Source organism: Neopsephotus bourkii, unplaced genomic scaffold, assembly GCF_033783945.1.
Source record: "Neopsephotus bourkii isolate Nb327-2 ecotype Australia unplaced genomic scaffold, CSIRO-AGI_Nbou_v1 NB_1373, whole genome shotgun sequence".
Classification (NCBI taxonomy): Eukaryota; Metazoa; Chordata; class Aves; order Psittaciformes; family Psittacidae; genus Neopsephotus; species Neopsephotus bourkii.
Window position 1 is genome coordinate 1,345,000 of NW_026901852.1, and position 288,358 is coordinate 1,633,357.

The 288,358-nt window shown below is 37.6% G+C and overlaps 2 long non-coding RNA genes across 5 annotated transcripts; both read left to right on the forward strand.

Annotated features, from left to right (window-relative positions):
* Window positions 1–34,006: 34,006 nt before the first annotated feature.
* On the forward strand, window positions 34,007–226,547 carry LOC133219734 (uncharacterized). 4 transcript variants are annotated; one of them, XR_009727498.1, is made up of 8 exons: window positions 34,007–34,091; window positions 171,158–171,244; window positions 183,435–183,510; window positions 211,905–212,011; window positions 222,153–222,276; window positions 223,669–223,819; window positions 223,893–224,012; window positions 226,249–226,547. It is a non-coding gene; the product is annotated as an uncharacterized LOC133219734 (long non-coding RNA). The 4 variants fall into 4 exon arrangements; XR_009727500.1 differs by lacking the exon at window positions 34,007–34,091 and adding an exon at window positions 72,380–72,521; XR_009727499.1 differs by lacking the exons at window positions 34,007–34,091; window positions 171,158–171,244 and adding an exon at window positions 179,405–179,590.
* A 27,358-nt stretch (window positions 226,548–253,905) lies between these two features.
* Window positions 253,906–260,777, forward strand: LOC133219735 (uncharacterized). Its single transcript, XR_009727502.1, has 2 exons — window positions 253,906–254,067; window positions 259,868–260,777. It is a non-coding gene; the product is annotated as an uncharacterized LOC133219735 (long non-coding RNA).
* The last annotated feature ends 27,581 nt before the right edge of the window (window positions 260,778–288,358 follow it).

Consider the following 288,358-nt stretch of genomic DNA (forward strand, 5'->3'; position numbering starts at 1 on the left):
GTAATCCCATAACAGTAAGTAAAACTATTTTTAGTGAGATTTTTACATGAAACTTCCATTATCTGCAGAGAAGCCGTATTGAGTCTGTCCTTGGCTTCTGTTTTGCATTACAAACAAACAAAAAAAAGTCAAGCTTCTCAAATTGGCACTTGAGCTTAAACATGATATTAAAAATAGTTCTATTAAATTAAAAAAAAACCAATTGAGACATAAAGGGACACACATTGGGCATCAGGGATAACTGCAGTACACCTGTTACATAGAACTGTGACAATAAGACCAGTGTAGCAAAAGCAGTCACCATGGAAATGGCTGAAATCTGGTGAGTGCAGTTTGCACACATAGGATTTAGAAAAACAACTAACAGAATTTCAGCTCCCCAAATAACCTTGTGTATTCTGACACAGAGTCCCAGCTTTGTTGCAAACCTGTATTGAATCTGATGTATTAGGTACCTCAGAGCAGTTTTCCAGCCCAAACAGAGTTGTAAAGGTATCTAAAAGTGTTCTGAATGAACTGGTAAACTAAAAACTCAAGATCAGATCAAGCCGATCAGCAGATGTACTTTTTAATTAAAAGGCACACTTCAGTGATTTGACATATTTCTTGCTAATTCGTTCAGGGTTTTTTTGTTGTTTTGTTTTGTTTTGTTTGTGTATTGGTTGTTAGGCAGTGCAAATTCAAAGAATATTCAGTCTATGGTCATAAACAGAGTGGTGGTCAAAACATCTTTTGACTAGTCAGCTATCTTGGAATGTTCAAAGTAGCTATTCATACCAAGGTAGTTGGGGGAACCACATTTCTTCATATCCCTTAGATTTGGGCATGAATGGGGTTAAGGAAGTACCTTATCATTAAAAAGTAATGGGGAAAAAATGCTTTCAAAATAATTGCTTTAAACGAGGCTGAGTAAAATACCAGGTGCCTAAAACAGATCCTTGTGTGATCCATGAAAAAACACAATAATAACAAAAAAATAGCTCATATCGGAGCTGTTTAGACACAGGCAGCACTCACATCATTGTTACAATAGTCACAGCCTGTGTGCTTGTAGCCACTTCACATCTTAATACAATAGCCCTTGATCCTCTGTTTCTCCTAAAGTATGTCACAGCCTACCCTGCAATGCACTTGCTAAAGAGAAGGAAAGAAAAGGATAAACCATGTATGCCAGTGGATGCTTCCTATTTTTGTGGTATAGATATATCTCAACCTGTGACTCTAGAAGAAAGAAGATGAGAAAGGCAGGGTAGATGAGGAGTGCTGCTGGAATGTACAATCAGTTAACTTTATGTTTTTGTTCCCTGGGGTTGCCAAACCTCTCTTGAAGAGTTAGATTTGAAGAAAATTCAAAGAACTATCATTTCTTTGTCCTACCCTGTTGCCTGTAGGATGACTACTTAGTTTTGCTAAGTTCCTGGAAGCTAAAAGTCACTTACAGAGACAATTTCTGTCAAGGACATGCTTAATCAGCTGCACTCAGGTAGGAGGTAACAGCAGCACTCTCTTGGGCTTTGTAGTAAGTCCTCGTGTAGATAAGCAACATGGTCTGCTGGCGGCTTAAAAGTGTCTATTCTATTTGAAGCAAACTCCATGGACTCTAAGCTATGTTCAGAGTTACTTTGATAAATGCATAGCTTAAATACCCTCAGACAGAGAAAAGTTTTTAAAACCAGTGGACCACCTTCCCCAAGCTAGTGAAGCTTCGTGTCATTTGCTACTTATATTTCCATTTTTGTCACATCCAAGGCTAAAGGAATAAAACCCATTATATTTCAAGAAATGTATTTTGATTCCCTTTATGTTGCCTTCTTTAAATATAATGTTATATGACAGTATTATTGTAAATCTGAAGAGTGATTATCTTTCTTTTGAAGACGAGATCTATTCTTCATTTTAATGTGTCTACTAGCTTCACGTTTCCTGCTCTGCAAGATTCCTGTGAAGGTGCAGTACATCTGCTTTTGCTAACTGTCATCATCTTCTCAAATGTAGAGTTGAATTTAACTTTGATATGAAAAGGGTTTAAAGAAAAAAATACTGTGCCACAGGAAATCTTTACAGTTTTTGTTAGTATCCTCCTAGTCTGTGCTTTAGTGTTACTGCATTCTGTTTGACTCCTGAATTTTTCTTCAAGATGCAAATGTTGGTTTGACTAACTTTGAACAGTGCTTGCACTTAAAATGTTACTGTGACTTCATAAACATATGTGGGTAATGTAGACAGTGGAATCTTACTCTTTCGCCTTTCTTCTGCTTTGAGTAGGACATGTCACAGGAGCATTACTTTATAACTTCAGGTGTATATCAGATTTTTGATATCAACTTCTGTGGGCTTTTAGATTTGGTAAACCAATATCCATGAACAAGGATTTATTTCATGATTTGATTATTTTGGTTTCATTGATTCCTTTCACGTTTCTCTAATGCTATTAATTTTTATTGAGTACACCAATTACTATAATATCACTACAGTAACTGTGGGAGTGAATAATTCTATTGTTACTGCCTCAGGATGGTCCCTCTCCTCCATCCTGAAAATTTGTCTTCCAGGAAAAAAAAATGTCTAGGTGGGAGTATAAACACAGTGATCATATATTTTCTGAATATGCTACTGTTAATTATCTGGGGGCAGGGGCAATGGATTTGAAAAGATGTGTTCTAGAAAACTACAGATTAACTTGGGCCAATTAACTGAGCTTCAATGTGTAGGTATGGGTATTGTATCTTACCCAATATGACTAAGGAAAACCCTGCAATAGAGATTAGTGTAATGGGCTTTTTTTCACTGCTTTGTAGTCACTGTATCTGAAGTCAGATAAAGCTAGTGTATGACATCTTTAGTTTAGCAGCTTGTCTCAGACATGATGAAGGCATGAATCACTGTGCTTGGCAGGTTTAGGATAGCTTGGGAATGGGAGGAGTTTGGAGAAAGGGAGAAGAAGGTACTTTAGATCCACTCTGAAAATAACAGTTGAAATTCCAAAATCCAAAGCTCTGAGGTACTTGCCTCTTTCTCTTCATTTTGGGGCAATCTTTTCACAGGGTTTTAGTGGCAGGGTTTTTTTTTCTCCCTTATCTTTTAAATCCCTTAATTTGAGTATTTTATCAGTCTCTGGTTTCACTGGGTTAACTTGTATTGGTATTTTTGTTGGGGTGTCAGCTTTCTCAGAAGAACACTGCTGCTCTGGATGATGAAGCAGTCAGTTGCATAACATGAGTGTGCTTTTAACACTTGAACGTCACTGCACCTGTACCAGTTTGTTAGACCTGCCAAAAGAAAAGTCAGAAGTAGGGAGATTCATCCTATAGTGGGACATCCACCATCAACAGTTTGAGATGATATTTATGCAAGGAACTATTCCAGAATACCTCTCTCTTTCTCCCAATTAACTGTTTGTGTTTGATCTTATTCCCTTAAGTTGAACTATGACTTCATCTGAAATGCATTTTGCTGTAAACACACCGTGAGCAACAATATATTTAAATGATTTTCTTGAAAGTTGTTGGATTAGATGGATTGACTACCGATGTCTATGATAAAATCATTTTAAAGAGTTATTAGAATATCTGCCTTTTTCTGTACAAAAACCTGCTGCTGTATGAATTTATACCAGCCTTAAGGCTTGGCCTATGAATCGAAGCCAACATTTGACTTTTCTTTCTTTATGTATAATTCATTTGGTGTATCTAGTCTTTGATACTGACTGGGTTCTTGTTTCTAGCAGGATATGGATTTTAACCTTCAGGAATATTTTCAAGAATTTACCTTTCAGATTCGCATTCATGAAGTGAAGCTCACAGAATTTGCCATGAGACAGAAATAACTAGAATGTGAAAACTCTTTGACTTCCTTTTTCTGCTAACAGTGTATTTAAATTGATAATATTGTGCTCGTTAGCCAGTAACTACTACATTTTGCATATTGGCAATTAGTTATTGTGTGGGATTTGGTGTTCAGACTATTTTGTTAGGTGGTCCATTGGCTAACTGTAGTTGCACATTGAAATTCTTCATAGGTAGCTATCACGTGTTATATTTTGCAACAGTGCTTTAAGCTGGTGGTACTGGTAGCTAGCTCCAGGCTTGAAATGAACCATGCCAATTCCAGTCAGTAAAGCTCTTTACCAGATACTTGTACCTGAGGCCTGCCAATTTTTATACTTACCTCAAAAAAGTAGTATTTACTTTGTTTAGCCTCAGGACTATCCCCATTGGTGGAAGAACAGGTTGACTTTTTTGGCTATTGTTGTCATACTGGAGCCTGAATATTTTTTATATTTTTTTTATACTTATACTTTGATGAGAACACTTGCATGTTAATGTTAGTAATTTGCAGCAGCTAGTTATTAGGGGTCAGCAGTATTGATCGAGCCTCTTGGGAAAGTTCTAACTGTATTGGTCTGGTTTTGTAAAGCAACCAAAGATGTGCCTTGAACCATATTGTAACAGAAGAGGTAGCATGTGAGACAGCAACAAAAATCATCATCGGTTACATCATACTGCTACTGGAGGTATTATGTCCTGGCCATCTGACTTATGTAGTAATACTTGTGCTTTTTAAAAGTTTTTCTCAAACATTTTCTACCATCTTTTTATGATTTAATCAACCGAGACTAACTCACTAACTTCAAACCACCTACTTTCTTGGATACAGAAATCCTTGCAGGGTTTTGAAGTAACTGGAAACCTCTCTGATTTCCTCAAACTTGCATGGACTCTTAATTTGTGATTAGTATCAGTGTAAGTTATGTGCATGAATCTCTGTCAAACATTGCAGGATGTAAATGCAGATGTGCTCTGATGTTGGCTTACCACTTGGAGATATTGTTTAGTGATGGTGTTAACAACAATGGTCCCAAGCAGCAGAGGTGGCACCTGAGAGATTCTACAGTTTTGATTTTGCTACAGGTTATTTGAGGCTATGTGCAAAAAAAGGGTCTAATTGTTCAATGTGCTATTTGCATTATTTTATTTTTGATGGAAAAAAAAAGTTTTAGTAATATAATTGTTTATTATAACTTAACTGAGTTTACCTTCCTAAAATATACAGTAGATACAGATTGTTAGATAGTATAAAAGTCAAAATATGCATGAATTCCTTTTAATTTCTTAGTAATTGCACTTTCATTATATAGGGATTTCAAAATTGATTTCGTTTATGACAAGCTATTATGATATACGCATGGAACTTCAGATTTTATGCTGTCAAACTGATGAAAACTAAAGTTAATAAAAATTATTCTTTTTTTTTTTCTTTGAAGCATTTAAGTACATATTGAGATTCTATGAAAGGAATTTGAGAATACTAATTAATTCATAAGGATCTTATTTTTGTTTAAACTTGTTTGGGACCTAGATATTATGAAGTAATTTCTCTCCTTTCCATTATTCTTGGTTGATTTGTAGTTCTTATGCCAGTGTCCCTTGTGAGCCTTTTATGTCTGGTTTCATGTATGTGACTTGCAGGCTGAAATCCTTGGTGAGGTATATATGTCACTCAGCCTCCTTCTCCAGATATACCAGTTCTGAGTTCTTGTCCTATTGTGTGTCACTACACCAATATAGGTCAAGTTTTTTATAAACCACATTTTGTTGCATAGGTAGGAGAGACAGCGGGTGACCTATGTGTGCCTACTCTATATAACTTATGAGTATATATGTCCAATGTGCTTATGCTTGACAAAACCATGACAAAATTCTTGGCAGCAGGGGAAAATAATGGCCTCACATGATTTGTCACAGGGCAAAGACTTCAGTACAGCCAAGACATGATACTGACCTACTAGCTGGGACAATTCTAACCCCAGTCAAGTGATGAAACTTGTTTCGGTTTTTTTCTGTGCTGGGTCTGTGTTTGGAGTTAAGAGATGCAAAGAATTAAAGATTATTAAAAAGATTGTCTAGCAGGAAGGCAGGTTTACCAGGTAGCCATCTGTGACTTCCTTGCATTTCATTAGAGGGTGATAACCTTAAGGTCAGAGATGCATGAATATTGATGATTTTAAATCACTTTTTGTATTGTTTAAGGTTATTAACTTATTCAAAATCCTAATCAGTGATCTAGTAGCCACAGTGAGTTGGTTGTGACCATTAGTAGAGTGGCTGTTCATGATTTTTTTTTGTTTGTTTGTTTTCATCTGCCTTTGAGCATATCCATGAAATAAGTTGAATTATTTGTACTGATAAGCAGGCTTTTTGTTGTTGTAAAAGAATTGTAAATGTATACAGATGGAGATTCACTCCCTTAGCACTTCTCAGGCTGCCATTTGGTATTATGAAGAGTAGGGGGTTGCTCAAAAATAATAAAGCTTTCTGATTATTTTTAGGAATTTTAACTAAAAAAATATTTCAGGTAAATTCCAATCTGAATTGTGTGATGAATCTTGTTCTGCAAATACTTGTGCCTATAAAGCACAAAAATAACTAAAGCAAAATACTAAATTTATCTCCACAAAAAACCTTTGACAAAAGTCAATGTAGGTTATCTCTGCAAGGAAAATATAATCTAAAAAAATAAGCCCTAAAGAGCATCTTTTATCGACTTTCTACCAGGAAATGAATGAACAAAATGTACATCTGGTTCGTTTTCTTTTCTTTATTCTTTTTTTCTTTTTTTTTTTTTTTTATGTGCAATAAAATACTTCCTGATTTTGGACTAATTTCTAATGATAATAGAATTCAGTTCACAAATTTGTGGGTGGGGCTTTGTTGTTTGGTTTTTTTTCAGTGCTACAGGATTCTGGAAATCAATAGTTATAACAAGTGTTAAAGACTAAGTTTCACATGCAAATAATGGTATTTCAGTGACAAAAGGTAATGGTTCAGTTGTCACTGAGTGTAAAAATAGACACTTCCTTATACCTTTGTACCGTGCCATTTATTATTCTGTATTAACATCTGTGAATTGTTATTAAACGCTCTTCAGTGTTGCATACGTGACTAAGTGGCACAGTGAGCCACATCAGACTGACAGACTTTGCTGTCCTTTCAGCTGAAGAGCCAATGTTTGATGCGGTATCCCTGAAAGAAGCAATTGGCAGATTTACAGAACTAGAATGCTAACTTACTGCCTGACCACAAATTATAATATTACATTATGTGTTTAAAGGATATTAGGAGCACAGGCTTTGGAAGAATCCAACTTGCATCTAAAGTTTGAATTAGCATATAGATGAGATAAAGTGTTAGAGAAAACACAACCTGTATGAGTTTTCTAGCATTGTGCTGCTTTGTACGTTAGCTCTGACAAAACGGTGCTGTGAATAGGACCTTGCACACACATTTTTAAAAAAACAGCAACAAAAAGGCATTCACCTGTATTTCCATGCTTCCTGTGCCTTATCAAAACAGACTTCATACACATGTATGCAACTCTGCATCATATAAAATAATTTACAAGACAGATCTGTAATCTTAAATTGTTTTTTTTTTCTTGTCCCATGGAACATTATTTAACCATTCCTAACAAGTTTTGAAAATGTTGGTAGATTTGTATGTTTCCTTAATTGCATGACTTCTGTGTGTTCAACTAGAATGTTATTTTCTATACTAGTAACCTGGGTCCTGGAAAATATTGCAAAAACCTCTTCAAATTAAGTATAAATGAAACATTTATGAAAATAGGGAGATGAGAGGTTGTTGTTGGGTGTTTCGGTTTGTGTTTTGGTTTTTTGGTATTGGGTTTTTTGTTTGTTTGTTTTGGGTTTTTTCTCAGAACACACAAATAGTACATTTTGGAATTAGATAGGCTTGAATTACTGACAGAATCTGTGTCATGGTTTAAGCCCAGCCACTAATTCAGTCCCATGCAACCGTTTCGTCACTCCCTTCCCCTTCCTTCCCCCGGCTCCCAGAGGGACGTGGAGGAGAACTGAAAGAATAGAACTCCCACGGGTTGAGATAAGAACAGTCCAGTAACTAAGGTATAACACAAATCACTACTGCTACCACCAATAATAATAATGATACAGGAAATAACAAGGGGAGAGAATAAAACCGCTCACCACCTGCTGATCGATACCCAGCCTGACCGAGCACAGATCTAACCCTTCCGGGTAACTGCCCCCAGTTTATACAGTGGGCATGACGTGCTGTGGTATGGAATACCTCTTTGGCTAGTTTGGGTCAGGTGTCCTGTCTCTGCTTCCTTCTGGCTTCTCCTCCTCCCTGGCAGTGCATGAGACTCAGAAAATCCTTGGTCAGAGTAAACATTACTGAGCAGCAACTAAAAACATCGGTATTATCAGCACTGTTCCCAGGCTGAAAGGCAAAAACACAGCACTGGACCAGATACTAAGAAGGAGAAAAATGACTGCTACTGCTGAACCCAGGACAACCTAGAAATGGGTTTGTTGGGCAAAATGTAGTAGGTTGTGCCTTTGGATAGTGTAAGCCTGAATTGTACCTGGTAAAGCACTTAAATAATGGTATATGACCTGAAATGTGGACAAAGAGCAAACATATTTTCTATGTGTCTCTGAAAATGATAATGCTTAAAATAATTTGAGGCATAGTGACTTTAAGCTGTTCTTTTTTTTTCTGGAAGCAAATAGATGTATTCTGCCATGTATGTAGAAAATCTGTCTCTGAATAAAGAAATGCTCTTAAAAATATAGGGTGGCATGAGTAGAAATAGAGAAAGTTAGCAGAAATTTGTGTAAATTGTATTGAGGGTGTGTGAATGGGACAAGAGTCTGACCAAAGTCCTAGACATCCACTGTACTGACATGTTTTATCTGAATTTTAATAGTGAGCTTTTTGTGTGCTTTTCCATATATAGCTTGCTTTGTAGATATGAGAAGGTGTTTGTTCCCAAGAAACAAAAGCAACCAGAAGTGGAAATTACTGCCAGCTCATCAGATGCAATTGAATAATAATGAAAGCTAATGCAAGACAACATTCAAGGTTATTTTTAAATCTTTGTAAAGGTCAATGTATTCAATGGTATTTGGTTCCAGCTGCTGAAAGAGTTGCTCCGTTTAAAGATGATGCTCTTGTTTAGGAAATAAGAGATCCTTACTAGGAAGGGTGAACAGGACAAAGTCATATCTATATGTCTTCTCATTGCATGATTTAGGAAAACAATTTTAGAAGTATTACTTTAATTACTTTCAGTCTCAGAAACTTCTGTGCTTTTTCTTCTTCCTCAAGTTACTAAGTTCATTGCTGGAGAAAGAGCAAGACACTTCCCTTGTTGACCTCTTTGATTCTTGGTAGAAATAGAAAGCAAAAACTGTATCCTTACCCTGACTTGGCTAACCTCTCAGTGCTCTGGAGATGCCATTAGGTAATCATTTGGCCACTGCAAAAATGTCACCATGTGAATGCTGAAATGTTTGTTGTCTTTTGTAGTCATGACTTCTGTCCTCACAGCTTTTTGTTATTGTGCTAGTAGCAGGATTAAAAAAAACTCCAACAATCAGAAACTGGAGACCTGGAGACTAACAGGTAGGCAAAAACAAATGCACACAAAACATTTGATTGGAGGTATTTGCTTTAGCTAGCTAGGGTTGTGTACATAGAATCATAGAATACCAGGCTGGAAGGGACCTCAAGGATCATTTGATTCAACCTTTCTAGGCAAAGAAAGCTAGGCTAAATGGCCCACCATGCCGTCAAGCCAAATCTTAAAAGTATCCTACACTGGAATAATCTCCCTGCAGATTTAGTGGATTCCCCAGTGGGTGGTGGTTTTCATTGTGAAAAATTTTCCTGTGTGTCCAGTTGGAATGTCCCCAAGAGCAACATCATCTCCTTTATGTTGTTAATTGTTGAATATTACAAGCATCCTCCACAATATTATGTAGAGAATACCGTCAATGAATCTCAGAGGCAAAAATGCCAGCATGGAGCCTCATATAAATGCAGAGTCCCTTCCATGTAACCATGATATCATAATATGTCACAGCATCTTTATCAATTACAACTGTAGTACATTGCTCTAAATGCTTGCTGTCTAGCCATCATATAGCCAATAACACAAAGGGAAAGTATAGATATGGAACTTTATACATTTTAACTTTAGAAATATTTATTCTCATGTTTATGTCTTTTAAATTTTATTATTTTTTTTAATTAAAGACAGCAATAGTGGAGCCATTACATATATAATTAATGATCTAGAAAAATTCTCCAGGAGGGAATCTCAGACATTTCTGTTATCCAGATATTCATATTCTCTGTTATATATGTTTTTGTTTGCAGTTCCATTTGTTAAAGGCTAACAAAAATCATTACCAAAGTAACGCACAGCAGATAATTTTCAGTATAAGCTTAACTAAGCTCCCTTTGAATAGGAAAAATGTTTTTACATAAAGATTTAGTATGTCTTTATAATGTAACACAGGCAAAGCAGTTTAATGTGTAATGCGTACAGATAGCTTTGCATAACTATTTAGTTACCAGATTTTTATTATTATTTTTTTTCTTTTCAAATGGGAGATTAGAAATTAGATGTTTTTGAAGATGTGGACCTTAGGACCATCTAAGAAGGCTTAGTCATCATACAGACTTGCTGTTTGCTGTTCAAATAAACCATCTGGATATAAGTTAGGGGTGAAGAAAGAGGCCATTCAAGGACAGCTAACAGCTGGATGGCAACGGTCACATTAGGTCTGTAATTTTTTTCCATCCCTTTTGTTGGAGTTGCACAGATAGATCAGATTGAAGAAAAAGAGGAACTAGAGGAAGAGGGTTTGGCAGAAACAGGAGGTAGCACGGAGGAGCCCATTTAGAGAGCAGTTTTTCTTCAGTGTTAATGTGTGTATTGGGCTTTGCTGTGTTTTGCTGTAACTTCTCTGATTTGTGTGAAGACATTTTGATTTCTTGGTATTATAAGTTTCTTTACATTCGCATACAGGTAACAGGACATGAATGAGTAGCAGATATTTGCTTAAGGATTTGAATGAGAGATTCAGAAATTAATCTGGAAAACATACCAGAATGTTTCTTTGTTTCCTTGTTTGTGGAAAATTCTCATGAAATACCTGGATAATGCCATAGATGTGGTATTTATCATTGCTATGTAGTGTTTTCTGCTCCTGAGAGAGTTGCAGCTCGGGTATATTTGATAAGACCACATTTTCTTTGCTGGGCAGTTTACACAAATGGGTGCTTCACAGCAACTTTTTCTTTTTTTTTTTTTTCCCATGGATCTCAGGAGAGTTTGGTGCTTTACAAGCTTACTGGAAAGCACGGGTAATTAAAAAGCAAAGGAAACATAGTCAGAAAAAAAACCAAAGCAGAGCTCCAGAAGCAAGAAAGGTAGCAGCTAAAGGGAGATATGGCATTGGAGGAGCTCTCTAAAGATCCCTGAACGTTGAAACAGTGAACTTATTTTACTGCTAGGGGACAAAGGGAGAGATGGTCATATACTGTGTTTACTATAGAGGCTTTTGATCGTCATTAGAAGCAGCTTGTCTTCCAGTTTCTCTGTTCTTTCAAAGAGAAGTCAAGACTAGCACAATGGCTGGATCTTCAACAGCGGTAGAGTGCTCTCCCCTCACTCATCACTGCTGGAAAATCCCTGGGAGGTCTTAAATCACAATGTAATCATACTGTCTGGAAAGTATGCAAAAAATTGAATAAATTTTGTAGAAGTCCTTTTAAGGACTATTGAACAGCGTTAATTTACAAGTGGGATCAAAACATGCTTATTTGTCATTAGGATTCTTGGCATTTATGCAGTTGGGTGCTCACTCCTGCAGTTTTTCTTTCTCCTGGCTTGCTACAGCACATGTGCCTTAAGACCACCAAACTAATCATGGAAATTGCTGAATAGCTTCTTTCTTTCCTTATCTGTGGTTGACTCTCTGCTGGTCTGTTTTCCCTTTTTTTGTATAATCTTCTGCATTTTAAAAGGGACTAAGTGGATTTATGAGAGCAGTATTTTGCAATTTGGTGTTTGACTGGATTTCTTTAAGAGGAGCCCCAAGAAGCAGAGGAGATGGTCAGGGTGGGACAGCTACATTAGAAACGAAACTGAGAGCAAAACTATGATTCAGATTCTAGTTAATCCAATGATTTTTGTATCAGCCTTCAAATAAGAAATTAAGACAATGTTTATGAAAAGGTATCCCCTACAAGCCAGCTTTTCGCATCTTTGGTCAGGTTGGATTTGATCAATTTGTCCTAGATTATACTGAAAAAATAAATTTAAAGGTAAATGGGTAATACTGGACCCAGAAACATGAAGGGAAAAAAATGAGTACAAAGTTTAGAAAAGATGGCCATTGAAATTAGACTCCAAAGTCTAAAACACTTAAATGCAAATCTCTGGCATCCTTTATGCATTTGTATCCCATTGAAAACCCTGATGGGTTTAGAGTTTTGGTTTGGGTATTTTTTTTGGCTGGGATAGAGTTAATTTTCTTCCTAGTAGCTGGAATAGTGCTGTGCTTTGGTTTTAGTCTGAGAATAATGCTGATAACACACTGATGTTTTGGTTCTTGCTAAGTGGTGCTTACCCTGGTCAAGGGTTTTTCAATTTCTCATGCTCTGCCAGTGAGGAGGGGCACAAGGAGGCAGGAGGGAGCAGAGACAGGGCACCTGACCCGAAATAGCCACAGGGATATTTCATACCGTTTTTCATGCTCAGTTTATAAGATGGGGGGAGTTACCTGGAAGAGACAGATCGCTGCTTGGGTCAGGCTGAGTCTCGATCAACAGGTGGTGAGTAATTGTTTTGTGCATCACTTGTGCTTATTGTTTTTCTCCTTTCCACTTTTAGATTCTCTCCCCTTGTTATTTCCCTTATCATTCTTATTATTAGTAGTAGTAGTTGTGCAAATATCATATTGAGTGCGTGGTGGGGACTCGGCGGGTGCAGGTCCCACTCCTACTCGCTCCTGGGGCTGCCTGCGGCCTTCACAGGCCCCGCCTGCGGCCTTCATAGGCCCCGCTTGCAGCCTTCACAGTTTTTGTTGAAACAAGTCCAGAAGAGGGCCACGAGGATGATCAGGGGACTGGAGCACCTCCCATATGAAGATCGGCTGAGAAAGTTGGGGCTGTTCAGCCTGGAGAAGAGAAGGCTGCGTGGAGACCTCATAGCAGCCTTCCAGTATCTGAAGGGGGCCTATAAGGATGCTGGGGAGGGACTCTTCATTAGGGACTGTAGTGATAGGACAAGGGGTAATGGGTTAAAACTTAAACAGGGGAAGTTTAGATTGGATATAAGGAGGAAATTCTTTCCTGTTAGGGTGGTGAGGCACTGGAATAGGTTACCCAAGGAAGCTGTGAATGCTTCATACCTGGCAGTGTTCAAGGCTAGGTTGGACGAGGCCTTGGGTAATATGGTTTAGCGCAAGGTGTCCCTGCCCATGGCAGGGGGGTTGGAACTTGATGGTCTTAAGGTGCTTTCCAACACTAACTATTCTATGATTCTATATTGTATATCCTTTTTCCCCTTACACCCTTTTGATTATGCAAGAGCCTTAGAAAGACATGAAGTTCTGCTGCTGACTTTGCCTTTGTTGAAGTATTCCCACATAAGGTCCCTTGAACTCTGTAGTGTTCCTTCAGATAAAAATTTTGATGGGGATATAATTTTTGGCAGTGTAGCAAGATGTGCTGGTACTGATGATGAAAGGTTTTATGCAAAGCTCAAATATTTTCATTAATTGAAGTGCTAAGTCAGTTTGGCCAGTTATAATTTCAGTAATGGTCTGGATAAATTTCTTACCTGAATTAGTTATGTCCTGGTCTATGGTAATGGAAATATCTGCATCAAGCTTGATTTCAACTTCTTTTGAGGTACTACTGCATAAAATCTTATCCCAGTGTGAGCACTGTTGTGCAAAACCCAGTTTCTTAAAACTTTGCCCGTAAATCTGGGAAACTGGAATGGAAAAGAATGCAGTTTTGCTGACTAAAGTGTCTTGCAATAGGGGCTGCACTCTGTGTGCTTGTATTGGCTACATCAGACAAGGTGCCCCTTTGCAGAAGACTTTGTAGTAGATACCAAGTGTCTTTTCTTTTTTCTTTTCTTTTCTTTTTTCTTTTCTTTTCTTTTCTTTTCTTTTCTTTTCTTTTCTTTTCTTTTCTTTTCTTTTCTTTTCTTTTCTTTTTTCTTTTTTCTTTTTTTCTTTTTTCTTTCTTTTCTTTTTTCTTTTTTCTTTTTTCTTTTTTCTTTTCTTTTCTTTTCTTTTCTTTTCTTTTCTTTTCTTTTCTTTTCTTTTCTTTTCTTTTCTTTTCTTTTCTTTTCTTTTCTTTTCTTTTCTTTTCTTTTCTTTTCTCTTTTCTTTTCTTTTTTCTTTTTTCTTTTCTTTTCTTTTCTTTCCTTTCCTTTCCTTTCCTTTCCTTTCCTTTCCTTTCCTTTCCTTTCCTTTCCTTTCCTTTCCTTTCCTTCCTTTCCTTTCCTTTCCTTTCCTTTCCTTTCCTTTGTGGATTTCGTTGTAATGATTTGAGTGTTGCCTTAGCCAGTGGCCTGGGAACTTACTAGCATAGAGAGTGATGTTTGTCACACTGAGAGTTTCAAGAGCACTCCAGACTGGAGCATCCCAGAGTTTTCTGTGAATGGTCTGTACAAGCATATCTTTTGTTGTCCAGGGTGTGAACATAGCAAGGTAGTTTTGACCTGAAACATCAGAAATAAGTGTAAAAACCCCTAAGTCATTCTCCCACCGCAGTCCCAGAGGAGATAGCCTTATGAGTTATTTTTTCTTAATGAAACAGGCTTTCTCCCAGACAAGTTTGATGAGGTAACCAAGCAACATGTTAAGTAATGAGAAGAAAAGCTTGCTAGATACGCAACATATCTTGAGTATAATAAGGCCTCCCTTTTGTTCAGCTAGATGATATCCATATCCAGTTATTTTCAGAGTGAGGATTTCTCTCAACAGCTCTAGTAACTTGACCCATGCAAAGAAAGCAAGGAACAAATATCTCTTCTGCCATGAAAAGTGTGTAAATCAGAGGCTGCAATAGGATAAGTGATGCACAGTTTTAAAGGAGCAAAACTGTAACCTGGTGGAAGTCAGTATTCAGTGTCTGTGGGAATACATATAATGTAAAAAATAATATTCTCTATCTATGGCCTTATTTTGCTCATGATGAACACATGGTAAAGCCTTTTATGTTCTTATATAGGGAGTATCAAAGCCAAAGCCCAGTCCACCCTGGAGGTGCTGGCATGGTGGTGGTGCTGGCAAAGGCAGAGGAGGATTCTTCTGCCTTCCAACAGAGGGGCAGCTCAGTTATTCCAGCAGTAGCCAGAGGATGTTCATGTTCTAAATCTGTAGTACAAAGCCTGCCACAGTGAGAGGAAGGCTGGGAAGAGCCTACATAGGAATGGAGCAACGAGACATTACGTGAGCCAGGAAGACATAGGGAGATGTAGGGAGAATACAATTTCCTTAATTTAACGGTGTTTTTTGGTTGAGTTTGAGGAGCATGTATTCCTTCTGTCATTCTCAGCAATTGTTGCAGCATATGGTGTCATAGCTGATTCATTCTGAAGCAGCACAAAAACAATAAGAGGAGGAAGGGAGAAAAAGAAAGAACCACGACTTCCAAACCATCTATCTTTGTAGGTCTTCCAGCTTGACAAATGTATGGAGTATCTTGTAAGAAGCATGTGGCCTTACAGAAACCTGACTTTCTTCTGCATAAATTAATGTTCTGTGTTATACCAAAATATTTATAGATTTTGAAAAGTAAAGAGATAAAAGCAGCAATGATAATTCTTGGAAACAAACCAATCATATTTTCTGTCAGAGAGAATGCAGCACATTATCCAGCTTGCAAGTCTGAGACCTTTTGGAGGTTTCAGACTTGGAGGTATCTTGTCAGAACAAAGTGGCTTTGAGTCATTAAAAAGTACATATGTGAAATTGTCCAACAGTGGTAGTTTTAAATAAGAGATTTGTTGGCAAGCTGAAGTGAATGCTGGGGCTGTCTCAGAGGCACGCACATGCAATTGGTGTGGCTGTCAGAGCTAATAAAAAAGAAGTAACCAGTCAGAGGTGCAGAAGATGTAAGAATGATTCTGCTGAGGAATAAAGAAAAAGCAACACAAACCACACAATTAAGATGGAACTAAAGGTGCTTCCAGAGAACACTGGTTATCTGGGCAGGTATCAGGAAGATGTGAGAAGGAACAAAGTTATTTCTGGGATGGAAACAGCAGGAAGTGTTTTAAGTATTTGAAAGAGAGGAAACCTTTCTTTGCTGCAGTGCTACAGGGTATGTTCAATAATGGGGTGGTTAGATTTTGGGGATACATCAAAGCTCTGTTCTGGTTGTAATCACCCTACATATTTCCCTTCTTTGGAGCTATCATCAGTAATCCTTCAGGACTAAACTGAACCTTTGAGAAGAGCTCCAGACCCACCAGAATGTTGACCTGTTGTGTGTTTGTATACAAGTTCTTTTCGAGGACAGCCAGTAACATTCTTTTGAACAATTCAGTAATACCTTCAGAAGATGGTCCAGAGTGAAGAATAAACAGGATGACATGGATGTGTAGCAGAACTAGCGGAGCGGTATGTAACTGTATACAGCCAGTGAGGTTTAAAGAAATATGGAGGAAGAAAGTTACCATTTCTGCTTGTTAGCTACCATGTTATTAGGCAGTCTCAGGTGTGGCTAAAGAAAGTAATTACATGTACAGTAAGAAATCAGAAGATACCCATTTTGGAACAAAGTCAGCCTATTACATAGATCCTCACTTGCTCAACTCAAACCAATCGAAGAAAATTTTGAAGCACTTGAAGATCTTGAGGTAAAAGAGAGAGATAAAACTGTATGGGATAAAATGAATTGCAGCAAATAATCAAATATAGTACTGGAGGTATTTGACTGAGTTACATTTTGAATTCAGAAAACAGAACTGAGAGGCAACTAAAAGTGGATTGGATTTGATAGTGTCTCTAGATAATGTATTTTTTGGAGCTAGCTTATACATAACTTTGGAGGATTAAGGTGTTAAAAACTTGCTTAAAACCAATTCTGAATGGATAAATAATAAAAGACCATACTTATGAGGATTTAAAGTATTTATTGACCTTACACATAGTACTGGCATTTAATGATATTTCTAAGTCTTCTGCTGTTTCAGAAGGTATCAGCTGTGTTTAGTGCTATAATATTCTAGTTACAATGCAAAAACTGGAGACACATATAGTTTATAGGTGGCTTTTGGGCTCCAAAAGTAGTTTTATCCGAAGAAAGCAAACATTATCAGAAAAGGTGTAAGCATATCAGAGAATCAGAAGTTATTTGTTGACTCTTCGTAAAGTCAAAATCTCAGCTGACCACAAACCATTTCAAGGCTTACACGTTAGTCCTTTGAAATAACTGCTTTCTTACATTTACTGTTATATAGAAAAATCAGCACGACACATGTTCAAAAGAATTCAACAGTAATAAGTAACATCCTGATGAAAATCCCCATTTGATGCCCAAGATTAAAATCTTGGGATGATTCAGAGATTAAGGTAGGTTTGGGTTTTTTTGGCTTGGTAGCTTCATTGCAAGGAATTGCTTAAAACACTGAAAAACCCAGGCCTGTTTAATAGTTCAAAGCATAAATATAGGTGGTATCTATGTATATGAAACATGTGTGAGGCATTGAATTAAAAACTGTATTACTTACCAGGAGTTGCATAACCAACCTGTGGGTTTGTCTGTTTGTTTTTCTGTTTAATTAAATGAAAGGAAAACTTGATGGGTGTGAAAATAATCATATTCCTACAACAAAATCTTCATTGAGGAATATATAGTGTGAAGAATACAGGAGCTACCAAGACCTCAAAAATCCTTAGACTGCATTTTAAAAGACATCATTAGTGACAAGAACCTATAGTTTGATGGCTCTAAGTCTCACAGCTGAAGATACAGTATACTTTCACGCACATTTGGACTAGATGGCCTTTCAAGGTCCGTTCCAACCCAAACTATTCTATGATTCTATGATTATACCAGTTCTAACTCCAGTTGTGCACAAGGTTTGACTGACGGGCACAGCAGCACCCATCACCAGGATAAATCTACTATGAAAGACCCTGAATTAGCTCTTCTGAGCTGTACAGAAGGTCATGTATCAGCTAGCCCTCTCGATGAATCTTCAGTGGGTTTTGGAATGGATTATGATATGACACAAGTAGCAAAGGTTTTCTCACCGAAGGTGCAAATTGGTGCAAATGTCCTTCCTAATGTATATGTTTGGATTTGACAGCCTGTATCAGTCAGCTGGGCAAAGCATGGTAAAACAGAGAACTGATGAATCAACTGGCTTCTAAAGCACATTTGGTTTGGTATTAACTCTGTTCGTAAGAAGGCTGTGGTAGAATTTTCCTTATTGAAGGGTTCAATAGGATTTATATGAATATCAATAGGGTGAGGGTTTTTTAATTGTAAGAGTAACTTTCATATTAATTATCTTTGCTATTTACAAGAGAGGCCCCTATGTTCATATCTTGGAAAAGTGATTCTTTTCTGTGAATCTTTACATGATAACATGACTTAACATGTGTAAAGTATTTGTATCTGCATGCAGCAGACAAATCTCAAGGCTGTCCTTCCAGATTTGAGTTTAAGAATAGTACATGTAAATACTGTGCAACTGAATGCCTTTGACTGCTAAAATGTAAGGAACTAAATCAATTTTAAATAACCAAGTATTCTCTAGTTAAAAAACTGGTTTCAGTTTTTAAGCAGCAAAGTATAAGCAGTCTTTTAGCTTAAAAGCAGAATTGAAGAGAACAACAAACTGTTGTGTGTTGACACTGAGTGAAAAACAGTCACCAGTGGAACTTGGAAGCTCGTGTCATCCCATAACTGTCTGTGGAATCGTGTGCTTGAAAGAAATGTATAAGAAATCCCACAGTAAGCAGACATGAGGTTAATATTTTGTTGCACTCTCCAAGATAGATTATTTTAAACCCTGAAGTGTTGTGCTTAATATTTCTTAAAAAACTCTTACAAAACTCATCTAAGTATTTTATAAATGTTGCTCATATAATTTCCCATCATTCCTTTAAAAATTTCACTAAGTTCTTACTCCTATGTAATTGATGTAATTTATATGGAATTCATATGAATGCCATTTGTGTATGATTTGTATAAATTTCCATGAAATCAGCAGCAGCAGTCATCACAGTCCTCATCCTCTCTGCTAGGATCATGGAACTGCATGGATATATCAGTGTAGTAAGGGCCCCTTTGTGTTAGGAACGCTTCTGGGTAGTCTCTGTCATGTGGGGCTCTGAATGAAAACCAAGCTCTTTTCCAAGGACCTCACAGATTGAAAACCATAGAATGACAGAGTCATCTGGGTTGGAAAAGACCTTCAGGATCATCAAGTCCAACCATTCCCCCAGGACTTGCCAAGTCCACCGCTAATGTATACAGACTATACCAAGTCTGTAAGGCTGGCAGAACAACACAATATTCTAGTGTAATTTATCAGTGTGGCCAAATCATAGATGTAGTATGCAAATTAGTGTAAGTAATCAAAGAAATTGCATCTTGCACAGCTGCAGGATTGGGTCTTACGCGGGAACTTCCCTCGAAGGTGCTGAGTGCCCTCAGCTCCCTCTAACTGCTAATGTGGGCTGAACATGTCCCATTTTGAATCAAGCCCTTTGATAGCGTCAAGAAAATCTCTGATTATAATAATTTGTTTTATAATGTGTCACTCTACACTTATGAAAAATGAGTATACTTGCTATAATTCAAGTATTCTACAGATACTTAGCTGTACTAAAAGGGTGCCAAGTATACTAAAAATATATTACTTTTCGTAAGGGTATAATTTCCTAGTAATCAGAAGATATACTCTGATTCAAAAATTGTTATAATTGTTAATGTTGGTGAGAATTACTAAGGCATCAAAGCAGAGGGATATTTGAGGTGTGAAGCTGCAGATAGGTAGTTGAGATCATTGGTGTTTATACCGTAAATGATACACCTGATGATGAGATTCCCTAAGGGAATACTGCACTGTGTCAGATGGCTAGTATTTTTACACTTCAGGGCAGCTTTATTGTTGGGATGCCTAGTTCAAAAAACCTTTCACTAAGGGAAGTGAGAGTTGCCCTTTCCAGAAATTGCAGTATTAATTACTATTAGTTTAAATGCTTGATTCAGGTTATTTTTCTTTAGACCCCACAATCTGTCTTGAGAGTCCTTAGTGTTACCGTTACTTCTTGATAGTCAGGTGTTTGTAACACAGAACAAAAGAAAGTACCATAGAAGGCAAGTAGAAGGCTCAGGGGAGACCTCGTAACTGTCTTCAGTATCTAAAGGGAACCTACAAGAAATCTGGAGAGGGGTTTTTGGCAAGGGGGAATGGCTTTAAACTGACAGAGGGGAGATTTAGGTGAGATTTTGGTGAGATGAGGCTGTCCAGAGAAGCTGTGGCTGCCCCATCCCTGGCAGTGTTCAAGGCCAGGTTGGATGGAGCTTGGAGCAACCTGCTCTAGTGGAAGGTGTCCCTGCCCATGGCAGGGGGTTGAAACTGGGTGAGCTTTAAAGTCCCTTCAAACCCAAACCAGCCTGAGATTCTATGAATAAGACAAGGGACTGAAAGAAAGACAGGTTGGGAGACAAACTGAAGTATGCTGACATGAAGTGAGAAGAAAAAAGCAAGCAACCAAAGTTAAAAAAGCAACAGTTGCTGTTGGAAATAAAGAAAGGGTGATGAGCAAAAAGCAAACAAATATATAAAAGGAAACAGATCAAAATTGTTGCTGATGAAGCATTTTGCCTAGAGTCAAAAAAGAAGTAATGAGGTGTAGGACAAATTGTAAATACTTGGGCATCTTATCAGTTTACAATAGCCCTAAGGAACAAAGAAGACGGAGATTTGACTACACGGCATGTATGGAGGAGACAGAAGCAAACCCTGGCCAAAAATAAAACCACATATCTTTAGTTGTATTATGATCGTGCCAAGGTCAGAAATCGTGTGAGAGTAGATTGGAGCTGCTGGGAGAACTCTTGTGGCTGCTTCTCCTGCTGTGCCTAGTTGATGCACATGGTGTGTGGCACAGCAGGATTTTTTGTGGCTGATCCCATGGTGCTTCCAGGATAAATTTGACTGGAAAGGGTAAACTTCCCACTGCTATAACTGAATATAGTTCTTGTGGTCCTGTTGGAGGGGAAAAGTCACAGAAGTTTTTATAGTAATACTATTTCCCTTCTGTTCTGCATCAAACCCACTCACTTTAAGATTCAGACTAGGCAATATTGCTTTTGCCTTTTTTTTCATAATACTAATACTGTTTCTGGTTTGACCTTCCAGGCAAGTAATGCCGAATGTGTTAATTCAGCTGCCATAAACAAATTCTTAGCAGCACTTTGTCTATAGCTCCAGAGTTATTTCTAGTGCCACCTGCAAACACCAAGAAATGCCAGCGTATCGGTCAGCCTGTTCTTCCAGCCCAGGAAACTACTTCTTATACCCAATATGGGTTAAAACTTAAACAGGGGAAGTTTAGATAGGGTACAAGGAGGAAATTCTTTCCTGTTAGGGTGGTGAGGCGCTGGAATAGGTTGTCCAGGGAGGCTGTGAATGCTTCATCCCTGGCAGTGTTCAAGGCCAGGTTGGATGAGGCCTTGGGTAATATGGTTTAGAGTGAGGTGTCCCTGCACATGGGAGGGGGGTTGGAGCTTGATGATCTTGAGGTCCTTTCCAACCCTAACTATTCTATGATTCTATAATATGGATATTCAAATTTTCTGTAGGATCTGGAAGTTTGTGTCTCTGAGAAATATGCTTCTCTGATGTCAGGATGTAAATTGCATTTATGTTTTAATACCACCAAATTAGCATTTGCTTCATGTAATTCTTGATCCATACTCTGTTTTTCCTATTTCTGTTTTAACTGCTGCCCTTCCTCTGATGTGTTCAATAGATAGAGTTATTTTTTACTCCTCCTCTCTCATTCTTTCCAGCCATTTTGTGACTGCTGCCTTTGCTGACTAGTTTTTGTTTTATTTAGCTGTAAATTTGGGCAAAAATACTGTAGCTACCAAGACAGTAGGAAAACCAGAGATTTCATAAGCACATACTTAATGGCAGAATAAAAGGTCAAGATACTCCTTATTTTTAACAATAGACTCAAGTTCTTTCTCATTTGGTATTTGGTAAATTCTTGTTTTGCTGAATGCATTGTAAAACAAAATTTTATGATTCTGTAGCCAGGTAACCCCAAATTGAACAACCCACAATAATCTGAAGAAGGTTTTAAAGATCCAGATTGAACTCTGAGTACTAATTAGTAGCTATTCCCTACTAAGATTCCTCTATTGTCATGGACGAGATTTGCTCTTTTGGTGATGTGTATTTGTATTTTCTTCATATTATTTTACATTACATTTTACACTGTATTCCCTATATATCCTCTCAGCAACAAACTTCTTTGGCTGCAGTGACCATTAGAAAGGTGGCTTCATCTACTGTTTATTTCAAGTTATTTCAGCATACATAGAAGTATTTAACTTGACAAATAACAAAAAGATAATAAAAATATCACACTTATTTAAAAGATATATAAGCTCTATCATGTTCAATTATTGCTAAAGCAAATTGGAAGCTTGAAATTACTCCACAACTTGTCTACAAGATACTGTTAAGCTTAAGTTCCGTGTTTATCAGATAAGCTTACAGCAATGTCTTCCAAGTGGATGGATCATTAGTAACTGACAATTTTTTTGTCAGTATTGCTGGGTCACAAAAAAATAGTTCTGGTGCTGCAGACAGTGAAATTACCATGGTTATGTTGGTTATAGACAAAAGATCTGGGCTGGTATACCTCAAAACTTTGATGCTATAATTTAGCTAATGCAGGACTCCAGTAGGGCTTTCCTCCTGGTTCTGAGAGCTGATACTGATTCTTAGTTATTCAATGACTTAATGTTAGAGGCAGAGAAACACACAGATTTTCCTGATGCTTGCAGGTTTCTGGATGTTAAAATTATGCAAATTGAGCACAGTTTGCCCAAAAAGCAAATTAGCATTGTGCACCTGTAGCAAGCATAATATGTGTTTTTCAACGGAAGTAAGAAAATTCAGCACATTTTTACCTCATTAGCACTCCAGGGGTAGCAGTGACTTAATTCTTTGCTGTTGCAAGCTCTGTAGCTGTTACCCGTAGATGTTTTACAGTTGTCCATAAAACATGTTTGCCAAAAAAACAAACATAAATTTTCTGAAAAGTATTGAGAAGACAGGGTAATGATTCATTTCTTTATAGAGTGAGTTACTCTGTACAGGGTATAAAACCTTTGGCATCCTAATCCTGTGGGGCATAAAAAGAAATGCCACTCCCAGAACTGGGCTGCTTGGCTTTGTAACACTTGAGATTTGGAAGCAGATACTTGCTATTGGGGATGCAGAAATCATACAGCACCTGTTCAAACCATATGAAGCTGCATTTTGGAAAGGAAGATTGAGATGAAAAAAAACTAGGAAAATCATGATTCTCATGGAATTAAATGGACTTCACTGTGACGTGGTGCAGAATGAAGGAAGGGAATGTAAAATCCCATCTGTTTATGTAGTTCTCTTGGTTCATGGCAGATTTGTTGTTGGATGGAAAAAGTAAGATTCAAGTCTCCACAGGTGATAATCACTTTGATATGAGGAATAAAGCCCAGTAGGTCATCACTGCATTTTTTTCCAAATGCAGTTTTTTATCTTGTGTATTTGAATTAAAGAAGATAAAAAATTTGGCAGTGATCTTGTTAAGTTCCTTGGTACACTTTGGAAAATACTGTTTCGAAAGCTTTTCTGTAATTGCCCTTGAACTGTCCTGTTATATGAGTAATAATCCCTCAAAACAGCTAAGTTTTTGTTTCCTGTTAACTGAGTCACTAAAAATGATCACCTTTTATGAAGAATGCCTTTATTTTCCCTGAGCTGTCCTCCTCCTATTCTTTTTGAGGTTTAATTTTGTTTATTTATTATCTTATATAGATTTTTAGGTATTTTAGGGTTTTAATGAGTTATTTTATATGGTAACTTTTATCCACTATTCTTTGTTGAATATTCATCTCAGTCCACAGGTGTCCCTGTAGATGTGATACGTACTTCCAAGTAACATCTGAACTTTTCATTCTTTTGAATATGCACAGATCTGTTGTTAAAACATTTTGAAATTTGAATGTAAACGTAATATAGGATTCAACCATATTGAGCAAATTGATTGAGTGCAGTGTGGAGCTGGGTTAACAATTTGCTCCCTTATTGTTGAACTGTTAAGTAGAAGTTAGATGGCAAACCTGAGAACAGTTATGAACATATAGCTGAAGGTACCTTCTCAATCCACTGTTCAGAAAAGCTAGCAATTTTGGAGGGGATGGATAAAGGATTTAATGGAGGTCAATACTGGGAAATAAGATAATACCAATATTATAATACTATATGACCTCATCTAAGAGATTTGCTTAAGTGTTTGTCAACCCATCACAAAAAGCGTATTGCCAGATTTCATTACAGGTTCAGGAACTGGAGAAGAGAATCAATGACTATCTTCGGATATCATAAGATTGCTCATCAAAAACTTAAAAGACCAAAGTTTCCTTTATGAAGAAGAGTCATATGAGTCATATGAACATATGTGCATATGTCATATGAACACTTAAAAGCAAACACATGAGCAAAAAACCACCCCCATCAACAAACCTCAAACCTACAGAATAGTCTAAAAGGGAACAGATTAGAAGTTAGTTTTTTCTTGCCATATATAATGAGAAAGATACTCTGTAAAACTGAAAAGAAACTGATTCAAATCTGTGTGTGAAAATTTTGTCACACAGTGTATACTTGAACTATGAAACGCATTTGTACATGTTGCTACTGAGGCCAAAGACTAAGCGAAATTCCAGAAAGATTTGCATATTCACATAATGATGAAGAAATCACAAAATGTTGACAATGGTCACTGCCAACACAATTTTGAGGACTGCTAAACTTCAGGGTACAACAATACCCTCAGCAGTTTTATTGGGATGATTATCTGCCATAATTATAGCATGCAATTCTTCAGTCTTCCTTTGAAGCCTCTCAATCTGACCATCACCAGAGACAGCCTGCCAAATTAGAAGGACCTTGATTCTGTTCCAGTAGGGAACTCAGAAAGAGCTTTTGCACCCACAACTCAATGCGTGTATGTCTCCTAGTTCCTTCAGTGTTGTTTTTTTTTTCTTTCCAGTATAATTGTGGTGTTGCTGCATCATTTTGTAGATAGACGTACAGCTGCTCTGCTCATGCAAAAGTTAGCCAGCTGTGTGCCAGCTGTTAGCATAGCACTATGTCTGAGCTAATGAGCCTTGCTGGGGATTTTTTTCTTCCATAAATGTTCCAACGGCTCTTAATCAGCAGCAGATTCTCCACTGAGTGATGTATGACATAGTTTTCTCTGCTCTCTCATCCTTGTGTAGCTGTACTGTAGCCTGTATGCGGACATTTAGTGACCTGTTCAGTAAATGGGTATAGCCTACTTAAATTTATGAAGTGTCCACAGGCAGATGTGGGTTTGAACACGATATATTCCCTATTTTATTCATCAAAACAGGTGTCTGTGAACAGTATAGCATGTTACTTAGTTGCCTTTTTTTTTAAGCCTGTGGGATTTTTATTACTCAAGCTGGTAACATGAATATTTGCACAAATAAAAGGTATTGAAGATACTGATTTGAGTGTTACTGTGAAACAAGTAAAAGGGATTGTGAACAGCAATAAAACTGAATTCAGGACCAATGTTTTAAAAATGTATATTTATAGTAGCAGATATTCCCTGCAGTATTTACCCTGTTCTGCTCATAAGAAACAACTGAGAGATTTGGGGAAAAGACTTTTCTGATACAGCATGTTTTTACTTATGTAATTAGGAACAGACAGCTACTGTTTGCACTAACAGAGCTTAAAGATTATTAATACATCCATTCTCCCTTCTTTGCATTTGAAAGAATTTATCGCTCATTAGTACATTGTCAAAGACAGGATTATGTCTTGGTCCTGTGTACAGTCACAGGGAAACCCCTGCCAACTCCTTCAGTTGCTGCCAGGAAGCCAGTGAACAGAACATGTTTTCTGTTTTAGAAGCATGGAAAAATAATAAGCATTATCTTCAAAAGGAGAGTCATAAGAATAGGAACTGAAGTCATGATCCTAGGCAATAAAAGTCCTGTGCACACCTGTCAAGACTGTGGTCAGGGAGTCTCAACATCCTTTCCAAGAGACCCATAAATTTTTTCCATCCTGTCTTTACTGTGTCCTCATACAGCTCAGGGAAGCCATGCTGAAAATTGAGTAGTTAACATGAATATCTGTTATTGGAGAGATCTTTGGAGTTAAGGTATCGAACTTCAACTAGTACAGGACATTCCATCAGCCCAATGAAGATAAATAAATGTTCCTTACGGTATAAATTACACAACATAGTGTGGGTCCTCTGGGAAAGTAAGGGAAACTGTGACAAGGAGTTTCTGTTGCATAAATGCTGGCATTTTGTCCCATTTACTCAGTTTGATCAATGGCTCTGTTATATAGGAGCCTTCGTATTAATGATGATTGTAGTGTGAGTACTAATGCTCATTTGCAGGAGGCCAAAATATTTTCCTTTTTCACATTTTATTGAACAAAACCTTAAAGTCAGGATTAGTGGTAGGACCTTAGGACAATTACTTAGCGTGATGCATAGGTTAATGGCAGTTATATGGCCAGTTCTTGCACATCACATTGAATTATTATCCTTTTTTTGTTTCTGGAAACATAATTAGTCTGTGATGGATGGGAGGCTAAATTCAGTACTTGGGGTCAAACCACACCTTATAATGACATAGCTGCAGATACTTTCTACATTTTGAAACATTCATTTGCATCCAGTCTATAACAAATCTTTCTTAGCTTTTCAGGCCATGTAAACTTAGGAAGCCATAGACTATACTCATAGCAGAAAACTCCTAATACTCTTCAACCTTCTCCTGCCCTTTTCACCCACCTACTGTGTAACTGATAGTTGTGGGGTAATCCAGGATAGAAATTATGTCCCTTCTACTTTTATGAAATACTGCTTTCTATTTTTAGGACCTTGACATTGAACTGGTGGTAATCAATATTTCTCTTCAGTAAAGATAATAGGATAATGAAAATGAATGTTCTGTAGCATTTGCTTCAACACTATTTGAGAATGTACTTCACTAATATTTGCATATGGAGTTGACTGAAAAAATTCTAAGAAAATACACTTATTTGTTGAATTTGAAAAAATTGTGGAAATCTGCTGAATTCTAGAAGGTTTTTAGGAGGAAATGGCTCATTTGATTGTAAAGCCTCTCATTATCTGTGACCCAACTGAGAAGGAACTTTAAAGCCTGATGTTTTTATTGTGAATGGGAAATTTTAACATAAATATCTTTTATGAAGACATTAAAAGCATTAAATTTTGTTTGCAGAATGAAACAAGTACTGAACACAGGATTTTCTCTGAAATATGAATTGGCTTTCTTTGTATTCTGTTTCATACATATTTTTCAGGGCATGTTTTCATCAGGATGTTCATGTAACACAAAGTTCTTCACCATTCAGACAGTTAAAAGGAAGAGTTATGCAATATTTAAGCCTTATTTAAGACTGTGAAATAGGGAGGAGGTGAAAAATACATATTGTATAGGCTGAGTGTTATGCCTAGGCATAAAGATTAATTTTACCTAAGAAAAGTGCTGGGTATTTATTTTCAGAAGAAAAAATGCTCTGTCAGAAGTTTTAGCTCTGATTTATTTTCAACACAGAATTTGCCTGCTTAAATTGAGAATCTGGGCTCTCTGTACAGCTAATGAAGAAAAGATAAAGTTAAGTTACTCAGGAGAGATTGAGAGCAACCCCTCTTGTGCCTATGCCATGCTGCAGCTTGGCCATCTCTCCAGAGATGACCTGTCACATACCTTGAACTTTGTGCGCTGAAGACGGCACTTGAAACAATAGCAGTTGGGAAGGTTTCTGTAGACTGATCTATTTTTGTACTGAGCATTCATAAGCATGAATATGAATATGAATACCAGTTGAAATCTTATCTTTTTGCCAAATAGATTGGTTGAGGTGAACTTTTTTGTCCATCTCTACACAGAAATTAATAGTAATTAGAGAAGGACTGTCAAACTGTTTTTGACAAAAAGAAGCCCTTTCTTAAGACTACACCTTCATCTGGACATGCATCATATCCAGGTACTTTTAATATCTGATGATTTTTTGCACTTTAACCTATATAGCATATGAAAGAACTCTATTGGCTTTGATGAACTGATTTTTCTTTTGCTATAATTTGAACTGTGGACTCTTATCTTGCTGCTATATCCACAGTAAGAGATAACACTTTCAGTACATCTTCAGAAACTTTACATATGAACACTGCAGACCAGCAACCAATCAACTTATAAAAAAAGCCCCAACTTTAATAATTTCAACCAAAGTGATTTCTTTATAGGGTAAGATTTTTTTCTTTAAATATTCCTGGAGTGCAGTTGAGAAGCTCACAGCTACTTGGAGATAAAAATGGAAGAGCATGCAAATCTTTTTTTGTTACTATAATTTAAAGGCACATTTAATTGTATAGCTCCACTAAATAGAAAATACTTCATTTTTATTAGTGTTAGGGAGCCCTCGGAATGGTAAGGGCTGATGTTGTCCTCAGGGCCCTAATGGTTTGTGTATATTATTTGTATTTTAAAACCCAGCATTCTCATTTTTGCCAAGGAGTTCTGAGGAATTTATGTGTTGGTTTCTATTCTTAGATGATTTCTTTCCCTAAACAAAACAAACAAACCACCTAACAACAATCAGTAGAACATCTGGGAAAAAAAAGTGGAACCACGCAATAGGCAAGTGTATGTTATGCCCAAATGAACACTCAAATGAGCATGCATATTTAAAAAAACCCCTCCTCATGAAGACGGAAATGACATTTACATGATGATTTTACTGCTGCTGCTTGACTTAATGTATAAGTCTTTAACTCTAAGTGAAATTTGGGGCATCGCAAATATACAGAAAACTCAAAGGCTCTATGTTTTTATGGCGACACCTCCTTCGCATAAATTTATATAATTTTATTTGAACCTCATAGATGAATTTTGATAACTCTCAAGGTCACTGGATACTTATGGACAGTTCTGAAATATCAGGTAGCTTTGTTTCCTAGTTTTTTTATCACTTCAAGCTACCCACTCTCTTAAGTTCATCAGTATTAAAATCCCCTGAACCGCACATAAATTCCTTTCTCCAGTTTCAGCTTTTTTTTTTTTTTTTTACTTCTTTTTGCATATTGCATAAGAATTTCTAATACGTAAAACAGATAAACGGTTTATAACCCTAATAAATTCTGCTCGGGAAAGATTAAATTCCTGCACACTCACCACAGAATTTGCAAGGCAGCGCTACCAGTACCAGGGCAGGCAGGCCATGGCTGCTCTCCAATAGTGAAGTTATTCAGGTGTCCTCTGCTTTTTCACCTTTGCTTTTTACATCCTATCACTGTACATTCCACCAGAGACAAAGATTTCAGGGAAATCTGAATTCCTGTGGAGAAAAATGGGCCATCATTCTTTTAGGAACATGTACAATAATTGTCAAAGAAAAAATGATATGATCTACTAAGTTTCTTCTGAAGAAGTTTAAGGAGAAATCTAAGCCCTTAGTCAGTCTCAGCCAAGTAAGAACACTGGCCCGGATATCACTAGCACTGGGGATTACATTGCTCTTTGCAAAGAAAGCTGTTTCCAGAAGCCCACTAACTGATGGTGGCATAATACGATTCATGGTCTTGATGCAGAGCTTTACCAGCTCAGTTTCAAGGAATAATTTTTTTTGTAGTTATTGTTCAGTTCATGGAAATCAGAATGAAAACACAGGTTGGTTGGGGGGAAGGGGAGGAGGGGGGAATTTATTTTCTGCAATTACCGGAGACAATGAGAAGTAAGAGTTTCCCAAGGGAGATCAAAGTCACTAACTGCATTTTTGATATTCATAATTCATTTCCTGGGTCTGTCTTTGCATGTGGGTAAATCAGCTTTGGTAGCTGATAACAGCAGGACATTTTTTCTGCATATTCATGCATACATTCATCAGTAGCTATATGGTGGGGGGGTGCGAAGAGATCAGGTTGTGTTTATTCCTCATCTTTCAATGTTGCAAACAGTAGTCCTGACTCACTTCCTGCTCCAGTCCTACTTTTGCTTAGATGGGGAATGGAGTTGGGGCACACAGAAGAATAAGAAATGTGTTATTATATGTTGCCACCCAAGAAGTGTAATATTTCTGAGAGTAACAGTATTTGAAACAACAGTACAAGGTATCAGAAAACATCCATAGTCTCCATTGTCTCCATTTCTGCAGTTACAAATTTCACTTGGAACTATATTTACTTTGAGTTTTGGAGAAGGGACAAAAAAAGGATGGAAAAGGTGGTAATAAAAAAAAAAAAAAGCAAATTATTGTAAAGGAACTGTGGTTTTATTTTTCACTTGTCCTGTTGACTCATTTTAGAGGCAGGCACCTGAATAATTCAGACAAGTAACTTTCAATATGTTGAGTTCCTGTGGGGTAGAATGAAAACCAATAATCTGTCTAGTCTTCTTCAGCAACAAGAACACCTTTGAAAACTATGTTGCTAGTTGTGAGCAAATTCCTAATTATAAAAATCTCTTGATCTTTCTCCCTCAGTAAAACATACTCTCTTTATAGCAATTGTTTCAAAGTTTCATTACCAAAGAGTATTTCTGAATAGGTTGATAATGCTTTCTGCAATAAATGTTTTCAGTTACAATATGCTCAGAGTTTCTTTAAGCGTCTTGACTCAAAAAAAAAGAGGAATATGTGCCTGCATTGTAACAGAATCTTTCTTACTGTTTATGGATTACTTATAATTTCTTACTGGATTAAAAGGTAGGTCTCTTCAGAGTTATGAGGAGTGCTGACTCCAGCCAGGCTTCCTGAATTGTCAAAGAGTACACTTTGGTGAAGAAAGGATGTTATTTCCATTTAAATGAGTAGCTTGATCTAGAACCTGGCAGACTACAGGGTCTAAGCAGTAGTCATGTATCCCTAAACAAGTATTGTACCAGTTCTTTTGTAACTTTATGATTCTTTTAATAGCAAATTTGTCATTAAAAACTAAGCTGTTTGCATATTGTACTGTTTCTTGCAATTGTTCAGTAATTATTTTCCCAATGGGAATACATATATATTGTTTTAAGCTTTTTTTCGTGGCCAAGAACATATTTGATCTGTTTGTAACGTTCCCTGTAAATTTACATTGCTATATAAATATTTATCAGAAATAGCAAGAGCAGGCTTGGTTTAGGCCCACACAAATGCAGGAAGACCAGCTGCACTCTTCAGAAAGAGCTGGTAGCACATGAACTCTCTTTCAATCAAGACTGATGAATTTATTAGCATATGCGAGATTGTGTGGGAGCTTATCTGGTACAAAATAACATAGCAGAGGAAGGAGAGTTGATTAGCAGGGTGTCTTGGCTCAGTAGTTATCTTACTCCAGGTATAGCATTACTTAAAGATTTATCGAGGTGGATGACCAGCTCAGATGCTGGTCACCTGTATCGCTCTCAAAATAGTTCATTCAAAACTTTGAAACACTCATCTCTAATGGTTTAAAGAAACTTGACAGTAAGCAAGCAAATAAGCTGCTAAGATAGTCGTATATGAGTCTCATATAATAATACCATCTTCATATGCTCCTCTGTCTATTATGATATAAGTAAGACATGGTAGATCATTGCTTTCAGATAGGGTGTCTGTTAATACAGAATTTGCCTTGGTGAACTACATCTGTGACCAATTCATTTTATTGTACAAATAAAGTTTTACAATGAAATAAAAAAAAATTACCCCTTTTAGTAATGATGCATATGGAAAGTAAATGTCAAAAGATACACCAGAGTTCGAGGCCACTAATTTGTATTCCTTTCTCATATCTGCTTTTAGACTTTAAAATTAGTCATTGCAGTATTTTACAAGTGCCTTTACAAATCTTTACAAATAAGCTATTGCTTTCAGGCCCCCATTTACCACGATGCCTATCTGCCATTTTAGATACCAAATAGGCAGTGTGCTGCATCTTCTTCATGACAAGATGCCACAGGCAATGAGTTACATCTTTTAAACAAAGAACATGAATTTGTCTAGTATCTTTGAGAGAAGTATCCAAAACAGTACTGCTGCTAATACTGTAGTAGTCTTAAAGAAACCCTCAATTTTTCCATGACATGAAAATAAATGTTTTGGAAGATTATATATTCTCCAAACACAATGGAAAGGGTTTAATATTAATATTTTTCTGATAAACAGAAGTATCTTTAAATGTTTGTGCAAAACGTGCATGCTATTTTTACACAGTGATGATAATGTGGGAAAAGGAAAAACATACTTACCAGGTGTAAAAGGGAATCACCTCCCTGTCCTCCATCTGCCTTAGCATAGCTCCTAGGAGGATCTGTTCCATCATCTTCCCAGCAAAGAGGAGAGGCTGACAGGTTGGTAGCCCCTGGGGTTCTGCTTTTTACCCTTTTTAAAAAATGGATGCAGTGTTTTCCCTTTTCCAGTGGCCAGGGACTTCACCTGACTGCCAGGACTTCTCAAATATCATGCAGAGTGGGTTGGCAACTACATCAGCCTATTCACCAGGACTCTGAGATGGATCTCATCAGGTCCACAGCCAGAGCCTCATACTTGTTGTACAGAGGCACCTGGGAGGGCGAGATAGGGAACTGGAGCGTGGACTTGTACTCATTCATTCCTTTTCCTTAATCTACTGCCTTGAGTCTGGCAGGGGGAGGATTCAGGACCCTCTGGATCTTGGTTTTCCTTCTTCTGGCTGTTCCTGTTCTTGTCTCAGAGAGGTCAGAGCCTGGTTCCACCACAGAGTCATAGAATAGTTTGAGTTGGAAGGGACCTTCAAAGGTCGTCTGGTCCAACCACCAATATCCCTCTCAGTCTCCCTGATGCTCAATTAACCCTTCTACTTGCTCTTTTAGCTCTGCCGCCCTGCTGAGCAGATCATCCACCCGGTCACATCTGTCAGAGCTGCTGTCCCTTCTGCCATCTGATACCACTGAAAGGCTCTGGCACTCCCTGCAGCCTGAGACCTGGATGGCTGCATATTTTCTTGAGAGCTCTGTCTGAGCTACTACATCCTTCCTGGAGAGTGCAGAGGACATAGCTTTGCAGTGGGTGCACACCATGTCCAGGCTCCTTCTGGGAGGGTGATAACCACCAATAGAACCAACCTCCGCTCTGGTGTCCTGTAGTCCTGTATCCAGCTATGGAGTCCCCAGTCCTCTGCAGTCCTGTATCCAGCTATGGAGCCCCCAACACAAGTGAGACGTGGAGCTGTTGGAGAGAGTCCAGAGCAGGCCATGGAAACGCTCTAAGAGCTGGAGCACCTCTGGTCTGGAGACAGGCTGAGAGAGCTGGGCTGGTTCAGCCTGGAGAAGACTCTGGGAAGTCCATAGGGGAGCTTCCAGTGCCTAAAGAGGCAGACAAGAAATTTGGAGAGGGGCTTTTTGACAGGGGCCTGTAGGGTCAGGATAAAGGGGAATGGTTTTAACCTGACAGAGGGGAGACTGAGATGAGACATTAGGCAAAAATTCTTCCCTGTGAGGGTGCTGAGGCCCTGGCACAGAGTGCCCAGAAAAGCTGTGGCTGTCCCATCCCTGGCAGTGTTCAAGGCCAGGTTGGACAGGGCCTGGACCAACCTGCTCTAGTGGAAGGTGTCCCTGCCCGTGGCAAGGAGTTGGAACTGGATGAGCTTTAAGATCCCTTCCAACCCAAACCAGTCTGGGATTCTGTGGTAAAGCGCCTCCTTCACACGCCTTCCCGCGCAAACTGCCTCGCCACGCCCCCGCTGGCGTGCGCGCGCTCCCTAGGCCGCTGCTGATAGGCTGTGGGGGTGGGGTCCGTTAGCCTGGCAACGCCCAGAACGCGTCAGTGACGCCAACGGTCCGGCGGTTTCTGTTGCTTGAGGTGAAGCTGTTGTGCTCCCGGATGTGCCGCAGGTCGGGTCGGCTCCGGAGCAGCTTCCCTCGGGAAGTCACGTTCCGTCAAGTCTACAAAAGCAGCAGGAGGCTTCAAAGGTAAGACTAAAATTTGGGGATGCCAGTTCTCGTAAAGGTAAACGTGCATACTTGGACCAAAGGGATCTCCGTGGACGTTGTGGTGTTGGAGAGGGTACGCTCTGGTTTAGATGTGTTTCAAGATGAGGTGGGTTATACCAATGACTTGTATTGACTAGATCACCATTGGTTTTAAAAGCAACTTGGGCAACTAACATGGTTAGGAAAATGCTACTGTAGTCTTTGTAGAAACGGATAATCCCATCCTGAAATGAAATTAATTGTTGAAGGCACTGTGCTTATAAGTGTCAGTTTCCTTCCAACTGAAGTTTTACAGCTCTGCTCTAGGAGTTAATAGGGAGCCAAGTCCTGCTACAAATATAATAATGGAAGTGTTTACTAGGAATGTTAATAAATCTTCACTGATTTCTGTGAAAATCACTGTAGTACTTCCCTATGGCAGATTAAGGTAATGGAATCTGTGATAGGGTCAAGAAACAGCACAATAAGGAAAAGCAGTCATGTTTGTTAAGGAAAGGCAGTCATGTTACTTTCATGGGTTAGAGTGCGATGTGGATGTATGTTTCCCACCTACAACCATTGATAATACTTGAGATAATACCATAGATAATACCTGAGTTAATAACTGAGATAATAGCATAGATAATATCGTAGATAACACCTGAGATAATAGCTTAGATAATGCCTGAGAACTATTAAAGTACATGGATGTAATTCTTCAGTACATTTGAGCAACATGTAAACTATTTCGCAGAAAGGGTGCAGAGGAAAATTAAGTGAGTTGATGTGGAGTAGGAGTGTTTGAAGCCAAAACTTCAGCATTCTGCCCTACTCTCCCACCCCCAGCCACCACGGTATATGTAATTTAGCGTAAGGTCATCAGTAAGAGAGCTGTAAGACATTCTGGTGTGTTATAGGAATCCCATTGATAAGTAGCTGGGGGAAAGTCTGCCTGTGCTCCCCATTAGAAGACCTTCCCAGGAACCAGAGAGGGATATCATAAGCAAAAGTGAGTTGAGATGATAGGGAAGAAACACCTGAGAAAGTTGCAACCCCCCCTTAAAAAACGACAAAGATTCTTGTGTTTTGGGGACAAAACTTTCATTGCTGCTTTTTGGTTATGTCAGAATTTAAAGGTTTTGGTGTAAGAGCTAAGGTGCCACTAGACAGATTTTCAAAAGTGTTTTAAGCACTTAAAGATTAAGGTACCTCAGTTTTTACTTCACAGTGGAAATACCACTGGCTGCTGGTTTGTGTTCTTAAGTTTTTAAATACCTTTAAAAACCTACTCAGAAGTTTTGCCATCTGAGTATTCCTCAGTCACCAGAGGAATGCTGTATCCTGGGGAAATTAAAGAGTATGTGACTTAAATTGAGGCCTGAACACATGCAGTTACTGAAAAACGGGAACTTCACAGCTTTGCTTTAAAATTTTGGATGTAGTTCAGAAAAGCACTTTAACGCTTGCTTAAAGCCTATTAACTTCAGTAAAAGTTAAATGTGTTCTTAAGTGCAATCCTTAATAGGAAAGATCCTTTCCTGGGGTGTTTCAGTTGGAGAAGAACCCTGGACAAAAGGAGAAGAAAAAACACAACAAAAAAACCCAGTGAACTTTTTCTCATGGGATTGATTTCAATAATTCACTTAAGTTTGCATGCAAAATGGTAACAAGATGTGTTTGCTGAGAGTTTTCAAACACTGTTGGCATAAATAATTTTTTGTTAAACATTTTTTTGCTTTTAATTTATGTTATTTTTAACTTTATCTTGATGATTACTCTTCCCGGCAATCCTTCCTGATTAAAAAAAAAAGCCTAATTAGTTCAAATTCTGTTATAAGAAATAGATTGTGCTAGTATATATGGCAAGCCTGAATTCCTGAGAGGTAATCTCTGTTAAGCCTAAAAAGTATGTGTCATTGTCATGGTGGTAAAGCTTATCTATATTTTATGGTATATATATTACCCTCTGTGATTTTCTCTTACTTTCTTGTGTCTATATCTCTATCTCTCTGTATATATTTTAACATAATTAGTAGTGGAGTCAAGTAATGAATTCTATTCATCCGAATACTTGAGTGGTACAAGCCAGAGACAGGTTAAAGCTAACTGGAACCCACATGAGTCAAGCTCTTGGCTCTCCTGCAGATTCAGTGGAATGTTAGATGTTTGCAAACAGAAGGGGTTACACATTTGCATATTGGGAAAGGTTGTGGTGGCATGGACACAAATTAATAGCCTTCCAGTATTGACTGAGGATGTTAACTTGCTTTGTAGTAGCTATTTCCTTTAGAAATTACTTTCTTTTGTTCATATTGCTTTTGCCTTTGTGAACTCAGTCTCTGTTCTTTTAGAAATGAAGCATTTACTACTGCCTTTGTTGAGGTTTTGAACTGACACCGGATTTTGTATAGTGGGCAGTGGAAACCCCAGCAAGGGACCTTGGATTTACAGCTTTCAATGACACAAATTCTAGCATCTCTTAGTTTTGGTTTTTTTTCCCCTTTTTTTTTAAAACAAGACAACATGCACAAAATATGTAAAAAATAACAAAGTCTTAGTTGAAAAATTCCTCTACAGCTTCTGCCATGCTGTTGCAAGAAATTGATTCTGCCAGTGTAAACCCATGACCTTTGCAAGACCTTCTACTTGCTGCCTGTGTCATTACTTGATTTCCAATGGAAAGTGAGGGCACAACAAGTACTACTTGCAGCCATTTCCAGTCAGTGCTTATGATAGTTCTAACCTCAGTGTCAGAGAGTCGTGTGTTTTGCAGTTCAATTCAGTGACTATCTGGCCTTATCTCTAGAAAGGAGGGAACTAGGGGAAAGGTAGACAGGGAGTGCAATTACAGGCAGCTTAATTCACTGCCTGTGAAACAGCCAGCTATTTACCTTTCAGATGCACTAACTACAGTCAAAAGACATTTGCTATATCCACTTGTCACTGTATAGTGTGCTGGGTTTCTGTTACAGTATTCCTAGAAGATGTATTAATTGAATTCAGTGTGTTCACTTGTGGACATGTGCCTTCTGATGCACCTTCATGCACTTGAGAGTGGATTAAGATCATTTGTATCAACAAGGCTGGGGTTTGTGAAACAGAGATTGGATGCTGGGATGGTAAAGTTCAAAGTTAGACATTTCAGTGGGCCACCTATATGTGTAGGGGTGTTAATAAATGTGACACCTGTGTGGAAGATGCATAGAGCACAGGGCAGCTGGCAGACCCAAATGTCAATTGACAGAGGTGTAATTCTGGATTGTAGATGGATGAATTCCAAACTTTGTGAAAAAGGGCAGGTGGCCTAATGGCCATTTAATGGTTTGTCTTTGCTGGATTTCCATTACTGTCCAGCCTTAAGAGTGCTTAGTCATCTTCAGCTATGGGTGTATGTTTGAGATTTTGTACCAGTTACACTATTTGTGTGATTTAATAGAAATCATGATGTGCTTTTCTAACATTTCAGCATCCAAATCATCCTTTCGGCTGGTGACAACATAAAAATACCGTTAAACTTCCCCTCCCCCAGAAGGACTTCTACCATAGCTTGGTTAAAGAGTAGCACCCCATCTAGAGTGGATATATATTCCCCAAACACTACATCTGTTGCTTGAGGAATTTACTATTTGCTTTTGACAAGTAAAAGACATCATCGAAGTAGTTTATGCCCTTTCCTCCTATGATCATCTCAAATGTAAAAGAAATCTTGATTTTGATTTGCATTGCTTGTGGTTCGTTCCCTCAGCCATCCAGATCTTTATATTTGTTGTTGCAATCATTAAGTTGCATAAGATAAATAACTTCCTAGAGCTGTACAATGTTCACACAACCAATAAATTTAATAAAGGAAAAAACAAAAGTTTGAGAAGTAAAATGCCAGTACTGACAATAGTAATAACATACATTCTTGACAGGTATTATGGGGTGAATTCAAGTCTTGCTAGTTTCATTGTAGTCTGTTCTGTAAGGATTTTATTCTGATTTATATACACAAAGAGAATAACTATAAAATAAATATAAAAAGATGCATTGTGTATGCTATATATATAATGTATTATTGCATACACACTTGCCCCAAACCCAGAAGAATCAAATTGGTTGGTTGAAAGCGCACTTTAAATAAATTTAAAATACTATATTAATATATTTTTAATTAGGAAGGTAAGATATTGCAGTCTTAATTTTACTTCTGTACTTTTAATCATATTCCTTTGTGTGCTGATGAGTTTTGCCAGCACGGCTGAAATGTCTGAGCAACACAGTTATAAGGAAAAAAGAAACAACTGAAGAGAGATATTTTTCTGCAAATGAAGATGCATGTGACCTAAATCTAACTATAGGGTGTATATATAAGGTGAAAATTATACAGTTGAAGCCTATGAATATGAAAATGGCAAATGTTTGGGTTTTGTTTTGTTTTGTTTTTATTTGCTTGGGTTTAAAATGTGAAATTTTTAATTTAAATCTTTAATAACTTTTATCTTGCAATGAATTAGTAGTTCCCAGTTCTATCTCCTCAGTTTATGAAAATGGAAAAGATCTCTACTGAGGCCAGATTTGTAGGGTCTCATCTGGAAATTTATTTATTTTTTTTTTCTCAAATTTCAGTATAGCATCTTTCTCCTTTCATTGTGTTCTTCCTCCCATATTCCTTATATCCTTCTGTCATCCTTGCTGTTAGCTGTCTTGTGGCTGGCCGTAGGAATTTCCTGAATTTCTGAGGAATTTCTTTTCACTTGAAAGCAAACTTTGTGAGAATATGTTTCTTATGCCCATGGGGAAACCTTTGGCGATCGGGGACTAAGAACTGAATTCCTGCTTCCCCTAACAGATACATAAAGGACTGGATAAATGTATTTATTATTTGAGTGTTCTCCTATACAAAAGATACACTCCAAGTCTCAGAGGTGCTGTTTTTTGTTGCTTAAACTATGTCATTAACCCAGCATACCAACTCTACAGAGCAGCTGTGCTACTCTTGGTAGTTATTATATTTGAATCAGAGTGTATTGAACCTATGAAGAACTATGATTTCTTAAAATTGCATTTTTCCTAGAATGCTTCATTTGATAACAAATGTTAGGTCCAGCCAAAGTAATGTAATTTCCTTTCACCTAGTTGAGAATTATCAATTATTGGACTCACAGACATGCTTTACTATTATAATACTATGAAGGGAGAAAAGTGGGTTTTTGGTTTTGTTTTGTTTTCTTTTAGAAATGAGGGGGTAAAATACCCTCACAATAATGATAAAGACATTATAATTGCATTTGGAATATTGAAAGTAACATAATACCATCTGGATATCTCTTTACTAATGCGTCATTTTTCACAATTAATCTACCTTGTTATACATTTATTCATTTGTGGAAAGCCAGTTGATGAACGCAAGGCAAATAGAGTGTGCTGATATTTTGCTTTATGTGGACTCAGTCGCATCTCCTCAGAAAATGCTTTTAGAAAAGTTTTTGACTTTCTGTAGAATTTGAAATTTAGAAAACAGTAAGGACAGACAGCTTAAGAAAGAGGCTTGCCTTATTTGAATAGAACTTTTAAAATAACCATAAAATATTAAAGAACAAAGTTTAACAATGTAAAAAGGAAAATGAAAATCTCTGTGTTCAAAGAGAAATATCTTAGTGGTGGAGATTATTTGTTTAAGTTTAAAGGATTTCCTTTCCAGTTAGAGAAATTCTAATGGCATAACAAGATATACGATATCATTTCTTTCAGAGCAGAGCCAAGCCTAGAATGTAGTAGCATTAACATTTTGTTCACTTGTTAACCGCATGATAATTAGCGGGAATTTAGTGAGCTGTGTGGAAGTTAAATTCTAAAAAAAATATTTTAATAGCTAGCCAGTAATCTTTATACTGCTGTGGGTTATAGTGCTGTATTTTATACGTTATGCTGGAAGCCAATTTCTCCATCTGTTTTTGTGCTTGCACAACGTTATAACAGTGTTTCATAGGGAAGCTTTTAGTATGATCAGAAAAAGCCCTGAAATACTTACATTTTATAATGGGTTTTCAAGTTATGGCCTTATAACAGAGCAGTGAAAAAAAGGTGTTTTCAAGTACATTATTAGCAAATAGCAGGGTTTGATTGTCTTTCTCTTAGGAATTTATTTCATATCCTGCGTTCAGCTTGAGTAACTTATTACTGTCCAGTTGCACACAGCCTTTTAAACCACAGTCAGGATACTCGCTTTGTGCATTCTGTGTCCACTGGGATTCAAAAAGCTGCAGCATCCCATTGCTACCATGGTTTGTCCCTGTGTAACAAGAGCTTTCAGGGGTTTGGCTCATTTACAGACCTATGAGCTTTTTGCACTTAGAAATGTCAACAGTGGGTACAGCTAACATCTGGGACCTCTGCTGTTGTGCGAATCAATCTGATGCTCTGAAATGAGCATTCAGCAAAACATAAACCTTCTGGAAATTAATATCATAAATACTCAAATTGGGCAAAAAGTGTAATTTTACTTAAAGATGCTTGTACAAAAATATAAATTATACAGAAAACTGCTTGGTGAAGAACAGTGCACTTGACATGTTTTATTGTTTTAATATGTTTTTAATAGTACATTTTTACCATTTTTCTTCTATTCATGGAGTTATTATTAGGCAACTACAATCAATAATTTAAAGGAGACTGTTCTGGCTTTTAGTACATTTTTATGGCTCCCCTGAGAGTAATGAGAGTTTAAAACAGACTGTATATTCTGATATCTGGTTCATAACATGAATCTTGTGTCACTTTCTATAGAATTTTAGATAGAAATTTTCCACATTTGCTTTACATTTGTGCTATGTATGTTTTGGGGTTCATAATATTTTTTCCTCAGGACAGAAACTATGTGGCTTAGCTGCTCCGGCTTTTTACCTCTGAAGTTTTCCAGCATTGCTACCTGCTCATTGAAGGGGGCTGGACTAGATGACCTTTGGGGGTCCTTTCCAACCCAAGCTATTCTATGATCCTATGATACTCTGGTTCAGTTCCCAGGACTAGCAGGGCTGGCAGCACTGGGTGGGATCCAGATACTGTGTAAATGCTTCCAGAAGCTGCAGATATCGTGTAACTTCACACCGCATTACTGCATCTCTTCAGTGGCACCAAAGAAAATGATTACTTTATCCACCCTGCTCTTAGGAGCCCTGCTTGAGTTTTAACTCAAGCTCACAAACCAGGTGAAGTTGCACTTCAGCTGTCTAAGAGAACTTGCATATGAGCCATTTCTGCAGCTTTAGTTTGACTTTCCGTACCTGGAAGTCCAGTTAGCTCACTTCTAATTAAACAAGAAATGTGGGTCAGCTTTGTGATGGTGAGGACAGCAAGAGATTTGAGTTTTGCATCCTTGGTCCAAGTTAAAATGACAGAGGCAGCATTGATTAAATTACAAACTAGTCTTTCTCCTGTTCAATGACCCAGTTCAGCCTCATTCTTTAATCTCTTTCAAATGTATTTTTTTCACCTAACATATAGCAAGATAGCTGCTATGTGTGTATCTACAGTTTTGTATGCACAAGATACACATACATGTTTCTTGTAGTCAAATAAGAGGGTCATACAGGACTCGGATTCTCAGGGAAACTGTGACTTTTGCTGCTACAATGTAGCATATATTTACTGCTTGTGGATCCATTCCTTGAGAAGTACATAATCAGGAGATGACCCTTCCATACCTACAGTATTCACAAGAATCTGTGAATTACTATACTCTTTCAGGAAGCATAACATTGTAAAATAGTTCAGGTTGGAAGGGACCTTAAAACCCCTCCAGTTCCAAGCCCCTCCAGTTCCAACCCGCTGCCAAAGGCAGACACCTTTCACTAGACCAGGTTGTTCCAAGCCCTGTCCGTGAGCACTGCCAGGGGTGGGGCATTCTTGTAAAGTTTGCGTTGTGAAGTTTTATCTTTTGCTTCCCTGAAGATTAAAGATCCTAATTATTCTAGGTTTATATGAATGAATAGTGAAAATATGTTATTCAAGAGAAACGTTTTATAATACAATCCTCTGCCCATTGGGCCAGTATTCAGGCCACAGGAACAATTTTTATAGTAGCCCCAAATGCCAAATCTTTACATGGCTCAGAGATAACAGTTCTAGTTTTTTCATCTTTTTTCCCCTCTCTTTTCAGCAACAGCTCACGAGTGTGACTTCAAGAGTATATTTTAGGCCCAGACAACAAAAAAAAAAGATCACAGGGTACTCTTATTTCTCTGCCTCTTATAGTATACATGACAAGGAGTAGTGGCTAGCTTGCAAATCATGAGAAATAAAGAAAATAAATGCAGGGTTGAAGCTTGCAAGTGAATTTAATTTTAATAAAATGTTAGTGTTCATTCTGAACATATGACCAGCTTTCTTTTTCTGTGAATTTACAGGTTTCAGGAATACCCTATACCCTCCATGGAACAGAATGATGACTTAATTGTTCTTGCAAATGACAGCTTTACTTGGCTGTGAGTTTATGAGGCAGTAAATTTGCCTCATAACTTGCAGCATTTACCCAGCACATCTCTGTGATGCTGTGAGCTATTTATTACCAAGTATGTGGAGGGAAGGGAAATGATCATATAAGTGCTCAAAAGAGACATACTATGCTGATAAAAAGATACTCTTCCACTAGCATCCATTTGGTCTCTTATTCTATTCCCAGCTCCTTTCAGATACAGATCCAGTGCTACCAGTGGGCTTGCAGTGGTGTAAATGGTCAGTTGGAGATGGATAAATAGCATGTATAACCCAGGAATATTAAATTTAATCTATAGGCTAGATACTTGTATTCATACATGCTAGTGATACTCAAAGAGCAAATTAATCTGAATGACTGTGCTGAATGGGACTGAAGAGCCATGCAGCCAAACAGCAGGTGTATGAGTAAGGCAGGTTGGATGGATGGATGGATGGATGGATGGATGGATGGATGGATGGATGATTAAAAATACTTCCCCTGAGTTCATCTGAGTTTTCATTGATAAGGCACTTGCTGAATGTAAGAACATTGGTGATCAAATATTTCCTGAATCAGAAGTGGCGCCTTTTATTTTATTTATTTTACTTTTAAATGCCATCTGTCACACTTGTAACACTGAAAATCCTCATCCTTTGTAGTGGTTGTTGTCATAATGGTTTGCAAATATGTAGTATCTTAAATAACATCAGTGTCAGTAATTTAATGGGCTAATACCTAAGTTCTGTGAAAATAAAGATCTGTTCTCAGGTTAATTCATTGTGTGCAATACGTTGTATGCATTGTATGCATAGTCATTCTCAACGACTAATGTATGCTAATGCTAAATAAAGTATGTAAATCCATTAATGAAGTCTGTTTTCCTCTTGATATATACAAATAACTCCTAACACTTGTGTGAGGTGTTACTTATTGTTAAGTGGAAAATAAATAGTTCAGTGACAAGAGAGTCCTGTTTTGTCAGTAAAGCAGTTTTGCATGGGAATTAGTGAACTGGTTCAATTAAAGTAAAACCATTTTCCTCTTTGAAATAAAGTTATACCTTAATCTTCCAGTGATACCTGTGAACAGCTCCTATTCATTGCTGTTCTGTTCCTTACAAGTGAACAGCTCTTGTTCACCACTACAGATTTTGTAGATGTATTCTTGGGACTATTATCAGATGCAAATATTAATGGTGCTCTGCATGGAAATAACAGGGAGCAAGTTTAGTCTTGGGAATATGGATTCATACTGGATGAGAAGGAGAGATGTTGTCATTTTGGTATTCCCATCCCTAATCTAGACTGTTTGGATTATGAGCATGCAAAGGGGCTGGGAGACACTCCAGCAGTGTTTTCTACAGGCTCTGACTTGCAGGCTGGGCTAAAGCAGGTACTGCTGCAGTAGTGACTTCTAAGCTTCTGCTATGCAGATAGGAAGAAGCAGTTTTCATCACTTCTTCACTCACGTTTGTCTCTGAAACAGACTGGATTCAGGGAATTCAGAAACCTGCTTCCTTTTCTGGTGTTCCCAGAGCTGTGTCTCTAGGAACTTAAAGCAAGTTAGACAATCAGGGCTTCTTAAAAATGTTGCCTACTGAAGTTTGATTGCACCTGTGGCAGGAGACAGTAAGGTTTTTCTCTGCTGAAATGTACTCTGTGAGTGAATTATTTTCATTTATGTTTTTCTTTAATCTGCTCATCCAGTTCTAATGCAGGGGGCATGTTCTTTTCACAGTGATACTTAGCTGAAACCAGAGCTGGTTGATAATACCATGATAGACTCTCCTGCCAGCACCCAGCTCTGCCTGCCTTGCTCAGCTACTGCAGGTCTCCACCCCATCAACAGGGTGTTCTGAAGTGGGCACCACAGTTTGCTAGAAGTATCCTGTGTATTGGCTAAATATCAAGTTAAAGAGAAGGGCAGGAAGGGGAGGGGATGGCAGTTGGGGTTGGCAGTGATGGTTTTCCACCATGCTTTTCTGTAACACTGCATACACCAATCTTTGTGGTGTTACTGTTTTATCACGATGTTAATGGTGACTTGCATGTGCTTGAGCAGGTGCAAGTGGTGTGAGATGGCTGATTGCTCACCTCCTTGTGAGTATATTTTTTGGTAACTCAACATTTTCTATGTGTCAGAGAATAAAAGCACACTGCAAGTAAGTCATGTAGGTTTAGACTTAGGCCCTTCAGAACAAGGCTCTGCAGACACGTGCGTACATAGCTCAGGTTAAATTTGACTTTCTTTCCAAAAAGAGAGTGATTTCTTCACAGTCAGAATTACGGCAATCAACAAACATTGACAGATACAAAGAAGCCAAAGAAAAATTTCTAGATAACCAGAAAATGTCACATCATGATTTGAAAAATTCTTTGTAGAGGGATGCCTCCCAATCTTCTAATTATCCTTTCTGGTAATGTAATCAAAAGCTAATTATGAATCATAGTTATTTGCAGTGATACACTATGAAAAGGAATTGGAGGGAAAATATGAGTACAAAGAAAATCGTAGTCTCATCTGCTAAATCTCTGATTGAGCTGTCCTTTTGATGGATGTAGACTGCTGACTGACAGTTTTTCCTTTCAGGGCTGTCATTTTCATTCTGTCGTTCCTTTTCTACTTCATCTGATAAAGGGTTATTCCTACATTTAGGGAAAAAATCTGAGCAAATTTGGACTGAAACTCTTTGAATGTTTGCTTTTATAGCCTGCACTTCACAAGTATGTCCCAATTGCTATTACTGTTTTGTATAGCTTCAACTTCTTTTTCCTAGGAATTAGCTGCAATGTAGCCAATCTAAATGTAGGAAAATCTTCATCCTGTATTACATGACTTCTGTGTAGACCCTGTCTCCTTGCTGAGGGCTTCAGCCAGAAGTTACCCAGCTTTGTGTGTTAAGTCTACAAGCCTGTACAAATGTACATGTTTTGATTATTGGTGTTTGCATCACTGTTGTGGAGCTGGTTCTGTTAGATTTTGCATGCAGTGTGTAAAATGTAACATCATCTTAACTCAGTGAGGCTTAACGTCCTTGAAAATATTTTGTTTGCATTAGTTGCAAAAAGCAGCTGCCCATTATAGATACTGTCTGGATACAGTTAATACTTTTAGATGATACGTCAGTACTTTCACCTGGTTTAGAAACAACTAATAGATTTCCTCCCTGCTGGTTTTTAGGCTAACAAATTTCCAGAGTTTGCATTCAGACTTTATTTTCATTCCTTGTTAAAAATCCATGCAAGCTATTACAGAAGGGGTCAATCAAATGGGCAATCATAAAATATATCTGAGGCATGAATACTAGCACAATACACTTTTTCCTCTACAGCAAGTATGAAAAGTAGCTAAGATAAAGAATTTTATGAAGCGAATCTTATATGATTTTCAGAATGAAGTCTGATCAGCCAGTTACCTGTTACTTCATCTATGCATTCCAGGAGAAAGATAGTCTGGGTAACACACAGAACTGTAAACATATGATTCATTATTTTCTAAGCTTTACTTTTCTTCTATGACAGAATTTGGTCAGAACTTGCAAATGGAAAGTCCAGATGGATCCTAGCTTGCAGCTATGCCATCAGAGCCTTTACTTTTCCCCACAGAATTGCAAGTATTGTCTAATACAAGGCAAATTTTGAAATTGCATTCCACATCTTTGGCCGTAGAGATGGTAGTCTGCTTTTTACTGAAATATTAAAGGAGCTCTTTTGTTCCAAGGGTATTGAATTTTAATTTATTCTAATATTAAGTAGGCTTTGAGGCACTCTTTAGGTGCTGACTTTGAGGTGCCTCTGAGCTTGGAGATGATGATGATGACCTGTTGTCAAATTCCTAAAAATCAATAAAGAAAAAGATGTGTTCTGGTATTTCTATTCCTTTTTTATTTACTTCATCCAAGACATTATTTTGTTACTGGGAACTCGGGCTGAATTTGTAAACTGCTTACAGGAAAAATAATGTCTAAAGATTATAAGGGTACATAGCTGAATTCTCAGTCAGTAGTCCTTTCCAGAGATACTGATCCTCTTCTTTTTATAGACTGAAAAAAGCAACAATTATAACAGCAGATCATGTTCTTAAGAAGTGGTGTTGGTTAAGATTTCCTAGCCCTCACATGAGTAGGCCAAAATCCTTAAATAAATACGTACTCTATTTAGATATTAGAAGCTTCCAGCTTGTCTTCTTAGAAAGACACAAGTTCTTTTTGGAAATGTATTTATTCAGAGATAATATAATCTCCTTTATGTTGCACAGATTTTGAGTATTTCACTTCCTCTGCTGTTTTTAAAGTAACGTGCTCTGCTACAAAATATTTGCATGATCTAGGTGACTTATTTTATGGATTTTTGTGGTTTGTTTTTTTTTTTAAGGTAGGGTATAAAAACAATGACTTTAGTTAGTCACATAAATAGCTATGCACTGCTATCTGCACAGCATCCTTCCATATGCATTATAGAAGTAGAAAGCTCATGTAATATAACCCATATAGAAACATAAATTCTTATAGAAATCCCATAAAGCAGCTAGATGCCTGATGTCTACAGCCATTTCTACAAACGCTTTGTTTCATGTGTTGTCATCCTTTCATTAGACAATGGAAACTTTGATTTCCTAGCACTTTGGTTGTGAACTTGATTTTTACAATGCGAACATCAGGGTTGTGATACTTAAAGCATTTTTGGACACTTCAGTTAAGTATGGATTTTATACTTCAGTCAACTATCTTGGTGTGGTTATTGACTTCCTTTCTGCCTGTTTCAGTGACAGGCAGTGGGTATCATTTCTGTAAGTTTTTTCATCATTAAAGAAACATAGACTCAGGGATACCTCCTTGCTCCAGGGAGGTACACATATAAGCACAACTGTCACTACCAGTCCATGTAAAAAAGCAAGACAATGATTAGAAGTACATGGCTTTAAAAGTGGCAATCCCTTCTTTGAAAGTTTCTTAGAGTGACACAGGACATTTCCTTGCCTTAGGGTAACATCTATTCATAAAGAAAAACCAACACCCTATGTTTCTTTAGAAGGATATGTACACATGTGTCTAGTGCATGAGTATTAAACATACATGAACATGTGTATGTGTATATGTGCACCTGACTAACTCTGTATATTCTTTGGGTAAGTTAAAAAAAGGAGGTTGCTTTTTAGTTTTAAATAATAGTCTTATGCTCTCTTGATCAGACTCAAAAAAGTTTTCACCATCCCTGGTGTTATTGAAGGCTTAGGTTGAGCAACCTAGTCTTGTGGAAGGTGTCCCTGCCCATGGCAGGGAGCTAGATAGGAATGGTACATGGTGAGGTAGATGAGCTTTAAGGCCCCTTCAAACCTAAAGCAGTCTACGACTCTAAATCAGTGAGGCTATGACTCAGCCGAGTGAACGTAAAGCAGATTGCACACATGCAAGACTCTATCTCTGCCTGTTGTCTGTGCTACACATGATCTTTGTTGCTGGTATTGCTTCCTGCTGATCTGCTCATCCTAAAGGAAACAAACCAGATTGTTAATTCATCCATGTGACCTCCCCAACCATTAGTGATTATCTCTGGTTATCTTCAGCATCCAGTGGGGAGGACAAACAGTTGGGGTACTTTATTTCTGTTTCTTTGTTTCTGGAGTATGGCAAAGCATGAATGGTGCCATTTTTGTTAGTGCATGTTGATTCATACAGGACCACGTGTGGAACAGCCTCACTGTTATGCAATAATCTGCCCACACCATAACATGTACCTTTCCCATCTTGCCTGCCTTTCTCATCAGCCCTGAAATTAAAGTCTGGGCTGATTCTTTCTGGCAGCTAACCATCTGCAAAACAGGAAGCACTGGCTTTGCTGTGATTTCACACTTCTCTTGATTAAGCTCGCTTATGTCTGAGAGCCTTTAGGAGAGCCATGTAACACATGGTAGCTGCGGCCACACTTTCTTTGGGGACAAACAGGCAGAAAAGCAATGGTAGCGGAGTGCAATCTGGAATACCCAACAGTGCTGTCCGGATTTGTTAGTTTCTCTTATACTTCAGAGGCTTTATGAAATGTTATGAAATGAACAGTCTAATTTCAGCACGTACAGCTCTACCTTCCCACGGGGAATTGTGCATATTGTTTTACGGCCTTGCAGCCTATGTCTGGGTGGATAATTGTAACTGGAAGGGTGAGACTGGCTCAAGCTCTGTGAGCAGAAGTATGCTTTTTACATGACAATGGCTAGACAATAAAATTCCCTCTTATTACTGATGTTTCTTTATATCACTTCCTACTTCTCAGGCTGCAAGACCACAGCAAGGAGTTTATTAACTATTGCTGTCAACAATCTGTCACACTTAAGACTGGCAGCCCTGAGAACAGTCCCCCAGTGAAGGGTTTTTCAGATGTTTCCACAGTCAAATCACATTATTTAAAAGGGTGGTAAGGAGCCATTCAACTTGCCCTGTTCCTTAGTGAGAACCTCGACCTGCTGGTGGTGATGCAGCCCAGGACATGTTTGGTTTTTGGGCCACAAGCACATACTGCTGGGTCATGTTGAGCTTCTTGTCCTCCGAGACCCCTGGTCTTTCTCATCAGGGCTGTTCTCACTCCAGGCTCTTCCAGCCTATATTTCTGTTTTGATTGCTCTGACCTATGGCAGGACCTTGCACTTGGCCTTTGTTGAGCTCCATGAGGTTTGAATGGTCCCACCTCTCCAGCCTGCGCAGGTTCCTTTAAATGGCATCAGTTCCCTCCAGCATGTTGACTACACAGGGCTTCTGATATTGCTGCTTCTGTTCTTAAGGCTACTAGGGATTACAGTCTTAAAATGTTAGTAGAGTGAATTTCCCATTTGAGGTTGAATTTGTTGTGGGGATCAAAGTAAAAAAATTTGCTGGAGCTTCACAAAAAATGATTCAGAAAAAACCCTGGAAATAGCACTGTGATCTTGGGACTAAATTTGACATTGCCAATTGCTAGTTTTCATCTTGATACCTTTTTTAAAAAGCGTAATAATGTGAAACATTTTAATTAGATCAAATTGAAATGTAATTCGATGAGTGTGTATGAATATGGTAAATAGATGTGATCAGGATTCTGTAGTGATTCATTATTGAGTTATGCCATGTAAAACAAGCATAATAACTCACGAAGAACAAGTATTTCCTTAATACTTGCTTTTTTTTCCTCTGAAGTTGTACTCAAGCCAATGTAGTCTTCTTTAATGCCAGTAAATTCTATATAAAGGTGTTTGGGTGTAGGTCCATATACTGTTGGAGAATTAGATGATTGTCATCATAACAAAAATAGGTACTCTTAATGAAGTCAATTGGAGGTACAGTGACATTTGCTATATATCTCAAATGCTTAACTTACTGGAGTTACTCTTGTTAGAAAAGCGAAACTTCTGTTTACCAGTAATAACATCTATGCACCCATGCCACTGTGATTGTAGTTTGTGACAGTCTCTTCTTATGTTAAAGGTGCCTTTATTTGTTGAATTGAATTAGAGGCTGCCTAAAAAAGGTTGCCACTTCTGACTTCAGCACTTAATTACTACTTTAGGACAATGAAAAGTTCCGGTAGTACAGGGATCACAATCTTACTATATAAAAATACAAAAGGAAACCAGTTGCTTTGTGTTACCATACCTGTAAATAACCTGCCGGATCAACCACTTTTGAAATATGCTTTGCACTAGAGCCTTCATCATTTCTTGACAATGAGGTAGCATCAGAAACCCTACCAATGCCAAAAGTGAGAGTCAAGTTTTGAATCATTAGTCCATGTTCTAAGCATGGGACAATCTATGCCAGAAAAAACAGCACAAACAGATGAAATATGACTTAGACATACAGCCCCCAAGAAAAAGTTAGTTTTAGTAAGAAAGGATGGAATAAGAAGCACGATTACAAAATAGGGCAATGCCCGGTCATGTGAGTTTTTCATTGTGGGAGAGTTTCTATTGCTTAATAACATTATTTGTGTGAAGGGATTTTTTCTGTTTTGCTCTTTCTAAAAGGGTTGTTCCAGGAGACAAATGTAAGTTATAAATCTTCTGCAGGTTTAAAAACTTCTATGTACAGAATAGAAATGGATTTGTTTTCCAAGCAAGAATTCTGCAGAGGTTTTTTGTTTTAGTTGCATAATATAAACTTCCTGAGATAATGCAACTATGTTTTATTTCTCAGCTCTAATGAAGAGAGGATTTAGAAATCAGTTCTGTTATTTCTTGAATATTTTCCAGAACTGCTTTGTCTTTCTCTTAATGTACTCACTGCCTAGTTTCCTCCTGAATAGTTTGCTTTACTCTCACTTTGGACAGCCTTTGTCATAGGTAACTTCTGTCTTTAAGAGATAACAGCTACCCCATAAGTTCAGCAGTCTTACTATTTAAGGAGGAACTTTGACACTTAGAATACAGAATTCAGTACCAGGTCCATACAGAGATATCCACTGTACCAGTGGTCCTTAGCTTAGGTAAAATTTCTGTTACACTTTTGATGAGATAGTTTCAGCACAGTTAAAGCCTATTGCATAAATTATTTCTGTACTGTAACTGAACTGCTGAAGACTCAAACTTGGGCAGTTTCTGCCTTCATGGATGCTGGAAAAGAGGGCAAGATATTGCAAGGGTAGATTCTTCTTGACTTCGTAAGTCTTATGTAGGATCTAGCTCTTAACGAGTTATTTTAGCAATGTGCACTGACTGTATGTCTTATTAGGTGCATTTAAATATGTGAGAAAACAACTGATTTTCATAACTGCTGCAGTCATAGGAGCAGTGGTAGCAGCTGGGGTGGATCTGCTGGTGAGGTTGAGTGTACGCATGATGGTCACCAAGAAATCATTATTTGAGAAACTAAACAGAGAAGGGCCATGAGGATGATCAGGGGCTGGAGCACCTCCCATATGAAGATAGGCTGAAAAAATTGGGGCTGTTCAGCCTGGAGAAGAGAAGGCTGCTTGGAGACCTCATAGCAGCCTTCCAGTATCTGAAGAGAGCCTACAAGGATGCTAGAGAGGAGTTCATCAGGGACTGTAGCAATAGGACAAGGGGTAATGGGTTTAAACTTAAACAGGGGAAGTTTAGGTTAGATATAAGGAAGAAGTTCTTTACTGTGAGGGTGGTGAGGCACTGGAACAGGCTGACCAGAGAACCGGTAAAGTGCTCCATCCCTGGTAGTGTTCAAGGCCAGGTTGGACAGAGCCTTGGATGACATGGTCTAATGTGAGGTGTCCCTGCCTGTGGCATGGGTGTTGGAACTTGATGATCTTAAGGTCTTTTCCAACCCTAACCATTCTATGATTCTATGAAGGACACCTAAAACTGGCAAAAGTAGGAGGAAGGTTAGTCCAGACACAGAGGAAAGAACAAGGAAGAGTTCATAGCACATGAACTGAAGCAAGTGACAGGAGCAGCAGATTAGGCCCCAGTAAGGACCAAGAGAAAGCTAAACTGAAGATGGGAGCTTAGATAGGAAGAGGGAATTGGACACAACTGAGTAAGAACAGGGCAGGAGGATATATCATAATTCCAACTTGTGGGATAATCAGAAACTGGAAATAGCCAAACCATATCATAGACTACAGTGAGATGAGCCTGTCCTTGTTAAGTATCTGTCTGGTCCTAGGGCAGTAGTATCTCTTCCTGCAAATCTTGTCTCCTCTAGATCATCAGAACTGTAACAGCACTACTTACAGATTAGAAAGTTCCTCCTGAATTCAGGTGTGTGACCTGTAAATAGTATTCTCTAATTTTTCAGATACATTGTGAAAATAATTGATATTTATGAAGTAATCAAACGCCATAACAAAGAATAACGCAAGAAAAATTGTGGGAAAAGTAATGTTGGTTTTCAGAGCTGGATTTGAGTAGCATGAATAAAGCACTTCAAACAACAAGGATAACACAAAATATTGACTAGCTGCTCAGTAAGTCAGCCACATCCATACTGTGCCCTGAGGCAGGCATTCTGTTGGCAAAACAGTATGTGCTCATGTAATTAAAGAGTATAGAATAATATGTCCAAACAATGGGTTCAGTTAAAACTGACACTCCAGACTTCACTGGTATTTCATAACTTTGGTGTTGACTTTCCAGCTTTAAAGATGGCTATTTATAATAGTGCACACATTAAAACGCCTGGATGCCTAACATGTTTGCACCCTCCCTATGGCTTCTCCTTGAAGGAGTACATAAGCTATTGAATTAGTTCCAAAAGTCTTGTGAGGCTGAAAAAAATTGTCATGTCTTTCCTATGTATCATAGCCACCATATAATCTTTTCTTCCCCATCTTTTGAATGGGTCAGCAAAATGTAGCTGATTAACTGCCATTTCAAGTATCTACTTGTTTTTCTAGTAAATAGTCTTAAAGTATGGTAATTAAATACTTTGTAAAGTTAAATATTAATTCACATTTATATATATACTCAACCCATCAAATATAAATAAATAAAGTAAAATGTCAATGAAAGTCTGGGCTGGAAAATGTGGGTGATCATATTGTGTACTATTTTGCTTTGTGCTAATGAGATTCCCAGGAAATTATTTTCCTGACATTTTAATGTAAAGATCACATGACCTCTGGCATTAATTATTTCCACAAGCTATTTAGCAAATGAGTCCTTCAGGGCCCATGACATCTAAAAGTAAATTAATTCTCTGGGTTTTATATCACTGTTGGATAATATTTTAGCTGCACCATTAGTTGTGGAAGAGCCAGTCTTCTCTAGTTTTTACACAGAAAGGTTTTAAAACACCTCTGCAACTCTGTTGTCTTGCAAACAACTGGAAATTAAACATAGAATCACAGAATCAGAAGGACCATTGCTTGGTAGAAAGACTTCAGTGTTTCCTTGCTGAAATTCAGTAAAGCAACACAGCACAATGAAAGGTTAGCACTGCAAAGCTTGCAGGATGTGTTGATTTCTTTTTGCAATTTTCATGAAGCATAAAAGCAGAAGAATTGAGATAATACAGTGGAAAAAATAGGAGTGAATTGGAAAAGCATTATTTTGCATATAATTTTTTCTATATCTGACAGTAAAAGAAAAATTGTCACTTTTGTAGTCTGTTTGATAAAACAATGTTTTACTGATATGAATTGTAAAAGGAGCCAAAAAAAGCCATGGCTGCAAAAAATTACAACAAATGCTGAAATCTGCTCTCAGTGTTGTAAAGAAACACATGCTTTGGAATGTTTAGATAATAATTTATTGCTTGTGATCCATAACAAAATTCCCTGGATGGACTGTCTCCAGAGTTTGGTGTGTTTGGGGAATTCATTTTTCATCCTAACCAATAATTTATGAGCACTTTTAGCTCATCTTGCATGAAGAATCTTATGCCAGTGTTCAGATGGATGCAACAGAGACTTACACTCCAGATTATCCTTTGAAAACGGGCAAGCAAATATAGTCTGTTCAATTGTGTATGCTCATATTATTTTTATAGAGTCCTACTTACCTCTCACTTACTGTGCTGGGGTTAGCTTCATTACACTTTGTAGCATTTTTTGTGAGTGACTGCAAAACTTCACTGAAATTCAGACTTAAAGGAACAGTTAGTAGAGAAAATGATAGCTTAGTGGGTCAGAGATGGGAGGATATAGACCACCTGCATTCCAGTTTGCTGATTCAATGCTAGCTCAGCTTGATTGCATTTGAAAGATGTTGCTGTCTGTGGACTCTTTGACTCGTGTACATCAACTTGATGTACTCAGGCCCCTATAAGGAGTTTTCATGCTACACAGGAGAATATTGTATTTGGAATTAATTGAGAGTTTTGGCCAAAGCTGTGAAGAAAATTAACTATTCCTTAAACCTAGAAATTAGAAAAAAAAACAGCTGTCACCTAATGGCTGTTTGCTGGTAGGGCAAGAAGGATAAAAAAGGAATGAGATTATTATTTTGTTACCTTGAGTGTACTCGTATATGGTTGAAAAAATCTGTTAACTTTTATCCTCATATTAGCATGCCTGTATGGGATCCACTCTTATCTTCTCTCCAAATGCCAGATCAAATCTGACTGTTTATGCCATGCTGAAGCTCTCGTAGGAAAGGATCCCGTTTCTGTCCTTCCAAGTTACTCTACCAGATTTCTTTCCCTATCTGGTATCACTACACAAAAAACAATAGCGTGTCTGATAGCTGTATTTGTACCTACTGGTCAGAGCAACATCTCCTGGAGGATAACTTTGACTTTCCCCTTCAAATACAATCTCTAAGGAGTCTCCTAACAAGTAATAGCAAGGATGCATGGCTATTTTGGCTTAAAGAGAGTTAACCCTGCATGATATCCAGTTGGTCTGCACATCAGTGTGGATACAACTCTTGCTGATGTACTTTGGCAGTCATTGTTGGACAGGCGGAACAGTTCTTAACTACCACAGCTAGGCAGGCTCGGGTATAGAGCATCAGAATTGATGTAAGCCACCCTGACACATGAACAGTCTCAGGAACAGGCAAAATGCTCCACCATTTATCAGCTACATTAATGACTCGTGAACGTTTAATTGGGTAATGCCACAAATACTGTGATAGTTTATCACAGTAACTGCAGATGTTGGCTGGATTGAGAGAGTTTCTAGCAGCCTTTGAAATTACTGTATGAACACTACAGCACATCCCTTTCCTTTTCTTTTATCCTGTTTCCTTTTCCCACCTCTTTGCTGATCCTGTATTTGGTGTCCATTTCCTTCAATACCCTAGTTGCTGAGAGATCATCTACAACTCAGAAGATAAAGCCTAACACAAATACAGAAATATCCTATTCTGTTTCCTTATTTCTCCATAAGCCCATTGGTAAAATCTTTCACTGGAAGAACAAAGTAGGAGTAATCCCAAGGGTATGCTTAATACAGGGCAGTATGGGCAATGACCACTGCTTATGCTACAGGAAGAAAAGGGATGTTCCTCGCTGCTGTTCTCTGCATCAGTACTAGGCTCTGTGCATGCGTCTATGTATCAGTTTGCACTGGGGAGCTGAATGTTCTAAGATACCTCTATCCACAGAAAGGAAAGTTCACTGTTTCTGTAACACTGTCTATAATCATGTTCTGGAAAGTAGTCTGTGACATAGTGACAGTGATACACAAGTAATGTTAAACCCACAGGAGCATAGGCATTCTAGGCTATCCTAACAGTTCGAAAAAGTGCACTAGCCTTCACTTTTGACCTGACTGATGTTGTTAGTGGTGCTTTCTCCACATTAATAGACTGACTAATTTTTTCATTAGACAATTATTCATAAATAATTACAGGTCACTTCTTGTAAAGTCTGTGCTTTTGCATGAAGTGCATTAATCAGGCATTATTCTTGCTCTGAGACACAGGGAAACAGATGGCTACAGCAATAGTAGGAATGACTGTCTCTTGCCTCAGCAGCCTGAATGTCTAGTCAGTCAAGAAAATTAGTTTATTATGCTTCTGATTTATTTGAACTTTGGCTATTTTGTCACAGAAATGCACATAAATATGAAAGTTCTAGATCCAGGTTAAACATTTGTTCATTTGAAAGAAAGGGATTATTTCTGTGAGGAAACAAATTATAATTTCTACATCTATCTTAAAAAGCTGAATTGATAAATATTTTCTCCTTTTGTCTGTTTGCAAAAAGGATATCGTAGAGTGCAAAAGGAATTAGTCTGAGACGTCACTTGAAAATTTGAATCTGTTATCTCACTCAGGGTTCAAGGCTTAACTCTGATGTTCTTTGTTTGTTTTTATGTTCTCTGGACCTTATTAAGATCAGTAGATTTACCTGGACTTTAAAATGCTGCTTTTTAGCCATATCTAATATAGCATGGGGACCTGCTCCTGATGAAGCCATCTGTCTAGGTTTGTTGCTGAATTATGACTTCTCAGTTACCATGCCAAGGGGGAGATGGAAGGCACACAAAAATAACACTGGGTTTTTGGTGAGACAGAGAGCAGCTCTGTCTCTTCAGTGCATCTTCTAGGGTAGTTCTCAACTGAGGAAACAAAGTCGTTATGACAACAGTTTCTTCCCGTCCCTGGCCAGGGTTTGCTGCTGGTGCTGTAAAAGGCTGTAGCTTTAATCTTGGAGTATGAAAAGAACAAGCCTGCATTTTACTGGTCCTTGTTCTGAAGCAGATGCCAGCTTCACAGCCAGTCTTCCTTACCATTAGTGAGTTCACAAACAGATCCTTTCTTCTTGTTTTGCCCTTAGAATTATACTTTTTTAAAACAACAATGACAACAACAAAATATCTTCAAAGGACTGTACATAGATCGACTTGTAAAGAACACTTGGTACTTAGTGGTATCTGACATTCTCATAGAAGAAAGGCTCACTCCTCATTGAGTTCTCTGCTGTGAATAAAACTGCACATAGTCGGAGGTAGTTGAACAAGGAATGTCAGTGTTTTGCACTCTTTTGTATGTGAAAATAACAATATACATTAGGGAGAACAGTTCTGATAAACTTCTGTTTATCAGAAAAGATTCGTTTTATTACAATGTCTTGATTCACAAGGGAAGAACAACCCTTAAAGAAGAAATAATTTCACTCTAACTCCATGCTGGCAGTGCTTATCCTAAGGTAACTCTTTTTAACCGCAGCCAGCTTTGGTACAAAATGCCAAGGGAGCATTAGCTGGGGTCTGCAAGCGCAAAGGAGTTTGTGTCAGCTCACTAAGAGAAGGCAGCCTCTCTGCTGAAAGAGTGATCACATCATCAACCACATTGAAGCTTAGAAAGTCTAAAATGCAATATAAACAATGGTTCTGATTCCCAGCCCAGCTGGTGCTGTCAGGCAAAAAAACCTGCAGTCATTTGAATGCAGCAGGATAAACACACTAGAACACTAATTTGTTGAGCTACCGTTCCAGCTTGTTACCCATCTCTGGCAGATATAAGTGCTTAATTACAGTAGTGATGTCCATGAATATCACAGAGGATGGTTTATCAGGTGTTTATAATACCAACAAACATTATCAGAATAAGTAACAGCTCAGCCTTAAAAAATTATGTACATAATATTGCAAAACATAGTCAGAAAAAATATTTTCCATAGAATTTGTCATTTAGAGAAGCGGCAGGTTTCATTCTGGTACTTGTACTATGGCAAAACCATGAAGACCTGTGTGGTTTCTGCTGTGCCTTGCTTCTGGCAACTTCTTCAAAGAACAGAAGCCAAGAGTTTGTAAGCCCAGAACCCTGTTGTGCCAGAGAATTGGGAAAAAAATCAAACTGTAACTGAATCAAGTTCAGAAATTTCCAGATCCTCCATAAAATAGATTTTCCTGCTCAGCTCAATTTATTATGACATTTGATTAGATATTATTAATAGAATCATAGAATGGTTTGGGTTGTAAGGGATGATAAAACTCATGCAGTTCCCACCCCTGACACAGGCAGGGACACCTTCCACTGTACCAGGTTGCTCCAAGCCTTGTTCAGTCTGGCCTTGAACAGTGCCAGAGATGGAGATATGGATTATGACATTATTATATAAAGCTAAGGAAAAGGTCAATTTGAGCAGTGGCCTGTGAAGCTTGTGGAGTACTGCTAAGCTGCTTGCTTATGACCATCGCTATGGAGCTAGGATACGGTACAAGTCCCCCTTCCATTTCTGCATTGAGTTACATATTGTCAACAGTTTTTCTGTCGACATCCTCTAAAAAAAACTGCTGGAGGTTTTTGACAAAATAAATAGACATGTACTTTATAACTATAGGTAAGCCACTTGAACCTCTCCTAATACCTGAACACACTTGCAGTTTGTTAACAAGTTAGAAGGAGGCAATTCACAAGTATTGACCTTGTCTGTTGAGGAACAGCCCCCTTCTCTCTTATTTCTATCCCTCCGTCTCCAGTTCCCTGTAATAAATTTTTGGTTGTAGGTCTTTGTGGCAGGGATTGCAACCTCCCTTCTGCTATCACCTATCAGCAAGGGGCTTTGTAGTTGACATGCAAGTGCTACAGCATTAATACTTTGATTACCAAATAGTTTTTTACTCCTCTCAGACGAGGGTTTCTGTGAAGGGGTTGCAGTGTGGCAGCTGAACATTTTTTGAGATAATCCCTTTGAAAACATGATTACTGATTGCAGCATTTTCACTACAAGCTCTTGTGAATAATGCTCATTAATGAGGAGTTGTACCTATGTTTATGTGCTCCTTACTGAACTAATTATTGTTACCTCATTGTGAACACAATACACCATAGCACAAGTCATGCAGCACGAATAATATACGGTTAACCTGTAAATAAGACAATGTGCAATACCACACTTAAAAGGACATCAGTATAAAAGTGAAATTCTTTTGACATTTATTGGAAAGCTAATCACATGTATCCTTGATTACCACCAACTTATGAATTACTTTCACCTCCTTAAATGTTCTCTGTCAAAAAAGAAAACACAAACCAAAAATTTAAAACCTGTGAATAAGTAGTAGAATTCAATTTCTGTGTTGATATGTTACCATTTGGCTAAAATCCAGTTGACAAAAACATGGCTACACACATAATGTGTGTGCATATAATTAAAACTTCTAAAAATCTGCATATTTAGAAGATTTTTGGTAGTGAAGAAGCAGATGTTTTCCAGTTAAATACTCTTCTGCAGTACTGAACAGGGCTTGAAGCAACCTGGTCTAGTGAAAGGTGTCCCTGCCTGTGGCAGGGGGTTGGAAGTAAATGAGCTTCATGGTCCCTTCCAGCCCAGTCCAGTCTGTGATTCTGTATAAAAATGCTAGCCGCTGATGTGCTTGCATATGTTAAATATTTAAACAACAAAATTAATGTGAACTTGTGCAATTGAGTCCTTTGTGTGTGTTTTTAAAAAAATATGGAGAATTTTGACTGAGTAAATACATGGAAATTTAACCTTTGACACTGAAAAACAGGCAACACTGAAAGGCACTGGCTACCTAATTCACATAGAATTGGGTGAGGTAATTAATACTTCAGAAAAATCCACTAGCTGCTTATTTACAATTTCAGACAATTTAAAATTCAAGACACCCATTACAGTTATGATCTGGAATTCTGAGGATGTTACGTTTTTAATGAACTAATTTTTTAAGGTAATTATACCTGAAAAGTCAGCCTGCAACAAAAAGGGATTTAAGCAAACTTCCCGTTGACAGCATTTTACACATAGCTTGGTTATTACTCATTAGAGCCCAAGCTAATAAAGAGGAGATATGACTGTATTCATCCTGGGCTAGATTTTGGTACATGGCTGAAAATATAAACTTAAATGCAAATGCATTTGTTGTTTATCTCTGGGCAGACAGACAGCCGTAAATCAGTGCTTAATTCTCACTTACATGCTCTTTTTCAGAATTACAGGCTTTGTGGATATTCTCTGTATAGGGAGGAACTCACTCGTACTGGGTATCTTGCTAATTACGAAATCAGACTTAAGTAAAATTCTCTTATCCTGTAAGTGGCACTAATTCTTAATGTTTGCTTTGAAAATATATCTAAAGTAGGGTTTTTCTCACCTGAAAAAGGCAAGTAATTTTAAGCATTGCCAATTGCCAATGATAATTGTATCATTTACAGGTTAAATGGTGTGACTATTAAGAACAAGGGGAGGCTCTTTTCACATCATTAGGAGGAAAATGGAGATTGTGGCTGGGGAAAAAAACCAGTTCTGTGGCTCAGTTTATAGTGCTATCTTATTTCCGGAAGAATAATCCTCTTGAAAGATGGCTCTTTACCAGGAGAATAAATACCCTGCAAATTATGATTCCCTTACTGTTGACAGAGATTTCCATTCAATGCACTTTGTCAAGTGAAGAGCAGAGGAGCACTCCAGGTAGAGAGGCTGCATGTTATCTAAATACAGGGAGAGTTTTGGCTTCCTTTTGATGATTTTCTGTGCATTTAGCATAGCTGGTTTGGATTTTTTGTTGCTTTGTTATTTGATTTATTTTTTTTTTTGAAACAGACATTTGCACAAAATAATCCAAAGTAGAACAAAGCAGTTAATGTGGCAACATTAATCTCATCTAATAGTCATATTAATGACCTATTTTTAGACAAAACACTATTATTGTACCTCTGCTATAAAGTCTCCTTTTATGATTATGTGAATGGACCTTTCAAAACAAGCTGAACCTGCCCGCATTTGGCACAATACAGTAATTTTGATTGCCTTTCTTTTGTTTTCCCTAAGAGCTATTTCTCATTTCTGCATGAGACTGAGAAACTTCTTATTTTAATCTGATTTTTTTGTTTCTCTGGCACAAAAACAATCAATAAGAAACCTGCCTCAATACCAGAAGAGAATGACCTTTGCATTTGCTGCTGATGATACTGCAGAAAGGTTTGACTCTGGTGTCAGGCTATTACTTCTCTGTGTTTTCCAGCTACATGGAATTTTCCTAATAGATCTATATATAAAATTAAGTGGGGTTGTTTATTATAAATGAATACAAATGTCTATAGCTGTGCTTGATTCGCAGCATTTTTCTTCACTGAACATTATTTAGAGAGTAATCAGATGTTTTACCAGGAAAGAATGACTTGACAACTTGTGGGTATAGGTGTATGGCAGTATTGCTTCTGTGTTTTGGTGAAATATTCAAAATAACTGCACTTGTATCTAAGCCTTTCTGAACCAAATACATCCATATACATATTTCCTATCCTTCTTTCACCTTTAATGATGTATGTTGCTGAGTTAGAATCTTTGCTTCATTTATTCCTGCCCTGTATGTTCTTATGTACAAACTAGAAATAGGTCAGAGAAAGCAGTTTAGATTTCATACCTCATTCTTCCATTCATGATGCAGGTAATTTTAGGATAAGCTGGGAATACCTCATGAAACATTTTTTCACAGGCTGGTTTGCTTTTAAAAAGTTATGGTTGCATTTTGCAATTGCCAAGCAATAAGAGCCGTTTTTCTGTCTGTACTCACATTTCATGGACCTTCACAGATTTACACAAGTTAATGTTTCTGAAGTCATTATTTACTTGCTGCCTGTACAGTTCCTGTGCTGCTTATCTGCAGAGCTTTCATTGAAAACATGAAAGGGAGAGTAAGTCCTCAGCTGGAGTACATGATGGCTTGATAAATCAGGACCTAACATGTGAATGCATTAGGAAATAATTTGGAAATGTGAGACACTAGCCATAAGACTGAGCTGCTCAGATTACATATAGATTTATGTTATTGACTGTAGTGAAAATGTTGATGAAACCCAGGCATGCTAATTTTCTTCCAGCAGTGTTTGCCCCATAGCAGCTACTGTTACTTACAGCAATGTAAGAGGTCCTTTTACAGCTCACCCCTAGGCTTCTGCTGGGCAGCAGCTGAAAAATTTGTATGTTTAGCAGAATATCAGTCACTCTTCCCCATCTTTGGGGGGCTGCAGAAACGGCTCAAATAACATGACAGCTGAGAACTTCTGCAAGCTTCCTGTAGCACTGCTGGGTTTCACACATAGACCATTTAACTATTTTCTTTCAATTTATTTCTTAATCATTCTAATTATGGTTCATTACATCCCCAGAATTGCCAAATGCTAATGTTTTTTCATGGGGTCATTCATTTTAATAAGCTGAGCATTGCACATACTGCAGCAAAAGCAGAACACTAGGCTGGTTTACATTAATCATCAGTTTGAAGTTAAAAACTCTAAAGAAAATGTACATTCTTATCAGTTACAGCAAGTGCTTCAAAGTACTTCAGTAACTATCAGTTCAATTGAGTTGCTTTCTAGCAACACCATAGCACTGTGAACCTGAGTCTGGTTTCCTGAACAAGTCACCTCTAGCCTTATGGCAGGCACACCCCTGTGGCACTGCAGCAGCATCACCATCCATAGCTTAACCACAAGGGCTCAGGAAATCTTAAGGACAGACGGTGAAAGAAGTGTGCTGTTGGCTTTAGCTTGTTATTTTGTGGTAAGTCACGAGCTCATTCTGAGTGTGTGAGACAGTATTTATGCCCCAGAAGTTATGGAAGTTATCTGCTGACAAGATGAATTAGGATCTCATTTGTAAATTGTAGGTTCAGCTACCACGAACTTAAGATGGTATAGATTGTTTCTACACAAGTCAGTGTCACCACAGCAGAAAGTAGCTGACTGTAAATTCTTTATAGTATTATTGTTTAATAGCAAAGTTTGAGTAGGTCAGGACATCATAGCTATCTTTACTGAAGTCATCCATGTGTCTAGATGTATTATTTGTATGCAGTCCACAGAAGTCTTAATGTATGGAAAGTTTTCTGATAGAGGTTTGATTTCCTGTTATTATCCTTTGGTTTCTCTTAGAAGACTGAAAGATCAGTCAATCAATCAACAATGACCCCGTTATTTTCCATGTGTTTATTTTAAATATGGAGGCCAATCAAAGTATATAATTAGAATACAGTATCAAGCTATCTCTTGTGGCAACTTGCAGAAAATACTACTTGTGCATAAACTAAGTCTATTTCTCTAGCCAGGGGGGTTGGAACTAGATAAGCTCTAAGGTCCCTTCCAACCCTAACCATTCTGTATTTCTATGATAATGTGTTTTGTCCCTTTATTTACCAGTGCTAGATTAGGTGACTTTTTTGTGTTTGTATTATAAATTCTGTGATGGAAAGGAAGAACACTTAATCCTACAGTAAAAAAATCTTCATTAAGAACTGCTGGTGTTTGTACTCTTCTGAATCTCTTTATGTGCTTTTATCTGGACTGCAAGCCTGGGTCCCGATACACTGTCAAGGTTGAAATCTGCGTGTCTGACAGCCTTTCTTAGCTTTTGCCAATGCTCATGGCTTTTAAGATCACTACATTTTGCTGAATATATAACAATATTTAGAAGATGTATTTTTGCTCCAAACCAAACTCTTACATTTATTGGCAATTTTTGCCAATTTTATGTATTTGTTTATGATTTGCTTTCCAGTTACTTTCTCATATTGAAGTGTGTGCATAGTAGAGGAAGCAGCTGTAAAAGCTTCAGAGCTATGATGGAAAAAAATAGACTCTTGACAGTGCCTCCAGAGGCTGTGAGCTAAATGTATAAAGTACCAATAAAATCCCAGTATTAGGCTGAATACTGAAGCATTTTACAGATTTAAAAGTAATAATTAAAACAAAAAGCTTTCAGCTTGATTTATCTGGGACACAAACCACTTTTCCATGCTATGTATGTACATAGTAGACTTTAACTTCTGCTTGCAGATCTTTCACTACCTTTTGCTACTGAATCTTGTTTACCAGAAAGAGAAATACTTGTGACAGGGATGTTCTTGGAATTGTTAGATTGAAATTACTGGTTTCCAAATAATAACTTTTCAGCAAGTCTGTGTTTGGTTAATGCGATGACTGCTAGCCCTTATGTTCCATCATTCACCTTTCCTCTAAGTGGGCTGTAGTCTAGGAATCTTTCCCACTGAGGATGATCCTGATGGGTGAGCCTAAGCAGCTGTTGCAGTTTTGCTTGCATCACCTGTGCCATATAGCATGTAGCATTAGACCGTCTTTCTTTGGAAGCTGCCACTTTACTTGACTGTTAATGGGTCTGTAGTACTCATACAGTACAGCATCTCTTAAGTCTGAAGGACTTCACTGAGGTGTTGTTGCACACTTCGTAATTTATACTCAAAACCCCCTGTTCAGGAATACAGAAATGATCTCTGTTTCTAGTTTGGACCTAATTGTACATTTACAGCGGACAAAATTCAACTAATTCTTATCTTTTGGCCATCCTATGTGATTATACAGTGCCTACCGAAGTTATCTTTAAATTCTGTGTGATGCCTTTAGATACAATTGCAGTGTATGACTAATACTCTTCCTCTGGAAGATATCTAGGGATGTTTCTTGAAAACATACGCTACAAGCACATCCATTATGGTTAGATAATTTCCAGTATAAGAATGCTGTCTCATTAAAACAATGCAAACTTTTGCATAATAAGTACAGATTCCACACACTTTGAATATATCAAGCATATAGTTCAGATCTAATATTATGCTCCATATGCACTGAAGGAAAGTAGAAGTCTGAAAGCAGAATATCTAGAAGGCAATTTATAGCAACCACTCTAAACCAATACTAGTGAATTGGCTTGCAGATGATATAAAGGGTATTGTTGACTTTCAGTTATTTCTGTATTCATGGTATATAAAATTGCATAATTAAAAGTTTTATTTATGGCTATTGAAAAATGCAGTAATATTATTAAATGAACTAATGCATTGCAATAAAGAAAAATCATTTAAGTCAATGTAGTGCTTACGAAATGCATCACAGACAGCTCTAGACACTGTGCACAGGAAAGGTGTGGGCTGTGAACTGTCACAAGGGTCCACCAGACTTCCATTGGGCACTCTCACCGTGGCAGAGCAAGTGCCAGGGTTCATATTACCATTTTGTGGCATGGACAGTTATCCGTTAGGAACATTATGAAGTAACAATGATGTCACAAGATCTGCCAGTCATATCATCCTATTTAGTCACTTTTGACAAAGGTCTCATTTGAAAAAGCAAATGCGGTCTTGGAATTCAGAAGGCAATTAATTATAGCCCAGTGGGCAAGATCAAGCATTTAGACTCAGAAACACAACGTACTGATCCCAGCTGTGCCTTGTAATCATTGCATCACCAGTGTTGAGGATTTGGGGGGAATTTAGGATATCCATGGGCTTTATTCAGGCCATTTGCTCAGAGATCATTTTCACTGTGAACAAATGTCAAACTGTGTTGTGTTCATGAATTGTTCATTTCTGATTCAATTCATTTCTCAGTGTAATGACATTAGGAAGTCAGTTCATGCTGATGTTCAGCTTCTATTTTTCAGCGCGAGTCTAAAATAAAGTGCACACACAACCTTCTGCTGGATTAGTTGGTTGTTTAAGAAATGTTGTATCTGTATGTCATACTGCCAGGTCTGCTTCTAAAGAGGTTATTGAACAACTTTATCCAGGAAATGAAAGAATAAATGGCAGACAATTATCAAGTAATGATTAGTGAGTGAAACCAATGAATTCCCAAAAATGAATAATCTCATGGGGCTGAAGTTTGTGAAACATCTGAAGCTTAAAAATACATTTATTGACAAACTAGAGGTTTCCAGAATGTTTTCAGCTAATTTAGGCATGGAACTCTAAAATATTTCTGTTTGAAACTACTGTTTGAGGCCTGTTCATGAAAATTATGTTTCTTCTGCATATTCATAAAAACTCTTTATTTGCATGTAATAGCTAACTATTAAAAATAATATGCTTACGATACTAATGAATGAGGTTACTATGTCCATTTCAGAGTATATGTATCTCAGTGCTTATTTTGGATGCTTTTTATTGGTAGGTATATGACCTGCAAAGAAATATACCATAATCATTGCTTTTAATTTAGTAAAGTTGCAAAAACTACTTTTATTGTCAGCTTTCTAACAACATTTGCATTAATGAATTGAACTATTAATTGGCTGACATATATATTTCAAATATTTTATAAATCAAACTTTCTTTACATACTATTTAATAAAAGCAATATTTATAGTTTACTTATAAATCCATGTAAACATTTAATATTTATGAACTTTCCACAAGGTACAAAAAATAGGCTATAAATCTGTGAGATATTGCAAATTCTGAATTGGTATTTTAGGGATGATTACTAACTGTTCAGTGAGATCCTTCATAGAGTTTGTAGGAGCTTTATTCTGTTGCTGTATTTGTACTTGAATTATACCCAAGAGTACTACCCTATTCAATGATTAGTAAGTATGCAAGTATGATAAATATGGAAATATAATGTCATATAAAAGTAATTGGCTCCATATGTCATCGTTTCAGTCTATTACCGGCACATGTTTACACTGGCACACTTCTCCCAGACAAAGGATATCCCCTAAAATTTTGTTTCATACCCTGACAGCAGATCCTACACATACATTTATGTACTTTTGAGGACATGCCAGAGCTCAGGTAAAGAGCATTGTATATTTCTCACTGATTTCTGATAATTTCCTATTTCTTCCAATGCCTCTTATTTTTGAACAGCTGATAGGCAGACAGATAGCTCTGTCTGGTCATTTATAGTGTGTATGTCACTGTGATACAGGAAACCATGAAGATGGTATCTAGAAGGTTAACTGCTGCAGTGTTGTCTTTCTTATTTTGTGAGAAAATTGAAAGCATCCCCAAGTCCTTTAGGGTCAGACAAAGTATTTTTCTGTTATGATAGTCCTACTGATTTCATAGAATCATAGAATGGTTAGGTTTGGAAACCTTGGTGGAGGATGATTGACAAATTCTGATGCTCAATACAATTAAACTTCAAAGACTAATTAGGTTTAATTGCAAATACTTTCATGGCTGATCACTGTCAGTTGAGGCATGATGTCTGGCTGACAGACATTTCCAAAGTGACTAGATTTGCTTATCCCAAGCAACATTCCACAGACACAGAAATGAAGTTTTATCCACATAAAAAGGCAGATTTTTCATTGATTATTTGGGCAACTGATATGCTTATCGCTGTCCCCCTGGGATTAACTATAATGTTTCTAAGTGGTATGGCTAAAAGAAAGATGAGAATAATAAATATGACCAAAAACCCCATACAAGCTTTTTTTTACAGGGTAGCTTTTGCAATTACAGTTCCTTATTCAAAAACCTCTGTTTTATTAGCAAGCAGCTGATTTTAGATACTTTAAAAGTGTCGATGTCCAAAAGTGCATGATCAACTCAGTTCATCCTTCAGTTTCTAACTTGTCTTTACTTAAGTCAAAAAAGGCTTAAATAAATACCTGGGGTGAAAGCAGAGGATCAGGTATACAGAGAAATACAGAGAGCAGCCTCTTGGGTCGTCTCAGTACAGCATCCTGACTGGCAAAGCATACCACAGTGAGAAAACACAACACATCCCATATTTATGTGCGGACAGTCACCCATATCCATCCAGGTTACTATCCATGTGTAGCTGAGCGTGAGGGAGAGGAATGAAGCAATGTTTGTAAGGAAGAAGTGAGCCACACCTGGCTTTCCTTTAAGGGAAAAAAAGAAAATCTTACTACTCACAAGAAAAAGGAGCTGTAGAGCAATGCCAAATCAGCACCTTACCTCAAGCATGTAGCTACTTAATGCATTTGCTCCTTGGTATTGCCTTTAAGCTCTTCGGTTTCCCCAGTCCAACCTCTTGGAAATGGTAGAGTGAAACCTTTTTCACAGCTGACCTCTGTGAAGTACCCTGGAGGCAGCATCTCATCTGAAAGAAAGGTGAGATTGGGATGTAGTTTTTAAAGAATTTACAACTGGCTAAATTAAGAGCTCTGAAGTTAGAGTATGCTGTTTATCCTCAGAGAAGCTAAAGTAGGGGCAGCATTTATGTCTTTTCTGCAAAATTTAGTTCAGCAGCAATAAAGCAAGTTCTGTTAAATAGCTAATAAATATTTCTGAAGGCCACTTTTGGGGGCTTTGTATAAAATACAGTGTTAAAATACAAGGCTGTAGCTAAGGAAAAAAGGAAAATAAAATTCCATGCTGAAATTCTGCACAGTGAAATCCTTTGTGTAGTGGTGTGCACACTTCATGGATAAAGGAAGAGACAAATCCATATATGCTTGCAGACTCCTTTGATAAAAAAGATAGGAAGATCACAGCTGCCTACCTAAACCACTTGCAATAAGCTTTGGGGACAGAATCTAGGAACTACAGCTCTCAAACCCTTTTTATCCATTATGCCATCCAAGCGTGAATTTCCTTCACCTTCTGTACTGAATGACATCAGTTTGTAGCTTCTTACAAGCTAGTTTTTGGGTGAAGACCTGTCCTAAGAACCAGTTTGGATCTTACTGTCCCCAGCAGAGGGCACTGATATGCACTTGCAGCATTAAATGTATGTTTAAGGGTTTGTTTTTTTTATCAAATGCTTCTTCAAAAACATTAATTAGAATACTAAATGCTTTATTACTGTTAATATAATAAGGGCATGTTTGGTATTATAAAAGCTATTATTTCTAGGCTTTTCTGTCACTCATAATTAGTTTCTCTTACTGGCTAATGTTGTAAGTGAATTTCCTGAAAAAAAATTGTGTTAGTGTGTTAGTGCTCTTGTCTCTTTTGCTGCCTAAAATACATAGGTTTTTTTTCATCAACACAATTTTGAAGGCGAATCATTTGAGCATAAATAACTTTAATCAAATAGATTGTCTTGCTAAAATCAATACTGAAACATTGATTATGGCAAGTGGTGTCTTGTATGTTGTTTCTAGATAAATGTACACAGTGCTAGTAGGAACTTTCTGCAGTTCCCATGTTGTGGAAATCCATGGCAGGGAAGTTACAATAATTTAACAGCTGGGCATGATCACTGTGAACAAATGGAGTTTATTACTGGCTTTATAAAAGCACTGTGAATAGGTCAAGAGCATCACTTTCTCCACCCAGATATACTGACTATACAAATTACCAGGGATAAAATGGAATTAAACAAGACCTACAAGTCTCATTAGACATCTCACAACTTGTTCAAAAGGTAACATAAAGACGCAACATGTTTTGGCTTCTTTTAGTCTGCATGTGTTAAGACTGGCTTGAGCAAGTGTAGCACAATAGCTTTTCTTTTGGAAGGCTGAGAGTAACTGGCCTTTCACAAGCTTTCTGTTTTGAAGAGTTGAATGCAGTTTCTGAGTTAACTAATCACACTGTAATTAGCAAAAGGTAATGCACACTCGCACACAGAGAAACTGGAACACAAATCTCATTAATCAATTCATTAACTCATTTTTCATGAAAAGAAGGAGGAAAAAATGTCTAGTGTTATGAATAGAAATAAAGACAGAATCAAGGCTGCAACACAGTAATAAAAGGCTGCAAATCACTGGCCTCAGTTTTGTTTTCATCAAAGTCAATAGCAGCATATGATGAAGGTAGGAGTGGGCTGTAAGAAAGTAGAAATTTTCTCTGCTGAGACTGAATTGAAGTTAGCTCCGTCAGTATTTGAATGAATGGGGAATTACAGTTTTCACAGGCACTTCATGTTTGCTGATCGTTAAATGTTCTCACAAGGAATTACATGGGCAGAATATAGCAAGAGCTAAAATGATCGGTGTTTTCTGTCATTGCTATCAATGTCATTACCTTCCTTGCCAAACAACTGTTCCTAAAAGCTGTGTTGGGTATTTTAGCAAATAGTCTCAAGCAAGCACAGAATGGCTGCCTAGGCTAATAGTTGCTTAGTTCTGCTCTTCTCTGTAATTCCAGAAAAACTTGATACAGAGCACAGATGTTCTCAGAACTGAAACCTTCTTTCCACCTGGTCCTCTAATCTTGCTTTTGGTGCCTTTCATATTTTCTTCATATTTTAAATTGAAGCTTCATCCACAGAAACCCTCATCATTCTGGCCCAACTGTTAGCTAGGCTCCTAAAAATCTTCTTGGTAGTTCATTACTTTCTTTTGTCTTGATTAATCTAAGTTAAGAGCAATTGACTTGACAACTGACTTGATATGCATCAAGTCTCTGTATCCAGAGAAAGCTTTCGACACAGTGGTGTGGAAATCATCTACTAATAAGGTTCATGTTGTCTTTTCAGTTTTATTTTATTTGCTGGGACAGCAATAGCTGTTTGATATTTATTTCAACCTGAGTGATAATTTTAAGTATTCAAGGTCGCTCTCCTGGGTTACAGGTAATTCAAGATTACTTAAGATTTTGAATTATTATAAAAGATGAATTTACTTAAAAATAGAAACAATTAGGCAGTAGAGCTGCACAGTTTTAATGATGAAACGATCTGTTACTTATACTCTCTACTGGTTTTGATTATTCATTATAGTGGGGGAAGAATAGCATTGGTATTAATGCTATATGCTGTTATTAATCATATTTTTGTTTTAATTTATCCATAATGTCTTCTCCTGTGTGCTCACATTTAGAATATGAAAGTTCAGTGCTCAGTATTGAATACTTAAGCTCACTCTTAGTGAATCACTATCACTTCAAGTACTCTAAAGTTAACTGTAACCGCATTTATTTCAGATCAAGGGTCTGACTTTTCCACTGCTTAGGTTTGTGAAGACTGCACACAATAAAACAAGATTCCTACCGCCTATCCCTTTAGTTACAGTTGTCATTTCCACTCTGAAGGATGTATGAATTTAACCACTGCTGTTATTGTCTCTTTCTAAAAGAATTAAATTTAAGTCTTTTCCCACATGTAAAATAGCTCTTAGGATTCCATATTGCAATTCATTATATATTTTGTTATATGCTGTTAAACAACAGGTTATATAGGAAAGGACTCATAGGGGATGATTGGACATAAAAGAGACATTTTTCTTCCCTTAACAACCTGTAATCCAAAGACTCCTTTCTGCAGCAACCTAGTTGTACCGTGTGGTACAACTTTACTTCAAAGTTTTACTGGTAAAACTTTACCTTTTTTACTTAAAAAAAATAAAACCTCCTAACCCCACTTTACTGTCTTTAAGTGTTGCCAATTGTCCTTAAGTGACAATGTCCCCATTGGGGAGGCTGGGGGACCTTTTTATGATCAGTTCAGGGGAGAAGATGCCATCATATCTAGAAAGGTATCAGGCAGAAAAATGGGTTATAGGCAGGAGTGCAATATTATGGCTGTCTACAAGCATGAATGGCTGATGAGATACTTGTGGGAATTCAGGTGTTAACATTTTAGTCTGTATCAGCTTTGTTGAATATGGTTTTCAACGACTAATAGGCTTTGAGGTAAGCTGAGTTAAACATTGTACAGAATTTTTGGAAGGCAAATGCGAGTCTTCACACTTTGAGCCTTCTGTGTAATAGACTACCATTTTAATCTCATAGAACCAATGCTAATATTAAATATATTCACATCAAGGATCATCACAGGCATCTTGGATGTGGTTGAGCTATAGGAACTTTACTGAACTGAACAATTAAAATATTCTCTTGATGTTACCAAAGAGTATTTCTTTAATACTTTCAGTGTTCGGTATTTTATGAATGTACAGGCATCTGTGACTCTGGCATTAGCTTATGCTGTGACCCTTCAAGAAAATTATGAATTTGCCCAAGCTGCCTGAAGGCACCTTTCATCTTTCCCTAGTGTTAAGTGAGTCACATAGCTCTGTGGCAGCAAACTAGGAGAAACCTAGCAGCAGACACATAGATTGACAGAAAAAATAAAGAAGTATAAAAATATCAAAGAGAGATTTATAAAATGTATGATTTATGAAATAAAATTTAAAAGTATGCATAAAATTGCTCTATATGGTCTCAATTTGTGGAATTAACAGTCTCTGTACTTTACAGATATGGTCAAGTGTTGTTCTTTCATTAGCAACAATAAAATTTAAAAAGCCGAGCAGATTATCTGTATATTTAAACTGAGCAGTTTAGCAGCTGGTCCAGGCTTGTTCTTGTTGAGAGATAGCCTTACATAACAGATCTGATTTGTGCAGCACAATGAAGTTTTGAACTCAGTTTGTTGTTTGCTCCCAGATGAATTTTCCTCTGTTAGACAATATATCATAGTGCCTGCAATTTGCTGACACTCCTGCTCAGGACAAGTTTTCAGTTAGAGAAAAAGCAGAGCACTGTCTGAGAGTTGTGGCAACCCTTGCTGCAGATGTTTCCAGGCATGATAGTTCATATAGCAAATTTTATGCTTTATAAATTATATGGGAAATGCCCATCATTCATTTTAGATTGTTAAACTTGTATGTTATGGAAGCCATAATGGCATCATGGATAAAAGCTATGCCAAGAGGTTGAGAAGAGTCAATGGACTTTTTTTCACTGGATCCTAGAGATGCTAAATACCTTGCACATCTACTGAGGAATGCACATTTTTTGAGCAGTCGTTAAGTTGTCAGAAAGACAGTCTGTGGACATTCAGTCTTTATGATCTTAACATCCTTTTCCACAGTCATTATGCCCTACTGCTGAGTCTGCATATGTGTGAGCATCCTGCATAATCATATTAGAGCTGAAGTTGACTCTGAAAGCTTGTATGAGACAATCCCTTTCCTCCACCTACTCCTTGCCAAACCATAAGGTTTTCTTAAGGTAATAATTAAATAGAATCATTGAATGCTTTGAGTAGGAAGGGATCTTTAAAGATCATCTGGCCCAACCACCCTGCTGTGGGCAGGGACACCCTCCACTAGACCATGTTGCTCCAAGTCCCATACAACCAGGCCCTGAACACTGTCAGGGATGGGACAGCCGCATCTTCTCTGGGTAACCTGTGCAGGGCCTTACTACCCTCACTGTGAAAAAATTCTTCTTTATATCCAATCTAAATCTACCCTACATATGAAGCATTCTCACTGCTATTTGGTATTAGTGATAATAATGCGCAACTTTTGTACATAAAGCACTTTTTATCCACTGGTGTAAGGAGGGGTATGGAGCTTTATTTTCCTCCTTTTTTGCCTAAGGGGGGGGAAAAATCCTCCTGGCTTCTGCAGTTTAAGACACTAAAACTTGCAGATGTGTTGCTTTACTACATTTATATAACTGATGGTTTGTGCTGCTGTTTTAACCATCTAAACTTTAGCCTAACATTGTATGACTGACTTGCTGATTAAAGATATGAAGCAATTCAAATCAGTTTCGTACATTGCTGTTCCCTTTCCCAACTGTCAGTAACTAAATACTATGCCAATATATACCTATATTCATTAATGTTTCCTTTATTTACATTTTCTGATACAATCTATTTCTCTGAGTGACCAAAAGTCTCCTTCTGTGGTGCATAGTGAGGCTGGATGAATGAACAAACCCCTTTGAGAAGTGATATGCCTCTAAAAATACATCATCTTCATTTAACAAAGTTTATTGTGCTGTACATTTGCCCACAGCAATTTCAATATGGTTCTGCTTGATGAGTGTGCATTCATTATCTTATCATAAGTGTAGGTTCATGGATTCGAACCAGACAGAGCTGGTTTGCGAATTCATTGAAGCGATGTATTCACAGAGGGGAAATGCTGCATAATAAAAAGAAACTGGTTGTGGCAATTATGACATTCTAGGAAGAAGGCTTCTTGATATAAAATTTTCCTCAGAGTAGAAAAAGGAAAGAAAATGGGCAGCCCTAGGCTTTGATCAACTTTGAGGAAGAGCTACTTCACAAACCACATATATTGCAAAAGCACAGAATAAACAAAGTCTATGATATTGTAAATCTGACCATGTTTTGTTTCAGTTTTAGTGGCACAAATGCATTTAAGAAAAACTGTGCTGTTTTGTAGAAGTGCAGTAAATAAGAGGTGGCAATTAATGGTGCTGGGCAATCCAGAAGATAGAATGGATGATAACTCCATGCCAGCTGACCCCTGACTGAGCTGGGAGCATAAGCAATGATTAGATATAGAAACTTTTTTTTTTCAGTATGAAGTTTTTGATGTATCACCTGCCTATAACAGAAATTATGCGGACCAGCAAACTGTTACAAGATCTGAGAAGCAGGCTGGCACCATAGGTTGAAAATGCACCCCTGAGTCATTTAAACAGTATGTATACCTCTTACATCTTGAGTGATACGGACTCCAGCCCCTGCCTGCATGTTATCAGCAGGGCAGTATAACTGGGCAGGGGCCCAGGCTTGGTCCTTTCACACTTCATCACAATCTGACGCTTCGTGGGACTCATGTACCTGCAATGGCACATTGATGCCTTCTGGTGTGAAAGCTTTTCAGATGTGCCCTATTTTCGGCACTGCTGCGTGGGTCCCATGTGCTCTCCACATTGCCATCACTCTGGGTTTTTCATCAGAAGTGTTATCTGCCCTGTTGTCTGTCCCTAGGACAAAAAACCCCCAAACACCCTAATGGCCGAATTCTGAGACCTACTCCAGTATACAGTGTCTGCAGATTTAACTGTAGAACAGTGTATTAGCTAGTACTCCTACAATACTGTGTAGTAACTGATGGGTTAAGGTTCATATGTCTGCTGCTCATTTACACTTGCTTTCCATGAACATGCAAAACTTTGAGCCATCTCCATATGGAGACTTGCTAAAGGTGACCTTTCCCTATGAAAGCTTGAATTTTATCAACTACCAAAAGGGGGAAAAAAAATATCGCTCTGTAGATATCTCAGTTATTGAATTAAGCATCCAGTCGGGATGCAGGAATAATGTAATCTGATTTGCATAGTTGCATGTCAGCTCCCTAATTGACTAGCAAAAAACAAACTGGAAACTGCTGTTATTCACAGATCACTATATGATAATGAGCTTACTCTAACCAAGAGTCATTCACCAAAGAAATTGAAAAAATAAATCTAAACAGCAAATGGCATTTGAAAGGTTCTGGAATTCTTAATGTTCATCACAGCTGTCAGAAACAACCACACAGAAGCCCATCCGTGTTTTGAGAACGCTTCTTACAGAGAGCTATATATTCCGAAGTATGCAAACATCTAGTAGTTTCTCATATTCACAGTTTTCTTCCAAAGGCTCCGGTGATGGTAGTAAGATAAAATCATTGTGTCCTGTAGGTGTTTATGATTAATGCCCTTGCCCAAACATAAATATTACTGTGAATAAAACCAAATTAGCTAATACGCAATCATCAAATGGACAATGAACCATCTCTTCCTTTTTTTAATATTCTATTTTCTAGATTTCTAAAGTGACATTCCCTGCCTGTCTGAATTATACTACCAGTACTCAGATCAATGTTTCTGATTTCTGCTGACAGTGTCTGCTCTCTTTTCCCAGCATTTCTCCAAACCCATAGAAGAGCTGGTTGAGGACTAAGATAACTGTAGCTTACAAGACATTCTCGATGGGGATACAGAAATTGCTGTAGCAAGCTGGACTGAATAGGAATTGGCTGTTCTGTTGAGATTCTGATTTATGTGTCTGAGCTAGTTATTCTCATCTTTAATTTTATATTGCAAAGTGCTGGGTTTTACACAGGCAAATCTAGGGTGTCTGAGTGCTATTTTTGGTCTATATAAATCTCTTGCACATTCATTGTCCTATATATAATTTATCTGAGGTGGTGTGGTAGCAGTCCATGATTTAACTGTGGGCATTACGTTGCTTTTACATGAGGGTAATTTTTCTTTTATTCTTCTTTAGCTTCTGTAAAGACAGCCGTAATGATTTTTTTGTTAGTCAAGGATTCTTTTTGCCTGCATACCTCAAATAAGTGTTCTAACAGACTCTCAAGCATCACTACATCACTTGGACTTTCTCCAAATTCTAAACTTTAACTGCATTTTTCTGTTTCTTCCATACATATGCTTAAACACTTCCCTGAGCCTGCTATGAAGCTAGAAAGATACCTACAAGGTGGCGTGTCAAAGGTGAGCAAACAGCTCCATAACACTTTTCACTTTGATTTTGGCAGCATTTCAAGAAAGTGCAGCAGTCAACACATTTTACTTGCCATATTAGAATGTGATTGCATTGCTTAGTCATCTTCTGTACAGACCTGGCAATTGAAAAGTGCCCTAGACTCCTGTCACAAGACACAGCAAACTGTGTGCAGTCAGTAGGTCTAGGTTGTCACTCACTTTTATGCAGAGAAAAATACAGCTTTGAAAGATTACTCTTTAAACCTAGCTTCCTTTTGTACACCTGAAACTAGCTGCAAACAGCTATCGGGATGCACTAAACAATTGTTAGATTAAATCTCTTACAGTTTTCATTTATTGTAGCTAATTTCTCAGTTAACACTATGCAGCTAGTAATTCTTGTAAGTGCTAATTTAATTGGTCCTAATTTAGAACCAGAAGAAAAAAGGTACCTACAACTTTAATGATTTTCCTGTTGCCACCAGTGGACCCAAGTGAGAAAGCCAGGTTTAGAAGATCTGGTTACTAACTCATTCTAAAATTCCGTCCACCAAATCAAGCAAGTGAATATTTGATAAATGACGTGCACTATGATATGAAGTCATACAGCGAGTGCTCAGTCTCCATAAAAAAAGAGGATGCAGCATTAGCTATAGCTAGAAGTAAAACCTTATGGTTGTTACCAGTACACACAAATATTGTATGAACAAATACTATAAATAACTGAGATCCACAAGAATAATAGGCAGTGTTTTACTGAAACTTACTTTTTCATGGATCATTTGTGTATTGAATTCCTGACATGAACATCACTCTTGAAGAGATTGTAATAGTATGTCTCAAGCTCATCAGATATAGATAAATACTTGTCTCTTAAAAATTATTGCAATAAACCAAAAAATTATTTATAAAAAATTTAAGCTAATTACAGTTTCACAACCAAAACGTTTGAAAAGATACTTTACTTTTGACCATTTAATGTGATTATTTTGAGTTATATCTCTGGCTTGAATTGCTGACAAAATAGGAGCAAGCATGATGTGATGGATAGGATCTGCCACATTAATAAGTAAAAACCTGGAAAAAAGTAACTTGACATTTGAAGAAGGGGAGAAAATGTCAAGAAATAATTATTTTTATTTAGTATTGCTGGTGGGAAACTTACTGTTCCTAGTCAGGTCTGGGACACTTCATACAATCTGTCTAGTTTCCATACATTAAATAAGATATAATCAATAATAACAACTTACATATGAATGCCCCCCCACTTCACCCCCCTTTGTCCCCTGCACCCCAGCTGAGCTGTTTCTCAGTGGGATTCCTTGCTCTGAACCATTTTACTGCAAGTCAGCCTTAGTCCTTTACTTTTTTATATGTGCTTGGGAAGACTGATAAAGGGGATTACTAATGTGCCTTCACTAACTGGACTGGAAAACTTATTTTTTCCATTTCATCTTGGTAAAATGCTACCTTAAGAGACTACAGACTCCTTAAACACTGCTCATTATTCATGGTGTATTTGATACAAAATGGGTATCTTGGACCAAAGCCCAAGGCCAGTTACAGCTGCCTCTGCAAAATGAAGTGCTCTTAAATCCTGTTCACTTAAACAGTGAAGTATTCTTTATGCAGTGGGTTCCTGTGTCCTAAGCATCACTTAGCCTTTCCTGCATCAGGCTTCACCCATTACCCCAAGTCTTCCTGGTGTAAGGGGTGATGGCAGGGAGCCTGTCTGACCTCTGTCACTCATTGGTCTGAAGGGCTTTTCCTTTTGTTACCAAGCCTCAAGTGATTTTATCCTGGAACCACAGAGATGACTTTCTAAATTTCAAGGCCTTATTTTACTGTCTGAAGTTGCTTGCACTGATACAAATTTAAGTTAAGTTTGGTGCTGTACATATGCTCCAGTGCTTTATATCCTGCTGTTACATCATACACAGAGCAGGGCACTTTTTCAAATTAATGATGTAATGGTTTTTAGCTCAAGTCTAACATATTTTCTCAAGCATGTTTTAAAGAATATAAGTTAAGAGTGTAAGAGCTCTCTTTAAGCATCAGGGAGAGACCATGCAAACAGAGAGCTCCTCCGAACTCGAGTGACAGGAGCAGAGAGAGAGTCTGGAGGACACCACAGAGATGCTTTGAGGCCTGGAGCAGCTCTTCTCTGGAGACAGGATGAGAGGGCTGGGCTTGTTCGGCCTGAAGAAAAGAAGGCTCCAGGGAGACCTTGGAGCAGCTCCCAGTGCCTAAAGAGATGAAACTGGAGAAGGGCTTCTGACAAGGGCCTGTAGGGACAGGACAAGGGGGAATGGTTTTAAACTGACATTGGGGGAGATTTATATGAGACGTTAGGCAGAAGTTCTTCCCTGTGAGGGTGTTGAGGACCTGGCACAGGGTGCCCAGAGAAGCTGTGGCTGCCCCGTCCCTTGCAGTGTTCAAGGCCAGGTTGGCCGGGGTTTGGAGCAGCCTGCTCTATTGGAAGGTTCCCACCACAAACCAGAAAACAAATCACCAAACCACATATTCTCACGCAGTTATCTAACTGTGCAGTTTGTATTCTGTTACGTATCTTTCATTTGAGAAGAGACAGTTTAGACAATGTTTATGTCTGAAAATCCCAATTTTCCCATCAGTGTTTCATGAAAAATTATGTAAGGCATATGTGGAATGAAAACATCACTAAATAAAAGAACAATAAAATCAATAGATTATTTTGTACTTACTTGTTAACAGATAAATAAGGAGACACACTTCCTACAGAATTTTGAAATGAATCTATACAATACCACTATTTTCTTCTATTCCCATGCCAATACTGTGACATTGGTGCACAGAATCACACATTCACCAAAAAAAGGCATTTTTCATTCTCTAAAATAAATGAACATGGTCTGCTATATTCTAGAGGAAAATTTCAAGATGAAATACGAAAAATATGTAAGCATATGCAGTATGAGTTTTCTTTGCTCTGGATGAAACTTTGCATTAAAGTTGGAACCCCTGTAGGATCAATACAACTTTTTACCTGCTTGTCTATGCTGCATACATGAAAAACTGTACTTTCTTATGGGTGAATTTGAGTTGTCAGTGGTCGATACTATGCCCTTGTACAAAAGGGACAAGGAGTAAAATTCTGGCTCTATTTGAGCCAGTGGGAGTTTTACTCATTACATGAGCGGAGTAAGAACTTTGTTGTATGATTTTTGGTGCTCAGGGATAGAAAATTTTTGCTTCTATTAAAAAAAAATATACCTCTTAACCTTAGCAGTGGGGAGGGTATGAAGTCTTACGGAAATAACTGAATAGTTCCCTAACGGATGAGGAGGAGGATACTTAGTGCTTGTCCTCCAGCTTCACAGGCTAGGAGTTCTTGACACTGTTGTGTTTGTTAGACCCTGAGAGAAAGCATCTGAAATTAAAGATCTGTTCTGGTGGAGCACAAAAGTGCACAAAGATGTTATGAAGAGGGATTGGTTAGGAATGACTTGTGCTGCATGGCTTATTCCCTTTCTCCAGTCAGGACCAGTCTGGGGAGTTCCTACAATATTTGATTGTTTATAGCATCCTTGCTTTAAGAAGAGAGAACGAGAAAAACCATCAGTTGCTTTATTGCACTGTCAGGATTTGCTTCTTGGTCTATTGTGCCCCTATTGATGTTTTAATGGGGTTTAGGAAATAATACTTCTGGTTTAGAAAATAGTAATTCTAGTATAAGTATAAAAACCTGCATATTCTCTTCTGTTCTTTTTTAAATATTTGTAAGGCAGCAATCCAGAGAATTTGCCACTACATCAAGAAAATCAGAGTTTAATATCAGGAAGGAAAATACAAATGCTCTTGCCTGGGGAAATTGAAATACTACATACAGCTATTTGGATTTACAAAACTTCATGTATTTAACTTCTAGAAGCAGTACATCTTTCTAACAGGACACAATGTTAAACTTCTAATTTTACTACTTTTTTGCACAATTTATCTGCAGAATTTTATCTTGCAGTTCTACCCAGAAATGTTTGGGCTGCATTTATCTTGGAAAAGAGAGCTGAAACACATCAATGCTTAGGTTATTTTTCTTCCTATGCATAAGCTTCATGATCTGCATCTTATAAGTCTTGTGTTTGGCACGGTGTGCTGCATGATGTTTTTTTGCACACTGGGTCTTTTTTGGTTCAGTTGTCCTTGCTTACCATGTTTACTTGATTTTATTTACCTTGGATTTCAAGAGTAAAACTGATGAGAAGAGCACCACTGAAAACCAAAAAATCCTCATGACATTTTTCTTCATTATTGTTTTTTTATAAAATCTATGTAGCTTCTGTGGCGACCTGATAGCAGCCTTCCAATAGCTGGGGGAAGCCTATAGGGATGCCATCAGAGACTGTAGTGATAGGACAAGGGGTAATGAGTTTAAACTTAAACAGGGGAAATTTAGATTAGATATCAGGAAGAAATTCTTTCCTGTGAGGTTGGTGAGGCTGCCCAGGGGAGCTGTGGCTGCTCCATCCGTAGCAGTGTTCAAGGCCAGGTTGGCCAGGGCTTGGAGCAACCTAGTCTAGTGGAAGGGTTCCCTGCCCATTGCAGATGGATGGAAGTAGATGAACTTAAGGTCTCTTCCAACCCAAAACATTCTATGATTCTGTATGTGTGTAGTACTGGTATTCACTAGAAGATCAGAGCTATATCAGAAGCATCAAGTTGGGTTCTTTATGTTTCAGGTATTACTTGCATTAATAATGATTGTGTAATCAAAAAATGTGTGGCAATTTTGTTGATAATGCATGGGACACTGGAATTGCCTTTATCCTTGCTCTGCCACAATGACCACAATGGCAAATGTGGTCAGAAAAGCAGACTGATAGAGTTTTGAGGAACTTACAGTAAGTAAATAAAGTCCCTAAGGAAATTCAATGTTTGTAGAAACGTTCCACACGTATTAGCAGCCCTTTAAGTGTGCTGTCAGATTTCATGTAACAGCAGTGGGCTTTTCCTTTTTTGTCACTATTTCTGGGCAGGTTTTGGTTATAGTCTGTGGTCTGCTTGTTTAATGTGCCTTCCCTTTGCTATGCTCTCTATTGATCTATTTCTAGCTTTCTCAGTACTACTTTGGAATTATCAGGGCATGTCATAGCTAGCAAGTGTGAATGTTTTGCCTTGCTGCTGCTGTGCAGGGAGGAGAGCTATGCAATTATGACAAGTTGCTTGTTATTAACCTTTGGTTGCTGAGTGGTGTTTGCTGAGATGCAAAAAAGCAAGAACATAAAGGCAATTTTAATTCTCTCATCCTTACTGACTTCACACACTCTTTTCTTGCCTGTGTGTTATAGAATAAGCTCCCATTTTCAATTCATTCTCTTGCATCAATGTGCTCTTTCAAGTCTCTTCCAAAAGCTCATTTAATCTCAGCAACTCGTTAACCAGTCAACTCTTCTCCTACTATTTCTGTTTCACCTGTCTGTTCATAAAACTTGTTTGTACTCTTTTTCTTTCCTTTCTTAATTCTTTCATTGTGCTTATTTTTGTGACTCATTTTCTTGTACTGTTTACTTTTGTAAATTTAGAGTGCCTTAGCCAGGGGTGCTAATCAAAATCAACAATCAGAATCACTAAAATGAAGTAGTATCTGCAGTGTAGGGCTCATATGGCTGTGACTGTAATGCAACACCCAGATCCTGGGACAACTAGAACACTTTTGAAAAAGGCTGAGAGTGATGGGCTTGTTCCAGCCTGGAGAAGAGAAGGCTCCAAGGAGACGTTAAACCAATTTCCAGTGCCTAAAGGGCTGACAAGAAATCTGGAGAGGGGCTTCTGACAAGGGCCTGTAGGGACAGGACAAGGGGGAATAGCTTTAAACTGACATTGGGGAGATTTAGATGATTCGTTAGGCAGAAGTTCTTCCCTGTAAGGGTGTTGAGTCTCTGGCACAGGTTGCTCAGAAGAGCTGTGGCTGCCCCATCCCTTGCAGTGTTCAAGGCCAGGTTGGCTGGGGTTTGGAGCAACCTGCTCTACTGGAAGGTGTCCCTGCCTGTAGCAAGCAGTTGGAACTGGATGAACTTAAGGTCTCTTCCAAGCCAAACCATTATATGAATTTACGAAAATGTGGATGCTTGTTTGAGAAGATGATGGCTAGACTGACTAGGTTCAACCAGACTTACATAAATAAGGTTGGGCTTTCCTGTTGTACATACTACATTTGTTCATTTTATGTAGGCTGATGGTGAGAATGGCTCACAAATTTGAAAACTTCAGAGCTTCAGTTTGCTCCCTTTCATGTTTGCCAAAAAAAAAACAAAACAACCCCAAAACAAACGTTCCACAGAACTGACACCATTAATAAAATGTTACAGTTAGCAGGTAACCTGACTGAATTCAAACTCATGCTAAGAGGTAGTCAAAGGTTTAATCTAGCCATGAATATTTCTAGTGTTTTTGTGAGAGGTAGTTCCTGGAAGGGGTTGGCATTTGCTTGGAGTTTTTGCTTGTTCTAATCATACGTTCTGGTGTAAAGTTTATTAACATTTTAAGGAAGAAAATAGGCAAAAAGCTGTCAACCAATATTGTACATTACTACTGCATACTACTTTATATGTAAAAGGTATAAAAGGGCTTGTGAGAGCTTTTGGAAATCATTGCCTTTCACAGGAACAGATTTAAACTGATACCAAGAACGTTGGAAAGTCGCACTGAAAATGTACATTGTGATTTAGCCAATAACTGAGGAACTATCTTAACTTTTTACTTTTAAGGAACTTAATATTTCATTCTTAAATAATTCTGTTTTCCACACGCATGCACACTTACATACATCTATGCACACAGTAAATATGTGTCACAGCATGTGATATATGTGTAGTGGATATACATTTAATATGGATATGGATATGGAGCCATAAATGTATGGATATACATTTAATAAGAGAAAAAAGTACATTTGGTTGCTTCTATTCCTGTCTTACCACATTAAGTTTGCAAAGATTCATTACTGTGATAAAGAAACTAAAAGGGCACTTTATTTTGAACAGGCTTTTCAACACTCTTCTCCTTAAATTCATTGCACAGGAGAGCAGCAGTATAAAATCTTATGCAAATTTGGAATAAATAGATTAAATGTTATTCTGTGTTCAGTCATGAGCAACCCTCTCAACCTTCTATAATCAGAGATGAAGAAGGCAGTAATACAGAAGAACACCAAAAATACAATTACAATAGAATAACTATCACACATTTCCAGAAAAAAACCACCCACAACAAATGTGTCTCTGTTTATTTGGTTCAGTGTAAGTATCATTTGCTTTCTTGAGAGCTGTGAACTTACTGATAATGTGACATCAATTTGGTGGTGATTTGCATCATAATTTTCATTTTTGTGTACCATTCCTCCTTAACATCCACAGATTTTTTCCCTTCTGTTACAGAAATTGAAACACAACACACAACTCAATAAAGTTTCCTTTAACTTAGTGATAAAAAAATGATTGAAGAAATGTATTTTCTATACACTCCTTTCTCACCTGAACTTTTATGCTCTGGTTTAGACTATAGCAGCTGTGAAGAACGTTTTGGGAACATTTAGCACAGTGAATTATCTAGAGTACTAATCAGTGGAATGGGAGTGTTAACTAGTGATATTTGACCACAGTATTTCACCATTATTATGTCTATTCATAGATTAAGGGAGATCATCAGCCTTCTCAGGTGTACATAGGTACAACTGTGTTACTTTTCAAAGGTATAGACATAACTTCATATCCTAACATTTAGTGCCACCTGCAACAAAAATAGACTATGTGTATGCTTCAGGCTAAGCACCATCTCCTTTAATTCTTAAAGGAAAGGAAGGAAAGAAAAAGAAAAGTACTAGTCTGTATGTACTTGTCCTGGTTTTGGAAGGAAACCATGCTAGTACACGTAAAGCAATAAAAATCCTAACTGGGACTTCAGCATGGTCATATAGGAGAAGTTTATTATAAATACTCTTGTTTAGAAAAAACCCAGTTCATATATCTGGGAATGGAACTAATGTGTAGTGCTGGGTTAGCACCCAATAGTCTTTTTTTTCCAATTCCTATATTATCTGCTGTTTCAGATGTCTCATTGTAATCATATCCAGAAAAATAAATAGCTGGTACAGAACTCATGTATCTAAATCTCTGGGCCATTCAAATGTGTTTTCTCTTAAAGCAGCACGAGATAGATGTTTCAAACTTTGGAAAGTTCATTCTCCTGAAGTGGAACTTAACAAGTACTCTGAATATTTGGTGCTGTTTTGAAATTTCAGACTGATCTGCTCTGTGATGTTGCACTACTCTTGCTGTCTCCAAGGTTCCTTTTGTGTATTCTGTCTATTTTGATTGTAGGCTTAATGCACAAATATTCTCCTCAAGTGGGTACATACTTTTTCAGAAAATGATTTTAAAGACCCTTGCAGTCCTGGTGGGAGCCTCAAAACAATACCAGAGAGAAACATTAAATAATAATATACTTCGTATTAGCTTCTAGTGGCAGCCTGTGTATTTAATCTGTCAAGTAGTACTTTCCTTTATGGTGCAAACAGCAGTGTAATCACAGAAGAGCCGTCTCCACCAGATGAGCCATGTCTCAGTTTCAGTCTTTATTAACAGGATGAAAAACATTTTCAGCTGATAAGACTGCAGTTCATGGTAGTACGTTCTTTCCAATAGTTGCACTACAGTTGATAGGCATCAATCAGGTAGCTCTTCCTGGTTCTAAGAAATTTTGACTGTAGAGCTGGCACATCTAGCAACATGTGCATGTCCCTGAATGCATTCAGTAGATAAGGATTAGAAATCTATACTTTTCTTGTGAAACTTTAAACAAATGATGATGTATAATAGGAGTAGGAGAAGAAGACATGAACAAGCATTCAAGTCGAGGCTGGTTGTGGTTCTGAGCAACCTGATCTAGTTGAAGATGACCCTGCTCATTGCAGCGGGGGTTTACTAGTTAACTTTTGAAGTTTCCTTCCAACCCAAACTATTCTCTGACTCTGCTTTCAGGTTCATCACAAATATAGTTTCAAAACACCTAGGTTGTTTTCACAGTGTTTACAAAGCATATGACAAGTAGCCAGTTCCTTACGCTAGACAACCCCATTCACTAAAGACATCTTTCCCTAAAGCAGTGTTTAGTGATGGTCATTCTTCCAAAGCGCTGTTCACCACTTTTACATATAAAGAAACTCAGCACTTCGACAGACATGCAAATCTAGCTGAGTGGTATGAGGCATGATTTCTAATGTTGTTTCTGAGTTGTCTCGGAACTAAAATTTGCTAACTAGCAAGTTTTTCACTAGCACTAGAATTTGCTAACTCTGCAAAGGCTCATGATCCGCTATTTGCTTCAAGCTAATGTGTTTATCACTGAGATGGACCAGAAACATTCATATCATCAGTGATGGCATCTTGGAACTCTTGTTCTGAAATTACATTTACCAGAAAGATATCATGAGACAGTTCACATGAGGATGTATTTTGCTGGGCACAAGTAATTCAGAGTAAGAGCTGATACGCTTTTGGAGATCTGAGTAGAGATACTTGCCCCACTGCTTTTTATACTTGTGGTTTGCAAGATTCTTATTCAGCCTGTTTCTGAATGTGTCATTAGCTATATTGAAATGAGTGGGGAATCAGGATCTAGTTCTTGTTTACGGGGTGTTTTGAATGTAAATTTAAAAAATAGGAGACTGTAATAAAACAAATAAAGCTTGGAGGCTTATGTAGATTTGTAAAAAATAAATAGATTTCCCCTACTCTGTTAACAAAACTTGTTCAAAACAAACATCCTCCGACCACTGGTAAATAGAACAGATTTCCTAGGCATCTATGAAATGTGAGCAAAAATTACATGTTTGCATTTTAATAGCTTTCAAGCTTGAGTGTCTGAAGCAAAGGTCTTAAAGCTATATTGAGGTGCCTAAATGGAATTACTTTGATTGACAGGATAATGCGAAGTAACACCAGCATTGCTGAGGTCAGTGGGAAGACTCCAGGGGGTTAATTATCATGGGAATGGAAAGAGTTATTATAACCAAAAGCATATAAAACATCACAATCAGATACTGTTTGTCCATGGGATAAATGTGGCAAAAGAGAAAGAAGTTCATGAATATAACCCCTGAGAATGGAATTTAATTGAACACAGAGAAAAAATGCCAAAATTTAGCAAATTGTTTCTCATAGGGCTTTCCAAACCTCCTGAAAACATTCTGGGTTTCCATGTGAATACCTGCTAGTCTGAAGACATGTTCCATTTTTAAAACAAAACACTGCAAAAATACGACTGTTCTAAGTCACTTATATGCAGGGAGTGGCATCAAACAATGCAGTTGTGTTATGTGCTGTATAGAGTATTAATCAAGAGGCTGTGCAAAAAGAAGACCTCCTATGCTTCCCAGGTTCCCCCAGTCTATATTGTCACCAGCACATGTGTGTCTGTCTCTTTCCAGCTTCCTCTACTGGCTGTTTTCAGTGTCTGTTTAGGTTCTCCTTGCTGAGCATCAAGAACAGTTTAGAAGAACAAAAAGGCAAAAGGCTGGGAAAGGAAGGGGACTATGGGGAGAAGGTGAGAATAGTTGTGCTGCTGGATTTAGAAACACAAAGTTTCTCCTGTCCTACAAGGAGTGCCCTTTGAAAGGATCCGGTCTTCCTGCCACCACTGGCTGTGCTCTCTAAGGAAACACTTCGTACAGATAGTGATGGGAATGGAAATAGAGTTCCATTATGCAGTTTTTATAGAGTCAATCTATATTTTAATATGGTTATACTATTCGGTAGCAGTCTACAATGTTTGTTTATCTAGTCAGTTGCTTGATATGAATCTTTTCTTATTTTAGCCAGGCTCCTAGCTTTTAAGGGATTGGAACAATATGTGCTGTGTGGCAAGTCTTTCTTCTACCCTAGTAGAATACATTTCATCTGAACTAATACTCAGTTCCATTTACAAGGTGCATTTCTCAACAAAAGAATAGAAAAATTCATCTTGTCTCATATTTACTGACAGCTTGCCTCTTTCCTTTTAGTTTGCCTTAAAATTCTGTCTTCAGTTACAAGGGCTCTACCAAGTCTTAGTTTAGCTTCGGAGCTGCTTTTCCCAGCTTATCAGCTAGAGTCAGAAGAGAGAGAACAGTTCAGGCCTTTGAATTTACAACTGCACATTTGAACGGCATGCTTGCATTTTTCCTATTATTCTTACTTCTAGCTATTATTTTAAAACAGTCTTTCCCAGAAGAATATGAGATATTAGGGTTAGCAAAGGTGAGGTCACACCTGGAATAGTGTACCTGATTCTGAACTCATCAGCACAAGAGAGATGTACTGAAGAGTACAACTAAGAATCACAAAGATGATGAAGGGACTAGAGCATCTCTTCTCTCAAGAAAGGCTGAGAGAGCTGGGATGGTTTAGCCTGGAGAAAACTAAGGGAGAATCTTATAAATGTATATAAATACTTCAAGTGAGGGTGCATAGAGGACAGAGGCTCTTTTCAGTAGTGCCCAGAGACTGGACCAAGGGTAATAGGCACAATCTGAAACACAGGAGGTTCCGTGTGAACGTAAGAAAATGGTTTTTTTTACTGTGATAGTGGTAAAGCACTGGCCCAGCTTGCCCAGAGAGGTGTTGGAGATGTTCAGAAGCCATCTGGACATGGTCCTGGACAGCCTGTTTTAGGTGGTTCCACTTGAGCTGGGGGGTTAGATGGTCCTTTCCAGTCTTACCCGGTCAGTCATTCTGTGGGATTCTGCATCCCATGTCAAAGCAAAACGAGCTGCAATTGGCAGATACAGGAATATGAGTCTTAATAAATGAGATGTAGGTGGGCAGGTTGTTTCTCCATTAAATTTTCAGTGAGTCTGATGTACCTAAATGCATGGGAATGCTGTGTGTGTGAATTACTTTTTCTACATGCATGCTCTATGAAGGATGAAACTTGAGTTCAAGACTTGGTATTGTGGAGATGTGCGTTCTTCTGCACAAGTTCAGGTTATCTGACAATACACAGATTGAGAGAATGGGTATGTATGTGTGGCATATATGCTCACAGCCAACAGAGAATGGGTATGTATGTGTGGCATATATGCTTTAACCTGAATCAAAAGATGAATCTCTTCTCTTGAGGAAGAGTTATATCCATATGAGCATCTGTAGTAGTTGTAGCTACATGCAACCTATGAAAAATTCTTTAAAATAGTAAAGCAAGAACTGCAAAATATGCTGTACATATGGGAATGAAAACCAGTGAAGGCAAGGCCCCATGAAAAATCCATAGTCCAGAACTATTCGTTAAACTTGGCATTTTATAGCAATCTATAGGTCAAAGCAGATATTCATTAATTCTCACAACTCCTCTGAGCGGTGGATGGGAAAATATTATTTAAATTTGGATTAAAACTGGATGATTCCAACCAGATTTAAACCAGTTAAATATTTCATCTCCTGAGGCTATATAGCATGTAATCTTATGCCTAGAAGTTTTTTGTATTGATATTTATTCTATATTTATGTTTATCACATTAATTTACTATCAGTTCTGAGTTCAGTACATCTGTTTGTTTCAAAACTGCATTTCAGTTCTAGTTACAGACCTACTATAGAACAGAAAGAAGGCAGATTTACAATTTCTGTTCTGAAATGATTGCAGTTAGCAAGAATTGTGTACTTTGTGTGTTCTTCCTGTTTCCATATTATTCATTAGACAATGTAGTAATGTTAGATATAAATCATATTTGGCTGTGTAATTGTTCATAGGCATCAACCATTTGGTAACTACATATAAAATATTTTCTATCCTACAAACCAACAACACTGTTATTTAGATCCAGCCTGACAAGTTTCTTGCACATCCATATTTGCATTTCAGACTCTCCCACCACTTGAGTGGCAAGTCCACCCAATTTTTCTATAGCCTCGACTGTCAAGACAGGCTAAACTATTCTCTCTTATTATAGTATTCTTGTCTAAACTTTTTGCATCAGATGCTGTGAAAGGACATAGGAGTAATAAAATGCTTATGGTGGCTTGCTGTCATTCTCCTTGGGCAAGACTTTAAAGGGGGAGCTCAGGTCCAAGAAAGTAAAGGCAGACCTTCAGACTGATGGAAAATATTGAGATCATAGAATGGTTTGGGTTTGAAGGGCCCTTAAAGCTCATCCAGTTCTAACCCCCTGCCACAGGCAGGGACACCTTCCACTAGAGCAGGTTTCTCCAAGCCCCATCCTACCTGGCCTTGAACACTACCAGCGATGGGACAGCCATAGGTTCTCTGGGCACCCTGTGCCAGTGCCTCCCCACCTTCACAGTTAAGAATTTCTTCCTAATGTCTGATCTAAATCTCCCCCATGTCAGTTTAAAGCTCTTCCCCCTTGTTCTGTCCCTCCAGACCCTTGTCAGAAGCCGCTCTCCAGATTTCTAGGCACTGGAAGCTGCTCTAAGGTCTCTCTGGAGCCTTCTCTGCTCCAGGCTGAACAAGCCCATCTCTCTGGCACAGATCAAGCAGTTTGTCATCCGAATGCATAGCAGGCACAGTCTATATTTTTTTTATTCCTTGGTTAGAATACTGTAGGCTCTGAGGACATGATGATAGTTTTCTATTTGCACATGGGCTCTGGGGATGCAAGAAGCTGTGTTTTGTCCTAGCCATGATTGTAGTCCCTGCAGGCACATCCTCTAGCATAGGAAGTTGGGGGTCTCTGTCTCCCACCCACACACCACCTGTCAGAACTGGCAAGATGTAGAAGAATCACTGTTGCAATTTTGCCTTTGCAATTTTGTCTTGATCTTGATATATTTGGTATTTTTCCGTAACCCCCTCCACAGAAGTTGAATGATTATCAGTAAATTTCCACTGTTAAAAAAACAAACAAAAATCTTCATGCTTAAGGACTACAGATTAAAGGCATGTGCCACTCTCAACCTGGAATCCTTGAACTGTGAAACAAGGCATGAGCTAAGGCTATTCAGAAAACAAATTAAAAATATGTTTTTAAAAAGAAACAGAAGAGTGAACTCCCCCCCCCCCCCCCTTTGGTGTTTATGATATTGGTCACAATTATTTGGGAGAACCATCATGTTAAATGGTTGCATTTCCCAGTACTAGAAAAGTGCAGTGCTTTGTGAAAGGGAAAAGGTGTACTGCCCCAGGGTAGTGGTCACAATGTTTTGTTTGTTGTGGTTTTTAACCCAGCACTGTGTTTATGACATGTAAAGTCCTCTCTTCCCTGAAGGTGTATTCAGAATCAAATACATCTCACGTGTTAAATCTCTAACATAGAACTTGGTGCGCTCTGTATCAGAAATAAAAGTCATCTGCAGAAACATTAAAAATCCTCATTTCAGTGAGCTGTATCTAAAAATGTGAATTAATTTTAGTCAAAGCTTTTGCATTTATGACTAACACCAGTTTGAGCAGTCATTTTAATCTGCTGTTCTTCTCATGCACAGAGTGATTGTGGTGAAGTGGTTTAGAAGGGAACTGCTAGAAGGAATTCAACTTTGCTAACATAGACAGATGGACAAGGGTTTAACATTAATAATTGGAGGTGCATGCAGATTTATGTGGAAGGGTGGGAAATGCTTCATTTTTATTAGAAATGAAGTCAGCAAAAACCAAGCACAGGAGTTTATATGTAATAGTCTAGATAAAGAAAATGAGCACGGAATTGTGCAACAGAATAGCTCCAACAGGAGCTTAAAAGTCAATCCCCTGGTTAGATATGTGATTGTTGCTTGTGCAATTAGCCTTGCAGTAGTACTAAGATGAGCTGAGAAGGATTTACTGACTGAGGCCAAGTCTTATCAGAGAAGCCTTTTTGGGTGTAGATTAATGTGGAAATGACTTTTGCACGCCTCAGTAAGCTAGTGCATTAGGAGTAAAGACTGCTAAAATGCATTACAAAGGCCCTTTTGCCCTGTTCTCCAGAGAACAGTTTGCCCTTTCTGTGGCAGGTGTTGCAGATTGTCCCTTCTGATTGCACTGGGAGTTAACAAATTGAGGATTTAACAAAAATCTGCCTTAAAAAAAACCCTCACATTTTTAATTTTATTAGATGAATGACAATGGAGCCTTGCGAGCAGTCAAGTAAACACTGACTGATAATGTGATCTCAAAAATGCTACCTGGAAGAGGAATGCAAGAAAATTATAGAGAAGAGTTTCATCTAAATGGGAGACTCATGCTTTTAACAGCCAGAAAGTTATCCTGGACAATGACTGAGAAAACAAGGACAGGCTAACAAATGGGAAAAGAAAGAGACACATCATTAAGAAGGGATGGCTAGACACAGTCCAGTGCTGTGATAAATAGTAGAGCCGAATACATTTGGGGCTTTTTTTGGTATAGTATTTCAGAAAGCACAGGTTGTGTTAATATTCCTATCTGATTTTTGGAAAACTGAAAAGGTTGTGAACAAGTTTTTGAAATCTCAAAGCAAATAAGTTTAAAAGTTCTGAAGAAAATGATTTTAAAGAGAAAAGAAAGGTAATTTCTGTACCTTTGTATTGAATAACCTTCACACTCACCATGGTGCTTTTGAAAAATACTTAATGTGTCAGGTTCAGAAAAGAGATTTGAATTGCAGGTTCTTCTGAGTTGGGCATCATAGCCTAAGCTATTGCCTGTTTCTGGCTAATGGTTTCTGGCACGCTGCTTGCTTGTTCACTTTGAAATACTGACACATACATTAAATAACTGTTCAGTCCATGTATGTCATAGGAAGTTTAAGTTTGTACATCAATGTACTTTTGTGACTGTAGCTGTTACAGTTTCAGCCACATACTTGTATAGGTTTAAGTGAAGAGTAAATGAGCTCATGGAAGAGGAATCTGAGAACAAATCTTTGACACACTGATTCCCAGATTAGGAGGACTCTGAAATGAAAGCTGGGGGAAAATGTATCATGTATCTTTGCCTTGTTCCTATATTGCATCCATGTACAGGCTAGGGTCCTACATATGGCACTCCTCACCATCTGTCCCTAGTCATCTCTCGACCCTGGTAGAGGTACAGTAGTGGACTTGACAGACTTCTGGTGTGATCCCTCTGGGCATGTTATGTCCATGTATTGAAAATGCAAAATTGAAACTTTGGTTATGGTATTCCCAGCAAGAAGACAGATGAGTATGGAAGAAGGTGCTGCTACTTTGTTGTGACGCATGGAGCTGCTGTGAACATCAGAGCTGTGACTAAGGGAAGAGAGTGTGAAGGTCCCTGTACAAGGTGTGATGCAGGTATAACTAACTGAGTGCAGCTTATCGGAACAGTAGTCCACAGGAGGATTCTGTTGAGTTTGAAATCTGAAGGTGGGATAAAGGGTGATAGAATCAGCAAAGATATATGAGGAATGAAAAAGGAAGACTTTCATATCCTGAAATATTCACACGGTGATGCATAGGGCAGTCCCATATATGCATGTATTGGGATATAACACTATCAAGAAAAGGTTTGGCTGTTCTGCCACTGCAACCTATTCTATCTCCAGTTCTGATGAAACCATCTGGGGACATAAAAAAAAAAAAAAGTCATGTCAAGGATGATCTTCACTTGTGAAAGGAAAAATGAAAAAACATGGGAATTACAAGGCCATTAATTACATACTAAAAATTCTTGCCTGACAACTTCATAGTTCAAAATCACTAGAAGTGAGCTGCCATGCAGTTGTCTGCCCAGCCAAGGGAAAGAGCTGTTTTGAGTCATATTTCAATGACCTTACCTCATTTCTGTCCTCATGCTAAAAATCTTGCTGCAGTGGATCACTAAGAGTACTGAAATGGCTTGCAAGTTGAAGAACAAGGACAGTTTTTCAGGAAAGTAAAGAATATGTGTAGGTAATACCTGAATGCAAGATCAGAATAAGTAACATATGAATCAACTCCTATTCATACTTCCACATGAAAGAAGGTAGATAAACTGATTTGCTGACTTTCATATGGGAGAAAAGAAATTTTGCTGCACAGCACTGTAACAGCAAAATACAGTTCATAAATATAACAAAAATTCCCAGATATTACTGTGGGTATCCGTTGTAATATTTTATTTGATATCATTATCTTGATGGTGCCTACAGGGATGATGGAGAGGAACTCATTAGGGACAGTAGCAATAGGATAAGGGTAATAGTTTAAACTTAAACAGGGAAAGTTCAGGTTAGATATAAGGAAGAAGTTCTCTACTGTGAGGATGGTGAGGCACTGGGACAGGTTGCCCAAAGAAGATGTAAATGCTTCATCTCTGGCAGTGTTCAAGGCCAGGTTAGACAGAGCCTTGGATGATATGGTCTAATGTGAGGCATCCCTGCCCATGGCAGGGGGGTTGGAACTAGATGATCTTAAGGTCCTTTCCAACCCAAATCATTCTATGGTCATTTAATACTATTGCCTTTTTCATACCCTGTTAACAGAGGGTGAGAATTGGAATGAGACTGTCCCATTTTGTCCAGAGCTGTCAGGACAAATCAGTAAAGACATTTGGAAAACAGAGCAGAGTGAAAGATCTTTATGTGTTGTGTTCTCCAGGACACATCCAGCCTCTTGATCATCTCCTCTGGACTATGTTGCCTTTTCCCATAGAATGTACAGAAAATACATGATCTAGGGAGCTAGTATCTACAGCAGTCAGATAGAGCTATGTGAATCATTCTCTCATCTCTCTGTGCAGTTATTTAGAAGAGAGGTCAGAAGGAACCTGTAAAAATCGGTCTCATCGAATATTCATAGACCACAGAGATAAGGGTCATTCATCTAAACCTGCAGTTTCGCAAGCATTTTAAGCTCAAGGCAACACTGTCAACAGAAGAAACTGCACAAGGAGCTCCTTTTCACAATGACAAAACTACTTGGTTCAGGCATTTCTGTCAGATGAAGGAAAAAACCAAGGAGAAAAAAACTACATGTCTGAAGTTGTAGTTACATTCCCCAGCAGGGTTCATGACTCATTCACACTTGCTAAATCACATCCTGTACCTCTGTTCCCTGACTTACTCCTGTAATTCTTGGTCCTGGGTGGAAACAGCAGAAGTGTAATAAATTCCTCCTTCAAAGTTGGAAAACTTTCCACTTCCCAGAAACACTCTGATCCTACCTCTTCCACTGAAGAATATGGAATTCACTCTAGATTTCTGATATGTAATCCATTTAATCCACTCATTTGTCTGTAAGTTTGGTGCATGTATTTCTTCCATGTTTAAAAGCAAATTGAAGGTATCCAGCTAGCTACATTTGGTTACTGAACAGCAGTGACTTTTTTTCTTCTGATCAATGGGAATAGAAAAAATAATTAGCAAGACAAAGGAATCATTCTGTGCTTAGCAAAACTGGTATCATAGGCAAGTAAAAATGTTTATTGTAAACTCTGGTTTTCAAGTACTTATGGGTTTTATTTTTTATTAAAATATTTTATACCAAAGTACCTATAAATAATTTTTTTTTAGATATAAAAACAGTATAACCACGTGACTTTAATTCTCACTCTAACACATGGTCTAGTGGATAGGTCATTGAAACTGAAAGGCCAGGTTGGACAGAGCCTTGGATGTCAAGGCCTAGTGAGAGACATCTCTGCCCATGGCAGGGGGTTGGAACTGGGTGATCTTAAGGTCCTTTCCAACCCAAACCTTTCTGTGATTGGAAGACAAATTGATTGGAAGTAGAGTTGTCATTTACACTTTAAGAACCAATAGCCTTGGGCCTTTAGCCTTTTTATGGTTTTGATAAAACATGATAAAAACATTATATAAACCGTGATAACACAGTGACAGCTGAGTGAAATGTGTATCTTCTGGGCCACTCAAAAATTAATTAACTTAATTTCCATAGTTCTTTACATTTACTTTTATTTTTTTAATTATGTAAGACTTGTAAAGCAGTTGCTGGTTGGCTGAGGAGTGCATAATGGTAGTAGGCTGTTCCTGCTTTTCAAATGTTTTAAAGAACTGAGAAAGGCTTCTGGAAGTAAGGAGGAAAAGCTAGCTTTTTCTATTAGGATGGCTATGACTAACAATAAAATTATGAAGGGATCAGGAACCTTTTTAAGGAACACAAACTGTGGAGGAGGACCAAGAGAAAAAAATAATGCTAATACTGGGGAGCACAAAGGTGAATACGCGTGTTTATGAGGGAAGAGATTTGTACATTTTTGCCCATATGCTTAAATTTGAGAATGCCTGTAGACTCAAGGAGTTTAGTAAGATTATTCAAAGGTTTAAGATATCTCATTAAATTGCAGTTTTGATATCATTTTTGTGCTGTTAGTGGAATGTACTTACATATAATTTATGGTATTATGAATAAAGCTTAATGGGAGACAATTTATAAAGAGGAGCTAATGGACTTTTTTTCCCACAGAATTAGAAATCCTACTGTGTATCCGTTAACGCCCCCTCCAAACTGAATACCCCCTCATTACCATTAGATTATAACTGTTCATAATGCACCTGTCTAACTAATATTTTCCAGCTTAATTCTAAAGAGAGAGTCCTCCTCCTTCAAATTTATCATCAGTCGGTTAATCATTAGTAGCTTGTACTAGAATCCTAATTTCATAGAGAATGACTCCATCTATCTCAAGTAGGCTAAATCCCTTTATGCTTGAGCTTGTTTGCATGGTGCATCTCTCAGACAGTTCTCAAAGGGAGGACTGACACAGTAAACTGAGCTGGTTTGCTCATGAAACGTAATGAATTTCTCAAGCTTTCCTTACCTAGCTCAGTCAGAATCTTTTAATCTTCAGTATGTACACTACTGCTTGCTGAAAAGAAGTATTATACAATATTAATTACTGTAATTAATAAATCCGTATTTCATGCTTGGGTGTAGCTGTGATCAAGACTCATTTCAGTTGCAAGGGAAAATCCTTTATGTTATATTCAAAACTAGTTCATATCCAAAATTAGTTGAATTCCATCAGAGAGATTTTTTTCTGAATCAAATATGGATCTATATACACACAACTTCAGCTATAGCAGCTTATGGTTTAACTTTGCATGGATTTTGTGTGCTTGTTGATGCAAAATTGCATCTAGGCTACAGGTGGGGAAAGATCCATGGAAAACAGTTTCTATGCATATCAAAATCGTAGTACCATAAACATCAAACCATTTGTTTCTGATGTTCATATTCATTTTGGGCATTAAACCTTATCTTTCATTGTTCAAGGTTGTCTTCATTTTTCTTCTGTTCTTGTACCCTGCTTAAGTGATAATTCACCATCTGTAAAACAAGCACTGAGATGTGGGACCCAGGGCAAATGTTGTATAAAATTGCCATCAAAACCATTTCCTAAGGCATATCACTAGTGATTTAGGGGTCATTTGTTTGCTAGATTTTGAGAATAAATGGTTGCTTCTTCATTAAACTCTTCAGTTCCTACACACGCATTTCCAAAATGCCAGAACCACACCTGTCATAAAACACCCATGTATATGATGCAGCATTTCTGTCAAAAAATTTAACAACACTGGAAAATTCCCAGTGAGCAACTCCACAATAAAGCTGTTGCAAAAATACTGTTACTGAGTGACTCTACTATGCATATGTCAGGAAAAAAATATTCTGCTTATCGCTCTATTTTCATGTATCTTATGATTCTAACTGTTTCAAGAAAAGTAATTGGGTACACGATGCTGTGGAAATACTGCATCAGTATTTTAAACAGTCCCTCTGTTCTCTATGTAACTGTTGGTTAATTTGGGTGCTTAGGGTTAAAGAGGTTCACTGTTTAATCAGATGAATCAACATTCAAGTAAATTCTAGTTTTTAGTCAATGTAATGAACGCATAGATTAAAATGAATTCAGCATCTGGATGGGATGAATTTTAATTTAATTTAATATTTGATCAGATTTTATTTTTCCATTGAATCATGTCCTGTGCATCCATGTTGAGGAGATTTTAATGATTAATAAGGCAGACAACCTTATAAATCAAGCTGATTTAAAAATAAAAACTAGTGAAAACATCAGTCACATTAAAAATCACACTACACTTTTATTTTGTTTAAAAATATGTGATTGCACTGTTTTGATCATATTCTGCTTACAGGCATTTTACTTTGTTAGTTTGTCAAGAAAAGCAGGTCATCTGCACTTCTTAAACATTTCTAATGCGCATCCTGATGCTCCACAGTGTTGAGGTCTTCAGCATCTACCCAGGTACATGAAAACTGATGAAAACTACAGAAACAAGATTTTAATAGCATTATATTGTAGATTATATTGTAAAAGAGAACAAAAATTGCCAGTCATATGCTAGGAAAGCATTTTTTCCCATTGTACTCAGTCTGTTCTTGTATTTCACTGCCATTAAAAGTAAACTCATATTCATTTCAGTGGAGCAGAATCAAGCTTATTACAATTTTAATTGCTGAAAATGACATGTAGCACTCATCCTAGTCATTTTTAGTCACTGAAGCCCATGCATACTGTGAACATGCAGTCCCTGGGCAGGCACAGTCATAGAATCATATCACAGAATCATAGAATTGTTAGGGTTGGAAGGGACCTTAAAGCTCATCCAGTTCCAAACCCCATGGGCAGATAGCTCCAAGCCCCGTCCAACCTGGCGGGGATGGGCAGCCACAGCTTCTTTGGGCACCCTGTGCCAGGGCCTCACCACCTCACAAGGAAGAATTTCTTCCTAATGTCTCATTTCAGTCTCCCCTCTGTCAGGTTAAAGCCATTCCTCCTTGTCCTGTCCCTACAGGCCCTTGTCAAAAGCCCCTCACCAGATCTGTTGTCACCCCTTTAGTCACTGGAAGGTGCTGTAAGGTCTCCCTTGAGCCTTCTCTTCTCCAGGCTGGATAAACCCATCTCTCAGCCTGTCTTCGTAGGAGCATACTGCATCTGGTGAACTACCCCAAAAAATTCTGTTATATAAAACTACTTGATCGCTACGTTTTTGGGGTTTTCACTGCAAAAATATTTTTCTAAAGTACTTGAAAATGTCATGGAACTGATGGCTAGGCAGTACATTTCCATTTCTACCATGCTTTTATCCCTATTTCCTTCTTGAAAACCACGTATTTTCATGCAAGTAGCCAAAAAATACCACAAACCAATGACCTTAAAGCTTATTAAGGGGTTATTGCAAGATACTAACTCAAATCTGTGATAGAAACATGGGAATATGGAGAAGGACATATTCCCTATTTAGTCTTCTACCTACAGAACGTGTCTAACTTTTCCAAATCTTATTTTATAATTCACTATTAAGGTCTAGACACTTTTTACCAATTAGATAATAAGGTCTTCGGGACATTTTCCTAAACTCTTGGCCTCAAAGGCATCCTGTGGAGGTAAATTCCATTGCCTAAAGTCCTGCTTTGTGAAGAAGAATATTTCCTTTCATCCTCACTTTCCATTTTTCATTTCACTGAGTGACTTCTTGTGCCTTTGTTGAAAGAAGAGCTAGAGTTCCTCTCTTATCTCTTCACCAATTATGATTTTATATGCTTTTGTTATGAATGTTCCTACTCCTTACCTTCCTGAGACAAGTAATCCCAATCCTTTAAGACATTCTTTCAAATAGGAATTTTCCAAGGCTGATAATTATTGTTATTGCCAGACACTGATGCTTTTTCACAGATTCTTTTTATTTTTTTTTTTTTTTTTTTTTTGAGGGGGGTAGAATGAAGAGTACTGCACTGTATCTCAGCTTAAAGCAAACTTGTATAGTAAGTTTTCTGTAGATTGCTGGTGTGCTCACTTGGCCAAAACATTTTTCCTAAGCTAGAGGGGAATAGGTTAGGAAACAGCTGGATGCAGTTTTTCTACAGTTTATTTGAAGGCATTGAGCTGAAGCAGTGAAGATGTATGAGGGTATTTCTTTAACAGACTTTATATAAAATATTTTAACTAGTAAAACACAGCCTTATCTGGATTTTGTATCACTAAAGGTACAATGGCTTATGGCAAAATATAGTCAACACTGGTTTGTCCTGCCCTGGACCTGCTTCTTTCAACTTTTCAGTTTCCAGAAACATGTTACTGAACAAGTTGTGCTAGGAGAGATTTGCAAGGGTTAATGTCTCTGCTGGTAAAGGAACTGCAGAAAGACGGAAATCAAGTGAGTGCTTTCTTAAAGAAATTATTAGCTGGAATGTCAAATGCATGCAGTGTAAGTCCATTATCTGAAATATGCAGTTTGTATAGCTGCAGATAACTGTGCCTGCTCTAGAAATCTTAATTTCCCAACTTCTGCTCACTTTGCAGTGGATACCTAGCAGAAGTATCCATACTGTACACTGTTTAGCCTTTGCTGGTCAGCTGGTGTTGTTTTTTTCATGACTGTGACCTGTACATTATATAACTAGTATATTTCTGCCAAAGCTTCATTGTGCAACACTGCTGGCACTGGCCATGTAAGGCCCTGGGAGCATCTCCCTCAGTGACCTGGATGTGATGCCCGATCTCTGTCCTGGGAGCCCCTTGCAGCAGCCATTTGTCCGTGCCTGGCCAGAGGCCCCTCTTGCACTAGACTGATGGCTGGATCTGGCCTCTGCCCAACCCAGACTGGTGCCCTGGGGCTGCCCCTGGCCTACCCTGTTAGCCAGGTCCTGCCATTCCACCCCTAGTACCCCCCAGCCCATGCAGTGTCTGGGTGCTGTCACACAAGCATCATTAGCGCCAGAAAATTGCCACCAAGTTTGAACACTCGGATTTAATTACATAAAGAAGTTTTATTTAAAAACCAGAAGCGACTGCTGAGCTAACATTACATTGTGTGCAAGAGCTCACAACCTTGGGCAGCTGAAATTCTGACACTTTGAAAGACACCCGGGGAAATAAATGCTGATCTTGGGAAGTGAGTGGGAGAACTGCGAGCTGTGGCTGGCATCCGAGAAGTAAATCTTTCTCAAGTGGGAACCTCACAGGAAAATCCCAGTGTTCCCCTCTTGATGATGACTAGAGGTGATTTTGACCCACAGAATGCATCTTGCAGGGTCTTAAACCAATGTGAATTACAGGGGCAGTGTTGTCTTTCGCTGTGGCCAATTTCCCTATTACTTCAGAGATACTTGTGGTACAAGTGATTTCAGTCAAAGATTTCTAATACCAGCTGAACAGGATCACATCTTAGAGGTTCTTTTCTCGGTTGGATTGACAGGGTAGAATGGGGGAAAACCATATGACTTATATGAATCTTCTTTACAAGGTTTCTTCTGAATAAAAAAAAAAAAGGGAAGTAATTTTGTTCCTCTATATCACCAGAGGAAGGCATAAGCAATTTAATTATAAAACGGGAACGGCTCAGGAAACCTGTAGCTTTGAGTGGTAGTTTGCTGATAGATTTTAAAATTTATTTTTCATTTCTGTTGCTAATTCTATGGAAACAGAATCAGACCTTTAACAAGCTAGCTTCTCTCCGTGGTTTGTGCACTGATGGGACCCCTCTGCCTGATAGGAGGGGGAAGCAGGAGCAGCTCTCTGTACTTCAGGGCTGCAAGGCAGTGACTACAACCACAGCTGTAAATCAGAGAAATCCTGAGGGACTTTCAATTTGTGATGGCCTAGGACTTGAAAACTGCCCAGAAGCTCCCACAGGGCCTGCAGTCGAGTCATTTGTCTCACTTCTGGCATGCTCAAGAGATGCATATTAACTTCACATAGCCTGAACACCAAAACAGCTGTCCTTGGACCATGCATGCTTTTGCAGCTCTCAGGATTTTTGCAGTAGCATTTTCACTTGAATTAATAATTCTTTGCCAGATCCTTTCAACTGAAATCTGGGAAGAATAGCCAACACACTGTAGAGAAAAACTACAGTTTTGTGTATTGTGGAAGTGAATCACTGACTGTGTCACAAGAGGATTACCTCTAGAGGAAGGAAGAAATGCAGAAAGTAGCATCTTCTAGAGCCAGATCCTCACTCTTACTGTAGATTATATCAGATCAGCTGAAGTATGGGTGGCAGTCACATGTTGGGAGCTCCAAGCAGTTTTTTATCTAAGATTTACATCTAAACCATTTTCTTCATGTGAGGTGATATTTGGTCTCCTTGACAAGAGCTTCCTCAATGTCAGGGCCATCAGGGCACTATTAGGCTTTAATGGTCCTGACCAGCCTCAGCTGGGGCTGCCGCCACACCCCTGCTCATGTACCATGTGGTTCCAAGAGCTTCCTCAATGTCAGGGCCATCAGGGCACTATTAGGCTTTAATGGTCCTGACCAGCCTCAGCTGGGGCTCCCACCACACCCCTGCTCATGTGCCATGTGGCTCCAAGAGCTTCCTCAATGTCAGGGCCATATGGGCACTATTAGGCTTTAACGGTCCTGACCAGCCTCAGCTGGGGCTCCCACCACACCCTTGCTCATGTGCCATGTGGCTCCTCCATTTAAGCTGTGCCTGTTTGTTTCTTGGGTTGTGTTAGAGTTGTTTTCCCTCTTATTCTCTGCTGTGGTTGAGTTCTGCTGGATTTTCTGAGTTGACTTTGGACATCACTTCGCTTTATGATTCTTCAGTGTTTGGACCTGTTCTCACTCATTCTGCTCAGGTACTGTGGCTCTGTAAGGGAGCTGTCTTTCCCATTACATTGGGGAAGTGGTGTTTCACCTTGGCTTCTGGTTCATGTTCCTTGTAGAGTAGTCCATCTTACTGTTCTACTATTCTTAGGATAAAGCGGATTTAATATTAAATTAAGAAAAAACCCAATCTCTGTGCCATATTGTAATATAATCATGGCATGTGATAAAATAGGATTAAAAAAGATTTTTTGACCTTTTGTGGTTTTGACAGTCTGATATTCTGAGACAATTTGTTATGAAGGAAACAACATATGGGAGGAAAGAAATAAATGTGGTAAAATCTTCTATTACAACTAAATAAATGTACTCAAATGCTTATGATTGTGCGTAGATTTTGGAGGCAACAAAATCTTACTGAGTAGCCTTTAAAGTCTCTTTTCTAAGCGTGCTTGGAAATGTGCTGGTTTGGGACTAGCTGTATCAGTTTGTAGACTATGTGACTACTTGGTATTTTTACAGTTTTCTAAAAATGTTCAAAAAGAGCATCCATCAAATTACTCTTCAACATAAGTCAAAGAATTCTTAAAGGTATTGGGTAAGACTGTAAAGCTTACAATATAGAAGAGAGCCAGAAGTAGAAGAGGTTGTTTTTTGGAAGAGTAGGTTTTTTGTGAGAATAATCAGAAGGAATTATGAGAGATTTGTTTCCAGAGGTACCAGCTGGCAAAGTTCTCTGTGCAGCTGGCTAGTGTGAAATCACTTAAGTGGGATTGTAATGACAAAAAAATCCCACTATTCAACATCATAGTCTTGTGCCTGTTTTTCTGAAGATCTTGAAGTCTAAACATGAGCTTTATCAGTGATTTTGGAGTTACCTTATTCTTACATAAATCTTGGCCCATTGAGAAGGAAATTAGTTTTGCTTCCGACTGTCATAATATTTTTTCTGTGCGGTACTACCTTACAAAAAATACTTTGTGCATTTATCATGCTTTTGGAGTTGTCTGCAATCTGGAAACAAAGGATATACTTGTTTATTCTGATTTGAATCCATTTACATACATTGTCTCCAGAAGTGGAGTGTGTTCTTACTGCCTTTTACTTATGTGGATAATCACAGAAGCTAGACTCTTCCGGTACCTGTCTTCTGATAAATAAATGGAATGGAAAGCCTTAAGGATGGGAGAGAAATTTAGTCTTTGAAAAAGCCAAGCCTATAATTCTCATTGAATAGCACAACAAGCTGATTTCTCTTTGTAATAAAAACTTCCTTATAGAAGAGAAATTACGGTAGTTAGCCATGTAGTACCATCTAATGGCCTCAAACACAGGAGGTGTGGATCCTATTTCTGTTTCCTTTCTGGTATGACTAAGTCCAAATCTCTCCCAGTTCTGTTCTTAGATTTTTTTTAAAGAGTAAGTAATGATGCTAATCTGTAGAGCATTGTCCTGAATCCAGTATCAGGAGCATATACTTGGCAAAATTATTTTTATTCTTGGGTCATCTGCAGTAAAAGTTGTTTGATCAAAACAAAAGTCTTGTAGTTATCAGTAAGGGTGATAAGCCTCAGCTTGGGAGCTTTAGAAGAGAATGGAGCAGTAGTTTCTCTACTAACGGCTACTGGGCACAGCAATTCAAAGTTAATGAATTTCCAGGCTAGCTTACTTGAGGAATATCTCTTTATAAGCAGTTAATTCTGAAATGTGTGTCTATATGATTGATTCATTGGATTTGCCTACTGAAATGTGTCCATCTCCTTAAGTAGCTGGACTAGGCTGTCATGTTCATGAAACTCTAGAGTTCTCCAGCCCTTTTCTGAAAGGAATTTTTCCCAGGTCAGTGATCTCTCTATTCATATGTTGTCCGTACAAATATTTTGGCCTAATGAAAGAAGAAACATTTCCCCAGTGTGAAGCAGATGAGAATTATTTGGAATGTACAGGAAGACTCTCCTTTACAGAAAGAGCACTAGGGGATTTGAGTTGAGAATAGAGTTGCCAAGCATATGGTGTTTGTTTCCGTAGTTAGTGCTTTGCAAGTAGATAATCTCAGCAAATGCAAATATCCAAGTATGTGGAACCATCCAGAAATATGAAATCTTAGCAGAAAAATCCTCAGTCTTCAGCCTATTTCTGGGAGGGATTTTCGTGCAAGAGCAGTTGCCCTTGTGATTCATTTCGGCTAATAATGGCTGGGATTCCTTCCACAAGGTGGAGATGTGTAGCATGGTATGTTAATTCAGCATTTGTTCCTGTGCTTTAATACAGTACTTATTGCATCTAAATCCAAATATATTGAGCTACTTCTAGTTTTAATTTTTGCTGTCACTGAAATTTTGAGGCTTTTGCAAACATTAGAACTTTTTTTTTCTTCCTCCCCGCTGAAACTTGTGAGGATATTTTAGTATACCCATATTGCATAACTCTTCGTTGGTAATTACTAATAACAGTGACACAAAGCTCACCTGAAATTGGGGTGCTCCCTGTTCCATTTCAGAGCAGTGTACTAGAGTTTCTTCATTCTTTAGCCTGGTGAAAGACACATTTCTTTATGACAAATTGACTAGTTGCCCTAGCAAAATTTCGTAGTGAGTCATGAAAGCTTGCCAAATGCACAACTAATATGAATAATTTACTTTAATAGAAAGTGTTAGTCCTAATATTAGCCATTTTATTAGTCCTGTCTACACAGAGTTCAGTAATACATCTGCATCTGCAGTTAAAAATTTTACATATTAAAGTTATGTCTGTACTTTTCATCATAGGATTGTAGTACATTTTCCTGAGAAATTTCTCATTGATCCATACATATGTGTGCACACACACTTTCATGTTGGTCTTGGAAATATGCTCGTAATTTTTTTAACTGAAGCAATTGTGAATGTGTCCGCATCAAATTCCTGTGGTTGTCAACAAATATAGCAATGTATTTGAAGTATTCATCAGTAATGCTTTTAGCTATAAACTATTAAATAGCAAGGTAATAAACATTGTTTGGGAGAACATGTCATTAAATGTCTGACTAGAATCTGCAATCTGCTTTTGCATAAATCTAAGTGCAGAAGATCTGATTAGAAGCTCTTGAACATAGAAAAAAATGTCCATTAAAGTAAAAAAATTCTGACTTTGGCAAACATCATAAAACAATGATTACAAGACAACTGACAGCTTTATAAATAAAAAATAATAAAAAGTAGTCAGTAAAAAGTGATTATGGAATACTTGATCATGAAACTTGGTTTTTCTTCATTATAAAGTACAAGTCTGAATACCAAAGGAGGAAAGGCTGTACTGGTATCATCACCAGGATAAAGAGGTTTAAAAAGAAAAAGAAGTAAACAAGGTGAATTTTCAGTAGTGGAAAAGGGGACTGATGAACAACATAACCAAATAATTTACCTTTGTGGGTCTTGTTCTTATTGGCTGTAAACTCCATGTTGCTGTTTGAAAATCTTCCTGCTAGTCTGCACTGAAGTTAATCTTTACATGGTTTCATGCTTGAGCCATCTCAGTTTTCGCACTAAGGCTCAGACGCAGGCTGATGGTTATTTCATTGTGATCTGAAACTTCTTCCCTTATGTGTGTGCTGTGAGCTACCCAGCATAGAAAGTGGCATATCTTAGTCTTGCTGATTGAGTTAGCCTAACAGTGTGTGGTTGTGATTTAGGTGGACCTTATATCTTATATGTTTGTTTTAAAAGCTACCCGAGTTAAGCATAAAGCGCTTAACTCAGAGACGACTTGTGCTGCTACAGAATGGATGTACTGTGACTTCCTAACCTGCAGTCTTTGCAGTATAGATACTGGGATGGCAATGATCAAAACTGAAACAGTCTGAGCATCTTTTTTATGAAGATGGAACAGTTGCACTAAAAACGGTCCTGCATAAGTAAGGTGTGGGTAATCCATGGTCATATTTGTTATGAACAAGTTGATGAGAAAAAAAAAACTTTTTACAAATAAGACAGTTGTCGTACTTTTTGGAAGCATATTTTCAGCTTATTTACTCAAATTAATAGACCTGTAACTTAACCTGAGTCCTGCAATGAGGCTGGGCTTTGTTATACATACTGAAGAATGGACCAGGTAATACATGCAATCTATATGTACTATATAAGCAACACTGCTAACTATATATTATAGTATAAACATTATAGTGTAGTTACGTGTGTTTTTAACTGTATCAATAGTATATTTTATCTGTACCAGCAAAGTACAGCATGTAATTTTCCATTTTGTGTTTACATAAGTTCAGCAGAAGACTCTAATTATGCAAGTATCACCACCAAATATCATAGAATAGCTAGTATGGTTCTCCTAGATTTAAATTGTTCCTTTTCTTTAATACCACATTTTGTGAGTTTTTTGTTTGCCCTGTTTCATCCTTAGTAATCTGAATGCTAAATTGTACTGCTAATTTTAAAGTCTTAACCCTATTTCATGAGTCTGCCAAGTATATCTATCGTTTTCCTGTTGACAGCTTATTTTAGGTAGCACTTGAGTAATTTATCTCTGTGAATAATTGCTAATCAAAATTTTCACAGGTTTCATAGGATGATGAAATCGCAAAAGAAAGTTTGGAATTTTTTTTCTTTCTTTGTTTTCCTATTACCTCCAAATAACAGCAAATACAGATGACAGATGCTTCAATTCACTGATATAAGAGAAGTTTGAATAATTATTTCAAAGATTCATGTACATATTGGCAGGTACTTGTACATCCATTCTTACAGACTTCAGCTTAGTGATACATTCCTTTGGATCTTTTATGAAGCAGAAGTAGATAGGAGCCAATTTAGAAACTTAATATTATCTGAGCATATATTTTGGGGCTTCACTGTCATAAATCCACAAGTGGAACTTCAAACCTGAAATCTTTTTGCTAGGAAATTTCAACACTGCAGTTTACTATCTACAGCTATAACCCCAAATGGATGTTACTCACTTCACATTACAGCTACTTCATACATCAAGCTTATGGAAAGAAGCAGACTGCTAGTTTTTCTGAGCTTTAGTTTACCTTCTGTTCCATAATCAAGATTAATTTAAATATAATCAGGCTATATTCATAAACAAATGGTGGTGTATAATCTGAGTGTAATGATTAAAGTGAAGGGCTTCGTAACCTGTTGATAAGAGACTCAGTGCTGTGCAGCACAAGTTGCCTGTTTTGTTCTGGAGGATCAACTTCACAAACTCTGTCCACTTGAAATAATGCTCTGTTTTGGATGCAGGTGAAAAATTCATGTACTAAGTTGTATGAAGCAGAGACCTCAGTCCCAGCACTGAATAGTTTGGTTTCCATCTTGGCCTGCCTTACATTTTTCACATGCACTTCTCTTCTATTATGAAATCCTACAGTGACTGGAAATGTTACCAATTAGGATACCAAGTGTTTGGCATTCTCCTCATGTGAGGAACGTAAAGATATTTTAAGTCAAATGTCTGTTTCAGGTGTCTGCCTTTAATAAGGCTAAAAAAAACAAAGGGGTTTATGAACTTTTTAGAACTTCTGTGATTAAGAAATATTTTATTCCTCAAACTCTTCTGTTACAAAAAGTAGAAGGACAATCTTATTTTCATACGGCTTGCAGTGTTTCAGAACCTTTATCTGTGCCACATAAAAGTTAAAGTAAACTCTTTCTGCAGAACTTCAGCAAAGGAGGCAATGTTTGTAGGAAGTGACCGAACCTCAGCTTCAGTTTCTTCCATGTCTGATTTAAACTAGGTTTTAGTTTCCCCAGAAGAGGAGAATTTGATAACTCGTTTTTCCACATTATAAGCCTGAATCCGACATTATGGCTATAGGGAATCTATTAAGGCAAGATACATCTGCAACAATTCAGATAGGGCTTCATAAATAAGGTAAAGATAATGTAGTGGTTGGCAGACTCTGATATCAAATGGTATTTTGTGTGGGAACTTCAATAGTATGTTGCTAATGTCTGTGATACTCTCTTTCCAAGACTTCTCATCAATAGCGAACCACTTGTTACGATCTTCACTTGAGCTGAAAAGCTCACAGATTTTATGAATAGTTGAATGTAGATTGAACTCATTCAGGAACTCATAAAAGTTAGATACAAGATGAAGTGATTGGCACTGTTTAACTGTGTCATAGACAAAATTTAATAGTCAAGACATAAATGAAAATGTCACTGAGAAACCTTATATCAGTTCCTGTCAAATCTGTGTAGAAGCTCTCCTGCCATTCCCCATTGGCAACTGCATCTGAGAATTGGTCATTAGGTGGTTTGTAATCTGTGAGTTTTATTGATGTTGTATCCTTCTGTATTTTTATTTGGATTATTAGGTGGTACTACATCAAGTGTAGAAGTTGGTATATTTATATTTTTACATATATGTGTGTATATGTATATACATGCATAAGAGCTTTAAAATAACTTTCTGTAAAATAATTCTGATTTCATCCTCTAATCCTCAGATTTTCTTTTGAGAATTAATCAGCCTGTACTGATTATTGGATTATCTCTGTTGTGAACATTGGTACGATGTTAACGCTCAGTTTGGTGTTTGGAGTTTCAACGGTTTCACAATATTTCTTTTAAAACCTCATAACATCAGATATCCTCAGGTGCATTTTTATGGCTGTTGGCAGTATTCTCCATTTGGTGTCTTAATATTTATCCACATCATAAGTTTTATACCTACCTTCAATTGAAAATACTTTATGAACTTGCAGAATGAGGACATATCACCATTTGTATCTTCTGTGTTACTGTTGGCAGTTTTATTATTACATCATTGCCATGTTAATCTATACTTAAGTGTCCCTTATTGTTCAAACCCCAAAAGAGACAGAATATTTTTCCTTGATATTTTTAGTTTTCTTAAGTAATTTGTACACTGCATTGCTCATAGCTTACACGAATGAGTACATTTTTGCCACTAGCTAAGTGTGTGCTAATTTCTCAGTTCCAGTTGCTGTTCTCTGAGTTAGGGCAAAAGTCTAGGCAAGAATACTGTTATTTTGGCTATGGAATCATGACTTAGTAGTTATGTAAGAAGCTTCTGTATAAGAGCTGACTACAAAGTTAAAAGCCCCTATCCAATGTAGGCAATAAGGTTAAAAATAAAAACCATAGAAAGAAAACCCAGATAAATTGTTTCATTACTAATTCAGTACCAGCAGAGGAAAATATTCTTTTGAATCCTTAAGTAGTGACATGAAATTACAGATATATGAATTGTATTGCATATAATTTATCCAGTGAATTTTGGCATTTTGTGTTGAATAAAATATTAACAAGTCAAGTTTGTTGTTTATAAATTAGCTGAATCGATGGGTGAAATATTTATATAAAATTATTCTGCCACCAGGCTTGCCTCATAAACAGTTGAATAAATTATATATGAATATATGTTTTACATCTTTCTAATGCTGCTCACTGAAATTCTGCCTGTATTACTAACCAATAATGCAACACTAGCATAAATTCACATATTGGTATTTAAATTTGCTAAAGTGCTTTGAATTTTCATAAGCAGGCTAAGTTAAGGCAGGGAGTGCTCTCCATTCTTTGTAATACACATGGATGATATAAAGATTTAGTAATACTTATCTACATCAGGATAGACATTTCTTAAATGTGTAAAAAGCAGCAGTAGATCCTCTGAGTTAACTGAATATAGAAACAGTAATTTTGCTCTTTGTTTTTCTAACCAGAAATTCTAGTCTCTGTTGAAATCCCTGTTAAAACTGACACATGTGGGAATTGATTATCTTTTCTTTTTCAATTGAAATTATCTGCATTAGGTTATAGTGATTTCTAAATTATCAAAGTTATTTTTGTTGATCAGAGGTTTGATGGGTATGCAAGCATGCAGAGCCAACAAAAGCAGAATAGTACAGTGGAAAAGATTGTGGGATAAATGGTCATTATAATGGTAAAATGATATAGTGACAGTGGAGGCACCAGTGAAAATCATTCATTGGTCATGTAAGTAGATATAGTATCTACTATGGCTTCTGGAGTTGCATTGCCTTTTTTGAAAATTGCTGGTAGAAGTTATTATTGGCTTGTTCTGCTTTTATGCCTATTTTTTTTTGTTGTTGTTACCAAGTGTTTAAAATACTTGCTGAAATACTTTGTTTCCCCCTTGCTTCTTTCTGTCCCGTCCCCCCCCCCCCAAAACTCCGCACCTCTAAACAACCCCGAAAACCAAACAACCCACTCCTAAACTAACAAACAAAAGCCAACTTGTGCATAGATGAAGATGCTGCTTCAGGTTTTGCTCTGTTTTACTACATATTAGTCTAGCAGACATAATTGCAGCTTTCTATCTATAGCAAAATGGCACATTTCCATACTATCTCTACCCATAAGTTTGCTCGTTTGTATGACTATACAAGATAATTTAGACAACTCTTAGACCAAAATGTTTCCAACTTGCTCATTAAGAAAAGATTGTCCTAAAAACAAAGGTCCAGATTTTTACAGATCTAAGTGTACTGACTCATCTAAATGCCTTTTAAGCCACAGATGATTAATACTAAACCTGTTGTACCCACAGGCACTTGCCAAATGTCAGCCAATCCCAAGCATCCGTATCACAAACTATCTATGCCCACTGCCCACACTCAGTGGATGATAAAGACGTTCACAGCTTTGTTTGGATTTGTACTTCTTAAGATCTTGCATGTGATTAAGATGGATAGACTCCACAGAACCGTAACTTGGAAAACACTACAGAAGTTCTCCAGGATGCTGTTGATATATACAGGACATTATTTTGCAGTTCTTGTGAAAGACAGATCTGGAAAGACGTTAAAACAGAAAAAAATCGTGATACCTATTAAAAGGAATTCAGCAAACTAATGTTTTTGTTCTGTAATGCTAAGCGTAGCAATCCTCAGAAGTCTTGTCTGTCCATAAAAAGGCTTTCATTTACTACATCCTTTATGGTGGAGTCCTTGAGTTAAAGGCTAGCCTACTGCCCAATATCTGGGTGGATCTTTTCAGTTTTGCTGACAAACTGACAGACCAGTTATTTGCAGAGCCCCTGGAGGGACAAAAATACGCATATAGTTTAACTTTTATTACTCTATCAGAAAAAGACTGCTTTGCTGCAAGCAAACACATCTTTTTCTCTTAAAAACTACATTTTTAAGTCATGAAACACCAGCCCAGCAATCTTTAGATAATTTCAGTAAAGCTCTGAATTTTATCAGGGGGTGCCTGATTCTGTGAGTAAGTGGCTTTTTTTTTTTTTCCGATCCAGTGAATGGTGTATAGGTCAGTAGACTTTTACTGCTGTAAATCTGGTGTTAAGGCAGGATATCTGAAAAGTGTATGGTTCTCAGTAAGTCTTAGTATGAAGCCATTAAACTCATAGAAGAAAAGAGGAAACTAAGCATGGAAAACAGTTATACAGAGCAAAAAGTACAGTAGGTGCTTGTGGCATTCAGTGGGTAGAAAATGTCAGTATTGCTGCCCATACATCTCGTTATCTGAAGCCCATTAACTTAACATGAAAGATCCAATGCACTCTGCATCTAGTTCTGAATCAGCTGCTTGCAACTAGCAGTCATTTAATTTGTTCACTTACAGAGAAGTAAAGCTCGGTAAAACTGAAACCTTTTTGTGTTCCTGTTTTTACTTAAGTAAAGCTCGGTAAAACTGAAACCTTTTTGTGTTCCTGTTTTTACTTAAGCACACTGGGTCTGGCAGTTAAACAGTCTTTCTTTTAATACTAGTTTAGATGGTTTTAATCTCTGAAGAAAATATCACCTGTTGCTTATTAATAAAGAGTAGCAATTAGATCCTTTATGTAAATATGCTTTCTGTAAGCTACCCAACACCTTCCAAAAATTTATGTGCGTAATGCTTTCAGATTTTGAGCCTCAGCTAAGCAACAAACCCCGCTGTTTATTTCTTTACAGCCCTCTCTTACAACCTCTAGCTATAGCAGAGTTTAAAGTTTTTCCCTGTCTGACTGACGGGATCTGGTTTAGTGGTAGGAGTCCCTGCTGATAGCAGGGGGTTGGAACTAGATGATCTTTAAGGTCCCTTCCAGCACAAACCAGTCTGGGATTTATTATTCTGTGATTGAGGGTGCGGTTTTGGTTGCATTTATGCAGAGCTATACTGTCTTTGGGAAGCTCCTTTAGCTTTGTGTACTTTAGCTTTTGACGCTTTTTGTGTGTCTTGCTCATTAGGAGACACAAAGAGTGCTTCCTAGGATTTCCAGGTATGTGTGGTTCCTCATGTATTGTCTGTAGTCGACATTATCTTCTTTGTGGAGCTAAGCGCTTCAAAAGACACTTCTTGGAAGGAGACGAATTAAACCCATGACTCTTACTCATTCTTAAACAGTGTAATACTTGCTGTATTCTCCTGTTTTATACCTGAAATAATGCAGGATTTTTTTATTTCCTTTATTGTTTTCTCAGTTCCATGGTAGGCACTGGGGTCTGTTTATAGTGAAAATGTTATTAGTACGCTCTTTCAGGTAGGAGAGCAAACAACAGAATTCAACAGCTTGAGCCTGGTTTGGGAATAACAATGTGAACTGGGATCTGCCTACTTTTAAAATATAGCGTGGCATATGATTGTCATTTCTAGTAACTTATAGCGTGGCATATGATTGTCATTTCTAGTAACTTGAAAGGAAATTTTGAAGGCTTTAGTATCAGTGAAAAGACTATGACTTTGTGGTGAACCAAATATAGCCACAAAACACTTTCATTGGCAAATTATGTTGGTGTCCTGTAACCCAGTATTGTGCTGTTGCTGCTGGTATTGGGCTCTAAACTTTGCGCTGAGTTTGCAAGGCCTCAGGACTGATGCCTTTCAGATTTGCTTTGTCTGAACTTCTGGTCAGGTATCATGTGAATGGTTGTGATGTTAAACCAGCCTCCTGTTGCTTTCTGAAGAATAGATAGAGCTGGTGGATGAAGGTGTAGAGTGGAGACTTCGTGACATTGAGCAGCAATCTGCAATCTGATATATAACGATGGTATATATCACTTTCATAATAAGTAATTTTGATTCAATTGTTAGATAAAATAGTAGTTTTTGTTTTCATGTGGAAAAATAATTTTCCCTGACATGGGGGAAGCTATTACTTGCAATCTTGCATTGCAGCTGTCATGCAGGAGAATTTGAGGATTTGTATAATTGCTTCGTTTATATGTGCACAAAGTGCAATTAAAATATATTTGCATTACAAAACTGCTTGCATTCTCAGAGTCCTTCCCCCCTCAATTTTGTGTACTTGACACAAGGAACCTTTCACTTTTCCAGGCACTTAGACTGTCTAAAGCCCCAACCATCAGAGATGGAATGTATGTTTTTGAGACAAATCTAATTACACCAAACTCTTTTGGCCTTAATGTTGCTTTTGTTATAAACAATTTGTGAAATCTTTATTCCGATAAACAGTGTTTTTTTTTTTTTTTTTTGTCAAATGTTTGTACAGATGTAAGGGACCCCAGGTAAAATGGATTAAGAATATAGCTGATTAAAAAAAAATAAATATACAGATATATAAAGCAGAGTAGGTTTGGGAATCTTTTGAAATACAGCCAGGTTTAATTTTTGCATTTCTTCTCTAGTGTTGAGCAGAAAAGACCAATAAAATATCGATTATGGCACCGTCTTTTACAAATGAAATATATAGTAGAAGACTGTCTCATGACATGTTCAAATTACTCCTAGTGGTCATACATTAATGTTAAATTAATATTTTATCTTTAGTGGTTGTCAGAAATATTTGCATAAATAATGAATGCCTGACAAGCTAGGGAAATCAATATAGTGTTAAAGGAACTTGCATGCTTTCTACGAGTCTTCTGATACCGTGTTCTGTAGGCTGTGGTTAGTTGTTCCTTTTATAAGTACTGAGGCTGACATGAAACATTCTGCAGCTTTTCTCTCTACAGTGATCTGTGCTCAGAAGGAAATGAAAGACTTTGTATTTCAGCAACATTTTCTGTTTGATTCTTCCCTCCAACAGCTGTATGTATGACACCCACCCCATCTTTGCACAGCCATTTTTGTTCTAATTCCTATTTGAAATGGCCTTTATCATAGTCACTTTAGTGGCTTTGTGCTCAACTGTAAAGAAAACATGAGTTAAAAATGTCCATTCTTAATGTACCCAGTTGTTGCAGGCTGATTCAAATCAAGACTTCCTTCATGCTACTTTGTCTGTAGTTCATGAGCACAGTCTACCTCCACACAAGGTTTTCCTGAAGCTAGGATGTCCATTTTTGACACTATCCTGGTACATTTCCTGCCCTTACAAAGATCTGTTGAGGTGGCTTTGCTGTGGTTACTGTTCTTATTTGAGACTGGAAGGCTTAATGTGTGTGCAGTTTTATGCTATCTTGTCTCCTTTTAGAGTGGAGAGGAATAGTTACAGCCCTTAGAGATGGATTTTTGGAGAGCAGTCGACTGAACAGAGACAGAAAATATTCAGAGCACTTCTTGACTACTATTGACCACAGACCTTAATGTGCTGTTTCCCTTGTTGAAACACAGTTAACTGCTTGGCCCACACAGGGAAAACTGAGAGACTGGACGAATGAAAAGGTTTAGAGAAATGGGCTTATGAAAATGACAGTAATTTAGGCTATCATAGTTTTGCTTTACTTTCTTTACAACATAAACATATTTCTAATAACTAATACTTTGGTACATCTCATGCAGAATTGGGCAAAAGCTAGTTTTATTGATCAAGTTCAGTTTTCAAATACCTGTTCAAATAAATGTTATTTGACCTAGATAAAGAACCTAATAATAATCTAATAATAATAATAAAAGGAGCTGGGAATATTTAAAAAATTAAAAAATCATGTTGAGGAAGCATCATCTTACAGTCATGTCCATGTAATTCCAGGCCATAATGGGTATAACTGGTAATTAATTGCTTAATGTGTATGGTCTTTTCAAAAGCTGGTAATGAAGTAAGTTTTAAGATAAGCCATATGAAAGTATTGTGTCTTTTCTTGAAGTCCTTGGGAGACATAAATTAGAGCATTAAAGAAGGCCTGACAGCATTAACTTTCCATAATCCTTGTCAGGCAGCTGCCATATTTGTGAACAATTTATACATAAATGCAGGGGTTTAAAACAGAAACTGATACTGAGGTTACTGGAGGAGGGTTGCTTTCACAATTAATTATAAATCCATAATATGAATACAACATTTATCACACAGACAGGGGTGAAAATGAAACAGCCAAGCAAAGCTTCATGTGAATTCTCTGCCAGAGTATGTTTTCCTTCAGTCTTATATTAGCACATTTTTTCATCCTTAATAAAATTACTTTAGATGTGATTCATTACTTAATAAAATTACGCATAGACTTATTTTCTTCACGGGGAGGAAATAAACCTTCTCAGTCTTAAAGTTATGTCCTTAATCTATAATGGAAATAACTAATGAGTCACAAGTATAAAAAATTTGTACCTTTACTGCTAAAGATCTGAAAGAAAAGGAGACTGCAAAAAAACTTTCTTTTTTTGTGGTAACCATTAAAGACTTAGTCCTTCTTGAGCTTCTGTGAGAGACCGTTTTCCAGTTTGGCTGTGTTCCCAATTGTGTTATTTAATGAAAAAATGGGTAGGGATGAGCCCATTGAGAGAGTGAGCATGTACTCTTGTACAGCTGGGCTTCTTTTGAGGCAGGATCCATGGTTACCTGTTTGTCTCCTATTCGTTTCAGCATGCAAAAAATGGAGAACTATGCTATATAGACACAGCCTAAAAGACTGCAGAGAGTATCAAGGAGGCAGCAGGGCTGGCCTCTCGGGGAGAGGAAGAAGCTTCAGGTAGCCCGGAAGCAAGTGATTGCAAAGCAATAAACCATATTATTTTTCTTTTTTTGTTTTCTTCCTAAGCAGTTTGACTTTTCTCTACTTTTAAAGCAGTTTTGTGACTATTCAGTTAATGCATGGGCTTTGTTATCTTAGAAGCCTCAGGTTTTCTTTGGGAAGCTCTCTTGACACTCCAGGCAGGTCTGCTTCAAAGCCATTACTGACTTTGTCACAGACAAGGGTACTGGGAAAAAGAGTCTTGCAAAAAGGAAGGAATACTTTTTGTACCTTTATGATGTTTCTATAATTTTCCTTTTAATGGATCATTTCATGTAGTATTGAAGTCAATGAGCAATTGATTATGTGTTTGTAGAGTGCTCCTTGAGATTTTGCAGTTCTCTTCAGTAAGACCTGTGCTTTATTTTTATGCAGGAAAATGCTACTGGCTATAGTATATATTAGCAGTTGGGCAGCTCATGAACATCTTCTATGTTTTTACGTGATTTGATCACAGATCTCATTGAAGAGAAGGACTTTAGGTACGTTCTAATTTGTTGTTGGTAATATGAGTTTACACTTGCCTGTTAATTATCTGTGTGTAGTGCTCTTCCATGTGTATTTCTCCACGAAGGACCTTTATTTTAAAAACTGTATTTTCATGCCTGCTTGGTAGTACGATCTGTTTACAATGTGCCTTTCTCCATACTGGCTAAAGAGTGGTAAAGTTTGACTGTAAATATGTATGTTTAAATTTGAATTCCCAGAGAATGCATTAGTATTGTGCAATCATTACTAATGCCTCTATTAGCAAGCATCATTACTGATTCATATTTTATTGTCTAATAATGGGAAATGTGTATTTCCCATCTTCAGCAGTGCTAACAGTGAGGTTGTTCTTGCCCTTGTCTCCTGGTTATCTTGCTCCAATACATTAGACATACAATTCCTGACAACTCACTTCTCGTAAGTTGTCTGAATTTCTGCAGATTTGAGAGAGTAATTCATTACTGGAGCAATCCTAAAAATAACTTCCCTCTTTTGTTTTTGTTTTTAATGGGGGGTGGGAGGGGAAGAATCTCCCTTTAGAGTATCTGTACTGAAAAATTCTAATTTTCCTTATAGCAAACCCCAAACTTTAAAGACATGCTTGCCTCCAGCCCCCAGTTTTCAACACCTTTAGGTTAATTCTCAGTATCTTTCTGCTTAAAATGACATGGAAATTTAGATAAACTGTACTTTTCACATTTTAAAAGCCACACTGTGAGGTGTCAACGTTTAAAAGTGAAAGTGTTACTTCCAGAGCAAAACTGTGAAGTCTTGAGAAGAAAAATAGAGAGAGAAAAAAAATGAAATAGCTGAAGATGGATCTTTTCAAGTTCACAAATAATACTATGTGACATGGTTTTTTGCAACAGAAGAGCATGGATACACATGATCCAGACAGTTCTTTCTTTATAAGAGTGTTATTTTGGTATTTCTTAATGATGTTACAGTCAAATGCTGGAGAAAAATTTCTTACTCTTTTTCCCTAGGCTGCTTTCTCTTTAGACCATTTCTTGCCAGCTCATAAACTGTCTGAACACACAAAACATACCCAGTTCAAACTGAAAAGAGGCTTGAAAATAACACTTAAAATCTTTCTTCTTCTTTCCCCTTTATCCCTATGAATGAATTTGACATTATTTTTGTTCTAAGGAAGGGAAAAATTTATATGCAGTCCAGACATTTGGAATGAACAATTTTTAATGACCTTATTTGGCACAATAAGGAGAAAGGAGAGCCAGGCTCTTCTCAGTGGCAAACAATGAAAGGACAAGGGGAAATGGGTACGAACTGGAACACAAGAGGTTCCACTTAAACCTGAGAAGAAACTTCTTCTTAGTGAGGGTGACGGAACACTGGAACAGGCTGCCCAGGGAGGTTGTGGAATCTCCTTCTTTGGAGACATTCAAGACCCGCCTGGACACGTTCCCGTGTAACCTTATCTAGGTGTTCCTGCTCCGGCAGGGGGATTGGGCTAGATGATCTTTTGAGGTCCCTCCCAATCTCTAACATACTGTGATACTGTGAAAGTTTGGCTTCTCTCATGAGCACGTTAAAGGGGATCATTGTGGTTTTAGAGAGGTAATCTCTGTTAGATTAAACCAGATGGCAAATGACAATGAAGTGTTAACAATCCTATCCTTTCCCCTTTTCTGTCTTCTTTTTATTGCAGAGTGCCTATTCATTGCAGTGTAAAATTATACTTTTTACATGTAAGTTCACTTAAGAGCTGTATTTGTCCTGGAGTTGGATGTTTCTCCATGTGGAGTAAGAGAAATGTGTCATTTTTAAGCCCATTACCTTGTCGGTGGGGTTGAGCAGCAGTTATTTTGTTCAGTTATGATCATTTTCCTATGATCAATGACTCTGAACCTATATCTTGATGATTTTGCTCAATCAGATGTCTCTGTGTGGAGCTGGGTCAGTCCTTCTGTGCACTGGTCCACTGTCCCTAGAGGCTCAGAGATAAAGAGCAAAATGAGGATTTAAGGCTTCTATGTTCAGATGCCTGGCTATTTAAATAACTCTGGAGAATGAGTGCTATATGTAGGTATAGCTAGATCCTTAATGTCCCGAGGGAATGGATGGTAATATTTATAGGTGTAGAATTATTCAGAATAATCAGAATCTAAATGTCCTCAAGGAAGCTGTGGGGGAGAATCTTAAATATGAGCCAGGCACAGGGGGAAGTCTCATGACAGGTGGAGTTCTTGTTTTAAAAATATAAATTAGTATGCAGTGGGGAAAAATACACACAGAATTCTATATGAAGTGACTCAGGAAAACAGTGTGAGGATGAATGCAATTAAAACCTCTGTTTCTGAAAACCAGACAGAATGCTGGACTAAGAACTAAACCAAAAATCAGTCTACAGGAAAAAAAGATCTAATCCTGTTTGCTCCCTTGTTTTTAAAAACTATTAGCTCTTCCCCCCCCCCGATCAGGCATCATTGCACATTATGGGAACAGAAGGAACTCAAGTCTGTGTTCACGCACTGGCTGCCTGTGTTGTCACTGAGATTGCAGTGGCACAGTGCATGATCTGCAGCTTACATGACCGAAGTGTTGTGAGGGGTGGTTTAGGCTCTGTAGGGAGATGTAGTGGGGGGTGTACGCTGGCCCAAGTGCATGGACCCCTGCTGCTTGATAGCTTCAAGCCCTGATGAGAGGTGCTGCATAGGGTCAGAGGGGATTGATGGGTAACTCCTCAATAACAAAGTGAGGTGGTTGAAGGACTAGAAGACAAATGAATAGAATTAAAGTGCCTTCAATGTCTTAAGAATCAAAATTTTAGAAAATACAGATGAAGGGAAAATACATATAAGAAAAAAGGACTGAATAAGACCCAAGACTCTGGTTCATACTCCAAACAGCATTTTAATGGGCTACATACATGAAGGACAGCCTTTGGGAGGTCTAGGTCTTGAATTTGTACTATCAGAAAACTTTGAGTCCAATCTTTTAGCTCTTCTCCATAGAAGAATGCTGGCATTCTCTATATGACTTACATCCATCCAAGGTACAGGATTACTTTAATAAGATACCAGATCGATACATGAAAAATTACCTTGTATTTAACTCAGAGGTGGCCCTCAAATTAGAGTTGGAAACAGGAATTACAGAATTTCTAGAATAAAATACCTTTTGTATCTATTGTTAGGTTTCAGCTGGAAACTCAGTTGAGAAATGCTTCACTTTTAAGACCTGCAATGGAAATCTAAACTGGAAACACAGTAGTGACGTGTTGTTTGGTTTTACACATGATTAATTACATTGACCTTAAAGCTCATCCAGTTCCACCCCCCACAGGCAGGGACACCTTCCACTAGACCAGGTTGCTCCAAGCCCCATCGAGCCTGGCCTTGAACACTGCAGGGATGGTGCAACCACGACTTCTCTGGGCAACTTGTGCCAATGAGCAATCAATCGTGTACTTTGAGGACAGAAATAGAAAACATGTATGTGTTGTTTGTTAAGAGGGGAACACTCTGATTTTTCTTTCCTCCTCCCTTTTATTCAGGAAAGGTGCAAATAACAATCCATGTAATATAGTTCAGTAGTGGGATTTTTGTGTTGTGTTGATTTGTGTTTTTTTTACTTTCCAAGCTGCAATTGTTTTCTTTCTATGTTATTATGCTCTAGCATAATGGTTGTCTTCACTATTTCCATTTTGTACACAGCAAAATTATTAATTCTTCTGAGAATGCTGCTGCTTGTGCAACAAATGGTATAACTGTGAAGGTTTAGCATTTATAATAGTTGAAAAGGTTGTCAACATCTTTATCAGCAAGCCACTGTTTTGAATGTGGTCGTTATGCAGATGCTCTGTACTTAATGATAAGTGATTACCATTTGCTAATGGATATGCAGTGAACTGTCATGGTTTGGACCCTAATGAACAGGGAAAGCCTGCAGTGCTATTTATGTGGTGCATGAATGTGGAATAAAAATTTTCACTGCTGTCATCAGCATAGCATCTTGCTTATATTTCCGTTGCATGGGCTCCTGTTTTCCATGTTTCTGGTGCATTGTGGCACCTAGGCACTTACAGGATAACACCACTGGGACATTTTCCTGCTTTTTCTTTTTCTATAGGCACTGTTTTCACCCTGCTCTGCCTTCCTGTTTCTGTGATGGTTTCTGTTCTCAGTCTTTCTGACTTAAGCTAAAAGTACTAAAAAATCATATAGTCCATACCTCTCTGCATGTCCTTGTTTCAACTCTGTTAAACTTCACTGGGATTTGTTATCCTTTTCCTATCCCAAAGGTGCTCAAGTTAATTGGGTCTCTTCTTCCTGTACTTAAGCAAGCTTTCAAACAAAAGGTCTCTCCTACTCAGAGGGACTTAGCTGCTACTGGAATCAGAAATTCATAATTGAATTCAGACATTTATTCATGGAAAATATTTCTAATATTTCAAGGAAGTCTTTTGTAGTGAACATGTTATAAATGTCTATCTTAAGCTGGTTGAAGAGAAACATCTCTTGTATGTTCTTTTTCTTATGAACAGCCCACTGTGCAGTGACTTCCTTTTTTTTTAAGATCAACACCTGCATTTTTCAATGCAATATCCAACATATTCCATTCATTTTAACATGGAGAAGAGGGAAGAAAATGGAGGGATGTATTTTCCCAAGCCAAAGCCTTTGTGCCTTGACAGTTAGATTGTGTACTTGCTTTATTTATTGGCATATGGAACAGGGAATTCTTAAATCTTATAATTGACATAATAGGAAGCCTTTCAAATTAGCCCTCATGTAGTTTTCAAATGGCACTTTCTTAATGCTTGCATCTGTCACCTTCCATTGATTTTGCAGGTGGTTATACAGTTTCAGTGAACACCAGAAAAGTAGTTAATCTCATGTACTGTGGCTATTGCATTCTATTCATACTACTGTTTTCGTGTTAATAATCTTTGTACCCATTCATAAAGCAGAAGTTAAGAATCCCTCCAACAACAACTGTCAATTCTTCCTCTGCTACCACTATTTAGATAGAAGCAGCCAGTGATTATGATCAACTGCTACAGTCTAAGGCTGGCTCATGGAGACTTCCTTACTTTGGTGAGCCTTTTCTCACAAAAATAGTATCTTTGAGATATTTTAGTTGCAAATATAGTCCTCAAACTGGTATTTAGTTTAATTTTATTTAGCCACTTCTTAAACTGGCTTATACTTTAAAACCAGGAATCATCCTCGTACATCAGCAGATTATAGGTCAACACAATGCATTATGCTAAAAACTTGTCAAAATAAGATCCTCAGTTTTAATATTGCTCTGAAGCACTAGTGTATATTAATGCTAATTAGTAAGTGTAGCATCTAAGATTACAAAATATTTCTGCATAGTTTTTCATGCGAAGTAGCTAGAAAGTCTCAGATATATTTCTAACATTACTAACATATGCGCTATTAAGAGATGGAGAAGCAAATGTGTATCTAGAACTTCCATTATTTTCCTTTAGAAACCAGGAATAGTTCCTATTTTCTTATGCAATTCCCATTACATGCCCATTTGTAATATTATGTGGTGGTACTAACAGGTTAATGTCTAGATTAAATTATGTGTAATAAACACAGGTAATACCTTTCAAAATACATCTAAGCTGCACCTATTTAATCACATATTTAAGATGTATTTTAATTAATACAGCCAATAGGTACTGCCTATAAGAATGATTAGGAAAGTATTTATAATGTAAGTTTATAAGACAATATGTTTCTATTTAAAGGACTTATTTTTTTCCTATTAAAATCCCCAACTTCATGTTGTCTGGAGAAGCTGATAAGGAAAAATTTGAATTCTGACCAAATGCTTGAGGCGAGGGCCAGCAGTAAAAGATATTTGTTTAGAGAAATGGTAGGAAACAAAAGTCTAATTACAGCTCCATCACTTGATGAGTGGATGTGCTGTTTTCACTGAGAACATTTTTTTTTTTTTTTCCACTTCTCTAGAGTATGTTTGGGAATCGTATTCGGAGTTTGGTAGGATACAAGGAGTAATATTTTGCTGCACTGTGACATGAGAAGAAAAATATAATAAAGATAATTAAAATAGGAACAGCAGGAAATAAAATAGTGTCAGTGCAAGAAAATACTTAAGGTTGCTTGTGAAGGATGGTGACTAGACAACATGAGTTGTTTAGTAATTTCAGGTGACTATACCTACCCAGCTTTCTGACTGTAGCACTGGCAGCTTGACAGCTGAGCTTTGCATTTGTCGCTGAAGAAATTGCATTTGGGAACCACTAAAACCAAATATGCATCAAATAGTCAAAATCATGTTCTGGAGCATTATAACTTCTGAAAAATTATCAGATCCAATGGCTCTCTGTTTCAGTTTGAAAGGTAATAATTCCAGTAGTCTAGAAAAGGGAAAATGGAATTCCTTGAGGTGAAGTAGTATTTATGATGTTGACTACGTATATTTATAATGTAAATATAGATATTATATTACATTATAAGCATAATTTCATATATATATTTATATATTTACTGTCCCCAGAAGGTAAAATGTAGGTTAGTTTTAGTAATATCCAGACATTCTCCTGATATGTTAAAAACAGGAGGATTTTATTATGATCATGGACTGCTGAACTTGAGTGCAATTGTGTATGTGTGTTCTAATAGCAAGCCACATCTACTTTTGTGTTGTTCAGTTCTAAGACTTCCAAAGGGAGTTCATGGCTTTTTTTTGTTACTTCTTTCCAGATTGTTTATTAGTTTGCTGATATTTTATCCATCGTACATTTCAAAGGAAAACACATCTCAGTATATTTCTGTGAAATCAAAGATCAAGCAGGCTTGAGAAATAGTTATGACTGAACACCATAAAACAATTTTAAAGAGGCATTGTGTTGTTATGGCAATTAAAGTTCCAAATGCAAAAAAAAGGAGCTGAAAGCTGGACTTACAAACCCTTCACAAGCTTAAAGTGTATGTCCATGGTATAAAAAAATAGTGACAGTTCGAAACAACTGCCAAATTCTTTTTCTTTCTCCCAGAGTAATAATCCATAGCTGTATTGAAAGCAGTCTCATATTATTTTGGTGAGCAATAGGTATTTAAACTTTTTTATTCCTATTAGTTTTGCAGAGCCGATGAGGCAAAAATGGAGTGATTCTGAGTGCACATCACCATCACCAAGACTATCGTTAGCCCTGGCCTGATTGTCAGTCTCTTTACACTAGTAAGAAGACACTCCAGTTACTAACCCACAGCCAGACAGCTTGTTACCCACTCCCCCCCCTTTCTTGCCCTCCCCCTACTCCTGGAGGGACGGAGAGGAGAATCAGAAAGAATGCAACTCCCATGGGTTGAGATAAGAACAGTTTAGTAACTAAGGTATAACACAAATCACTACTGCTACCACCAATAATAGTAATGATAAATGAAATAACAAGGGAAGAGAATACAACACCCCATCACCAGGCGACCGATAACTTGTCCCCCCAGCCCGACCAAGCACCGACCGATACCTCCTCCAACCCTGCAGTCCACCCTGTCCTTCCGGCTAACTCCCAGTTACATCCTGGGCATGACGTGCTGTGGTATGGAATACCTCTTTGGTCAGTTTGGGTCAGGTGTCCTGTCTCTGCTTCCTCCCGGCTCCCCTCCTCCCTGGAAGAGCATGAGGCCCACAAAGTCCTTGGCCAAACCAAAACATCATTGCTTTTCAGCTTTGTTCCCAGCTGAAAGTCAAAACACAGCCCTGCACCAGCTACCAAGAAAGAGAAAAATGACTGCCACTGCTAAACCCAGGACATAAAGTCATAAAGCTGCACTGGTGGAGTGCTGATAGAATGCAGAGGGCCAAATTCTGTATTTGCTTGTATGCTTGCACTGTCAATCTGTCCCTCTAAGGCTAAAATAATAAGGGAAAGGAATGGAGCTATTATTGACTCATGTGGGGCCTGGTACTTGGCTGCATCCCTGTGTCCCAAAATGTAGCAAAACTATGGACACCCACAACTCTTTCTATCTAAAATATGGTGAATGGCCTTCATTTAAAAAATAGTGGGTACAGCTCTTTCAGGAATAGTACCACCAATTGAATCTATCCTTTTGGAAGAGAGGCACGTGACATTGTGTTGCTGTGCATACAAATATAATAAGGAGAAAACATCACCATTGTCTTGAAATTGATGCAACCTTAGGCTTCCTAATTGCAGGCATTGTAGTGGGGGGCTTATAGTAAAGTTTTCAGTCTATTTCTTAAATCAAATGTAATATGCAAGTATGCACATATATTGCAAATATGTTTGTGTAATCAGCAAAGCCCAGAATTGATTTATATTATCCAGCGAGTCACTGGTATAAAACCGACAGAACAAGCAGCAGTAAAATGGAATTGTATGCAGGAGGAGGAAAAGGCAATGTTTATTGATTTATTTAAACTAAACTGGAAAGAACAGTAACTTGCTGTTTTGAAAACACTTTCAACAGAAAGGCTCCAAAAACCTTTTACATATAAGCTAAATGACAGAATGGTGCAAGTTTGGCTTTATCTTCTGGCAGAGGAATTAATGAGGAAACTTAGCCAGGCTTTGCAGAGGAATGAGGATGCATTTTGTTTTACTTTCTCTATTGACAGTATAAGAGGCTTCTGAGCTTATTCACTAGTGCACTTCCTTTCGTAGGGAACAGTAGGGCTCTTTTCTGTGATGAGGGCAATTAATGCAGCCAGAAACTCTTACTATTCAGGAAAAAAACAGAGATGATAATTCACATGAACTTGTGCACCTGCACAATTAACCTGTTCTAAAAAAAAAAAGAAAGGCATGGTTAGAGTAGACAACTCTGCAAATACCAGAGGGGATGGAGGTGACAGAAGAGAAGAGATACTTGAATCTTTTAAATTGTCTTTATCTACTACAAATGGAAAGGAAGGAGATGCCTGCAGAAAGCCGAGAGAATCAGTGAAAGGACCTTAGAAGATAAAGTTAGCATTGCAAATGCTAAAAGTTGCCTGGTTTGGGCTTGGTTTGCTTTTTTTGTTCCCTTTATGAGCAAAAATACTCATTGCAGTTAATTTTAAAGTGAAGATACAGAGACACAGTCAGCTTTTACTAAATGAGTTTAAATATGCATCATGAAGTTGAGAATTTGGAAAATGTGTATCATTTAGCAGAAAGTCTGACAAAATAATTGAATAAGAGTAGATACGAAGTTCAACAGTTAATCTAGTTCTGGTTAATGAATGTATTTTTTTCTATTGCAAATTGCCATAGTTCCTTGAGCTGTTTGTGCTTAATTTCTTGGGTCTGAGAATGGTTAATGTATCCTTTTGCTTTATGAAGCTGCTTGGAGGTAAGATGGTGTCTGAGATGTAGACAGATAAAATTTTCCACTTGATCAGTCTGTAGCAAAGCAAATTCTGGTGGGCTGCCTGCTGTTGCATGTAAAAAGATGGAGATTCAATAATGTTTTCCGATTTTCACAAACTGAGGTGAACATCTGGCTTGTGTGAAGGGGAAAAGTTTGAATGGGTATGAGCCAGCAGTTTGTTTTCCCCACTGGAACAAGAGTCAAAGCAGAGGAAAAACTGCATCTCAGCTCCTTTATTTCTTGGCTTTTAGTGGTGTGATACACACGTGCTCTATATTCTTACTAGGGGAGGTATGCCAGACCAGAACAAAGCAGCTACTTAAAAACTGTATTTGCATGAATGGGAGGAGAGGGCATATAAAAGCCATCAAAGAGGTGTTTTGCTCTGCCCTCTGTTCTGGCCGTAGGACTTAAAAGATCTGAAAGGTCTTTTGCAAGTAAGCTGATGCTATGATTCTGTGTTGTCTGCCTGGTGTTTATCACAGCCTCCACAGCCCAGCCAGCTAAAGTAGTAACAGTGTGCTACAGATACTTGATGTGTCTTGCGTTTTCTCCAGAATTTCAACCACCAGTGAAACAGGTATTTGCAGGTTGGCTGCTTGGGTAAGAGGCTGTGTAACAAGTGCTCACAAAACCTTTCCGTATGGCTGAGCTTGAGGTGCCACTGACTTTCAGCAAAGCAGCAGCCACAAGGCAGCATTGTCTCCTGCTAGTGTTTGAAATGGTCTTGGTCATTTCCAAACTGTTTATGCACTCCCCATCAAGCTTTAGATACTTACAGAGTTATCATATCCTAGACTTTATTTCTATGAAGTTTTAAGAAATAACGTGAATATAAATTTTCGCAGTTGGGAATCAGTTTTCACGGGATTTGAGGTTTGGGTTGTCCTCATCGTCATTTTGTTTTTTACAAGACAGAAAACAAAACAGTTAATGTAAAGGAAATTTACAACAAATTCCTTCTAATACCCTTCTTTTAATCAGAAACTTGAAGGAAAACAAAGTTATTTGGTGAACTTCACTCTCAGGCCCTAGTGACTTCCGGTTGCTTTAGGGGAAACCACTTAAGTGTTTTTGAGCTTTTTACAATTTAGAATTTGACTGAAGTATATATATGCCTGCTGTTATTTAATTTTAACACCTTCTAACATTTCATATGCCTAGTAGTATTTAATTATTTTCCTGTGGCTAGTAGGAAGTAGCTATGCAACTCATCAACAAATTATGGATTTTTGGGGGGGTTTGGTTAATACTTTACAAAACATTTTAATTTAATTCAAAATTAATAAGATTATTTTTATATTTCAAATCTGCTGCAGGGCTGATCCTGTACCTGACTTTCACTTTCTACCTTATATTCAAGGCTCTCAGAAGCCTTTTGCTTTCATCATAATTTTGAAAAGAAAAAGCTTTTCATCTTTGGTTTATATATCCAAGGTCACAGCTGGAACAAATGCCATCAAGTGACGAATTGTTATGCTGGCAAACAGTAACTGAAATAAGTGGTGGAACACAATAAGCAATATACCAGTTAAAGTGGAATTTAAGTTTAAATGAAGCTGTATTACATTTCTGGCTCATTGTTCTCTAAAGCAAAGAAAATCAGTGAGTAAATACTAATGAAGCATTTCTAGCAAGTAGTTTTCTTGTGTTTTCTTTTTGAATTTCAGTGACTTTCCTTGAGTGGCACAGCTGCCCATGGAAAAAAGAACAGAAAAGTAAGCAAGAGTTACATATTAGCATAGTAGTAAAGCTTGAAAAGCATGTGGTTTGTATAGACTGCTTTCATGTTTGTAGCTTGTTAATGGATTAATAAATGTTGGTGGAAAATGGTTTTATACCTTTGTAATCACCAACAGCATAGTAGGGTAATGTAAACAAACATAAAGCACAGGAGCATAAGAGGAGAGGTATGGGAGGAACCATCATGGGCAGCAAACCCATGGTGGGAGTAGTTCATATATAAAATAATCATTACACAGACGGTCTGTGCTGGTATACAGCTAGAAGAAGCCCTTAATAATAGAACAGGGCATCACGACTGAGGGGAGGGGAGGAAACAAAACTGTTTAAAACAGGATTTGTAGCACTGTTTTTTCCATGGGGGGGGAAAGCCAAAATCCCTCGCATGCGTTGCAAAATTATAGATCACAGAATTGTTAGAGTTGGAAGGGACCTTAAAGATCATCCATTTCTGACAGTGCATTACATACTGTCTGTAATTCTGGCAGGTAATTGGCATGTGAATAAACAGTGGGATGGGTATGAAGAATTATGCTCAAGTGAGGGTTACCATAACTCTTCCAGATACCACTAATCACTTTTGATTTTAAGTGAAATTTTGCATTTGCATTGTCATTTTTGTTATACTTCAGGAGGCATACCCATCCCACACCCATGACTGCAACGAAATAAGCTTCAGCTTGGTGTCAACCTAGATCTCTGCCTTTGGCAGATTGATGAAATTGAGACGTGTTTAGAGCATAGAGCAGGGGACTAGATATGAAGAAAGGAGGATGTGTCCCTTCTTAATGAGAAGGACTGGAGGATTTTAGCTGAACTGTTATTCACAGTGTATGCTTGTCTTGGGAAGGATGAATTTGTCAGGCTTCAGATGATTTGTGAGAGGTAAGCTGGGAAAAAGGACACACACATATCAGCAGAATTGCTATCCCCAACACATAAATAAACCTTTAGAGAAAGAGGACTTTTAAATGGAAAACCAGGTTTCTCCACACATAAATACACCTTTAGAAAAATAATAGTCTCTTCCTGTTCAGGAAGTAACTAACTAGGGAAAGCTCTGGTTTATAGTTTATTTCAGCACAACAGACTAACAGCAGCCAACATGCTAAGGTAATCTGTGTGGAAAGAAGCTGTGTAGGCATCCTTTTTTTGTGAGATGTCAGTTAATTATGGGCTCTGAAAAATTATCAGTTTCTGAATAGGGTCATTTGGAAGGGAATCTATAATTCTACAAGCAGTCCAGTGGTTTTGAAAATGCTAGTTTTGGAGGTTTTTCCCTGATGAATTCTTCAGTCTGAATATTGGCTTTTCCTTCTCCAGGAAAGTATTTTTCTAACTAGCAGTATAGATGAATGCCTTTATTTCTAAGCCACTAAGCAAAATTCTACTATGAAAATTGAGGGTATAGCAATTAATGTGAGCAAGCTTGTGGGGAAAATTGCTAACAAAACCAAATAATTTTGTCACTGAAATCTGCAAATACAAGTATTGGAATTACATTAAGAACAGAGAAAGGGGAAGATCTAAATCACAATTGCTTCTGGCTTTGCCTAAGAAGTTAATACATTTAGAGCAATTGCTTTATATCATTTGTGAGAAAAGGTTTAAGTTAAGCCACATCTCAAAATGCTTGAAGAAACACAGTACACAACATCTGCAAATAACCTGAAGGAACATTGATTTTTTACTTCTGCAGTATCTATATTCAGTCCTAAAGATTAACTTTTATGTAGGAAGAAATCTATACTTAGGTGGATACTTGTCGTTCTCAGGAAATGATGGTAGTGAGGAAAAAACTTTTGCTTCCTATTTAAGTAGCTCCTAGTCCTGTATTAACCCTGGATGCTGTTTGTGTTGACCATTTCAAGCTTCCTAAAAGTCATTTGAAATACTTAGGTTTACCTTTCAAAAGTAAATAAATACATAAAGAATATATGCAACATAAATATTGTTGGATGTGGAAATATCAAGGTTTTTAAGCTAAATAAGGATGGCAGATGGAAACTTCTGAAGTCCTGTTGCACACTCCTGTGGCCATGAGTGCAGCTGGAGAAGACAGTCTGAATTACTGAATGCTGTGATAGCCTCCAGCTTCCTTCGGAAGTGTGAAGAGCTGTGGCAGCAGTGTACATAGTTTCCAAAACAAGGTCTAAATAGATAGAGGTAGTTATGGCACCATCAATAGGGGTTTAAATACAAAGAAATTGGAGATGTGTGTCTGAAAGCTCTTTTATTTATTGCAATGCCATTGCACACTTAATGCTCTGAGAAGGATTTTATTACTATCTAAAAGCAGTTGTACATTAAATCTTCAAATTAGCTTCTGTTCTGCTTGAATATAAGTATCTTCTGCACTGGGCAAGAGTTCAACAAGGCAGATGAAGAGAGCTTTGAAGCTGTAGATGATACAACGATAGATTGTTCCAAACTTGCATTTCTAGTAAACAAATTTACAATTCACAGATTCATCTTAGAGCCCTGATGAGAATTCCATGTGAATGTTTATGATTTTTCTTTTTTACACTGTGTTATATTTTCCAGAATTCACTGTAGTACTTTATGTCCTAGCTTCTTTCATTTAAGCTTGCAAGCCAAAGTTAGGCAAGTTTTGTGTTAAATAGCAGTTGCCTCCCTCCATGGGAAGCAAAACAGTGCCCTTGTAGTGCTCAGCTGGAGGTGTTTCAAAGCGTGTTTGTACTGATAGTTATCAGCTGGCCAGAGCATATTCAGAATATAACTTTGGTTAATTGTCTTCTAAGAGGAAGGAGGAATAAAAAACCCCTGAGATGGTTCTCATGGAGGGGAAAAATACAGCTAGAAAGTACAACTAAAGAAATCGTTAGGGGAAAAAAGTAAATCTACCTTTCCCAGCTCTGCAAAAGCCATTTCTGAAGTGGTTTTCCATATATATCTTAAAAATACTGTTCTTGCCCTCCCTCCAATATATCTGTAAAATATCTAAACCCCAAGTATCTGGAAAGCCATCTCCATGCTTTCTGAGACTAATTGTATTTCCATTCTCATGTCTGTTATGGTCTTAGGTTAGGTTATATCTCATGTGGTACCTGTCAGTCCTCATAAGGTGATCGTAGTGGATTATGGGTAATATGTGCATGGGAGCTAAGCCCACTGCAGACAGTGGAAATCCTGAGAAGCAGATAAATAGATCCCATGAGATGCTATAATTGTCTGATATTTCTGTTGGGAAAAAATGAATTAAAAACAAATCCACAGAAAGTCAGTAATTTCTGTTCAAAAATTTGGTTTAGTTGAAACCTGATGTTTTTACTGAGGAGCTATTTAGGAGGCTGATTGGAAGTGTCTGATCTCAAATCTCTTTTGTCTCGGGAGATGTTATAAGATGTATGTGCCCAGACATGATCCAGCAATTATCTGGACCTGCTTTTGTCAGGAAAGCGTATCCAGTTGCTGAGACCCAGCCGTGGTATTAATTTCTCTGCTTGTGGTTTCACAGAGCCTTTTCAACTGATGAGAGAGCAGTAGAGGTGAAGTCTACATGAAGGTGAATTCACTGAAAGAGAATGTATTTGAATTCTTGGTTCACCTGCATAGGGCCTTTGTAAGTGTTTGTGGTGTATATGATGTGAGTGGATGGAATAGAATTTTGGACTGGAAACAAAATAACCAAGAGATTTGCACCAACTCGCTTGTTAAGTTGCCTCGTAGTGAGAAATAAAAGCTACCTTTGCCATGTGTTTACCTGTGTCCCAGGTGTAACTTGTTTCTCCAAAGCTCTCAGTCACTGAAAATAGTTTGTATGAGAAGCAAAAATCAAAATAACCAAAACTGAGAAGTCATGTCTTCAAACAGATGTGTGGCCCTGTAAGAGGTCCCAAGATAAGAGCTTTAAGGTTTCAGAGAGGATATACTGGAGGGATCAGATAATGACCTTAGTGTTAGAGAGGCTTAAGGTTTTAGCATTAGAGTAGACACAGAGACCACAGATAAAGGATTTTAATTTTGAAGCATCATAATAGATTTGAGTAATGTCAGAAAGTGCCTTAAAAATCAAGACAGTATTACAAACTATGAAACTGAAAATGGATTAGACTGCCTTTTTGGTCCATAATTGTACAATCTTTTACAAATTTTGTGTGCTAGTAGTAGTAGTTAATTTTTAAACCACTTAGATGTGGTCTGTTGCAAGTTAAACTCCATCCATGTGGGAGCTATTTTGCATCACCTTGTAAGTGTTCATTTTTATTCTTGTATTTTTTTTTGCCTTCTGCAAAACCAAGCAGGTAATTCAGGATATAAATTTATCTTGGTTACCTGTTTCTCAGGGCTGTGAAAATGTCCTCCTGAAACTAGAGGCTCTGCAAGTGCATGTAAAGAATGTTCTGTAACAGTAAAAATCAGTTCTTCATCCTTTCGACCCAAACAGTTCTATGATTCATTATTTGTTAGGTATCAGTTAGTGAGAGCACACGTAGGGGGAAGATGTCCGAGTTGCTTCTTGTGTGAATTAGCTGAACAGATGTGTACCAGTTATCCCAGATGAGGGAAAACCATCACTATTTCCATGTAGTTTCTGTTCAATGCTTTGCTTTTATCTGTATAGCTTATGTTTGGGTGGGAGAAATCTATTACTTTTAAATGAGGAAATGGCCATAATTCATGTTTGTTCCCTCCTCAATTTTAACAGTTGAAAACAGGCTGCCTGTAAAACACACTTTGAAATAACTATTCCTTTTTTTGGTTTTAATGCATTATCTAGAAAACCCTACTGGGATTAGTTGTCTGTAGCTACTAGATCCACACTTTTTTCTTTATGTCTTTTTTTTTTTTTTTTTTTTTTAAGAATAGGGTAAATTTGACCAAACAGTCTGAATAATTTAACAGCACATGATCATTAGAATTTAGAGGCAAACCAGACGATGGATACACTGTATTAATGACAAATACTGACATCATGTCTCAGCAGTCTAGGTGGTAGCTTATTGATGTTACTGTACATATGAGACCATGGCTTGATTTCCCAGATCACCAGTTAAGTTGAGAATTGAAACACATGGTAATTAGCAGCAGTTTTTTAGATCTCAGTGTACTGAGCAAGCAAGTTAGAATAGCTGTCTCCTGGGGAGATGGAAAAGCAAGTGGAGGAAATTAGGGTGATGTTTTTGGATTGCATCTCAGGGAGGAACTATCAAGTGTGATTCGCAGTACCCATGGCTGAATTTCTACAGTCTATGGCACTAGGGAACACTTGCTTTGAATACCATAAACTTAAAAATTCCTACACTTGTGTCCTGACAAATATGATTTCATGCAGCTGTAAACATCTTTTATTTGGGCTACTTTATCCCATCAAGGCAGATGAGAATTATTTCATGTGCTGACTACAATAGTATGCCAGGATCCCTACCATCAAATATTCATGGGAATGTTTGAAAGCTGCTGCCAGGCAAAGTCCAACACAGTGTTTCAGTTCTTTGTTTTTCAGAGCTTCAGGGGCTTTGGTAAACCTGAAGCTTGCATGCGCAGGTTACACTTCACCAACTGTGAATATTTGAAGTGCCATTTGGGATCCCGGCCTGGAAGCTTTGCCACTGATCCACTGAGGGCCAGGAGTTTGCCCATTGTGTACAGATTCGTATCATAAAAATTCTGTTGTGTTTTTGTTCTGTTTTGGTTTTCTTGGTTTTGGTTTTGCTTGTTTGTTTGTTTTCTTTTTCCCCTTGTAAGCCAAAACTGTCTGGTCTTTATAGTAAGCCAGGACCAACGTAGAATCATACAATCAGCTGGGTTGGAAAAGACCTTTAAGACTGCGTTTACCCATTACCTCAGAAATACGACCCTGCATAGATATCTTAAACCCTAAGTCATTACCACAAAGTGTGCCTACACGTGATGTGCAAGAAGTATCTTCAAGCCAGTCCTAAGTGTTATGTTGTCCCTCCACTGGATGTGTACGCTGGATCCTCTGAGGGTCTAATAAATGGGAGGGTAATAACATAGTGAAATCCTGCACATTGGTTTTCTACTAGGGTTTGAGGAGATCTGGTTGTTGTTAGTTTTGGGTTCCCCTCCCTTCCACCCCCTGAAGTTGTATGTTGGTAAATCATTTGAAAGCAACTGTGACGTGTAGGAGAAAACGTGTATTTTTGAAATACTTTAACTTGGTGTTCCCAGTTTCTCAAATTTCTTGCCTTCATGCCTGTGCTGTCTAGTTCTAAAGCTCTGCATCTCTGGAAGTTTAGCCAATTATATTTTGATGCATAAACACTTGCCTGATTGTTCTGCATCCTTGTTTGCCTGTGTGATGGATTGAATATATGGCAGCTGTCCCCAGAAGCCATCCTGAAAATAAGATGTTGATTCTCATGAGTTTATCCAAGTGAATAAAACTGAAAATATCTCAAGTACACAAACTGTTGGGTTTGGTTTTTTTTTTAAAGTTTTTTTTTCACAAGCTTGCAAGTAAAGAGAGATTAAGATGCAATAACATCAGTCACATAGGGGCAACTTCTTTGAGCCCATTAGAAAAATGTGGAAGTGTGGACATGCATTGTGTACTGATAGCAGGATGTCACCATGGACACCAACACAGAAAAGTCAGATATGATGAAGGGGAGAGAAAAGGGAAAGAGAAGAAGATGTAGTATCCATGACAACAAGTGGAAAAGAATAAGACTCTAAAAAGTTGAAATCCCTGTGCTTGTCTGTATTATTAAAAAGAAATTTGCAAAGTTATAAACATACAATATTATTTCTGTGCAGCTGGATTTTGTGTGAGTTGTCAGTGTCAGACAGGTACTAAGGATATTCAAATGGTGCATGGATCTTTTCTGTTGTATTTATATATCCCTGGAGTGATTTGTGTGAAACCATACCACAGCTCGGTGAGCAGTGGAGATCAGATCCAGTTGTCTTTCTGTGTGCATACCTAACCTGTCCTCAGTCTGAATGTCTGCATTGGCTAATGATGTGACATAGCATATTGCAGATATGTGTGGCAGCCTGTAATTTGATAGAGTTCAGTATGACCTGAAGTAAAACAGTGTGGTCTGGGGAGATGAGTTGGATGGATTAAGAAATACTTTTTCTTCTGACTTGACAGGAGCTCTCCTTTTAAAGCTTGAATATGCATTTTGAAGCAAGTGCAGTGAACAGAAAAAGAGTGACAGGATTAGTGCTTGTGCTGTCTGATGCCCAGAGGATACTATATATTTCTCTATGAAATAGTTTGGGCTACTCTACGTACATCCAAATGAAACTGCTTTGCATTTTCTATGTTGTATTTTATTTCACCTTTTGGAGCTCTAGCATGTGGTCCATGTGATATTGCAGTGCCTTCTTGCAGGGGAATGTGCTTTGGGACTTGATGTTGCAGTAAATATATCATTGTGGAATTTCTTTCCTAAAATGTAACAGCAGAAAACATTCCTGTACAAGTAGAAACAATGCGATACTGATTTTTAGAATTCAGGAATATGAAGCAAAGCTTCTGAAAACATTGGTGAGTGCTGTTCTTACGTATTCAGCATAGAACTTGAGGGCATTATTATTAGAATGCGTAATTGTGTCCCTGTATTAGTGAGATCCAAAGCCCATTCACATCAGTGGAGAGAATCCACTGTCTTTGGAATTCCGTTAAAGGTTTAAATGCAGAATAAAATGCACATTTGCGAAAGAGAGGTAGTTAGTGGGTGGAATCCAAATAGTTTACTTGAGAATAGTTTCAAATGAGATGGTTGTTTAAGTTCAACTGTAGAAATATGTTTAACCCTACTTCTCCTTTTATTTATACATATTTATTACCTGAATGGTAAAATTTTAGATGAAATTATAGAAGAAGAAGAAGAAAGAATAAAATTTCAGAAGAAACAGAGGAAGTAGCAAGAGATTTAGGGCAAATAAGCAGTTTAAAAATGTGATTACAAAACTGTTTCTTCCCTAATAGTTCTACAATGCGGTGAGTCTTTTTAGAGTCACAGAAAGAGCAGTTTTCTTAAGCAATATTTTAAGTTAACAAGGTTCTAATCATAAACCTTGGTGCACTTACATTACACAAGTGAAAGAGGCTCATATGAGATGTTCATTTTGATGGAGGATTTCAGAAAAATAGCCAGGAATCACAAGAAGTGGGGTTAGTAATTCAAGAGTTGCTCTTAGGGCCGTATATATATTGCTCACACATGAGAAAGCTTTTCTGTGTTCCTTGAATAGCCAACATTATGAGATCGGGGAGATGTTGAAGTAAGATACTAAAGTAAATGTAGAAAGCTGATGAAATGGGAGATTTATAGGGAGGATATGAAATGGAAGAAGCAATGTTAGTGGAATTCATTCCTGAAACAAGGAAGAAAATAACTTTTTAGAAGTTGCAGTAATCATATGTTACCACCTTCACAAGAAGATTGGAAAGATCATAGTGAAGTCTTGGATATCATCTCCTTCATTTTGAGTTAAGACAATGAATGGGAGATAAGTGCTACTCTCATAATTAACAAAACCACATGAGGGGGAGTTTGCTTTTTTTTGCAAGAGACCCTTTTATAATTGATTTAAAGGGATAGACATTTTACCATTCACAGTAATGGATGTGCAGGTCATATGCTGAATGTTAATAGAATTACTGTGAATAAACTGAGAAACAAAACTTGAAAACTGAGATCTAAAATCAGACTTTATATTATAATTTTAATTGTTAGTTGTTTTAATAAATGCAAATATTTTCCTTCTCAAAAACACTTTGTGTAGAGTTTGGATTGTTTGGTAGTAAAACAACAGGAAAGAATTTGGGTACCATGTATTCAAGCCCTAATCCTGACACAGATTTATCTATGATGAATTCCACTGGGGTCCATGAAATCTTGGTTAGTTAAATTTATTTCTACAGCAGGTCCTTGGGGCCAGGATTTCACCCATATTCATAAAATATGCATGTTTGTATGCATAGCCAAATCTAGGATAATCCACCACTTCTGAGGAGTATTGCTTTGAGAAAATAAACCCATATACTACCAACACAGTCAAATAATTCCAAGGAAAATAATTGTCAAGGAGAGGCAGTTAATTGAAGGGAGAAGGAGGGGATAATGGGAAATAACCAGTGACCAGCAGGGAAAGCAGTGTTTACTCTTAAGCAGTTTAAAGCAAAGCTTACTCTTATGTTCTTTCTTTCTTCTCCTGCATCATGCACATCGCCATGCTGGTTTTAAATTTTAGTAGTTTTTTTTGTTTATATGAGTTATAGGCTTATATGGAGGCTGCTTAAATTTTATTTATTTAAAGATTATGTTTTTAATTACATGTTTTTAAATCTTAGCTTGATACCTCAGTGTAGGTATATTCCATGTGCAGTATTAATGTCTGAGTATGTGTTCAAAGCTGTTCTGTGTAACAGGAGCTTGAAACATCTGTGATTGTGAGTTTGAAAAATAAGTGGGAACTTGAACATTAATTGGAGTAAGCAGGTAGAAAAGACATCTTTCTGGCTCTACTTTAGTTTGCGTTTTGTGAGATGAGAGGCTTTTTGTGACCATACACAGAATGAATTTGTAAATAAGTGATACAGATACTGAATTTCCCCTTGTTTACTACATTTTATACTAGGGCAAGCTCTGGTCACAACACTAAAATTGAAAACAGAAGCCTTTGTTTTTAAGATTCATATGTTTCATCCTGTGATGGATCTATAACCAAGTCCAGTTTTGTGTGTGTTCAGTTATTGTAAAAAATTTAAGGAAATAAAATAAGTTGGGAGATGGAGTTTGGCTCAAATACTTTTCATAGCACCAAAGTTAAAAAGTCCACAGCAGGTCACGCTCTTTTAAAAGAAAGAGATAATTCAGGTAGTTTAATGATATCTAACACCATGGAGGTGTGTTGGAAAGGTATCTCTTTGTGCTGAATAAGGTGCTAGCACAATTTTCACTTCATCATCTTGCAATTTGGGATATAGGGTGGGTATTTCATACACAAAAATTTTGTGTGGATCGTTTGAATGGCATTGAGGCAGGGTCAGACTTCCTGCCTGAATAGGTGTATGAATATGTGTATTTCCCATTGTGAATGTTGTGTTTGTTTAAATAGTGGGGAATTGGTGAATATTCTTAGTGGTTTGTTTTTGTTTTTGTTTTTTTTTTAAATCAGTATATTCAAGTAGATTTAAGATACTGCTTAGAGCAATTTTCAGACTATTTCTTAGTATTTCATTGCTTACAGTGTGTTCACGTGATCTTGCCAAAATACTAATGAAAGACCCTTTAGACTTAGCTTTATTACTGTCTACCAAATGCCTACACTTCATCTGGGCCAACATCTGACAGTGTGTTTTGAAAGGTCCTATAGAAGAGGAGCATTTTATGAACACATTTTGGATGGAGGTATTTTTGGTACAAGAAAATGAACATCCAGAACAAGGAGCTAAGCAGAGTAGAGACAGAGGAGAATTGTGCAGGAACAATTAATAGAAGGAATCTTTCTTTCCAGGAGCAGACATTTCCCTGTGTTTTGAATGCAGATGAGATTAATGGGGCTGTATTTGTGGTCATGCTCCAGCATTACTAATTAGACCAGGATAGTTCCCAGAGGAGAGTGATTTTTGGATAGCTAAGACAGACTGCAACCAGAGCTTAAAGCTTTGTTCTGAGAAGCGATGGGGAATTTAGTGCTTTCTCTTCAGTTTCTATTCCGTTTTGGACCCTAAGATCTGAAATGCATGGTAACACCTTTTTGAATATGGAAGGAATAACTCAGCTTGATGAAACAATACAATTCTGTGCTTAAAAATAGCTTTCCACATTTCATATTTTAATTAGTGATTTAAAAGCAGACTGGTATCAGATAAGCATGGAAGAGTAATTAATACACAAGGGGAAGCAGACATAGAACACAGGAAATAATTTTAGTCATCATTTCAGTTTGGAAAGCTTTCCTGTTATTTAGATGAGACATTTCTTCTTTGGTTTTATAAATGAAACTTTTATCTTTCCTCTCTGTATGATATTCAGTAGTTTGCTAAAAGTTGTTCATACAGTGAGACAATTTCAGTGGCTGTAATTCAGAATGGCTCTAATCAATTCTGTACTGCAAACCCAGTTCACACTAGTGATTAATTTTAATTCTGCAAATAATCTCAGTTTATATGTTTAAGAATATAATTTTGAAAGGCAAAATAGCATGGATACAGATAACACTATAGGTGTATTTTATACCTTTGTGAACTGCAATTCCATATATTGTAAATATTAAGCTTCTCGTATGGGACAAGAAATGTAGTGGCAGAACCACACAATTGCACTCCTAAAGATATGGTCAAAGATGTATTCTGGCTGCAGCTGAGCAGCTCAACTACATCACTGCCTTGGGTGGTTTGTTGCTGTCTCCTATGTACCCTTTGACTTTGTAAGGCGGAAATATCACCCTTTGGATCTGACAGCTTAACTATGCATCTGCTTCCCTCTCATCCCATCTGTGGTTTGGTTTTTTTTTTTTTGTTGTTTTTTAAACTCTGACCATTTGACAGAACTGGAGCAGGCAGAGAATGCGTATCTATGTGATATCCGATCTGTAGCAGTAGCTTTTTGAGGGGAGCCGCAAGCAGCTGAAGCCGAGCCATAACCCTTTAACCCAGTATTTGTACCCTAATTGTGCTTGCTGTGATTGAGTTCATGAAGGAAAAGGTGAACTGAAAGAGTGTAATGTGTACTTTGCAAGGTGTAAAGCTATAAACCTGTATGTATTGCAGAGTATAAGATGTAAGAATCAACCTCTAGACAAGTAATCCTGCATGCCATAGTAACTCTTCATTTGTGTTGTTCCTGGGTAGTACAAAATGGATCATAAGGGCTCAGAGATTTAAAAAATAGCAAAAAAAAAAGAAAAAAGAAAAAAAGGGAAGCTGTTGAAGCAAAATGTGTATTTGTATTCTCATCTGCTGGTTCAGAAAGTCAGATATAGACCGGCTGCTCTTATAAATGGGAAATGTAGCTTAGGAAGCAAGTATTCTTGGGAAGGCTATAAGACATGCAGCGTGAATCAATCTTTTCAGCTATTTTCTGTGAATTCCATGGTGGGAACTGAAGCTGCTATCCCTCCTTAGGATTGTTGATGTGTAGGACAATGTTCAGAAATTTACAAGTGATTTAGATCATAAAAACCCCAGACCTTTAGATTATTTTTTTTTTCTTGTTTTCTGTTTGTTGTGGTTGGGAAGGTGCTTTTCAGTAAAACTTGAATCCACACTGAAACAAAGAGGTTATACTTCATATTATCAAATAAAATGTCTGTGGTCCAGCAAGTATCTGCTCCAGTGTGAAGGATTCTTGGTCAAATCCTCTATCTTGAGCACAAATGTTTTCTAAATTGGTAGGATTATTTCTTAAGTAATCTGTTCTATTTAGTCTACATGGTTAAATAATACTTCCCTCTGAACATACCTGGCCAGATGCTGGATCTAGACTAAATCTGTAGGAAAGCCTTTTTCATGTCATCTCTCCTATTAAAGCAGAGGATCCCTGACTGCCATTACCTCTCGGCTAGCTGATTCAGTATGGACATACGTACCCTCCTGCAGCTTGTTTGTTTAGTTGAATTTTCTTCCAGGAATCTGTGGTTCTTCTGTTTGATCTCCTACCTGTGCCTAGTACAGAGTAAGAATTATTCCCACTTCTCTATGGACAATTTTTGCAGATTTATATGGCAATTACAAACACTTTTACAAGATGGGTTTTTAGAAGTGCTTTCATCTTTGTTAGAACTTTTGCTTTTCTAGAGATTGGTGAGAAAATGAAAAATAGGAAAATGACCTTTTAATGCGAGGTTTAAAAATAAAACCCTTAGCTAAAACTTGTTGAAGTCGCTGGAAAAAAGTCATTCGGATTTCCAACAAATCTGGAGTAGTCGTCGTAGATTCTGCTGTACCTCTTTTTCAGTATATGTTCAGTTTTGCTCATGGTTGGTTGTAAGGGTGGTCACAGTTTACTGAGGTCGATAAGCTAAAGGTGTTGTATAAAGTTCATGTGTATTGGAAACTAGATGATCATCAGCATTGAGATACTTAAGCTCACCACCTCAGTGACTCCTAAGTTGAGTGCTGCTCAATCTGTGAAGAGGGACAGAATTCCTGAAGTCTGTACTACATGTCCATTCATCCACTACCCAATTATTTGCAATTGCTAATAGAACTGTCACTAGTCAAGCTTTGAAATACCATCATTTATTAAAAATATATTTGTTTCTAATATAAACGGTACAACAGTGGTTTTACTGAATGTAGCCAGTAACAACTAATTACCTGAATTATGTCTTAAAAAGTAAGATTTGATTAATGCAATAGAGCATGAGCAGGATTTTCAGTTTTATTACCTGAACCCATTAATTCCTCTACAATTTCCTTTCTAATCAGAACACAGCATGGCTTCTGCTGAAAATAAATGATGCCATGCATTGAAGAGCTACTTTTTCACTGTCAGACATTACAAATGACTCTCCTGCACATTTATAGTTCTCAATGGAAAAAAATAGTATGCCATGTATTGACACTTTCTTAAGAATATGAATGCTGCAAAACTCTGGTTTTCACAGGAAAGACTGGGGTACAGTGTGGTAGATTTTGTAAAGCTTCAGCATTTTCCTACCCTTCCCCCCCTATAAATTGGTTATGAAAAAAGGTTTTCCTGTGCCAGAACACACAGTTCCTCATGATAGCCACATTGATTATTTCCTGTCTATGTAGAAAATGTCATGTCACCACCCGTATTTATTTGTTCGTATTTTTATAAGTACAGTACAATATACCAACAGTTTGGCAATGAAACTGGCTTACCTTGCCAGGTATACTGGGATTTTGGCTCATATAACAATACTGAGAGTAGAGCAAAGCCCTCTGGGTTTTAAAGTACACTGCCAACTAAATCTTGTTTTTCATTCCACAGAAGAAAGTATATCACAAGAGAGAAAATGCCTGTCTTAAAATTGAAGTAACAATGTAATTAATTCTACTGAATTATTTGAAATATGCTAATACCAACAATACAGTGTTTTAATGAGGAAAACTGAAGAATTTTGATTTTGATCCCTTTTTCAAGTATAACATTGCACACCTGCGTAATGAGAAAATTATTTCAGGATTCCAGGGCAGAAGTGCACAATGGACTTGGGAATGTGTGCTGTATATTATGTGTATGTAGAGATACCAGTATGAGCAAATTACTTCTGCAAATTACTGTGCCTTAAGCAGGATTTTGTAAGAGATGACCTGATGAGGTTCCTTCCAGTCTTAATCATCCTATGGCCCTTGATAAAACCCAAGTTTAAAACCAGGCAGTGTAGCTGAAAGAGACCACATTATTCAGGACCAGAATATGTCTTACCGGTATTGTTCAGTATCTGATTCTTGAACACTAACTGAAGGTTTTGATACAGACAGCTCTTTTATCTTTGAAAGCTAAGTGGAAAAGTTTAACATCTTAGCAGGGCTTCACATAGAATAGCCTGGAGGTTTCAAGGTATATATCATTTCCTGAAAAGTTTTGGAAAAACTGTTCTTCCCTGTTCTTCAACAAAAGATGAAACAGCTTTACAAGAAAACTGGAATTCTAATACCTGATATGACATGTCACAATAAGCACTTGCTTCATCACTCCCTCTGAATTCAGCTCTATCCATGAAATCTATCTGCATGAATTAATTGATTTTGATGTTTGTTTTGTTATGAAACATGGAAGCTTCCCCAAGAACCTTCTGTAAGAGAAATTCTAGCAAAAGTGGGAGAGGAAAAATGTGGACTGGTACAGGAAGGACATACAGGTATTGACAAGGTACATTTTTGGGTAAAATGCTGATCTTTACAAAAATCATAAAATTACCATCTGCTTCACTGGAATGTCACCCCTGTTCTCAGAGAAAGTGGTTATAGTTTAGAAAAGTCTTCCCTGTAGATATTCTTCAAGATTACTCTACCACTATTAATATTGGGGATAGGGTAGAGACACCTTTACCTGAAACAGCAAACATTTTTCAATGATATATTTATTCAAATTATGTATTTGTTCAGGATGACTTGAAGATTTTCTGAAAACCTGACATGATAAAGGTTAAAAGTTCTAATCTAAAAAGCAGCTCAAGTGTTTGAAAGGTGAAATCACTCAGGTTTGCTTGAAAATTCTGCTCCAGGAAAATTTGGGTATGAGCTGCTGGGCTGAAAAATACTTGTGAGACTAGCAACTCATTAGTTAATCTTTTTGCTAGCTTATAATTTTCTTCCAGTATATTTGCACTGATTTTTTTTCCTTAGTAGATACAAGAGATAAGCAAAAGAGGGTTTTTTAACATTATCAGCTAAATTTGGGCTCATCTGAGATAGAGATGTCTGAATGAGAATGTGTCATGTTACCTCAGTTGAGAGCTCCATCAGCTCACTCGGGTTTTTGTCCTATTAAAAGCTTTCTGTGTGCGTTGCAACCTTTGCAAATGCCTTTATAATTTTCATTTAATCATAGAATAGTTTGGGTTGGAAAGGACCTTAAAGCCCATCCAGTTCCGACACCCTGCCACAGGCAGGGACACCTTCCACTAGACCAGGTTGCTCCAAGCCCCTGTGTCCAACCTGGCCTTGAACACTGCCAGGAATGGGGCAGCCACAGCTTCTCTGGGCAACCTGTGCCAGTGCCTCACCACCCAAACTAATACAAGGATGTACCAGGAATTCTTTTTCTTGTTTGTTGTTACTTTGTGTTCACTGTTCATATGAAGAGATTTACCTTCAGTGAGAAGAAATTGAGGAGAGCTTATGTTTAGTTTCACATACAGGATTTAAACGAAGAGTTCTGAACTGTTTGTGTTATTTTTCAGTCTTCAGTGAACCAAATCAAAATCAAACCAGAAATTTTAACAAATAATTCTAGTTTATGACTGCTAATTCTTGAAAGCAGAATACTGATGAACTTGTATAGGTAGAACAAAATTATCCCAAGTAAGGAAGTGTAGGTTACCAACATAGAGAATCTGTGCTACAAGTCTTACCTACCTTATTTTCACTGCTTTAGAGATGATTTTAAAAAAATATTAAAAACAAACCAACCCAACCAAAGAAGAAAAACCCCAAACCAAACCCAGTCAACCAGTATCCCTTGATGGTTAATACTGTCAGGTAGTATATTGATTTGTCAGTTAGTTGTTACAAGAATGCTCTCCCAGTCGCTAGAATCTGCTACCAGCTCAGGTCCTTCTCAAAGGATTGTAAATCAATGCAGCTCTTCATGTGAAGGAACTTCCCAGGATGAGTTAATGCGAAGAGATGTAGAGCTGATTTACTGGAATGCAGAGTAGGCTTCACAGCTGAAGTCACAGGGCTGTTGCCAGATACAAAACTCCTGCTTAGCACACTTCACCTACTAAAATGTTCATATTTCACCTCTTATTTAGGTAACCTCCATAGATTAAGGTTTACTCAGCATATCCATACCCTGAAAAAAGTGGAGAATTAAAAATCTAGGAGGATTGTTAATCAAAATATCCATCTCCCAACTAAAGGGAAGTTAAAATACAAACACTTCATTTTCACTGTGTGTAATGCCCTTCTCGTGAGAAAAAAAGTGAAAAATATCTTCAGTGAAAAAAAATTGACTTTTGAAATCTGACAAGCTACATAATCATCTCAAATATTAATATATTGCGTCATGCTCACCCATTTCATATCTTTATGCATTGCTTTCTGTAACACTTCATCAAGTCCTTTCAGTGTGCTTTATCCCAGGTTTGCTATATGCATTAGGCCATAGATAGTATTCATTTGACATTCCAATAGAAAACATAAGCAAATTATGCTTGGATATGTCATAAATCTTAAAAAAATCAATCAAGTAAGTGAATTAATAGCAAATGCTTCTAAAAGTAGATGAAATAGTCCATGTGTTTTTTTTTCTTTTGGAGATTTTTTTTGGTACATTCTGGGTTTAGGAATGTGTCTTTGGGAATGTCAGACTGTTACACTTCACCAGAAATGGATGTGAAATAGAGTCAGAGGTTTATTCAAGTTAAGTATTGTGTGATAGTGGGTTGAAAGCAATACAAGATGATCAGACCTACAGTGATTATTGAAAGGATAATTATGCCTACTGCTTTTCTACAAAGTTGGCAAAAAAGAAATAAGACATCTGAGAAAATAAACTTTAATAGTTTTATTTTCTTGAATCTTTCAGGGTGGGTTTAGATAGCATTATTGCACTGTAGTCAACAGCTGTGTCATTTCATTCCAGATAATAATATGACCCAAGCAACCTTTGAGAAAATAAAAATTGCAGAAAATGATGTCTTGTCATAAACTATATACACTGGCTAAGCAATAGGATACAAAAATATTACCTGATATTATTCATAGACAGAAGAAATATGTTACGATTGATAACACTTTTATTAGTTTGAGCCAGGTCCCTTCTTGTGCATAGATCGCAGGGGTGGTTGACTGGTATGTTATTAATGACTTGTGGAAAAAAACAGAATCTTTGAATCACAGAATAGTTAGGGTTGGAAAGGACCTTAAGATCATCTAGTTCCAACCCCCCTGCCATGGGCAGGGACAGCTCACACTAAACCATGGCACCCAAGGCTCTGTCCAACCTGGCCTTGAACACCACCAGGGATGGAGCATTCACAATTTCCTTGGGCAACCCATTCCAGCGCCTCACCACCCTCACAGTAAAGAAATTCTTCCTTGTATCCAATCTAAACTTCCCCTGTGTAAGTTTTAACCTGTTACCCCTTGTCCTGTCACTACAGTCCCTAATGAATAGTCCCTCCCCAGCATCCCTATAGCCCCCCCTTCAGATACTGGAAGGCTGCTGTGAGGTCTCCATGCAGCCTTCTCTTCTCCAGGCTGAACAGCCCCAACTTTCTCAGCCTATCTTCATATGGGAGGTGCTCCAGTCCCCTGATCTTCCTCGTGGCCCTCCTCTGGACTTGTTCCAACAGTTCCATGTCCTTTTTATGTTGAGGACACCAGAACTGTACACAATACTCCAAGTGAGGTCTCATGAGAGCAGAGTAGAAGGGCAGGATCACCTCCTTCGACCGTGTATATGTTGGGAAGTTAAGATACGCTGATTTAAATACAAGTCAGAACTGTGTAAACTGGTATTAGCATAAAATGATTTGCAGTTACTGTCAGAGGTGATCTTTGAGAATGCCTTTTGAAGCATTTGACTAACAGGTTAGCATATATATATTTTGAGAATACTAGAATATAGAATAAAGCTTTATTTTGCAAGTATACAGTGATTGAAGTGACAATAATGTTATATTGTGATGTAAAATATATACATTATGTTACATTATTAATAATGCTTTATTATATATGTATAGTAAGAGTTGATGCCGTCTCCCTTTCACTTACGAAAGATATATAGATGTCTGCCTGAGACTTCTAAATTTTGCCATTCTAATATACTTTTAAAAATTGATTTTGCAGTAGTCAATTGTCAGCTTGTTTCCAGTATAACATACATGGTTTTATATTGCTGATTTCCATGCTTTAGCATACTTCTCGTAATCTTATTCTGCCATCCTCTTTTGAATCTTCCTAGGTCAATAGCATGATTTGGGAAACCAAACCTACAAACAACTCAGGAAAAAAAATACAGTAATCCTAATGTAGCTTTTCTGCTTCAGCTTCATGCAGATATTAAGCTGGATGCCATAGAAAATGACTGTACCGTAAAGCAGCAAATGTGGCAGTTAGAGAAGAAAGTGGATAGTGTATTTACTAATGTTTGCTGATTACACTAAAGCTGGTCTGCAAATAAAAATTACAGAAGATGTGAGAATCTGTAATTGGTATTTAAATGTACTGGAAGACTCCTGGCAGTCTGTAACAGGTTGGCTTTTATAACAGCAGCTGAAATTGAACATGAGTAACAATGTTAATGTATAGGTAGGCAGTAACCTAAACTCATGTACTTAGGAACTTTGAACTCGTGCAGACTTTTAATGAGAAGGCTGATGGCTATTTTGGGAAGCTCAGTTGCTTCCCATTATAGTGCAGCAAATGAAGAAGAAAAATAATGTATTTACAGTAGCTATATAAAAAGGATAAAAGAATTAATCTGTCCTGTTCTCAGAGGACATGTCAATACTTGGGGTACTGTCTTACTTTTTGTCCTCCTGTCCTCTTGTCAGATAGGAATGAAGATAAATCCTGATTAATTCTGAGAATACATTGTGAAAAGAATTATTCTGAGTTATTCAAGGAAAATATTACTGGAAGTTTTCCAGAAGTATCTGTTTTAAGGATAACAATCTAAATGAATTAGTCACACAATTCAAGTTTAGTTTAGAGTTAGGATTAAAGAACCTGTTACTTGCAGGAAGTCCACCAGCATTACAGATTCCTCAGGACTTTTCTGGACCACGCTCAAACAGTAAACGTGTAAATTCAGGAGCTGATGTGACATAAATTGAGATAAAAACCAGATCTTTTCCCAAGCCTCTTTCTAGTGTCTGATGAAATGCTATTATAATAGCATTCTCTGAAATTCTTTTGCTTGAGACTTTAATGATACAATAAAAAATGGTTATAGCTGTTATACAAGCTACCTGTTAGTCGCAAGGAGAAAGGCTCCAATTATAGTAAATTGTATAGTATTCTTTATTTTTTCTCAAGTATAGATTTCCTTGAGATGCTAAATATTGAAAAATTTAAAATTTAAAGTATCAGCTGCTAAGTAGTACATCCTGAATCAGTTGGGAAAATACACATTTGTATAGCTATTGATTCAATCTCTCTACGAACTCAGTCAATTTCTTGTATGACCAATAATGGATTGATCTCTTTTTGTATGGTCAAAGAGTGATCTTTTTATAGCTAATGAGCATGTACAGACAGCAAAGCTAGTGAGCTCTACCAGTGAGAGAAAGTTGATTGTTCCTGGGATATTGGCACAGGAGTTCTAGCTTCCAAAAATGACTATGTGAGTATCATACAATTGCTGCCCAGACAGCAGACATTAAAGATCAGTCCTTGCTGCTCAGTTGTCTTCCTCAAAAGAAAAAAGCTTCTATGAAGTAACTTCCCATGGCCACTGAAGAGTTTGTTCCTTCACTTGTATTGCTGAGGGCCTCTCAGCAGTATGAGAAGCCTTTTCCTTTCTCCTTTGAAGGTAGGAGAAACTGAAAAACGTTCACATGCCACAGATCTCTTGGCTACGACCATTACATATTGTGAAAGTGAATTAAGATAATTTCTCACCGGTTTTAATCATGAAGAATATGTTCAGAAAAATACAGAGAACTGATCTTCCTGTCGATGTATCAGTAGGGACTCTACCTAGAGTAAACCGGTGGGGAATGATTAAGGCAAATTATTTTCTAACTCTATCTGTACTACTTCTTTCCTTGGACACTGGTGTTTCAATGTGACAGTGTCACACCTCTGAGGATGACAGACAGTTCCTTGGGTTTTGCCATGGAGAAAAGGATTATTGACATAGTCTGGATATACTCTTCATGAAACTCATTTTAGCTGCATTTCTGAGAGAAAGATCATAAAAAATGAAATGACAGGCTATTTTTCCAAGAATTTCAATCCATCACAAATGTCTACGTCCGAGGGTGTTAACATTGCTACCAAAATCACATCAAAAAGCAGAAGAGAGAACATGCACTTTTCTGCCTTTTCTATCTTTTGCAGCATTATGACCATTATTATACTGAAACCGTAAAGCATCATGGACCAGAGACGTGATCAGGTGTGTAAATCTTAAATTCTAGATGATTGTGCCCTTTTTCCAATGAGGAGGCTCTGGGATTTAAGAGGAAATGGTTAAATGCCAGGTAGCTTAAGATTGTGCCTTTTACTTAAGGAGTAACGGGTTGAAAGGAAAAAAAAATGTAAACAGAATGCAAGGAGAAGCAGTCTGAGGGTAAAAAGCTTAGACTGTAGGGGATCTGATGATACACTAGACAAAACACTAGGAAATCATTATCATTTGGGTATATAACCCCAAGTAAAGTAAAAGGATACTTAAAGGCACTTAAAATACCTTGAAGGACACACTTTGAATTGTGATAGTTCTTTCCTTGCAAGCTTTGTTTTGCTGATGTTATTGCACATGTCCTCTGGGCCATTCTGCCTGTGTTCATATGAAATTCTTGCCATGTGTGATTATCTTCAAGGGCATATTTACAAGTTCTTAGGCAAGATAAATTCTATCTTTAACATTATGAAAAGTTAAAACAATAAACATGAGAAAAGGAGTGCAACTTGAATGGAAAGTAGTACCAATTTATGATGTTCAATAAAAATAATATTCTTCTGTTGAGACTGGACTCTGATTAAGGTAGGGATTATGCAAAATCATATTCCTGCAGAGGGTTTTAATGTAAACAGATGTTGAAAGACAGAAACCCCTTTGTAATTCCTTGGAAGTTGAGGCTTCAGGTGCTCACTGTGTGCTGATGGAGACTGGGTTGTTGTACTTTATCAACACCCAGTGATTCCCACTGCAATACTTGGGATCAGGCATTCAACTTTTGTAAATGAGTGGTTGAAAATTCTGACTTCAAATCATTTTGTTCCACATCCAAAAAGGATATGGCGACATGTACAAAAATATCTTACTTTGTCTTTCAAAAGCCACACTTCTTTTGTTTTTTTTTTTTTTTTTTAAGAAGTTTTAAAAAATCAAACTTAAGCCACACAAACTACTCTGAAAGTGTTTTAATTGAGAATTTTATTACAGGCCCTGCAGAACAGGGATAATTAAGCCAATGCCTAAAGCAGTGAGATAAATCTAGCTCTGTTGCTCTGAAAACCACTGTCCACGCGGAGCAGATCTAATTCAGCAATGCAAATACCCTTAGAAGAATAGCGATAATTAAAAAAGCTCCATATCCTCAAATCTGCTTAATTCAATACCTGAGTATCTAGGGTATGTGTTAAATTAACAGCAGATCAGTTTAATTAAAATCTCATAAACTCGTGAGCTTTGAAAGCTGCAGTTTTCAAAGCGGGTTTGCTTATTAGTTAGGACCTTCAAATACCTGACTGTTCCTTTACTTATTGAATATGAACTCCATTTAACCCTGCCCATATGAGATGATTTCCGTATTCATAAAGATGATTTAAATCCCATTACAGTTAATATTAATCTACAGATTTGATAAAGATGTTGAAGGTCTATTTTGATTCTTTGTAATGTAGTGTCATATAAAATCTGAAGAGATTTATGCCAGTTATTTGATTTGGACTAGATGAAAATAAAATAACTAGTGACTGTGTATAATGAAAATGTCTTTAGGCTATTCCAGTATTTAAGTATAACTGGTCCGAACCATTTAAGCTTAGCGACCTTCTTAGGCTGTGGCCATGGATTAGACAAGGATTTGGGACAAGATGTACCTGGGGAAGAAAAACCTCATCTGCTCCTCTGCTGTAATAGCTAGCTTAGCAAATGTACCATGTGTTAATGTCTCTGTGTAACTGGATGTGTTATTTTTTTTTCTATTTGATGATGCTGAGTGGTCCTTAGTGTGTTCTGAGAAAAAAATAAATTATTTCAAGCATTTTATATGTATTATTTTAAAGTTGTTAATGTATGACTCTAAATGGATAAGGAATCTTGTCTGCTGTTGCAAAAGCATAATGCAGGCAAAACCACAGGTAGTTTTATATCTAGACACCACAGTTTAATTGCAATTATGTAGACTGTTACACTCTATCTTCAAGACCCTGTCTTTTCAAACCCTTTTTCAAGATGCTCAAAATCTATTCTTCCTTTTGTATTCTATATATGAAATGAGGGATAACTGTCTTCTTAGTACTCTACTTTTTTAAATAGTCAGTTTTGGGTCAACAAGAGAGCAGGAATTCCAAAATATTTCTTTTAAGCCCCCCTGTCTAAGCATGAATTCAAGGACTGAGTTCTGCATATGGGCTCAGAAAATACTAGCATAGCCTTTACTGACCAAAGGATCATTCACACTGGTGCTGGGGTTGTTCTGTTTTATCACAGCTGAATGTCTTCTACCCACTTTTAACCTTTACTGTGGGAGAGGTATGAGAAAATACTTCTGGAAGACCAGTTTCCAGTCCTTTGTACAGTTTCTTGCTTTGTGCTGACAGTTGAGTACAGTGAGAAATTCTTTGTAGCATCTTGTAAAGCAATGCCTGCAATTCTTGTTTTCTCAGAATTGCATATGAAAATGAAAGAAAAGCCAACTAACAATCTCTCTAAGCCAACTTTCTATTTTTTATATATGTACTGGTAATTCTAAAGCATTTATTGAAAGAAAATATTTTCCCTGCTTGCTTAAAACTTAAACTCTGTTAAGTGCTAATTTTGCTAATTAATGCTACCTGCTCTTATGAAAACAGTTTGCTATTCATTCAACATGGAGAACTGCTGCCTATAAAAGCAGTGAATTAAGAGAGGCAAATGCATTTATACTTATGTGAGGTATCTCAACTGCTTCATTTCCATTCAGTCAAGTCACTCATTTTTGCCTGGAAAGCTAATGCTGCTCCAGATCCCAAAGCAATTCTCTTTGGAAAGAGAATTTGGAAAGTATTTTCTTTCTGAAGACCACTCTGCTCTCATTTGCAGTGTCTTGAAGAATAGCACTGGGACTCATGCTGAATCTAAGGTCTGCTGCTGTTAGTTCTGCCTGGAAAGCACTTGAAATTGTGTTTGTGACCATTAGTCCTGATGGTTCTGTATGACAGTTTCTAAGTAGCTATCTTTAAGAAAGTTCACTGATAAACTCTCAGCCTGGTAGAAGACATTTAAGTGTTTTTCCCCCCACCTAGAAGTCAGCTTTCAAAACAAAACCAGCGATAACAGTTATTTGGTATTTTATTAAGAAATGAAATTGTTCTACATTTATTCATCCACTTTCTTGTGAGAGACGAGTGTGCTGCTGTTGACATTATGGGCATCAACAGCTGGCTCTGCCTAAATGCATATTGAACAAATAATCACACAGCAGATAAGGAGGGTGTCACTGCTGTGGTATCTTATAGGTGGTTAGGATAAGTGTATAATTTGCCAGTAGAGAAATTTAAGCTTGCATAATTTGTGAGAGCTTGCAGGCCTTCTTGAGATACAAGCTGCAAACAGTCTTTTGCTGAAGAGTTATGTTTTATTGCAGTTGGTTCAAACCCCAGTGAAATCAATAGGGGCTCCAGCTGAATTCAAGCTGGATCCTCTTGCCGAATCCTGGTAGTTGTACTATTTACCTGAGCTCAGTTGGTACTCCGTGTTCCTTCAGTATTGCAAGTAGGAAGTGTTCTAACTAAATTATACCCTGACTGCTCCTAAACTCTGTGTGTATATATATGGAAGTTCACAGCCAATTACATACTCTCACCAGAGGGATAACGCAGCAAAGTTTTCAATGCATTTGAACAAAACTGGCTTGCTAATCTACTCTTTAAGAGGAAGATATATAAACAATTGAATGCAAGTCTTGGAAAAAAGAAATCAACTTGCACTACTTACTTTCAGAATATTTTCCTTTTGAAGCATGAATGGAAGTTTTCATAGTGAGAAGTCTGGTGACAAATAATAGCACCAGTATCTCCCTAAGGCTTTGTTTCTTAGCTTGAAATGGGTATCACACCTGTCCTGAAACTTGAGCTCTTCTCACATACTTGCATCAATTGCTCTGTTAGTAATGTGTGAAACTGTTCAACTCATACATTGTGAAGAAAATGGTTTTGTGTTGTGCACTTAAAATTATTTGTTGGCTTCTCTTATTTATTTCATGTTCCTCATTTTCTTGTGTAGTCTTTGTGGGTGTAAAATTTTATTCCTGCACAAATATCTTCAAATATGAATAAATTTAGTGTTTGCAAGCCTTTTCTTGTCTATACAAAGCATAATTTTCTATCTGCATAATCTCATTCTGCTCTTGAATGCACAAGTTTAAATTCTGAGTAACTCTGAAATCAGCAGAGTAGTACAAAGTCTGTTTTGGCAGTCTTCCTATGTCTATAAATCAATCCTGAATGCAATAGTTGCAATTTGCAACAACAGACAGTTCAGCAAATCACACTGTATTGTATATACTTGTGTGGCCATTTTAAATAAATTGTTATTATGAAATATGGCAAATTGTCAGCTTTGAAGATTAAAAGATTAAAAACACTTTACAGAACAGCAACAAGAACACATTCTTTTACAGTGACTAGTTGCCTTTATTCTTTTTGCTAAAATAATGAAAGCCTCATAAGTGCTGATCCTGAGAAGGTTGTTCCAGCTCAGTCATCCTCCTTTGTTAATTCCACTATTTCATCCAAGACAGGATCCTTTCTTTTAAACTTCAAGTGAGAAGATTTTGTTTCATTCATTCAACAGGAGTTAGGGCTGTGTCCAAAACTTGGGTCTTTATCTGCTGGGAGGATATACCTGCTCATCTGAGGTGAAATAATTTGTGATATAATCTCTGTGTTTGTGCCTGAATATGTGACTTATGAGTATAAGCAGTTCAATGATAGTACATATGCTCTTTTTTACTGAAGTAATAAAAATAAGGATGATCGAAGACCTATTCTGTTTTTTTGACTTTTTAAGTAGCTTTCTTTCATTAAGACATGCATTTGCAAGTGTAACTTGTTTCTTACACAGCAAATACCTTGGCTCCTTATGCACCAAAAGCATTGGTAACAAGAACTGGGGCTTGTCTTCTGGTGCTTATATAAATAAAGATTTTACTGTGAGAGGGTATCTTCTATGAGCCTGACTGCATTATGCAATAGGTTGTGAAATTACTTTGGTTGAGGTAATCCCTATGGCCAGTATATGAAATGCAGAACTACAAAGCTTTTGTGAGCAAGGGTCTGATTGGTTCATAAACTGTTGTAAAGTCATCAGCCAAGTCTTTTTTGGGATGCTATACTCACTTCTTCCTGCAAATAAGAAAAAAAATCCCAAAGAAATAGGTATACAAATTCATCATTAAAACTCAAAGCTGCTGCTGTTCATTACTTTTTTGTGACTGTCTGAAGCAATAACCTGCTCCCAGGCTGTTCACCACCTGAGTAAAGTTCAGGTAAACCAGAATTAAGGTGAGCCTGAAATAGATGGTAATTTAGACCGTGTTCTGACTCGAAACTAATGCTAAATCTCACTTTTTTTGTTTATTACTACATTTCAGTTGCTTTTTTCCCAAGTCAGAAGAAACTGGTGTTTTTCTGTAGTTCTACATTATTGATTACAAAAATATTTTCAAACTGTAGTACTCCATGCTTTCTGTAACATGCTTCAATTTCTTTGAAACTTAACCTAGAATCATAGAATAGTTTGGGTTGTAAAGTACCTTCAAAGGCCACCTAGTCCAACCCCCCTGCAACGAGTAGGGTCATCTTCAGCAAGCTTTAATGTACTTCAGTCTGATTTTTGCTAGCTCTAAAATCAAACTGGGTGCTCAAACAGCATAGATACAGAAATGGAAGCAAGGCAAAGGAGAAGAATTTATGCTCCCAAAGAATTTCAATTTCATGAAACTCAGTCCAGAGGAGCTTAGGAGTTCAAGTACATTTGGAAGTATTGCAGACAGCCATGAACTGGCAGATTTCTGACTATGTATATGTGGGAGGGCACGTTTCAAGAGTTCAACGATGGAAGGAGAATTGAGATGTGCCTGGGCATAATTAGCTGATTAGGAAAATGGTCATGGTGTGCATGGGTACAAATACAGCCTGCAAAGTCTGCTTCTGGGGAAATGCTAGAAATAAATACAGGGAGTGGAAGTGGGGTTTGTTTGCCTTTTTTATTTTTCTTTTTTTTTTAAAAAAAGCAAAAGCATGGGGCTAAAGTTGTTTAGCTAAATCAAGGCAAGAAGACCATGGAGAAGAAAGAATTATTTAAAAGACAACTTTGATTGCATCCATTTGTGCCAATTTTTAAACGGATGCTTTGCGAAGTAAAATAAATGTGTTTATTTTGGGTTGTTTTCGTTTTCATTCAGTCACATTTCTTAAAGATAACCAGCTTTGCTGTCCTTGTCGCCTTGTTCTCAAAAGTTTAATAGCCAGTTTATTCAAGTTTTCACGTAGGTATTCTGCCCAAAAGTTAAAAAAAACCAAACCACCCCAAAAACCCACCAAACCCCCCAAAACTCCCAAACCAGAAAATCCCCACAATCCACTTTGTTTCAAAGCCAAGTATGCTAAAATCTTTGTTGTTTGATGTTTCAGCACAAAAATTCAATTGGATCAGTTGATGCATATCTTAATATCTTTAATTATTTTCAGAGCAAAGAAACCAGCAAAAAGAGGACAAAAATTTATAAATTATTATTTATAGGATTTTTTTTTCATGCAGTTTTTATATAGTTATGTCCTAGATAATTCTTGGTGATCTGTTCTCGTTGATAGGACTGACTAGCTAACTACTTCAGCAGCTGGAAGCTGATATCTGTCTAAAACTGTGAGGGAATCACTCCTGTTCAGCTTTGGTTTATTCTGGGGTTGAAATTAAGTTTATCCAACGTTCTTGGTGTATAAATGAAAAGAGGAAAGTATTTCTGTCTTACCAAAGGATATAAAAATATAGAAATACTGAAAAATACAATTATTTCCCTGTGAACTTCGTCCTGAGAAATCTTACCTTTCATGCATTATATTAGTTTTTGATAAGCAGTTTCCATCCCAAGAGCTATTCCACCAGTTAAAAAACCCCCATTTTGTAATATCTGATTCTCTCTTCCTTGTCTTAAAGGTTAGTCTTTTCATATGCAGACAAGCAGCTTGATATGAACCAGACATCAATCTGCAGGAAAGACTTGTTCTATATTGATTGTGGATAGTATGTACAATTTGAACTGTCTTCTGACAGTGAGGTTCATGGTTTAATTACATATTGGTGTGGAAGTTGTTTTTTTTTATAGCACACAGGAGCATTAAAAATAGCTATAAAAGAATTAGAAACACACTTGGACTTCTTCCTGATTTTTTTTCTTGAGCACCATAGTGCATTAACATGAAGTAATGAAGAATTTCGAGCTAATGTACATCTCTGGAAGAAACAAAGAATACTTATTTTGAATATGTAATAGAAATCAATGTCAATGTTCTGTTTCAGTTAAAGTCTATATATTTTCCTTGCAAAGCAATAATATCCTATCTACAAAGGACACTTAGCATGGAAACAAACCTCATCAGTGCGCCTCCCTCTTTAAGATCCCTCACAAAAATTCTGAGAGCTAAGAAAAGAAAAACCAAACCCTGCCTCTATTACAGTTGTACCCCTTTTTTGCTCTCATGATCAAGTTCTAGCCCCGTTACTCAAGCAAATGTAGTGTCCTTGTACTGAGTCTTTAAGTTGATGAAGGTTTTGCGTGAGAAAATGGTAGTGGCCTGTTGTTGTTAATGTAACTTATAAGAGGTTACATGCATACTAGAGCTGCTTTTCTGCCTGCAAATTTGGGGGCATCATCAACTTTCTCACTGGAAGGAGCTTTAAAGAAGCAGTGTTATGAAATCTTTTTTCTGTTGCATTAATAATGGGTTGAGATGGCATAAGGGTTTGATATTTCCCAGGGTAAAGGGCCTTTTAATTCCTTGTGCACTAACTTATCTTCATAGATGTACTTTTAAAACCGTACAATGTAAAATATATATTCAAATCTCAGAACTGACTTTATCCCCTGCATCCATGAACTCTAAGGAAATTGAGGTAGCCACAGGCATTTAGTTCTTCAGTTGCACTGCTAGAGGAAGATCACTGGTAAAACTGTCAGTAATTCTTTTAGTTTTACTTTAAGGAAGATAACAGTGAAATGTCAGGTCCAGTCAGCAGGTTCCAGATCTTCCCTACGCTTCTGTCTCGCAGATGGGAAGCCAACAATTCCAAGCTTCTTTTATGACACTTCTGATACTTCTGAAGCAAAATATTGGTAGATTTCAGTTCCTTTATTTTTTATTCACTTTTTTCTTCACATATTTGGGTCTTATTTTTATTAGATACGTACATGTTCAGGAATTTTGGATGTATGAACACCTAGTTTCTTAGCCAGGGACATCCTTTATTTTTTTAAGTTTGTTTTAAATATGATATAAACAAAATGGAAAGCAAATCACTTGCATCTGTGTCTCTAAAATACGCAGTCTATATATTAATTTGTATTTGAATTGAAGAATTCACATGCAATTACACTGCTCGCTCTATTGCTAAAGGGTTTGTTAAACTGGTCTATAATTCCTGGTTTCCAAAGGCTCCATGGTTGCCTGTCACAGACTTGTTTACAAGTATTCTAGAAATTCACTGGAAGTGCAGCTATAGCACAACTGTACTTGTCTTCCTTGTTGTGTGTGTATGTGCTTGCAAGTCAATAGGTCAAAAGCCTCAGTATCCTGTTTATACAGCCACCACAAATAAGTATCCAGGACATTATGTAGTTACCAGGCAAAAGCATCTACTGATTAATGCCACTGCGTATTTGGCAAGCAGAAAGTTGAAGACAAAAATGTGTTCTTGCTAAATTATCATCTATATTTGGGTTTTGTTGTGTTATTTGTATGAAAATGGGTCTGTTTCAGAAGCAAGAGGGATGTTTTCATAATGGGATGAGAGCAATTTTTTGTGTGCTTGTTCCTGAAATTCAAGTAAGCTGTCTATATAACTTTCTATAGCTTTTGTTTTTTTCTTCACTGAAGAAGCCACCTAAACTAATGTTACCAACACATGAAATGTTTGCTTGTGGAAAGTAGTGAGTGGGTAGTGGTTCATGGGAGTTTAGTAAATATTTTGCTTTCTCTCATGTGATGAACTTTCAGGTTCCTCTTAAGCCACGAATAGAAATTATTTAAAAGAAATTAAGAACTTATTCTGATAGCAGTCTGTCTCTAGAGTGAAAAATCCTTTGAACAATACCATAGAGTCATGTTTTGGGGGTTCATCTCTGATTAATCATTTCCCCTTATTTTGTGGGCCAGCGGGGATTCTACCTGCTGGCCCTTCAGGCTGCTTTACTGGCATCTAACAGCAGTGTAGTATTCTTGCTTATATTAAAACACGATGCATGAGGAGACAGTACTTGTTGGAGTACATCTGTGATTGCACTGATAAAATATGAAATGGATTATGTGCAGATTTAATTTCTCACGTATAGAGACGGGTAACTGAAGAACTTCCACATCTTCCCAACTTAAGTCTTTGTGCTTTGTACTCACAGAGATATTTTTAAAGGTACATTTGTGCAGCTAAACAATTAATAAGAAGGCTATTTGTTAGAAAGTGACATTTTTCAATAATATAAAAAAATAAAGGGGACTGAATTTGTCTCTTGTGTAAACTGATATAGGTCCTTTGAACTCAGTGAAAATATGCTCCTACCTCGGGGGATCCATCTCATTCAGAGAGTTATTATACTCAAGGAAAAGTGAAAGTCCCAAGAGACTTCACAAGAGTGATATTTCATTTTCATCTCAAGATTATTGTAGTAGGTCGTCAGCTTTGACCATATGATAAAGCTTCTTGTGGGATGTTACTCTCCTTGCATAGAGCCTAAAGCAAACACAGCCTGCTTTTTCAAAAGTGGATATCCAGTTTGACAAGAAAATGGAATCACTCTAATAAAACTAGGGGAGAAGGGAAAAACCTATTACTTTCAAGGCTGAAGATTGAAAACTACTGTGACTGTTCTTGCTGCTTTGCTTTTTAAAGGAAGCTGGATTATTTTGCCTAGTTTTGGTTTTCCTTCTATGTGGGGAAAAATACCTAAGAAACACAGGATGAAGACCTTCTGTGGTTAAAATGTGCTTTATGTTTTTTGGTGTTGAGTATTTATTAGAGGCTGTTTCCCCCCCACCCTGTTCTCAGTAATGTGGAACATATTGGAGCTTGTCTTTTCACTGAATTTTTGATTTTTCTATTGAGTGATTCTTTTTGTGATTCTTCCACAGGCTTTGTGTCTGACTTCCTCAGCCACAGTTTGTCACCTTGTAACACTGAATTAATTTGCTTCATATTTTAGAGGTCTTCTGAGGATAAATCTACACATAAAGTGGCAAGATATTAAGGTGACGACTATCACCTTTTAGAGAAAGATCTATAAATAAGAGATCCGTGGAAGACTGTTGCATTGTAGCACAATCCTTTTTGCATAAAAATGAATTTTGTTCTTTCTTGTTACACTCCAACAGATCACTGATTTTTTATTATCTTGTCAAATGAAAGAAAGGCTCTAATTACCAAGTGCTGTAATGATTCGTGATCCAGTCTAGCTTCCAGTATTGTTAACAAAACCTTTTCATTGTTATCAGAAGCCATGATTGGGTACCCTTGGTTACCTTTTGCAAAAAATTGCCATCTAAACAAGGCAATTTCTTCTCTAGTAAGAGCTGTGTTTCTCCTCAAATACTGAAACGTATTGCATACATTTGTGTAGTATTTCAGACAAAAGCACAGTGTCAAGAGCTTTTGGCTACAGGTGGGGAACCTAAGTTTCATTGCCCAGTGGAACACAGCTCCGTGCCGCCACAGAAAAAAAGACTTGTTTCAGGAGTAGGCAGGGATGAAGCTTGTTAGAAACTTATTGGAGACTTGAGAAGGGAATGTGGCTCCTTAGGACTTCTCAGCCATGCAGACTGATGAACTTCGGTGCCTATGTGTGCCTGGCTATGAGCTTTTGGTTATTCCTTGGATCAGTGTCTAGTACCATATTTATTTAGAATGTAAACTATCAACAAATAACAAATAAATTCAACCTTGTACCCTTTAAACATTAGCTTTCAGAATAATTTGTGCCATTTTCCAGCATAATAATCAAATTGTGTGGATGAGCATGATGGAAGTTTTATTTATAAATCTTGTAATGTATCAAGCAATATCTCAGCATTTTTCTGAGGCTTCTTGTAAATCCCCTCTGGTTTTAATCCGGGTTGATCTACTTCTGATGAAGTTAATGGTAACGTTTTCAATTCTTTTACTGCAAATTTTGTCAGGCTGCTAGCATTTGAAAGGGAAAAATTGAAAAGAGTAAAATATTTCTAAAGTATCCTAAAAAATAAAAGGGTATACGTATAAAGAAATCTGGTTTTGAAAGAAAATAGACTGGAGAGAGGTATGTTACCTGAAAGAGGTTAATGCTGCATTTTAAACTTTGTAATTTTCTAAGGATAAAGGTATTTCTTTGTCCTGTAAATATATACTGCTTTTATACAACTGCTTTTATGGCATTTTCATGTAAGAAAAGCGCACATTATAGACAAGCTGAAAAGAGGATCAAGAAAAGGAATTAAAAGTAATAGTGGAAACTTCTTGAAATAATTCTAGTATAAATTTTGCTGCAGATGTATGACATTTATGAAGAACATCCAAGCTAGGCGTAGTAGGAACTATTTTGACTTCCCCACTTAAGAAATAAAATCTAATTTAGACAAAAAAATGGAGATTAATTTGTATTCATCCATTCATCAAACTTAATCAATTCAGAGACAGGCATCAGAAGAAAAGGGACAGGTCATTCAGAAAGGAGTTCATGAGTCTGCGTATGCTTAGAACAGCAGAAATGTCTGTTTCAAATAATTTAGTAGTTACGTAACTTAAAATTACTATTAAATATTCTCAACAGCATATTGCAGTATTTGCTGTTGGGGCTCTTAATATAGCTTGGAGAGTTCTGCTTTTAAAAATTAATCATTGAGTGTGCTGGTTGCTCTGATATAATGTATTTTTTTCTATTTAAAGGAGGAAATAATATCCTTTCACATGCTCTGAGGCATCTTTCTGGTATTCTCAAGGCTTAAATGCTAGCTGTAAGGGATGGGACACAATGTGAATATTAATGTCCTGGCTGAGCTGACAAATGTGTTCTGTTTGGGCCATGGCCAGACATGAGCATTCAAAATATGGAACTAGTCCAGGAGGCTGAGATTTTCAGAGAATTTCAAGAGAAGTCTGACAAAAGCTACCTCATACAGAGATTTCTCTAGAAATCTGCAATGTGTGGTGAAAAAAATGAGCTGTGACAGGACTGGAATGAATTGAAACTGTTCAGGATGGCAAAGGAGGACAAAGCTTCCAGTGCAACAGTACATCGAGAGAGTGAGAATGACAGGTGAACTAAAGCACAAGGAGATAAACTTTACAATAGCTGATTGCATCAAATTGCTTACCAATATCCACACATTTCACCGTGTTCTAGATTTCACCAGTGTTACAAATATTATTAAAACAGTTAAATTAATCTTTCTGATATTAGTTTATGTTCTCAAACAAGCAACTTTGCTCCTTTGGTGCGTCAACCTTAAGAGAGATTTGGTAGTAAAGATAGTTGTCCCATCAGAGCTCTCCCTGGAAATGGCAGAATTAAGTCCAGTTGACTTGAAAAGGGACCTTTCAAAAGCTGTGTTTCTCTGGTACCCATTTGGACATCCATGTGCATGGATGCTTTTCTTAAACCATCCTTTTTACAATTCCAGAATTTTGTAGGGAAATGTGGGAAAACTTTGGGGCAGAGATGGTTTGTTTGTACCAAGTACACAATAGGAATGAATTTCCATAGGGAGAGGGATCTAGTATTTAGGATAGATTACTCAAAGAAAAGGCGCGCTTGGAACAGGTGAATGATTTAAAAACTCTTTGTCCGAAAGTCGCTCAAAACTTGCTGCATCAGGGATGACTTGCTGCCTCTGACAAGCTTAGGTTGGGATTCCCTCTGTCTACACCCTCCTTTGGTGTTCCCTGTTTTCATTCCCACTGCTTACATTCCTTCTGTTTACTTGCTGGGAAGATGGTCTTGCTAGCCTCTCCCACCAGGATTTCGGATCGTTAATTCAAGTTTTAGCCAGATGACAGAAGTAATCTGATTTAGACTTAAAAGATGCGTGGGCTCAGTGAACATTTCAGTCCACCGTGTGTAAAGGGTGCCCTCATTCCAAAGCAAGTGAGCACATGCTGATACTAAGAAACAAAACAAAACAGGTGGGTAGAACTTCGGCTCTTCTCTGAGAACTTATGCACTCCCTCAGATGAGCAGTTCTTTCTTCCCCAACTCAAAACTCATTTGAGGTTTGCTGTTTTTTTGTTTCTTACAGAAGTCTGCATGTAATCTGTGGCACAATTCTTCGTAGCTGTAGAGGGGCATTGCTCTGACAAAATCACAAGGACTATGACAGCTGAATATTTGACCCTCCATTTCCAGAAATTCCCTTGCTCATTTTTGAAATGCATATGCTTTAGAACATTCCTGCATGCTTTATTCTAAAATCTATAAATGCTTACTACAAGGAAAATGCTACCATTTTACAGGCGACTAATATTTTCTTTCAGTGTTCCATGCTAAGAGAGGCTCCTCATTGCTTGTGTCACAGAGAGCTCAGAAGGGACAGGTCCTCTTTGCTGCCACCAAAATCAGAATCCTTCTGCCATGGCTTTTAGCACACATTACGGTGTGCTGGATTTTCAATGCTTAGCGAGGACAAGTAGCCAACTTTCTATCAGTCTGCAATCCCATCTCTGGGCTTCTACACTCAAGATTTCTTTAGGGAGTAGTAGAAGAGAGGTATATATGTGGCTGCATGTTTCTGGCAGCTATCCAGATGGACAGCATGCATGGGCAGTAATGGATTAATAATATAAAGCCTGTTATCCAGACTCTCAGTCATCAGGTAGAAGCTGTGGTGAAATCTGAACCCTGCAGCTCTGATGTGTGTGGAGGTCAGCTGAGCTGGATTTTGTGTTGGAGTATCCAATAGGCAGGTGTTGTAGGGCAAAACATTGAAGTCATCCATGGCTGCGTCTTTATTCCCTCACCTTTATTCTTCAGATTATAGCTTCAGTATACAGAATGTAAGAATAGGAAGTGCAGATGTGATTTTTTAAGGGCATGTCTTTATCTGTCAAATGACAGACCTGAACCCTCTGGGTGAACTGCAACCTTTACGTACAGTCCAAACTTTGGTTTGGAAACCTTAATATTCAGTTTCCAAGCTGTCCTTCCACTGGTGCATTCAGGATCTATATTAGGAATTTGCCTTATCCCTATCCCTCCAAACATTGGCGAAAACATAAAAGGAAACCTATGACTGGCTGGTGAAAGAGACATCTTTTGGGATATAGAAGCATCTAGGGAGGCTGTCGTTAATGGCTACAATTGGAAGAGGCACAGTGTGGAGAAAAGCAGAAATACTTACTAGTGAGGACAACAGCAAGATTGCTAAAAAAAAAAAAATCACAACCCACAGCCCCATCTTTGTTATCTGTAATTTTGATTCAGTATGGTGACAATTGAGGACTTGCAAAGGACTACACTTTCCTTCTAAATATTTATTAATTTTCCCACAAAAAACCAAAAAAAACCCCACTTTCAATTATTTTTTCATAAGCTCACTGTTATCCTGACATAATTTTTGTGAAATTAGGTGAAGTATTAGGAAAATACTTTGTTCTCTCCTTTATATAACTGTCTTAGGATTGAAAAGTTACCAAATTAATTTACTTCTCACTGCTTTGTTAATACCCAGAAATGCAGGAAAGAATAGAAGTAGTATAGACCAACATATATAATGTCACAGGAAAATCCTTCAGGTTTCAACAACTCCTCTGAAATGGCAAGTATCAAAGGGAAAGATCTCATCATTTTTGAGACTACTGGTGCATGAATATATGTAATTGCCATTCTGATTTGCTGTCTGTCTAGTTAGCCTATGTTTTTTTTAATGAAAAGGTTAGCATCTGCTCTTTTAGGTTACCCAGTAAACAGTAATGACAAGCTGTGGAGAAAATGTGACAGTTGTGACACATAATATAAAGCAGCAGTTGGTGAACAAATAGAAAACATTAAAGATGAAAAAAAAGTAGGTGATTATTCGGTAGGCAGGCTACTTATAAGTTTTTTTCTGAACACAAATACTGTTTTTGAAAAGTAGCTTTGAATGTGATTAAAATGTATTAAAAAGTACTGGTATTGATCCATGCTGGAATGACAGAGTAGCATTTCACTCACTAGATCTTGTATTACAGCCCTCTCTGTGCATTTAATGATGTGAAGTATCTTGCAGTTATAAGTGATTTCCATAGCAATACTAAAAATATTTTAATAGGGCATGCTGGAAAAGATGATTTCTACTGTGATACCTATTCTAGTGTATCATTAAAGTTAGAACCTTCCACTCAGCATTTAGTGAGATGACAAAGGTTATAACTATGTAAGCAGGGCATCAGAATGTTAAGTGGAACCACTCTTTCCACGTGAAGTGCCTTTCCCCAGCATACTGCTAAAGGGGAATTTATTTCTTAAGTCTGAAACTTTAAGTGTATACATTTGGGAATATATTTTTAGTTTAGATGCAGTCTTCCATGCCATGCTGTTCTGTAAGCAAACTTTAAAAATAATGGCTTTATAGTATGATTTGAAAATAACTTATTATTGTTGATACTATTTTATATACATTTCATTACTGACTAGGCTATTTAAAGGTCTAAACCAAATATCATATCCTAAAACCTATATTTTGTAACTTACATCATTGTATTTTGTCAGAAATACCTTCAAATGTTAACCGTGCTTTTCATTGAAGAAGATAAAGTTAAACCCTTCCTATGTGAATCAGGAAAAAAACTTGACAAGTTACATCTCTTATCTTCAAAACAAGCACCTTAACTTACAGATAACCTAATGTATGTGCATGCATTTTCCCCCTTCAGCTTCAGTCATTATTCATTACAGCATAGAACTTGGCCCTTTTCATTTAAAATGGAATAGAAGAGCCATTGTGTTCTGATATAATTTGGTATATAGAATGTGGGAAAGTTACCTGTCTTCCATGACCTACTTCTGAGTGCAATTCTAGCCTCAACTGGGGCTAAGTTAGGACAGCATTTTGAAGTAGATTGTCCTAATCCTAGGCAGTGCCCAAATCACCTGCAATAAGGTGACAAATGGTTGGAGAGTCTTTGCTATCCCTTACCTGGCAATTAGGAAGCAAATAATGAACTGTTATGGGGCTCATTGTGGGACAGTAGTGAAAGAGATAGAGAGATCTAGTTAACATTAATGGATATCAGGTAGTTAGTTCAGTCCATACCTCTTCATATAAGTAGTAATTACATACCAGTTGAGCCTGTAGAATTACTTCCTTTGTTTTCACTGGAGTTGATCCCTTTGCTTTCAGAGAAAACCAAATATTGCCATGTGCCTTAATGTATTGCATTTTGAATAATACTTTCTAATGGTTTAGTATAATACCAGCTCTTAGTAACATTAGAAAATTTCACATTTGTATAATGATGCACAGTTACCAATTGCCTTTCCCCAGGAATTTTATTTCAGGGAATAAATGGTTCCTTTGCTTTTTTAACTGGCACAGAAAACTATTGCTCCCATTTTAGAACTGAAAAAGTCTCTCTTGTTTTTACAAGGCCGATTTCTTTTTATCTGAGCATAGAATAATTTTACATTCCTAATAAATGGCATAATGACATAAATGAGTTGCAGGCATGTGCTCAGTATCAGTTGATAAGCTTTGTTGATGTGGACAAAATACCAATAATCCTGATGATAGGAGTCTAGACAATATGACACATGTCAAGGTTTATTAGGAGATGGGTTAGAGTCTGGTTTGGAGTAAACATTTAGGGGATAAGAGAGAAAAACAATGAAAAAATGTGACTGAATTATTTTAGGTACTTCAAAAAGTGCTTTTATATACTGGTGTATGAATTGTGTCAGTCATTGGAAAGACCATATTCCACTTAAAAAAGAATAATCTTATTATAAGGTAGGTGTCAAGAGGTAAATGGCTACTTTCATAGAGATAGTTCTAAAATAAAACTCCTTTTATTAGCCGAATGACTCAGTTTTATACAGCAAGATCAGCCTCCCACAGTTCGTGTTGATAATAACCCTAAAAGGTGCTCTGCAACTGTCTAAGCAGGGATGGCAACCAGCTAATAACAGTAATAATTGTTTCTTCAAATTCAACATAATATACAATACTTAGCATAAAACCAATTTACAAAATGCATCTGGTATAAGATGAATGGGACATGACTCCACCATAGAGTCATCATGAAAATAATCATACCAATGCTGAAGTACATGTTCAATGTTAAGTACATGAGTAGACCCAATTAAGTAATCTGGATTAGTCACACGCATAGAATTAGGAAGATAAAAAGCTATTTCTCTAAAAATGGAGTTAAAATTTTATGTAATTTCTCGTAAATTTAGAAAAGCATTTTATCAATGGAACACTGTTTTGTGAAATTGAAATCTGCTCTCTTCATTGTCCATAGCATTGTGGTTTTATGTGTTTTAAAACAGCAGCTACCTCCATTAGTTTGTCAAGGCAACATTGCCTTTCAGCTTCTCCTTCAACTGCCAAGACTTCTGGATAGAGTTCAGTAAGGAATAATCAATTTGCTTTTGTATGTAATATATACATGGTGAAATGTGATACAGATTTACATGAATAAAATAAACCTATCTCCACTATCCTGTTCTAAGTCTTGACCCAGTAAATACTCAATTCAGCTTCATTTTTGTATCAATGGCCATAAAAGCTTACCAGTGACCACTCACTCTTTAGCCTCAGAGTAAAACTGTTTTTGGAAAAAGAGTAGCAGAGCTGACGGCATTTGGTAGGATTTTTCTCCACTCACAATGTTGCCTGTAAGAATGATACTGCAGTCTGCTGCATGCAAAGTTGTATTTTAAAGCTCAGTTTAACCCTTTGGTCAAATGAACCTTCCTCTACAGACTGCAATGTCTGTGTTCACACATCATAGATATTATGAAGCTTGTTCTAGCTCTCAAGAAATGGTAGAGCACTTCAGGTTCACTAAGCACACCACAGACAATATTTGGTTCTCAGTATAAGCTAGGGAATTGTATTATCTCTGCATAAACAGTAGGAGAGAAGCTAAATAACTTGTCTAAGGCTGCATAGCTATCTATTTCAGAATGGTTTAGATCCTCTTTAGAAGCAGTTTTTCTTGTTCAGTAGATCTTCCCAGTTCTTTTACAAGTTACAAGCTTTCCATCTTATATAAAAATGAGATGAAGATTGTTTAAATGCTATCTTTCAGGAAAAACTAAAGGAAACAATTCGTCAACTGCTGGTTGACAAGTCGTCTGCCAAATACAGAGGGGAAGTAGTTTCTAACCCTCATGTCTTCATCCCACATGCTCCAAAACTCTATCTGGGCAAGGTTTCTTACCTTTCAACTTGAAAACTGAGCTAAGAGTCTGAGGAAGAACTCAAGAGACATGTTGTAATAAAACATATTTTTTAATGAAAGACCCAACTTCAGCAACTCATCAGTGCCAGTGAAAAATTGCCATTGTCAATGCCTCTACATTATTAATGTCTCTTTCTGACAAGCACTGTGTCACTGGGATTTGTTTATGCTGAGCAATGGCCAGTACCAGTCCCCAGCTGAAATGGCTTTTTTTTTCCTCCAGAGACCTAGGGCTCACAAACATGCAGATCTGCTGTGCCAGCAAAGAAGCTTCTGTAAAGATATAAATCTAGGTAAACCAACCACTAACTTCACTCAGACCTGCGAGCTCCACTGATATGAGTAGTAAGCTGTGGCTTTTAGAGACTAAATTTGAGTGGTAATCTACTGCCCTACTACTTCTGGCAATGATTTACTGCATTTGGGGAAGTCTGGCAGCCTAGGTTGTTGATATTTTGGAAATACTGGACAGTTGTTGTGTGTTGTAGGTTTGACACCAGAAAAATTGAACCTGTTGCTGTTGGGCCTGCCAGCTTTGGTAGCATTGTAAACTGTACATTTGCAATGTAGGTGTATGTTTTAGCCTTACAGGGAAATGGCTGTCATCTGCAGAGAAGGTGCTTAGGAGTATTTGTGTATGTAGGGGAGAGATAGTAGCACTTACATTTAGGGGAATTTGCCACACCAGAACCAGTGAAAAAAGCCTGTGAGCTGGAAGACTTATGTTCAATTACTGGGCATGAAGATACTTCATTAGCATATTAAAAGTTGAGAGAGTGGAGCAGACTGTGAAGAGTTTCAAAATAAACAAGATTTGAAAAAAAGAAAGTACTCATTAACCTAGTATGATATTAAAGAATCGGTATATTTTTTCTTTCCAATTATAAAATTAAAAAGTTACTAAGAAAATTAACAAAAGGACCATTTTGAGAAACACTGAATATATCCAACCTTCATCTCAACTACATGTCACATCTTTTAAATGATTACAAAAACCTGTTAGAGTAACTCAAATGCAAACCACATTGCTGCTCATTTCAGATAGGCCCACACAAATTGGCAATGTGGGTCTGCATTAACAGGAGTGAGAAATAGAACTTAAAACCTCCTGAAAGCTCTGAAGAACCTGGAACAAGGTATCACTAAGCTGCTGGTAAATATTATAGCAGATTCTTTCACAATCCTATTACAAAACTCAAATTTGAGTTTTCAATAGAGTTGAAATTTTATTTATTATTAAAAACCATATTATTCAGTATATTTAGACCTAGTATGTAAATAGCTCTATAATGAGTTAAGACCCTCAATGTTGTTGTGTGTGTCTTTTTTATTCAAAGCTTTTTAGCTGAGGTTTTCCTCTCTCTAAGCTGTCTGGAGTTACACTCATTCATTGAAAGCACTACCATGTATAGGTAGCGTATACCTATAAGCCTTCTGCCTAGTGTATACATATATCTCATACCTATAAGCCGCTATTAATTCATCTTGAACTTCTTTATGTAGCTTAACTAAAGTTATTGTGACATACTACATGAGTATCCAGACGTATTTTTATATAAATGATTTTATTATTTACTGCCTGTACAATATATCCCTTTTGGTTTCCTAAGGTTAGAAACCCTAACGTAGCAGCAACATACTAGCTTATGATAATTTGCATTTAGTTGACTTCTTTTTAATTATTTTTAGGGTTTTGTTGGATTTAATTTTATGCATCCTAGTTCAGTCCATAAAATTAAAACATTAATAACTGTCTCTGAGTGTTTAACCACATGAACTCTTTTTTAAAATGAAGCTGTTATTAAGCCAAGTTATTTGCATACTGCATGACATGCTACTGTGAAAGAGAGAAAGGCTCATTCACATGTGATAGTGCTCATCCTATTATGCCTGAGACTCGTGTCAGTGCTTGATTTGCAAATTCTATTTTTACTAGGTTACAGCTCAGCTTTGTAATCTTTTTGTGGGCTGAAACTTGACAAAGAGTAACACCACTCCAGAGTCCATTTGAGCACCAAATTTCAAATACATTTCCATAACTTTCTGAGCATGCATGACACATCGGGCTTTGTTCTTGTCAGCTCTTGCAAGCTAAGAAAGGTTGGGCAAACCCAGGCACCAGAAGACTAATACTGGCAATTCAAGAAGCATAGTTTTTTTTCTATTTGGTAATGAGTTGATACTGCCTCGATGTACTGCTATACCTGATGCTTCTGGATGTAGAAATATCTGTGTATTACCTATCATTGATGATAACTCAAGATGGTTGTTTTTTCTAAGGTAACACTGTGGCAGAAACCTTATGTGCGTGCTTAAATAAATTGTATACAAGTAAAATACATATTTGTGTGCATACATTGACCTATAATGCATAATTTCAGTTAGTTAAATTCAGATCAGTATGGATTAAGGTTTTATTTAAAGTACTATGTTCATATAAAAACTCAGTTATTACTCCAGAAACCACATGATCAGAAAATAAAATTTATAACCTCAAAAATCTTGTACTTTTCACCAATCATCTTTTTATCAACTTTTAATCAAGTTCATTGAACAAGAAAGTCACAAAATGTAGGACTCCAAAAACTGCATAACTATTCATCTGTTCTTTGTATCTATACAAGATGCATTACAAATATGAACAGACAGAAATACTATTTTCAGGAGAACAAAATCTATGGAAAAGTTTTCAGTTTTTGTAGGAAAATTATTTAATTATAAATCTATATTTGAGCATGGAATTATGATAGAGTTTTCAACAGTAATGGAGAGCTAATAGAAAAGTATGAAGCTTGTGCCCAAATATATTACAGGGTATGTCTCGTACTCTCAGGTTTTACAGGTCTAATCAACAGTTGAAATCTGTTGAAATAATGATTCCATCTTTAAGATTAAATCTGATAATCCCAGTTATAATTTAAACAGTAATGTCTATCCTTATTCAGAAACCATGTCAGTTTTTAAGGAAGTGACTCTGAAGTGACTCTCGGGTATATTTCACCTTAGTCCTTGAAGAATCATAAGTAATAGTGAATAACCATTTTCTGTACATCATGTCCATATAATTTATTTAAAACCCATTTATTATACTATCCGCACACCCCCCCCCCTTCCCCTGCCACCTTGTCCTGAGCCATGCTTTGTGCAATTTCACCTCCTATGAAAATGATTTCTTATCTTTGCTTATTCTTGTTACCCTTTTCTGGACTTCCCATTTTGTCACACATGCACTGTGCTCAATGTTCAAGAAATGGGTACCTCTTGAGTGTATCTGGGTTGAGGCAAAGTGACGTAACTATGTCTTCCATCTTCTTTATTTCTTTCTTATTCATATCCCTTTTCAAGTTACTCAGGAAGGTATGGCACAGTAAAGAAATAAAAAATCATCCATCTCTGATACTTCTGGGACTTTCTGGTAACTTGAGCTCACCAGAACTTTTTTCTTGTCTTTGAGTTGGTTATTAATTCATGAATTGGTCTTTGCTTTGTTAATTTAATTAAGCCAAGAGATTTAGGGAGGCATCATATGAAAACAATTTTTGAATATCCTAATTCCTAAAAACAGCCTGGTCACCTTCATTCCACTCTCCAACTGTGATTTCAGGGAAAGCTAATAAGATTTCACAGATGTGCCTCCTTTCTTTCAAAAGCAATGTTGACTGTACATCCATTGTATCATTCTTGTCTGTATGTCTTATAGCTGTCTGTATGTTTTCTTCCAGTTTATCCACTAGATAAATCGGATTTTCTGGTCTGTTGCTATTCAATAGACTCTCTTCCCTCTCACCATAAAAAAGAGTCACAGTGCATTTATAGTTCTCTGTTCTTCTGGTCCTGAGGGCACAAAAAATTTAATAGGTCAAGGAAAATTCTATTAGCTTTGTGCATATACTATGCAGAATGGTAAACAATTACTACTCTCAAACTTTTGGCATTGATGCTTAAATTTAAAACAATCTTTCAGATTCATTCTAACTAAAAACTCATATAGCAACTTCCCTAAAATAGTGGCTACCAAATAATTCTTTCTCCTTTTTCTGTTTCTATCTTTATTCACCTTGCTTTCCAAGAGTGCTCCTTTCACTTCTTTACCATTTGTGGACCTATCAATTCTGTAAAGGTCAATGTATTTGGGAAAGAAGTTTTATTTGTAGGGCTAGGGGTTGTTTTCCTTTTAGTAAGTTTTTCATCGTCTTGTTAAAGAATTGCCATGTTAAAGTTTTAACTTCCTGGTATGCCCTTTATTGTTTCTTTCAGTTGGACATGTCTTATAAAATTATCTTTTATTTCTAGTATCTTTCTTTATTCTCCTGTTAAAGATGCAAGCCTTGCTTCTACATCCTTTCCTCTCTTCTGCCCACTTCTCCTGTTGCCATTTTTGTGTAGTGTATGCATCTATTATGTATATTCACCGTCACATCTTTAAATGATTGAGCTGCTGCAACTACTGCAGCCTTTTGGGTAGGTATTTCAAATAGCTGCTTCATTTCCCTCTCTACAGTGAAACAGAGAAATGAATTTTTGTGTAGTGGATTCTTTCCTTACCTAAAGCGATTTTAAATGTAAGCACCTTCTGGTTATTTCTAAAGAGAAGTAATGTTTTCCTACATGCTGCTTAGGTGTTCTCCTTCAGCCTGTTGCTCTGAGAAGCTATCCTTCAAAGTGTAGCAAATTTAGCAATGATCAGAGTCTCTTGCTATCAGTTTAGGTTCTGCTCTTGTGATTTCTACTCACTACACTCATTACTACCATCCTAGTAGGGTGTCGAGTAACTGTATATATTGTATTATAGCTGCTACACTCCTCTAAGTTACCTCTTGATCTTTAGACTCATACAAGCACTGGTTCTTGTTGGTACAGTTCGAGTTATTGCATGCTTTCTTCGTTTCTTCATCTTTCAGAACCACTTCTTGGACTTCACTTAAGTATTTCTAAGTGCTTTACTCCACAATATTAAGTGATTCCATAGATAACTTATTTTTCATCAACTCTGTACATGCCCAGTGTAGCAACAGCCTTATTTAAACCAGTCTTTTCAGTTCATTCCTGTTGTTTCTGGATTCTGATATTCATATAGAAGCACATGTCTATTTATCTTTGTTCTTTTTTTCATTTCATTGTAGCTGTTGTTCCGTGTTTCCCACAAGAAACTTAACTGATTTCTGTCCTGTCTTTTGTCACTGTGAATAATACTGAATTGTTAAATTAATGTACCCCTGGAGAATGAAACACTTGATGACTTTCAAGCAGTTTTTACTTTATTTCGATTCAGAGGTTTCCTAATTTGACATGCCAGAAGCCTTACTCCATTTTAGCCTAGTGAAGCAATTCTTCTCTCCATAGGTTCTCTGTTTTTAATCCTGCCATTTTCTCAACTAGGAGCCAATGTTTTTCTCCTCTTGGAGATCTTCTAGAGAAATGGTGCAGTACTTCATGGAAATCCCGGTCTTAGTTTGCACTTGACAGGTTTGAGTTGGGTTGGGTTAGGTTTTTTTAACAAACGTAAGCTCCACTTCCAGATGAGAACTTGAATGATGCAGCTATCTGTAAGAAAGGAACTCTTTCTCCAATCAGCTGTTTATGAAAACACAAATAATTTCTCTTTTCCTGAAATGATCATCAAAATGAGCGCATTACTGCAAAAGTTATGTCTCTATCAGAATATCCTAATTTGCTGAAGAACTACTTACAACAAAAATTCCTGATAAGCCACAGAGGTATTACCACATCCTCAGGTATTAATGTAAGAATAGACAAAACAAAGTCACAGAAAAATCTTGTAAGTTTGATGATCTTTATGTCTAAGTAAGAGTGATTCCTCTAGCTGAACAAGGTTATCTGAGTCTGCCTGTTCAGAAGTAGTTTTAAATATTCATCTGGCAAATATTGCAAATAGCAGGAATTCTTCAAATCCAACAAAGATGGCATATGCTGCTACTTTATAGATTATCTTTTTTCTTCCCTGTTGATCACATCTCCTCTAGAAAGAGTTTTATTTCTAAAATGATTTCAAATGCTTCAAGAATTATTATTTTAAAAGAAAGAAAAACAAACAACAAACCATTGAGTGTTTTCATCAACCAGGGACAAAATAGTCAGAAAGCCCTGTAGGGTTTGATTTTGCATCTAAGTATACTTTTACAAAGCCTTAACAGTGGTTTCCGTGAAACTTGCAGACAGGCTACAAAACTGAAGGACTCCATATGGAAGTAAAGTCTTTTTTGTCCTTGAACACCACCTGGTCTTAATGTCTGACTATTTAACATAACCTGATTAACCACGCTGCTGTTTTGACATTGCCAAATTAGAAACCTGCAGACCCACAGATCTCAGTAGTTCATAATAGAGGCCTCCAAAATACAAGAACAGGATGATACTAGAGTCCCCAGAGGTACAAACACAAATCACAAAACCCCATTACTAATAGCTGCAACAAAGGGTGGTATCTTTTTTGCAGCATAAGTGGAAATTGCAAAGAACTGGGTAGCAACCCATTGATGCTGATTAATGTCAGCAGCAGAGACATCTTTGGGATGCAGTTGGGAGGGGAGAGGGAGCAGAAGGGAAAGAAGAGGAAAGGGGAAAGTAGGTTGAAGTTATAATTTGCAACTGTAAGGCTCGTTTCTAAAATCTGCAATGTATTTCTGAAACTCTGCTGAAGGTTTAAGTTTTGCCATAAGGCATTTGGAGCTGCTGGTGGCAACACACAGAGGTTCAGACAGTACATTGTTTTGCAGTAGGAATATGCAACGTAGCAAGCAGAATCCTGTTGGATTTCTGGCTTTAGTATTCATTGAACCAAAGAAGTATGGAAGTCAGAGGGACTCCATGGAAAGAGGGGTGAACCTATATTTTTTGATCTGCAGAATCAGAAAATGTGCTGGCATAAATTTCTGGAATAAAAACTTTCAAAATTTTTATAATGTTTTTATTAATAAATCTGTATACATTGAAAAGTCAATTACCTTACTAGAAAATAAGCATAGTTGTTCCTGCCTCAGTTTTCAAACTGTTCTTGTTTTGCACCTCTCTAGTCTTACACTGAAGGATCTAAAAAGCAAGTTCTTTCAGAAATGCAATTATCTACTTAAAAGGAAGTATTGTTAAGACAGTACTGAAAGCTTTCCAAAATCCTTGCTGTACTTTTATTTTTAGAATTAAGGAAGAAAGAATTAAGTATCTTTAGGGTTCAGGCAACAGTTTAGTGGCAGAGAGGATATGATTTTGGTCTCTGATAGCTAGCTATTGCCTTCCTGAGTAACAGTGCATGAACGAACACCAAAAAGTAATTGTATCATATCTGATGTTATTTATTGTACTATAAATCTGAGCCCAGGTAACCAGACTGCACTTAGCCTATACCACTTACAGCAAAGAAACCCATTCTTTCGAACCAGCTTTAACATCTTTAAAAACTAGTCGCAGTATGAACTCCATCATCTAATGTGTTTGATGCTTTGCAAACTGAATGGACTAAATTGCACATGATCAGTTACCACGGCTTCTACTAATGAGCAGTAACTTGCTATAGTGTGGTAACTCACCCACTTCCAGCATATGCTTACATGCTAAGAAAATATTCAGAACTACCCTGAGCCTTTTCTAGCTAAGTCTTCCAGACTGCCGCCCATCTGCTGCTACCAAAAATATGAACTCACTAATACATTTGATTAAATGGATTCTGCTGCCACCATTTCATTTAAGTTTTGGTAAAAACAACAGATAGCAGCTTTGTACTTCTGTAACACTCCAGATGGTGATAATTCTTCTCTAAGCATCCTAGGACTGCAGGTAGAAGTATGTTGACAAAACACATCATTGAAATGTTAACACTGCTTGACATTCAAAGTTAAAACAATTATTTTTACCTGGTTTTAGTATTTATTACTGCCATACACTCTTTGTTGTTTGGAAGGTAGTCGGCATTGTCTTATATCTAGAGATGAGGCTATCAGTACTTTTTTCTCTACTGTCATTGATACATGAACACCTAAAGATGTTCAATGAAATTTAAGGTTACTTTGATGAAATGTGAACCCTATTCCCTTCAATTCCCTCTGCCATAAGCAATTGGACAATAAGTCACAAATTCTGCTCCAGAAGGTACTTACAGAATAGTTTTGGTCTTGCATACCATGTCAGTGCCTTGATCTACATTGGATAATTGCCTGTAGCATGCTGACCTGATGAGTTATTCCAGGTTTGATGGTTCCTATGAACAGTATAGCATGAATGCAGCATCGCATGTAAGAAGAAATTTTAATAATTCCTTTATATTCACATTTAAACTTTAAATATTCAGTTCTTTAGCTCTTCTTAAAGGAAGTCTTATGCATTGTATATCTAAACTTTACATATGTAGAATCAAAGAATGCTTTGGGTTGGAGAGGACCTTAAGATCACCTAGTTCCAGTCTCCCTGCCAAGGGAAGGGATACCTTTCACTAGATGTGGATATGGAGATAAATATTTAATATATTTATATATGTACATATAGCTATATATATGTATACATATATAAATGTATCTTTCTAGATAAAGTATATCTGTGTACACATAAAGAAAGTATTTTATCCATACTGTTACACTCCTCTAGAGAATGAGAAAGAATGCATGTGATGGCTGATGGAGGCAAGACTCCTGCTGGAAGTTGGGGTTAGCCACTTACTATCTTGGATAAATATTCTCCTCATCATACTAATGATAATTTAGTAAAAATCAGAGAAGAAATGAATGCCAGGAGCAGAAAAGAGGTGGAATAACAGTCTGCTTGGGGAACATAAGTATTTAGTAGGTAATACCTTTCAAGTTGAACTTTAAATAGATCACCTGAGAAAATGGCACACTGGACCTGGCTACAGCTGGTAATCTTGCTTTTCTCTCAGCACTGAGAACCTAAAATGCCTGCAGAAATCTACTATGATAAAACATATGGGAAGCTTTACATGGAAAAGCTTGTGCTGGTGGTGATGTGATGGGGTAAAAAAGGAGTTATTTTTTGAGTATCACAAGAAATTCACAATTACTCAGAATTTACTTAGCAGACTTTGGGTGCATCATGTAAGCCATTAAACATGTAAAAATTAATCCCACTTCTGGATTACCATAAATACATTTTTTAATTCCATATAGGAAAGGATAAAATTAATGCAAACCAAGTACTATTAATACAGTGAATTAACACAAAGTATGTTTATTCCTTTTTTTTTTTTGCTCTGTATTATCATTTCTTTTTAACCTTTTATTAGCTTTTTTCCCCACAAATTGCTTCTGCCTATTTGTCTGTTATTCATGCAGCCACGTCAGTTTTGATATGAGCTGATAAGTACAACTGATAGCATCTTTATAATATTTTCACTTGTTCAGAATTTGAAGAGGCAATGTTAGAGACAAATCCTTTGCAAAACATCTTCACGCTATGGATATGAAGACTGTGTCTGGGGTGAAAAAAACCCAACAAAACAAACCAAAAACCAAAGCAAGAGCAGTCTGGTATAGTACAAGATTTTTGTGCTTGGGAAAGAAAAATTAGTATGTTGAAGAAACAAAGGCAGTTGGCAGGGGTTAAGGATAACAACTGGTATTCTTTCATCCTGGGCTGGTGTTTAGATGTGAGGAACACATGAGGCTGAAAAGAAGAAAGGCTGAATTGGTACACAATAAGATTTGGGAGGTTTTGGTCAAAAGTTTTAAGAACAAGTTGGCCTGCACTGTTCCTAAGATGTAACAGGACAAGGCACTGAATGATTCTGGGACAGGGGAGAATAAAGTTGTCAGTAAAAACACAGACACACCAGTCAGGGCAGAATTGTGAAAACAAAGACGAGTTGAATAGTGCAGACAGAGCAAGTAAAAAGTAAAAACGTTTTTTCTTCCTTCTTGCTCATTAAACCTAATAACAGAATCTCTTTTTCAAGGAAGAATGACTTCAGACGGTTGGAACAGACAATTGTTCAGGTACTTTAGATGTGAGAAAGCAGGAAAACTCTGCAATGGCAAGGGGGGTCTAAAGCAAGGTTTTTTATAGAACTTTATGGTCAGAGAGTTGGAACTAAAGAAAGGATAAAGGAAAGAGAAATTTACAGAAAATGTTAATATTAAAGGAAAACTTAAGCAAGTGTGGAATGGATAATTGTCACCACCTAGATGATAGTAGTTTTTTATTCCTTTTATAGTTACTGTGAAAATTGTACTCTATTAAGGGTGAACCCTCCAATCTAGGGAAGAGAGAAATAGTGCTCTTAGGATCAAATCACAGCCTTTGGTTTGCTGCGCTAATGGATCCTTGGCTGTGGCTGTCTGGAATCTACTGGCAAGTTCAAAAGCTGAACTGTTTTGCTGGATGGTCTGTTTTTGGTCAATCTTGGCTAAATCATTACAGCTCTGATGATCTGAATTTGTAGGATTACAACTTTTACCTTACTTAATAATTCCTGAAATGTTCTTAAATGAAAACTGATAGTTGGAACCCTATGCCTTATTTTTTATTTTTTTTTTTAATTCAGCTGTTTCTCTTCCTAACATGAAGATATAGGGAAGGTCTGCGTGCTTTTAAAAGTGGATCAATCTACCAGCTTCATCTAATGTCAGATTTATCAGATAAGAGCAAATTCACCTCTGATGTTCGTGAACAATGATAACTGTCGCAGACTTTTCCCCCCATCAAAAGGCAGCCAAATGAAACTGTAAACCTGAGGTAGTTGTTGGACTTTGTATACTCCAAGCAGAATCTGGATGTAAATTTGCTGAGTGAAAGGCTTCAGTGAGATTGCTACTCTAAAGTATTGAGGAAGCTTCCCTGGACTTGCATTTCTTCAGGGTGTTTAAGAAGAACAATACAACAGAAGTTTAGAAAATCAAACATAGTGCATAAACTAGCCAACACAGATGAGAATCAAAAACTCCTGTGAATACCCAAACCCCTGCACATATGTAGAAACAGATGATTAGAGTGTTGTATCTGTCTTATCTTTCAGCTGGAAGTGGTTTAATGTACAGCTGAACTGTCTCTTGAGTAAATCTCTTTTATATGCCAGGTTTTAGTGTTCCCCTGATTTTACAGGATGGTCTCTTAATGCATTTAAACTCTCTGGTTAGTTAATAAGAACAATGAGAAACTGCTTACTGTTCCATTCTTTTACCTTTGTTGTTACATCAGAATGTTCCCCATATAGGACATTCAAATGATCTTCTCTAATCATCACTATTATGAATTCATGCCTCATTATTAGCTAGAAACTAAATTTTTTCTAATAGTTAGTTCAACAATTTATGACACTAGCGCATCACATGAATACTATAAAAAGTAGTGTGTAGGACAAATATGAAGTGAATAGACGTGATTTTCCTTAGAAGAAATACTGCAGTTTCTTGCTTAAAATGGACTGATTTGGGGAGCTGAACAGTAGAGTTCAAAGATGGGTATGAAAAATACCACAAGACGGGTTTTAAACACTTGGTGTTTTGTACAGCAATTTTCTCATTAGAAGATATTAAACAAGCAATTTGTTACAGAAACTATTTCAAAAAGACAAAATTGATAAACATACCTTTCTATAAGCAATGATGATGAGGAGGAAAAATCTAGCACAGTTTACTCATTAGGAGTGGTTTGTAAGTTCAGTGTTTTTACAGGATGCTAATTTGAATAAAATTAATTCAGTAAAGTGCCAGATAAAATCAAGTTGTCAAACAAAAATACTCTTTGGACAGAGGAAAATCATATCAATTTCAACAGTTACGTTTGGAATTCCTATTTGAGAACATCTGGAATGTAAAGTTAAAAACCTGTTTTACAGCACAACATTTAACCTAATGTGTTTGATTTCTTCCCAGTTCCCAGTAATTTCGCTGCAAATACATGTTCTTATAAAAGCAGATTAAATTTGACTACTTTTCCCCTGTATATCTACCTATTAACTATTTATGGAAAGCTCTCAATAAGAAAATTATACTGTTCCTTCTAAGTCATTTAAAAAACCTCAGCTCAAACAAATAGATATTGTATTTCTGTTTATAAGCCCACAGCAAAGTATTTAACTACATTTAACTATATTGACTGCCTTTAACTGTAAATGAAGTTGGTACTTTATACTACCAGATATTAAAGCCTGAATATTAAAGATGGTATTTTCAAGGGTAAAAACAATGCAAAAAATAGAATAGTTGTGTGTAGTAAATCTTTTATACAACAAAACATGAATTCTGCAACTCAGTTAAACTATATAATGTTATAGCTGTTGTAATAATGTTTTACTGCACTGAGTTGTATGGGGAAAATTGTTATACATTATTTGTTTTTTGACCAACAGGCTTATAAATACCAAACAGTATTATTCGAGGAAATGAAAATACTGTATTAGGAGTTACCTGATTAATTCACCATTTAGAGAAGTTTGGTTCAATGTACTGCAAAGTTAAAATGTGCAATACTGTAAAGCTTGAACATGAACACCATCTGTCCCTACATGGCCTGGGTGAGATTAGTATCTAAAAAACCCAAAATATCCTGAATTACTTGCTGAAGTGACTAATAGTTGAAACTCTTTTTTTTCATCAAATATGTTCAGTGAAAAATATCACAAGGTCTGGGGAAAAAATGGAGGAAAAAGATAATTTTTTAAATGTTTTATTTTGGGAATTTGATAATGTTTCTATTCATTGAAGAATGAAAACTGGCAACTTCTTAATCTTGTTGGCAAACATTTGACCTTGTAAACATGTAGGAAGACAATTAACTTTATGTGTACAAGCAGTCCCAAGAAACTGCTTGAACAGAGTGGTAAACAAGGGGTTTTGAGCAAATTTGGAGGAACAGAGTAGAGTTCCTTCCACTAACAGATGGCTTTGCAGCAGGTAACAGAAGAAGATAATGAGTAATCAAGTGCAATGACTAAGCTGCCTTGGACAGGTTGTGTTTTCTATTCTGCTTCCCACTTCATCTCTCCATCTCCCTGTCTGTAAGGATTCAACCACTAACCTACATCTTGATGAAGCCCTCGTCCTTAAAATACTTCAAAGTGAAAAAAGAGATTGGAGCAGCATTAAGTATAATCTGATAATTGTGAAGGAGAAGGTCAGTGATCTGGAGTGAAAATATCAACACAGTATTTGAGGGAAATAAAGTTTTTCTTGGGATGACGTAGTTTGAGATCCTTGCCAGAAACACTACAAAGAAAATGAAACAGATTGGTGATTTGATAATGAACTGCTAAGGAGAAGTAGGAGGTCTTCTATTTAGCTAGGAATGTTACATTTTTATCATGTATTTGATGAGTCATATAGTGAGATAGCTGTTTTGGAAGGACAAAACACAGTTACCAGGAACATATTTTGGGAATGCTATTTGGCATGAAGAAGGCTACTAAGGGAAGTTATTAAAGCGTGTTACAGAAGCAAGAAGTTATCAAGAATTCTGTATTACAAATAAGAAAAATGAGTCTTTTCAAAAACAAAATACAAGGTGTTCTACATTCATGTAATGGAAACCGTAACAGCAAGGTTTATCAGAAAGTATAAAGTTATTTTGCATAACTTTATATAGGATATCAAGGTATGGAATAACTGCATACTTAAAAAAAAGCCTTTTCCAATGTGAGTTCTGAAGGCAACTGCATGGGTGAAAAATATGAAGTGTCTTTGCAGATGTCCTTATGGTTTCATAAACAAGAGACAGCAGAAAATACAAGAGGTGAACTGTTGTACGTATGATGTGTGTGTGCTTTGGGGGAGATACTGTGTTTTCACAAGAAAAACATCGAAGTGAGCAAGTCAGCCTGTTCTCATAGGGGAGCACTGATCTTCTCAGTGACAGGTAAGCAGAAGCGTCCTAGAGAACATTCAATAAATGAATCCTGCACAAACTCAAGCTCACAAAATTGAGAAGAAAGGCAGTTCTAAAGCTGCTTTGTTATCAAGGCTAAATATTAAAACAAAAATAAAACCTAAAAATTGTCAGTGGTATGAAATATTTTATAAACATGCTATTATTGAAGATACTGATTGGGGCGATTCACATGACCAAAATACTGTAAACTTGTTTACTTCATTCTGGAATTTAGAATCCATGTTTCTATCAGTGAGAAAGAGATCTTCTTTATTAAAGAAATCATTACCTCATTTAAGGCTGCTGAAAACTCACAAGTGCTAGATCTTGAATGCCTGCAAGTCAGTGTGTTATCTAGCACAGTTCAACAACAAATGCAGGAAGAGGTCTTCTCTATACTGGTCAAATCAGACTAGAGAACAGGATAAGCTACCCTTGTAAAGTATCAATTTGTTATTAATTGGGACTTCTATTTACAAATGTATGCTAGAGAATGCCTGTAATAACTATTATGAGGACTGGGGCTTACACTTTTGAAAGAAGAGAATGTGAATGAATGTTAAAAATGCTTGCTAGGTCACAACTCTGCAGTCCAGGATGAATGCTTTTGGTAAAACAGAGTAAAAATACTCAATTCTTACATCATATTTAGCACTTGTAGATGTCCGATATCTTTTTACTGAGGTGAAGTCTTTCCTCTGAAGTACCAATTTCAAGTTCAAGACTTGTGTTCTTTTCCCACTTACATGGGCATTCCTCTTTTCTGTGGCCCTTTCTAAGCCTGCCTATTTCTTCTTGATTTGCTCAGTTCACTGAACAGCACAAGCAATGAAATGAAGGCAGTAGCTATTAAAAACAGTCATATGGTAATAGGAAAGAGGAGATAAGAAAATAATAATCAGTAAAAATTAGGAGTTTGAAACTATTGAAGATTGACAAGAGAAGTTGGAGACAGCATGAAAGAAATCCCTGGCTCTTAATGGAAATCAATAAAATAATGGGCTAGGTGTTTAGTTTTGACTTAACTGTGTGTGTAACATAATAAATCCTACTGGGTCATAAGCCAGATGGAGATAATGAGCCATTAATAATAATGTAAAAAAGGGACAGGTATTCACTAATAAAAAACTTATTTTGTATTTGGAAAGCTATGAAATTATGTAGGTGTATCTGGTGATGTGATTGACAACAATGAAGCACTCTAGTCCATTAGTAATAGCAGACAGAAGATAGCATCTCCTAGGGATTCAACTTTTCAAATTAGTAGGGCTAAGTATCTTGTGAATTGTGCTTTCAAGGGTGACATTTCTTAAACAGCAGCTGAAATCTGTTCTCTTTCTCCATTTGGGGTAGGACATTAAGTGAACAAGAGTCCTCAAAATAAGCTTAAATACAGAGTAACCCCTGAACACTGCACGCTTTCCCCAAAAGAATTGGTTGAAAATATATTTACATTTTTCAGGGTTTAATATATCTACTGAAATAAATAGACTGAGGTACCCTACAAAGCTGTTGGGCCCTTTTTTTCAGGAAAGGCAAGCAAGACAATCTCCTGTAATACGGCTTATCTGATCGGCTTTTAGTAAAACATCAAAACATTAGAAATGAGCAAGATGGGGGGAAAAATAATCCTAAACTAGTAAAGCACCAAAGAATGTAAAAAATACTCAATACACAATATGCAAAATCTGCCTGGTGGTGTAAATTTATTTTCAGTATCTGAGTTTGCAGTTTTGATGGATAAAGGTAACTGTGTATATAATATAGTTGCCTTCAACATCGTGATAGGAAAATGGCACTATTCATATCTATGGCAGCCCATGTGAAATAAATGATGAGCTAGCTGGTTGACAGATCTCAAAAGCAGTTGTCAATGGGGGTGTTTTTACCAGAATCTTGAAGAGATAAGTGATAGGTCTAATATTATTTAGTATTCGTTTAGTAGTACAAAGTAAATAGAAAATCACTTAAAAGTCACTTTCAAAGTTTGGTGGACAGCTAAACTGTCAAGGTCAAAGAACTCTTTAGATTGAGAGGTAAATTAAGCCTATTGAAAGAAAAAAAAATGAAATCAAATAATCCATGTAATACCTACATGAAGGCATAGGACCAGACAGAAGAGGCTGCTTTGAGGAGACAATATGAAAAAGATCAGGTAAATAACTAGGATCAGAGCAGGTAAATAACTCAGCATGATCTCTATGTGTGATGTGTTGGCTAATGAGGTTGTAATGTGATCTCTGGTTGTAGAATTAAGGAATCACCGACAAAAAAAGGAAAGGTCTCCATTTTTTAACCTTGTGTAGGGCAGCTTTATAATTCTGTTATTTATGATTCTGGTTTTGGGGCCCAGCTTTTCATGTCTATGGGGAAAACTTAGTTTTCCAAAAGATGAGACCTATAATTAGCTTGCAAGAAGTACTCAGAGAAATGCATAAAATGATATTCTTCTAACTAAATAGGTCAAACCCTTATGATTACAGCGTTAATACAGTTAATACTTTAATGGGAAGAAGATGTAAAATATGCTACAGCAAAAAGAGTTTAGAAAAATTAGTAATTTGAAACTGAAACTAGGTAAACTGGAAAAACGTTTGAACATAGCAAGCTAAAATTGAATGAGTATTTTCTTCACCTATTGATTTCTTGGTGCCTAGCTTTCTTTCATGATAGCCTGACTCTTAGTTCTTGTTTCTATAACAAAAGTGATTTAGTTTGGGGTTTTGTGGATTTTTCTTTCTCCTGAATTTTCAGCTTCTCTGATGTGTGCTGGAGTATATTGTGTCTGATTGCATCAATCATGTTGTGCTTCCTAAAGTAAATAATACATTGTCAAGTTATGTATTATTTAACCCTGAATAGGGCCTTCACATGTGCACACACAGGTATAAATATACTATTTGCTGTGGTGCTGGAATCTGTATTTGCCAGAAGGTATGTAGGAAGAGATAAGTGAATTAATTTTGTCTGATGTTGGGCTTACTTGGATATTGAATTAAAAGTTCAAGTTGAACTCCACCATCCTTTTAGGAGACATTATGAAATGTTGTAAAGGCAATGCATTTTCTGCTGTTTAAATACCCAACAATGCTAACAAACAAAAAAGCATCTACCTGTAGTTCTTCTAGCACTAAGGAGGGGCAGGATGGAAGACTGTTAATCCTTTGATTTGTGAAATTATTAATTCTTGTACATTTAAGGCTGGAACTGTATCTAGTAGTCCGCTAAAACATTTCATCGTAGTCACATAAATGGTAATATTTGGGATCTAAAGTTTATTCGTATATGCATTGTGATACAGGTCAGTTGCTTTTAATGAATCGGATGTGTGACTAGGCCTCCAATAGTTGTTTATGGTGGTACCCAAAAGTTTCTTGGGTTTTGCCTTAGCTGAAATCTAACAACTTTATGTGGGGAAAAACCTGTTTTTTCTGAGGAATTGAATAAATTTCATGGGTTTAATTCACTCTGATTTCGATTAAAAGCTATGTTCTGATTCTCTAGGTGGTAAGTTTGCACTTAAAATTTGATTTCCACTTACAGTTAACAATAAGCAAATTGAAAAATAAGAAGTTTACTTACTAGCTTGATCAGAAACTTCAATACCTTGCTAAGTTTAAGTACTGATGTATACACTGCAGTAGTGAATTGTGCCTGACTAAGAAGCTACATGTGGAAATCCTATAAAGTAACAGGAGTTAAAATAACTAGGAGTAGTAACATTGCTCATACTGATGTTCAAACTCATATCCCGGCCTTGGCCTTTTTATTCCTGCAGTACTGGAGAAAAAAGGCCTTTCAAAGTCTAATCTGACAATTTTTCTTCTTTTAGTCAGCCCCAGAAGCCAGCTGGGAATGTGGATACATAAAGCTGCTGCTCATCAACACAGACAAGTTATGATGAGCCTGTGATAAGTGAGGGGATTTGACTGTAGTCATTTATGTCAAATGTACCCTCAGGACTGACAGAATCAATGGTACTGCAGTGACAACAGGGCTAGAAGTGGTTTTTTTTATATGATTCTTTATTTTTATTTCAATGCCAATATTTTAAAGTTCAGTTGTGAAATCAAATTACAAATATATTGCATCTTGCCAATAACAATCTTTGTATGCTGCCCCTTTTTGCCTTCTGCAGGTATATTTATTATTTACAGTTATTTGTACCATATTTTTGTAGATTATATTCAGCCTGTGAGCCATTCACTGAGTACTTGCTGTTTGTTGTGTCTGTGAACACCAAATTAGTGTTAGTATTGTTTCTGCAAGCAAGTAATGTAGGTATTAAGCAAAAGGACTGCTAATGCATTCTGGATAATTCCTGTCAAAATTTTAGTTCCTACTATGAATGTCCAGTTACTGACAAAATATTTACAAATTGGGAATCTGATTCCTGAGTGCATGACTATTAATAGAAAATTAGATTTGGTGCTTTAAGTTAGAAAAATAGTACTTCTGTTTAACTATATGTTGCCTTGAACTGAAAAGCTAGACCATCTGGTATCTAACCTATTAACTTAAATAGCATACATAATATTTACTTTGGGATAAATATAGAAAAGTGAAGAAAGATGCTATTTTGTTATTCAGGACACTGCATTACATTTTCATATGATGAGATACATTTCATGTGACAGATACTTGTATTGATTTGCGGTGGGCTTACTATATAAGTTTGGAAGGTTATAATTTATTTCCTTTGTGTAAAACACTTTCAGCTATAAAATGGGATTCCAGGATTTGCTTTCAGGGTTTTGATTTTAAACTTTTACTAGAGGTATGTTTTAGCAGCTATTGAACTCAACAGCAAAACTCTCACAGGTTTCTTGACATAGGAATGGGGACCGCCTCAAGTCATTTTATAATTATACATTGGTTTGAAAGTCTGAGTTTAATTGTGATGCACAGGTTAAAAAAACAGTGTCTTATGACTTACTCATAAATATTACATTTTTTGAATTTGCGAGTTTTAGTTGTCCAGGCACCTTGATATAAGATGATTAGAATAGTCTGATTAGGTGTGATATGTATTTCCAGAAAAATACTTTTCACATGTTTACTAACCATTTACCTTAGAAGACAGCTTACTATTTTTTCAAAATGTCATTATTGCTAAATTCAATTTAATATAAATTGTTTAATTGCATACAGAATAGATTTGAGGTGATGCTAAGTTGGAATTATAGGTTAATAGTCTAGTACTTAAGTTACATAAAAAATGCGTACTCTAGGAAGAAGGAATGAACAAGAGTTCTTACTTGTCCTGGGTTCAGCAGTAGCAGTTGTGTTTGCTCTTAGCTGGTGCAGTGCTGGGGTTTTGACCTTCAGCCTGGGAACAGCGCTGATAGCACCAGTGCTTTTAGTTGCTGCTCAGTAATGTTTGCTCTGACAAAGGACTTTCTGAGTCTCATGCTCTGCCAGGGAGGAGGGGAAGCTGCGAGGAAGTAGAGACAGGACACCTGACCCAAACTGACCAAAGACATATTCCATATCACAGCACGTCATGCCCAGTATATAAACTGTGGACAGTTACCCAGAAGTGCTAGATCACTGCTTGGTAGGGCTGGGTGTCAGTCGATGGGCAGTGAGCAGTTCTATTCTCTTCCCTTGTTATTTCCCTTATCATTATTATTATTGGTGGTAGCAGTAGTGGTTTTGTATTATACCTTAGTTACTAAACTGTTCTTATCTCAACCCGTGGGAGTTAAATTCTTTCAGTTCTCCTCCCCGTCCTTCTGGGAGGGGGAGGGAGCGAGTGGCTGCGTGGCTGACTGGGCTTAAACCACAACAGAACTGTTAAAATGTATTGAAAAATATTCCTCCAAAGTAGAGTTTTAAACATCATTGCAGACTTTTAAAACTAATATTATTCATCTTCATCCTTTACATATTAGAAAAATAAACCTTTGACATTCTTATTGCTACTGAAATGCTTGAATTTTATTCTTCCTATGCAAAATATCAGTTTATTAAGTTTCAATACTGACAAAGTCAATATTGCTAATCAAAAAACAGTTTAGCAGTAAATTCCTGTAACTTCTGAACTATTTTATATATTTTTAAGTATACAGTATTTGTGTGTTTCTCATTTTAGTGATTAAATTATGACATTATAATGTTATGTTTGTGTTTGGAACTAAAAATATATGTTTTTATTTGATTACGTGTGTTAACCAAATATCGTATCACAGTTCATCGGTATCACACTACTACAGTTACATGATATTGTAAGTTAAAGGCCGTCTTAGTTTATTGATAATGTTTTGAATGGGATGTGGCTTTATTAAAACCAGTGCACTCACTGTCTTCAGCACTGAGCTGATCTTAAATATATTTACCATAGCCAGGGTTCTAATATTTGAAGTAGTATTTTACAAATACAAAGAAGTACAAATCTGTACAGCGGAGAGCACATTTGTTAGACTGGACAATCTCCCCGATGCAGCACACTTTTTTTCTGTTATAGATCCTTTACAAAGGTGTTTTCAGAGTTACACAGCTCTATGTACTATAGGTGGTTGAAGATTTTTTTTTTAACTGTCACTAAATAAGCATCTGTGTGAGAGAAAATAAAAACAATTTAGTGCTATCAGGTTTTTTTATTATCCCATTCAGAAGACATGAAATTACTAGACAGAACTGTAAAGCAGGCAGAAGCAGATATTACTACCAGCCTTTAGAACAGAACCCTAAGAAAGGACATGGTGCTATTAAAGCGGTGCTAGCTTTCCTGAATGCCAAAGGCCAGCTGAGGACCTCCTGAAAATGTCATACAAAGCTTCTTATTCAAAACAGTGAATTTTATGGAACAGTACCTCCTCAAAAGCATAAACAAAGTTATACGAACTATGACATAGCCTTTATAGTGATGCCTGGAATTTAATTTTGCCTAGTTAGAATCATAGAATCATAGAATAGTTAGGGTTGGAAAGGGCCTTAAGATCATCAAGTTCCAACCCCCCTGCCATGGGCAGGGACACCTCGCTCTAAACCATATCACCCAAGGCTGTGTCTACAATTTCAACTCCCATATGACCATACATTACCTTTCATTAATTATACTTACATGGTGCCTGGTGTAAACAACTTTTCACTTTTGTGATCATGGTTCAAATAACATCTAGTAGAGAAGTGACTAGAAAAGCAGCTTTCTTCAAACAGGTGATAATCTGAAGCTTTATGTTAAGTGAGCATAGAACTTAATTTCATCGCAATTTTGATGTCACTATTCAGCGGTCTTTTAGTCCAGAATTTGCTACCTTTATACCGAGTAGTAGTGGATAGATCAGGATCTTTAGTGTTTGTCTCTATGACAGGTTTTGGTCATTGTGAGAAAGTTGATTTAGCCACCTGCCCTAAGCCATGTTCAAACTATAAGAATTTTCGAGGAAATCCCCATGATTACCAGATGTCCAGAAGCAAGATCAGTGTTGGGAACTCTGAGCTAACTTAAGCATCTCTTACTACATCGACTTTATTCAACAGAGTATTTACCTGGTGGTTTTCAGAAAGCTGCAGGCTCTTCCTTACAGTCTCTGGAGAAGAGGTAGATGCAGTTTAGCACTGGGCTTGCCCCAGGCTAATAAGTCCTGCAGAGAGGCAGAACATAACATTTCAGCCCTGGGACTGCTTGTCTGGGTTTGTTAACATGCAAACTGCATTCACACAGCTTCCTGTTTGCTTTACTCCCTGACCCATACTATCAAAAAGAGCCTAACTGTGCTAAATTCTCAGTGTTACTAATGCCAGTGGAGTGGAACTGCACTTACGTGTTGGCGTGAAATTTCCCCGGGGTTAACAAATACTTAATCCGTGACTGCATGGGCAAGTGTTTTAAGCCTATTGGCATAAACTGTTTTGACAGTGCACACAAATAATCTGAAAGAAGCTAGGCAAAAGAAAAGGACAGCAGAAACGCAGGAGCTGTTTCAGTCTGATCTTACTAGTAGCCGGTGGGATGCCCCAAAACCTGCCAAAGGCTGAGAGAGCTAACAAAGGAAAAAGCATATTCCTGGGAGGCGTCCCAGTGCTGTTCTGAAGTTAAGCTGTGGCATAAAGAAACCCCATAAAAAATCAAGCAACTAGTGTTTATCAAGGCAAAGGCACAGAATGAGGCCAGATTTTCCTTCAAGAAACTACTGCCAAGTGGCCTTGAGCTATGTGGAAGAGATAGACAAGATATGTCTCATAGAAACTTCAGAGGTAACCCGTGCCCATGGTCTTTGCCACTATTGCAGTGCTTCAGTAAATGGAGAATGAGAATCCTGCTTATTCATCCTGCATGTCACACTATCTGAGATTCAGTATTGTCTGTCACATTAATGCTTGTTATTTAATAGCTAGCATCTGGTTAGAAGTTTCCCATAGACATACTGCATTTTCTGTCAGATTTTGCTGAGTAGAATTCAGATCTGTGCATTGTTTTCAGGCTTGCATTTTCTTCTTTTCCTCTGGTTCCCAGAAAGGTCCCTATAATTGTTCCTAAGCTAAAAGGTAAGTTACTACAAATGGTTTTTGCATTTCATTTGCACTTATTGCTACATCTGTGATATTCCATTTTCTCCAGTGTTGTCCCATGTAGCTTGATTTTCATTAATGCTACGGTCCCTTTGTATGATGATTCTTTGCTTTACGGAAATGTTACTTTAAGACAAAAACAATATACCTGACTCCTTCAGAGTATAAAAGTATGGCTTGCTCATTGCACTGAGCTATTTAGACTTTTATATAACAAAAATTAAACAAAGCATAGTGGTTCTTTTAGGAGTTTCATGTTATAATGCCTGGGAAATATACAATGCTCTGCTTCTGTTAATGGTAGTTTGGTGGATTACATTGGTCTCTGCCATTGAGACTGTATTTATATTCTCAAGAAGTAAAGTATTGTAAGGATCCTCTAATTAAGTAGCTGATGAAGCTTTTTAAACAAAGAACTGTTCTTTTCCTTTTGCCTATACCTGTGTAAATACATATTCTTAACAGCATTTTACCCTAATTGCATCAAAACAAGTTTCAGTTGCAGTTTTTCTAGATCTAAAAAGCAGCCTGGCTAGTTGGTTTCTTACATGTTCTCCAGTATTCTCCTTTTTTTGTTATTCTCAGTTATTTTTTGCTTTTCTTTACTAACCATTAAGTGCCTCCAGAATAATTTCCATGCTCATGACTTCTGTTAGTAAGTTTTTTATCAAATCTTCAGCCCTGTAATTCTATAAAATGACTTTGTTCTTATAACAGTATGCTAATTCATGTTCAAAGAATTGTACCCTGCAATACATGTCATAGTTCCCCATAAGCATTTTCTGTTGATTCGATCAACTTACTTTTCACCACCTAGCAACCTCAAAATTCAGAAAACAGAAGTGAATCTCTTCAACAGATATTTTATTAATTCTCAGCTCATTGTCATAGGCATTTTATAGTGTCCTCAGCTGAAATTAGGAAGTTAAGTTCTGACTTTGAATAATATATTTATCAGGGAAGATTTTATTCCACTGGGGTTATGGTGCAGCAAATGAATTTGTTTGCAGTTCAGCAGTCACTTGAGATATTAATCGAAAGTTCAGAACATCTGTGTTTCTCATCAGATTTAGCTGATAGCACGCTTGGATTCATAAAGAACAACCTGAAAAAACCCACAATGTATTTAATTGGGCTACACATTTAAGGAAAACTTGAATTCATAATGTTGGTATTCAGAATTCATGTAGTATGTAGAATCATAGAATCATAGAATAGTTAGAGTTGGAAAGGACCTTAAGATCATCAAGTTCCAACTCCCTTGCCATGGGCAGGGACACCTCACACTAAACCATCTTGCCCAAGGCTCTGTCTAGCCTGGCCTTGAACACCGCCAGGGATGGAGCATTCACAAGTTCCTTGGGCAACCCATTCCAGTGCCTCATCACCCTTACAGTAAAGAATTTCCTCCTTATATCCAATCTAAACTTCCCTGGTTTAAATCTTAACCGTTACCCCTTGTCCTATCACTACAGTCCCTAATGAAGAGTCCCTAAAGAAGAGTTCCATTTTCATTTTGAAGTATGAAGTTTTGTAGATTTTGCATGTTTTAGTAATTACGTAGTTGTCAGATAATTTCTGTAGGGGCTATTTTAATACAGCCATACTGATATTCTGCATCAGAATTCACAGGATTACAGCATCCACCTTTATATAATGTATACACATGGAAAGAGCAGACACTTGAAAACAGGGGTCATGAGAATGGTGCACCAAAAAGAGGTATTTAGAAGACAAGCTGGAAGGAAGAGATCCGAAATTCCACCTCTTTCACAAATCTCAGTGTGCCTGAGATTGGAATTGGCAGATTGTAACAGCTGTGGTTGTGTAGGTGACCCTGTGGATGTGGTTGTCTTTCTCAGCTTTCTTTTGAAAAATGAGAGTGCGTTTTTAGAGCCCTGTCACTCAGGCAAAGGAGGCTCTAGTTTTTTATCCCCATTAGCCTTAAGCGATCCAAACCTGTATCTCCTATCTGTCTCTGCTTGATCCTATGTTTGATGAGCTGCATTAGAAGGGAAAATTCTGTTTTTTGAGAAAGGGATGCTGGGGTGAAAAATACTTCTGATGCCCAATCTCGGGAATTATGAGGCTTTTTTTGTTTGTTTGTTTGTGGGTTTTGGGGGTGGGTTTTTTTGTTGTTTTGTTTTTTGTGGGTGGTGGTTTTTTTGGTCTTTTTGGGTTTTTTTGTTTTCTGCCATTGGAATAAAAGAGAGGAGAGCAAAATGAGCAGGGGGTTATAAAAAATACAGACAGCAGAAAATTACAAGTGTATATACATATATATAATGGTAATTTAAGGTTTTAGGTACTTGTTTCTATTTAAATATTGTTTTCAAGCTCCCAGTTCTTCAGTTACCCCATCTATACTGGTTTTTATAAGAGCAATGTTTTATGGGTCTGAAATACTCACACTTGGGAGAATGTTCAAAAACTATGTAGACAAGGCCCTTAGTGACATGATTTAGTGGTAGCCTTGGCAGTGCTGGGGGAAGAGTTGGACTTGATGGTCTTAAAGGTCTTTTCCACTCTAGCTGACTCTATGATTCTAGGATATGAGCATCTGTACACTTACAGCTGAGTCAGGTTAAGAGATAACACTGTCGAGGCTGACCATGCCCTCCCCAGCCTACATCCATGGTCTGCTGTCAGATTTACAGATGTTATAGTACCTCTGTAGCTCAGCTCTACAAAACCAGTCTCAGTTTTAACAAAATCCAATCAAAAGGCTACTATTGTCAGCATTTGTGCTAACCCAAAGTGTTTTGACAGGAGCGGATAAAGGCAGTGACTGCATTGCAGGCTCTGGCTGTCTGAGATGGTTGGAGAGGTGGCCTGGGGCAGCAGCACTGCACCTGACTCAGCAGCCATCAGCACAGCATGCCTAGCTGCCAGCAATGAGTTCCATATTTTTTTCAGCTTTCTTAGCTTTAACAGTGCTTGCAAAAATTGTGTCTCAGACATAATTGTGATTTCTGCCATGAATCAAAATAGCTGCTGTTGCAGCTGGCAATTTGTGTGGTCTCTGAAATCCTGAATGAAATACAACCTGATCTAGGTGAAGATGTCCTTGGTCATTGCAAGCGGGCTGGACTAGATGATCTTTGAAGGTCCCTTCCAACCCAAACTATTCTGTGATTCCATGATTTTTGAAAGGTCAGTTCCACACTAAGGAAAGCATGTGGATCACAAGGTGAAAGTGGCTGGCTGGTTTTCTATGTGTTTGCTGTATGATGTTAATCAGTGGTCCAGAGTTTATTAGCTTTTACTTTAAAACTAAAAAAAAAAAAAAAAAAAAAAAAAAAAATTCCTCTCAGTAATGTGTTCATCTGACACTTTTATTTAGTATTTGGATGGAATAGGATTCTATCGTGATCAGGTCTTCTTCCTTTCTCACTTGTTTGACAGAATGAAAATGTTGCAGTCACTGACAGCATTTTAATTTCACCCACAAAATGCATTTTATGAAGGTAACACCTAATTCTAGCAAAAATAAGGACCCATCAACAGTCATAAAATTGGGAAAAAAAAAAGGCTTCTTCATCTGTTTGTTTTTCCTTGTTTATTTTTCATGTTCCCAGCCTGTCAGTTAGTGGTGATAGGACTAAACAGAGGCAAGCGAGGAAAGCAAATGTAGCTGTGAAGCTCTGTCAGTGAACTTTTTTTTTCATTGGAATAATATATGTGCTGTCACACATCTGCAGTTTTGCTGTTAATTCAAACTTTTTCTGCCTGACTGAATTAAAACAAATAAGATGGACAGGCTGTAGAGGTGAACCTACGTACACAGTTCTTATATGGACTCTAATATATAAGGCATAAATTACAGAATCGGTAAGTTACCTTAAAATGGTAAGGTTATACTGTGGAACTTTTGTGCACATTCAAAAATCAGAAGGAACAGTATTGGGACAATTTCCATCAGCATCTACTGTTTTTCAGGCTTCTTATATGTTACTTACTAAAAAGTCACCTATGGTAGCTTCACAAGCAAACAGTTTTCTATGCTTTTAGAGGAGAAGTTGCTAGTATTTTTCATACTTATTTGTTGCACTGTAGGTAATGTTTTTTAAAGTAAATTCCTTAAAGATGAGAGGATATTGTTATGAGGACCAGAATGTTCATTCTTAGGGCACATCAAATAGCGGTGATGGGGTAGTAGAAAGAATGAATACAACTTTCTTGTTCTGTTTTTGTTTTTGCTAGCACTATATTGAATAATAAATAGAACATTTGGTTATATCCTGTTTTCCTAAGAAGAGCCATCTGCTTTTAGAGTCGGGTAGGTTGCATTACTGGCCTGTTTTGTGACAACCTGCTAGCTGAGCCGAATAAAATCAGATGTTGATTAAAGTTCACCAGCAAAGATTCTATCAGATACTTTGATTTTGTTCATAATCCCAGTAGATGCCTAATCACAGAAGTCTCATCTGAATTACTAGAACTACTATATCAGAGACAGTGTCTTAGCTCCATGTCCAGACCTTCTTGTGTCAAGTTGACTGATATGCTTATTTTCATATTGGCCTCTTAGCTTGTTTGCCTTATATCTCCGCCAGTAATATTTCTTTTTCTTCAGTAATATGCATTAAGCCACTTCAGATGTCCTTCCTGATTTCTTACACTTCTGCTTCACTGTTGTCAACTGCCTCCTGAGGTGATCAGAAAACAAGAAGAAACACAAAACAATGCTCTAGTTCAATGTTATTCCCATACTCTGCTGTTGAATAATGTTTTAATTTGCATTGTTACCTTCTGAATGTTTATTTCCCAGATGGCTTAAGAAAAAAATATCCTTACTCTTTGGGTGAAGGATTTTGTAGAGAAAATGTGTTTGCTCCAATGACTCAGATTCGTGAAATATGCTGTCCTTCCTCAGAATCTGGTTCTGCAAATGCACGCACATGTGCACATGATTTCCAGTGTACTGCTTTTGCCACTGTTCTTGCTAGAACTGTAACATACACATTCATGTCAACACTTGAGATCATGCAGAAACAAAGACCCCTCTCCCTCTGAGGTGTCATTGCATGGTGACAACAGATGTGAGGCTTCTGAAATTTGTCAGCCTCTGGACAAAGCAGAAATCTTGTTCTTGGCAAGTAGTCATCTTTATGTATTCTCTGTTATGTTTCAACAAACCTTGGCTAAATCTGCAAATTCTGTGGAGTGAAGTACTGCCTAAATTAGCCTGGCAGGTACAACAGATGTGTTCCTCATTTTCTGTTGTAAAGTATGACACGGTAGTGTGAGATGCTAAAGAGGAATGGGCTTATTTGATGACTAAACCAATTCAGATTTACATGAGGTGGTTTAAATCTTTGGTTCTATCAGCAAGTAAAAGAATATAGTTAATAGCCTTCTGCAAGTCATTTCTTCAACTACATAACTTGTCCTAAGTATTTCATCGTGTTTGGTCCTCATATTGTGTATTTTTGCTGGCACCTATATGTTGCATAAGATCTCTATGTGTAACTCAAAGAACTGGATGAATTTTATCTGCTGTTCAGCACACAGTAGTTTACAACAAAACTACCAATGCCTTGTTAAATATTCATAAAAATAAGGATTTCTGATTAACTGAAAAATCCCCTTGATCTCGGTAGTAGAATTTATGGTGTCAGTATTCCATTCAATAATAAATAGTTATTTCTCTAACACATGCATAGATAATGATAAGTAAACTGAACTTTAATCTTTTGGGTAACATTCTGTTGCTTCTGAATATTTCTCTTTATTTGTTTTATGATTATTAATAGGCATGATAAAACCAGAATTTCCATGAAGCATTTTTACAGTTAGGAAAAAAGGGTGAAGAGACATGTTACTATGTGGAAGTCATGCTTTTGAGACCAAGTGAAATAATAGCTAGGATTAAAGTTGGACTTCTAACAGTCATCTTGGTAATTGTTGCCAAAACCCATCTTGTAGCTATGCAAAGCATGGCAGATGGTCCTTTCTGATATCTCAAAAAGTACAGTATAACCTTCTTACCTGATGCTTTGCTAATCCTCATTCTTTATGAATCTGCAGAAAAAAAATTGGCAGTGTTTTCACTTCCACTGAGCAGAGATTTAAGATTAAGGAAAAGTGCTGAGAGAACAATTCACGTATTGCTGGGGATGTCATTATTTTTAGAGTAGGATACTTAGTAGGACAAAGTACTGTATTAGATAGCTGACATGTGTGACATACGTCCTTATTTTCTGTTCTGCTTTTGTGCCTGATAAATTTCTAAGCTTGGTACAATATATGGACAACTCTGTAGGTACTGAGAGTATACAAGTTTCCACGCAAAATTCTTCAGTCTTTATTGCAGAACCTGTGCATAAATTGGTCAACCAGCTTTTGGGTTTTTATAGCTTTGTGTGTTGTCATGATGCGTGACATGAGCTGCATAGTGCATCTGCTTAATTGTAAATTACTGTTAAAAGTATTGATGAGATTCTTCTTTTTTAGTTTTACAGTAAAGCTATCTCTAGACAGCTGTAGCTGAAAGATGGCTCTTTGATTAGGAATCTCTTCTTGCAGTGATTTTTACTGAGAGTGACATTTTTGGATATGATTTCCCCTCCCATACATTTTTGGATATTTAAACTGGTTGTGTTTAGGACTTCTAAACTCCATGAAATCATAGAATAGTTTGGGTTGGAAAGGACCGTTAAGATCATCTAGTTCCAAGCTCCCTGCCATGGGCAGGGATGCCTCACACTAGACCCTGTCTGCCAAGGCTGTGTCCAGCCTGGCCGTGAACACTGCCATCTCAGGATGGAATTAATCTGGAATTCTGAGAATTTGTTAGGGCTTTCATTTGAAATCAAAAAGCACAGCTGTGTACTGCTTAGGTTGAAATTACTACTCCATTTCAGTTTAGGGAACCATTTCTTACTATAGGGATACATATACCACCAAGTGATGTCAGATCAAAACTTCCCTAGACCCTGTCTAATTCACACACTTCCATAGACCCTCTGGTCCACCTTCAGCACCATTCATTTTTCACTGTATATACACACTCAGGAAATGTATCCTGGATTTCAAGCACTGAATAGAATTTAAGCTTATTCAACTCCAAGCCGCATGGTTTTGTGGGAAAAAAAGTAAGGTGCTAGAAAGACAGAGTCATTTAAATGCCAGAAAATATGAGCATTGTTCTTTGTTTTAGTCAGAAGCAATCAATTCTGTCTTATAAAACCCATTACCAACTGAAAACATTTATTAGTTTAATATTTACCAAAAACAAAATTGAAGAAAAGCTCTTAGCTCAAATCCCTGCAAAATTTTGGTGGTCCCAACAGATTGCTTTTGACATTATGGATATGTACAAGAGAGTACAGCACATTCCAGCACTCCTGGATCAGGTGAAACAAGCAAAGAAGAACAATCCAGTTACTCTGGCACGTATTGTAAGGTTATGGTGCCATTAGTGAAGGTACAGAGAGGTCAACATTCGAAGCTGCAGCACTGCAGTGCTAATAAGCATCTGGGCAGAAGTAGCTTCATATATAGACATGTATTTGACAAAAAGTATGTAATACAGTTTCTGAATTAGGATGAAATACCTCAGCACTAAAGGTAGACTTGAGAATGGAAATGAAACTATTTGTGGATGCTTAACAAAATTGCTTTAAGCTAAGATACTGTATGTAAAGTCATTATATATATATTTGTTAGTTATAGTCAGGGAACTCTGGACTGCTTGTGTTCAAACTGTTCCATAAAAGGGTACACTGGAAGCAAAGGCTGTCATCATTTATGTCAAAATAATAAATACATTTCCTACATAGATTATATATGTAATGATCATGTGGTCACCCTTAAATACAGTTCATCATATGGCTTTTTTCAGAATAATTGTAAAATATTTGGAAGTTACACTTAAATTCATACTTGTTTCACATGTTAGGAAATTGTTTAGTTAGATTTTTGATACCAAGTTCATGAACTTAAAAGGATTTGCCTAACCAACTCCCCAAGATAACTAGAGCAGACTGTATGAAAGTAATGTATGGTTGATCAAATCAAAATCTATGTAACGTTCATCCAGACTAATTCCAAAATAGTTTCTAAAGGAATCGTATTTACTGTCAGTGTATATGTCTCTATTCTTACTTCCTTCTTAAAAGGTTAGCTTATTAAATGATTAATTACTCTTCATTTTAGCAACAAGGCATACATTCCTCTTCCATTTGGAATCCTATAGTAAGGACATGACAATAGTGCCTACATAGCATTTGTTTGATATTTAGACTTCTTTCCATGGCTCTGGGTAGATACATGACCTTTTTTTTCCATATTGTCTAGCACTGTGCTAACTTTTCGACATTTGCCATTGTTTTTCCTAGTGTTTAAACAGACTATTTGTGTTGCAGTTTAAGTTAAACACATTCTATTTTGTTCTTGTCCTGACTGAGAAGTCAGAATAATCGATGCCTGTCTTTTTATAACATCCGTATTGTTACTTCCTGACAATTTTGTCTTCCCTGAGCTATCTTTTCTTGAGTCTAAGCAAGCCTTTTTATCAGCAGCTTCACTTTCCTAACTTTTAATCACTCTCTGTCATTCAAGGTTGTGAACTCTCTCACTTTGTTCATTCTCTTTTTGAAGTGTGATGAAAATGTTGAAGCTGGGTCCTTGACAGTATAAAATAAAGGGAAATATACTAATTGCTGATTTTAAACATAATACCCTAGTAATATTATTCAAGCCTTGCATTTGCTTTCTTGTTGCCTGTTTTGAAGTTGAGATAGTTATCCTGTTTTCTACTGTTTCTTTACATCTCATTATTTGTCTCTATTTAAGTGCCTGTGTATATTTTTATCAACTACATGATTGATGCCAGTCTATTTTTTCAATTTATCAAGCTCGTATTATTATTCCTTTCCTGAAATATACTTAGTTTCATTTCCCAACCTTTAAATAATTCATAAACTTGATTAGCTTATTGCCTCCTTTCAATTCTCCAATTTAAGCCTTTATTTGAACCCGAAGAATTCCTAAGTATCATTTTCAAGGTCCAATTCAAAACTCAGTAGCCCAATGTGGCTTCAGTCATTAATGATATTTCACTATTCTAGGCTCTGCCATAAATGCGTGATGCCAGATGCACTGTTTTTTTGACTGGTTGCACTTTTCCATGACGTAGTTTAAGTACTGATCTTTACATATATCCAAAGGCTGTTCTAGGTAGTTACGAAAACTTCCTGAGGAGATACATGTAACCTTCTGTCAGTGTCAGCTAAAAAAGTAAGCTGAAAGCTGGATATAGGTAGAGGAACAACATGGTCTAGTAAATCTCTGTTCTGCCTCCTTTGTCTAGATACTGTTCATTCCCTGCTCAAAGACCTGGAGGAAGACATTACAGTTGCACTGTGATAGTAAAGTCTGTCTTTTGTAGTTCTCCATTCCTCAAGCTCCTGTAGCACTGGGTTGTGGAATTCTTGGTAGCTGGAACCAAAAAGCCACCAGGAAACCAGGGTGTCTCCACTGTGAGCAGCAGTCACTCTTCCATATGTTACTGTCTGTTGCTGCTCCCCAGCACTGTTTTAGGCATAGCAAGAAGCATTCTCAGAGATTCTTGCTTCTCAGAATCTTCCTCCAAGAACTGCTTTAGCTGACCACTCTGGTTCTTCATCCTTTTTTAGGAAACCCCAGCTTTATATGTTGATTTTTACAAAGAGGTGGGTCTAAGGAGAGCTGGCACTTTGCATTCAGAGAACCTAAGAACACATTTTCCATGGTAGATGAAAAAGAGGGCAGTTGTCTATGGCCCCTTCTTGGCCTCTTTCAGACAACCCAGGAGTGAACTAATCATGGGGTGGGGGTTAAAGGCTAATCTTCGTGCAAGCTTCCAAAGGTTAATTAGTGTATCTCTGAAGAGTAATCTCACAGTGAGAACATCTTAAAACAACCTTACTTCCCACTATTCATTACAGCTGCTGAGCTGCCAGAAGAGGAGCACAGCCATTTCCTCCCTCATCTTTACTAGAGCTTTGCTGCCAGTAGAAAGAGCTGCAGCTGCTACAAGGAGAGGCAGTAATGCTAATGAGTTTATTCTGTGAACTAAAGTGTGAGGGTCTCCTTCTGTGACTCGATTGTGAAAAGGTCACACCATAACATCTTATTAGACCTGGTATGGATAATTTGCATTAGTGCTCTCTTAGTTTTTGGGAGGAGTTTGTGGCATTTTGACTCTTTCTTCAGGACAGATTTCCTTTACACCCCATGATGACTGAGAGGCTTTGCTGGTCAAGTTCTCAGTGCCTTCTCCTCTTTATGGTAGTGCTTACCAATAAATTCTCTCACTAAAGCTACACAAGTCAACTGTTAAGCAGAGCACTCTTTGCTTTTTCATCCATGTCCTCTTCCATAAATGATTTATTTTGATTTCTTCAGGTTTTCTTATTGTTAAAACTGTGTTAAATGCATTAGGATTTACATACCCTGCAGTATGAAACAGCAAAACCACTAGATGTTGTCTTGCCGGCTATTTTTTCTTGTTCTGTGTCTGAATCTCCAATTGCCAATTAAAATCTGACTTGAGAGGCAGAAGACTTGAGCAAAACTATGTGCTGTGGGACTCAAGAGCAGCTGGAGGAAGGAGGTAAGCATGGCTTAGTTAAAATACACTTTGTTCAGGTGTCTTCTGTTAAACTGAAGTGACAGGTAGTTGGGCTCCTAGCAGAAAAACAGGTTAGGTAGATAGGAGGAAAGAAAGGTTAGGCTAGCAATAAGAGTTATTCTGGCTTTAAGCATCTTTAAAGTAAAATAACAATGAAAACAAAACAGAAAAATAACAAAGGAGTTGGTTTGCTGGGTTGTATTTGGGGTTTTGGTTTGGTTGTTTATTTGGGTTTTTGTGTTGTTGCTTTTTTTTTGACACCAGACGTGATTCCCAGGAAATTTGAGCTTCCTGGGCAAAGTTATTCTTCATATTAAACAGGTAGAACAAAAAATTGACAAGGATTTCCCTAAAAAGGAAAAGAGGTAAAGAATTTTTACCAGAAGCTTTGTCAAGTAATTAACAAAGGATGTGAGCATAATGCAGTAGAAAAACTTTTTGCATAGCATCTGGGCTGGTAATTTTTTGAAATATCATAGTTACGGCTCCAAAAGTTTGAGAACACCCTTAAGGAAAAAGTGCACAAATCAATACAGCCCTTGCAAAGAATTCTTTGGAGCTTACAGTAGCATAAAGATTAATTTTGGTTTTCTGTATTCTTACAGGTTTTGGTTATTTCCTTGTAAATGCCGTAGGACTAGCAATAATACAATTTTCAAGTGAGCATAAACTAGTTATAAACTAATTCATTTCAATAGAAGTTAGGAATCTAGCTCAATAGAAAATCCCAATCTCATCTGTTTTTAATATTTTTTTCCCTGTTAGCTTAATAATCAGCTCTAATGACAACCTATTTTTTGTGATTCTTTCTGCTGTCTCCCCAGTAAGAAGCTCTATCAATAACTACCTTGTATCGATTAGGAATATAATTCCAATTTTGAGAAGAATATAACTCACAGATAGTAGGGAGTGTTCTTACACATCTTTCTTAGGCTGTGTCAGCATTATTTTAGATTTTGAGCTTGCATAACATCTGGGAAGAGGAATATCTTTTCAGCCCTGCTTTCTGCCTAGTTTTGGAAGACTTTTTCCTATTTTTGGAAGCTATTTTCCATCACTCATGTAAGTTTTCTATTAACTTTATTGGAGAAAGTGACCTGGGCCTTCATTCAATACTATAAGAAGTCCTTACATTAAAAGGAACTATGTAAGCCTTTTCTGTCATTTCTGTATGTGCCACAGGTATACCTATAGATCAAATTAAGTAGTATTAATCAGTTAAATATTAGTAATATATTGAAGAAACATGCTTAGTAATGTCTCTACTTGATTATGGACAAATTCAGATCTTTCTGCAAAGAAAGGAGTTAAATTTGGGGTCTTCCTGTAGCTTTAGGTAGCAGCTTAAGCAGCAATGCTTTCTTGCTCTGTTTCATCTTCTAAAATGTTATTTTCTGATATTTCTGTACTACAATGAAATATGCTTGCTGGAAACTTTCCAAGAAATAAAAAAAATCTTCCTCCTAATATTTGCAAGAGGCATGCATATAAAATGAATATAAACAAGTTGGAGCAAACATATCACCAGCAAGCATGTATTCCCCCTGTATTTAGTTTGCACAATCAGATTTTCAGGTGCTACTGGAACAGTGAGGATAAATTTCTTTTAATATATTCATTTATCATATTTTAATCTGATAACTTTGTTTGAGCCCACATATTCTTCTGCAGTTGAACCTAGAAAAGAATGATACTGTTAGGCCACTGATAAGTCTTAATGGCCCTGATAAAATGCACATGGGAGTCCCATCCACACCTACTGCCCCAGGGCTCCATTTAAGCCCAGACCTGGGAGCTGTTTCTTCCATAAACTGTGCTATAGAAGTTCTGGTTTCTGGCCTTGACCCTGGATGCATCTTACCCATGCCCTAAAGAGCTTTTTTCTTTTGACAGACCCCTTAGATGTCTCTAGTAGCCTTGTCTCCAGCCTCATCTCTGGCCAAGCCTTCTTTTGTTCTTGGCTGCACCTTGGCCATAGTTCATCCTCTTGCAGGGCCTGGGGCTGTCAATGGAACTTGCTGCTACTGCCTGACTTTGCCCACATGGCTCAGGTAGTCTGTGATCCATCGGTAGGGCTGGAGTCATCTTCCCCTCAGGAACAGCCTGTTCTTGCTGCTCCCTGACAGATAGCAATTTTCTGACTGGTGCTCCAGGATAAGTTATATTTTTATTCAGAGAAAAGATTAAAAAAAAAAAAAAAGATTTTGGAAAAAAGAAGCTTATCAAATACATTCATTGAATAGGTCTGTGACCTGATAAGCCGCCTAGGTTTCCTAATTGCAAGAGGAATAAGTTCTATGGATGCAACCTAAAAGACAGTTATTAGCAGTTAACTTACAAGCTGCATCTTTTAAAGCCATGCTGACAACTGAAGAAATGGAGACATTTAAATTATTTCAGTTACCACCATTTTTAATCTCATCATCTAGCCTTGGTCAAAGTAATAGAGTAAATTCTGTGAATGGATCAATCAAAGTGTTGTTTAATTAAAAACATAATGCTTTTAAAATTTTTGACCAGCTGATTTGCCTTGTGGATATAGATTTGTAGCTTGTAACAGGAGTATTAGTATGACCTGTGCAGAAGAAACTTGAATCCTTTTTCTATGGGATGCATCTCAGAGGGAGACTCCTGTCTGAATATATCTGGGCCAGAATCAGGCTATAAAGCTATTCCATAACATTATCCATCAGTGACACCTGCACATGTTGTTGAATAAGTTTTAGTTGTAGTTCATCGCTCTACAGAGTATAAGGAATAGAACTACAACAGGAACATAGGAGCATTGAATCTCCCTCCCTTGTGATCGATTTTAGTTGTGTTTTGTTCTTGTCCAGTGGCTAGTGGAATTGCATTTGAGATACAAGACTTCAGTAGTAAATATACAGTCTTGTAAAAACAGTTTCAATGACTAAATATGCTTGTTTGGGTTTGATTAACTGAGAAATCTGCCAACCCTACTTGAACTATATCCCATAGGACTCTAATCTACCCAGTCAGGTCTGAAGCAGACTACTTAGGAGTTACTGAAAAGAACAAAACAGGAAAAAAGGATAAGAGATAAACAAAATCACAAAAAAAAACCACCAAACCCCAAAAAACCCCAAAAACCTCACCTGAACTCTATTCAGTTTATTTAGAGGCCTAAATTGACAAAGACTTGCCTGTACATTCAACTTTGCCCTGTGAATTGTCCTATTGATTTCAGTGAAATGTCCCAAAACATGGAGAGCTAAGCACGTAATGTATCGTTGCAGGATCAAGACTTTCTTCAGCCTAAAATTTTGCATTTTAGAGTAACAGCTGGACACCCTTAAAAAAGTTTCAGGTATATATTAAAATGTTGAGTTTTAAGGGAAAACTATCAAAATCCCTTCTATCATTTTTCCCTGTTTATCTTGGTGTTAAGAGACTCCAAGATGACACCTCACTCTGAAAAACAAAGATACACTTTAAAAATCTGTGGAGGTGATCCATGAGACCTGCTCTGAGACCCACAGAGTAGGTAACAATTTTAGATATTTCAACTTTTGTGCATTCAAAGTTTCATCTCAGATAAATTTTTATACCTCTCATCTACAAAGTAGTTTGCTGTAGAAAGGAAAAGTGGGTAATAATAGAATCTTAGAATATATAGGGTTGGAAAGAGCCTTAAGATCATCTAGTTCCAAGCTCCCTGCCACGGGCAGTCCCTGCTTCACCTTAGACCATGTCCTCTAACTCTGTCCAACCTGGCCTTGTCTGTGATTGTAAGAATTTGAGCCAGAGAAATGAAACATTTTCACTGAAATGAAACAGCAAGCAAAGGGCATATGATAACTGGCATGAGAAATAACATTGGTTGCACCGCAGTTTGGATTGAGAATATTTTGTGGTTTTAGTTGATACTTGCTTATTTGCTTCATGAATCTTTGTAAGACTTTTCATGCTTTTAGAATTGTGTATATTTTTATTTACAGAGTTTCTAAAATCAAAATTTCATATTTATGTGTGTATTAGACAAGAAATACTTGTGAGAATGTAGTACATGGCAACTGGCAAGCCCCACTTGGATATAAAAAAACCTTGTTTTCAGTAGGGTAATTCAGTAAGTTGAGATTCTGTGAATAACCTGTTCTGGGCAGCAGTAGAGTGTTATTTCATTATTCCCCTCTTCCAAGATCTCCAAGTGCACTCACGTGTCCTGGAAAAGAAAGAATAAAAGGCACGTTTCTTCCATGAACAGTATTTTTCTCTGACAGTGTAGTTCCACTGATTTCAAATGAGTTGCTCGGGTTTCAGAATGCAGTTGAATTGTGCTTATCATTTGGGATGGTTAGTTCATTGAAAATGAAGCTGTTTCACATCCATTTACTGCTGTTCATGAAATATGTTGTGCTTATTAAACATTTAACTGTTAATAAGTTGTATTGAAAGAATCTGGAGCAATGTAAAACCAAAAAATCACAAAATAAGGACTGCAGTAATAGTCCCAGGCTTCACATCAACTGATGTGAAATAAGAAGCTCACATGGCCTTTATTCAGACAGATTATATTTATCATTGTTGTCAACTGTACTGAAAATGCTGTACTTTAATGGTTAGAACTTTAATGGTTAAAAACTGGCCTAAGCACATCTTGAAACAGAAAATGACGGAAGACTAAATTACCTTGTGTGATGCATTGTTGTTGGGAATTAAGGTGTTTCTATCTGCCTTGCAGGTGCTTAAGCATATGAGAACCTGAATCAAAACATTCTCTCTACCCACTAGCATTGTCTAAAGTAAATCATGTTACCAGCTGTATGTCTAGTGAAAGACTGGTTTCAAATAACTAAAGAGAAAACCAAATTATTTTACTATCAAAATGCTGAGGAAATTTGTTGCTCAAGAGCAGTTCCTACTAACCTCACTGATGACTAAAGCAGTGTCCTGGGTTCAGCAGTAGCAGTCATTTTTCTCCTTCTTAGTAGCTGGTGCAGTGCTGTGATTTTGACTTTCAGCCTGGGAACAGCACTGATAACACCGATGTTTTTAGTTGCTGCTCAGTAATGTTTACTCTGACCAAGGACTTTCTGAGTCTCGTGCTCTGTCAGGGAGGAGGGGAAGCCGGGAGGAAGCAGGGACAGGACACCTGACCCAAACTGACCAAAGAGGTATTCCATACCACAGCACATCATGCTCAATATATAAACTGAGAGCAGTTACCCGGAAGCGCTAGATCACTGCCCGGTCGGGCTTGGTGTCGGTCAGCGGGTGGTGAGCAGTTGTATTCTCTCCCCTTGTTATTTCCCTTATCATTATTATCATTGGTGGCAGCAGCAGTGGTTTGTGTTATACCTTAGTTACTGGACTGCTCTTATCTCAACCCGTGGGAGTTACGTTCTTTTGGTTCTTTTGATTCTCCTCCACACTCCTCTGGGAGCAGGGGGGGAAGGAAGGGGGGGGGTGTGCGAGTGACTGCTTGGTTCTGGGTTGCCGGCTGGGCTTAAACCAAGACAAGCAGACAGTTAATTTTTTTCTTTTTCCAAATCCTCTTAAACCCTTTTTTGTCTCTGAAAGAGGCAGACTAGAATCATAAAACAGGGTTCGAAAGGACCTTAAGATTGTCAAGTTCCAGGCCCCCTGCCATGGGCAGGGACACCTAACACTAAACCATGCCACCCAAGGCTCTGTCCAACCTGGCCTTGAACACCGCCAGGGATGGAGCATTCATAATTTTCTTGGGCAACCCATTCCAGTGCCTCACCACCCTCACAGTAAAGAACTTCTTCCTTATATCCAATCTAAACTTCCCCTGTTTAAGTTTGAACCCATTACCCCTTGTCCTATCATAACAGTCCCTAATGAAGAGTCCCTCCCCAGCATCCCTATAGCCCGCCCCTTAAGATACTGGAAGGCTGCTATGAGGTGTCCACGCAGCCTTTTCTTCTCCAGGCTGAACAGCCCCAACTTTCTCAGCCAGTCTTCATATGGGAGGTGCTCCATCCCCTTGATCATCCTCGTGGCCCTCCTCTGGACTTGTTCCAACAGTTCCATGTCCTTTTTATGTTGAGGACACCAGAACTGCACACAATACTCCAAGTGAGGTCTCCTGAGAGCAGAGTAGAGGGGCAGGATCACCTCCTTCGACCTGCTGGTCACGCTCCTTTTGATGCAGCCCAGGATACAGTTGGCTTTCTGGGCTGTGAATGCACACTGCCTGCTCATGTTCAGTTACTCATCAGCCAACACCCCCAAGTCCTTCTCTGCAGGGCAAATTCTCCAGGAAGCTTAGAAATGAGGTTGTGTCTGCACTGCGCTACCGTTATTTAGACTTTTTACGAAGTCGTGGGTTTTTTTTGAAGAAAAATCAAAAGGAATCCTTTCTTTTACCAGATATAAAGACTTGAAATGAAACTGGGCTCTGTTCCCTCATTGTCCAACTCCCTTTATTAAACAGTTTGGTTTCCTTCAAAAATTATACATGAAAAATTATGAAAGTTATAGTTATGGCACATTGGATATCTTGCCCTGTAGAAATAGATTATTTATTATTTTCCTTTTAAAATGCTCCACTGAAAGACATACTTTTATTAAATAATAATCTGGGGTATGCCTTCAGTCTCCCTTATGTCTGCCAGTGTGAGATTTGTTTTTTATGAGTTATGGAGAATGCGTGCAAAAGTTCTACTTGTGCTTCAGTGTTTGAGCTCGTTTGTGAATAGCAGTGGAAATAGAGGTCTGGATGTATGCTCACAGTGGTACAAAGAAAGCCAGAGTGTTTCTTAGCGCTGTCAAATCTTTTGAGGGCTTTAATGTGAGAACTGCTGTATCTGCCAGGCTTTCTGCCTGCTTGTCTCCGTAGGCCCTTGGTCTCCTCATTAACCTAGTTGGTATGCAAATTTCTGGCACCAGAGGTCAAAAGAAGGGAAGTTCATCAACATACTGGATTTCCTTCAGTGTGCAGCAAAAATATTAGGGGGCAGAATGTCACTAAGGTTTTAGAGCAAGGTAGATCTCACAAAGAGGCCTCTTGCAAAATCCTAATGTTTCTATAAAGACTTGGCACTTAGGTAATGTCCCTTCTTGAGCACAGATGAAAAATAAATATTTTACAAATACCCAGACTTATTGGACAAACAATTCAATAGAGATGATCACATTTCAGTAATGCATGTGAATGCAGTTTTAAGTAGCTCATGTTTTGCCCATTTCTATTCCTATGATAGCTTAAACAGAGATTACTTTGGCTGGCCAAGGGTGTTCACTGTGAGTCAGTGACATATGATCTGTTGATCTTTCATGACACTTGATAGCAGAATCTGTAGTCTGTCCCAGGGCCAGCACTCAATATATTGGTGGCTAAAGAAGAAAGCGTACATGAGTTTTCTATACCAAGATTAATGGAAGTGTAAATATGGAAGTATCTTTGGTCTGTAGTTCAAAGGAAAGTACAGAAGTGAAACATGTTTGAAGAGGAAGATACAGATGACGTGAAGGATTAATGCAAAAGACTTGAGTGTACTTGCTTAGGATTTCTCATTAACAGTCAGATGTGCTTTTAATTCAGCTATCTCTTTAAAGATGAAGGCTAACTTCAGATGTTTCATCTACATCTCTGCTTTTCCAGCTACCTGGTTGATGATTACAGGTCCATTGCTCACTGTTGATCTTCTTTTCCTGAGAGATGACTCTTTACCAGATTACTATCACTTCAGCTGAAGACTTTCTCTGAATTTGCTTTTCTAAAGAAGATAGAGCATAGCTGAGGTTAATCTTGGATGTTTATGAGCCTTCCTGGGGCTAGTGTGTACCAAAATATTAGAAAAAGATCTTACCAGAGAATAAGAAGTATTAGAGAGGACAAATGTAGAACAAAGGCACAAGCAATCATAAAGCAATATATATTTGCCAGACTTCCTTGCTAACTTACTTTAAATAAATCCCCCATATTATGTCTCAGAGGGCTCCATTGCTTCTATACTTTATCACTACTCCCAATTACATCTTGAATGAAATGGCTTTTTTGTGGGTTAATGGTGATCAGCAATTAATGGTCACTTCACCAATTAATGGTTACTCTCCATCTCTCAATTCCTTCCCCCCCTTTTCTCTTCCTTGAAACCAGCTATGAAATAAATCCTTGTGCTCACCAGAAACACATATGAACGCGAATACCTTGTTATTGCAGTGTCAGTATTCTAGTCCAAGACAGTTGATACGAGACACTTTGACATGAGAGAGGATTATTCTGCCACTTTGCAAATACTCTCATAACAGAAAAGCCAGAGTAAAATGCAAATTCATGACTGTAGATATTAAGGTGAATGAGAATTTATACTGCTAGAAGTAGGTGAAAGGAACTTTGTGTACTATACACACTACATTTCTCTTCAGGCTTAGGTAAGATTCTTGTTGGCGATTTGCAGAGTCACCTGCAGAAATTAATGACTAAAATAATTTCAAGTGATAAATATGCTAGAGAAAGCGTGGTCTCTTATGGGGACTTCCTGCAATCAGTCAGAAAAATAGCAATTTGGCCAGTTATGCACCTTACTCTAATATTGGCTAATGTTGTAGTCTGAGGGGAGGATCTAAGCTTCTCAGTCTGCTTCCTAGCTGGTGTCTGCAGGATGGACATCTATACTTCATTTAATGGGAGTTTCACCAGACAAGCTAAACTGTGTAGTCTATACACCTGGTAACCATTTCCTACCTGATGCTGACTCCCTTGAAATAACAACATGGTACACAAAAGTAGAAACAACAGGATTAAATTTGCTTATTATGAAGTCTTGTGACAAAAATGTGGAAACCACATGTAAATCCTATGTGATAAACATCATAATGATGCATTGAAAAATCATTTGGCTGCCTCTTCTTAATACCTTTTTCTGCCTCCCCTTGGGAGCATCACATCGGTGGGATACCACACTTTTGAAATCTAGACTTTTCTATTAATGTAAGTGGAATTATTGCTTATATTCCCTCTTTCTTTTGTTGTCTTTAAGATTGTTACTCTAAAGCAAAATTCTCCCACTATTGTGTAGAGCACATCATATCCTTGATTGATTTACTAGCATGAGCAATAGCTGCTGAACTCTGTCTGGAGCGCTGCAGTCAGAGACTGGGTCTCCATAGAAGCTTTAAAAAGCACACCAGCTGTCACAAGTGCTTTTAAAACACAGTAAGAAAAATCTTTACAAATCTGGGCTGCCCTGAAAACCTTTGAGATTTGTTCTGAGTCTTTACAAACCTGAGAACAGGTTGTTCTGTTTCTTCCCCTTTTTTCTTCCTTATTTTTGTACAAAGAGATCTTAATACTTGACAAGAGCTCATATAGAGGTATTGGTAATAGAAGCGAATAAGCATTGAGATGGTCATTGTAGCTGTCAGAACATGGAAGAAGTCTAACAATGGGTTGACATGCAGAATGTATCGAAAATAGCATAGAGAGAAATCGAAGTGATCCTTGTCATACATAATTTGTATGACTTTTTTTTTTCTATATTGGGAAAATTTTGCCAGAAGATCGAAAATCCTAACAGTTTCCCCTACTACAAAAATCAGAGGCAACCCTCCGGTGATCATAGGTATAATTATTGATAATTAAAATAATTTGCTAGCAATCTGCCTGACAATTTTTATCAGTCAGCAACTGATTACTTCATAAATAAACTTGTTGTACTTGCTGTATTTGTTTCTCCTTTTTGTGTGCCATTCTGAAATAATTAGAAATTATAAATTAAAGCAAAATGTCATCATAAATATTAAAGTAAAGCCATTTCAAAGCTCAACAATATCATGTCACCAACTTGAATGGAAAAAATATTTCTTTAATAATAAACTCCCACCAGTAATCTGGAAATATCCTGATCTTAATTCTTACTCATCTCTCGCTGTCCAATATTAATTTCCATTTACGTTTGCTTCTATACTTGGATGTTGGTACTGCATTTTAATAAATTCTAACCCTTTTCTATGTCTTTAAAAATGTATTTCTTATGTGCTAGCATCACAGTCTTTCTGTAAACATAATTTTTCAATGTGACTTTTCAGCTTCATTAATTTTACATGAAGAAATCAAATCTTAAAAACATTCTTTTTAATGATACCACAAGACATGAAATATACCTTGTAAAGTAAGACAAGACTCAGGTAGTCATCTTAATGAGTTGTTTCCTAAGTGGGGTAGTAAAAGGTGAGGTGACATTTCAAAGCAACTATAGACGGTTGATTTTAACCTCACCGATCTAAAGATTCATTAGGAACTCAGTATTCTGAATTCAGTGTGATCTGCCACTTCTAGGATTTTGTACTTCAGAGTCTTGCATGAGAAATGATACCTTTTATGCTCTTGTCACGTTGAGACTTGATCCTTGCTAATTTGGTGTTTATAAATGGAATGTTGAATTGCAATCTTTCTGTAGAAATCTGAACTGAAAGCATGGTAAACAATCTCCAAGACAACTGCAAGCCCATGTTACTTCAACTTTTAACTGAATTTTTGAATGATTTTGATATGTTTTTGAAGTAGACAATGGTCAAAAAAATGTGGAAACTTACAGCTGCCACAGCAGTTGCTACCCATGGCAATTCATGTACAGGGTTGTAGTGGCTAATGAAATAAAGAATAATGAAACATATTACTGTCCTCTGCTATTGCAGAGGTACTTCAGGAAATGTATTTTGTTCTAACTTTGAATGCCTGTGTCAAGAGATGATCATCTAAATGCAAAGAACATTGCAATGATGTCTCTGACAGGAAGAGCAGGGTAAGAATGTGTGTATGTATATTCATTTTTTGCTGTTTCTCAGCATATTCTCCAGCATCAAGCAACCTGTGATCATCAAGTTCCTGAGCAAGAAGTCATATTTCTTCTTAGTGGCTATGTAGCAAAGTTTTTACATAGGTCTATGCAAATATGAAGATACATAAGAAAGTGTGAAGTGGGATTTAAAAGCTTGGCACCTTTCTGTTTTTATAAATGCTTTGAAGCCACAGCTGTGAGCATCTAAATGTGAGACAACTTCTTTAATGGTCTAATTAATGACAGAGGGGAATGGGGCAATTACAAAAATAGAACTCTAATTTAGACAGAGTCACAGTCTTTTTGCCAGGTTCTCTATCAAGGTGGTTATTTTCCCCTTTTTCAGTGAAACAGAATCAATCCTCAACCCAAGAGATTATACTGAGGCAGGTGCTAGCAGATTTATACTACCTGTCTCCATAATTTCTCTGAAGCAACCTCATCGTGTGTACCACCTGAGGAGCTGTTTCAAAATGTCTTCAACTTATATATTGCTATTTGCCCTAATGGAATATAAAGCATTTTACAAATTACATCACTTTCTTTGCCACTGAATTACAGCTGTCTCTGGAGATGTACAACAGGCTTTTTGGCAGTAGGTACGTGAACTTGGACAAAAAGTAAGGGAAACGTTCAGTCCGCAGGAAGAAAAGCAGAATACACACTAAGGTGTGAATTTGGCCGCAGCATTTAGAGTGAAGTACTGCTATGAAAAATGCTTATGAAGAATAGCACTTGTTTACAAGTACTTTCCAGATATATCACAACAGAAAACACAAACGTACATTTTTGTCAGTCAGGTTTTAGGGTAAGAAAAGATACTAGAGTCATGCTTCATCACCTTGCTGGCTTGAGTAAAATCCTGGTAAGAGATGGTGAAGTTTGATTTTTTTCTTATTAAAAAAAAAACCACCCAAAACTATACTTTATAATAAAATAGCCAACCTAAAATTGATTAAGATGAGTTTGTATATGTGTGAAATACATTTTTAATTACTCTCACTTTTGGTTGATGAAAAATGGTTGAGAATTATTGATACCAGTAAAAAATGTGAACCCTAAATGAGTCTGGTGGGCTGTTTGGTTGAAAACATATTTGGAGTGGAGAAAATGTAATGCTGTACACTTGAAACTGGTCAGGGAATATTTTTAGAGCTTTTAGCCACAGCACAGTTGTGTAAAGTTCAATTGATAGTTGATTCTAAAAGTTCTGTAATGACTCAGAATAAAAAACTTACTCCAAAGTCACCGTAGTCTCATAATTTGTCCACTACATATGTTATATTGCTTCATATTACTAACCTGTTTAAAGTTACTCGAATAAAACTATTTTGTAATACAAGCTTCTTGTATTTTTTTTTTTTATTTTTTTTTTTTTACATTTCTACTTTTTCAGGTGAAATTAGGAAAAAAGAAATAAAAATTAACATTTTGGGCAGAATTGATAGCTACACATTTGATGTCTCCTATTGTATTCCTTGGCAGGCTACAGTTCGCTGTAGGATCTAAACAACACAGATAGGAATTGTTTTTAAGTAGATTCAGGCTTCCATCCATTTTCCACCAAATTATGACTGCATTTGGGTACTTAACTGTATCTATCATGGCAGCTTCCTACTCGTTCTTCACTTCTGTAGACAGGTAGCACAAGCACTACACAGCTCTCGCCTACTGCTGCTTTTTCATGGTGTAAACTAAAGGAGGAAAAGAGTAGATCAGTTTGTACAGAACAAATGTGTTTGCAGTAGACTGGTAAATTACCATTTTTCTTGCCCCTGACAGAGGAAGAGAGCTTTTTAAAATGCTATGATGCAGATCTGACTCCAGGGTTCAGTTCCGCTTTAGGTACTGAGAACAGTGTCCAAAAATCCCAACCGTACCAGTTTGTATCATTTGAGTTCCCCTGAATATTCTTCCATTCGCCATCCTTAAGTTTCTAAGAAGTTAGAAATAAAGGGAAACTCTACAAATACTGAAAAGTAAGAACTTTATGCGTAACAAACTTGAGAATCAATTTACATATACAGTCCCACTGAGCAATGTGTCATTATTGAATTCTCATAAAGATACATGCTGAGCTATTTACAGGATAAACTAAAGTAATTAGCTGTATCTGTTGTAATTAGGAGTCAGTCAGTATGTCATCTGAGATAATTATGTTGCAATACAGATAATTTTCTTGCATAGCAGATATTGCATGGGATTATTTATCTGCTAGTATAATGCTGCTTCTCCACATAAAAATTTCCATGATGACTAGAAAGCTAAGATATTGCAATGATTGAGAAAAACTTTAACAAATTGAGTTAATTTTAACATTGTTTCTGTTATTCATATGACTGTAATAATTCTACCTTTGTTTTATGTTTTTCTTGGTTTTGTTACAGAACAGCAGTCTCTGTTTGAAGAAGGAGAATCAAAATTTATCTCCTGGTACAATTCCACTTAAGTCACCAGAGATACTGCAAGCTTGACTGTCTGGAAATCTCTTCTTCCAGGTGTGTAATTCTACTTATACTTCATTTATTGTAGGCCTAGGGGAAATTATTAAGGAAACATCAGTTGGAAAATGCTAATTGTTTACACATAAATAAACACATAAAAGAATGCATTGGTTCTTATTAGAGGATTTAATTCAGTTTTTGCATATAGTCTGACTTGATTAGATCTCTCTTCTACTAACACGTTTATTTGAATAATAAATAATTGTCAACCCTTTTGTTTTAAAATGTCTAGCTTAGCTCCCAAGCCAAGGCCAGTACTAAGTTTGGGCTTAGGACAGAGATAAGCACTTGAGCTGCGGTGGGAGTGAGGCTAGAAAGGGGCTGCATGAGTACAGTGTGGGCTGGAAAAAGAATCATCCTTTAAGAAGTTTCTTATCCTTAGGGTCCCTTGTGATCCTCAACTCAGGCTCAGCCTACTAACAGAGTTTATGCAGAAATAGCTCTGCTTTTATTTACTTGGGCTGTCATGCATCTGGCTGATGGTGGCAGTTTAATTTGGAACGTGGCTTATTTTTATGGAGGCTATTCTGAATTGAGAGTTCCTGGTTCCAAGGCTGAAGGGCTCTGTTTTCCTGGCAGTACTCAATGTGTTAAATTAAATGTCTCTGGGTCAGCTTCCAGCTGGTGAAGGCAGACACCTGTGGTAGACTTCAGCATTTAAAAATAAAACACCTACTGCAGCAGCAGGGTGCCACAGAGCAGCTGAATTTGATGCCAGTGTCTGTGGCAAAAATAAGGCACTTCAGCTGGGTAATACAGGATTATAGACTTAAGGTCTGGACTAGAAACTGCACAGGTTTACTGTTTATACATGGTGAGTTTATTGGGCACCAAGCTAAAAATTAAGAACCCTTGTGAGCTTCTGGATATTTGGTGGTGAGGTCTGTGATGGGGTGGTTTGAAAAGGTGACAGCAATTGGTGCCTCTTGTTTCAATAGTCAGGCAGTGGCCAGTGTATGGTGACACATCGTGGTTCTGAACTGGCGTCCAGTTAGGAAAATGTGAGTCTTTGTGCCACCTCCAATATCCCAGCTAGGTAGTGTAACTATCAGGCTGTGACTGGGCACAAGCAAGCAAGGAGCCAAAGAGAGCCAAAAAGCTATAGGATCCAGACAAGAAGATGTACATCTCTACCCTTAGGAACCAGCTTTGGACAGGAAAGAAGATTAATTTTTTTTTCTGATTTCATTTGTGTCTATGTATTTTTATACAGTTTCAGTATCATTTTAAATGTTTTTTCCCTGTACCTTGGATATTTTGGCACTTCTCTATGACAACTTTGAATTCAAAGCCATGCAAGTTTTGGATCCTGAAGGCTTCTCTGTTAAGCTGTTGTAAAAAAAAAGTGAGAAACCTGCATTTGGTTAGGTATACAGTGCTGCTTTTGGGGAATTAGTAGTTAGGTGTGTTTCTGCAAAAGACTGAATTGCCAAAAAGCTTAGAACCAGAGTAAGCTGCTGCTGAACATACCTAAACATTACTATGTGCCTTCTGAGTATGGCGCTGCCAGTGATAAGGGGTTGGTTTTCAGCAAGGAGGATACTATTAAAGGTCAAAAGCTGACTGAAGGACTGCATGTACACGAAGTATATCAGCATTAGCATTTCTGTAGTCACATCTGATGGTAGACACATGATGCCCATTGCCAAGCAAGAGGACCAAGGCCAACCATGATGCAGCCTTGAGAGTAGCATCATAGGAAGGCTATGTAAAGCACATATAGGTTAAACTGTTCTAAAGCTATGATGTTATTGTAGTTAAACCTGCTCACTTTGTCAGCATCTTCAATAGTAATACCAGTTGTAGAATAATGATTTTTGGCATGGACATTAATGGGTAAGTTAAACTAAAAATTGTGTGCAACAGAACCAAGCTCTAAGAAACAGTATTTAAGATAGTAGTGACTAATGAAGTCAGCTGGGAGTAGTAGGGCATTAATAAGGATGCTAATTATCTAATATTAAGGTGATCCTGCCCCTGAATGGAAGTCTTTTGTAGGAGTAAAATGCCTTAAAAAGTCTTTCCTAGTAATGCGAAGGCATGTAAGGTGGAGAATTTCTTCTGTGTTTTCTAGACTGGGAATTTTGCAAGATGTTAATGTACACAAAGGAATGTATCCCATGGGCCTGCTTTTAGCTCTTAAACACATTGTTGTGAGAGCATGGGAAACCAAATTGCATTCAAAGACTATAGCAGGTTATAAATCCCACAGTATTATACTGTTTAGCTAATTTACTTTATGAATAAGCTGCTATCAGTTTGGTTTAAAAAAAAACAACTTATCATAGTATTTTGGGAAAAAAAAAAAAGGAGAAGTGGGAAACCTATATGGAACTTATTGGTAGGCCTCACAGATGGTTTCCAGTTACTCAGCTACATCCTGTCACCCTGACAGGAATGTTTTTTCCATTAGCCTTGAATTTTCCTTTATGCATTCTATGTGAATGTCCAGTAAAATCACAGCCTACTGGAAAGTGGACTAACCTTTATCACATCATCTTTGATTAAGTGGACTTTGAGGGAATTTACCAATGACCTTGTTTTGACTTCTTTTGGGCTCAGTTTGTGACAAAATAAATTCATACTTGTTTAGGATTCCCACTAAGAACTGCACCACATACTGTTATTGTTTTCTTTCCATTACCTCTGAATGTGGTGCTTGATACTGATTAATTGCCTCTCCTTTCTGTTTGCCAGGTGCATTTGCCAGGTCTCATCTCTGATAACAGACACCACTATCTGTCTTTATATATATTTTTATATTACTGAATTAACTGTTTGTGCTCTAAATCCCGCCCAGCCTCAATGATGACTCAGAATTTAACTGAGCCTGTGCTGCGTATGTGTCTGAGGGGCTGGGGATATGACTGTGAAGGCTTATTAAAGTCGTTTGCTCTGCCGCTTCTCATCCCACAGCAGTGGGTTTAACTTAATGTGATGCAGGCATAAATACTGCATTGATACAGGCAGTATAAGGGTCAAACTTCTGAAATCTGGTGCAACTGTAGCTGCTTTTAGATAATTCACACCACAAACATTCACGGTGCATGCTTGCTGTTTTTGCTTCCACCTGCTTGCTTCAGCATTATGCTCATAGCTAGAAAGTGGGTCTGAAATGAGTTTGTGACAACTTTCACTCTTTCTGAAAAAAGGAAATAATATCAACCCAAAATATTGATAAACTATTTACTATTTAGTTTTATTTACTGCATAACCTTCAATACTCTAGATCTGCAGACTATGCATAAAATACCAATGAATCTTCAAATACATTATCAGAGTGCCAAGACCTTTATTTCACATTTTCCTTCTTGTTAGCATACAAACATGAACCTGATAATAATCTACTTTTATAAAAAAAAAAAAAAGGAGTCTCATTACAGGTTGCAATGGACACAAAATAAACCAACCTGTATTCTACAAGTCCTATCTGTTGCATGTCCTGATGAGGTTTGCCCCTCTATTTTCTACTTTTCTTTGTTTAAGCAAATGTTATGTACCTTACTGTTGAATTCAAGCACTGTAAAAGATACAAATATCATATCCCCACCACCCCCTTCTGTCATTTCATTTACAATGAGACTGGGACCAAATTCTCTATTAATTGATGACTCTCAATCTGTTGATCATACATATTCTGTCCTGAAAAGTGGAATTAGGAATACCCTAGTTATTGTTTTAACAACTTCTAAGCAAATCTAGCCCATATACAGAGAAGTAGGTTTCAGTGGTTATTTGTAAAGATGATGCCTGGAAATCAGCCTGGAATCTGAAAGCCATCATTCAGCCTTCCAGGCTTAGGAACCACAGCTTTTGCCATGGGAGCTTAAAATAGCATCTTGCTACTTTGATAGCCACCTCTTCAAACTTCTGTAAGACCTGTATGTCTAATTCATTTAGCCTGTTTGGAAACCCTCAGGCTCTAATAATTGTATTAATGATTTGGGAACCAAAATAACTTTCTCCCAGATGCATTGTCTACTCAGTGCTAACAGAAATAACATTTGATATCTTCAGTCAAGTCAGCTGGGGCATGATAAAAGCCATTACAAAGATGCCACTTGATGAATAAGCAGCTGTTTATTTGGGGTTTTTTTGGCAGGCTCCTGTCACTAAAATTATTCATTGAAAATAATTGTAGAGGTGGTGTCCTGGGTTTAGCAGTAGCAGACATTTTTCTCGTTCTTGGTAGCTGGTGCAGTGCTGTGTTTTTGATTCCAGCCTGGGAACAGAGCTGATAATGCTGATGTTTTGGTCTGGCCAAGGACTTTGTGAGCCTCATGCTCTGCCAGGGAGGAGGGGAAGCCGGGAGGAAGCAGAGGCAGGACACCTGACCCAAACTGACCAAAGAGGTATTCCATACCACAGCACGTCATGCCCAGGAGGTAACTGGGAGTTACCCGGAAGGGCTAGGAGACTGCGGGGGTTAGAGGAGGTATCGGTCGGTGCTTGGTCAGGCCAGGGGGGCGAGTTATCGGTCGGCTGGTGATGAGGTGTTGTATTCTCTTCCCTTGTTATTTCCCTTATTGTTATTATTATTGGTGGTAGCAGTAGTGGTTTTTGTTACACCTTAGTTACTGGACTGTTCATATCTCAACCTGTGGGAGTTGCATTCTTTTCCATTCTCCTCTCTGTCCTACCGGGAGAAGGGGGAAGGAAAGAAGTGGGGGGAGTGAGTGAATGAGCTCTCTGGCTGGGTTTAAACCGCAACAGGGGGTTCTGTTATACTTTCACTGAGTAAGGGACAAACTTAAACCTATTTTATCAAGCTTTCTAGGAACAGGAGTCGTGGACAGTGGCCAGTGGCCAGGTCAAATCCGAGTTGTTTTCTTGCTTCTTTTAGGAGAATTGAGAAAATTTTTGAAATCTCATCTGGTTAAAAAAGTATCTTCAGTTTATTTTCCCAAGCACAGAATACGCTTTCTGAGAAGATAACAGTTTCATCACTATGTCACCTGTGGTTGCAGTATTTAACCCTACATACCCCAGGGCTTATTTTAAACCTTTCTTCCCTTTCCACACTCTATTCTGCCCGAGAAAAAAATGAGAATGGAATTAACCCCATTCTGAGACTGGTAAAAATCTAGATGTCTTCTTTTTACCTCTCTTTCCAACCCTATGTGCCTTTCTCACATAGTAAAATTCTAAAGTTCTTTAGATGCTTTGGGAGCTGTCAGATACAAGGAGAAGACAGTGGAGAAGAAGGAGGTGGTTGTGTCCTGTTGCTGATGTTGGAAATGCCAGCTTTTCTTCAGAACAGGGAAATATAGGAAGAGGGTGGGTTGTCACACTTAAATTTGTTGGATGTTTGTCAAAAGGTAAATACCAAAAAGTACTGTGGTAGCCAAACCACCACAAAGATTCAGACAAACAAAGCTTTCAGAAATGTTACAGGAATGCATTATTCAAAGCATAAGCAGATGCCTTGTGCCCTATTCTCTTTTATGGGTGTAAGTTGAGTAACATGTACCATGGTGCAGAGTAGACTGGGAGTCCCACGTGGCTCTGTCAGGATGGGACTTGGCCTGTAGAGAGAGTTATGGCATTAGTTACCTGAATGGATGCCCCCGTGGGGTATAGTTAGGCTGTTTCTTAAGAGCGCTAAGTCATACAGTTTAGGATGGAACTTTCGGACGTCTGGTTTCTATTTTTTCCTGGAAAGCTGAAGATCTCCAGCAAGCCCCACTCTTGATTTAAGGTTGGCATCATTCCTCATCAAAAATGAAAGTATGTGCTGTGTCATTAGGACTTGGGTGTCTCTAGAAGCTATACAAATATATTCTTCACCTACGTATCCCCAAACAAGGGGGGAACCTCTGGTATCAAACCAGGCTTTGCAGCTGCTTTCTTTTGAGAGTCTAAAACAAAAGTCTGGGCACCAAAATTTACATTTGATTTACACAAATTAGAATTAACATCTTGGATCTTTGCTAATTGCCAGCAGGGTGACTTTACCTGGAGGCTGACAGGGTGAGGTTTGAATTAGTTGAACTTCTGAATCTTCCTGATGTTTCTCAATTGCTGTTTGTCACTCCTGCAAAGCTCTGATATCCCCCGAGGAAGTTCAAAATCCAGTGGACCTTAGACAGTCATGAATCCACATATGACAGTTTTCTCAGCATGTCATTTTAAAGTTCTGAAGAAAAAATGTAACCCAACAGTTTGTGAAGGGAATAGAAAACACTAGAAATAATTAACATACTTGATTTTTTTAAAATCACAACATGTTCTGGAGGAAAAAAAGGTGTAGAAAATTCTTCTTTCCAACAGAAGAAATAAATATGACAAGAATAAGAAAGCTGAGGTTGCTTTGGAACAGGAGAAAATAAAGAGGCCAAAGGAAGGAGAAATACGTAGATACCAAGAGAAAGAATGAAGAAACAAAATGTACAGCACGTTTTGAAGCACTTGTATTTGCAACAGACATTTCCCAGCCATTCTGCAAGTTACATGACTGAGAAACTTGAATCTTGACTGCTGATCAGTGAAGTGGCATGTCCAGTTTTATAAATTATCTGGCAATAGTCCCATGTCAAATGCACTAGCATGAATAATAACCACATAAAACCTGTTAATATATTAATTAATATAGTGCCTCAGACTGTGAAACTTCACATACGAGTTAATTATCACAATGTTAATGAGTGGTGTGATGGTAAAAACAGAGTGGGTAAGTTCATTTGATCGGTGCATTTAAGAAGTTAGGTATTCATTATAGTGCTTAAATTAGAAGTGGATAACCTCCATATTCCCACAGTTCCTCTCATCCACACTGTTAGCGATTGCACTGCACTGTGGATGCAAATAATTAAAAGCTGTTCATTAACAGATATTAGCTGTCTCTGTTTTGCATTAAGGTGTCTCAAGTGTAGTGTAGCTATTGTGCATCCTTTCTGTACACAGGAATACTTTGGTTTTCTTTATCTAACAATTTGGGGAAAACACGAAGAAGAATGGAATCTTCAGTTTCTTGGCTTCCAGTCTTTGATGTTTATGAACATTAATCATACCTAGGAAAAAGAGAAAGCTGAATCTAAAAATATGTTCTTTTCAACAGTCTTGGGCCTGCTGCTTTAATTAATGTTTTCAGTACCCAGGAGACAATTTACAAAAACAGCTTCAGCAGATAGCAAGCAGTAGAGCCTCGGTAATGAGAGGGTAAAGCACAGAGGCCTCTTAATTTTGGGGCAACCCAAAGATAAACCTTGCTTCATGTTCGTACCCTGAGTTTTGAACACCATGTTTGGTGTTTAGCAAGACTGCATGGCACATGGACAGATAAAGGATAATGTGCCTCCATTTTTTTTGATAACTCAAAACTTTTTGGATTGGAAGGGACCTTAAAACCTGTTTAGTTCCAACCCCCTGCCACAGCCAGGGACACCTTCTACTAGACCAGGTTGCTCCAAGCCCCATCCAACCTGGCCTTGAACACTGCCAGGGATGGGGCAGCCACAGCTTCTCTGGGCATCCTGTGCCAGTGCCTCAGCACCCTCACAGGGAAGAATTTCTTCCGAATATCTCATCAAAATCTCCCATTTGTCAGTTTAGAGCCATTCTGCCTTGTCCTATCACTATGCGCGCTTGTAAAGGTTATAACTGTTTCGGTTTGCAGAGAGACAAAGGTGAGAGTCCCACTGGGAGTGGACAGCTGGGTTGTCATAAAGGAAATATTTATGAGCAATGCTAACTCAGCTGTTGCGTCCATCTCTACATATAGCTTTGATTTGCTTCTTGTTAGTAGGCAGACTTGTTTCTTTTGTTGCTTAATTTTGTCTCACATTTGAGACATTCTGATAGTCTTTAAAACAGCAATACTCCGTATGATGACTTTTCCTTCTTCCGAAGATGACTTATTTTGATGGAAGTTTTCAGTCATAACTACCAGTTTATAAGGTAGATTTTGTCTTAATTTTGTTATGGTCTTTTAAAAGATTATATAATTGGCTATCTGTTACTCTCAACAGGTCATTTGTTTTCATACATTTGAGCATGTGGCGTATAAAAGCAAACAACACATTTTGTTCAGTTTTGTAACTGTCTTGCATTCCCCAGGCAGCTTGAATATGCTCACCTGGATAATGATGCTTAAGCCTGTTCTCGACAGCAACTGAAGTGTTATATACAGGACTTGCAAGGACTCTATTAGTAATATTTCACACTTGTTTCAAGGAAAAAGGAAATCCAGGAATTTCTTTTAAATGGCTTGAGCTTAATATGAAGCAGCAGGAGAAAAAGCCTATGCATATTTTATATATATATATATTATATAGTTTCATCCAACTGAGCGGGCAGCTGTAAAAGAAAGAAATCAACAGCACCACTTAAATATTCTCAACTGAAGTCTCTTTTGTTTCTCAAATTTCAGAAGTTTCATATGCCTTCAAGCTTCAAAGAAGGGTCAGCACAGATATGTATACATGATGAGCAACGGATACTTTTCTGAAGGCTTCAGAGTAGACTTCATAGTATTTAAAAGTCCAAATACTGATCCAAATTATCTGTGTTCCTAACACTGCAAATATATGGTAATTTGAAATTTCATTAGGGTCAAGTATAGCTACTCTGTGTTTTGCCACAAGATTTTAAGGCTTGATGCTGAAGGCTATTATGAAACCTAGCACTTTTCTGTTTTCACTTCAGTAGGAGGAGATATCCCCATACATCCGGCACTGTAATCAGTAATGCCTGCTTCTTAATGCTACGTTGGTATTGTAGAATGGGGACAGTAAAAGCTAGAGTAGCTAGGATCAAGTCTCTAGTGAACAATTCATTTTGTTCCTTTTAGAAACTCCTAATTTTGCTGCTTATTAAACAGCAAACTATTTGCCTAAACAAAAAGAGTAACAAACTTGTAGAATGCAGAATTTTCACCAAGATTCCTTACTCGTCTCTTGATACTGTTGGATTCATTATACTCCCTATTCAGTGGATTTGTTCAACATCTTTGTCGCTGACATGGACAGTGGGATTGAGTGTGCCCTCAGCAAGTTTGCCAATGACCCCAAGCTGTGTGGTTTGGTTGATACGCTGGAGGAGAGGAATGCCATCCAGAGGGACCGTGACGTGCTTGTGAGGTGCGCTGATGCCAACCTCATGAAGTTTAACCATGCCAAGTGCAAGTTCCTACACCTGGGTCAAAGCAATCCCAGGCACAGCTACAGGCTGGGCAGAGAAGAGATTCAGAGCAGCCCTGTGGAGAAGGACTTGGGAGTGCTGGTCGATGAGAAAATGAACATGAGCCGGCTTCATTGTGTGCTCGCAGTCCAGAAAGCCAACCTTATCCTGGGCTGCATCAAAAGGAGTGTGACCAGTAGGTCGAAGGAGGTGATCCTGCCCCTCTACTCTGCTCTAGGAGACCTCACTTGAAGTATTGTGTGCAGTTCTTGTGTCCTCAACATAAAAAGGACATGGAACTGTTGGAACAAGTCCAGAGGAGGGCCACGAGGATGATCAAGGGGATGGAGCACCTCCCGTATGAAGATAGGCTGAGAAAGTTGGGGCTGTTCTATAGAGAAGAGAAGGCTGTGTGGAGACCTCATAGCAGCCTTCCAGTATCTTAAGGGGGGGGCCTATGGGGATGCTGGGGATGGACTCTTCATTAGGGACTGTAGTGATAGGACAAGGGTTAACGGGTTCAAACTTAAACAGAGGAAGTTTAGGTTAGATAAAAGGAAGAAGTTCTTTACTGTGAGGGTGGTGAGGCACTGGAATGGGTTGCCCAGGGAGGTTACAAATCTTCCATTCCTGGTGGTGTTCAAGGGCAGGTTGGACAGAGCCCTGGGTGTCATGGTTTAGTGTGAAGTGTCCCTGCCCATGGCAGGGGCGTTGGAACTTGATGATCTTAAGGTCCTTTCCAACCCTAACTATTCTATGATTCTAAGAAGTTTTATTCTCTCAACTTTTAGTTAAGGGGAACTTAAAGCAATTCATTAAAAACTCAAAGGTTTTGTTTCAGCCAGGAATGAGAAAGGAAGACTCTGATAATGTTCTGATAACGGAGTGGAGGCATTGATGATTTGTTTCCTTGCAGTACCGTATCAGTGAGTTGAAGGCACTGACAACCACTTCCAAGGAGCCTAATAGGTGAATTATGTGTTAAAGAACAGGCATATTGCTAATGACACAGGATTTTACAGGCTGGGAAGTTCATAGAGGATCAAGTACAGAGATGAACTACAAGAAATGTTTGTGGAGACTGTTTTGTAAGAGGAGCCCAGGAGAGCCGGGCTTGGGCAGCTGAACACACCACTAGCAGAGGAGGTAAGTCAGCTCCTCAAGGATGCATGAGGAGGGAAAGAAACAGAGGAAAAAAATAACCAAACAACTGAACCACCATACAATGTTGGCATGAAATAAAAATTGTGTAAAGTACCTATGAATGCAGCAAGATTGGAAATCAGAGGCTCTGTCCAAAGTTTTGCTCTTTGGTTTTTCTGTCACAAAGCAAGGGCAGGGAAAAGGGTCTAATTCTTCCAGCCAGTTCCTTACTTCTGTGCACATTTGCTAGCATTAATAGCCAAAATATGCACCTCCACCAGCTTTTCCTTTTTTTTTTTTAGTATGTTGACATCACTGCCTTTTATTTATTTGCACAGTGTGGACAATTAATACCTCTTTGTCCAGATTTACATTGCAGTCTCAGCAGACAACAGCAATACAAAGATAATGGTTGTTCTGCTGTATGATACCAACATTAAGTTATTGCCATCCTGAAAGACCCAATGAAGAACTACACTCCATCTCATAGAATGATTCAGGGTATTTTAGTCCAAAGGTGAGGTGATCATTTTAGTCTGAAGGTGGAGGCACAGAAATGTGGTGAGCAGCTAGTACAGTAGAAGGTGATGCCACTATTAATAAACCACTTGAGGGAAAACTTACTGTCTTTAGTATCATTCTAGAAACAGCCCCACACTTATAAACCAGAGTGGATAGATCATACGCATGGGACTGGCCCACTGCCTAGACTAAGAAAGGTGTCTTTTTTTTTTTTACATCATTATTCTCAGCAGTAAATCTGCAGGATATTTTTTAATTAGAAGTAGTATTTTTCAGATAGGCCTCTGGAAAACATTTAAGGTCTTTATTATATATGTACAAGAAGCTGGTGTTTTCGCAGCAGTAATAAGTCAAACAGCTTACAGTGAAACAGCGTTGTAACAACATAGAGCTGCACAAAAGGTTTTACTGAATGGACACTGTAACACTTCACAAGCAAAAAAAACCAATGGACTACTTACAAAAAAAAGAGACTTAAATCCTGGATTGATGAGGCAGGGCAAAGGGAAGAGTGAAGTGGTATGGAGGGAGAACGTGGTGTGGAAAATGTAGTTGTATTCTCTGAAGAAAAAGTGTATGTGTGTGTGTGCATGCACCCACGTGGTAGAATTTTTAAATGGTCCATCTCTGTCTTGCAGAATAAACTAAACAAACGTTTTTTATGTAAATGTGAATTTCTGGGCTTAGTGCTTTTAGTACAGGGGACAATGCTATGAAAGGTGTCTCTTTAGAAAAAAAAACAGCTCCTTATTTTGTGATGAATGTAAATCTAACATGGAGGACTTCTTAATATCTGTTTATCAGAATGTATTGGTGTTGTTATTACTTAGAAATGAAGCATTCATTGTTATTTCTGTTCATCTGTTTCCTCAGTGTATTCACCTCTTTCTCAGTGGCTTGGATTGCAAGATTTCTGGGACAGGAACTTGAGTTTTCTGCCACCAATCTCAGCAAGATTCTGGGCTCTGAAAATGTTACAGCTGTAGAAAACATACTAAACCACTAAGGTCTTTCTGTATTTTAGGTAATTTATACCTCCACTGGGCCCTCTGCTTCAATACAAAAACCTGTTTTCATGAGTATTATTTTCTTTCCAGCACCTCAGACTAACCAGGAGCTATTTTGACTTAGCTCTTCACATCTTTTTCCACAGCTGATAACCTCCCCAGCCAGCATTTGCATCTTCCATGGAATGAAGCCAGTAGCCTACATGTTTGGTAAAAGGAAAATTTTTTCTTCAGCTCATTAAAGTAATTCAGTTTGGATCTGCAGCAGAATTAGTCTGATCAGAATTTAGGCTGACATACTTGGTTGTCAAGGGTATTGTACGTTTGGGGACAAGCTATTGCAGTGCAAAAATGATACAGCAAGTACCATTTGGTTTACTTGGCATTTTACCAGTTGTTAGCGTCAGTTTTCATCCAGCAGAGGCCAGTTGAAATTGCTGATGCAAGAAGTGATAATATTCTTGATGTGAGATGAATAGGACATTTTAAATTTTATACTAAAGTAGAGAATAATTTAATCTCTGTTAAAGAAGAAAATGCTAAAATGAAAAAAAACAAACAGTTACTACAGAATTAACTTGTCAGAGCTGTAACTGCCTGTGAATCATGTAAAGGGAATCTAATCAATTAATATCAATTAGTATCAATTAATATCATATGCCATGTGTAGCTGAAGCAATAGAGAAAATAACATTGCTGCAAAGGGCTTTGGCAAACTTCCAATATAATCCTCTTCCCTTCTGATGTCTTTGCCCAGGTATGTTTTGCATTTTGCTTCTTAGTTTGGTAGTGCATATCCTGAATTTGGAAGTCACAATTTAAACATACCCAATGCCTGAGTTTTTTGTTGGTTTATCACTAAGTTAGTCTATCCAAAGTTATCCAAAGTAGTCAGGACCCAAATAATAGCGTTTGCAGGGAGATATTATTGTGCTTCTGTCCCATCTAACCATTGTCTTATCTTGCCCTGGCACTCTGGCTCTACTTTACACAAATTTCATTCCTCACTTCAAACAATTCATCTCTAACTCTACACAATGTGTCCTCTTAATTTAATTTCATTGCTAATGCATTAGAGAGATCGTTTGAGACCACCTCTACTTCCTGTGCCAGTATTTCTGTCCCTGCTGAGTTTCTTTCCCATTGATGAAACCTCATGGTCACAGAGTGACAGCAAGATTGCCACCAAACACAACAGAGGTCATCACGTGCTCTACTCTGCATCTTCTGATTGCAGGCACTCTGCAGAGCTCAGCCATGCTGTGGGACTGGCCTTTTCATTGCCAAGAATAATCTCTTTTCTCTTTAAGGCTCAAAGCTTCTTCTTAATTATATCTCTTCCTTCCTGAAATATTGCCACACAACCATCCTTGGTCAAATTGCAGTGTAAGCTTAGGGGTGCAGTGATTATAACCTTTACTGGTTTTTAAGTCCTATATATGCTAAATCATCCATAGAAATCTAAATGCAGTTTACAGAGCTGTACATACACAAACTGCACACGGAGTGTGAATATAAATGTTGCTATACAAATAATCTGTAAATAAGAAGTCTGCAATTATTTTTCAGCTCTTCCGTGGCAGGAAGGTGTATTTGTCTTCATTATGTGAGTCTCCTGGATTGTCTTCAAACTTCATTTGTTTGCCTGTTTAGTTTTTCTGCTTATGTTACAGTTTTCGGTTCTGAGTTGAATTTCTGTTGGACAGGCACCAGGCTGGTACTTTAACTCTTTTAATCCTTTGTTTCAGCAATGTCTTTTATTTTGAGGAGTGAGGAATATGCAGTTTGATCAAATGCATATTCATTTAATTAATTTTCAGGCAGTAGGATCAATGCAATAGTTGAGATCATCTGGTATGTGTTTCCACATGCGATTCTCCACCTTGGAGCTCATCCAGTCAAAGAAACCCCTGCCTTATGAAATTTCAGACTACAAACCAGGCAAAGCAGTCTGACATCAGAAGGCAATGTATACTTTTCATTATTTATCACTAGCAGTTGCAGCTGCTCCTGAAGGTATGTGAAAGGACCTTTTAGTTGAGTTCCTTCCCCAAATTCCCACTGCTCCAAAAAAACAGTAGAAAGCAAGCATATGACAATATTTCAGGCTGCTGTGTAATGATGTGGAAAGTTGCTCTGGTGATTTACGATTTAAAGCTGAATTCTCCAGCTGCTTTTCACAGGTCAGGTAAACTCTCTCTGCCTTAGTTTCCCCACCTGGAATAAAAGTACCTAACTTTCTCATTGGGGAACTCTGGACTTTAATTATAACCAACAATTGTAGATTGCTATATAGAGCGGAGGAGCAAACAATCTGGAGTGTGCAGTTTATTCAATGACTTGAGCCTGCTAGCAGAAAATCCTTGAGCAGATGGTGTTGTTATCAACTACAGAAGAAAAATCATTCCAGTCTGAATATTTCTGCTTTGTTTTCTTTCGCTTACAGAATCTTCAGCCCCGAGGAAATATTTCTCAATGGCGAGGAATCCTTTCTTTAAAGAGCTGCCTTCAAAAGCCCAGTGCTCATGGGACTGCTGCACCTCCTTCTGCACCATTCCTAAGGAGTTAGGTGGAGGGGCCTTCCATATGCAGCTTGACTGAAAACCACAGGGGACTGTCTGCATTTCAGGGAAGATTTTACCATATTCAGAAAGATTTTAACCATCTTGTCTTGGATGAAGGCTTCTGATAATTGGACAGCCTTTCTTTGACATCAGGAACCAAAACGTCTGTTTTCAAGGGTAACGGAAAGGTAGCCAATCAAAGACTAAAAAATTCTAGCTATCACGCAATTTGACAGAGATGTATCACATAAATTCACTGTTTGCTATTCAAGAAAAAAGTTAGTTTATCATAGAATTTAACTTATTTCATAATGCTGTACCTCGTTTTATTTGCTTTATTTTTTCATTTCTATTCCCCTGAAGACTAATCTAAGGTTTATATGAATTTTCAGAGAGCTATATTATAAAACATAGTGTTGCGCTCGTCACTTCATAGCAGCCAGCACATCAAAATAATGATTGTGTACTAGGTTATATGTATTACATCTTAAACTGCAATTAATAGCCTTGCAAGGGCCCAAGCGCATAGCATTTGACAGCTAACGGTTAGTGTGATGATGTGGACTGTTACAAACAAGCAATCAACCTCTGTCCCAACACAGAAAGTAAACAAGATGTTATCTCACTGCTAAAAGGATTTTGCTGCTGAGTGGGAATTTATGTGGGCTTTAGTTTCTTAAGTCTGAAACTGGATTTCCTTTCTCTACCTACATTTCTTCTGTCTACAGTGAAACATCTCGTCGTAGAAGTGCCTAAACCCCACAGAAGTCCTTATCCTTGATTCAGGAAGCCTGAGAAATCACTGCCTTTGGATCCTGATTTTCCCCTAGGAGCAAGCAACTCCAAATGTCTGATCCCAAATCTTTTGTTAAAGTAAGTCTTGAGCCTCTCTTTGTGTCAGCTCCTGACAGTAAATGTAGGGATTTCCTTTACTTTTCAGACTTGACATGAGTTGGACCTGATAATCTTGGAGGTCTGTTCCAACCTAACTGATACTACGATTCTGTATGAGTTATGCTAGAGAATATGACATGCCCAGGATCTATGGTGTTAGATGTTATATTGAGATTTACTTGAAATTAAAAGTAAATATTCCAAATCAAATGACACAACAAACATGCTTATTTGAGTTGCAGATGGGAGAAAGAGTTAGTTAAAGGAACATCAGTGAAAAATAAAGACTTCGAAATATATTTTGACGTTAAGTTTTTCCTCACAAGCCATCTGTAAAGGAAAAGTTAATTAGAAATAAACACAATTAGCAATTATGAGTGAAACTAAATGGATGTTTTATTTCACAGATTGGTTGAAAATAAAGGCCTCATGGCCAAACACCATTGATAAGATCAGTGTTCTTTGTGTTTAAAAAAGCTTGATGAAGGCAAATACGGCTGTCTTATTTGGTCAATACAACACATCTTACTGGCTAACAGCTTTGTTTCATGCAAGTATAAAACGCAATCTGATAAAAATCCAAGCAGATGTGGCCTTCAGGACGTGATTTCCAAGAACAAAGGAGAAAGGATGAAGGGGTAATCCCATACATGGTTTCACTGCTGTTCCTCCATCATGAAATGTACTACAAGTTACTGCCTCCAAAAGTGTCAGCTACTGTATGGATTTATACCTCAGTAACACAAGAAACTGTAATTTTTTTATTCAGCAGAGCCACTGTTTGGGGAAGGAAACTCTGGGACTAGCCAGGTATTGAGTTTTCTGCTTTCACTTCATACTTCAAGTAAAGCCACTTGACTTGGGTTATTAAACTCAACATGGAAAGGTAGGAAAAACCTTCATAGGAAAGTTAACCTGTCATTTCTCTGACCAGTTCAAACTTTCCTTTTTTAAGATTTAAAACGTGTTTGGATTTGTCCTTTAAAACTCCAGATCTAATTAAAGCAAAATGAAACCTCTTTATTGATTCCAGAAAGATTTGGCTTATCAGCACTGTCATTAGAAAGAAGACAACACTTATTAGGACATCTTCGTTTTTCTGTGTAGTCGTATCATGCTAGACAAAGTGAAAGTTAACTTCTTGTAACCAGCATCACCCATGTCCAAAACCAGACTATCATTCATTTTACTCTTCCAGATGCCTCAATGTTGTCTTAGAATGCTGTGACAATTTCAAATCAAACTACTGAAATGATGTCAATGTATTTTGAGACTGATTATAGTTACGTGGATTTCCTTGAATTAAACTGTTTGTGTTAAAAGGTTATTTGAAAAATTAATATCTGTACCTGTGATTTTCAGCATTCTCCCATTCACACTGCTGGCAGTGGTGGTAAATACACTGGACACAGAGGTGGAAGTTGATTTTACAGGAAGCCCTGTAGCAACACCTATTTGCTAGTTCCTTCCTCTCCATGAGAAACAGAGAAAACAATCTTTGATCAGGCCTTTCAGCATGACCCATAATAGATGAAGCTCTGCTTTCCTGAAGGAAAGGTCATGGCACCATCCTGAAGCTGACAACAATCATCAATGAGATTCTTCACCAAGGTGCACTTTATTTTCTTTCTTTTTCCCTGAGCCTCTCTTTTTATTCTTGCTTTTTACCATAGAAGTTGACAAGATGTAAATTTCATCTTTATTCAGTCCTAGATGATTTTGTTTGCATTTTAAAAGTCACTCAGAGAAAGAAAAAAAAGATGTGTTATATCACAATGGGAAAAGGTAGTGGAGGCATCTGCTAATGAAATGGACACGTTTTTGAAAGTGCTAAATATACAAATACCAAACAGACGATGACTCCTCATAAATCTTCATTAAGATAATTATTTCCTGAATTCCAGATGTTAAAAAAAAAGAAAAGACTCAAAGCAAAATTGTGGGTTTGGTCATATTAGAATAATATTAAACCTTTTTTAAGTCAGTGATTTAATCTTATTTACATAACTAAATTCAAGTGCAGAGCTAGTTATTCTCTGACAGCGTATGCCATGTTAGACAAGATGGACATAGATAGCTATAGAGTATGTGTGCCATGTTAGACACATAGCTGAGGAAGGGTTTAGATTTGTGATTTTTCTAAGAACTACTTCTGGCTGATTGTATTTTAAAATGAGCCTAAGCTTTATACGGGAACAGGTAGTGTTAATTTAGTCATAATTTAAGGTCTGGAGAAAAGAAAATAAGGTAAGATCTAGACAGCATGAGCCAATGTGGTCAGCTTTTATATGTCAAAACCATGTTTTAATTCCCAGTCTGTTCAGAAAACGTAAGAGCCAGTACATCTACAGGGCTGATTGGGGCGTGGTGCAGCTGTAACTGAACCAGCTTCCAGTTTAGTTGAGTTGACTAATCTATCACAGCCTCAGTGACACCGCTTCATGGATCATGTGGTGCCATGCCTTGACTTTCTGAGACACCCATCTATACTGGCTGTATAGAGTACTTCTACAGTATGGGGAAGTGTCATTTTCATGCCTGAGTGAAAGTTTAAACTGCCAGTGGTTCAAGCACTGGATAGTTCTGGAATACAGGCTTTTTCCTTCGGGATGTTCTTGCCATTGTGATCACAGAATTTATATTAGAAAGATGCTGTAAAGCTTATTTATTTTTTTAAGTTACTAGTATTTTATATTGAAAACGGTGTTATAGTAGGTCCTAACATGCTGAACTCAAGCTCTTCTCTGCAGAAACTCTTAGAATAATCCCTAGAAATATCCTTAGAAATAAATCCGTAGAATAATCCCTCAGAAAATTCTCTGAGGGGCTGTGAATCCATTGAATTTTTTTTTTCTTGTGAACATAAATCACTTGCAAATTCAAAATATTGTCTAGAAAATTGCAGGGATGTTTTAAAATTTCAACCTAAATTATGCTAGATGTGGGACTATGGCTATAGAAGGGCTCACTTTGCACACATTTGTGTGTGCAAGAATTGGAAACAGACTATAGGAAATGAGCTTGGCAACTGAACTTTGCAAAATATTTGCTTGCAGCATAGAAGTAATCTTTCAATTTTCAAATAATAAGGAATATTCTTCCAAGTGAGAATTATTAAGGCTACATAAAACATTTATCAGTGGGTTTCTTGTGCATACCATTTCATGGATAGATAAATCAGAATGATGATGAAGGTACATTTTGAAGAACTTGTTCAGTGATGAGATCGTATGTCACATGGCTAGACATTTAGTCTTTCATGTTTAATGTAGTTCTGTCTGGATTAATATCATTTTATGAATCACTATTGGTTTTGTTTTCTTTAAACTGGAAAAATCTGACTAGAAACTTTTGCACAGTGCTTTTTGAAGACAGCTCTATTTTAGAGCCTGTTGTCATATATTTGGAGGTTTTAATAGTTAAAATGTTCATTCTGAAAAATAGAGTAAAAACTTAACAATTGAGTCTAAAATGTAAACTTGTGAAGACCCTTCTCTACAATATATTCTTAGTAACTTTTAAATTGCAGAAACAATTTCCTTTTTTTTCTTATTCAGGTATTTGTAAGCATTTAGTGTGAAGACAACTAAAGATGCTGTGAAAAGAGATAGGAAATAGCAGCCAGCTAGTAATTTTCTTATGATGAGTTTTGGAAACAAGACCATAAAAGCCCATAGTTGTAGTTGTGATCTATGTAATGATTTACCCTGAAAGGTTCTCACAGCTTTAGGCATCCATTCTGCAAGAAACAAGCTAACAAGACCTTTAAGGCATGAATAAAATCGGTAGGGGAAAAATGTTTACCAGCAATCTATGATATTTACTTTGTCCTGAGAATTGAAGGGAAAGGAGCTATTGTTCAAACAGTGCCCAGAAATTTTGTTGCAATTCCAGTTCTGCTCAGTTTGATAAACAACATTTCGTAGTCCTCAGTACAGCAATATCTCAGCTTCTCAAGATAGGTAATCAGGCTCAGTTTCAGTAGCACAAAATGCTGGATTTTTATCTTTAATTAAAAAGAGGTAACAGAATATACCCTGACAGATTTCAGTGTGCTTATCAGCAAAAGACAAAGTATATCTATATTGCTAACAGGCAACTGGCATGAGGATTGTTGATTTAAGTTCAGCCAAGGAGTTTCGGCTATCATTATGGTTTCTATAAGCAAGTTTCTTATTTAAAGAGGCATTAGAGAAAGAACAGCTCATTGCAGAAGGAAAGTAGAAGGACTTTGCCTTCTGTCTCACTACAGCTGCCTGAGGAGGATGGCAGCCTTCTCTCTTCCATAACTTCAGAGGAGAAATTCTATTAGAGTCTAAAGAACTGCCTAAAACAATCAAGTTTACACTATGTTTTAGATGTCTCTGACCTACATGAGAATATTAACACTGTACAAATATGTTATTTCTTCATAAACAGGGTCTTCCAAGCAGTCAGTTCAATTTAAACTTTGATTGTTTCATTTTGCTTCTGCTGCTTGTAACTCAAAAGATAAGTAGAGGCTTGCAGTACCCAAATGAGTGTCAAGCCACACTGAAGTGTGTTGAGAGTTGCACTTGGAATATGATTAAAAACTCACTATTTTGCAAATTGCTTCAGTTTACCTTCTGAGAAAAGTAATATGTGTAATAACGAAAGTGGTTTGGAAACCAGTGTCAGCAGATCTGTACTTTCTTTATCATCTGGTGTAAATATGCTCTCACAATAACAACCGTTTCCCTCTGTATTTAGCCACATCAATTTTATATTACTAGGGTTTGTATGGGTGTTATTTGCAGATAAGCATGTGTAGGAGTTTTGTTTCCTTTGCTAACTATGCCCATATACCTGAAAACAATGTCTGTGAAACACAGTGACAACATAACGTCTGTGGAAAGTCAACGACTATTAAAATTCATGGCTGCGCTAAAAACACTGCCTGAATCTTAAAGTTCCCCAAAATCCCTATCAGCTGAGACTTTGCAGCAAATACACACCAAGATATTTTCAAGCACTTATAAAAAGACATGTAGAAGGGCCATGTTACATGGCAAAGATCAGTAGGGTGCACTGAGCATCATTAGCGTATGCATGATGAATGGAAAAGACCCATAAGTAACAGAATTAATTTTTAGCTGGGCAGTAGTGGAAGATTGATACCAAAACCATGCCTTGATTTTCTCAGTTTATAGGCTGAGATTTTTTTTGTTGTTTTCTCACATTTTGTGCTAAAAAACTAATACATCTCGCACTTTCTTTCTCTAATCAGTACATACTTAAAATTGTTACCTATTATTTCTCACATCTGTGTTAAACAACTTCAGTGTTTTCTGTGTCTTCTGTGGCAGTTCCTTGGGGAGGCAGTTAAGCCAACATAAGCTCTGCTACACTTCAGTCCTAAGAAGCTGTAGTAGAAGCATGATCTGCTTTGTCGGTTAGCACCATCCTTCCCACACTTCTCCTCGTGAAGAATTCCCCTTTGCTTCCAACTGCAGTTTAACTTGGAAATTCAATGCAAGACCTTTAAAAAAGGAGCAAATAAATGCCCTCCTTCTGCAGATCATGATTCTCCTGCCTGCCATGATTCTGGCATAGGTAACCGTATAAATTTCATGCTAGTACAGGTGAATAACGGCCATGTCACTTGCAGTGAATCACAGTGAACACTAAGGGAAAAAGAATCTGAAGAAGACTCTTCCCAGCAGTTTCTTAGCAGGAGCCCATGTGTAACAGCAAGCTCCATTAGGCCCAGTTTAAAACTGAGCTATATTGTCAGTATGGACTGGAACCTGTCAGGCACTTGCCAAGCACAATACTAGAAGTCTTGTGTTCCTGATTTTCCCATTTCAGTACCGTTAAACAAACCTTACTCTCACCAATTATGTAAGTTGAAATGTCCCCCCGAGACATTTCTTGTAGAGATTGAGAGACAGATGCATTAATGTTTTGGTAAGCAGTAGATGAAACGAATGTATACCTGATTACTAAAAGCACACTGGGAAATTGAAATGAGTGATCTGCACAGAGGTGGGAGACTGATGATACTGAAAGCTAAATTGGAGGAAGATTAAGCAGTTTGTGTATCAGTGAGCACTGAATATCTAAAAGCATGCATGGAAATTAGGACAGCAGAGTGAAGTGGCATAAGGGAGTCAGCAATATGGCCTGCAAAGGCAGCTTAGGGGTAAATTCTGGCCTTATCTCCAGATGCACATAGTAAATGGCTGCTGGCTTCCTGTCCAGTACAAGAGGGGCAGAATCTCTGTGAGGACCAGGGAATGTGTTTATGAGTAACATGTAGGGTTTGCTCATTGGATCAGTTACAAAGGGGAATCTATCCGTTACTGGCATTGAGCCATAGGAATTAATCAGCTCAATGGCTCAGGATGACAGTTAACTTTTGGACCAAACCCCAGTGAAGTCCACACCACATCCACGGAGGTAAATGCCAAGGTTTTCATTGATTTCAGTGGTGACAGGTGTTTCTCCTAGCAGGTGTCTCTGTGATGCCTGCATGAGGAAAATATCTCCTTATCTCCTCCATTCCCTTTGTGAGGGAATAAGCGATGTGGGAGAGCTTCATCCATTCACTTGATTGGTAAAGGAGGATACATATTACAGACTCCAGCAAATGAAGCTGAATAATAGATGTTACATGGATAAGTAAGAAAGTCTCCAGAGCTCAGCAGGACCCCATGTGCTGTATTCAACAGAAAATAAAACCAAATAAACAACTCAGACATTCACTGAGGAGAGCAGAATGAAGCAGGCATCTGTCTTGTGAAGAGGTTGCATCATATGGTGAGCTGTGCTAAAACTGATACTGAGGTGCAGAGAAGTTACAAAACAGAGACACTCTTGGTCTCTCTCTTCGCAATAAAAAAGACAGCTCTTCATCAGGCTCTGAGTTAATAATACATTTCAGTTGCATCTCTCCTTGCCTGCCATAGGAAAAAAATGTGTGAAATCATGTATGAGGGCTTTTGTATAGAAATAAAATGTATGGTACTGATAGCTCAGTGTCATGGAGATTGTGGAGTCGTGGAGTGAAGAAAATGGAGGAAGTATGTGGATTCTTTTAGGCTTATCAAAGATCTGAATAACTGAAATTGAAAGGGACACCAGCAAAACTAAGAAAAATATTTTCTCCCTTATGAACAACTTGGAGCTGATTGGAATTAATCAGCAGAGGAAAAAGCTTGCATTATTCTGTGAGACAATAGCGGAATTGCTGGCAAAATTCTGAATGGAGTTATAAAAAGGAATCCTTCATAAAAAAAAAATCATTTAGAAAGTTATGTAACACAACTATTTAATTCCATCAGATTTTTTTCCCTATTTTTGATACTAAAAACTTCTTCAAAATGTGCCCTTCTTCAAAATGTACAGCAATAGGAAGAACAGCAAAATCAAGATAATATAATGGTACTGAATTGTGTAGCTAATGTGAATAAAAATAAGGACTAGAAAAGAGAAAAATCAAGGCAATATGAAAATTAATGAACTATGTGTTGTCATGCAGCATTAAGAAATAACTTCGTTGATATCAACCAGTGTAGAAAGGAGAAATAAAGGAACAATCTGTAGTTACAAAATATTGAAGCTGGCCTTTGAGAGTATCCCAGGGAGAGACAAGGAAAGCTCCGTACCCAATTTGTCATTAAGGATGTGGAGCTCCTAAAGTTTAATTCACATTTTGTCTGATTTACATTCTGGAATTGGTCTCGCTCAGGTGAAGCTGTTGGGCTTTGTGTGAGGGCTGAGAAGAGGCTCCGGGTGTCCCTGGTGGATGCTTAAACTACAGCATAATTTTAATTTTCTGGCTGACTCTAAATATTTGAACAACCTGAGCGAGAATAACAGAGGGATAAACACCAGAATCCTGGTTGTGTTTGGGTATTCACTGCAATTGGGCAGTTCTTTGGGAATTCATTTAGGAAGTACGAGACCTTGCTGTTTAAGTCACGAGTCATTAGGCGAGGTGAGGAAGGAAGCTGGCTTCCCCACCAGCAAACTTTACCTGTCTTCAGGCTCATGAGAGTCTGAATGCCTAAGGTGGTACCTAAATGTTGGATTTAGCGTACTTAACGTAACAAAGCATGCAGGAGTATCCAAACTGCAAGATAGGACACCCTGCTCAAGATAAAATAAATCATACATAGAATGTATTTATGAAGGAACACACACACACATGCACGTAATATGAAAATATGACTATCTGAAGGCTGAGGAAGGTAGCAGTAGATACTTTTTCTTAGTAGGTACTTTTTAAATAGACTATTTAAAGATACACTTATTCAGAAAATTAAGGCCATACATATAGTTGTCAAGATTAAAATTGTACAAAGGAGAAGAAAAGCTGTGCTGATCTCAAGGGAAAGGGGGTGAATTTTAAGGTGCTCAAATATTAGAAGTCATAATCCAGCATTAATCTTGAGAGTCTTGCAGTTCTTTTCCACATGAATTCAGGGAATCGTTTATTTCAGATGGAAGCTGCAGCAGTCTCGAGGTCTTGCAGTGGTGCTCAGTGTGGATGAGCTGCTCTGGTCGTATTCTTACCCAGCCAAACGATGTTCACAATTTTATTATTAACCTTTTGCGTTCACAGCTTTCCTTAATGCTCCACTTTCATAAAGCAGTAAGTTTTGGGTTTTGTGGCTTTGACCAAGGGGTATATCAGAACAAGAAATTAGAGGGGCTTTTTTTTTATATCAACTATTGTTTTTAGTGGCTTCAGGTAATGGCTTTTGAATGTAGTGTACCACAAGAGAAGCACCGGAGAGCATTGTTCATAAAATGACAATGTAAAAAGTTCTGAGGCAGATCACACAGGCCAAATGAAATTAAAGTCTTCCAAGCTGAAGCAATCCTGCAGATGTTCAGGGTTCATCATGCGGCTGGTTTTGTTGACATCTTACTTTTTTTCTCTGATCTCAGTCCTTGTCATCGTGCTCGGCTTAGTCACTGCAATGTTTCACATCTGTGGTTCTACTAAAAGAAGTATTTGATATAGCAGTGCTGAAAGTGGAGTTAATTCACTCCCAGAAAGCTAGAAAAAAAAATTGGGAGTACCTATTCTGGTTACACAGAAATTCAGAGGTCTTCTCTGTGTTTCCAGTGTGCGAGATTTCTGCTGATAGAGCTTTAGGGAGCTGATGCAGGTACTTTATCTTCTGAGTGCTATGAGATTCAGGTCCTAGTACACCACTGAAGATTGCCTGCAGCAGCCTGCTTCTGTCAGAGGCTTGCATGCCTTCCTAACGACCATTTCCTCTGCTCCTCTTCCATCAGCCACAGGACTTCTCTGCTGGAGCATAGCACGCTTTCAAGCCGTAAGAGAAGAGCAGTGGGACATAATTTCACTGGCTACTGAGTGAATTTCAGGATGATCCATCACACATTCTGGACTCCCAGGTATAATATAGACTCAGTGTAGGAAGATATCAACCACACAAACCCCTTAATTGTAAGCCTAGTCAATGAGAGTTTAGGACGTAATCATCTCTACTGCATTTTCCATTACATGTGTGTAACAGATACTGTCCTTAAAAAAATGTATTTTTATTAAGGCTGAGAAGATCCTTATCTTGCATCTTACTCATTGTGGGATAAGAATTAAAAGGGATCACACATGGCTGTAACGGATTTTTTGTTGAATGTTGTATGTTGCTGTCCTGCTGAATATTGTGTGTTGTGAAGTCAAATCAGTGGTGCCCTACAGAAGTTTTGTTTCAGGATGAAGTTTCTTTGAACTGAAGAAAACAGGGACCTGGTAGCTTTAAAACAGAAAATGAGAGATTTTCAGTTCATATACTTAGAACTTACATACCAAAGTAGCTGAACCATAAGCAGGATCATATTTTATCTCACTTCAAATGCAGTGGTGAAATAGATGCCATCCAACTTTGACTGAAATCTGCCAAACCCACACTGATTGCAATGACAGTTGATGTTGGAGAGATTTATAAACTCCAGAATTTCTTATACCAGTGTGGCCTTCTTAAGCCTCACTGGGGAAGCTGCTGGACTTACATGCATTCTCACATAGGCTTGCAATGAACAGTGACCCTGCAATGCTTCTGTAAATCATGCCATCATCCTGCCTGTGGAATCTAAATCCCTTAAAGCACACAAACCATGGGAACTATCGGTTGTCACAATCCCCCACTGGAATGGTTTTATTTTTTTAAATACTGTAACTTTGTATGCATGAAGGAAATTCAAAGGGTTTAAATCAGAAAGGAAGATAAAATTAACATTTAACATTAGTAACTGCAGAACAAAATTGGCTACTTATACATCTCTAGCACCAAATGGTAACTTCCAGAGTATGACATCCAGAGCATGACATCCAGAGCAAGCATTAAAAACCTAGAGAAGGAGCCAGCTGGGTATGCAGTGCCTTGAATTGATGCAGAAAGATGCCTTGAACGCCTCAGCAAATAGAGGTCCAGGTAAGGCAATACTTTCTTTGTTTAATGAAGGGGGATTGGAATTACTTTTAGTACGCTCATTCATTATATAGAATCTAAACAAAAAGCCATGGGCTGCATTCAGTTGTCAGTTAATCACAAATATTAGTTTCCCAAGGTTTATTAACTCATAATAAATCCCATTTCTTGTTCCTCAATTCCTCTATAATGCTAGCAGAGGTATTAGGCATGCCTGAAGTGAAGTACCATGCCTGCTTTGACATCAGGCTATGCTAGGTGTGTGCAGTATTGATCAGCACCCTGGTTAAGCTATACACTCATTTTGCTGGGAAAATATTCATGTAGAATCTCATCTAAGTATTCTGTATATTTAGGTCCACTCCTCACAGAAAAGGTTCAAATACTGAGACATTTTTAGTGTAAGTAAGTTATATAAAAAAACATTTAATATTTGGTTTTCCAGGCTCGCATGAAGTACCATCACCTTGATGGAGTATTATTTGGCCAGAATGCAGTTATAGTGTTTGTTTGTAATGTACGTGCCCACATTTTTTTTCAGGCAAGAGACAAATAAAATGAGTAGAAATCAAGTCATGGAAAGAGAAAATCCATTTATTGGAACTTAACCAGAAGTCTCATCACAGGTAGGAATTTGGGGAAAAAAATACTATTTCGAAGACTTTAAAGAAATAATACTGAAACACTGCAAATTGCCTTTAAGTTTTCTTATACAATACTTACAAATACCTAAAAAGAATATAATAATAATAATGTTGCAAACATTTTAATGTCATTTCTTCCAGCAAAATATGCTTATACAACTGAATTAATGTTTTCAATAGCAAACAAATCTCAGAAAATTTTGAACCAGCCCTAGTTAACTGTCAGCCTTGCTCAGTACCAACAATCTACCCTGGCTAAGTACTCATAAACTATTGTAACAGGATGATTTAACACACAAAGGCGGTGACAGATGATGTTACTGCTGTTGGTTAATGTTTGACAACTTTTAATCTGGTATATCTGCTGGTGGTACTTCGGTACACATGAAGAGGGGTTTGTGCATGCCTAGCGGTGTCCTGGCTTCTGCTGCCTACGTCATGTCAAAAGTTGCGCATCCCAAACTCAGTTTATATTATCTGAGAGTTTCGGGTTTGTGGTTTTGTTGGGGTTTTTTAACTGCTTGGAGTTTTATTTTGTTTTCATTAAAACTAGAACAGTTAATTCCAATTCTTTCTTGTCCTGTTGTAATCCTGTAACAGTTCTATCATCTGCGCATTCAAAAGTGCAATTTAGTCTCTTTTTCTCTTTCTCCCTCTCTATCTCCCCCAATCACACATGCACACACACTTTAAACTACTTTATTAAAGCTTGTAACCACCTCCATTGCCAGTTTTGGCAGAAGTGCACTGCTGGCAATCACTCTGATAAGCAATGACTTGTGATTGCAGTAACGGCAGTGACATGTGAGCATAGTGACAGCTCAGAAGTCTAAAGTGTTGATTGAAAATATGCATTTAAAAGATGCAAATTGTCAAAAGAAGTGACAGTTGCTGTGTTGAAAGCAATTGATACAGCACTGCTTACCACTAGAGCTGGTTAACAGCAGGATTTTCAGTTCATTGGAAATCTATTTTTTTTAAGCTCCCCAGTAAACGACCCTTTCTTTCAGCTGGTGATACAGAGCTTTTGTCTACTTCATTGCTGACAGCAGCAGTGGAATGCATTTATCAAGTTTACTGAAGCTTGTCAGGGATGGGCATGGTGAGTTGAAAGATACAGCCTCCTTTGGACCCCAGCTGGCCAAGCCATCCTCTGCAAACTGTGCTACTTGTTAATGCCCAGCAGGATGATAGCCACAAAACTGTCTTTCCTGCTACTCACCTTACTCTTTTCTGCCATGCATCTCTTCCTGACCTTCTTTGCCCTGTGCGTTTCCCTGTCAGAGTCCTGTTCAAAGTAGAAACTTCACATTATTGAAGCTGTGCACTACTGAAAACATCTAGGGACTGTTTTGTGTCTCTCTCGACTTCCACATGTTTAAGTCTAGTTCCTCCAGTTTCTCAGTCACCCAAACTGGTCCCACTCCACAGTTCTGGCACCTGGAGGCAGAAAGGTATCAAAATTCCTAGGTGTCAAGCTGTTTGTCCCGTTCCTTTTCTCTGGCTCATCTTTCCCATTAGAAGGTCTGTCATATGTAGGAGTTAGACAGATCTTCTGATACTGGATGGCATCTTGTATGGATATTAGAGATGTCCACACTATGCCCTCCGCAGGAATGGGGCTTGCTCTTTTTAACTGAGGTATCTACCTGTCCTCACAGTGTTTTCCCTTTCTAAACATTGAAAACAAAAGACATTTTAATTAATCATTGTTAGACCTTTCAAGATGTGTGAAATCAGCTCTGGTACTGGAGATGACTGAAAGGCCACTTCTTAACGCAACAAGAAGCTCTCAAGGCATCTGCTAGATCCTACCCGTAAGATACACCTTCTTGTATCTCATTGTGCAACTGCAGGCAGGAAATGCTGATTTTTGGAAGGGCAGCTACTCCCAGTAGTCTTCTTAGAGCTCTTCAGCTGACTTCTGGTCACACTGTGATTTCTTATCCTCAGCACAGTGCAGAGCCCATCATTACCTAGGTGGTAACTGCTAGGACTGGAATTAGTACCTACGTAGTAGTAGTAGTAGTAGTAGTAGTAGAAATTCCATTACAAGACATAACAAGACCCACTTTCTTTCCATCACAAAACACAATCAATGTGTCACTGAAGTACTGTAGCTCGTTTCTTATGGCCTGGGGAAGACAATGGTAGAGCTGTTGTTAGTGTGCTGGAGAACACAAGGTGCTCATGTAACTTCCCTGGCACCTCCTGCAAATGCCCATTGATCGCTTTTCCTGTTGTACTTCTGCCTTGGCAGCAGTTGCATTTCTAGCACACAGGGAACACAAATTGTTACAGATGATTTAGAATGATAAGAAGAAATGCCTGATGTAATTGGTATAAGAAGCATTCTCAAACATGCTTCTGTAGCCATGTCAGAGAAAGTAATTCTGCAGATAGATAAAAATGTACCCTTATGTTCTGCACATGTGATAACAAGAATGAAATACTGATTCCAAACACATGTTTGAGGCATGTGTCTGTTTACCTTTGAAGGAAAAAGGAAAGATGTTTGTTAATAATATTTCATCTTAAGTGTCCAAAACACCAAGAAACACCAAAGTTACATCCCCAGTATTCTATAGCTGGCTATGGTTTTATATTTTATTACTTTTTAGTCTCAAGATTGCTTCAGCACTTGTATATGCCAGCTGCACTGCTTATTTGAGTCATAATGCTAGTCTCTGTAGCCAAGCTTTAAACAAGAACAGTGTTAAATATCAGATTTGAAGTCTTAAATGCATTTCACACCTCTGAGTTACCTTCTGCATCATTGTTATTATAGTAAATGAGCACAAGAAGGTGACATATAAAATTATATATGGATGGCTAAGGAAAGAAAACAGTGCCTACAGAGATGTTCATGGTAAAGATTGAAGTTCTCTAGAAAAGGAGTGATGCAGAGAAATTAACTCTCTGATTAGTGACATATATTATTCCCTCAACCAACTACTGTATTTTCCCTGAATCAACAGTTCAAGCTTAATGGGGAAGGGGATGGAAGAAGAAAAGCTCATCTGTAAGTTCGTAGAATCATTGTTATTATGAAAATGACTCTTCTTAGTACATAGGGCTAATATAGAACATATACATATATGCATATATACATATATATATATACACATATATACATAGAACTCACAGATACAACTTTCAAATCTTCTCTTTAAAAAGAATTTTATACAGGGTTTGATGTTTTCTGAATGAATGGGAATTTGAAACAGATGGTGTGAAGGATATTTCCTCAACACAAGGAAATGATGTGGTACTACCTCTACTTCATGGTATTTGCATGATACCTGCCATGGTTTTGCTCAGGACATGCAGCATTTTCCCAGGCAATAAGCAGACATAGTTGAGGAGTTAGCACAGACCAGGCATGATCCTACATTGGCTATTTGAGGTAGTTATCCTGCTCTAGAGATTACAGTAGCACAAACTCAGGCTATTCCAGGGCTCTGCTAGACAGCGGGCCTGAATGAATTTAATATGTTACAATAGACTTAACCTGAGAGTATGCTACCCAGCCCCTCGGTGTTCCATATCTGAGCCAATCACTATACAACTGTGTTGTTCAACATTAAAACCAACAAAAATATGCTACCTTATTGTGCTGATAGTGACACTAGTGCAAATGACACTGAAAAATCAAAGGATTCTCGATTTTGAAGCTGTTCTGCTTACCGGTTCAAGAACAGGGATATCTGTGGGAAAACACATGACTTGTGATAGGAGTTATAATAAGAAATGATAATAATTTGTTAAGTGTACTAAGGAGCTGCATGGATAATGTGATCACAAAACAAGCACTTATGTGCATGCACATCCCTATAGGAGTGACAATCCACTACTTTGAGTTCTGTGTCAAGACCACAATTCAGAAAAGTAAAATTAAGTAAAATAAAGCCTTTTGAATCAGCAGTGTGAAGAGCTCTGTGGGAATGAATGAGGGCAACTTTGCTGGTAGAAGCAAGAGCATAAAGGAGCAGAGGTTGTGGCTGAACCAATTTATGAGGCTGTACCCTGGATTTAGGAGTGGTATTAATTGGTTTTCTCATTAATGCTTACTTACTGCTGGACTTTGTCAAACACCTGTAATCATCTCTGTAATCATCAGATGATGATACAAAAGCCTTCACTCTATTCAATGCACAACACACTGCATTATCAATTCTAGTGATTTTTGAATGTATTAAAAATCCAGTGGTTCTCCCACTGTGACACAGGCAGGTTTTCTAGTCCATCAGACCTTGAACAGTAGAGCTTCTTGTTAGTTACAGGAATAATATGACTTGTGTAATATACGTATATTAAAATACATAAAATATATGTATATTAAACATATATACATTTGCCTCCTTTATCTTAGATTATTACTATCATCACATATGCTTTGTAAGGTATATGTGAATGGAACTTAATCCAATAACCAGTAAGTATGCTTAAAAAATATCATCTGCAGTTAAATGCAATTGTCTAAACATCCATATGTTAACTGTGCAGATCTATAGCTCATTCCTTGGGAGTTATAGTAATTCAAGCCACTTCCTTCATCAGTGAAAAGCATTTTGAGTTTTGTCATTTAATTCAGTCTCATAGACTAAACAATACACAATTGTTCTCTGCACTGAAGAAGCTTTGAATTACTATATTCAGATCCCAAAGCACAGAGTTTGCTTTCAGTCACAGAACAGTCTCAGGATAATGCTGCAGATGTTCTTAGAAAATGCTGGGTAACAGTGTAGACTGTGTCTGTAACATCCCAGCCAAACTCTGTTCTCATTTACATGCATATGTGCACTTGCAAAGAACAACAGGGCAGTATTTTCACAAGTGAATTTCAACATCACATTGTTTTCAGATGGATAAAATGTTCAGTAGTTTCTCTGAAAGGTGCATATTGCCTGTCAGCTGAAGGAAGAAGTTACCCTACAGAAACACCTTGCCTTTTTCTATAAGCGATTTATTTAGTAAGCATTCCAGGATGTAATCACAGCTTTATGGTAGTTGTGATACAAATAGTTCCAGTTGCATAATCCTAACATAAATTTTGTTGGTCTGTTTAAATGCAATAGTACAGTGATACATTCTTACAGCCTTTACTTCTAGATTCAGTGCAATGCACCGAAATCTGCAACGCTCTTGAAAACGAAGCTCTTGTCAAATGTTCTTCAGTATGAATGCGTACATAATTTCATACCTAGAACATCAGAGGCCATCTTTGAACCTCATCTTTGCATAGAAACATGAAGGATAAATGGAGCTGATACAGAAGAAACATTTTGAAGCTGTTGTTTGCAGGCATGTCTTCTTTTTAAAGGTGTCTTCTGCACTTCCATAACAGGTCTTGATAAAGGTTACTATTACAGTTACAGCTGCGAAGATTTATATGCATGCACAGTTGTGTGGAAAATGCAGCTCAAAGGACCGTGGGCATGTTGAAGTCGTAAGTATGTACCGGCTCAAACATATGCACGTAAATATCCGCTGTTATAGTAGATGTCAAAATTATTGCACGTATAAGACAAGGAGATGGTTAGAAGTTTCTTCAACTTGTATGAATTCACAGATTAGTATCTCATTTCTGGTGTTACTTAGACAGAAAATCAGAAATGGGATCAACTGAGCTATTGAACAAATTTGGTTGAAAATAAATACCTATACTTTCTTTATGTGCTTAGCATCATCAGCAGTGGGCAACCATGAAGTGCAGTATGTTGATAGGGAACTAGTGGCAAGCTTTCTTGATAAAGAATAAATACAGATAAAACACTTTTTTCTTCTGAAAATACATATTTGACTGATTTATGTTTTGCAGAAAGATGCTGCTTTCAGTGCAATACAACTGTCAAAACTAAATCTCAATTGAGTTGAAAATATTTCATTTTTCCCTCAGTGAGATCTAAAACTTTTCAAGTGAGTTCACATGGATTCCTATATCCCCCTGTGCAACCTGATTGTCTCAAGAGAAGACAGTCTTCTTACAGTTTGGGTTCCTATTCAGGCCAGGCTTTTCTTGCATGAGAGGCACACCTTCCTACAGTAACCAGTCTCCACAGATATTCCAAAGCCTACCATACATTCCAAGGAATATGGTTTTCTGGAAGGCTGGTTTGAGAAGGGATACTATAGGGACTTTATGAAGAAAGTTGTGGCTCAGATGGCTAAATATTGTGGTTAACCTGAATCAATATTAGATACTTCATTTCCGATGGGCAGTGAGTGAAGTTTTTCAAATGACAACCACTGAAGCATCACACACAAGGGCATTCCAGCATGTCTGAAACAGATACCTTCTTAGAAAAAGGAGAGGGGAAAGGGAGGTTCCCAAACATTGCAAAAGCCATTTCGGAATTACCTTTATCCTTAATGTAAGTCCAGGAGACTGCGAGTGAAAATAATTTGACAGACCTAATGCTCTCTTTCCTCTTACAGTAATGAGCCCCTTATGGTGATGAGGTGATATTTACTAATATCAACTAACCTTAATGGTACTGTTAATGTTACTAATGTTGTTGACTTCAAGGTTGACGATTAAAACCTTTGAAAGTGTATTCTTTTGTTAGAAACATACCCATTCTTTACAAAATAAAATGTTTCAATACATCGTGTACCCAGGCTGCTAAAACTTTTGCCAGTGTGGGGTTCCAGAAATGTTTGTTAGTGGAAACTTGCTATTTTTTTTTTAAGCAAGTCACAACTTTACCCAAAACTCTTCACCCAGAAGGGGCTGATGCAATGTAAATGAAAATATTTCTACTTAATTTAGTGACGACTTGAGCAGAATCATAAGGATCTAGGCTATTTATATACGTAGATTTGCCTAACTGCTTTTATGTCTGTAGTTTCCATATAGGTTAAATAGGAATAACAGCAAATATATTGTACAAATATGAAACTATTTACCTGTTATATACAGGCAATATTCTTTTCCTTTTAACAGTTATTGAGAATTATACTTAACCATTGTACAGCAGTCAGTCTGTGTCTAGCCTCTGTTCATCATCATTAAAGTAAAATGTTCTACCTTCTATATATTATTGGTAATGGAGACTGTAATACATGCATCAGTATTTAGGAAGTTTCTGCAGTGTCGACTTTTCATCCCAGTGCATTTTAGAAGTGGATTTATCTATAATAAATCTATGAAACAAATGCATGCAGAAACACATTTCTGAATTTATTACTTCATTAAGTTAAGCTTCAGTAAGGTTGCTGAGGTAAAGCTAATATCAGGGCATGCTATATTGTACAGGCTTTCTAGATTTTTCTAAGCAGTAGATATAAATCATAGAAACACTCCTTGCTGTGTTGAGAAGGCTTATGGGTAATTACCAATGTGGCCATTCTCCCAAACTCCAATGTTTTAGGATTACTTCTATATTTCATTTTTCAGCACTGAAAATCTTTCAGCAGCAATAAAAATGTTGAATCCAAAGAAAAATCTTAACAGCCCATAAAAAGAAATTGATTTTTTTTCATGAAGAAGTCATATTTACTTATAATTTCTCATTTCTAAATAGGCCTTTTTCATTACTAAATATTACAGAGATGGACCCAGTCTGCAAGCTCTGTAACATCCAGGGACCTCATCACAGGATTGTGAATTGGGGTCCAAATATACGAAGAAACTCACAAATCCTAGTTAGAAACCTTACTTGTACTGCCGTCCTACCCAAAAGCGACACACTTCTATGTCACTGTCCTGGACCTAAGTTCTTGATTTGTAAGAGCAGATATTGCCTTGAGGAGAAAGCTTCCTTTATTCCTTTATTAATGCAGTTTTGTGGAAGTAGCCTTGCTTTTCCAGCCTCTTTGGTCCAGTTTTAAAGTGCTGAAGTAACTTACTTAAGAGCCTAATTAATTAATTTAAAATCCTTCAAACTGTTTCTAAAAGTCAATCAGGCTTTAAGGAGTTTAATTGAACACTGGCAGATCCGATGCCCCTGCTTGTGGCACCTAACCAAGGTAATGGAATCAGTATCTGTGGTTGTTCTAGACACCTTATATTTGCCATGGGGAGAAGGAAGAACCCCTCAAATGTGATTGTACCCCCATCTAAAGGAGAATATTTTAAAGTCCTTTTTTAAGACTTCTCTAAGATTCCAGTTTATGTAGTCCTACAGCATCACATGATAAACCCAGTTCAAGTTTTAAATATTGTCTGGAAACATGTTTGACAGCTACTTAAAGAATTCAGCACATTGTTAGAGGTTATCTGCATTTCTATTGCTAGAGCTGTTTAAGGAGCAATTAATCAGGGTTTTTTTTCCTGCTTGTGTGCTGCTAAACACCCATCATAATATGTAGTTGCATTTTCAAGATCAAGATTAGAACTATTCAAGGATACCCTATTTATCTTTCTGTCCTTGGAGACAAAGTTATCAAAAGTTATGGATGTTTGTGAATTATCAAAAGAAAAATGCCTGTAATGAAAGTTACAGAAAAGACACGTAATGAGTAAGGAAAAGTAATTTAAATTCAAGAGAATGAAACTGCATTCCATAATGAAAGATGCTGTCATATTATACGACAATTCCTTAAGTCATATAATGTCAATATATTCTCATTGCAACAGAGTGATCTGAATTTGTGTAGAAGTGGAAAATACAAAAGAACTGCGCAACTGTGGTGATTCATCATGTTGCTTTTTAGATGAAGACATACTTCAGAGCTTTGAGTAGAACTGATGGTTCTCTGCGCATCTTTCAGTGAGTTTTTGGGTAAGCTAATTACAAATGTAACAATTTTAAGATCTACTCCTTCAAAAAAAAAAGTGTTTTTTTTTTTTTACTACAAACTGCTTATTAACCTGCAAGAGATTGCTACAGTAAGAAGTATTTGTTTGTTTGCTTGTTTGCTTTGTATCCTACACTATTACTTGTCTACTTTTAATGGTATAGATCATTAGGAAGATGAATTACATGCATTGTTAGCACAATAGCACAGCATTGCATTTTATGGGGATATGCATTTTTGAGCACGTTTGTATCTGAGTGTGTTCCACTTAGGAGTCTGTGTACCCACTGAAGCCCAAAAAAGCTGTTAAAAGATGAGAGCAGGAAATCAGAAGATTGATAGCAAGTCCTCAGCTTTGAGTGTTTAGAAAAAGTTCTATTCTTACGAGGTGCAAAGGACAAGGAATGAGGCCAGGGTTAAATACATGCTTCAAATACAACACAAAGCACCACCTGGGAACCTTCTTGCTCAATTAGAGCCACTCTTTACTAGGGCAAATTCACTGTCCGTACGAAATTAATGATTTGGGTAAAAGACATTTGGTTTATAGTAATTCAAACTTCTCTTGTTTAGAGAGATTTTTCTTTAAAAGCTGTTCAAAGGAACATTTTCTTAGGACAAGCAAAGATGAAAGAGTTTACTTTTATTTTATCTCATAGCATCCAAACTCTAGCTTTTTGGGCCAAGAAGTCTCTGGCCTTTTTGGAGAGAATTCCACTAATGTATTTAATTTAATTTAGTTTAATTTAATTTATACATGTAAAATTATGTATTTTTAAAGACAACTTTAACATTCCCCAGGAAGAAATTCTTAGTGGTAAGTCATACCTTCGGTAATGCTGATGATACTAACATACCTGGTCTTAGCTCAAGCTGATGAAAAGCACACACATGCACTTACCTGCATGGGGAAAACACAGTAGGTTAAGTTACAGAGATTTGTGTTTAATATCTATTTTGCCAGCACCATTAGAACTGGAGTCCTTAAGTTAACTGGGTTAGAAAAGTTTGTTAGTGTTTGTTCAGTGCCTCTTGATTCAGTGAAAAGGCAGCTCCTTCAGAATGCAGTTATGTTTGCCTCTATTTCTTTCCCTCTATCCTCTCTTTTGGGGAGTGGATAAACTAAAATCAGCATCAGCCCATGGCCTTAAAAAGCAGGATTTTAATGAATAAACAAGCTATTTTTATGCTAACCACATGCAAATGGCAACTGCAGTTTGATCACAGATGTTGCCAGCAATGTTGAAGGTAAGTACTGAGTTGTTAAGCTTACAGAAACAATTTAAAATGCTTTTGTTTGCTAAGCAAAATAGCAAAGAAATAATTTGGTCCCTACCTCTAAATAGACAATGTAAAAGACAGAGTTTGAGCTCTATTGCCTGCTGCATTTTCTATTCAGTTAAGGAACTAGTACTGAAATTTGCCTCAACATTAGGCTCAGTGAAACACAGATACAAAACTAAGTAAGTGTTTACTAATCTGATATGGAAGAAGCATCATTATGTGATGATTATTTGTACTAAGGTGTATATAGGTAATGTTTTTGGTTTATTAAAAATTAACTGTGATTTAGTTCGCATGTAGTTTGAGTCTGATCCTGTACACATTAAGTAAAAGTGAGTTTTATAATTAATTTCAGGGGTTTATGTTGGTAACTAAAAGTTTTGCAGTTCAGTCTCAGCCACTGCTCACCTAAAATCAAGTTTTCAGCTCACAGTTCTAAGCTATATTGTGCACAGTTACTCTGTGTTCTAGATTTCTTATGTGGACTACTCAAGATGGTGACAAGAATTACTGTAGGTAAGTCATTTAGTAACTAGTTTCTTTGTATAAACCATTTTACTGTTACAGCTTGGGGATGTGACAAGGACACATCCCCCGCTACTAGCTTAATCTGAGTACCTGTTTTAAGTTACATGCAAAACAGGAGATAAGTTTTATTTTAGATACGTATCTAAAATAAAAGAATTTCATTTCTTTCTTTCAAACATGACAACTCTATATATTATTGTGGAAGTCTAGGTATTCTTCCAGAATGACCACTTGGGCAACTTGTTGACTTCCTTCTTTTGCTGACAGTATGAAAGGCATCTGGAAGGGGGTGAGAGATCTGGCTTCCTATATTTCAATAAAGACAGATGCTTACCCCAGTATAAAAGTCAGCAGTCAGCTGATACAGAAAGCCAACTTCCTGCACTAATAAAACTTATGTTAATGAAATCTTTCAGCACTTCTTTGCTAAACAGGATCCAGTTCTGCAATATTTTACAGCAGTTCATTTCATGGGATGACAGCTATCAAGACCAATAATTTTTCTAGGCATTTACAGACAGAGATGTTTTGTTGTTCTCTAATGTTATCTGATCATCTGATTTAAGACAGTACGGTGACCTGCAAAAAGCTTACTTGTCTTCGCATGTTATTGATCAGTACTATGTAACTAACGATCTTGCTTTGTTTCCCACAGCGAAAGGTCTCAGAGTTGCTGAGTATAATTTACTAAGACTAAGATGAAGTGTCTTTTAAATTTCATCTCACGATCTAGAGCTGGTGATGAGAAAGAAATATGGAAGCTCCACAATTCTTGAGAACCTATAAAACACTGTGCCAGCTTTAGCATTTATCAATTTTTAACTACTGCTACAAGGCTTCAAGCAATCAATTATTTCCCAGCTCCATGACAGACTCAGAGCTATACCAGATAAACCAGAAATCAGTTTTACTGCCTTGTGGCTGGTTTCTAAATACGTTTCTCCTTACCACATTTAAGCCCAAACAAAGCTAGATTTGCTTGTTTGTTTGGGGGTTTTTTGTTAGCACAGACATGGCTGAATTTTCTTCATACCTCACTTGATGTTAAAAATTCAGAAGGGGATAAACGTTTTCTTGGTTGGGGTATAGATGCATTGTCCTTTTATTATTGCTTCCTAAAGAAACTGAGAAACAAATCTCTTTCATTTTCCGAGTCTAGCAATGAATTTGGGAACTATTTTTCACAGTGAAGTGTCTCTTGGCTCTTTTTTTATATCACCCTTCCGGAGTTCTCTGCCATAAGGGAAGCATTTGATTAGCGTAAAATGTGCAGTATTCTGCTAAGGAACCATGGGAGCTATGATGGGAATTATCGGGATGTTAATGAAAAACATAGTTTCCTCCAAAGATGAGCAAAACTTTGCATGAGTTTCAAAGAAAATGTTACACTTTTTAAAGAGACATCAATATGAAAATACAGGTTTAAGTTCTCTTGTGCCAGCCTCCTCCTGTGAGTGCCTGGGTTTGACTCCACCTGACATAAGCTGAAGTGCTGGGAGCAGCACCAGGCCCGTCTCCATCAGGAATGCAGGCGCTTTGACCCAGGACTGAGATAAAGCCTTGCACTGTCCGATTTGTGAAGTGGCGCTGAGGAGAACTGCAACCCAAGGTACATTATTACACCGTGCTTTTCAGTAAGAAGGGAGGTGACAGTGTTTGACCCTGAAAGTAACTGTCACACTTAGCAAATGTGGGTGCTTTTAACGGTAGACTGAACAACTCTTCATTTAGAGGGAAGTCTGTAGCCCTGAGGGGCCTTATTCCTTCTCTGTTATGCTTATCACTTCAGATGTATCATGTATCTTAGACTTAGTTTGCACTGAAGCTCCATGGAGATTGTTTCTGTGTGGGGAAAAAAAGTGTATTTATTTCTACTTTGGAAGATCTGAAGCATATACAACTTCTAAGGGTCATTATTTTTATTCTTTTCCTGTTAAGTGGAGCAGGAAGCACCTGTGTACGTGGCTGTATTCAAGTTTTACTGGATATTTTTTCACTCCTGAATCACACACCACCACAGAATGGTTAAGGTTGGTAAGGACCTCTGGTCCAACCCCCTATACAGCCAGTTGCCTAGCACCATATTGAGACAGCATTTGGTATCTCCAAGATGGGGACTCTGCAACCTCTCAGGGAAAGCTGTGCCAGTGCTCAGTCACCCTCACAGTAAAAAACATTTCCTGACGTGTTTCTGTTTGTGCTTGTTGCTTCTGGTTCTGTCACTGGATAGTACTGAAAAGAGCCTGACTACATCCTCTATGCACCATCCTTTCTCATATTTATATACATTAATAAGAAAGATCCCCTTCTGAGATCTCTATTCTCCAGGCTGAACAGTCCCAGCTCTCTCAGCCTTTCCTCATAGATGCTCCACTCTCTTTATCATCTTAGTGGTCCTCTGTTGGACTCTCTCCTATATGTCCAAATCTCTCTTGTACTGAGGAGCCCAGAATTGGACACAGCACTCCAGGTGTGGCCTCACCAGTGCCAAGTAGAGGGGAAGAATCACTTCATTTCACCTGCTGGCAACACTCACCATGGAGCCCAGGATACAGTCAGTCTTCTTTGCAGCAAGTGCACCTCGCTGGCTCACCTTCAACTTGGCATCCACCAGCACGCCAGGTCTCCAACAAGCTGCTTTCCAGCTGGGTGGGTGGCCCCCAGCACAAATTGCTGCATGGGGTTCTTTCCTAGGTGCAAGACTTTGCACTTCTTGTTGAACTCCATGAGGTTCCTGTCAGCCCATTTCTCCAGTTTTTCATCTCTGCAAGGTTGCTGAGGGTGGACTCTGATCCTTCATCCAGATCATTAAGGAAGATGTTGAACAGGATCAGAGCCAGCCTTGACCCCTGGGATCCACGGACAGTGTCAAAAGCCTTACTAAATTCCAGGTAGGTGATACCCCTTGCTCCCCTTATCTACTATACCACTCATTTCATCATTACAGGTTACACAGGAAGAGAGCCTCTGCACGTAGATGGTATAGAGAAACCTGTACAGTAGAACATAGTTAGTCTGTCTTTTACAGCATTGTGCAAGTGCTTTTAATCAACATTAAGTCAAAATTTCAGAAAGTTCCCTTACATCACCCTGTTTGACACTGCTCCTTTGCCTAAAGAGTATTACTAGTTTATGTTAAATGATATAAAGGACAGATCAATTTTAAAGCCTGGAAAATGTAAACTGCTTCCTATATTTATTTTCCTTCTGCACCCCTTCTGGTTCTGACCGTCTCAACCTGGACAATGTCCAAAGGGACATTTTGACCAGTAATGAAAGCACAGGAGACCAACAGCAAGGACTATGTACAACTGTTAGAACCATTTTCACTGGAAATGAGTCACAGGTTCAAAGGACTATTGCCCTGAACCCATTTCTAATATAAACTAGGACATGTTCAACTGTTTAAGCCTGTCTTATCAGGAGATTCATTGCCACCTCACAGTCATTATCTGCTCTAGCAAAGGCATAAAGCACATGTTGTTTGCCTGCAAATATTCCTACAGTACTCTGCAGTGAGAACAATTCTGCTTTTGCCTTTTTACAAGCTGAGCCATTTGCCTATCAGCAATAATTCATTTGTATGTTCTTTCTACTCAGCTTATACATAAACAACCCTTCTCTGGTCTGCACTGTAAAGGTATGGTTTGAGGTTTTGCCATCATATTCCAAAACAAGTTTATTTTCCTGTTTACATTTTTACCTATGAAAACTTTATTACATAACTAATATACAGAGAAAGTGTAAAGACCTATTTACTTACACTTTTCCACATGTACAAAGCCGAGACTTAAAAGTGCTTTCTGGAATCTGTACCATACTGGATTTCATTAACATTAGAAGTAAATACTGGTGATTTACAATTCCATACATAAAGCCTTTTTTTTTCCTCCAGAAACATGTATATACTATTCTATCAAATTTCACACTATGTGAAAAATGAAGTCTTTTAGTACACTGAAACCTCACAGTGCCAGTGGCTACAGCTGCACTGTAGTTAGAGTGCATTGTATCATACTGCAACCTGAGAGGGGCCACCAAGAATGGAAGTTTCACTATAGGAAAAGCTGATAAGATCTGTGACAGCATTTTGCAACCTGTTTGTTCTCATGAAGTCACTGTGTTCATGAATACCAGACACAACTCCATAGCCTATACAAACGAATATGCCTATGCCAGATAAATAATTCTGCACAAGCTTTCATTCCATAAGAATAATTTTAACTCATACATGAAAGTTATCTGAGAGTTTTATATTGCTTCTCTTTTACAGAGCTGGCATTAAACACTTGTCCAAAGACTTCATTAAAAGATACAACATTGAGGAAAAAGAAAGCTTTTTCATCAGGGAACATTAAGGTTGGTAGTGAAGCATACAAAAGGTAAGAAACACTATAGCAGAATTTGTCAATTCATTTTTAAAACCTCTCTGCTTTGTGTGTATCTATAACATATGCACAGTATGCATGGACACAGTCTTAATTACATGCACATTGTTTCCTGTCATCTCTCAATACCACAAGGAGACTAGCTCCACCTCGCCACAGGTGCTAAGGGCTGTTGCTGAGGCCCCCAAGACAACTCTTCCCCAACCTGAACAATCCCTGGTCCTGAACAAAGCCTGTCCTCCCAGGGCCTTGCCACCTTGGTGGCTTTCCCTGCACTATCTCCAATCCAAGCCATGAAACTAAATGCTTCCTTCCTGTACTAGGGAGAGGTGGGTGGGGAGGGCCCACTTGACCAAATAGTCTAAATGCAGTCTGTTGAGTGCTAAGTAGAGGGCAATAATAGCTTCTTTCACTCTAGTAAGCTCCCTCCCTCATTATTCCTAGTTAAAAGCTACCCTCAGCCAGTTGGCTAGCCTCTTGGCAAGGATGCTTTCACCTCCAATGTTAGGTGGATCCTGCATCTCCCTATCAGTCCCTGATATATAGAAAAAAGATGGCCAGTAATGAGAAGTAATGTGCTTTAATTGCTATTCCCTATAATCTCTGTCCTAAACAGGGAGACTGAAGTTCTTCGGAAGCTCCAAAGTTGCGCTGGCTATTGTTGACATTGAAGAAGAGCAGCTTTTCTGAGAGCTGCTGTAATACTTTTAGGACACTGAAAAAACAAGACAACCATGAAGAAGGAAGTTTGTTCTCCAAGGTGGAGAGAGGCATTGGCCTAAAGCCTAAGGGTAAGGATGGTATTGTAATTCACATTTTATTTGGGAGGTCTACGTTGGGCTACTTTTTAATCGATCAGTAAATCATTTTACCTGACAATGATAGTTGGTTCTGTACTGCATCAACAGTGTCTGGCCAGTGAAGAGAAGCAGGCATAAAAAGTGTATTTTTCTGGTAGGGGCAGACTCAGCCTTACCTGTGTATTATAATATCCTGTATGCAGTCGATGAAAGGCAGGGGAGAATGCAGTTGACGTACGAAGGAGATGAAATTTGCCTTGGGATTTTTCCCTGAAGAAAGGACAATGGCAAGATCAAAATATAAACCTGAAGAACTGACAGCTCCAATAATGGATCCAAATTGGAAATCACAGAATCATAGAAGCACAGAATAGTTTGGGTTGGAAGTTTGGGACTTTCAAAGCTCATCTAGTCCAACACCCCACAGTGAGCAGGGACATCTTAAACTAGATCAGACTGCTCAGAACCACATCCAGCCTGGCGTTAAATGTGTCCAGGGATGGTGCATCCACCACCAATCTGGGCAACCTATGCCAGTGTTTACCAACCTCATTGTAAAAAACTCCCTCATATCTAGCCTGAATCTCCCCTCTTTTAGCTTAAAGCCATCACCCTTTTCCTGTCACAACAGGCCCTGCTAAAAAGTCTCTCCCCATCTTATAGAAAGAACACTTTAAGTCCTGAAATGTAGTCGGGTCTCCCCAAAGTTTTCTTCTCCAAGCTGAACAACCCCAAGTGTCTCAGCCTTTCCTCAGCTTTTCTATCCCTCTGATCACTTCTGTGGCCCTGACCATACTAACTCCATTTCACATGACATCCCTCCAATTCAGGTCACATTTTTGTTAGCCTTCTATAGATTCGTTTTGAGTCAGCTTGACACTGTGTCCAGCAAGTCTCGGGAATTCTTCAAAAGTGAAGTGGTCAGATGCACCCTTCTTGATGACCTTACTTAGCTGTGTGGTATCACGTACTGCATTGTCAGGAAACTGTCCTTCCAACACATGACAATGAGACCGACCTAAGATACTGTCTAAAAATAGAACAGAGGTGTGCAGAAGCAGAGAGACAGTGGACATACACATTACTTCAAGCTGATTTGTAGTAACGTGCTCTGAGTTCACACCAATGACAAATGTTTTGAATTTCGTTATGTATGTAATTACTTTGATAAGAGGAATGCAAAGAAACCATCTTTCCTGGAAAAAAAATAAGGAATGTACATTCTTTCCTGGAAAAAAAATAAGGAATGTACATTCTTAACTGGTTACAGGTACTGTGCCAAAAAGCCTACCCAGACTCACTATTGCTATCATGCAAGAGGACTTGAAAGGACACTACCTATTTTGAGTTCTTATGCCTACTCTTAACTCTTCTGCCATTCTACAGCTCAAAAAGACACAAGTGTTTGTTTTTCTAATTACCAATTCATTTTTCTTCCATGAGTTAATGAAGCAAAAAGAAGCCTTCCATCATCAATCCCCACGTTCTCAAGTGGTAACTGCCCAGCCCTTGTAGCACAGGGGCTTTTCTGACTAAGCTGTTTTGAACATCACCAGTGCATGCCCTTGATTCGTGACAGTGATATCATGGCAGTGACTGGAAATAAGAATGTGCAAGAATATTGACAGCTAAAGATACCACATTGTGCAGGCTTGTGGGGTTGAAATATATATTCAAACTTCAAAGAAACTTCCAAAATTCAGATACATCAATTTTATTTATAGTGGTTTTGGGGTGTTTGTGGAAACTAAACTGTTTGCCTGACTAGATTTGTATGAGCCTTTTCTGCTCCATGCTTTAAAACATACCCTCAAGTCAAGAAGTATCTGTATTCTTTGATTGCTTTTAATCTCAGTTTTCAAAGAGCCATTGAAAAGATGCTTTTCTTCAGCCTATAGCATTTATAAGAGTCAGTGGCTAAACTAAAAGTGAGGTTTTGTCACACTGATCAGTTAAACTGTCAGTGAATTAAAGCACTTGAAAAAAAGGGAAAAACACCCCAACAGTGTGAGAAAAAAAACCACCACGCTGTTTGATAGAGAGAGAAAAATGATCCCACAGTATCAACATCCCAGTAAGATAGCACCTTATCTACAGCAGTCCATCCCATAATACTCAAACTTACAAAACAGTTCGAGCTTGGTCAGTTCTTTGAGCAGTAAGAAAGTTTAAACAGTAAGAAGTTTAGCAATAAAACAGATGGAAAAAACACAATGTCATGAAAGCTGCATATTCTGAATTTAAGTTTTTGGGTTTTAAACAGAATAGAAACAGGCAAACCGTAGAAAATTGTATGCTTTACCCATAAAAGAATTGCACCAATACTGTGCACAGTGACACTGGTGCAGTGATACCGCATGGATGAAATCCTCAGGTGCTTTCTCCTGTTGAAAACAGCCACCATGTTCTGTGAACAGAATGACCTAACCAGGACAGTTAAGGCATCCTCGTTTCTTGGTAGCTATAAAAGACCTGAGCCTATCCTCCATATGGAACTTTTATAGCAAAACTGGGCTCCACACCTACAAAGTAAAGGAGGGGGCATATTAACCTGGTGAATCTCTGCAAGTTTCACTCTTAATGGTCAGAAAACTTGGCTTATTGGTGCAGATGACTTTTACTTGTGCATCCTGCCCAGAGATGCACAAAACAAACTTTTCTCACTCTTGGTCCCTGATCAAAATGTGTTAGTCCTTTCTAACATATTCTTGAACCTGAATTTTTATAACACTACCACAGTTTAAAACTTCCTGAAGGCATAGTAGTTTTGTATAAAATATAATGAACAAAGTAAGGCTGATCCATACCAACACTCAATGCTTGGGCAAAGCCCCTGAAAAAACCCTCCCCACACACAAAACCCATAAAATGCACTGATCAGTTCTACAGTGTTAGGAATTAACATGTTGACAGAGTAGATCACTTAAACTGGCTTCTTCCGTCTCAAAGATTGTTTTTTCTGAGTGGCTGAATATAACTCTTCCAAAGACTCACTAAATGCACCTTCACTAGCATTTGTTAAGCAACACATCTGCCTTTCAAAGAACTAATACATTTAAACTCTTGGGAAGATATCATGGATGTACCTTGCACCCACCATACCACTGTTTCACAAGTATCCAATAACCTGCCCGTGGGACAGATGCATATGGTTACAGCACTTCAGTTCTTTCTTCTTTTTCTTCTCTTTCTCATCAATAACTTCATCCAAGCACCTCCTCCCAGGAGGTCAGCAAAGTCTCCTTTACACGTTGGTTATATAGGTGCTCTACTGTAAAACAGATGCAGGAATCGCAGAAGACAAAAAACCCTGACAAAAGTTTGATACTCATGTTGTAAGGACCAACATGAACGTTGCTTGGCTCAAGAGCTAATGGCAAGCTGGAGAGGGTGGTTCTTTCATAACAGCACACAGCATTGGCAAGAATGATACTTGGACTTCCTTTTAAAAGACATTGTTATTTTAAAATATACTTTAGAAAGGCTATTAAAGAAGCAGCATTGAGGGCCAAAAAAGTATGGCTGTGTAAAGAGAGCCTTAATGAATCTAATCCTGTTAGATTTCCAAAGGCAAATTTAGAGATGATAGGTTTTATCCCTCGGAAAGAGTCTGCCGATTACAAAAGAACCAGCAACTTGAAATCTAGCTCAGTTAAACACCTTGTAAAGAGAAATTACACATACTGGCAACCACTGAAAGAAAATACTGAAGGGAAAGAGTATCCCCCACCTCCAAACTCTTTTAATAGGGACAAGATGTTTGTCTGAAGCTTAAACACCACATAAACACAAGGATCTGTGTTCAATACAGAAATAACTGGACAAAAATCTATGCTATGCTACAAGAAGGAGACAAGACAGCCTGATTTCTTAGATTATGTGCTTAGTTCCCATCTGTCTTTGTTAAAGAAGATGGGGTTAATGTCCCTGGCATAAGTGACTACTCACCTGCCTGCTGCATTCAGCTAATGTAGAGTACTTTTAAAGATACGATTTTGTGGAACATTTTAGTCTGATAAAGCAAATGAGAAATGGACTAAACTCACAAACCAAGTGAAAAAGGCAGGATAAAGCCCAGTGGTTAGAGAAGACCTAAGAGGGAAACTTCAACAGTACCATTTTACTTATCAGTATCTTCAGAGACTCCAATGAGACAGAAAATCCTTAGCTAGTCAGGCAGAGTATTTTAACGCTTACCTTGCTATAAATGGCAATAGATCAATCCATTCTTTAAAATGATATAGCAGCTATACAAACTGTAGAATTATCATAGCCTAAGGACACCAAACAAATGGACAAAATGGCCACACTTAATTGTATTAATCAATCAATCTTCATTTTGCCTGTTTCTCCTGATTTTTGTTACTTATTATTGATTCTGACTAAACTGCCTGCTCAGCTTGCAAAACGTCACTGTGGTCTCAGTCATGTTCCTGTGGCTCCCCCCTGTCCTGGCCTCAAGAAACCTTTGGAGAGCCCAGAGTGAAGGCTACCACCCAGTTTGGCATGGTGCAGAACAACGGGGGAGGTCTTCTCAAAAGAGACCCAGTGCTAGCAGAGCCAAGGGGCTGCATTAGACCAAATATTACTGGCAATTCTACTTCTAGAAGCTTATTCAATGTTCGTCACTGGGCATGGTGCTGGTGTCCAGCCAAACTGTTTTATGGTGGTTTATTCCTAATTTCCTTTAAAGGGGTAAACCTTTGCCAGTCCACACATTATGTTTATTTAAGTTGCTTCTAATTAACAAATACCGAAAATGTGCACAATTAAAACCCATATCAGAGAGGAAATGGGAGTGTTTTGACTACATTCACCTTTACATGAGCAGGCACAACTTAGACCAAATAGCAACTAAGAACTGAGGGTGAATCCTATTTCAAGTCTTACCTTTTTCTAATACAGATTTATGACCAGGAGAGAAGGTGACAGCCAAGGGGAATGGAAACCCTTTTACATTTTTGGTGTGTCTCGGTTTCTGTAGAGCCGTATCACAGTAGTGTCAGGACCCCACATACTCCTTTCTGTGCTGTGAGCTGCTTGTAAGATCATTTGTAAAGCGAGGCTAATACACATTTCCAAAATAAAAAGAAAGCTTACAAATATCAAGTCTAGTTCATATTAGGAAAGCCTTTTTATAGTTACTTTGGAATTCAGTTGTTTCTGTCTGTGGCTTAGCTGTGAATTACTTCATCCCCCACATTGCTCCACTGGTTGCAGCTGTGATAGGAAGGGGAGTTTTAATGACATAAAGACATAGCAGAGAGAAGGATGGCAGATGTGGAACAAATGAAAATGATATTTGTGAGTTACATTCACCAGTCCTTACAAATCAGTAAAATACTGCTGTCTTAGAGATTTCAATAGTTCCAGAAAATGTCATGTTTTTTAACTTGAATGTTTTTAGTTAAAGTCTAGGAAAACTCCTTCAACAGTCATGGTTGAGAACAGTATGGTTCTATATCCATTTTCCTCAGAGGTCTATATTTTGGGCCTAACTTAATCAGCTGTGATATTTAAACAAAAGACACTGGGGTAAAGCTGAGAGTTTTTTCACAGTGCCTATTTGCTAAGTGAACAAAAGAAAATTCAGGTTAAAATCAATGATGCTTCCAACTGTCCTTAAAGATACCATGCAGGCAATAAGCTACTCTGTAAAATGGTACTGTCAACTGAATGTGGGGCTCTGGTGGCTTTCAGTCTTTGTCATATATATCACACATCTTTGGAAGTAACAAAGCAGAACTAAGGTCCTGAAATACAGTGTTAAAAATGCCCCTGTCCTCCCCAGATACCATCCTTGGAGACAAAGCAAGAAGTGAATTTGGAGTTGACATTAAGCTAATTCTACTCAAGGCTGAATCTGACCCACAACCCACTTTATGTGTATTGGAGATTGCTGGTGGGGACTGGTAAGTAAGAGGGTTTTTACTGAAAATCTTAAGACAAAGAGGTGGAGACAGAATGCAAGGAACACTATGTTGAAAGTGTATGACATGGGCACATATGTATCAAATAACTGTTTAACATTAGTCTGTAACTACTAGGGACAGGCTGGTGAGAACCAGTGCCGGGCTACAGAAGTCAGCGTAGCAATGACTATTTGCATAAACTAAAGATACATTGTCTCAAAGGAAAAAGGCAGAGGTTGTAGCATCTGCAGAGGTTTGATCCTCTCCCATACTCAGGAAATCAAGCCTGTTTTGCTCTCTTTCTATACTGGACGGAGTCAAAAAGTTAAGTTTAATGGAAGTTGAAACATAAGACCATATCACTAGTACTTCCCATGGCATGTAAAGAGTCCTTCAACTAACAACAAAACCAGGAATTTTCTTAGACAACAAATTTTCAGTTAGCTTTTTTGTCCTTTTTCTATAGACTGTAGGTGTAACACAGGTTACATTTCTGCTTCTACTTGCTACAGCAAAATGTTTAGCACTTGACATGAAGAGGCAGTGAGGACCACCTGAAACACAGGAGGGTCTATCTGATCACAAAGAAACACTTTTTTCACTTTGAGAATGACTGAGCACTGGCACAGATTGCCCAAGAAGTTGTGGAGTCTCCTTCCACAAGTGTCTTGACTGACGCTTTCTTCCATCAGCCCTGCATTTCCTCTTGTTGTGGTGCATCAGGTGCACTTGGCTTGAAGGGCTGCTTCACGCACAGTTGAATTCCTCATGCTTTTTGCATGCACTTGATGAAGAAATAGCAGGGCTGGAGGACTATCAGGATGCATAAACCCTGAGCCATGTGGTTCTCTTCACTTGCTAAGGTTAGTGATGCAGGAGAAAAAAAGAATGAAACCCTTTAGAAGTGGACTGCAAAATAACACTAACATTTCAAATAAAGCAGAATTCTGTTTTTCACCTGCCTATTTCTACCCACAAAGCAGATCTGGGTGCAGGATGTACTCTGCTTTATTTATCTGATCTGCCAAGCCAGCATTTCATTTGTGGATGAAGTACTTTATGTGAAGATAGCACTGGGCCATGAACAGCCAGCACTCGTTTATGTTTTGAGTTGAGAATGAGCAGTCTGCTGGAAATTTCAAATCAGGAGGCACAAACATGCAAAATAAACAAGTTTCATACAAGCATACGTATTTTGATGTGAAATCTTGAGATGTAGCTGTCACTTAGTGTATGTCTTATAAAAACCACCCTTCAATAAAAAGCTTGATGGAACTGTTTAGCAAGTAGATCAGTGTGGCTACCTTTCTTTTCACTCAACCACATTTCAGATCATTATGCAAATATCTAAAAAAGCCACAATAGAAGTCCCATCACTTACTGCCAAATGCGCAGTGAACACTGAAAGAAACATGTCTTCCTTTTCAAACTGAAATAAACTCTTAGTATCTGCTTCTCCAGCTGAGATGACTTTTGGAATGTATACAGACAGTAGGGTGAATTCCAGTGTATTTGTCATGTAATTATGGCTTTTCCCTGAGATTGAACTGAAGAAGAACTGATTATTATTTCAACATCAACCATCTTGACAATTACAAATATTTGTTTCATAGGGGAAGTGGATGCCTCATGTCCTATTCATACATAGCTTCACACTACTGGAAATACAAGCTGTTTGCATTCTCTGTAGGTTTCTTGTTTACTCCTCCTGTATGAACATTTTACTAATTAAAAAAGAGAAGACTCCCAGATGTAATGTACATTTGTACATTAATCACAAGTAAAGTCTGGGAGTGTGGCTACTAGTTTCTCAACTGTGAAACCACTGCAGTAAAGTTTCCATGACTTCAGTAATAATTATGTTCCTGGAAAACAGAGAAATACTATAGTGTCTTCCTGAACTAAGGTTTGAAAATGGAAAAATTAAGTCACTCAAAGAACTTTAGCTGGGAGAAGTAATATTAAAATTCTAAGTGAGAAAAAAAGGGTCCTTACCATTATTACCTGAAATTGCAAACAAAATGTATGTTGTTCTAGAAAGCACTGCAGTCATGTTATATATAAAGGCAAGGATAAATTTCTTAAGCGCTTAAAAAATACATTCCCATTAGGTTACAACACATTTTCCTAGCTTTTTATAATGTTTGTTTGAGAATAATGAAAGCTTCCCATAATGCATGCATCTTATAATGCACTGCACAAGACAGCTGCCATTTGTGTTTCATGTTTGCCTGTATGAAAACACTCACGTTACGTGAGTTATCCTTTTAACTTAATCTGTGAAAGTTTTATTTTCCAATGGCTTGCCTAAATTCACCTTATTTATGAGGCAATATACAGCGTACAAACCTTTGTATTGATGGAAGATCAGATTACCTTTCTCAGCCATATTCCTCTTTAGCAACCGGCGCACACAGCTTACTCAAATCTAGTGTAGAGCTGAATTTTAAGCATATTTCTTCTTTTGGGAAGGTGAAAAAAGTAAAACTTACTTTAAGAAGTTTTCATTTTGCTGTAGCAGTCATGCATGGACTGTAATTCAAGCTCTTGTAGAACTGCTGCATTCTGGTTTCTTACTCCAGCTCCCTCCTCATGGATCTCCTAAACTGGTATAGACAAACAAAACCAGGTCATTTGTAATCAATTTTGATCTTTCAGATTATTTGAATATTCTTTAGAACTGTGAAATACAGTGGATTACAGTTAGAGTTTTGCTATGGCAAAGCCAAGTCTGTGTTTCTCAATTGGGTGAAAAAAAGAAAGCTAATGTGCTCCATCCAGGTAAAACCAAGTCATGCAATAGAAGATGCTTTTAATATACCAATGTAACAATTATTTTTAAAGTCCTGAGTGAAAAGGAAATAACAGAGTACTTATGTATTCAACTGTGAATGCTACACAGACTTTTAATATTTCTAATAGATGCAATATTTTACTTCTAACATGTAATATTGAATAGCTTTACATGCTATGCACAAAACAATATTCATGATTGATAAAATTTCTTTTCTTTCAAAAGATCCCTTTGAGGCAACTTTAATGAGACACTTGTTGGTGCTATCATGTGGAAATATTCCCAAAATACACACAATATGCAAAAAACAAAAGAGGTTATATTTTAAATTCTGTTTAGCAGTTAAATGTTTTAAACTCATAGAATATCTGTCTTGAGCTGCTTTGTCCAACCCTCCTCCCTTTCCCTGCCTGCTTCATCACACCATTTGGTAGACAGAAAGAAAGAGAACATCCACCATCAAATGTGTGATACTCCAGGCACATCACAGATGAATCATGAACTCACACCAGTTTCAGTCTCCACACTAATGCACACTATATCCTATTCCTCTTTATCCAGTTTTTTATCTCTTCTTTTATACTAAGGCTCCATCAGATCTGAGCTAGGGAATGGGAAAATGGGCTGGATTTGCTTCACCTTACCCACCTACACACACAAGCTGGACCATCCATATGCATACTACTGCATACGGTGTAAGATAAGCAGCTATGTTTAAGGCATATGAATCTAGCATTTTGCTGTCTTTCAGATCAAGAGAAAAGGTCACAGCCAAATCTAGTTAGAACTTGAACTTCAGTTTTTTCATGCTGCCCACAGGTAGCATGAGAGAACTGGACAGATTCTGCATATTTTTTTTACCATTTTTAAAATTTGTTTTTATCTCAAAATTTACTGCTAGGGAGGAGAAGGAATATTCAAAATTATCCAGCTCAATTAAACAACTGAATGTATGAAGTCACATGAAGCTACTCTTGCCAGTTGCCAAAAGAAATTACTGGCCAAAACGATCACCAAAAATCAACACAGACTTGTTATTAATTAATTTAACTTCACAAACTTCTGGGGAATGAATCATAGTACCTCAGACTGGCTTGGGTTGGAAAGGACTGTAAAGCTCATGAGGGGACACCTTCCACTAGTCAAGGTTCCTCCAAGTCCTGTGCAACCTGGCCTTGATCACTGCCAGGGATGGGGCAGCCACAGCTTCTCTGGGCAACCCATTCCAGTGCCTCACCACCCTCATGGTAAAGAAATTCTTCCCTATTTCTAACCTAAACCTCCCCTGTTTAAGTTATAACCCATTACCCCTTGTCCTATGATGAATAGAACCCAGAGCCAAAGTCCAATTAAATATCTGTTATCGCAGAATGAGACTTATGCCAAACAAGTGGAAATCTTTAATCATGATAGAAGTAATTAAGAGTACCTCCACAGTGACATCCAGTGCCTAACTTCTTGCCATTGAGTTGGCACCAGTACTGAACTCTGCTGAAGTCCTTATAGTGTGCGTTCAACATTCAGGTATACTTCACACTGGCCTGGGGGATCATCTTGCCTCCTTCTGCCTCTGCACTTGCTAAAATACAGGTTAAAGAAGTTTTTAAGCCAGGAAGTGTGAGACTGTTGCTCTCAGACTGGCTTTTTTGGAGGTTTCTGCCCTTCTGTGGTTACTCAAAGATAGCATTACAATGGGTGGTTGAGAGGGAAATGGTTTGGCTTAGCTGACCTTGAGTTTAAACCCAGAAATTCATCAGGGCTTTATTATCTTTGGACCAGGCAGAGGGGTATACAACATATATTTTCAATGGGAAAAAAATAGTTTGATGAGAAATTTAAAATCAGCCCAAACTGCCAGAAAAAGCATCAATCTAAAAAGACTTTAAAAACAGGAAAAATACACCAGAGCTGAGGAAATGGAGTATGGGGGAAATAGGAGCAGGTCCAGGGACACAGAGTGATCTGTTATTCTAATTGCTCTGTTTATTATTCTGTAAACGCTCCATCAAATGTTCTCCGTGGTTATCAAGCATATGTTTTGAATGCATTATGTGAAACAATTAGAAGCACGTGCTTCTTTTTCTGTTCACAGAAAAACGCCAACATTAATCTTATTCTCACAGCCTTGCCAGCGCTCTTCTTTGGATAAACACTCCCCATACAGCTGTATTGGACCCCAATCCATTTGACCTTTTGCTATTAAGTTCCCCTTTGCTTTTGCAGGTTGTAAGACTGGCACTTCTGTTCCTTCAGTAATGACCTGGTATAGAAAACACACAGTCTGGAAGACAATTAAGAATAGCTTCTCCAGAGAAACATGAGCATATCATAGCTTGTTCCAATTACAAATATGTTAGCCACTTTTTTTCCCCAAAGATGTTGGAATTTGTTGTTGCTGGTAATGAACATGGGAAGAAGAAGTGTTCACAGTTTTCATAGAGGAGGTGAGGTCCTGCTTCCCTTTGCCAGTATAAAAACGAGTGATTTAGGGAAGAAAACATCTAAGTAGATTTAAACTATTCTCCTTGTTTCTGTAGCAGCCAGTCTTTCGCCAGTCTACTGGCAATATTTATATTATCAAATAAATATTTCAATAGCATAATCATTAATGTAGTAAATATTTATGTAAATATATTAAATAAATACTTAGATTATTAAATAAATGTGAGAATATATTACCCATAGGTCAGCAACAAAAACACTTCTCACTATAAAAGAAGAGTGGCAAAAGCACCATCCAAAGGCAAATCTGAAGCAGCATTCTGAACTTCGAGGTCCTTACCTTTGTCATGAATTTTCTACAAACAATGTCTTTGCACAAAAGGAAAAATAAATACTGTGCTAATATGTGCATTATTTAAAGTGTAGCATTTCTGGTAATGCAACGTTAGAAAATACTGATGAACTTTTTGTTTTTAAATTAGTTTCTCCAAAGCAGATTTTTACTGAAGAGTGTGACATTTCTACTTTCAGAACTGTTGGAGGAGTTAAGTGACATGGTCTATCCTGCTTTTACGATTATATCAAACAAGAAGTGTTAACAAAACTCAGAGGTAAATATCATTTTTGAAATGATACTGATTTTGGTATTAATTTCCTTTTGCCTTTAACTCTTTACAATATGTTTTTTAGTACATTTTGTCAAACCTTCAGTAAAATCTGTTCTACTTAAGACTATGCCTTACTTAAATCATCAGCAATTATGGGGAAATACACTTGTTAAATGAAGAAATAGGTTATTATATTGAAGCAGGACAACAGCAGATGTCCCAGTTTTTGAGACAACAGGACATGATTTATCTCTTCCACACATGATATTGTGATAGACCAAGAAAGGTTTGACACAAAGAGGACACACGGAAAAATCCCTTCAACCAACAGCATGCATATCCATATCGTTCATTTATTATTTTTCCCTCCTTTCTCTTGTGAGGACATAAAACTCCACTGCAACAACCACCACGCTGGGTGGAAGCTAAGCCAGGTACATGCATGGGAGCCCAGCTGATGCTTTTATACAAGGCTCTGGCAGCCTGGTCCTGATCCTTCTTCCAAGCATTTGCATATATCTCATTCCCAGCAGTGCTTGAGGTTCTCACCTTTATATGGTGACTTTACAACCCAGCATGAAAACAAACACCATAAAAATCAAATAAACTGATCTGCAGTATTCATTAGTAGGGAAAACAGTTACAGAGAAAATGAAATATATGGTTTCTAGGGATTTGCTGGCATTTCTCCATGTTAAATGCTCATTCCAGCACTGATATGGGAAACAGTTTACTGACACCCACACTGTATGATCCACATAAGTCAACTAATAGCTATTCTGTTTGCAGAAGTAATCCAAAATAGAGAAAAACATTTAAATCTTTCACACTGAAGACAATGTCACCATTAAATACAAGTTTTTATTTCAGATGGAACTATTCTATGATTCCATGTACCTTGCAGCATTTTGCAGGACAATGCTATATGGTATTATAAGGAACCATATTTTTCCTTTAATTCATGTTGTACTTTACACTGATGTCAACATCACAGAGTTGCCTGTTCTAAGACAAAAGGTCATTTCCCTGATACACTGACTGAATAAACTCTCTGCATATCCTCTCACTACACTGAAATCCTGCTTCTTTAGATCAATCAAACCCATATGAAAACATACTGGTGACAGGATCTGTTTCTGAAAAGGTCCGGAACAGGTACTGCAATTGCAGGGCCCATCCTGCACTGGCAAACACTTAGCTATCCACAGTACTGATGTCAAAACTCATCTCAAAGGAAGAAAAGTTTGCACATCCTGGTCTGAATACTTTTGTGGGCATTAATCTGGAGCTTCTGCTTCAAGAATTATCAGAGATTTTTTTACCATTTAGTTTGTCACAATGCAATAATAAAGAAGGACCAAGAGATCAGGTAATTAGACCATTATAGTGATAAAAGCACTATAAATAATTTACTATTTCCCACTTCTGACCCCAAATCATTTGCTTACAATAAAGGAAAAAGGAGCAAAAGTAAAAATTGCCCTTGCCACCTAGTGGCAGTGAACTTAACACAAGCAGCTACATCAGCCAGTATGACTACTCACAGAAAAGCAGTGAAAAGGGCATCCAAATGCAGTATAAAAACCCACCATTTCTCTGAAATCTTAACAGAAAGGCTTACCAGCTTTTCTGATTGTTGTTGTTGTTGTTGTTGCAGAGAGAATGGAGCCCATGACACTGAATTATGAATATGCCAGCCATGCAGCAGAATATTGTGGAGGCTGTCCGATATATCATACGCAGTGCACTGCAAGAGTCAACCCTGACGTTAAGCAGAAGAGCATTCCAATTTGTGCAACCTCTGATTTTGTAACGGTACAGCCTTCCAAGCATGACTACACCTTCACCTTCAACGTGACTACTGAATGCAGGCTGATCAATGTCCATCTGCATACTGCAAACTGCTGCTGAAACAAAAATAGAAAGATGATTAAGCTAATATTTACACACATGACAGAAAGAGATCATTATACATATTGCTCAGTTCATTCTGCAGACAGATGTCCGAAGTAAGTTCAATGCATGGTCCAAAAAATAGAGGCTATGTCAGATACTCATGATTCAGGTTAATGACGTAGTTAAGAGGAGGAGAAATATCCTATTAAGTTGTTCAGAAAGTTGTTTTTAATACAGGAATTGGTATTTTATGAAATAATCAGTGGATATGAAGTTAGCAGAGTCATTCTAGATTTGGGGAAGGTAAATGAGATCAAAATGTACCAGCAACCAGCATTCACTTTCTTGTGACAGGATGAAGGGAAAAAGGAAACTTTAAAATGCTAACTATAAATAATAATATAGTCAAAGATGTGGCAAAGGCCAAAATACGTAATATATATAATGGTTATGACAGGACTGACAGAACAGTATGTCCCCTCACTCTGACCTTCAGGAGTCCCCCCTGGCTGGTCTATGGTGGGAGCAGGATCTTGAAGTCACAGGAGCTTATTGAAAAGTCATGCCAGCAAGTGCAATGTTTGTACCTAAAACATTATACATTTTAAGTGCAGTCTTTATATACAGACTGTTTTCAAGAGGCCATTATCACAGAATCACAGAGTGATTTGGTTTGGAAGGGACCTTCAAAGCTCATCTAGTTCCAACCCCCTGCCGTGGACAGGGACACCTACTAGACCAGGTTGCTCCAAGCCCCTGCCAACCTGGCCTTGAACACTGCTAGGGATAGGGCAGTCAGTGGGCAATCTGTGCCAGTGTCACCACCCTCATATGATTATATCATTTAAAGTACCTGCAGAGAGAATCTCTGCATTTGGCAAAGCATGGCATGTTTCAAACCTACAAGTTCCTGTGGTTGAACCTGGAGCATTTAGTCCCATTGAAATTATCCTGCAAAAGTGAGCATTTAGGTAAAAAGGCAGGCACCAGTTAGCAACCCCCGTCACTTCTATGTTTAATCTTGTTCACCGAAGCTGGGTCCAGGCATCCAGATGTATTTAAGAACATACCTTCCTCCACAGTCAATGGCGGGTAGCTGCAAAGCATCCTGGCCCACTCAACAAAATCTGGACCAGTGCACTGTAAGGATCACTTCTGAAATGCTGAAAGTGCATGGACTTTGTTTCCACACTACCCTGTACGCCAGCTTCACAGCACAATGGTAAGCTTAATGGTTGCATCTGCCAAACTATGTAATGGCCATGATGACTGTGCTACCAGCGTGCAAATAGCATGTAGTGGCGCTCTCTCATGGATGATACCTTAAGATAAAAAAGAAAACGTGAGAAATATTCAAATGACAATTCTTGTGACTTCCAGTTAGGTCTTGTGTTAAAATAAGAGCTTGCAAAACAAATGCAAAAAACTAACTTAGAACAACAGTATGCGTAGCTGAAAACCACATCCTATTTGTGGGTTCTCACGTTTCAAGAGCAGTTTATCACACATTTAGAAAACATACATTTTCATTCTAGTAATTAGCAGTCAGCGTTCTGCCATTTAAAGCCCTCACACTCAAGGGGAACTCAGAGTTGATGTCTCCTCACAACTTTAAAACTGCTCCTGGAGCTTGCATATGGAAGGGAATACCTTGTCTTGTTTCATGAGTTTGTGGGCTGTGATCTTGACAAGCTCATGAACATGTCTGGGGATGACTGTAATTTATCTTGATTTAGCAAGTCAACTACTATAAAGTGTTCAAAATAACTACTAAGTTGTCCTCCAATTTCCAAAGGGCATTTTTGGTGACACAAAAAATAGCAGAAATTCTGAAGAAATATTAGCAGAACAGGTTTTTCACTAGAAATGGTGATTTTTTTCCATGGTAAAAAGAAAAAAAAACAATTAAAAGGTTGCATTACATGCTGACTTAAACGGTGTATGTCAGAACCTCATGCACATCATAGACAAAATGTATTTCAAGCATAATTTCCATTAATTTTTATGTTACCATGTAAACTCATAGTAAAATTCACTCAGCTAAAAACAATCTTGGACTTTCCTTTTTCTAGACTTTTCCAATTTATGTTTTCATTCTTTTATGGGTTTTTTCTGACTTCTAAGCCTGCAATGGCACACATTTTCCAAAGCTTGTTTTGCAGCCACAAGGGGAGATTTTCAGATGTTTCAAAATAAAAGTCAAAAGGCTTTCACATGCCCATGCCCCCAGGAACTACTGTTTTAACAAACACGTCGAATAGCCTGATACTCATGAAGACAATGTAAGTTAGTTACACAGGCATAAAATACCTGCAACAAGTGTCTACATAATGCTGATGTCTTGCTTAGATTAAAAAAATACAAGTAGATATGGCAAAATGTTTGTTCTTTGGTGTATGTCCAGGTAATGTAAGTCATGTAGTGTATGGAGATTAACAATAGTTTGGCATAGGGTATCTTCTAGTGTCTTCTCTTAGCAAAATGCCTTCCAAGCTTAATATCACTAAGACTGTAATGTCTAGCCTTGCAGGTATGTGGAAAAATATCAACATGCCATTACCTCCTCTGTGTTTAATGTGAGTATTTTAAGAATACTTTTTTTTCACTTAAAAAAGAAACAGCTAAAATAACAGTACAGGAAGACAAAGCATGGAACAGTGAAAACAGGTAAGCATGTCTATTTAAATGAAATGCATGAAGAACATCCTCACTGCATGGCCAAGTATGGTCTAGCTAGCTGCCTAATCCACTGTATGGCAAAACTGAATATATGATGTTTTTATCCACATTTATATACCTTCAAATGTGTAAGTTGTATGGGAACTTTAAATTGACCAAGCAGCCCTAGGATAAAGCCTATATTAATTACCAGTATCAACTGTTTGGGAAATACAGAGGAGTGTAGAAGTGCTCGATTTCCCTAGGTTTCAGGGCTGTCTATATTGTAACTGTGTGAAAGGATGAAGAAAACACCCTTCTCTGTGGTTTCAAGAAAAATCTTCATTTGAAGCTATGAAAATCTTCCAGTGGTTTCCAAAACAGGAATGAATTCAGCAAGTGTTTGCATTTTCAAGGCAGGGCTTGCTGCATCTCTTACCACAAAGAACAGAAAACCCAGAGTTACAGCAGAAGCTTTAGTGAACTATGGATTTCATTGCAACTTCCCAGGCTCATTAGTTCAGCTAACATTTTCTGCTTGTTAAGAGGCTCTGTGGGTAGCAGCAGCAGCAGCAGTCAATGATGCTAAAGAAGAGGTACCTGCAGAGACCATGGTTCAGGCTGCCTCTTGGGCTGGAGATGACACTATAATCTGGTTAGAGAATGTTCTGGTTATTTTAATTTTATTTACATAGTCACATTATGATTTTGTTTTCACATTCAGGCCAACTTCACACCTCTCAGGCTTGCCTTTTGTACCTCAGATGAAACTGGAGAACAGACATATGCTGCTTTTACTTACATCCCTTTAACCCCCATTCAGGCAGGGTCATATAGCTGTGAGGGGGAAAAAGATGCCCTTCATGTTAACATCCTCTGTGTACAATTTTTCATTTGCTCTATATTTAGCCATTTTGAGCAATAATACAAACTGAAATCTCACCTCCTGAAATACAGTGGCTTAAACATTTGAAATGCTTTTGCTGGAGGGTGCTGTTAGCACTTCTGTGCTTTTTTTTTTCCACTCTGAATCCGGTATCCGTTTCTTACAGTACTGCATAATGCATATGAAATGTATTTTTGATGGATATACAGTCAACCAGCAAAATCTCCAGAGTCAATAATGAAACCAACAACAGATCCATAACAGTATACACATACATACTGCCTTCACTCTTCTACAGAACATGGAATCTAGTTGATTTAAAGTGGGAGAGCCTTAATAAGGTCCCAGTGTCGTGTAAGATTAGGCTGCGTGGGGAAGATTTGAGTGTGTCCAGAGTCACCTACACACTCTCTACAGCAGTAGTAGCTCTTCTTAAAGAATTAAAAAGTTCCAGAAGAAAATCACTAGAGTAAGACCAGCTTTTCCACAACTGGAACTGTTGGTAACTTGAGCAAGCTTCTGCTTTGATGATGGAATGAGAGATATGTTTTACCACCTCCAGATGGTGGAGGTAAAACTCCACCATTACTCTGCCACAGTAAAAGTGCCAGATCCCAGGGAATATGGTTCTGTAACAATAGTCCTTGGCCTTCCCTGTGCCTGTGTCAGAGACAGGAATCACAATCTTCCTGTCTTCTTTGAGCACTCCATGGAAGGCCAGCTAAGAGTTCCAAAGCAGATACAACATCAAGCATTTTAAAAAAAATATAAAAAGTAATAATAATAAAAAATATATATATATAAAAATAAAAATGACTTCCACATACCTTCTCCGTGTTTACGGCACTAGCTGGCATGGAGAAATTCAGCCTGCTCTTTCTCATGGAGGGATCATTGCAAATACCCTCTTACTGCAAGAACTGCATGTTCTTCTCCCCACATAACAGCTTCCAGCTGGCAAGATGTCACAGTTCAGGGGGCAGTGCCAAAACTTCATGTCAGTTAGTATCATATAAAATAGCTATGCATGACATAGCCAGAAAGGAGAACACAAGTGCACCACTTAGACAAAAACCTATGTGAAAACAATAAAACAATGGACAAACCTCACTTTTTACAGTATTTTTTTCCCAGCTTCCTCCCCTAGAATTGAAACCAGAACAAATGACACTGCCACTGGCTGCACTGTTTAGTCAGAACTTGTCAGCGTGCTGTCCTTTGTTCTCTGTGGCTACTGCCTTTTCTCGTGCCTGAGAGAAAATGGATGATCCACCAGCCAGACTGCCAGGACAAGTCATTCGAGAAACTGGATCTGTTCCTATCACTGCCAATAGGACCTGGAGCAAATGACGTAGACCAAACTTGGATGTGATGATAGGAGCCCAGACATCACTAAACATCTCATTAGCCATCCCTGCATCACTGGGACCCTAACTGCAAACAAAAAATACCTCTCTGTGCTACAGTGTCCAGTTTGTAACATAGGCATAAAGACATTTCCTACCTCAGACATGTATTTTGGAGTTTAATACATTAAAGATGCAAACCATAATGCAGGTCCCAACACTAGCTTCATGGAGCAAAGGCTGAGATAAAACTGACATCACTTAATTTGATATCTGTGCACAAATCTAACAAATTATAACACTAACACGGATATCTCAAAAGCCTATACACTCTCAGGAAGTGGAAAACAAGCTTTATATTTTTGTATGCTTATCTCTATAATATCTGAAAATATTGCATATATCCAAACCCAGAAATAAGACTTTTAGTCTTCCTTTTCTGTCTCATTTTATGCTTCCTTGATTTGCCATAGTAAATAACACTTGGTTTGCATACTTTGGCTTGTGTGTGTGAATGGATGTGCTGTCTGACAAAATGCCACCGAGTCAAAACCTGGTAACTTCACGTGCTGTTTTCAGGGTGAAAGGCACATGGCCAGTTTGATCTCCGACTGCACTGAACTGCAAAGTAATTCTTTACCTCTCTGAAGTATTTCCTACGCACCTGTGTGAGCTTTCCTTGTCCCTGACTGTTTCAATTTTAAAGCTAAAAATTCCTCTCAGGAAAAATCTCCACGGAGATTTTAAATATGAGGATAAAGACTCTAAATCAGCCTGTATTTTCAATATTTGGAGGTGTGTACAGAGGAGAACAATGGGGTGAGCTTTCCTTTTCTTTCTTTTTTTTTTGAGACCAAAGGGATTTCTGTCCTTGAAACTATTCAGAATCTTTTCAGCATGTGAGACTTCATCCCTAGGTGTAAAGAACTCATCTAATTAGTTCTCAAGGTCAGGAAAGTATGTGTGAGTGTCAGTGTGTCCTACTCTGTGCTGGCAAGGGTAACAGGCAAGCTTGGGGCTTGCCTTATTTTTTATAGCTTGTAGTGTTTGGGGGATGGGCTCATGATTAATTGTTTCAGATTATTTTTTTCCCCTGTGATAATCATCGAATCATTTAGGTTTGAAATGACCTTTAATATCAGCAAGTCCAACCATAAACTGCCAAGTCCACTGCTAAACCATGTCCCCTACGCACCACTTGTACTCATCCCTTAAATACCTTCAAGGATGGTGACTCCACCACTTCCCTGTGCAGCACTGAAGGGTAATGAAGCAGGATGGTGGAAGACTGCTTTATGGTGGGAGAAAGTATGGTGGAAAACAAGTTTTCCTTTTATGTTTTAATCAGTCAACATTTGCTAACCATGTGGCTTGAAATAATGTGCAATGCACATCCATACAACATGTACAGAGATACAAATTATACACCCTAAAATGCTGGCATGTGCACCACTTTTGTCCCAAAACCTGATCACAAAAGCTCATTGCTGAGCTCAGCCTAAAAGCCTAAATCCTTTACTTTAGGATCAGTTGCTCATGTGCACGAGTGAACAACCACATGCCGACCACAAGGCAAGTGATCTTGCAACTGTGTTGTTAAACTACAGACAATACATCCTGATGAGAAAAAGAATATCTTAAAGGGCTGTCATATTACACAGATCAAAGCTGGATTCTGTTCTTCTAACCTCAAAGGGAAGGCAGAAAGCTTGTTTCTTTGCCTGGCATACTTCATGGACATACTGAATACTATCTGAGAATATGTGACACCAAATGATCACTTTTCATTTGAATACAAAGGAAAAAAAAAAGCTGCTGTATTGGTGTAATCATTTTTTCACCAATTGGAGATATTCCCTGAAAACAAAGGCAGATTTTAACAACAAACAAATACTGTTATTAGTTAAAAAAGAAAAATGCTTTGAAAACAGGGACTCTTGTTTCCCAGGGATTTTTGCCACTACAACCACTTTTTCTTTAGGAAACAAATAGTTTCTAAACCAGATATGACTGTGAAAGGTAGCTACCACACATTGACTTTATTGTGTAGTTTTCACTCTGACAGATGGTCAATAGTTTGACAGTAACCACAGGTACTTACACTGCCCTTCTCTTAAGCTTTACCTCCGCATGATATCATTTTCAAGATGAAATAATGAAGTAGCAGGCTTAATTAGCTATTAAAGTATCTAGTGTAAAACTGCCAATTTTTACTTCATAAAGCTACCACCAGTCTTAGGAAATGGAATAGACTGAATTCAAATGGCTGCAATTACTATAATGAACTCATGCAGTCCTAGTAAGTTATTTATAGTGGGATACAGTTCTTAAAATTTCCTTTTGCATGTCTGAAGTTTGCAAGCAGACAAATAATTGTCACAATCCCATCTCCTCTTTGATAAAGCTGCAGGAGCAAATGGGGTCAAATTCTGCCTTAGCCAAAATGTACTTACCGCGTTGAAGATGCTCTGCCTCTATTCATATGGTTGGTGGACAGTGATCCTTGCTTTCAGTATGGAACACTTCTTGTATTTATAACCTTGCTATTTTTTAAGGATCACGTATTCTCAATGAAAAAACTGGAAAGAAAAAAAAATTAAACCCACTGAAAATTTATCTTTGAGAAAAAGCGACACAAAGCATTTATCAAATTATCACATCCATTATAAATGGCACAAAGAAAAGAAGTCTTACTAAGGGAACATTTTCTACACCTAATTAGAATCTCCTAGGTTTTAACTACGGAGGTCATGTGCAATAAAGGGATGACAATAAAGGGATAAGGAAATAAGTACAGTTGGGTAGAATGGGATACACCCTTCTAGACCTAGGATGAAAGGCTCCCAGATGTCACAAGAAGCCTGCTATACCAACCCAGTGTGACCTGTTTGGTGTTTAGTGAGCTGGAACTGTCATTTGCTGAGGATTTTCCTGTGGGCTTTGCTCAGGAAGGAAAATTAGTCAAGGAAAATAAGGATATTCCAACCTGCAGAGATTCTCTGAAAGCTCAATGAAAATACAACCAGAAATTCTAAGGATGAAGGCTATGAACTACTGAGACAAGATTCAAAGGGAAGCATTGGTTTTTATCAGTTGATGTCTCCAGAACAAAACTGTGCATTTTTCCTCAGAATGGCTTTTAATCTAACACAATTTAGTGGTTAAATAAACAAAATGTTCTCTTGGTTCAGATGTTAAATTATATATGGCATCCAGTTTTACTAAGGATTTTTTTTTTTTTACTGAAAAGACTCTCTTACTGGTCAGTATTTCTATTTACTTGTTACTAAGTCCAAGGATATCTAAAGGCAAAATAACCCATGATGCCCTTTGAGATGCATCATCTTTCATTACTTAGCCAGCACTTAAGTGCAACTATAAACATTAGCACTGATGCACAGCCTCACATTGCATCCCTAACCAGAAAAATGATCATTAAACTATCCAGATATCTGTAGACATATGATTGACAAACACGTTTCACCAGCTGAAACACCCAGATGTCTTTGAAATCCAGGTTAAGAATAGGAAGTTGACTTCTCAAAACTGCTGACTAAGAATGAACGGCAGCATCTTACTCTAAAGCTCTTATCCTTTTTGATAAAGAGATGAGACTCCATTTAGGGCTGGGAATCAGAGGTTTTGGGTTTGTTTTTTTTCCTCTTAACAGTCTTAAAACTGTTGAAATGGTCATTTTCGCCTTATTGTGCTTTATTTTTATCTGACAGTGCAGCAGCAAGAAGCCAGAGATTCAGCAAATTACTTTTCTTTTTACATGCTACTTTTTAAATTGTTAGTTCCCCGGGATCTGATGGTATTAAAAAAGCAGAGAGGAAAGAGACTCACATGCAACAGAGATCTTTACTGATGGTGACAAGTTTATCTTCTACATAAAAGTGGTTTGAAGGTTCTCAGTTACGGGGAAGAGCTCAGATCAGCATTTGGTGTCTGAAATCCCAACACACACACACACTGTTAGGTTTGGGTATTAGGGAGAACGACATTAATCTCCAATACTGAGTACTGCTTTTAGGGTGTCACCGAACTGTGACACCGAACTCAATTGAAAGGCTTGATCCAGCAGTCTGTGGACCCTTACTGCCTCATGTACCCAAGACCTCTGTAGCTAACTGATAGTGAGAAATGTAATACATAGAGTTTTCAACCACAGGCATATTGGCCTGTTTATGGATATGTTAGTCTTACAAACACAGCCCCTTTAACTGAAGGGGTGGATCATAAAGAGTTGCATCCACAGATGGCAGGCAGCCTGGGGACTGTCAAAGGGGCTTGGAAAAAGAGTCTATGGTGATGAATGTAGTGTGAAAACCTAAATGAAGGAGGAAAAACAAAATTAAAAAGTATAAGGGATGAATGAAGCCCTAGCTAGAATGTGTATAGAAAAGCAATTGCTGAAATGTCTATTGAAGAAATTATTCCTCACATGGAAGATTTCTAACAGTACAGGCTAACATAACACCTGTAACCTTAATCCCAAGGCACCCAGAAGAAATTAGCATTTTTCTTTGTCTTAAAATGTTCCCAGATTTTCATGTAGCAAGAATTACTATCACCACCAAAAATCACTTCCTAAATGGCATAATACATAGACTCTTTTGAAAACTACTGATGGTAGGAGTCTGTCATTCATGCCTACATGCTTATCTATAGTGAAAGAACATACATTATCATCTTTGAAGAGTTGAAATGTTCACTTGTTTACCATATGCAATGTAATTCCTGACTAAATATAAGAAATTCAAAATTTGCAATGTACTCCATCATTAAGATAGTGATATGCAATTTTACTACAGTTGGGACTTCTAAACAAGGTATAAACAACAGATTTAAGCCAAATTTCTAGAGGATTAAACATAATTTAAGTCTTAGACTCTGCATCTGAAATTTAGTTTAAAGAATAATATCTATCATCTACTACAAATCTGGAAACAATGTTTTTAACTTTGATCAAATAACTACCTTCTATTTTTTCATTTAATTCTGTGTTAGCTTATAAATACTTGTTATCTGTGAGTTGCATTGCTGCACATCCTATGTAAGTATTATTTTACTCAGAGTAAAATAACACTGTGTATTTCTCCTTAAATTAAACATACAGACTTTGATGATTTATGAGCAGGGCACTTACCTAACAAAAAAAAATATCACAAAATCCAAGCAGAGCTTTATAATTCCATGTTTGGAGATAAGGTGGAAGCAAAGTAAACTGCAAATAAGGCCTAACAAACTCTATTTCCCAATGCACTCATTTCTTACATCTCAGATGATCCAGGACACTGGCTTCTCACTCTCTTCTCATTCCTAACGATTTTAAAAATGCTTAAGTAGATGAAAACACTTCATAGTGTTAATTGCAGTTTATTAACGTACTCATTCCCTAAGTCACATAATAAACTGAAGAAAGAGGTTTTCTTACATGCTGTCTGCAAAGATCATAATGTTGCTGTTGGGTAACTGGATAATATATTTCTACAGCATGAATTCTAGTCACTGCCAATACCAAGCCTTAACCTGAATCTTCATAAAACTGTAATTCCTTGTAAAACCAGTACGTTTTTCTGCATATAAAGACTTGCATAACAACACACTGTGGCTTTACTTACCTCTTTTTGAGGATCCACATCTGTGACAAGAATTTTGCCTTGAATTTAATCTCTGTTGTCAGAGGAGCAGCTTTAAGCAACCCTGAGGACACTTAAGTTGGCACTCTGCAGTGAGGCTCTCCAAGGCACAAGGGCAGCGTGTGGCAGCTTCCTCACCACCATCCACCCGAGCTCTTGGAGTGTGTGTAAAGGAGAAATAGTGTCATGACAGGTTACAAATTATGGTTTACAAATTATGGATTACAAGGACCTTAAACAGCCTACATGATATGTAACTGCCTTCAGGCTCTTTCTACTTATTCTAGGGATCAAAGGAGCACAGTATTGCTCAAGGCTATGTTTTAGATGGTATTTAGATACTGTAAGATTCAAGTGGTGCTTGGCGAGGTTGATAAGTGTGTCTAAGCATCTGAAGTCCATGAACCTCATGTTTTAATCTGTGAACCTACGCACTTGCGTAAGTTTACCCTATAAAGCTATTTGTGTTTGAGGGTGTAAGTGGGTGTACGTATATATTATTACTCATGTACCTACCCTTCTGAAGCTATGCTCTTCATTGCTCAGATACTGCTGGGAAACCTAGCTGTTTGTGTCTTTCAAACAGGTAAAACGGTGAGCAACTATGTAAAATAACTGATGCCCATTACGTTTAGCCAAACAGTCAAAAAGTTAACAAGCTGAGAAATACTTGTCAATAGAAGACTCAAATTTGTTTGTATAAGCTGGCAGTTAGACATTTCTGAATCTAATGCTGAAGGCAATCATCTCGCTGAAATGCGATGTCCCGTATGACAGAAACAGTGTGACAGACGTGCAGAGGGGAATATTAACCTGCCAATTTACCACTGGTGGCAAATTTAAGAGGAGGAAACCAGGAATATGGGATATTTATAAAGCATTTGCTTGCTTAACTCTTTCTTCTTTTGACTGTTATGCCAGAACTAAAGCACAGTTTAAGAATTCTTTTAATGTTTCACCAAGAAAAAGTGCCAGATCTCATTGCTATGGCCCTGACCATCAAGTCCCCTGTGAGAAAAGATTAAATGAAATGAGCAGACAAAGAACACTGTACGATTTCATCTGAACTTCAGAACCCAGCAGCTCTATTTTGCATTTTCAGATCAGCACACCCAGCACTTTATTTAGTTATAAATTGCTTTTCCATGTTGTTTAAACTACACAGGGAACAAACCTACACTATTCGCCTATGTTCCAATCAAAGTCAACTTCAGTTCTTTCTTGCTCAATTTGTATTTATGTGCTGCATTTCTGCAAGCAATGCAGAGTACGTTGTTGGGTATTTGATTGTATTCTGTTTCATTTGTCATATACATTGCTATGCCAGTCAGGAACAATTACACAAAATGGTGCAGTAACACTTGGTGAAAACAATGCGTCTTTGAATGTAATGGTTATATTGCTTATAACATAAATTATATGCCATATACACAACGCTTGGTATTTGTAAGGCTTTGGTACCTAAGTGCCTCTATTAGGATTAATATGTTTCAAGAAAGCCAGAGCACTGCAGCAATTAATCAAGTTTCCATAATTAACGTAACCTTGATTTAAGCAAATTATCCTTAAAGCTCTCAAGAATCAATGGTTTAGATAAAACTGCTAAGTCAGTAACTCTGTGGTCTGTAACTGGATTGTTAAGAGTTGATTTATGGAATAATTTTCATACATGAGTCCTCCCCTCAATACCTTTCAAATTTCAATCTACTCACCAGTCCATACAACTACTTTGCATAAGAGAGCCCTGAGAATCTGAGTAATGTCTTCTCAGGGCCTTTGGGACTGCAGTCACAATAACCCTTAGAAGCATCTTCTGATGTATTTCCATAGGAATAATAACTGGGGCATACAAAACCATCCTGTAGGTTGAATTAGCAAAAACATGGTCCATCTCTGGAGCCTGTTACAAACGCTGAAGAGCCACAAATGTTTGAATTTGGCAACCTTTTTAATTAAGAGGTAAATATTTTAGGTAACTTAATCAATGATGTGAAATGACATGAACAAGGAAACCAACCATCATCACCTTTCACAGGAATAATAAGTGGAAAAAGTTGAAGTAGAGAACCGTGTTCTGGTTAACCTCCAAAAAGAAATACAAACCAGGAATGGTAAAACAAACACTACCTGCCTTAAAGAGGTGTGGTAGAAGAAGGGTCTAGGGAAACAACAGTTCAAATGCTCACACAGAGAGCAGCACAAAAAAAAAAACCCCAAATAAAAATTAGACTGTCTATGATTTGATGATCTGTGCAATAAATTTGTTCAAGAATTTCCTCTCTACGGCCTTAAAAACATGTGTTTACTTTCAAAGCTAGACATTGCTAACCAGATTGTCAGGTAACAGAGGCTGGCCTGTTGTGTTACAATGGCTGGCACTACTGCTTTGTTTCATGTAAAAGGACTCACAATCATTATCAGGCAATTCATGAGTTCCAAATTCCTTACTATTCACACACACTGAACTCCAAAGACTAAGAACAAAACAGAATACAATAGCAAATCCTGTGAAAAGCAGGATGAAGGGTGAAGCACTTCTTTTAACAAGAACAGTAGTATTTCAAAATTTGTTTCTTTCATAGAGATGTTTATTGAGTGAAACTATTGTCCTGGGGAGACCCGGACCTAATCCAAAGTCCATTAAAATAAATACAATGACTCCTATTGATATCAATGGGCATTTTTTTGGGTCCTGTGTATGAAAAGTGACATTTCCTAGGAAAATCAGCAGGCCATGTATACTAGTATTATAGCTGATAATGCTCTCACAAGGGCAGGAAAATGATCAAGAAGCTTGCACAAACAGCTTATGATTGTGCATTCACGTGAAAATCAATAACTGCAAAGAAGATAGGTCACCTTCCTGCCAGCCACACTAAGGTTCATTGTTAAGCACATGGTGAGATGAAGACTGACAGAAATGCATGAAAAATTTCTGAGATGGATGCCATCTATAGATAGATGCTGAGACTGAAATGTGTTTGAAAAATGTTGGAAAGCTTAAATTTAAAAAAAACATATTGTAAGCTTTTCAGAAGATCATCTGCTCCATGTCCTATTTCTTCTCCCTTGGTCCTAGATCTCTGCTGTATATAAATGCGAAAGCACATTTCTGATCAGATCAAATCAAACTCGTTATTTGTCTTTCCAGATGCATCTGTGCAGGTTGTTCTATCTGTCTGAAATCTTTGCCAGGCAACACAGCAGGCTTAAATGACCACAGTACTTCCCTCACATATGTGAGGCTGGAAAGTATGATCAGGACCTCAGAAAGAAATAGCATAACCTGGGGTGAGTCAAAGTGAATCTCTGACCAGGTAATCTGATGGGCAAGGGTGATTTGAGGACCACTCCTTCCACAGAAGTTGTGGATGACACACATGCTCCTTAAAACCTCAGAATGTGAGGGATGAAACTGTCAAAACAGCACTCAAAATCACAAAGTCTTCTATTGCACATAGCTGGTTTCAAGGAATTTGAAGGCCCATATGCTGGAATCTCAGGCTGGGCTTTCTTATTCTTGAGCTGGTCTCTTTCTACCCGAGTTCTTTTGAGTCTGTCAGATTATACAACATGCCAAGAAGCCGTTTTATGTATGATCTCAAAACTGAGACACTGAAGTCAGAGAACAGTTAATGAGATTTTTTTGTGACATCAAACAGAAACATGAAGCAAAACTCCCAATATTTAACAGAACTCATTGTTTAAACTCTATTTGGAATCTAACAGCAACTCCTTATTGTGTCTTTCAGTTTGTATCTAAATGTAGTGTTCATGCCAAAAGAGCAAAAAGCAGATGCCTCTTGAATTCAAGTCTTAGAAATGGCTCTACCACATTTGGTATCTAATGCTGCATAAAGCGTAAAAATAATGTATATGTATTTTGTCAGTTGATTCTAAAATGTATCTTGAAGTACTTTCCAGGATTATCCAAATACAGCATAACGAGCTTAATCCTGAAATAGGATTCACAATGACAGGTCTCAAAAAGAAGCCTTGGTTCCTCAGAGAAGAAGAAAAAAACCAAAACCGCAAACCCTGCCAAACAGTAAGAAGCTTAGTTTCATGATCATAAACTGCCTCCACTCTTCTGACTGGAGTTTATCAATGATTTGAGCTCAGCTTTGCTGTAGATGGAGTATCAGTAAAACAGAAAGATGCAAAATAACCATCTCTGGTAAGAAGAAAGTCTCATCAGCAGAACAGTGAAATGGCAAAGCGAAAAAGAGAATCGCTTAAAGGTGAGAGGCCAAAGCAGAATGGAAGCAGTCAAGAACATGCTCCACAAGGTAAAGCTCAACTACAGCACTGAGAGTTCAACTTATGACTGATTTTGTAACTGAATTGAGCAGACAGCTGAAGGCAAGCTGGAGTAGTAATGTTAAAGTGAATGACTGCGCTCTATAGACATGGAATCGTCTTCGGTGCTTGTAACCATACTTGTCTGTTTAAAAGCAGGTCCTATTTTATCATGCAACAAGACTACTTTTTGCATTTTAAATTCCATTTCTACTAAGAAGGCATCATCCATACTGGGATTTGGCAAACAGTTCTATCCCGAATTGGATATATTCTTTTTAAAAACTGAAGAGATGCACATGTAAGTAGAGACCTGCTATTGCTCTTCATGAGTGGTTCACAATCTGCCTTGATGGAAAGATCATTTTTATATATTCATAATAAACCAATGACTTTCAAGTGCAGGAAGACATGAAAAAAATTGAAGATTTCAAGCCAAAGATGGACCTAACTTGGTTTCAAAATTAGAAGTAATTAGTAATCTATCACATCACTAGATAAGCCATGAGGTCAGTAACCCTCACTGCTAAACACATGCACTTTATTTATAATCTGAATTTCTAATGTTTGGGGTCTTTTTTGTGACCTTTAAACAGTCATTTGCTGTGAGGTACATTTCAACACTTAAGCTTTATTTGGAAAAAAAAAAAAATGCAGATTTTGTCTTTGGAACTTCTACTTTGGATCAGGTACTTGTTAATTCTTTCCTGCATACTTCCCAGGGTTTTTAACATCAATTAAAGGCAATTTAGGGTTATTTATTTCACATACGTAGACAGGATCATACCGACTGTTCTATTCTTGTTCACATACATAGGAATTTTATTAACTATCTCAATTAAACCACTGAAATAAGTACACATGCTCTATTGCTATTGCCACTATTTTGCAAAACTTCACATCACTAAACTCTTCCAACAGTTTGTATATTGAGTTTATCTAAATTTCAGTCACAGGGAACAATGAGCTGCAATAGCACAAAATTCACTGATGCCCAGAGACATAAGGGGCTACTCTGGAGTAGCTTATAGGCACTGTTCACTTAAGGAAGCAGTAAACGTGGGAGTCAGGGTATCAGTTTCCTCCTAGAGAGAGAGACAGCAATGGTGTCATTTTGACTTAATTATGACCTACTATAGTAATGGAGAATTTTCCAGTGGGAAGACGATCTTAGTCCCCTGTCTGTCACTTCTCCAGCATTAAAAAAAGCAGCGTGATACAGCCCAGATGTCCTGTAAAAATTTGCTGATAGGCATGTCGCAGAAAAGCAGAACTGCTGCAATTTTAAGCCAGTCCATCTAGCCCTGTGTCATTCCTGCAGCCTTGATACCTACAACCCATTAATCGTGTCACAGCCACAGGACTTGATAGGAACCTGACTTTCTTCATCCACATCAATGGAGTGTTAACCTTGTTAATGTTAATCTACAGTTAATGCTGTTACCTCCACTACTCCTAAACACAACAATAAAAAAATGCAGTCTTATACAGGAAGTTTCAGCATCCTCTGAAAAATGACCTTGGTTTTCAAGTATGTTTTATTTTCCAACACTGTGTAGTACTATGACCTACTACTAGAGTGTAGAGTTAACACCTGCTACTTTCGTTTTTACACTAAAATGATCCCTGTCATCTGGTTTGCATGGTGTGTCTGAGGACTGCCCTTTTACTACACATACATAAACTTCAGGTTATAGATGCTCTTTAATTGTGAAAGGAAAACTTAAAAAACCAAAAGGTATTTTGGAAGTTAGCTATTTTGTTTTCACAGCTTTGAAAAAAAAAGAAGAAATAAAAGACATACGACTAAAATTTTCAGCCTTTTCCATCTGCTTTCTTTCTAGAAATAAAGCAAGAACACCTTTCTGCATGGGATTCTGACACTTCCTTCTTCAGTTTTAATGACTGATAAGGAAAACTGAGATGAGTAAAAGTTAATAAAACATGGAAAGTTATACTTTGAATTTTCCTGACTTCAGAATAAGTTGTGCTGGCCAAGCATTTCTCCTTTTGTCAATCACACTTCTTCTAGTTTTAATTCCTATTTCTGGATACTGCCCTAAACCTGGTTTTTAACTATTTCATTAACAAACTAATAAATGTGGGGAAAAAAATCCTGAAAAAGAATTTTGCAAAATGAGGTTATATATTTAAACATAAGCCTAAGGCAAATAAAAGTTTGACATCTCTCAATTCCTACCCCAAACTAATATGTGGTCAGCAAACAAGTTCCCATTTATTTTATCATTTGTAGAAGTATACTTCTACAAATTACTTCAAAAACAACTCTCATTAGTTAACATTTCCCACATGCACTGAAATTAGATCTGTTAAAGGTAAAAGGAAACATTAAACCTCTCAGGTTTCTGTGTGAAGGCTTTGATAAAAAGCTATGAACTGTTTTAAATTGAAAATCTATATTAATTAAAGGGAAATGCAAGAGACAGGGCAAAGTTCCAGCACACCAACAGAAGTGACAAATTGTAACAGAATCTGTGTCACCAGGTAAGTGCCTGCTTATGTGTATATAGGTTAATGACTAAGTGCAAAAAGGATTTGTACTTTGAATAATAAAATATCAGAGCAGAGAATTCAATATCTTAGGTAACTTTCTTCCCTTCAGGAAAAGCAACTAGAATGACAGGTTGTGGTGACTCAGAAATCATGCAATTCCATATAAAGCCTCCACAATAGCTACATAATGTTAAATAAAATTATTAGATGTACTACTGATTTTCTTCACAGGGTATAACATTGAAGAGATGGTGGCCCATCACTAGTCTGACCCTGATACTTTTGTTGGCTTTAAGTAACCTCCTGCGATGTCCAGCCCAGTGAAAGCTGGTATGAACACAACTGTCGTTATGATGAGTTACAACAACTAAAATATAAGTTCAGTAAGAGCTCCCATTCACAACCATAAGGATGAACAGCTGGAAAAAGGCAAGTCGAACATTCCTCACACGGCTCTCTTGTTGCTAGAAAAACTCAAACTCTCCCCTTTTAGTCCCTTTCCTCAGGGTGTTGTCTGAGGGGCTCCGAGTAAGTGACAAAGGGCAACAAAGCCCAGACTATCAGCTGGAGACTGGCTGCAAAGGGACTGCCAAAAGGGATAAATTGTCAATGGAGAAATCTGCCTGCAGTTTACCCCTTCCAGCTCCACTCTTAGCTGAAGCTTTAAAATGTCCCTCTCGCAAAATGAATCATAAACCTAACCCCAATAACAGGCAAGTGCTTGAGCCTAAAACCAAAGACCTGCCCTATATCAAGATTTCTTCAGGGGAAACCTAGTATGAACTGGATTTACTTCGAGTGAAAGGTATTTACTAAAGTTCCAGTTGGAGTGGGGCTGAAAAGGGATTGCCAAAGGAAGGGGTAAGCTGCAATCATGTCTCTTCCCCGAGAACTTCTTAATTTGGCTTGTGTACAGATGCTTTTGCTAAGGCTGTCAATGGAAGGCACAGCCTGCCAAGAGTTCTCTGTTGAGAAATTCCTCATTAAGGACAGGGATGAGGGACTTGTGCTGAGGCTTAGACTGGACCTAGAGACACCATTTGTCTCTAATTAGGGTTTTGTTTGGTTTAGGGTTTGGTATGAGAGAGAGAGACAGCCTAGAGCTCTAGTGGGAGTGGAACTGTAAAGTGGCTTCCTAAGAAAGGGGTACATTGTAAAAAGGGTTGTCCCCTGAGAACAGGTTCGTCTAGGAAAGACTGCCAATTATTTGCTATGAACCTTGTTTATCTTCCAGTTCTCCCTACAGCACATCTTAAAGTTATCTGTGAGAACTTATATTGAAGAGAACATTCATTTACAGGGTATGCAATTAGCTTACCTTGTAGTGATTCATCATCTTCTCAGACTGTTAGATACTGGGATCACTCCTTCCATGTCAGGGAGGTTGGAACTAGATGATCTTGAGGTCCTTTCCAACCCTAACCATTCTATGATTCTGTGATTCTATGACATAGTTAATACTGCATACCACTATATACTTAACACAGCAAGACCAGTTATAGGTATAATCTTACAAAGCCTTATGAAGAGGAAAGCTGCAGCAAGGAATTGCACAAAGGAAAGAAAGTTGCTGAGGAGGGAACTTCAGTGTGCCAGTAGTTTGTGCTCAGCAAGTTTTTCCAGCTTTTTCTTACTAATAAATATATGAAGAAAGTTCTTCCCAGCCCCAGTGCAGTTGTAATTTACACCTTTGTACTGCTATCTGCTGTGAAGAAGGCCCCCTAATAACTAAAGGCTATCAAGCCATGGGAAGCAAAGGTAACTAAGTGTCCTCAAGCTGAAACAGCAGACTTCCATACAAGTGTAGACATCCCCAGAAAAACTGCAAAATTAGTACATGATATGTATTTCCTGACATGAAAAACTAATGCCAAAAGAAGCATCACTGTCTGTATGTTTTCTGAAGAGGAAAGATGTATAAGTCATATTGGGCAACAAGACAGGTACAGCCTACAAGCCTACAGCTGTGTGTAGAGAGGTAACATGACCAGTCTAAAAGCAATGTAGATAGAATCGTAGAATGGTTTGGATTGGAAAGGACCTTAAGACCATCTAGTTCCAAGCCCCATGCCATGGGCAGGAACACCTCAAACTACATCATGTCGACAAAGGCTGATACCCTGTGAAACCAAGTTCAATGCAAGGAGCTGTGCCAAAAAGTCTTCACAGATGATCCAGTGTGTAACATATTGTTTGACTGGCTTATGAATCATTAGATGATTGACAAGGAGAACTGCCAAATGGATAATTACATCAGGTTTTGTAATACGAACTAAAAAGCAGGAAAATATGAAGCCTCACAGAAGCAATTAATAACTTTTATCACTTGTCATGCAGCCTCCATTAAGTGCAATGCCAGAATGTATATTATTTTGCTGTAAAGATGCTATAAAGATCAGCATTAACTGCTGCTGTAGAACAACAGTAATTTGTCCTCCACACAATTTTCTCCTAAGTTGCCATCAAATTGATTCCAGCCTGATACAAAACATTTATTACACAATGGCTCCCAGCATCAGTATGGGAACTGCAGTTCTGCTTTGCTGCATGGCTTACTGGGATACTGGAGCATGGGTGCAACAAGATCTGAGTATCAGAAAAACATGATGGTAGCTTTTCTAACTGATTCTTTACCAAAAAATGTATGGTACTAAAAGCCTAGGTTTGTTCAAAATTGTTCTACCTGCAACAGTATTAACTCAGGAACTGAAGGTTTTATAGCAGACTTGCAGTAGCAGACAACACCTCCACTTGAAAAATCCAAGAATTGTAGAACAGAATCACAGATTAGTTTGGGTTGGAAGGGACCTTCAAAGCTCATCTAGTCCACCCGCCCTGTAATGAGCAGGGACATCATCAGCTACATCAGGTTGCCCAGAACCACATCAAGCCTGGCCTTGAATGCCCCCAGGTAAATCATGGATACGCTAGTACAACCAAATCTTTGTTCTCAAACCAGTGTCTGTTCAAGGGCCACAGTCCCTATTGTTGAACTGAATCTATTTGATTTTTTCAATCAGCCTATGCATAGACCTTCTAACACCTCTCAAAGGCAAGGTCTAGTTAAAACCAGAATTCTCCAGCATGTTAGTAAATCAAATCCAATCATTCTCCTTCTTCCTAACATTCATGATGTCATCGTAATTCCCCCATCCCACCCTAACGTTTACTTTAGAAATACAGGAAACGCATTAATTCAGTCCACGGTAAAGGTGTGAATGTAACATTCTAGACAAGGACTTTCATAATTTTACCTTTCTATTATAGATAGAAATATTTGAGTAG